This window comes from Bubalus bubalis, chromosome 3 (assembly GCF_019923935.1).
Source record: "Bubalus bubalis isolate 160015118507 breed Murrah chromosome 3, NDDB_SH_1, whole genome shotgun sequence".
NCBI classification, from domain to species: domain Eukaryota; kingdom Metazoa; phylum Chordata; class Mammalia; order Artiodactyla; family Bovidae; genus Bubalus; species Bubalus bubalis.
The window spans coordinates 82802833-83091190 of NC_059159.1; the positions used below are offsets into that span (position 1 = coordinate 82802833).

General features: G+C 39.6%; 1 protein-coding gene and 1 long non-coding RNA gene across 24 annotated transcripts; both read left to right on the plus strand.

The window, feature by feature from the left end:
• Nucleotides 1-69913: 69913 nt before the first annotated feature.
• Nucleotides 69914-71297, plus strand: LOC123332768. The gene is made up of 2 exons (XR_006549800.2): nt 69914-70016; nt 70946-71297. It is a non-coding gene; the product is annotated as an uncharacterized LOC123332768 (long non-coding RNA).
• Nucleotides 71298-94950: 23653 nt separating this feature from the next.
• ELAVL2 (ELAV like RNA binding protein 2) lies at nt 94951-237209 on the plus strand. 23 transcript variants are annotated; one of them, XM_044939767.1, is made up of 8 exons: nt 94951-95054; nt 157079-157169; nt 159972-160212; nt 193811-193914; nt 223697-223850; nt 227058-227283; nt 233858-233896; nt 234439-237209. In XM_044939767.1, exons 2-8 carry the CDS (start codon nt 157098-157100, stop codon nt 234767-234769), a joined length of 1167 nt encoding a protein of 388 aa, XP_044795702.1. In that variant the 5' UTR covers nt 94951-95054; nt 157079-157097; the 3' UTR covers nt 234770-237209. The 23 variants fall into 23 exon arrangements, with proteins under 23 accessions (XP_044795702.1, XP_044795699.1, XP_044795704.1 ...); XM_044939764.1 differs by having other exon boundaries at nt 94955-95054; nt 159969-160212; XM_006077347.3 differs by lacking the exon at nt 94951-95054 and adding an exon at nt 95061-95540 and having other exon boundaries at nt 159969-160212.
• Nucleotides 237210-288358: the final 51149 nt, after the last annotated feature.

The window sequence follows — 288358 nt, forward strand, 5'->3', positions numbered from 1 at the left end:
ATTGCACTCATCTCACATGCTAGTAAAGTAATGCTCAAAATTCTCCAAGCCAGGCTTCAGCAATATGTGAACTGTGAACTTCCTGATGTTCAAGCTGGTTTTAGAAAAGGCAGAGGAACCAGAGATCAAATTGCCAACATCCGTTGGATCATGGAAAAAGCAAGAGAGTTCCAGAAAGACATCTATTTCTGCTTTATTGACTGTGCCAAAGCCTTTGACTGTGTGGATCACAATCAACTGTGGAAAATTCTGAAAGAGATGGGAATACCAGACCACCTGACCTGCCTCTTGAGAAATCTGTATGCAGGTCAGGAAGCAACAGTTAGAACTGGACATGGAACAACAGACTGGTTCCCAATAGGAAAAGGAGTACATCAAGGCCATATATTATCACCCTGCTTATTTAACTTATATAGAGTACATCATGAGAAACGCTGGACTGGAAGAAATATAGCTTAGATTAATAATTTTAATTTTCTAATATTCAGTCCCTGAGTATGTACACCATCCCAAGTCACCCTGAGTGCTATAGGTACATTTAGTTTTGTTTTTAAATGATGGCTATAAAATAAACAGATCCCAGTAGCTTCACAATGAAAGAAACTTAGCAAATGTATTCATCTTAGTCCCACTTATAGTTATACTAGGAAGAATAGTAATTTATTGACTTTAGGACTTCTCTGCTGGTACAGTGGATAGGAATCTGCTTACCAATGCAGAGAAAACGCATTTGATCCCTGGTCCAAAAGATTCCAAGTGCTGTGGAGTGACTAAGCTCAAGCACCACAACTACTGAGCCCTCGGTCTGGAGCCCACGAGCTGCAACTACTGAGCCCATGTGCCACAACTACTGAAGCCCGAATGCAGCTGCTGAGCCTGTGCACCTAGAGCTTGTGCTTCACAACGAGAGAAGCCTGTGCACCACAACAAAGCGTAACCCCTGCTCACCACAACCAGAGAAAGCCCACGTGCAATGATCAAGACCCAGCTCAACCTAAAATAAATAAATAAATAGTTGATTGATTGACTTTATCAAAGTCTTGTGCCTATTACACAAGATGGGATGCTAACGGCAAACAATGGATACTTGACCAAAATTCAAGTTCTATTATTTTAAGCATTCTGTCATTTGCTGTTAGACTGAAACACACACTCAAAAAAGACAAATTTCAACAGCTTGCTGCAGGACATTGGCAGATTAACATTTGTTTCCTGTACTTTTTGATGCTTCCTGGGCAAAGTGAAAATTTTCCCTTCATTATATTTGCCTCTAGGTTGATCTCATTCACTGATCAATATCACTGTTTAAAAAATTGACAAGTGAACAGAAAAATTAGAGATTTTTGATTGTTTCAGCAATAGTTTATCTGTATTGGTACTTATTTTTTTTGTCTTCTGAGCTCAGGTTTTTAATTTTCAATTCAAGTAATTTTACAGCCACTTTTTCTGATCCAATTAGATTCATTTGTCCATATAGTCATTCAGAAAACATTTGTTGGGGAGGGTCCTGATAGTAGGTTCTAAACATATAGAGATGAATTTTCCTGTTTCTGGCCACAAAAAGTATACGGTGAGAGGTGTGTGTATGTATATGTGTGTGTGTGTGTGTGTGTGTGTGTGTGTGTGCACACGCGCACACATGCATATGATTATAGTAATATAATATCGTGTGGTAATTATCAACCATAGTAACTGTAGAGAGCAAAAGATGTTTTTACTTGCACTGGAAGAATTGGGAAGATAACATTTCATATTGCCAGGCAAAAAATATTTTGGAAGTTGTGGAGGAGGAAAGAAGTTCAGATAGGAGAAGCAGTATGGTCAGAGGCATAGAAATGTATAGGCAAGAAAAAGAAGTCAATAGGTTTCATAGATGAAGTTGACAGAAAATGTGACTGCAAAGAGATGGAAGTGACCATTCATCAAAGATGTTCCATAAAGGACTCAAAATTAGGGAGGAGGCTTGAACTCCAAGATCCTGTTCCGCTCTATAATAATATTACCTTAATTATATAATGGGCTTCCCTTGTGGCTCAGCTGGTAAAGAATCTGCCTATAATTCAGGAGACCTGGGTTCAATCCATTATCTGTGTAACAATAATATATATTGTTCTTACCTCAATGAGCTATTTGTAAAGTGAATTATCAGTTTCTAATTTACTTGTTAGCAATTCACAAGTTCATATAGAATCTGATAACATTTTAAGTGCAAGTGGCTCAGACAGTAAAGCATCTGTCTACAATGCGGGAGACCTGGGTTCGATCCCTGGATCAGGAATATCCCCTGGAGAAGGAAATGGCAATCTACCCCATTACTATTGCCTGGAAAATCCCATGGACAGAGGAGCCTGGTAGGCTACAGTCCATGGGGTCGCAAAGAGTCAGACACGACTGAGCGACTTCACTTGACTTCATTTCATACTCATAATAATTGAAAATTTGCTACTATCTGTTGATGAATCTTGTAAACTGTTAAGAGCTGTTTCCTTTAAGATGTTTTTGGAAAGGACACACAGTTTGGTTACCATTTGCCTTAACAAAATGTCTCATGGATAAATGGGTTTAAAGTCCTGTAATGGCTATACTAAATAAAGAGATAAAAATGATTGTTTTTTGTTGTTGTTATAGTCAAAAAAGTGACTCAGTATAATAATAATAGCAGATTTCTCTAGAAAACTGATGTGATCATGATTATAAGAAGCCCAGATATTTTATTTGGACCCTCAAGTTCAAATTGTTTTATTCACAAAATTAAATGTTCCTGAGAAACCCAAATATTTATAAACATGTTGCTTAACAGTATCACAGAACTCAACATCTCTATTCTTAAGAACTATGTTTGTAATACTCACCAACCATTTTGTGAAAATAATTTCAGTGTATTCTACTCAGTTCATACAAAAATGAAATTTATAATATTATGTATTTCATCGACAAATTGAACTGTCTAGACTTGATCCCAATATCTTGGGAAATGAAACTCTCTAAGTAACAGTGGTCCTGCCAGCATTTTCACAATCTAGCCAGATCTCCAAGACCTGCCAATTTCTAAGTGTAGGAGAATAAACACAGGCACACCTTCATGGAGAGAGTGTGCCAGTTTTAATCATCCCTTTAATCACCTCCAACATCTGCCAGCTTTTCTCTTTCTGAAACTGCTGCCACTTTTAGCATAACCCCCAAGAGGCAGGTGCAATATAGAAAAAGCATGGTGTGGTGCTTTCCAATTGAGTCCCTCTTGGTTTTCAGTTGAATGATGTCCCAGTCTAGTTTGGCTGAGGTCAGATGGGTAATTCCTCTCCCCTACCATTCAAATTGACAACACCACAGGAGAAATGGAGTCCTGAAGGCTTTCTAGCAGTTCCTGAAATAAAATAACACAAAGGAAGAACATCTGAACAGGTGGTTCAGAATTCAAAATGACAAAAATAGTGTGACATAGGTGGACACTAATATCAGATCAGATCAGATCAGTCACTCAGTCATGTCCGACTCTTTGCAACCCCATGAATCGCAGCACACCAGGCCTCCCTGTCCATCACCAACTCCCGGAGTTCACTCAGACTCACGTCCATCAAGTCAGTGATGCCATCCAGCCATCTCATCCTCTGTCGGCCCCTTCTCCTCTTGCCCCCAATCCTTCCCAGCATCAGAGTCTTTTCCAATTAGTCAACTCTTTGCATGAGGTGGCCAAAGTACTGGAGTTTCAGCTTTAGCATCATTCCTTCCAAAGAAATCCCAGGGCTGATCTCCTTCAGAATGGACTGGTTGGATCTCCTTGCAGTCCAAGGGACTCTCCAGAGTCTTCTCCAACACCACAGTTCAAAAGCATCAATTCTTCGGGGCTCAGCCTTCTTCACAGTCCAACTCTCACATCCATACATGACCACAAGAAAAACCATAGCCTTGACTAGACGGACCTTTGTTGGCAAAGTAATGTCTCTGCTTTTGAATATGCTATCTAGGTTGGTCATAACTTTCCTTCCAAGGAGTAAGCGTCTTTTAATTTCATGGCTGCAGTCACTATCTGCAGTGAATTGGACACTAATATATACATGAACAAAATAAACAAATAGCAAGAACTATGTAAGACCCATCAACAAATCAGATGCCTTCATTTAAAATGGCAATTCTGAAACAAATAACCCAATCAAAAAGTGGGGAAAAAAAACCTGAACAGAAGACATACAGATGGCTAACAAACACATGAAAAGATGCTCAACATCGCTCATTATTAGAGAAATTCAAATCAAAACAACAATGAGATACACCTCACACCAGTCAGAATGGCCATCATCAAAAAGTCCACAAACAATAAATGCTGGAGAGGGTGTGGAGAAAAGGGAATGCTCTTGCACTGTTGGTAGGAATATAAATTGATACAGCCACTATGGAAGACTGTATGGTATGGAGATTCCTTAAAAAACTAGGAATAAAATCACCATATAACCCAGCAAACCCAATCCTAGGCATATACCCTGAAGAAACCAAAATTGAAAAAGACACATGTATCCCATTTTTCATTGCAGCACTATTTACAATAGTTAGAACATGGAAGCAACCTAGATGTCCATCGACAGATGAATGGATAAAGAAGTTGTGGTACATATACACATGGAATATTACTCAGCCATAAAAAGGAACACATTTGAGTCAGTTGTAATGAGGTGGATGAACCTAAAACCTACTATACAGAGTGAGGGAAGTCAGAAAGAGAAAGATAAATATCATATTCTAATGCATATTTATGGAATCTAGAAAAATGGTACTGAAGAATTTGCTTACAGAGCAGCAATGGAGAAACAGACATAGAGGATAAACTTTTAGACATGGGGAGAGGGGAGGAGAGGGTGAGATGTATGGAAAGAGTAACATGGAAACTATATTACCATATGTAAAACAGATAGCCAATGGGAACTTGCTGTAAGGCTCAGAAAACTCAAACAGGGGCTCTGTATCAACCTAGAGGGGTGGGATGGGATGGGAGATGGGAGGGAGGTTCAAAAGGGAGGGGATATATGTATACCCTGATATACATATGGCATATATGGCTAATTCATGTTGAGGTTTGACAGAAAACAACAAAATTCTGTAAAGCAATTATCCTTCAATAAAAAATAAATAAATAATTTTTAAAAGCGAAAAATAAAATAAAACAGCAATTCTAACTGGAAAGTCACTGGGTAGGATGAAGTATTGGAGACAGTTTGCAAATTAGATAGATTCAAGGAAGGCTCCTACTGGGGCTTGGCTTAGAATAAATCCTGCCTGAGTACCCTGAAATTCTGAGTTTAAATAATCAATTGCTATTGATTTTTCACTTGTGTTCTGCCAAATTTAGTTATTCCCTAGTCACATTGCCTTGTCATTTGAGCCAAATTCAGTAAAGAATTTATTCATTCATTAGAATCAGTAGAGGTAGAATGTAATGCTGAAAAATTGCATTTAAGATTTTCTACAGTAAATATCAGTCATCTTGTGTGAATATTAATTTGTTCACATATAAACAATCATGAAGTAATGTCATTATCTTCTTTATAATTCTTGAAAGCATCAGATACAAATAGAGCATTATGGTCTGGCTTCTATTGGCCAAGTCCACTTCAGTGATAAGCTATGGCTAAGGGCATAGAAGAGACACAAAAGGCAAGGGAGAAATGGAAAGATATACCAACTAATGCATAGTTCAAGAAAATAAGAAGGAGAGATAAGAAGCCCTTCTTAAATGAACAATGCAAAGAAATAGAGGAAAACAGGAACATTTCAAGCAAGGATGGACATAATATAGGACAGAAATGATAAGGACCTATCAGAAGAGGTGGCAAGAATACACAGAACTATACAAAAAAGATCTTAATGACTCGGAAAACCACAATGGTCACTCACCCAGAGCCAGACATCCTGAAATGCGAAGTCAAGTGGGCCTTAGGAAACATTACTACAAACCAAGCTAGTGGAATTGATGGAATTCCAGTTGAGCTATTTAAAGTCCTAAAATATGATGCTGTTAAAATGCTGCACTCAGTATGTCAGCAAATTTGGAAAAGTCAGCAGTGGCCACAGGACTGGAAAAACATTGATTTTCATTCCATTCCAATCTCAAAGAAGGGCAGTGCCAAAGAATGTTCCAACTACCATGCAGTTGTGCTCCTTTCACACGCTAGCAAGGTTATTCTCAAAATCCTTCAAGCAGGCTTCAGCAGTATGTGAACCGAGAACTTCCAGATGTACAAACTGGGTTTGGAAAAGGCAGAGAAATCAGAGATCAAATTGCCAACATTTGTTGGATTGCTGAGAAAGCAAGGGAATTCCAGAAAAACATCTACTTCTGCTTCGTTGACTACACTAAGCCATTGACTGTGTGGATCACAATAAACTGTGGAAAATTCTTAAGAGATGGGAATACCAGATCACTTTTCCTGTTTCCTGAGAACCCTGGATGCAAGTCAAGAAGCAACAGTGAGAACCATACATCAAACAACAACTGGTTGAAAATTGGAAACGGAGTATGACAAGGCTGTATGTTGTCACCCTGCTTATTTAACTTCTATGCAGAGTACGTTATGCAAAATGCCAGGCTGGATAAATCACAAGCTGTAATCAAGATTGCCGGGAGAAATATCAACAACCTCCTATATGCAGTTGATACCACCCTAATGTCAGAAAGTGAAGAGGAACTAAAGAGCCTCTCGATGAAGGTGAAAAAGCAGAGTGAAAAAGCCGGCTTAAAACTCACCATTCAAAAAACAAAGATCATGGCATCTGGTCCCATCACTTCATGGCAAATAGATGGGGAAAAACATGAAACAATGACAGACTTTATTTTCTTGGGCTCCAAAATCACTGTGGACAGTGACCAAAGCCATGCAATTAAAAGATTGTTGCTCCTTGGAAAGAAAGCTATAGCAAACCTAGACAGCACATTGAAAAGCAGAGACATCACTTTGCCAACAAAGGTCCATATAGTCGAAGCTATGGTTTTTCCAGTAGTCGTGTTTGTATGTGAGACTTGGACCATAATGAAGGCTGAGCATGGAAGAATTGATGCTTTGAATTGTGGTGCCAGAGAAGACTCTTGAAAATTCCTTGGACTGCAAGGAGATCAGTCAATCCTAAAGGAAATCAACCCTGAATAATCATTGGTGGGACTGATGCTGAAGCCGAAGCCCCAAGACTTTTGCCACCTGATAAGAAGAAATAGGAAAAGACTCTGATGCTGAGAAAGATTGAAGGCAAAAAGAGAAGGGGGCAACAGAGGATGAAATGGTTAGATAGCATCACTAACTCAATAGAAATGAATTTGAGCAAATTCCAGGAGGTAGTGGAGGACAACGGAGCCTGGTGTTCTGCAGTACTTGGAGTCATAAAGCGTTGGACTGAACAACAATAAGGGTATAGAAGTAAAGATTTCTATAGCAATATCAAAGTATCATAGTTCCCACTTTGTCTACTGGTTACAGCTAGTGCCTGTGAAAAAGTCTTGAATAACTAGGAAAAGTTTATCCATTTCTTATTTATTACATTTGCTCTAAGTATTCTCTTTAATTTTTATGCAAAATACCAAAAACACCAAAGTGCTTTTCAATAAGCAGAAAGCTATAGCTCTATCAATCACTTCCAATAATAATATCAAATTTGTTCTTTTTAAGTATATGAAGATGGCAAATATTACTAAGAATATTTTGGTAAGTTATTGAGGTTCTGTTTCATCATATTATCTAACAATTGTTTTTTAAGACATTTAAGAGTCATTTGTTGATTTCTACCTAGAAACCTCTTTGAATGTAACCAATGGTATACACACATTCTTACTCGTTTCCATGATTTATTATGTAAAAGTGAAATTTGCTTAGTCGTGTCTGACTCTTTATGGCCCCATGGACTAGATAGTCCATGGAATTCTCCAGGCCAGAATACTGGAGTGGGTAGCCTTTCCCTTCTCCAGGGGATCTTCCCAACCCAGGGATTGAACCCAGTAGTCTTAAATTTATGATTTTGGATCCTTCTTGGATCTTCTATATCCTTCTTGCTATTAGATAACCTTTCTGTAGTGTTTTTATATTTACAGAATTTTTCTCATCCATTTTCCCTTCTGTCCTCACATCAGGTATTTCCTCACATTTGTATAAGTATACAAATACAAAAAACAAATACAAAAAAATTAAATGAAACCAAGATGTAAAAATGTTACTTGTAGAATTCAGTTAGAATCCATCACTTTTTCCACTAGATCACAGCCTCCACTTGTCCAGCATGAGTTAAACTTTAAGGATAATTGGTCCTATATACTCATTTGTTCCAAACAATGTCCATAAATTCAGTGAAGTTTGGGTACAGAATCTCATTCTAGAACAATAAAGATGTGCCATTATGCTCAACTTTTAAAAATTAACTTATGAGTATTAATTTATAAAATTAACGAAATGCTCAGTCACATGAACAAGATAGTCTTAGTTCAAATAAACTTTAATGTAAAATTGGATTTTCCAAAAATGACCATATATCTTACATTTCCATTATAATTTTTTAAAGGATTTTAAGTTATGGAGAAAAGGTTAAGCCCTAAAGAAAATACATAAAACAAATATTTCTGTTAAATTTCTTTCTATTAGCAACCACTAGAAACCCACGTGTATGGACTTTTTTAAATCCATATCCCCTCACCCAAAGTGCATATTTTAAGCAATTCTTTAGATTCTTATGGATTTTTGTTCTTTTTCACACCAAGTAATTCATTCCTATATTAAGACTGACATTTTGAATCATAAGATATTTTTATCAAATAAAAAATTAAATGATTATCTCAACATTTTCATTTTACAAATACAGAATGTAGATTTCAAAGGTAGATTCAACAGTGTTTCTTGTGACTCTAAATGATATTTTCTTTTCCGCTTTTTCAAAACAGGAAAAAAAATTAAGTGAGGGTTTGTGTGGCATACAAGCGAACACAATTAAGGAAACCCTCATTGTTGTCTTCTGAATAGACTTGTCACATTACTATTCACAGCTTTGTCTAGTGACAGTGGAATATCAAAAAGACACTGAATAATATAGCAAAAATCTATTGTGCCACTGAGATCTAATCTTTGTCTGAATGTAATTGCCTTATTAAAAGATTTGCAAGCTTACTCTTTCTATGATTCTAAAATAAGCGAAGAAAAACTATGCTGTAAAACTGCAACTGTAGCCTCTATGATATGACAACAGCATGTACGTCAAACTGAAAAGTAAAACCCCATTCCACGGCTCCCCAGCAATGTCATGGGTGCTTCTAGCCCTGCAATTATCCATGGTGACGTGAATGGCATTTGGAAGACTTTCTTCCCATGAACTTAGCTTACAGTGCCTGAGGAACTCCTTATGTCAATATGAGTATCTCATTTACATTGTAATTTATGTTATGTGGCAGTGTCTGCTTCTTCATACCTGTTCATTATAGCCAATAGATTCGGGATAAGCTCTTTTGTCTTTTTCCCCACCCCTTACCCCTGAAACACCTTGCTGTAAGCCTTCCTAGGGGGAGAACAGCTTTACCATGCAGTAGAAGTAAAAATGTAATTGCACATGCTGATGCCAATCCCCATTACAAATTGTCAGCCTTAGTCAACAGTGTAAGTGGATAATCCTCTTCTACTTTTTTATTTTTCTCCTTCAGATTATTTCTTTTTATATACTGCAGTTTTACTTTTATGATATTGTGAAAGGCATTGCTTCCCATTCCCCTTACTCCCTTCGTTGTTGTTGTTCAGTCGCTAAGTCGTGTCTGACTGACTCTTTGTGACCTCATGGACTGGGTAGCCTGCCAGACTCCTTTGTCTGTGGGATTTCCTAGGCAGGAATATTGGAGTGGATTGCCATTTCCTTCTCCAGGGGATCTTCCCCACCCAGGGATAGCATCGTGCGTGTCTCCTGAGTCTCCTGCATTGGCAGGCAGATTCTTTATCGATGAGCCACCAGAGAAGCCTTTACTCCCCTCACTCAGGTATAAGACATAATACATGCTCCAAAAAACTAACCATATTAATTCACTTCAGTTGTGGCCTCAAATCCTTATTCATAATAGAGAAATGAACAGCAACTCATTTCAATTTCCTATAACGCAGCTACCTCATTTAGGAAACAGAAGACATTTAACACAACCCCTTCATTAGAGTGGATTTGGATAGGAAAGAGGGTGAGGATTCCTGTGTATTTTAGCACTGGGCAAGACAGAAGAATCATTTGTTATGCATCTAACCTTTGTGGGTTTTGGTATATATTCATTTCTGTTCAGTCGCTCAGTCATGTCCGACTCTTTGCAACCCCATGAATCACAGCATGCCAGGCCTCCCTGTCCATCACCAACTCCCGGAGTTCACTCAGAATCACGTCCATCGAGTCAGTGATGCCATCCAGCCGTCTCATCCTCTGTCGTCCCCTTCTCCTCCTGCCCCCAATCCCTCCCAGCATCAGAGTCTTTTCCAATGAGTCAACTCTTTGCATGAGGTGGCCAAAGTACTGGAGTTTCAGCTTTAGCGTAAGTCCTTCCAAAGAAATCCCAGGGCTGATCTCCTTCAGAATGGACTGGTTGGATCTCCTTGCAGTCCAAAGGACTCTCAAGAGTGTTCTCCAACACCACAGTTCAAAAGCATCAATTCTTCGGGGCTCAGCTTTCTTCACAGTCCAACTCTCACATCCATACATGACCAATGGAAAATATATTAGATATGTATAAAATCATATCATATGTAAATTAGACAAAGTTTTTCTTTAGTGTTCTCTTTGCACTTCAGTGGCATGGCAACAATCTTGTCACATAACTGTGAATTTATAACTGTGGTTTTTTGCTGAAATGAAAATATAACGTTAACTCTACTCAGAAACTATGACTCATCATGATGATCACCAGAAACATCAATTTAACACTGAAAATTCCAGTCAAACTGTGTTCAAAACATAAAAATTTGACATATCAACATGGGATTTATTCAGTGAAAATATTAGCAAAATTCCAAAAATGGAAACTTGTTTATAATAGTAAGCTTCTCCTTACAAAATCCAGATTTTTGGTTAGCTGTTATGGAAAAGAACAAATGTCCTTTAAAGAACACTTGTATTCCTATTATATTATATGAAATAAGACCAAATATATTTGCATATAATTTGCATGTGCCAATGTATCTGTGACTTTACTTCTAAATAGTAACAATTTAAACATAATTATTGCTTCCTAATAAAAGGCCACCTCTCATTTTTTTTCACTGTTTTTTCCCTCAAATCCTCACTAGATCTTCTACGTTTATAGCTTATGTGGGAAGTTGGAGGATAGAAGATGACTAAAATATATTAACAGTCTCACAAGTGCATGTCTGTTAATGTCCCTGAGCAAAAATGAGGCTAGTACTGCCTTCTAGTAAGATTAACCCAAGTCTGTCAAGTAGATAGTACACAACTGTCCAGTTGAAGGGAAATGAAGGTGATAAAATGCTTGACCTCTAACTCGATGCAATCCTGGCAAAGTTATTCATTCAGTCTCTCTCCAAAAATCTTTTGGATTAGCTGGAAGAATGTAAGCAAACAGGAACTATTCCCTCCACCTTGTCCCATCAGCCTGGTTTAACCAAAATAAACACTCAGTATCTTCAGGGACCCAGACTTAGATGGACATTCTGCATGTAAAAGAGGGAGCTGTTTATAATTAGATGAAGACAACAAGTGTAAACAGATGATTTTATGTCTTGTGAAAACTAGAAAGTATGTGTACTGTATTCATCGCCCCTAATCTCCCCTTTTCCAAGGTGGGATATACTCACACTCTTCTCTTAGGACAGAGGTGGTGGGTAATAAGGGATTCCCTGATGGCTCAGATGGTAAAGAGTCTGCCTGCAATGCGGGAGACCTGAGTTCAATCCCTGGGTCGGAAAGATCCCCTGGAGGTGAAAATGGCAACCCGTTCCAGTATTCTTGCCTGGAAAATCCCATGGACAGAGGAGCCTGGTGGGCTACAGTCCATAGGGTCACAAAAAGTCGGACAGGACTGAGTGACTTCACTTTCAATTTCAGTGTGTAATACATGTGATGTTATAATATTAACATATCTCAGATGATGAAGACTCAACTGCTTCTGGAGACATCCTTTTAAAGGCAAAGGGGAATAAACTGAAAAGTTTTAATCTTTTAGGATCTCAATTTTTCATCTGTAAAATGAAGATATTGGAATGGATCATTTCAAGATCTCTTCTCTGTTGTGATATTCTTAGATTTCTTATGCAAACTTGAAGTTCTAAATTGTTAGGAAGAGGAAAACAGTGAATGTTTTGCTCCTTGTTTTAAAAATTTTAGTTATACATTAAACATAAGATAATACCACTTTTTTTTTTCTCTTAAATGTGAAATCCTTGAGGGCCTTTTTTAAGAGATGGTTCATGAGCTTGGTTCTAAAATCTTCAAGGGATGAACACCATTTTTTTTTCACTAATTTCTAAGTCTAAAGCAAGATCAAAAAATGTAAATGCTGCAAATATTATCATAAACTTATAATGTTTTAAATATTTTATAAGACAAATACTGGTAAATAAATAAGACTCTTCAAATTATGCAAAAATCCCCCCTCTTCTGAGTTTATCTCTTTTATATATAGCCTTCAACACCTTCAGTAGAAATTATTTTTTCTCTCTCATTTCTGAATGAATTACTTAATCTTTGAGATTTTGAGTACTCATTTGTTTCTCAGCAGACAAGAATCTTCCTTAAGTTTCATAGGGTCCTTACAAGCAAGTTTATATTATATTAAAGCTTTATTTAAAGACCCTTACTTTAGTCAGATGAGAATGATTTAAAGTTAAATCCTTAAAATGCATCCAATACAATCTCGTGAACACTCATAGTAAATTTTTCATTTATTGGCAGCAGTTGATTATGTATTTTGTCCATCTTTCATTTCTAATTTTACCTTCCATAATAAAAGTTAGCCTAAATATTTGTAGAATTTGTGCAGAAAAAAATGAAATGCCTAATACCTCTATACTATATTTACATTATTTTAGAAATCATTTTCTGTATCTAGCCATAATTCCTGGCTATAAAAAATTAGAAAATGTATTATATTGGGGGGTATAATTTTAATGTAAATATTTTTAGGAAACAATATTTTCACCTCTATGATATGATATTATAAGGCTCTGAGTCTTGATTTTAAATTGGAAGATATTCTACTGAACATTTTCATTATTGTCACAGCTAATATGACAATAGGTATCTCACTAATGAATTTCAGTTCCCATCTCATGTATGTAAAGTAGTCATACCAAATGTATATCTTTTATTAGTATTTCTTTAAAATATTTAAATACTGCATTTTAGACTCTTGTTAACTATAATGGCTACTCCATTTCTTCTAAGGGATTCTTGCCCACAGTAGTAGATATAATGGTCATCTGAGTTAAATTCACCCATTCCAGTCCATTTTAGTTTGCTGATTCCTAAAATGTTGATGTTCACTCTTGCCATCTCATGTTTGGCCACTTCCAATTTGCCTTGATTTATGGACAACCAGGGCAATATTCCAGGTTCCTATGCAATATTGCTCTTCATAGGATCAGACTTTACTTCCATCACCAGTCACATCCACAACTGGGTGTTTTTGCTTTGACTCCATCTCTTCATTCTTTCTGGAGTTATATCTCCACTGATGTCCAGTAGCATATTGGGTACCTACTGACCTGGGGAGTTCATCTTTCAGTGTCCTATCTTTTTGCCTTTTCATACTGTTCATGGGGTTCTCAAGGCAAGAATACTGAAGTGGTTTGCCATTCCCTTCTCCAGTGGACCACATTTTGTCAGAACTCTCCACCATGACCCGTCCGTCTTGGGTGGCCCTACATGGCATGGCTCATAGTTTCACTGAGTTAGCCAAGGCTGTGGTCCATGTGATCAGATTGGTTAGTGTTCTGTGATTGTTGTTTTCAGTCTATCTGCCCTCTGATGGAGAAGGATAAGAGGCTTATAAAAGCTTCCTGATGGTAGAGACTGACTAAGAGGGAAACTGGGTCTTGTTCTGATGGGCAGGGTCATGCTCAGTAAATCTTTAATCCAGTTTTCTGTTGAAGGGCAGTGCTGTGTTCCTTCCCTATTATGTGACCTGAGGCCAAACTATGGTGGAGGCAATGAAGATAATGACAACCTCCTTCAAAAGGTCCCATGCACTGCTACACTCAGTGCCCCAGGCATCAGGCAATTGCAAACCCAGGCCTCTGCCAGAGACTCCTAGACACTCATGGGCAAGTCTAGGTCAGTCTTTTGTGGGGCCACTACTCCCTTCTCCTGGTCCACACAACTTTCTATTTGTGCCCTCCCAGAATCTGTTTCCCAGTCCTGTGTAAGTTCTGGCATCTCTATGATGGGTTAATGGCAACCTCCTCCAAGAGGATTTATGCCATACCCAGGTCTACTGCACCCAGAGCCCCTGTCCCTGCAGCAGTCCACATGCTGACCCATACCTCCTCAGTTCAGTTCAGTCGCTCAGTCCTATCTGACTCTGCAACCCCATGGATTGCAGAACACCAGGCCTCCCTGTCCATCATCAACTCCCAGAGTTTACTCAAACTCATGTCCATTGAGTCGGTGATGCCATCCAACCATTTCATCCTCTGTTGTCTCCTTCTCCTCCTGTCTTCAATCTTTCCCAGCATCAGGGTCTTTTCCAATGAGTCAGCTCTTTGCATCAGGTAGACAAAGTATTGGAGCTTCAGCTTCAGTATGAGTCCTTCCAATGAATATTCAGGACTGGTTTCCTTTAGGGAAGGACTGGTTGGCTCTCCTTGCAGTCCAAGGGACTCTCAAGAGTCTTCCCCAACACCAAAGTTCAAAAGAATAAATTCTTTGGTGCTCAGCTTTCATTATAGTCCAACTCTCACATCCATACATGACTACTGCAAAAACCATAGTTTGACTAGACGGACCTTTGTTGGAAAAGAGGAGACACCCAAACACAGCTCTGTCTCAGTCTCTGTGGGGTCTCAATCTCAAAAATGACAGAATGATCTCTGCTCATTTCCAAGGCAAACCATTCAATATCACAGTAATCCAAGTCTATGCCCTGAACAATAATGTGGAAGAAGCTGGAGCTGAATGGTTCTAAGAAGATCTACAAGACCTTCTAGAACTAACACCCCAAAAAGATGTCCTTTTCAATATAGGGGACTGGAATGCAAAAGTAGGAACTCAACAAATCCTGGAGTAATGGACAAATTTGGGATTAGAGAACAGAATGAAGCAGGGCAAAAGCTAACAGAGTTTTTCCAAGAGAATGCATTGGTCATAGCAAACACCCTCTTCCAATAACACAAGAAAAGACTATACACATGGACATCATCAGATGGTTAATACCAAAATCAGATTGATTATTCTTTGCAGCCAAATATGGAGAAATTCTATACAGTCAGCAAAAAAAAAAAGACCAGGAGCTAACTGTGGCTCAGATCATGAACTCCTTATTGCCAAATTCAGACTTAAATTAAAGAAAGTAGGGAAAACCACTAGACCGTTCAGGTAAGACCTAAATCAAATCCCTTACTATTATACAGTGTAAGTGACAGAAAGATTCAAGGGATTAGATCTGATAGACAGAGTGCCTCAAGAACTATGGATGGAGGTTATTGACTTTGTACAGGAGGCAGGAATCAAGACCATCCCCAAGAAAAGGAACTGCAAAAAGGCAAAATGATTATATGAGGAGGGCTTACAAATAGCTGTGAAAAGAAGAGAAGCCAAAGGCAAAGGAGAAAAAGAAAGATATACCCATTTGATTACAGAGTTCCAAAGAATAGCAAGGAGAGAAAAAAAAGCCTTCCTCAGTGATCCAAGCAAAGAAATAGAGGAAAACAATAGAATAGGAAAGTCCAGAGATCTCTTTAAGAAAATTAGAGATACCAAAGGAATTTTTTATGGAAAGATGGGCATAATAAAGGACAGAAATGGTATGGACCTAACAGAAGCATGAGATATTAAGAAGAGGTGGCAAGAATACACAGAAGAACTATACAGAAAAGATCTTCACAACCCAGATAATCACAATGGTGTGATCATTCCACTAGAGTCAGACATTCTGGAATGCAGTCAAGTGGGCCTTAGGAAGCATCACTACGAACAAAGCTAGTGGAGGTGATGGAATTCCAGTTGAGCTATTTCAAATCCTGGAAGATGATGCTGTGCAAGTGCTGCACTCAATATGCCAGCAAATTTGGAAAACTCAGTAGTGGCCATGGGACTGAAAAAGGTCAGTTTTCATTCCAATTCCAAAGAAAGGTAATGCCAAAGAATTACCGCACAATTGCACTCATCTCACATGCTAGTAAAGTAATGCTCAAAATTCTCCAAGCCAAGCTTCAGCAATATGTGAACCGTGAACTTCCAGATGTTCAAGCTGGTTTTAGAAAAGGCAGAGGAACCAGAGATCAAATTGCCAACATCCATTGGATCATCGAAAAATCAAGAGAGCTCCAGAATAATATCTAATTCTGCTTTATTGACTATGCCAAAGCCTTTGACTGTGTGGACAAGAACAAACTGTGAAAATTCTTCAAGAGATGAGAATACCAGACCACCTGACCTGCCTCTTGAGAAATGTGTATGCATGTCACGAAGCAACAGTTAGAACTGGACATGGAACAATAGACTGGTTCCAAATAGGAAAAGGAGTATGTCAAGGCTGTATATTGTCACCCTGCTTATTTAACTCATATGCAGAGTGCATCGTATGAAATGCCAGGCTGGATGAAGCACAAGCTGGAATCAAGATTGCTGGGAGAAATATCAATAACCTCAGATATGCAGACCACACCACCCTTATGGCAGAAAGCAAAGAAGAACTAAAGAGCCTCTTGATGAAAGTGAAAGGAGAGTGAAAAGTTGGGTTAAAAGCTCAACATTCAGAAAACTAAGATCATGGCATCTGGTCCCATCACTTCATGGCAAACAGATGGGGAAACAATGGAAACAGTGACAGACTTTATTTACTTTGGGGGGCTCCAAAATCACTGCAGATGGTGACTGCAGCCATTAAGTTGAAAGACGCTTGCTCCTTGGAAGAAAAGTTATCACCAACCTAGACTGTTTATTAAAAAGCAGAGACATTTCTTTACCAACAAAGGTCCATCTAGTCAAAGCTATGATTTTTCCAGTAGTCATGTATGGATGTGAGAGTTAAATGTGCATTAATTTTTTTTAAACACCATCCTTGTAGAGAAGGGGAACAAAAAGAAGCAAATGTAGAAAAATATAGGAAACATATTGAAAGCTGAGTAGCAAAGAATTGATGCTTTTGAACTGTGGTGTTGGAAAAGACTCTTATGAGCCCCTTGGACTGCAAGGAGTTCCAACCAGTCCATCCTAAAGGAAACAAATCCTGAATATTCATTGGAAGGACTGATGTTGAAGCTGAAACTCCAATACTTTGGCCACCTGATGTGAAGAACTGACTCATTGGAAAAGACCCTGATGCTGGGAGGGATTGGGGGCAGGAGGAGAAGGGGCCGACAGAGGATAAGATGGTTGGATGGCATCACTGACTCAGTGGACATGAGTCTGAGTAAACTCTGGAGTTGGTGATGGACAGGGAGGCCTGGTGTGCTACAGTCTATGGGGCTGCAAAGGTCGGACACAACTGAGCAACTGAACTGACTGACTAAAATGTTTAAAATTAGTAAGTTACATTATTACTAACTTATAAATCAAAAAATAGCCTATTCTTTGAAATTCTTGGAATATTATTTTTATACTACATTTATGTGTGTACATGCTAAATCACTTCAGTTGTGTCTGATTCTTTGCGACCCTATGGACTTTAGCACTCCAGGATCCTGTCCATGGAGTTCTCCAAGCAGGAGTGCTGGAGTGGATTGCCATGCCCTCCTCCAGGGGATCTTCCCAACCCAGGGAATGAACCCTCATCTCTACATCTCCTCCATTGGCAGGCAGGTTCCTTACCACTAGAGCCACCTGGGAAGCCCATACTACACTTACACTATACCGTAACAAAAACTGTAAGGACCTAACAGAAGCAGAAGAGATTAAGAAGATATGGCAAGAGTACACAGAGGGACTATACACAAAAGGTCTTAATGACCCAGATAACCACTATAGTGTGTTTACTCACCTAGAGCCAGACATCCTGGAGTATGAAATCAAGGGGGCCTTAGGAAGCATTACTATGAACAAAGCTAGTGGAACTGATGGAATTCCAACTGAGCTTTTTAAAATCCTAAAATACAATGCTGTTAAAGTGCTGCACTCAGTACATCAACAAATTTGGAAAACTCAGCAGTGGACACGGGACTGAGAAATGTCAGTTTTCATTCCAGTCCCAAGGAAGGGCAATGCCAAATAGTGTCCCAACTATTGAACAAAGTGTGCAGTTGTGCTCATTTAAAATGCTAGCAAGATTATGCTCAAAATGCTTCAAGCTAGATTTCAGTAGTATGTAAACTGAGAATTTTCAGAGGTACAAGCTGGGTTTAGAAAAGACAGAGAAACCAGAGATCAAATTGCTGATATTTGTTGGATCATTGAGAAAGCAACGCAGTTCCAGAAAAACATCTACATCTGCTTCAGTGACTATGCTAAAGCTTTTGACTATGTGGACCACAACAAACTGTGGAAATTCTTAAAGTGATGGGAGTAACAGACCACCTTACCTGCATCCTGAGAAACCCGTATGCAGGTCAAGAAGCAACAGTTAGAACCAGACAGGAAACAACTGACTGGTTCAAAATTGGGAAAGGAATACGACGAGGCTGTATACTTTCACCCTGCTTATTTAGCGTCTATACAGGGAACATTGTGTGAAATGCCAGGCTGGATGAATCACAAGCTGGAATTAAAATTTCTAGACGAAATGTAAAACACCTCAGATATGCAGATGATACCACCCTAATGACAGAAAGTGAAGAGGTACTAAAGAGCCTCTTGATGAGGGTGAAGGAAAAGAGTGAAAAAGCTGGCTTAAAGCTCAACTTTCAAAAACTAAGATCATGACCTCTGATACTTCATGGCAAATAAATGAGGAAAAAATGGAAACAGTGATAGACTTTATTTTCTTGGCTCCAAAATCACTGCAGATGGTGACTGCAACCATGAAATTAAAAAATGGTTGCTCCTTGGAAGGAAAGCTATGACCAACCTAGACAGCATATTGAAAAGCAGAGACATCACTTTGCTGACAAAGGTCTATATAGTCAGAGCTATGGTTTTTCCATAGTCATGTGTGGATGTGAGAATTGGACCATAAAGAAGGCTGAACACCGAAGAATTAATACTTTGGCCACCTGATGTGAAGAGCTGACGTGTTGGAAAAGATCCTGATGCTGGGAAAGATTAAGGGCAGGAGGAGAATGGGGTGACAGTGGGTGAGATGGTTGGATGGCATCATTGACTCAATAGACATGAGTTTGAGCAAACTCTGGGAGATAGTGAAGGACAGGGAAACCTGGCATGCTGCAGTGCATGGGGTTGCAAAGAGTCAGACATGAAGAAAAGTGAAAGTAAAGCCACTTAGTTGTGTCCGACTCTTTGCGACCCCATGAACTGTAGCCTACCAGGCTCCTTGGTCCTTGGGATTTTCCAGGCAAGAATACTGGAGTGGGTTGCCATTTCCTTCTCCAGGGGGTCTTTCTGACCCAGAGATCAAACCCGGGTCTCCCACATTGTAGGCAGACGCTTTACTGTCTGAGCCACCAGGAAAGCCCATACATGACTTAAAGACTAAGCAACAACAAAACAACAACTATTAAATATTAACATGTGTCAATGTATAATGATCATTTCCTCTCAGAAAACTTAAGGGACATAGATGATTGGATTACAGGCAATCTTTTTCCTTAAGATTTCTGGATATGCAGTCAGCCCTCCATATCTGTGGGTTCCACAAATTCAGATTTGGTCAAATGCAGGTAGAAAATACTCAGCGAAAAAATTTTCAGAAAATTACAAAAAGCAAAACTTGGAATTGGCTGCAAGCTAGCAACTATTTACATAGCATTTACATTGTATTTACAGATATTTACATAACATTTACATTATATTAGATGTTATAAGTAATGTAGAGATGATTTAAAGTATATAGGAGAATGTGCATAGGTTATATGACAATACTAAACTTTGCATAAGGGACTTGAGCATCCTCAGGGTTTATTATCCCCGGGTCCATGGAGTGGTCCTGGAACCAATCCCCATACCAAGGGACAATTGTAATATGGAAAGAAAAAACAAAAAGATTTCTAATGTGTGTTCTGTTTTCTTCTCTTTCTCCCTATCACTGCTAAAAATAATTCTGTCATTGCCCATTTAGATTCTTTCCCTTCATGCTTAGAACTCCATCTTTGCCAGACCTGTTTTTTTGTGATGCAAAGTACAAGAGTGAGAGAGTGGGAGAGGGAAGGAGAGAATCCTTGGCAACAAAGGACACCTCTATTTATATAACAAAGAACTAGGAGAGAGGGGATGGGAAGGGAGGATTGGAAGACTCGGGTATCTGGGAGAGTTTAGGGAGGTTCCTAAGTGTGATCCTTCAGAGAATTACAAGATGAGTAAGGAGGAGTATCTGGGGCTTCCCTGGTGGCTCAGGTAGTAAAGAATCTGCCTGAAATGCAGGAGACCTGGGTTGGATCCCTGGGAAGATCTACTAGAGAAGGAAATGACAATCCACTCCAGTATTCTTGCCTAGAGAATTCCACGGACAGAGGAGCCTGGCTGCAGTCTATGGGGTCGCGAAGAGTCAAACACGACTGAAGTACTGACACTTTCAAGGAGTATTTTAGAGAGTACAGTTTGGTAATATACATTTGATCTCCTTTTTGTTCTATAGGCACAAGTAAAAATTGAAATCACTTCTTAGTGACCACTGAAGTAGTAACTAATGTTACAGGATTGGTCTTTGTTTATTTGTGACACACTTAAAAGAGTAAGCAACATAGAGCACTACAGCGAACGTGAACGTGAAGTCGCTCAGTCGTGTCCAACTCTTTGAGCATGTTCCATTTTTTTCCCAATATTAAAAGGAAAAATTACTTATTTAACCCAGATATCAGCTAGGGGATCCCTGTGTTTGTGACCTGAGCAAATTTGACTTGATCTGACTTACAAAATGCAAAACTCTACCCAAGATTACAGTAAATTACCGAAGGGTTCATGTTCTCAGAGTTTCTGTAGCCATCTTGGTTCTTGCTGCCTTATGTATTGTCTTTTGATGCAGAGCTTGAACTTGGACATGAAACTTAACCCTCACTCCAGTGTATACATACACACACACACACACACACACACACACGGCATGAGGTATTTATGAGTTTAGTAACTAATTACTGACTTGGAAGGGGAAGATGAGAAATGGGCTTTGTTCTTGTTTTTTAGTCACTCAGTTGTGTCCAACTCTTTGCAACTCCATGGACACCAGGCTTCCCTGTCCTTTACCATCTTCTGGAGCTTGCCCAAATCGTGTCCATTGAGTGAATGATGCCATCCAACCATCTCGTTCTCTGTCACCCTCTTCTCCTCCTGCTTTCAATCTTTCCCAGCATCAGGGCCTTTTCTAACGAGTTGGCTTTTCCCATCAGGTGGCCAAAGTATTGGAGCTTCAGCTTCAGCATCAGTCCTTACAATGAATATTCAGTGTTGATTTCCTTTAGAGTTGACTGGTTTGATCTCCTTTCAGTCCAAGGGACTCTCAAGAGTCTTCTCCAGCACCACAGTTCAAAAGCATCAATTCTTCGGCGCTCAGCCTTCTTTATGGTCCCACTCTCACATCCATACATGACTACTGGAAAACCATAGCTTTTTCTAAATGGACCTTTGTTGGCAAAGTAATGTCTCAGCTTTTTAATATGCTGCCTAGGTTTGTCATAGTTTTTCATGGCTGCAGTTACCATAAGCAATGCTTTTGGAGCCCAAGATAATAAAGTCTGTCACTCTTTCCACTGTTTCCCCATCTATTTGCCATGAAGTGATGGGACCAGATGCCATGATCTTTGTTTTTTGAATGTTGAGTTTTAAGCCAGTTTTCTCACTCTACTCTTTCACCTTTCTCAAGAGGCTCTTTAGTTCCTCTTCACTTTCTGCCATAAGGTGGTATTCTCTGCATATCTGAGCTTATTGATATTTCTCCTGGTAATTTTATAAGCCAGAAATGGGCTTACATCTCAGCAATTCAAACAGTTTCTCATGGGATATTAAGTCAGAACTATCTAAAAGCCCTTCTGCCATTCTATTATAATATAACCCCAGATTTTCCCCAACTTCTAAAACCCCTGCCTTCTTTTCTCTTTCTCTTTCTCCATTCTTCATGCAGAGCAACTTTTTCTCTTCTGATGATAAAAATAATGATAGCTAACTTTTATTATCTCATATATTTCAGACACTGTGCTAAGTGTTTTGTGTGTATTACCACACATTCTTCACAGCACTCCTAGGAAGTAACTATTACTATTATACTTTTTATATGTGAGGAAACCAAAAGGCCTAGTAAATTTTCCAAGTTTACGCAGCTAATCCATAGTAGAGATGGAATTTGAAAAAGTGCAGTTTGAGTCTAGAGCCTGTCCTTTGAACCACAATACTATGCTGCCTCCAACTATAATATGTGACCTTGCCAACTGCCACAACTTGCAACAAAATGCAATTTATTCCATGTGAGCTTTCTACTCAAAAATCTTCTCACCATTAGAGGAATTCTGAAGCCAATTGCTCAGATGATAGATTAGTTTCTCATCTCATTAAACTTTTTTTTTTTTAACTTGAAACAAAAATTTGGCATGAAATGAATTAACAAAAATTATTATTTGATCACATTATCAATATTTATATTGACAAATCTATAGTCAGACTCAAGGCATAATGATCTGCTTAGGAAATCAGAAGATAAGAGGGAAGATGGGGAAAGGATTAGGAGCAAAGAGGATCTGAAATGAAACTTGTATTCTAAGTGCAGATAGGTCCTAGGGAAACTTACCTAGTTGTAAAAGTAGAGCCATATCAATAATGCTGTATCCTACAGGTATCGCTTTGGTATTCTTGGTACATTAGCTGGAGATCAGAAATAGGAAATATAGGAATCAAACAATAATTAGGCATTAGATGAGCTGGATGGTAGAAGGCAGAAGTTCATTGTTCAGTGTAAAGCTTTATCTTAGAGGTAGCTGAGGGGAGGAAACCTGGCAGTGTAAGATCTAAGGCAGAGGGTAACTGTATTGACACTACAAACACAGAGTGAGGGGGCCACAGAGGATTTCCTAAGAGCATTAGCCCCTAAACATGAGAGTGACATGAGCATCTGGAGGTATTTGTACCTGTCAGCTTTCTTCAAAGAATCAGAACTAATAAGAAACAGACAGAAGTTGACACTGATAGAGAGAGATTATTTATGCATCTTCAGTTCAGTTCAGTTGCTCAGTCGTGTCCGACTCCTTGAGACCCCATGAATTGCACCATGCCAGGCCTCCCTGTCCATCACCAACTCCCGGAGTTCACTCAGACTCACGTCCATCGAGTCAGGGATGCCATCCAGCCATCTCATCCTCTGTCGTCCCCTTCTCCTCCTGACCCAATCCCTCCCAGCATCAGAGTCTTTTCCAATGAGTCAACTCTTCTCATGAGGTGGCCAAAGTACTGGAGTTTCAGCTTTAGCATCATTCCTTCCAAAGAAATCCCAGGGCTGATCTCCTTCAGAATGGACTGGTTGGATCTCCTTGCAGTCTAAGGGACTCTCAAGAGTCTTCTCCAACACCACAGTTTCAAAGCATCAATTCTTCAGCACTCAGCCTTCTTCACAGTCCAACTCTCACATCCATACATGACCACAGGAAAAACCATAGCCTTGACTAGACAGACCTGTATTGGCAAAGTAATGTCTCTGCTTTTGAATATGCTATCTAGGTTAGTCATAACTTTCCTTCCAAGGAGTAAGCGTCTTTTAATTTCATGCCTGCAGTCATCATCTGCTGTGATTTGGGAGCCCCCCAAAATAAAGTCTGACACTGTTTCCACACCTATTTCCCTATGCATCTTATATATCCATATATATATTGAAAGGTAGTAATTTTATATATATGCATATATATATATGCACATATATGAAATTGCGTTATGCAATTGGGAGTGCTGGCAAGTCTGAATTTTGAAACCCATAGGGTTGGAAACTCAGGAAGAATTTCTATAATACAATCTTCAAACAGAGTACCTTCTTCCTGGAAAACATCAGTTTTTGGTCTTAAAGCAACTGACTCACATTATCTAGGGCAATCTCTTTAACTTAAAGTCAACTGATTGTAGATGTTAATTATATCTACAAAATACCATCACAGGAACAGCTAGGCTGTTGTTTAACCAAACAACTGGGCATTGTAGCTTAGCCAAAGTGACATAAAATAAACCATATCAGTATTTTAAGACTTTGGATTCTACATCTAGTTACTAGGGGGGAAAATAAATGGAACTATATATTTAAGCAGTTGGGGATCAACATGTACACACTGTTTAAATTTATATTTAAAATGAATAACCAACAAGAGCCTACTATACAGCACAAGGACCTCTGCTCAATGTTGTGTGGCAGCCTGATGGTTGGTAAAGTTGAAGGAGAATGGATACATGTATATGTATGGCTTGGACTGCAAGGAGATCCAACCAGTCCATTCTGAAGGAGATCAGCCCTGGGATTTCTTTGGAAGGAATGATGCTAAAGCTGAAACTGCAGTACTTTGGCCACCTCATGCGAAGAGTTGACTCATTGGAAAAGACTCTGATGCTGGGAGGGATTGGGGGCAGGAGGAGAAGGGGCCGACAGAGGATGAGATGGCTGGATGGCATCACTGACTGGATGGACGTGAGTCTGGGTGAACTCCTGGAGTTGGTGATGGACAGGGAGGCCTGGCATGCTGCGATTCATGGGGTCGCAAAGAGTCGGACACGACTGAGCGACTGATCTGATCTGATCTGATCTGATATGTATGCCTGAGTCACTCTACTGTGCACCTGAAACTATCACCATATTGTTAATCAGCTATACTCTCATATAAAATAAAAAGCTTTTTAAAATGTATGGAGCAAGAAGGGGGATTTGCTTCAGTCAAGATTCAGGACTGAGAGGAGGGAACCAGCCTGGTGCTGGTTCTTTAAGGAGACGTTTCTTTGAGACACTAGTGAAATGGAAGGCAGTCCAAAATAACTTAGAGAATCATGGTTCTAAATGTTAGGTGAAATGGAAATCACCTAGGAAATGTACTAATCCCAGCATGTTTATCCTATAAATGTGTGCTGGTATCTATATCGTAACAGTCATCTCAGGTAATGCTGATGCAGTTCACACAAAGATGACACTTGGGGAAAAACTGAAGTTAACAATGACATTCGTCCCATGACTAAAGAGAAAGTGAATTCCTAAACATAGTCTCAGTGAGGACAAGCTTCCCCCATCAAAATAATAGAATGACCAGCTAGACCTGAGTCTTCTCATCCCACTGAAGAAAGATAAGCTCTATAAAACAAAAGGAAATGATAGCCTAGATATGCCAAGAGAATTTAATTTCAGAATAGCCATTTTTGAATGTACAAATGGAATCAGAACAAGTCACAGTTGAAAGCCAATTCAGGATATGGCCTGTACCCTACTCCCTATCCCTACGCCTTTCATTTGTTTGTGGTAATAAAATTAGAGCATATCACAGAGAAATAGAACAAAGTAACTGCAGCGCTAAGTGAACAGTTTGTTCTCTGTACCCAGTTTTCAAAACTGCTGTTTTTGGAAAAAACAACTTCATTCTTCTTGCCAAATGAGACACTCACCAGTCTGAATGACTTACATAGGGTATATTAGTCTGCAAGCACACCAAAGACAAAGCTTCTAATAGAAGATGAGCTTGAAATAAAATCGTAATTGAATTACTGTTGGTAATAGAGAATGGAAAGTAGAATCAAACTTTCATCTTATGACAAAGCACTACTATTATCTTATGTTTGAAACCATTCTTGTAGCCACGCAAGTAGAAAAATAAAAACCTCTCCCACTTTGAACTCAATTTAATTCATAATTGCCATCCACAGACCTCTAACCAGTTTCCTATCATTTAGAATCACAGATTTCTAGAATCTTTCATTTGTAAGTGGGCTTGATACTGGCATACCGTGTATATATTGCAGGTTTGGTTCCAGACCACTACAACAAAGCAAATATCAAAATAAAGCATGTCACATGATTTTTTTTTATGCCAGGGCATGAAAGTTATGTTTGCATTTTACTGTAGTCTACTACATATGGTATAGCAGTATGTCTGAAAAATAATGTGCATGACTTAATTAAAACATAATTCACTGCCAAAAATACTAACCATCATCTGAGCCTTTCAATAAGTCCCAATCTTTTTGCTGGTGGAGGGTCTTGCTTTGATGTTGATGTCTGCTGATGATTAGAATGGTGGTTGCTGAAGGTTGGAGTGTCTGTGCCAATTTCTTAGAAGAAGTGTGCTCTGCTTTGTTGCTCAGTCATGTCCAACTCTTTGCAACCCCATGGACTGTAGACCACCAGGTTCCTCGGTCCATGGGGATTCCCCAGGCAAGAATGCTAGAGTAGGTTACCATGCCTTTCATCAGGGGATCTTCCCAACCAGATCTCCCACATTACAGGTGGATTCCTTACCATCTGAGCCACCAGGGACCCCCAAGAATACTGGAAGGGGTAGTCTATTCCTTCTCCAAGGAATCTTTCTGACCCAGGAATTGAACCAGGGTCTCCTGTGTTGCAGGTGGATCCTTCACCAGCTGAGCTAAGAGGAAAGCCCTCTTAAAAGAAGAGAACACTGAAATTTGCTGTACCGGTTGAGTCTTCCTTTCACAAACAATTTCTCTGTAGCATGCAATGACATTTGAAGCATTTTACCCACAATAGATGAACGCCAAAGAATTGATGCTTTTGAACTGTGGTGATGGAGAAGACTCTTGAGAGTCCCTTGGACTGCAAGGAGATCCAACCAGTCTATTCTGAAGGAGATCAGCCCTGGGATTTCTTTGGAAGGAATGATGCTAAAGCTGAAACTCCAGTACTTTGGCCACCTCATGCGAAGAGTTGACTCATTGGAAAAGACTCTGATGCTGGGAGGGATTGGGGGCAGGAGGAGAAGGGGACGACAGAGGATGAGATGGCTGGATGGCATCACTGACTCGATGGACCTAAGTCTGAGTGAACTCTGGGAGTTGGTGATGGACAGAGAGGCCTGGCATGCTGCGATTCACGGGGTCTCAAAGAGTCAAACACGACTGAGCGACTGATCTGATCTGATCTGACCCACAATAGAATTTCTTTTAAAACTAGAGTCAGTTCTCTCAAATCCTGCTTTTGCTTTATCAACTAATTTTATGTAATATTCTAAATCCTTTGTTGTCATTTCAATAGTCTTCATAGCAACTTCAGTGTCTTCACCATGAAGAGATTCTATCTCAAGAAACCACTTTCTTTGCTCATCAATAGGAAGGAATTCCTCATGCATTCAAGTTTTTATCATGAGATTTCAGGTAGTCAGTCACATCTGCAGGCTTCACGTGTAACTTGGGTTCTCTTGTTATTTTCACAGCTCTAGTTACTTCCTCCACTGAAGTGATGAACCTTCAAAGTCATCTATAGAAGTGAAAACCAACTTCTTCCCAACTCCTGTTCATGTTATTGTGACCTCTTCTCAAAAATCACGAATGTTCTTAATGGCATCTGGAATGGTGAATCCTATACAGAAACTTTTAGTCATTTTGCCCAGACATATCAGAAGAATCATGATCCGTGGCAACTTTCAGTTCAGTTTAGTTCAGTTCAGTCACTCAGTCATGACTGACTCTTTGCGACTCCATGGGCTGCAGCAGGCCAGGCCTCTCTGTCCATCACCAACTCCCGGTGTTTACTCAAACTCATGTCCATTAACTCGGTGATGCCATCCAACCATCTTATCCTCTGTCGTCCCCTTCTCCTCCCACCCTCAATCTTTCCCAGGATCAGGGTTTTTTCCAAAGAGTCACTTCTTCACATCAGGTGGCCAAAGTATTGGAGTTTCAGCTTCAGCATCAGTCCTTCCAATGAATATACAGGACTCATTTCCTTTAGGATGGACTGGTTGGATCTTCTTGCAGTCTAAGGGACTCCCAAGAGTCTTCGCCAACACCACAGTTCAAAAGCATCAATTCTTTAGCGCTCAGCTTTCTTTATAGTCCAACTCTCATATCCATACATGAGTACTGGAAAAAGCATAGCTTTGACCAGACAGACATTTGTTGGCAAAGTAATGTCTCTGCTTTTTAATAAGCTGTCTGCTGCTGCTACTTAGTCACTTCAGTCATGTAAATCTCTGTGTGACCCCATAGACGGCAGGCCACCAGGCTCCCCCGTCCCTGGGATTCTCCAGGCAAGAACACTGGAGTGGGTTGCCATTTCCTTCTCCAATGCATGGAAGTGAAAAGTGAAAGTGGAGTCACTCAGTTGTGTCCAGCTCTTAGAGAACCCATGGACTGCAGCCTACCAGGCTCCTCCATCCATGGGATTTTCCAGGCAAGAGTACTGGAGTGGAGTGCCATTGTCCAGGTTGGTCATAACTTTTCTTCCAAGGAGTAAGCGTCTTTCAATTTCACGGCTGCAATGACCATCTGCAATGATATTGGAGCCCAAAATAAAGTCTGTCACTGTTGCCACCGTTTCCCCATCTATTTGCCATGAAGTGATGGGACCAGATGCCATGATCTTAGTTTTCTGAATGTTGTGTTTTAAGCCAACTTTTTCATTCTCCTCTTTCACTTTCATCAAGAGGCTCTTTAGTTCTTCTTCGCTTTCTGCCATAAGGATAGTGTCATCTGCATATCTGAGGTTATTGATATTTCTGCTGGCAATCTTGATTCCAGCTTGTGCTTCATCCAGCCCAGCGTTTCTCATGATGTACTCTGCATATAAGTTAAACAAGTAGGGTGACAATATACAGCCTTGACACACTCCTTTCCAGATTTGGAACCAGTCAGTTGTTCCATGTCCAGTTCTAACTGCTGCTTCTTGACCTGTATACAGATTTCTCAAGAGGCAGGTCAGGTGATCTGGTATTCCCATCTCTTTCAGAATTTTCCACAGTTTGTTCTGGTCCACACAGTCAAAGGCTTCAGCATAGTCAATAAAGCAGAAGTAGATATTTTTCTTGAACTCTCTTGCTTTTTGATGATCCAGCTGATGTTGGCAATTTGATCTCTGGTTCCTCTGCCTTTTCTAAATCCAGCTTGAACATCTGGCAGTTCACGGTTCATGTACTGATGAAGCCTGGCTTGGAGAATTTTGAGCATTACTTTGCTACTGTGTGAGATGAGTGCAATTGTGTGGTAGTTTGAGCATTCTTTGGTATTGCTTTTCTTTGGGATTGGAATGAACACTGACCTTTTCCAGTCCTGTGGCCACTGCTGAGTTTTCCAAATTTGCTGGCATATTGAGTGCAACACTTTCACAGCATCATCTTTCAGGATTTGAAATAGCTCAACTGGAATTCTATCACCTCCACTAGCTTTGTTTGTAGTGATGCTTCCTAAGGCCCACTTGACTTCACATTCCAGGATGTCTGGCTCTTGGTGAGTGGTCACATCATGATGATTATCTGGGTTGTGAAGATCTTTTTTGTATAGTTCTGTGTATTCTTGCCACCTCTTAATATCTTCTGCTTCTGTTAGGTCCATACCATTTCTGTCCTTTATCGAGCCCATCTTTGCATGAAAAGTTCCCTTGGTATCTCTAATTTTCTTGAAGAGATCTCTAATCTTTCCCATTCTATTGTTTTCCTCTATTTCTTTGCATGGATCACTGAGGAAGGCTTTCTTATCTCTCCTTGCTATTCTTTGGAACTCTGCATTCAAATGGGTATATCTTTCCTCTTCTGCTTGCCTTTCACTTCTCTTCTATTCACAACTATTTGTAAGGCCTCCTCAGACAACCATTTTGCCTTTTTGCAGTTCTTTTTCTTGGGGATGGTCTTGATCCTTGACTCCTGTACAATGTCATGAACCTCCATCCCTAGTTCTTCAGGCACTCTATCAGATCTAATCCCTTGAATCTATTTGTGACTTCCACTGTATAATCATAAGGGATTTGATTTAGGTCTTACCTGAATGGTCTAGTGGTTTTCCCTACTTTCTTCAATTTGAATAGTTCATGATCCATGCCACAGTTCGCTCCTGGTCTTATTTTTGCTGACTGTATAGAACTTCTCCATCTTTGGCAGAGAATATAATTAATCTGATTTCGGTACTGATCATCTGGTGATGTCCATGTTTAGAGTTTTCTCTTGTGTTGTTGCAGGAGAGCATCTATAACCTTATGAAATATATTTATTTATGAAATAATGACTAGAAAATCTTATTTACTCTTTATATCATGGGCTACAGAATGGAGGTTGTGTGAGCAGGCAAAAAAACAACATTAATCTCTTCATACACCTCTATCAGAGCTCTTGGGTGACCAGATGCATTGTCAGTGAGCAGTAATATTTTGAAAGGAATCTTTTTTTCTGAGCATTAGATTGCAACAGTAGACTGAAAATATGTTTTCATAACAGGATGTGCTGTCAGCCTGGCTTTATTCCATTTAGAGGGTAAGACAGAGTAGATTTATTATAATTCCTAAACACTGTAGGATTTTCAGGATGGTAAATGTGCACTGGCTTCAACTTAAATCACCAGCTGCCTTAGCCCCTAACAAGGGAGTCAGCTTTGAAGCTTTGGACCTAGGCATTGACTTTTCCTCTCTAGCTATGTAAGTCCTGGGTAGCATCTTCCTCAAATAGAAGGCTGATTTGTCTCCACTGAAAATCTATTGGTCAGTACAGCCACCTTTGTTAATTACGTTAGCCAGATTATCTGGATGATGTACCGTAGCTTCTACATCAGCACTTGCTGATTCATCTTGCACTTTCATGTTCTGGAGATGGTTTCTTTCCTTAAGCCTCATGAAACAACCTCTGCTCACTTCGAACTTTTTTCTCTGTAACTTCCTCACCTCTCTCAGCCTTCAGAGAACTGAAGAGAGTTAGGGCCTTGCTCTGGATTAGGTTTTGATATAAAGGAATGTTGTGGCTAGTTTGATCTTCTATCCAGAATCTTTTCCATGTCAGTTGTAAGACTGTTTTGCTTTCTTATCATTCATGTGTTCACTGGAGTAGCACATTTAACTTCCTTCAAGAACTTTTCCTTTACATTCACAACTTGGCTGACTGGGGCAAGAGGCCTAGCTTTCAGCCTATCTTGGCTTTTGACATGCCTTCCTCACTAAGCTTAATCATTTCTAGCTTTTCTTAAAGTGAGAGACTTATGCCTTTTCCCTTTACCTAAACACTTAGAGGCCATTTTAGGGTTATTGATTGGCCTAATTTTGACCTTGTTGTGTCTCAGGGAATAGGAAGACCTGAGGAGAGGAGAGAGACAAAGGAACAGCTGGTTGGGGTAATAGTCAGATCACATACAACATTTATCTTTAGTTTGTTATCTTATATATGTGCACTTCATGGCACCTCGAAACAATTACAACTGTGGCGGATTCATTTTGATATTTGGCAAAACTAATACAATTACGTAAAGTTTAAAAATAAAATAAAATTTTAAAAAAATTAAAATAAAATAAAATAAAATGATGAAAGAAAATAACCTACAGCCCAGATTATTGTACCCAGCAAGGATCTCATTCAAGTATGAAGGAGAAATCAAAAGCTTTTCAGACAAGCAAAAGCTGAGAGAATTCTGCACCACCAAACCAGCTCTCCAACAAATACTAAAGGATAGTCTCTAGACAGGAAACACAAAAATGGTGTATAAATTCGAACCCAAAACAATAAAGTAAATGGCAACGGGGTCATACTTATCAGTAATTACCTTAAACGTAAATGGGTTGAATGCCCCAACCAAAAGACAAAGACTGGCTGAATGGATACAAAAACAAGACCCCTACATATGTTGTCTACAAGAGACCCACCTCAAAACAGGGGACACATACAGACTGAAAGTGAAGGGCTGGAAAAAGATTTTCCATGCAAATAGGGACCAAAAGAAAGCAGGAGTAGCAATACTCATATCAGATAAAATAGACTTTAAAACAAAGACTGTGAAAACAGACAAAGATGGGCACTATATAATGATCAAAGGATCAATCCAAGAAGAAGATATAACAATTATAAATATATATGCACCCAACACGGGAACACCGCAGTATGTAAGACAAATGCTAACAAGTATGAAAGAAGAAATTAACAATAACACAATAATAGTGGGAGACTTTAATACCCCACTCACACCTATGGATAGATCAACTAAACAGAAAATTAACAAGGAAACACAAACTTTAAACGATACAATAGACCAGTTAGACCTAATTGATATCTATAGGACATTTCATCCCAAAACAATGAATTTCACCTTCTTCTCAAGCGCACATGGAACCTTCTCCAGGAGAGATCACATCCTGGGCCATAAAGCTAGCCTTGGTAGATTCAAAAAAATAGAAATCATTCCAAGCATCTTTTCTGACCACAATGCAGTAATATTAGATCTCAATTACAGGAGAAAAACTATTAAAAAATCCAACATATGGTGGCTGAACAACACGCTGCTGAATAACCAACAAATCACAGAAGAAATCAAAAAAGAAATCAAAATTTGCATAGAAACGAATGAAAATGAAAACACAACAACCCAAAACCTGTGGGACACAGTAAAAGCAGTCCTAAGGGGAAAGTTCATAGCAATACAGGCACACCTCAAGAAACAAGAAAAAAGTCAAATAAATAACCTAACTCTACACCTAAAGCAACTAGAAAAGGAAGAAATGAAGAACCCCAGGGTTAGTAGAAGGAAAGAAATCTTAAAAATTAGAGCAGAAATAAATGCAAAAGAAACAAAAGAGACCATAGCAAAAATCAACAAAACCAAAAGCTGGTTCTTTGAAAGGATAAATAAAATTGACAAACCATTAGCCAGACTCATCAAGAAACAAAGGGAGAAAAAATCAAATCAATAAAATCAGAAATGAAAATGGAGAGATCACAACAGACAACAAAGAAATACAAAGGATCATAAGAGACTACTATCAACAATTATATGCCAATAAAATGGACAACGTCAAAGAAATGGACAAATTCTTAGAAAAGTACAACTTTCCAAAACTCAACCAGGAAGAAATAGAAAATCTTAACAGACCCATCACAAGCACGGAAATTGAAACTGTAATCAAAAATCTTCCAGCAAACAAAAGCCCAGGTCCAGACGGCTTCACAGCTGAATTCTACCAAAAATTTAGAGAAGAGCTAACACCTATCCTGTTCAAGCTCTTCCAGAAAATTGCAGAGGTTGGTAAACTTCCAAACTCATTCTATGAGGCTACCATCACCCTAATACCAAAACCTGACAAAGATCCCACAAAAAAAGAAAACTACAGGCCAATATTACTGATGAACATAGATGCAAAAATCCTTAACAAAATTCTAGCAATCAGAATCCAACAACACATTAAAAAGATCATACACCATGACCAAGTGGGCTTTATCCCAGGGATGCAAGGATTCTTCAATATCCACAAATCAATCACCACATTAACAAATTGAAAAATAAAAACCTTATGATTATCTCAATAGATGCAGAGAAAGCCTTTGACAAAATTCAACATCCATTTATGATCAAAACTCTCCAGAAAGCAGGAATAGAAGGAACATACCTCAACATAATAAAAGCTATATATGACAAACCCACAGCAAACATTATCCTCAATGGTGAAAAATTGAAAGCATTTCCTCTAAAGTCAGGAACAAGACAAGGCTGCCCACTTTCACCATTACTATTCAACATAGTTTTGGAAGTTTTGGCCACAGCAATCAGAACAGAAAAAGAAATAAAAGGAATCCAAATTGGAAAAGAAGAAGTAAAGCTCTCACTGTTTGCAGATGACATGATCCTCTACATAGAAAACCCTAAAGACTCCACCAGAAAATTACTAGAACTAATCAATGACTATAGTAAAGTTGCAGGATATAAAATCAACACACAGAAATCCCTTGCATTCCTATACACTAATAATGAGAAAACAGAAAGAGAAATTAAGGAAACAATTCCATTCACCATTGCAACGGAAAGAATAAAATACTTAGGAATATATCTACCTAAAGAAACTAAAGACCTATATATAGAAAACTATAAAACACTGGTGAAAGAAATCAAAGAGGACACTAATAGATGGAGAAATATACCATGTTCATGGATTGGAAGAATCAATATAGTGAAAATGAGTATACTACCCAAAGCAATCTATAGATTCAATGCAATCCCTATCAAGCTATCAACAGCATTCTTCACAGAGCTAGAACAAATAATTTCACAATTTGTATGGAAATACAAAAAACCTCGAATAGCCAAAGCGATCTTGAGAAAGAAGAATGGAACTGGAGGAATCAACCTACCTGACTTCAGGCTCTACTACAAAGCCACAGTTATCAAGACAGTATGGTACTGGCACAAAGACAGAAATATAGATCAATGGAACAAAATAGAAAGCCCAGAGATAAATCCATGCACATATGGACACCTTATCTTCGACAAAGGAGGCAAGAATATACAATGGATTAAAGACAATCTCTTTAACAAGTCGTGCTGGGAAATCTGGTCAACCACTTGTAAAAGAATGAAACTAGAACACTTTCTAACACCATACACAAAAATAAACTCAAAATGGATTAAAGATCTAAACGTAAGACCAGAAACTATAAAACTCCTAGAGGAGAACATAGGCAAAACACTCTCTGACATACATCACAGCAGGATCCTCTATGACCCATCTCCCAGAATATTGGAAATAAAAGCAAAAATAAACAAATGGGACCTAATTAACCTTAAAAGCTTCTGCACATCAAAGGAAACTATTAGCAAGGTGAAAAGACAGCCTTCAGAATGGGAGAAGATAATAGCAAATGAAGCAACGGACAAACAACTAATCTCGAGTATATACAAGCAACTCCTACAGCTCAACTCCAGAAAAATAAATGACCCAATCAAAAAATGGGCCAAAGAACTAAATAGACATTTCTCCAAAGAAGACATACAGATGGCTAACAAACACATGAAAAGATGCTCAACATCACTCATTATCAGAGAAATGCAAATCAAAACCACTATGAGGTACCATTTCACGCCAGTCAGGATGGCTGCGATCCAAAAGTCTACAAGTAATAAATGCTGGAGAGGGTGTAGAGAAAAGGGAACCCTCTTACACTGTTGGTGGGAATGCAAACTAGTACAGCCACTATGGAGAACAGTGTGGAGATTCCTTAAAAAACTGGAAATAGACCTGCCTTATGATCCAGCAATCCCACTGCTGGGCATACACACTGAGGAAAACAGAAGGGAAAGAGACACGTGTACCCCAATGTTCATCGCAGCACTGTTTATAATAGCCAGGACATGGAAGCAACCTAGATGTCCATCAGCAGATGAATGGATAAGAAAGTGGTGGTACATATACACAATGGAGTATTATTCAGCCATTAAAAAGAATACATTTGAATCAGTTCTAATGAGGTGGATGAAACTGCAGCCTATTATACAGAGTGAAGTAAGCCAGAAAGAAAAACACCAATACAGTATACTAATGCATATATATGGAATTTAGAAAGATGGTAACAATAACCCTGTGTACGAGACAGCAAAAGAGACACTGATGTATAGAACAGTCTTATGGACTCTGTGGGAGAGGGAGAGGGTGGGAAGATTTGGGAGAATGGCATTGAAACATGTAAAATATCATGTATGAAACGAGTTGCCAGTCCAGGTTCGATGCACGATACTGGATGCTTGGGGCTGGTGCACTGGGACGACCCAGAGGGATGGAATGGGGAGGGAGGAGGGAGGAGGATTCAGGATGGGGAACACATGTATACCTGTGGCGGATTCATTTTGATATTTGGCAAAACTAATACAGTTATGTAAAGTTTAAAAATAAAATAAAATTTTAAAAAAAAGAAAAGAAAAAGTCATTTAAATCAATATTCATTAAAGTATGTTTCACAGTCCATTTTATTTATGAGTGAATTATTACTTTATGATACCTAATGTAAACAATTTCACATTACTAATGATTTATCAAAAGGAGTTATTTTCTCCCCTTAAATTTCAGTCAGCCAGTTTAGTCAGTGTGTGAGTTAGACTACTACCAAACAAGTGAGTTAAGACATCCACCAAAAACAAGCTCAATAAATGCTTGTTGATTAATTGATCTGTCTACCAAATTTAAAGAAAACTTACCAACTTAGGTATATTGCAACTTCATTATTTTCAGCACATGTTCAAAAGCTATCCTGAAGAAAGTGAATTCTTCCATTTAAAAATGTAATATAAATAGATTTTAATTAATAAGGGATGAAGCTTTAGATGATAACAAGCAATCATGATTACATGAGAAAATGTCCCTGCTTTTAAGTGCTATATCCTAGAGTATGCTGAAGTAGCTAAAGCCATTATGACAATGTCTGGACTTTGCTTATATTTGGCAAAACTAATACAATTATGTAAAGTTTAAAAATAAAATAAAATTGAAAAAAAATAATAAAAAAATAATAAAATAGTTCAGCAAATGTATACAACAGAAATGCACACATGTATTCACCAAAAGACATGTACAAGAATGTCCATGGTAGCACTGTTTCTAATACCAAAAACTGGAGTAACCCAAATGTTCAACAGTAAAATGGGGAAATAATGGCCTATTCATACTATTGAATACCATACAAAAACAAAAATGAACAAACTCCAGCAAAGTATGAAAATTCAGGTGATTCTTACAAACACAATGTCAAATAAATGAAAACAGGGTCCATGATATATGATACCATTTATATAAAACTCCAAAAAGAGGCAAAACTAGTATGTGGTGATATAGATCATAATTACCCTTTAAATTGGGAGTAGTGACAAGAAAGGGGCATGAGGCAATTGTTGGGGTTTTTCTTCTTGATATTGATAACTGTAGGATTATATTCTTATAGTTTGTGTACTTTTCTATAGTTTGTTACTAATTTTTTAAAAAATTTATATTTTATATACTCCTGTAAAGTAAAAACTATGAAGCAATCATAATGTCTTGATAACTTGAATTTAAATGACAGGTATACAAGGATTCATTTTACTTTTCTTTCTATGTTTGTGTCTGTCTGAAATTTTTTCATATTAAAAAATTTAAATGTAATCTAAAAAATACTGTATCATCACCACAGAATTTAAAATGTATAAACCCTTCAGAGGTACAGATTGAAGATTTAACATGTTGATTTATAAATATATAGTATATATTAGCAGCAGCTTTGCTTTCCTGGAGCAGCCGTGAAGAGATACCCAACGTCCAAGGTAAGAGAAACCCAAGTAAGATGGTAGGTGCTGAGAGAGGGCATAGAGGGCAGACAGACTGAAAGCACAACACAGAAAACTAGCCAATCTGATCACATGGACCACAGCCTTGTCTAACTCAATGAAACTAGGCTATGCTGTGTGGGGCCACCCAGAATGGACGGGTCGTGGTGGAGAGGTCTGACAGAATGCAATCCACTGGAGAAGGGAATGGCAAACCACTTCAGTATTCTTGCCTTGAGAAACCCATGAACAGTATGAAAAGGCAAAATGATAGGATACTGAAAGAGAAACTCCCCAGTCAGTAGGTGCCCAATATGCTACTGGAGAGCAGTGGAGAAATAACTCCAGAAAGAATGAAGGGATGGAGCCAAAGTAAGAACAATACCCAGTTGTGGATGTGACTGGTGATAGAAGAAAGGTCCAATGCTGTAAAGAGCAATATTGCATAGGAACCTGGAATGTTAGGTCCATGAATCAAAGTAAATTGGAATTGGTCAAACAGGAGATGGCAAGAGTGTACATTGACATTTTAGGAATCAGGGAACTAAAATGGACTGGAATGGGTGAATTTAACTCAGATGACCAGTATATCTACTACTGTGGGCAGGAATCCCTTAGAAGAAATGGAGTAGCCATCATAGTCAACAAAAAGTCTGAAATGCAGTACTTGGATGCAATCTCAAAAACGACAGAATGATCTCATTTCCAAGGCAAACCATTCAATATCACGGTAATCCAAGTCTATGCCCCGACCAGTAACGCTGAAGAAGCTGAAAAGTTCTATGAAGACCTACAAGACCTTTTAGAACTAACACTCAAAAAAGATATCCTTTTCATTATGGGGGACTGCAATGCAAAAGTAGGAATCAGGAAGCACCTGGACTAACAGGCAAATTAGGCCTTGGAGTACAGAATGAAGCAGGGCAAAGGCTAATAGACTTCTGCCAAGAGAATGCACTGGTCATAGCAAACACCCTCTTCCAACAACACAAGAGAAGACATGAACATCACCAGATGGCCAACACCAAAATCAGATTGATTATATTCTTTGCAGCTAAAGATGGAGAAGCTCTTTCTATACAGTCAGCAAAAACAAGACTGGGAGCTGACTGTGGCTCAGATCATGAACTCCTTATTGCCAAATTGAGACTTAAATTGAAGAAAGTAGGGAAAACCACTAAACCATTCAGGTATGACCTAAATCAAATCCCTTATGATTATACAGTGGAAGTGACAAATAGATTTAAGGGACTAGATCTGATAGAGTGCCTGATGAACTATGGACAGAGGTTCGTGACATTGTACAGGAGACAGGGATTAAGATCATCCCCAAGAAAAAGAAATGCAAAAAAGCAAAATGGATGTCTGAGGAGGCCTTACAAATAGCTGTGAAAAGAAGAGAAGTGAAAAGCAAAGGAGAAAAGGAAAGATATACCTATTTGAATGCAGAGTTCCAAAGAATAGCAAGGAGAGATAAGAAAGACTTTCTCATCAATCAATGCAAAGAAATAGAGGAAAACAATAGAATGGGAAGACTAGAGATTTCTTCGAGAAAATTAGAGATACTAAGGGAACATATCATGCAAAGATAGGCTCAATAAAGGACAGAAATGGTATGGACTTAACAGAAGCAGAAGATATTAAGAAGAGGTGGCAAGAATACACAGGAGAACTGTACAAAAAAGATCTTCACGACCCAGTTAATCACGATGGTGTGATCACTCACCTAGAGCCAGACATCCTGGAATGTGAAGTCAAGTGGGCCTTAGAAATGCATCACTACAAACAAAGCTAGTGGAGGTGATGGAATTCCAGTTGAGCTATGCCAAATCCTAAAAGATGATGCTGTGAAAGTGCTGCACTCAATATGTCACCAAATTTGGAAAACTCAGCAGTGGCCACAGGACTGGAAAAGTTCAGTTTTCATTCCAATCCCAAAGAAAGGTCATGCCAAAGAATGCTCAAACTACCACACAATTGCACTCATCTCACACACTAGTAAAGTAATGCTCAAAATTCTCCAAGCTAGGCTTCAGCAATATGTGAACCGTGAACTTCCTGATGTTCAAGCTGGATTTAGAAAAGGCAGAGGAACCAGAGATCAAATTGCCAACATCTGCTGGATCATGGAAAAAGCAAGAGAGTTCCAGAAAAACATCTATTTCTGCTTTATTGACTATGCCAAAGCCTTTGACTGTGTGGATCACAATAAACTGTGGAAAATTCTGAAAGAGATGGGAATACCAGACCACCTGATCTGCCTCCTGAGAAACCTATATGCAGGTCAGGAAGCAACAGTTAGAACTGGACATGGAACAACAGACTGGTTCCAAATAGGAAAAGAAGTATATCAAGGCTGTATATCATCACCCTGCTTATTTAACTTATATGCAGAGTACATCATGAGAAATGCTGGGCTGGAGGAAGCACAAGCTGGAATCAAGATTGCCAGGAGAAATATCAATAAACTCAGATATGCAGATGACACCACCCTTATGGAAGAAAGCGAAGAAGAACTAAAGAGCCTCTTGATGAAAGTGAAAGAGCTTTAAGTTTTAAGTTTTAAGTTGGCTTAGAGCTCAACATTCAGAAAAGTAAGATCATGGCATCCCGTCCCATCACTTCATGGCAGATAGATGGGGAAACAGTGGAAACAGTGGCTGACTTTGTTTTTCTGGGCTCCAAAATCACTGCAGATGGTGATTGCAGTGAAATTAAAAGAAGCTTACTCCTTGGAAGGAAAGTTATGACCAACCTAGACAGCATATTAAAAAGCAGAGACATTACTTTGCCAACAAAGGTCCATCTAGTCAAGGCTATGGTTTTTCCAGTAGTCATGTATGGATGTGAGAGTTGGACTATAAAGAAAGCTCAGCACCAAAGAATTGATGCTTTTGAACTGTGGTGTTGGAGAAGACTCTTGAGAGCCCCTTGGACTGCAAGGAGATCCAACCAGTCCATCCTAAAGGAGATCAGTCCTTGGTGTTCATTGGAAGGTCTGATGTTGAAGCTGAAACTCCAGTACTTTGGCCACCTGATGCGAAGAGCTAACTCATTTGAAAAGATCCTGATGCTCACAAAGATTGAGGGCAGGAGGAAAAGGGGATGACAGAGGATGAGATGGTTGGATGGCATCACTGACTCAACTGACACGAGTTTGAGTGGGCTCCGAGAGTTGGTGTCGGACAGGGAGGCCTGGTGTGCTGCAGTTCATAGGGTCGCAAAAAGTTGGACAGGACTAAGCGACTGAACTGCACTGAAGTACATTGAATCTTGTGAAAAACAGTCAAGATTCTTCCCCAAATGGCATTCCCCTATACACCTAACAGACTATTGTTAAATTAAATTGAGTCACCCCCACTCCCTAGAGAAATTATCTAGCTAAGCCAAGAATAATCACATTGAACTCCAATGTTTCTTTTTTAAAAAGCCCTGAAGAATTTTAAATCAGTTGCCAACACTGTGAGAAAGTGGACATCTTCTCTGACATCTGAAGAAAATACCTATTCCTACATGATTTCTATTAATGTTTATTATGTGTATTCTAGAGTCTAGTTCTGAGCGATTTGGATGGGGTGGGAAGGGAAATAAGAAGGGGAGGTGAGTAACTTGACAGCAGTCTGCCTATAATTTTCAGCAAAGCAGCTTCAAATTTACATGCAGAGTTGGACAAAGTATCATTAAGCTATTGATTTAAGGAGGTAAAGAAAATTTAGCCTACAAGGAATAAATAGTACAATAATTCATTATGCTAACATGAAACCTCAGAAGTTTGCTAAATAGAACCTACTGAGTATGCATGGCCAACACTTTGTCTTTCAAATTAGGCCATTTTTATACCCCACCATGAAGAGTGCTCTTTCTGAGTTTGCTATTACTTAAGCTTTGCAAGCCTAAAAGGGTATTCTCATGGTATATGAAGAAATAATTGATTTCTTCCTCTTCTTTGTTTTACGTCTATGAATATGGTTTTTTTCATTATATGTAATCAGAAAACTCGATGTCTGAGGTGAGGCTGGAAATTAACAACAGCCAAGTATTGATTGATTTGTTTTTCATTTTGTAACCATTTGCTAGATTATTCCTACTTTTTTTTAATGTAACTTGAAGAAATGCTTTTACAGCAGCCAGCTACAACAGAAGTCAGTTTCTTTTTAAGCAGACTAGCTCTGCTTGATGCTTTTTTTTATGTTAAAGCTGAAAAGAAATTCACACCTAGTCACAGGATATATAAATTGTAGTTAATAAACCATTACTCTCTGTGAACATTATATTCTGGATTCCTACTATTATATATTCCTTAAATTAAAAAAAAATTTTAAATCTCTTTCCATTCAATGCAAGTAAAATAGGCTTAACAGTAATTGCTGATTATTTTTGCCAGATTTTTTTTTTATTAGAATTGCATGGTAACTATCAAAATGGGTTTGCATTTTCTTCAAGAACATTAATTTTCAGATTAAATAAAATACATGGTCTTATTTTAAAGCAGACTCACTTTATACAACAGACCAATTTTTTAAATGAGCTACCCTACACTTAATGTCATTAGTAAACAATACATTTATTCACACAGGAATACCAGGCTCATACATTTAAAACACTTTAGCATCTTGTTATGCCAGCTGAACCCCTACACAGTGATATAACCTAACAATAGATACTTATATAATCAAATGAGCATAGGAGACCAGATTTTCCAGCACAGATGCTGCCTCTTATCTAACCTGTCTAGGCTAATGTCAAAATAGTGATCATTATCTCTATATGTTGAATCTCTATTTGGTATTTTTCTGGAAAAAGTAAAAAAATTAATTATCATCCACATATTTTCACAGAATTCCATGGAAAGTCTACCAAGTGAAATTTCCCAGAAGAAAATAGCTCTAGGGCTTATATCATAAGAGCTATAGTATGTTACACTGCTTTTGCATGGTGGTAACAGTCTACAATGTTAACATCATTCTTTATTACAGCTAACAATTATTAAGCACTTATAGGGAAATGTGCTAAATCCTTCATATGCTTAATCTCATTAAATACAAAAGCCCTATGGTAGATACTATTTCCCCACTTTATAGTTAAAGAAGCTGAGATTCCAAACAGATACACAGTGCTAGAAGATGGCAAACTCAGGATTCGACTAAGTCTATTTAACTCTAAGCAGAAAATCACCTCAGACAACTTTCTGACTTTCTAAAATAGTGACTTTTTTTTGGTCTTACTTTATGCTTTCTGTTTTTCTTTAAAATAAAAGCACTAGCATTTGCTGGTAAACAGAAAGCTTTGACATTAACTTCAACACAGTTCAAATACCCATATAAGTTATTTGCAGGTAAATAACTTTCTTTATTTTAAACAACTGTCATATTGTGATGCTTCTAAGAGGTAAAATAATAAAAATTAGTAGATGCTCAAAAGTTGCATTAAATTCAATTTCTTACTTGCTATTATTATAAAGATGATAGTTTAGATTTTAAAATAATGATAAAAATATAATCAGTTTATAAATAAGGATGGAATTTTATAAAATATAATCAAATACAATCAGGGATAAAAATCTACAATAATCATCTGAGCCCTTATTGCCACACCACGGCCAGCTTCAATCCACTCTCTATCACATACACACACAGCCATCAGATACTTCAGTACACCCCAATAGCATTACCACAATGGAGATTTCATCTCTTATTAATTGCCCTCCAATGATGAGCAATTCTCTATCTCATGAGAAAGTTTATTCCATTTTTAAGTTTCCTCCAATTGCTTCAGTTCTTCCAAAAGTAATGGTTGCTCCCTAGTCTCACCAAATTAGGTAACTACAATTCAAAATAATTGGCCAGAATAACAATTACAAAATTTAAAATGTTGTCTCCCTTCTCATTTTATTTGTCCTTGTGAATTTATATCTTTAACTTCTTGACTGTGGTTTTAATGTTGTTTCAGGAGGGAACACAGACAAATACGTGTCTTCAATGGTATATTTAAGTGGAAGCTCTTGAAATTTTTTCACTTGTACAACTAGCTCAAGAAAAGTCTCTTGTGATTTATTTATTCTGAGAGTTTTTAACTAGAATGCATATAGTGGGTAAGTTTTGCACATTAAATATTTTACAGTCAGTTTCCTTATAAAAATGCATTTGCATGCAAGCATAGAGTTTTTACAGCTTCTCTGGTGGCGCTGAGGTAAAGAATCCACCTGCCGACACAGGAGATGGAAGAGACTTGAGTTTGATCCCTGGGTCAGGAAGATCCCCTGGAGAAGGAAATGGCAACCCACTCCAGTATTCTTGCCTGAAAAATTCCGTGGACAGAGGAGCCTGGAGGGCTACAGTCCATGGGGTGGCAAAGAGTTGGGTATGAATGAGTGACTAAGCACAGCACACATAGAGTTAAACACACAATTACAACACTTCAGTTTAGTGCAGAGTGGAGAATTTTGTTCTATGAGAATAAGTACTTAGAGGGAAAAATAACTTCATTCATAGTTTTTAAGTTAATTTAAATTGCATATAAATGTTTATATTATACATATGTGTACATATATTGTATATACATGTATATATATTTAGCATGGATTAATTTAGTTTATCGATTCATATTATGGCTCAGTAAGAAAGAAACTAGAAAAAGTCACTTACCTGTGTTGTAATCTCAAAATAAATCAACGAGGGCTTCCCTGGTGGCTCAGTGGTAATGACTCCACCTGCCAGTGCTGGAGATGCACGTTGGCTCCCTGTTCTGGGAAGATCCCACATGCTGCAGAGCATCTAAGCCCCTGTGCCACAGCTACTGAGCGTGTGCTCTCGAGCCCAGGAGCCACAACTACTGAACCTATATGCCTGCACGCCCTAGAACCCGTGCTCTGCAACAGGAGGAGCCACCACAGTAAAGCGTAGCTCTTGCTTGCCACAACTAGAAAAAAGCCCACACGGCAACAAAGACCCTGCACAGCCAAAAATAAACAAATAAATTAACCAATAATAGTGACATCTGAAAGACTAACCTTCCATCCTAGAAAGTAGTCTGTAGTTCTTTTTGTTTCAAAATTTAGTATTATAATAATAAATGATTGCTTCCAATTACTTCTAAATATTCTGCAAGTGTTAGGATGATGAATAACTTTGTTTTTGTTTGTATTTGAAACATACTTCACAACTAGTAAGTTGTGGGTTAATGTTAACACTATTGCTAAAGTCTACCTGATATTTAAGAGACATCTATTTTTGTATCTTTGTGCATTTGAAATATTAGAACATCTTCATTCCAGATTGTTAAACTTGAAAACAAGTCCACTTACATTTTTTTTTTTTTCCAAAACCTGGATCCAAACAAACAAGACTAGCAATCTCCCATCCATTTACCACAGAAAACGGTTTCAACAAATTTTTATCAGACAGAACTCTGGCTGTGTGCATGTGGATCTTAGTTCCCTGACCAGGGATCTAACCCACACCCCCTGCGTTGGAAGCACAGAGTATTAACCACAGAACACCAGGGAAGTCCCAGGACTCTCAGTATTAAAGCAACAGCAAGCAGTGCTATTAGTAGAATCAAAAGGTTAACAAAGATGTCTGTTTTGGATAAATCTTAATAGCTAAATTTAGGTTAACACTTCAAAGCATTCCTGCTGTTAAAATATACCAATACCAAAATTTATCACAAAATTTGAGAGAATACTTAATGTCACTCAAATGGTAACACAAATTTTTTGAATTATTTATTTTCAATTTAAGTTTCAATGAAAAGATAATGTAAAACATCCCCCTAAAGGAATAGTTTATTTTTTGTGAATCATGTCTTTAAGCATCTAATTATATTTAAATAAGTAAAACACATTTGTTTTCTATATTGCTTTAATTCCTCTACACCATCAAAAATAATTTGTATTAAATAGCTTGATGGACAAACTTCACACTTAAAAAAATTATACTAAAAATAACTAACCCATGTCTCTTAAGTATAAAGTCATAGAAATCATTCCAAATTTGAGATATCTCTGTGATCAGTGTATTTTCAACAAGTTTAAACCTTCACAGTTCATTTGTAAAGTTCTTTAACTCATGAATGCTGTATTTTATATTTTCTTTTTTGTCATGATATTTTGCTTTCGATGGTGGAGGAGAAAGCACGTTCATGAAGAAAAGAAAACAGAGTGGAGCAAGGAAAAGGTGATTAAGAATAGAAGGGCTAAGGAAACAAGGAAAAGGTGATTAAGAACAGAAGGGCTAAGGAAAAATAGAGGCCTTGAAAAATGAAGAATGAAAGAAAAGTAAGAGGCAGTTGTTATGTTTGGCAGTGGAAAAGGAGCCAGGAAACTGTCTGTGGGGAAAGGAAAATGGAGCAAATAGCACACTACAGTTATCTGTTTCGGGTGCAGGGAGAGGGGATTGAGAATTCTGCAAGTAGTATAATCCCACAATAAGCTATCATATTACAACAATAGAAATGGACAAACCACATCTATAAGAAACAACTTGGGTGGATTTTATAATGAACAAAATAATACATATTGTATGACATCACTTCTAAAAGCACAAAGCAGGTACAACTAAATGATAATGTCAAAGTCAGGACGGTGGGTAGGAGCGATAGTGACTGGGAGGGGGCACAGTTGATACTTCCAATACTTTGGTGCTGTTCTGTTTTTTAGCCTGGAAATGCTTTCATGGATTTCACTTTGTGTTAGGTCATTGAGCTATACGTTTGCATTTTGTACACTTCTCTGTTTAGGTGTTTAATTCAAAGTGGAACTAAACAAAGAAGTACTGAGGGAAAAGAAGTACTTCATTTTTCAAGGCCTCTATTTTTCCTTAGCCCTTCTGTTCTTAATCACCTTTTCCTTGTTCCACTCTGTTTTCTTTTCTTCATGAACGTGCTTTCTCCTCCACCATCGAAAGCAAAAGTACTGAGGGAAAAAAGCAACAAGATAATGACAAAGATGCAAAGCTAAATACTCCACTTCAGTCACATAATTATTAAGGCTCAAATACTAATACTATTTCATCTATGTGGACATAACTACCCAGGAAAATATGTGTTTAATTAAAAAAAAATTAAACCAGTGAACTACAAAAAAATTCAGATGTCAATCTTTTTAAATCCTTTCATTGAATTAAACAAAACAAGTTTTAAGTAAACAAATGTTAACTACTGTACACAGCATAGGACTTAATGGGGGAACGATGAAAGCATTCTTATTAAATTAGGAACAAGTAAAATGCATTCTTTACCATCATTATTGTTGAACACTGATTTATTCATTCAACAAACATTTATTTAGAGTCAGCTGGTGCTAGGCACTATTCTAGGCAGCTGGGATAAATCTTTGTACAGGGCAGCTAAATACCCTGCCTTCATAAAGCTTACAGTATTAGGGGAAAACCAATAAATAGGCAAATAAATGTTAGATAGGGATAACTGCCATGGACAAAAAATAAAGCAGAGAAAGAGTGAGAAATACAAACATTTGAAGAGAAAGAATTATCATTATTAGTAGATAGTAAAGTCATTTACTTAGAAAACCCAAGAGAATCAGCTAAAAAGCTATTCTAAATATCAGTAAAATGACCAGGAATAATATTAATATTTAATCAATAGCCTGCATATATGCAAGCAGCAACTTAGAAGATAAAATTTAAAGATCCAATTATAAACTCTAAGAAAAAGGTAAAACATCAAGAATAAAATTGACAAGTAATATATTAGTTCTATATGATGATAACATTAAAATATTATAAATGAACACAAAAGAGGAGATAGAAAGGCATACCATGTTCTTAGACTATAAAATTTAAGTTCATAAATAGTTTAATACTCTAATATTTAGTGTTCTCTTTTATCCCAGTAAAAATAGTTAGACAATATTTTTGGAATTTGACAAGAAGCTTATAAAGATCATGTTGAAAAACAATCAAGCAAGAATGGCCAGAGAATTCTGAAAAATAAGAGTCCTACTCATTTAAAGCACTAAAATATTCCAGGTGGAATGGGAATAGCCATTCCAGGTGTTAAGACATTGAAAAACTACATTAGTTGAAAGAGTATAGATTGGTCCATGAATGTGTGTGTCTGTATCAACGAAAAATTAATAAACCCAACTATATATGGGAATATTATAAACAATAAAGGAGGCATTACAAATAAGTGAGGAAAAAAGACTGGATTATTCAATAAATAGTGTAGAAAAAATACCAAGAAAACACAACTTTGTAACCATACTGCATACCTCATACTGAAGTAAATTCTAGGTGGATCAAAAATGTACTGTAGGAAAAAAGAGTCATAAAACTTCTCAGGCTGGGAAAAGTCTTTTAAAATATTATATTTAAAAGAAATGTATAAAAATATGTAAACCATATAAACTCAAAATTTTATGCATAATAAAAAAAGCATAAATCAAGTCAGATATGCAAATTCAGGAAAGATATTTGCTACTTGTATTACAATCATTTGATTTCTTTAATGTATTTAATGATAGGAATCTTCAACTTTTTAGAAGTCATTTAACTTTTTAAAAATCTCCCCAAATGGGCAAAAGACATAGACATGCACAGAAAAGAAAAATAAACAGTCCTTAGATTATGAAAGGATTTTACCTTCGTTTATAGTAAAAGAAATGCAGGTTAAAATAGCAGTATGTGTGTGCTCAGTCCTGTCTGACTCTTCGCAACCCCTTGGGCTAAGGCCCACCAGGTTCCTCTATCCATGGGATTCTCCAGGCAAGAATACTGGAGCAAGGTTGCCACTTCCTACACCAGGGAATCTTCCCAACCCAGGGATCAAACCTGAAACTCTTGAGTCTCCTGCATTGGCCAGGCAGATTCTTTACCACTGTTCCATCTGGGAAGCACCTCCCCCCTCCCCATTCTACACTTGATCTTAGCCAAAAGTCCTCAATAAGATACAGTTTTTAAAATTTATCAGAGTGAAAAACAAGAAAGTTAAGTACATACTGTATTGTATTGTCCTGTATGTCAAAAAATAGATACCTTCATAAATTACTAGCAGGGGTGTATGTTGATATATATTATCAAATTTTTTAAAGTGTAAATCATTTTATTCAGCATTCCACTTCTAGGCATGTTTGCTTGCACAGATGAAAAATGATGCCTGTAAAAATAAATACAAAATTGTTGGTAATAGCAAGATATTGGAAAAATCTTAAATGTTCATCAGTAAGAAACCAGCAAATAAATATTACAGGGTGTTAAAACTGAAGTTTCCTCCAGGACATATATGAAGTTCCAAAGACAGATTGTTATGTATTGAATTTACAAAGCACATTAATAAAAAATTTCATCAAATCTAAAAACTTGTTCATCAAAGAACACAATCAATGTGGTGAGAAGGAGAAAGTATATGCAAACTACATACCAAAAAAGCAGTTAATATCCAGAATATATGAAGAACTCCTATAACTCAACCGTTGAAAATCAAATAACACAACTTAAAAATGGGCAAAGGACTTGAATGGACATTTCTCCAAAGACTGCATACAAATTGCCAGCAACCATATGAAAAGATGCTCAGCATAATAATCAACAAAAAATGCAAATCAGAACCACAAGGAGATATCTCTTCACACCCATTAGGAAAAGCAAACCAGCAAGTGTTCGTCCAAATTTGTACAAGTTGAAACTCTTGTACTCTCTTGATAGGACTTTAAAATGATTGCATCCACTGTGGCAAACAACATGATGGTTCCTCAAAAAGTAAAACTAGAACTATATGATCCGAGCAATCCCACTCCTGGATTTATAGCCAAAAGAACTGAAAGCAGGGTATCAGAGAGGTATTTGTCCACCCATCTTCACAGCAGTGCTATTCACAACAGCCAAGTAATAGAAGCAAATAGCAAGGATAAACAAAGTGTAGCTTATACATACAGTGAAATACTCTGCAGCCTTAAAAAGGAAAGAATTTCTGTCACATGCTACATGGATGAAACTTAAGGATATTATGCTGAGTGGAATAAGTGCAAATATGCAAATGCTGTATGATTTCACTTATCTGAGTCATCTAAAGTAGTTGAATTGATACATATAGAAAGTAGAATGGTAGTTACCAGGTTTTGGGTCAGGAGGAAAAGGGGAGTTGTTTAATAGGTATAGACTTTCAGTTCTGCAAGATAAACAAGTTCAGGAGATCTGTTCCGTAACAATGTAAATAAACACTACTGAACTCTACACTTGAAAATGACTAAGATGCTAAATTTTATGTGTTTTCTACCACAATAAAAATAAGTAATGACTAACACTTAATCCATCATTACTAACAAGCACTTTATTTGAGTTTATTCTTTTAAACCTTGCAGGAACTCCATGAGGAACATAATGCTGTTATCTCAGTTTTACAAATGAGGAAATTGAAGTTCAGAGAGTTTAAGTAATTTCACTTGTAACTGAAAAAGAAGGATGTGAATCCATCCAATCCAACCAAGGATGTGATTTCTAGAGTCTATTTCTCAAAGAGTTAACTATGCTACTTCCTTACCAACTACTCAGAGCCAATTTCAAGACTGGTGGATGCCTCATCCAGATCAAGCTATAAAAATAATTCAGAGAGCCCAGAAGTAAACCCACACACCTGTGATTAACTAATCTGTAACAAAGAGAGCAAGAATATACAATGGAGAAAAGACAGTCTCTTTAACAAGTGGTGCTTGTAAAGCTGGACAGCTATGTGTAAAACAATGAAATGAGATCATTCCCTTACACCATATACGAAATAAACTCAAAAATGGTTTCAAGACTTAAATATAAGGCAAGATACCATAAAATTCCCATAAGAGAACATAGACTTTTTGACGTAAATTGTAACAGTACTTCCTTAGATCAGTCTCCCAGGGCAAAAGAAATAAGAGCAACAGTAAACAAATGGGGCCTATTCAAATTTTGCACAGGAAAGGAAACCGTCAGTAAAACAAACAAACAAACAAAAAACAACCTATGGAACAAGGTGGGCAGTGGGGAGGCCCACAGGAAATATTGTAAATGATGCAGCAAACAAGAAGTTGATATTCAAAATATACAAATAGCTCATAAAATTCAATACCAAAAAAACAAGCAATCCAATCAAAAATTAGGCAGAATACCTTAATAGACATTTGCAAAGAAGATATACAGAGGGCTAACAGGCACATGAAATCATGTCCAATATCACTAATTATAAGAGGAATGCAAATCAAAACCATGATGAAGTATTGCCTCACACCCTCAGAGTAGATGTCATCAAAAAGTCTACAAATAATAAATGCTGGGGAGGATGTGGAGAAAAGGAAACACTCCTATCCTGTTGGTGGGAATGAAAGTTGCTGCAGCCACTGTGAAGAACAGTATGGAGGTTCCATAAAAAACTAAAAATAGGATTACCATATGATCCTGCTATTCCATTCCTGAGCATATAACTGGAAAAAAATAAGCAAAAAGCCTAATTTGAAAAGATATATGCACCTCTATTTGCAACACTACTTATAATAGCCAAGATGTGGAAGCAACCCAAGGACTCATCAACAGATGATTAACTTAAGAAGACGTGGTATGTATTTTACATATATATATGTATGTATATATACATACATATATGCATATAATGGAATATTACTCAGCCATGAAAGAGAATGAAATAATGCCATTTGCAATGATGTGGATGAAGCTTGTGGAGAATAATGTAATTAGTGACTTAGAAAATACTATATGATCTCACTTATATGTGGAACCTAAAAAAATAATACAAATGAATGTTTATACAAAACAGAAACAGACTTATAGGAAACAATCTTGTGGTTACCAAAGGAGAGAGAAGTTGGGGAGGAACAAGCTAGTGGTATAGGATTAACAGGTATAAACTACTACACATAAAATAGATAAGCAATGAGGATTTACTACCCAGCACAGGGAATTACACCCATTATCTTATAATAACCTATAATGGAATATAATCTGCAAAGAAACGGAATCACTATGCTATACACCTGAAACTAATTATATTATAAACCAACTATACTTGAAAAAAGCACTTCAAAGTATGAAACTACAGAAGAGTTTGTGAAGAGTTTTTAGGTTTTTTTTTTTTTTTGGAGAGAAGTGTTGGACTGATGTGGAGGCGAAAGAATGAGGGATTTCTTCTCTTTCAGCTCAAGGAAGGAGCAGGTCCAAATGCAAAACTTAAGGGACCTATCTATTTTTTTTTAAGGGAGCTATCTTTTGTCTATTATGAATAATGCTGCAATGAATATTTTTTATGTGGGTATATGTTTTCATTTCTCTTGGGCATATCAATAGAGACAGAAAGTAGATTAGTAGTTGCCTAGGGCTGTGGAGAAAAGGGACTGACTGCTAATGTGTTTTGTGGGGTGATTAATGTGTTCTAAAATTGTGATTTAAAAACTCTGAGAATACACTAAAATTCATTCAATTGTATACTTTAAATAAATACTATGATGTGAATTGTACCTTAATAAAGCTATTATTTTTAAAATTTAAAGAGGATGCCAAACAGTAATCAAGATAAATAATAGTTAATGTAAGATTTTAGAAGTCAAAATTAATGCAGAACCAATCCACATTGAACAGAATATCAAAATTTTAAATAAAGATGAATTGTTTGTTTCTGTTTAGGACGTTACATTATTGTGCAAGGGAAGAGTCATTTCTAAACACCCCTCCTTTCAGACCAGCACAGCCATTGTGTTCTTCCCTCTAGGCATGTTTATGTGGGTTGGCAAAAGTATGCAAACACATTGGACAAAAGTGAGGCTTTGTAGGACTTTCCTGGAGACACAGTGGTTAAGAATCCACCTGTCAATGAAGGGGACATGGGTTGCAATCCCTGGCCTGGGAAGATTCAACATCCTATGGAGCAAATAAGCCCGTGAATCACAACTACTGAAGCCCATAGGCTCCAGAGTCCATGCTCTGCAAAAGGAGAAGCCACTGAAATGAGAAGCCTGCACACTGTGACTAGAGAGTCATCCTGCTCACCACAACTAGAGAAAGCCCATGTACAGCAATGAAGACCCAGCAGAGCTATAAGTAAATAAAAATTTTTTAAAAGAAAGTAGAATTAAAATTTTTAAAAAGTGAGGCTTTATGTATACTCATAAGGGGACGCTTTTCACTTTCTTTCACTTGGTTCAAAACATAGGCGGATAATTTGTTAACTGTATAGAGTGGTGCACATCTTTTGCCTCAGACTCTACTGTAATTCAGTGAAGTACTAGAAAAGAGCTTTGATTGAGGACAGTGGGACAACTTGAGATGTGTAGCCTGTAGAGGACCTCATGGGAGCTGAGAAGTCCACAGGATAAGAAATGGGGGTTAACCAACCACTTAATGATAAAGCCAAGAGAGGTCTGTTGTGTTGAGTAGACCACAGTCCCAAAATTGTCAGGGTAAAAGATATGATTTTCTAATGGACAAGTTATAGACATTAAAGAAGAACCAGGTTGAGACAATCTTTAGTTTGGCCTAAGAGGGCATCTAGAAACTGGCAGAGGGTGAGGGGACTCATCACTGAATAACTATGGAGGGTGAATTACCTGGCAGGGAAATGTAAGTTGAGGCAGGATAGGAAAGACCCTGCTGAAAGAAAAAGTACAGGGCCCATGTCAAGAGTGTAATATTTCGTGGGACCCTGCAGGGAACCTCTGAAAAGCCCACCAGAAAGTCACTTTAGACATATGTTTGGTCTAGCGGGCTTGAATAATCCTGATGACCCAGATAACCATGATGTTGTGATCACTCACCTAGAGCCAGACATCCTGGAATGTGAAGTCAAGTGGGCCTTAGGAAGCATCACTATGAACAAAGCTAGTGGAGGTGATGGGATTCCAGTTGAGCTATTTCAAATCCTGAAAGATGATGCTGTGAAAGTGCTGCACTCAATATGCCAGCAAATTTGGAAAACTCAGCAGTGGCCACAGGACTGGTAAAGGTCAGTGTTTATTCCAATCCCAAAGAAAGGCAATGCCAAAGAATGCTCTAACTACTGCACAATTACACTCATCTCACACAGTAGCAAAGTAATGCTCAAAATTCTCCAAGCCAGGCTTCATCAGTACATGAACCGTGAACTGCCAGATGTTCAAGCTGGATTTAGAAAAGGCAGAGGAACCAGAGATCAAATTGCCAACATCCGTTGGATTATCAAAAAAGCAGGAGAGTTCCAGAAAAACATCTGCTTCTGTTTTATTGACTACACCAAAACCTTTGACTGTGGATCACAACAAACTCTGGAAAATTATTAAAAAGATGGGAATACCAGACCACCTGACCTGCCTCCTGAGAAATCTTTATGCAGGTCATGAAGCAACAGTTAGAACTGGACATGGAACAACAGACTGGTTCCAAATTGGGAAAAGAGTACGTCAAGGCTGTATTTTGTCACCTTGCTTATTTAACTTATATGCAGAGTGCATCATGAGAAATGCTGGGCTGGATGAAGCACAAGCTGGAATCAAGGTTGCCGGGAGAAATATCAATAACCTCAGATATGCAGATGACACCACCCTTATGGCAGAAAGTGAGAAAGAACTAAAGAGCCTCTTGAAAGTGAAAGAGGAGAGTGAAAAAACTGGCTTAAAACTCAATATTCAGAAAACTAAGATCATGGCATCTGGTCCCATCACTTCATGGGAAATAGATGGGGAAACAGTGGAAACAGTGACAGACTTTATTTTGGGGGCGCCAAAATCACGGCAGATGGTGATTGCAGCCATGAAATTAAAAGATGCTGGCTCCTTGGAAGAAAAGCTATGACCAGCCTAGATAGCATATTAAAAAGCAGAGACATTACTTTGCCAACAAAGATCTGTATAGTCAAAGCCATGGTTTTTCCAGTAGTCATGTATGGATGTGAGATTTAGACTATAAAGAAAGCTGAGCACCAAAGAATTGATGTTTTTGAACTGTGGTGTTGGAGAAGACTCTTAAGAGTCCCTTGGAAATCCCTTGATCAAACCAGTTCATCCCAAAGGAAATCAGTCCTGAATATTCACTGGAAGGACTGATGCTAAAGATGAAACTCCAATACTCTGGCCACCTGATGTGAAGAACTGACTCATTGGAAAAGACCCTGATGCTGGGAAAGATTGAAGGCAGGAGGAGAAGGGGATGATGGAGAATGAGATGGTTGGATGGCATCACTGACTCGATGGACATGAGGTTGAGCAGACTTCGGGAGTTGGTGATAGACAGGGAATCCTGGTATGTTGCAATCCATGGGGTCACAAAGAGTCAGATACGACTGAGTGACTGAACTGAACTGAACTGAGAGGGCATGAGGAAATATCGCTTAAAAGGGATCAATCCAAATATCTTGCCCTTCCACGTTCTCCCAGTTCTAACCCTGGAGGGCTCAAAGACTAGCAAATTTCAAGGGTTGGGGTAGGGGTTTGGAGGAGCTCCATAAGGAAGAAGAATTTCACATTAAAACAACCCTGTCCCTAAGCTTGGTATGTTATATCAATTTTGAATTGATTATCTCTGAATTTTGACTAATCTCTAAGACGGTGCATTCTGATTTCTGAATTCAGTCTGTGTTTTGACAAAACGACTATAGGATTATATAATCTCTTAAAAGGGAGCAAAAAAGTCATGGAGAATCTGCCCAAGCTTCCACCATAGGGGCAGGGGAAGATTATGCCTACCAATTATATCTTGTGAGTTTCAGTGACATAATTATTCATGGATATAAAATAAAATATTATGCACAATTAAAAAGGATGCAGCAGTTGTATATGTTTGTATATGGAACTACATTCAAGATATAATAAGTTTTAAAAAAGTATAAAACTGTGTATGGTGTATGCTATCATTTTTATTTAAAAACTAAAAATATTTATGCATGCATGTATTTATATATATATATATATATATTTATACTTACATGCATGCTAGGTCGCTTCAGTTGTGTCCAACTATTGGTAACACTGTGGGCTGTGGCCCGTGAGGCTCCTGTGTCCATGGATTCTCCAGGCAAGTATACTGGAGTGGGTCGCCATGCCCTCCTCCAGCGGATCTTCCCGACTCGGCCCAAATCCACATCTCTTACATCTCCTGCACTGACAATCAAGTTCTTTACCCCTAGCACCACCTGGGAAGCCCATATAAACATGAACATATATATTTATTTTTTATGCACAGAAACCATTCATTTTTGGAGATTTACACTAGAACTGGTAACAGTAATTGTCTCTAGGGAAAGAATCCATATTGATGGAAGGCAAGAGTAGGAAGAATACTTACTTCTCACTGTACACACCTTTGTATATTTTGCATTTTGTACTGTGTATTGCCTATTCAAAAAATTAAAGTTAATTAAAAAGAAAATAAATGATTTCAGGCTTACACATAAGGATGGCCAAATGAAATCATATTACAGAATTGACTACAAAAATATAGTAAACACTAGACAAAAAATGTCATATATTTAAGGAAAGAGGCATAGCCTAAGGCCATTTTTTAAAAAAAGGAGGCATGAGAGGAAGTGGTTAAGACTCCATGCTTCCAATGCAAGGGGCACTGATTCTATCCTTGGTGAGGGAAACTAAGATCTCACATGCCATTTAGCACAGCCAAAAAGTAAAAATTATTGAAAAAAAAAGTAGCCAACAAAATAAGAAAAGGATTTTGGAAGACAGCATGATATATCTCTCAACATCAGCCTCCAACCTGCCCTAACCCCACCTAAATTGCACTATTGAGGCCACTAAGGGGTTCTCTCTGGCCTTCCTGTTTTCTGAAAGGGAAAAATGAGAATTAGCACAAGGTATAGACAATCCATGGGGTCGCTAAGAGTCAGATACGACTGAGCATCTTCACTTTCACTTTTCACTTTCATGCATTGGAGAAGGAAACGGCAACCCACTCCAATGTTCTTGCCTGGAGAATCCCAGGGACGGGGGAGCCTCGTCGGCTGCCGTCTATGGGGTTGCACAGAATCGGACACGTCTGAAGCGACTTAGCAGGAGCAGCAGCAGCAGCATAGGCAGATGAGAGACGTAAATGTTTCATTTGTAGCTGAAAGAAGTTAAGTGGATGACACAGTTCAGAGTTAGAGCAAAATGAGCCACCAGCTAAAACCCAGAATTGATTATGTTTATGTACCAAATCACAGGCATCATTATCCATCAGAGAAGTAACTATCATCTTTGGCACAAAGAGTTAAGAAAGGTCAGAAAACAGTGCTAAGGGATCTCATTCAATAGGAAACATTCCATCAGAAGTAAGCAACTTTCCCTTTTCTTTATCCTGACTGGAGAGTAGTGGAAATGTTCCTAATGGAGAAGGAGATGATAAAAAGCAAGTGAACAAAGATGTGAAAGAAGTGAGGTCTACACTCAGAATTAAGAGACCACCTTAATTCCAAGTAAATTCTTCTTTAGGAGTGAGATATACCAGCACTGCCCATGAACCTTGGTAGAAAATGAGCAATGGAGCAATGAACCTTGGTAGGAAATCTTTAATATAATTTAAGAAGTGATAGCAGAACCCAGATGTTCACATAATCTTGAGTTCTCCTTCTTCCTCACTTTGCCATCTTGGTTTGAGAAAAAAAAAAAAAAAAACCCTAGAACACCAAATTCCTAGCTATCAACTGTTTATGAAGAGAAAGCAAACTGGTTTTAGTTAAAGTAGCAAGTTATCAAAACATTCCTTTAATTACAAGAAAACAAATACATGTCCACACAGATCTCCATGCACATGCATAATGAAAATGAATAGAGGCAATAACACAAACATATTAGGAAGGGAGGAAAAGCATATAAAAGACCAACATTGAACCAAGCCTAGAAAAAAGTATCATGCAAAAAAAGTGAATTAATTTCTCTGCAAAGCTTTACCATGTAGAATAAACTTAAGGAAAATAAGAACTCAAAAATGAGTTTTAAAACAGCAGAATGAAGTAAAGAGGGATTGCAAACCTAAGGAAGTAGAGAGCTAAAACAATGTCATAACGAATTAATAATAAGTTTTAAAAGCAAGAAAGAACTGACCTGAGGTAATCATAGGAATGCAAATGAATAATAAAGAAGTTAATAAATTGGAAGGTCATGGCACAGTGGTAAAGAATCTACCTACCAATGCACAAGACGCGAGAGACATGGATTTCATCCCTGGGTTGGGAAGATACCCTAGACTAGGAAATGGCAACCTGCTCCAGTATTCTTGCCTGGAGAATTCCATGGACAGAGGAGCCTGGTCAGGCCCCCTACAATCCATGGGATCGCAAAGAGTCTGACCCAATTGAACACGCACACATGCATAGAAGTGGAAAACTGACAAATTCCATGTAACAGAATTTCTAACCTACGTGTCTTTTAGGTTAGAAAATTCAGAGAAACATAGCAATGTACTCAAAGACATAATTTCTTTCTTTTTTTTTTCATTAAGGAGAATATTCCTTTGAATTGAAGCAAAAGTTTAATTTGCAGATTGAAAAGTAACATATTTTGATTAGGAAGACTCATCTCTGAGATAAATCCACAGTTAAATTACCAATCTTCAAGGATAAAGAATTCTTCAGGCACCTGAAAAAAGAGCAAATCTCCAGCAAAGGGAAATATCCATGCTGGTCTCATATTATTCCACAGTAATAATCAGTGACAGATGTCACTGGAAAATATCTAAGAAATTTTGGAGTAAAGGAATATAACAGTAATGTAAATGTCCAACATACACAAAGTATACATGTACACAAGATAAACAACAGCAGGATGTAGAACAGGCAGATGTTTTCAAACATGAAAGAAGTCTGAAAATACAACACCCTTGCACACTTTTTCACCAAAACCACACAAAACATAAACCAAAAAAACAGAGGAACACATGCTATTTGTTAACCAAATCCAACTACTTGAGAGATGATGGAAAAATAAAGAGAAAACACATAAAAAGTCTTGGGCAAACGCTGAATCAATTTAAAATATGTCTACATTATAGAACAGGATATAAATGTAAAAACCCCATCAATATATAAATAATACTATAAATAAGACAGAGAGGTAGAAAGGGGGCAAAGAGAGAAGTTAATATCTTCATCTTTCAGAGCAGGGAAACATTCAATGCCATCTACAAATTGAAATGGGTAGGTTTTAAAGCTATGACTCAACATTTGCTTGTTTTTAGTCATCTCTTCTTAACTTTAGAGGGATCTCTTAAGAAATAATAGAATTCGTATTGGATACAACGTTTATATGAAATTTAGCAGTCCATTCCAATTCATTTCTACTTCGTTTGTAAAAAGAGCAAGTATTATAAAATAAAAAATAGCAAGTATTGTGTGCTAATAATGGTTAAAAAGGGATTTGGGGTGATTTTTATAAAAAAGCTCTTTTTACTTTTCTGCATGACTTGAACTCATTAAAATGAGCAAGTGTTACATTTACAAAATCAATGAAGAATTTTTCTTTAAAAATGAACAGGAAAGATAAAAACAAGGAAACATTTCAGTTATTTTAATAAACTTATATTGAGCTCAATAGACACAGTGTTGTAATTTAATTATTTCTCAGACTTAAGGTTTTCTGTGCACTCAGATATATCTCATTTTCAAATTCCAGATAAGCACTTCCATTTGAAAATCATTTGATTCTGTAAACAGAATTTAGCATGCAGGATAAGTCCAAACACTCAAATTACTGACTTGGCTGCTAAATCAACAGTATAGATGTGATTCAGGGTTGGGGCCAGAGGAAATGATGAAGGTTTGAGAGTGGAGTTATTACATTATAATAAGAATGTAAAAAACTGCTTCTGCTTTTATGAAGTCATCTTTTGTTCTGTTCCATTCTGCTTATTCCTCCACCCATTTGAATTGGTCCTCATTTCTTTGGGGGAAGCTCGTTTTTACAAATGCTGTCCTCACATACATAAGTATGATATGTTCAGGTTAAAAACAATACTCACAGAACATGAACTACAGAACTACATAGGCTTTTAAAATATATATATATATATATTCACATAGGCTATTTATGGGGGGTGTGTGTGTGTGTGCTCAGTCACTCAGTCGTGTCCAATTCTTTGCAACCCTGTGGACTGTAGCCCACCAGACTCCTCTGTTCATGGGGTTTTTTCAGGCAAGAACACTGGAGTGGGTTGTCATCTCCTTCTCCAGGTGATCTTCCTGACCCAGGAATTGAACCCATGTTTCTTGCATCTCCTGCATTGGCAGGCAGATTCTTTATCACTGCATCATCTGGGAAGCCCATGGGCTACTTACTACATAAAAATTTCCTTCTCAGACTCCTTAGGATTTTTAGTTCATTACATGAGTTCCCTAAAGTCAAAGTGCCTGGCACAACTTTATTTGTCTTTGTAAATCCTAGAGAGTAGATGTTACAGATACCTGTTTACGATGAGGAATATTTTTTGTCACTACATGGATGTGGTAGGTAGAATAATGACCCTCCCCTAGAATGTCTATGTCCTAATCCCTCAATTTTTTAAATATACAGCAAAGGGAAATTAAGGTTGCAAATGGAATTAAGGTTGCTAATCTGATGACCCTGGGATGGGGAGAGTATCCTGGATTATCCAAGTGGGCCCAATGTAGTCGTAACAGTCCTTAGAAAAGAAAGAAACAAGAGAGTCAGTATCAGAGGGATACGATGTGAGGAAGACGCCTCCACCATCATTGCCTTTGAAGATGTCAAGGGGCCACCAGTCAAGGAATGTAGGCAGTCTCAAGGAACTAGACAAAACAATGAAACATATTCTTCCCCTCAGCTTCCAGAAAGCAGGCAGCCCTCCTAACAGCTTGATCATAGCCCCAAAAGACCTGGGCTTATGACATACAAAGGTTTTGTTTTAACCCATTGCTTGTGGTAAGTTGTTGCAGCAACAGTAGACATCTAATCCAGTAAATAAAAGGTGAAGACACAGCAGAACCTTTCTCCATGGACCATGCTTCTGAATTTCCATGGATACAGGGCAGGCTTTAGGCAAAACAAAAAGTAGCTGTCTAAAGTAACTTGTTCCCTCTCAGTATCTTACTGCTCCTTTTGGGTAACCTTGCCTAATAAAACCATAGGATTTAAAAAAATAATAAGGGCACTGTCCGCTATATACCTATACTACACTGTCCTTCCAGGACCAGGCCATAAATCCTGTTTCACTTTCTGCCCCCTACCATTCATTTCTAAGACCTAGGTAGTGGGTGAAACAGCTGCAATGAGAGAGAATGGCATGCACAAAAAGACTGGGTGTCTGAACATAGAAACAAGGCAAGAGAGTCATTATCCAGAAGACAGGCATTCCAAGGAAAGAGTTCCATCTTTTGTCTTCCTGGGGAGAATGTAAGAGGGACAAGGAAGCAGAGCAGAGAGGACACAAGCACAGTTGGCAAGTAAATCCTGTAGCAAAAAAAAAAAAAAAAAGAGCAAATACCTAGGTAGGTAAATATTCCCTGATATTAAACAGGGAAGTTGAAAGGCAGGTATTGAACACCAGGACAGGTGATGAATAAGATCTGTGCATGGTCATAACAGGCAGTTAATTATATGAGAATCTAGTAATCCCTACTAGCAAAGAAAAGGGAAAACAAAGTAGGAGCTCTCTAACTAAAAAATTATGGTCAAAGTAACAGCAATAAAGTCTATAAATTGCTGGGCAATTCTTGAAACAATCTTTATAAACCGAATGTTAACACCTCAAATAATGTGATGTCTTAACCTTACTAAAGTGTTATCAATATAAAGCTTCTTAAGGATGGACTGGAATAGAATGTATTCTGTACTTTGGGTAGGTTGTGTCAGTTAACATACTGCTGCATAATGAACCACATCAAAACTCAGTGGCTTAAAGCAGTAAGCATTTATTATTCCTCATGTGTCTGTGGTCGGCTGGGCAGTTCCTCTCTTGGCTGGCATTATTCATATAGCACCTGTGGAACCTGCAGGCAACTCTCCTGATTTTGTCTGGGAGTTGACTGGCTGTTGGCTGGTCAGGATGTCCTAGTCTGGCATACCTGGGTTCTCCTCCATCATGTCTGAATACGCTACTCTGAGATTACTAAAATGGTAGTGTCAGGGTACCAAGGGAGAGGAAAAGGGCAAGGATTCTTGAGGCCAGGGTACACTGTCCCTACTGCCACATTCTGTTGATCAAAGCACTTCACAAAACCAGCCCCGATTCCAAGGGTATTGATAGAGACAACTTCTCTTGATGGGAGAAACTGCAGTCTCACATTATAAAGCACATATTCTTTTGCTCAAGCCTGCAGCAGAGGCTCTCAAATTTTCACAGTCATCAGAATCTTCTGGAAGGCTTCTTAAAACTTAGATTTCTAGGTCTACTTGGGTTTCTGATTCAGTAAGTCTGGAATGAGGCCCAATTATTTTGCATTTCTAATAGTTTCTCAGACGATGATGGTGATGATGTTTGTAGATCATACTTTGAGAACCACTGGTCTGTAGTTGACTCCTCTCTATCAAAAAAAATTTAAAGTTTAACAGACATGTACTTTTCTTTCTGAGTAAACTATTCCCTGCATAGCATAACATTTATTATTCATGATATATTTATCTTCTAGTAAAATAAGTAAGTGTTGGTTACTCGGTCATGTCCAATTCTTTGTGACCCCATGGATTGCCAGGCTTCTCTTGTCCATGGGATTCTCCAGGCAAGAATACTGGAGTGGGTTGCCATGTCCTCCTCCAGGGGATCTTCCCGATCCAGGGATTGAACCTGTGTCGCCTGCATTGCAAGCAGATTCATTACAGTCTGAACCACCAGGGAAGCCCAGTAAAGTAAGGAAAGTTTAAAATCTAAGTCCTTTTAGAGGATTTTGATTTTCCCTTTTTTCTGAAAAATATAATTTCCTTTTTGAGGTGGCACCCTAAACACACAATAAACTCTAGTCAATCAAAAACTATTGAAAGATGTTCTTTTATCTCTCTCCTTTCCTCTCTCTATCCGTTTTACTTTCCATTCCGCTTCACACAACTACAATTAGGTCAGTAAGGGGAAGGTCTTGATTCAAATGAGAAAATTGTGTTTTATATTTAAAATTAACTAGAAGCAAGTAACTGAATACCTTAAAAATGTATTCATGTTTCATTTTCTTATTTAACAGATGAAGGAATAGCCTCAGAGGAGTTGAGTAACTTCCATCCAAACCCTATTTTTGTTTAGTTACCTCTGTCTGACTGTCATAAACATGATCTAAATTAACTGCCATCTACCTTCTCTTTTTATCTTAAATCTCCAAGTAATGGGCAGGGGGTGCGGGGTGGGGCTTCCCAGGTGGCTCATTGGTAAAGAATCTGCCTGACAATGTAGGAGACAAAGTTTCAATCCCTGGTCAGGAAGATCCCCTGGAGAAAATCACCCCAGTATTCTTCCCTAGAGAATCCCATGGACAACGAGTCTGGCAGGCTGAAGTCCGTGGAGTCACAAAGAGTTGGATAGGACTGAGCAACTGACCAATCAACTGCAAGTAATTCTGGAGATCTTTGGTAAACTACAAGTTAATTGTGACTTCCTGGCTATTAGCAAATGCTCCCTGTTTTCTATTCTTTATTTACAAGAGGTAAAGAAGTAATTACTGCATTCTTAACTATTTTTTGAGAAGACAGAGATTAGTTACATTACACTGAAGAAATGGGACTTAGATTGTTTTATCTAGAATTATACACTGAAATAGGACTGCATCAAACAAAACAATAAAATACACAGATTAGTCCATGTTAACTATCCATGATAAACAATTAACTGACAATAAATTTATTGTGCACGTCTTTAGTCTTTTTTTCAAAGTGCCAAAGAAAACACCTTTATTCCATTAGTTAGCATATCCACTCCTTCCAGTTTTCTTTTCCTAAGAGATGTGGTTCTAGGTAGAGAACTGAAAGGGAGATCAGGGAAAAGTGAACTTAGTAAAAAGTATATTTTTCAGAAAGTCTTCAAAACTGTTGAAAATTAGAAGTATACAACTGCATGCAGTTCTTGGTAGAAACTCCTATAAATAACCTAATATTGTTTACCTTTTAAATAGGCTCAGAGGAGTTGAGTAACTTATATCCAATTCAAAGACTTCTCTCTTTGCCTAACATAGTCTAATCCTAAGTGATGCTTGTTGATCACCAAGTATATCCCAATCATAACACACAAAGTTCATAAGTATTATTTTATTTAATATGCAGAATTCTCTAAGATATTAATAGATACTATTTTTATCTTCATTTTACAAATAAAAAGTAGGCTTAAATGATTAAATAAATATTCATTCAAATTACACAGCTAGTGAGTAGTAAGGTTGGAGCTCAAATAAAATTCTGTTTGATTCAAAATCTTACCAGTATTATTATTTTGTTTTGCTATTTGTACTTTTTAAAAAAGCAACTCTAGTAAAATTACAGTACAAAAATGGCTTTCAATCAAATGAACACTGAACTTGTTTCAGAAAAAAGAAACTTATGACAGAATGGAAGGGGAAAGATGAAAAGGAAACATCTGCTTTATCCAAAGAAATTCCACCTGAGCATAGCTATTATGTATTCTTGCCAGGGAAATCCCATGGACAGAGGAATCTGGGAAGGCTACAGTCCATGGGGTCACAAGAGTCAGACACAACTTAGAGACTATACAACAATAACAACACAGTTATGAAACTGACGAGTTTAGCTAACATATATGACCAAGTGTGTAGAACTCCAAAGCAGTCATCTTCAGAAGACATGTTCATTTAAATCATGTCATCGTTGTTGCAACACATTTTAAACCTGATTATTTTGTGTACATACCAAATTGTTTTTTACAGTAACAAAAAATTTTTATTTTCCAGTTTGTGATTGCTTACTTAATTGACTAGATTTGACTCTGAACAATTTTTTGGATATTTTCCAAAATCAAAATCAATCTTAAGAGTACATATTTGTTGATCTTTCCAGCATGCCCTAAAATTATGATTCAGATTCTGAATATAATTCCTAAAAGAGGACATTTAAAATTGTTTTGGCTTTGCCGGTAAACTGGAGTCATCAATTAAATAAGTGTAATCTTCCAAGGTGAATATTCTGAATGTTGCAATATGAATACACTCCAAGGTGACTATGCCTATATGTTTATTTGAAAACAAAAGCAAAAAGGTATTTTATTATGAAAAGAAGGTGGAAAGACATCTGGATTAAATAAACTTTAAGTTCAATCTATTATAGACAGTTATGGGAATTCCTTAAAAAGAACTGTCAGTTGCAGGACTTCCTCAGAAAAATGGTCCTTACAAACCCACTCTTGGTTCAATCATTTGAGCAGATCATCCCACCAGTATTAGTGACCTGGTTTGGGTGAAGTCTCAGAGTAACCTTTACCTAGAATTCTTCAAAATGGCAGACATGCAGAGTCATTTGAATAATCAAGCAGATTTTATCTATAAGCAGGAAACTACAACAACAGTAGTAGATATGTCAGCTAGGAAAGCTTCAAGCTCCAGAATACTCAGCTAAATACAGATTAAATAAAGAACAGTATGTTTTTTCATATAAAACAAAAGTTCCAAAGTTAGGAACCCCAATTCTTCCCATCTTTATTTTCTACCATCTTTCAGAGATTGGCCTTCAACTTATTGCCTGATAACTGCAAGATGGTTGTTCCACCTCCAGACATCACATAATATTCTGGTAGGAAGAAGCAAGTAGGGCAAAGGGGCAAAAATGTGTTGGTAGATGTGTCTATTCCTCTTGCATCAAGAAAGTAAGTTTTCCCAGAAGCCCCCTCAGCAAATATGTATTAACTTTTAATTTTCCAGAAATACATCAAACGGCCACAACTAACTGCACGTAAAATTGGAAAAATCAAATATTCAACTTAGCCTCTAAATTAGAACAAGACAGGAGGAAGGAAGTTGAGATTTTGTGTTCAGTTCAGTTCAGTCGCTCACTTGTGTCCGACTCGTTGTGACCCCATGGACTGTAGCACACAGGCCTCACATCACCAACTCCCAGAGTTTATTCAAACTCATGTCTGTTGAGTCGGTGATGCCATCCAACCATCTCATCCTCTGTCATCCCCTTCTCCTCCTGCCTTCAATCTTTCCCAGCATCAGGGTCTTTCCCAGTGAGTCACTTCTTCATATCAGATGGCCAAAGTATTGGAGTTTCAGCTTCAGCATCAGTCCGGAAGAACTGAATGAATATTCAGGACTAATTTCCTTTAGGATGAACTGGTTGGATCTCCTTGCTGTTCAAGGGCCTCTCAAGAGTCTTCTCCAATACCACGGTTCAAAAGCATCAATTCTTCAGAACTCAGCTTTCTTTATGGTCCAAATCTCACATCCATACATGACTACTGGAAAAACAATAGCTTTGACTAGATGGGACCTTTGTTGGCAAAGTAATGTCTCTGTTAATATGCTGTCTAGGTTGGTCATAGCTTTTCTTCCAAGGAGCAAGCGTCTTTTAATTTCATGGCTGCAGTCACCATCTGTAGTGATTTTGGAGCCCAAGAAAATAAAGTCTGTCACTGTTTCCATTGTTTCCCTGTCTATTTGCCATGAAGTGATGGGACCAGATGCCATGATTTTGTGCTGAATGAGCCCAATTGCAATGGGGTTTACACTTTACTAGGTGGTGTGTTTTCATTCTTTGTACCATTAAATCATCACAATGGTAGTTTGTCCTTGCTCTTAATTTTACTAAAAGGAAAAGTGTAGTCTAGAGTGCTTAAGAGAATTGCCCAAGTCATCCAGTTTATAAGAATTGGAACCAATTTCTACATGACTCCAGAAACCCTACTACCTAACATGGGCAAAGAAATCTCAACAACACAAAAATAATGCTTTCCTAGAGACCGAGTATTGAAATTGCTCTTAAAAAGGCAGCACACAGGAGAATCTTTAGATTCCTTATTGGAGTCTTACAAGAATCGTCTTGTTCTTTCTTGTAACAAAACTCACTGAGAGGTTCCTAAAAGGGGAGAGTCAAAGTCACTTGGGATGAACCACTGTATTCCACGAGTCACTGAAACCTTGGCATGACTCTCAATATTTACCCACTGGTGGGAGATTTACAGATGGTAAATTACTTATTTAATACCTAGCTTATATATTTTCCAGACCTGGTTTGTGTTTATTGATGATAATCTCATTCTTGATGTATGTCAAAGAAACTATTTTGTCCTCTATTTTTCCCTGCTATATACAGCAAAGAAAATAAATCAGGCTTCTCATCGTAATAAAATAGATTTAATAAAAATAGAAAATAGAATATATTACCTTTTTCAGGTGTTAAACATCCTTTTTAAAGTGTACTAATGCTATAACATAGGTTATCATGGAATGGGCTAGAGAATTTTGGTAGGAGAAACACTTTTGCAGAATGGTAAGTTTTTTGTTTTAACATATCTACAGTTTTTCTTTGGGCTTGATATATCCTTCTCTCCTAGGAAAAAATCAATTTACATTTAGGCATATGATTCTTGCTAATTTAGTACAACTGTGTTCCACACTAGGCTCAAGTTCTCCTCATTAATGCTGAGTGAGTTGATGCGTCTTAATAATCTCCAACTGTGTTAACGTCTCCCAGGTGCAATTTCATGTTTTGCAAAGTTAATACATTTAATGCATACATTTACTGGAGCTATTTTTATCACATCTTAAAATTTTAACTTGTTAAAAGACCCAGTTTCCAAATTTATTGTTCATTTCTTTAGTCTGTTTTTCAAACTGTTAAGGAAAACACCTTTATTCCATTAGTTAGCATTCCCATTTCTTCCATTTTTTCCTCTCCTAAGAGTTGTAGTTCTAGGCTGGAGGAGCAGTGCAGGAGACCAGAGAAAAGTGAACTTATTCAAGTACATATATTCTAGAAGGTCTTCAAAACTGTTGAAAAGGAGTGTAGGGGGAACTTACCCAGTCACTTAATGAGCTATTCTTTGAAAAATGTCCTGGGTACCTTCAACCAGAAAAATATGCTAAAAAAGAAAAGTCCTTAGTGTCTTGCCCAACTAGATCTTTAAGTAATGGTGAGTTTTAAGAACAGAATAAACTTTTATTCTTTATTATTACACTTATAATAATATAATACAAAAACCATTCAAGCTCTGTCTCCACTCACAACTGTTTTTATGAAGCCTTATATATTATGCAAATTATTAGTAAAACAATGTAAGAGGAAATATCTTTTTAAAAAGTTTTCTATGCTCTTTAAAGAGCTATTTACATAGAAACACTTATTTTGTTAATTATATATAATTCATATTCTTATTCATTAAGGTATATCGCTAAAAACTTCCAAGGGTTGTGAAAAGTAGTTGGTTAAAAAAGGGGAAAGTTTTTGTGCCCTTAAAGGTTAGGAACAGTAAAGTCAACACCATATCCCTTTTTTCCCCCGTATGCTGAAGGTCTCTGACAAGATCTCTGCTTGCTGTCACTAAATGTGGTTTCTTATTAGAAGCAATTAAAAGCTACCACCGGTTCCTTTACCTTCCCTTTGAATCAGAAGCTCTTTGAAGAGTGGCATAAAAATCGTCTTTAGTGCTCTCCCATGGCCTAGAACAGTCTGCAGAATCTATTCATATATGCACAAATTTTAAGTGATTAATAAATAAATAGCTGACATAAAAACGGAGAGATGCTTCATTAGACATAAACTTTCTGTTTTCTCTCTGCTTTCTCTTAACTGCTGTAAGGCATGAAGAAAATATATTAGTCGATTACAGTGTCAGAGAAATGGAGCTTCATTAACTCTAATAAAAATAGATAAATATGATCCACGCGCTTCTGGAGAAGTCGCTCAGGTTGTTCGAGACAGATGCTCTGTAGCCACATCAACTGGATAGCATCACAGTAAGTTGGGAAATGGAAAGTTGAGTGTAAAATAACAATCTATTTGTCCACACAGAGAAATAAAGTAGACCGTAAGGCTTTCCCATACTTGAAAAATCAGTGCTTGTGAACAGGAAAAAGTATCCGCGGATGTTTTCAACCGGGCAATAGGAAGGCAGCGAAGCAACGATTCAAGACTCTTCACAAAAAAGGCGAAAAGAGAGACGTTTTCAGGTGCTTTCTGCCTTCTGGGGGGTGCAGAGCGAGCAAGACGAAGGAGTGAGACTGGGAGGGGTGGCAAGGTTGATGGGAGGGGAGAGCAAGAGGCGAGGTAGAGTCGTGGAAGCCGAGACTTTGATGCGCACCTGTGAGGGCGGCGCTTCCGGACCAGGGAGCAGCGCAGAACTAGCAAACCGGACGGGGCGTCGGGCCGAGGTGCACCCCGCGGTCGGGGACCAAATCCCTGGCCCGCTCAGCGGGTCTCGGACCCGGAACTCACTCCATTACCCTGGCAGCCCCTTGCCCGGCCGATCTGGCTTTCAGTCCAGCTGTAGGGTTCCTCGGCTGCCGGCCGCGCGCGGTCAGGGCGCCGGGACCCCTTCTTGTAGTCTGCTCATGGGCGGGGACCCTTCGTGTGGGTTTTATCCCCACTTCTCCCTCTGCGCCCGGACCCCAGGTTGGTTCCGGGAGGAAAGCGGTGCGCTGGGAACTCAGTCTCGCGCCTCCCGAAGCCGAGCAGAGGTGCGGGTGCGACTGACTGACAGTTTTAAAGTATCCGCTCGTTAAAGTTCCGGGCGCACGACTGCTCCCCTCCTACCCCACCTAGCTGTTCTCCCCACTTCCACCTATGCCTGTATGTTTCGATTTTAGGATCTTCTCTTTCCTTAAGGACAAATTCGCTATCCATTATCTGTTCACATGGAAAGGATCCGATGGTTTTCATACTTTTTTGAACGCTGACAGTAGAAAATCCCAGAGGGAGGTGGAGAAAGACGGAAGTGTTCGTGTGTGTGTATGTGTGTGTGTGAGAGAGAGTGAGAGAGAGAGAGAGAGACCATCCTTTCTAGGGGGCAGGGCAGGGGGCTTCCCTCTCCTGGAGGACAGACAGAATGATACATATTGTCATTAACAGTTTTGACCCACCCAGACCCCACCCTTCGGTTGCATCCATCACACAGTCATTACAAAGGGGCAGCGCTGTCACACTGCCTGCCCTGCTCCCGGGGCTCTCGGGCTGGCTTAATGAAGTGCATCCAGCCGGGGCTATTGTGCAGCGCGAATGAGGCCAGGACGAGACGGCAACGATCCTAGCAGCTGCTCCCTGCAGCCCCGCAGCAGTGGCCAAGCCCAGACCTCAAGTGGATGGATGCCTCTGGAAGTGTCTTCCTGAACGAACCCATCAGGCAGTAGAAGACTGTGGCGGGGCTAGTGAACTTAGATGAGGCGTTCGTCTCCTGCAGTTGAGCCGGCCGGAGGCAAGTGCAGTCACTTGGGTAATCGCGGGGGTGCTGGGGGCGGGGAAGAGAGAGATAGTGGTGGTGATTTTAAGCCCGTCTTCTGTCTAAAGGCGGCTTGGACCAATTTCCCTTCCAACCACTCTTTACCTTTTGTTATGTTAGCCTGGCATTTCCCACCCCACCCCCTCCCTGGTGTGGTCTGAACCTTGCATCTTGCTCTGGGGGTTGTGCATTTTAATGTAATTCTGATTGGTGAATGTTCTCTCCTTTTTGTTGTGATTACTAGAGACACTTTAGTCCTGCCTTCCCAGTTCTGCGCCCTGCACAAGCAGTTTTGAAAAATTAAGTGCAAAAAGCATGACAAAGCAATATGAGGTTGCCGTGGTAAGTGAACTTTTAAACAAAAAATTACCATTTCTTCTCGTGTGCTCGGTCTGTGGGTGGTTTGAAGGGGACTCTTCACACACAAAGGGCTGGGGGCTGGGTGCTGGGAGCAGGGGGCGGTGAAACAAAAAACAGTAGTTTTAATTGTTTTCTCTTTACTATGGTCAGTCAGTTAACATGTTCCGTGTTGATCTGTTTGATAATCTTGGGATGGCAATGTACTTGATGCATTTAAAGTGGGTGAGAGTTGGCAGTCTGCAGGGTCGAGGTACAGGGGAGGGAGAAGGGAACTAGGTTATTGTCTGGTTTCAAAAGAGCCGTGCAGTTCTGACTTCCTGAACTCTGCACAGTAGCCGGGTCATTCCTGATCAAAATCCTAAAGAGAAAAGGAACAATGGGGTCACTGCAAGTTACTACAACTATCTCTGTGCTGTCACCTGCAGTGTTAGACCTCCCTCTTTCTTCCTTGCACTAACTCAGGTAGCAACCTTAGAAGCCATCCTTCTTAGACAAATTTTAAATGCTAAATGATGATCAAATGATGCATTTGTAAAGTTGTGATCTTAAAAGATTGGGTGCTGGAGAAGAGGATTGCTTGCTACCCTCCTTTCCACTTCTCCCTGCCCTCCTCCCGACTCCATCCTCTTTTTCAGCTAAAATGACCAGGTTCATTTAAGGGTCTTTCCTCCATCTCCTCTTCTAATCCCTTTTATTAGTTTTTTTTTAATGAGAGGTATATTCCAGGGAAGGGTTTCTGAGTTTTGCCTCTGTATCTCATTTACTTTCCTGAGGATAAACTATCCAACTTAGTATTTGTGGCAAACTCTGAACAATTTTCAAGTTTGGTAAAGGGCTCAACCTTTCATCTAAAATTCTAAATTGTTTGGCCAGCTCTCAGTAGTCCTAATTTTTTCCATTTGTGAATCTAGTTGCCTTTTAACTTGTCAAGGGCAGGCCATGGAGATGACTGGGCCCCCCAATATTGGAATGGACTTGCACATTCTCTGATGAGGCAAGGGCATCCAAGTTTTCTCATTTGAAGGATGGGATGGAAGCAAAAGTACTCCCTTGAAAGGAATTGTTCTCATGTTTTGTTGAAGCCACTTCTAACTTTGATTTATATGTGTGTAAATATATAATTGTATGTGCTTACATTTCTCTCAAGATGTATTCTGAAATAAAGTTTTTTAAAGTTGTTATAAATGTCCTCTGATGAGAAACACATATAGTAACTTTTTTAACTGATTATTTTGCAATAAAGATTAAGTATTTTATTAGACTTATACTTTAATAACTTATTTTAACAACTGACTTACTTTTTGTCTATTCTACATGAAACTAACTGTCATTTACCAGTGACTATCACAGGAAAGTGACACCTTATGATTAACTTTCAAAGTAATCACTATTTGCAATTACTATCCTTAAAACAGTTTTCAGTTTGAGAGTTTAAATACAAAATAACTAAAACACTTATCTGTTGGTACAAGCAGAATCAATTCAGTAAAGTTTTGACTCTCAGAAAAGTTTAGGTTAGAATATAGTATTTTATATATTTTTAAAATATATAATTAAATCCTATTACAATTGGGAAGTTTGCTTTTCTTATGTATTGATATTCTTAGAGCATAGGTAGTCAACTAACAATCTTTTTCAATTGTATAATTTATTTTGGACCATACTACTCAACTTTCATACCTATTTAAATATATGGCCTGAACATATAGAAAATTAGATTGCTTTGACACTTGAACTGAGAAAAACATCTTTAATCAGATTTACTTTATCATACTCATAATCTCAAACAAATCCTCAACTTTACTGTAGTTTTTCATTTATACATTAAAACTACTATTTCAGCTAAGGATAATCATAAAAATTATTATTGAAATAAGTTGGATAGTTGAAAGTTGTCTTCTAATATTCTCTATATGCAAATTTCTTTATATCAGAATATAATATTATAATCATTTTTTTCTCAGTGTTCTAATTATATGTTATTGGCACATTGGAAATACAGTGGCCATGTTTTGATATTTTCCCCTAAATCTTGTTCCGTTAGAACAAATTTTACAAACAACAGAAAGCTTATAGTATTCATAAGAACAAAATTTTAAGTGCTTTCAACTAAGCAATATTTCTGTTTTCTCATAGAAATATTCATTTCCCATGACATTGACTCACTTTAAGTGAATAGGTATCATAAATAAAGGAGAAAAAAATGGATGAGATATAGGGAGTGGGGATGAGTGATAGCCAGGGTCATCTAATATTATATTGTAGATTTTACCTTTTATATCATATCTTGGACATAAAATGTTCCTGTAAGCAAAAAGTAAAGGTAAAAAAGAAATGGCTGAAGTGAAACTATGATTTTAAAAATGAAAAAATAACTTTCATTTATTATGTCTAATTAGCATTAAGCTTAGTGTGTATCTTATATCAAATACACAATGTAAAACAGCTAAGAAGTTAACTTTAATAGTTAATATTTGTTGTCTTTCTACCATGATCCAGTCAGGCATCCCATCATATATGTAAGTGATTTACCTGTATTATCTCAGTTCATCTTCAGAATGCTCTAGGTGGTAGGTCTAAGAACTGAGTAGTTAAGTCAGACAGCTCATAAACCATGAAGTGAGGATTTGAATCCATCTGACTCTAAACTTGGGTTCAATATCAAGCAAAATGAAAAGGAAATAATAGAAAATGTGAGCTCATTTACTAAATTTAAAGAGACCTTCCACATAAAACCCATGGTATCTCCCCAGATTCCAAACATAGGAATGACTACCTGTTACTCTTGGCACTTTCCTCAATAAAACATTTTGGAGAAAAAAAAAATCTTACTGAAATATTCCTATGTCCCCAAATTGGGTTTGGATACATTTTGCTGGTTTGGCTGGTTGTTTCTTTTTGAGGATGCTAATGGAAAATTTATTGCATCTTCTATCCCACCCCAAAAGTTAACAAAAGAAGAGGACGATTAAATTTAATGACAAAAGTATTTTCAAATATGTGCCAATATATTAGAAATGTACACAACATACACAAATATGTAGCAACAACTTCATAAAAGGAAAGACTAACTGAAAACCAGTTTCCCTTAAAAATAAGCGACTTAAAAAGAAGTCCCTTATTTAAATTTAACTTAAATAAGCAGTGATTGTTTTTCATTTTACCAACGTAAATAAGATTAATTTTTCATTTTAAAGACTTTTTTAAAAGAAAAAATTTCAGTTACAAAAGAAATTCAGTTACAGTAACATTTGCTAAAGTAATGAAATGTTATATGACTCTATAGGTAGCAAATCATTTCATGATTTTTTTTGCCGTATGTTTATTTTCTAAGAGTTTAATCAATTAAGTTTTAGCCTAATTATTCAGTGAATAGGGACCTCCATTTTAAAAACTACTTTCATTTAATGAACTAAGAGACTTAAAGATAGAAAATGATATAGAAAAATAAAGTCTTAAATGGTGCTTCATTTTGTGATTGTTTTTTAAATATTATAAAATGATAGACTCTAAAATACTAGGAAAAAAATCTTTTCTCTTTAAAAAGCTCCAATTGTTCATTTTTATTTATAAAATATTTGAACCTAAGAGATTGGGACATAGATACTGTATCTGCTCAGGCTTATTTATTTACTACCTTGGGACTGCAAAACTGAAGATGTTAAGATTTTTGTCAGGAGCATCCACTCAAGCCCCCCTAAGTACTAGTAAAAAATCTTTAAGCACATCATGTCATTCAACAGAAAACTGCTCAGTTTTTTCACTTTCACCTGAGAAGAAATGAAAGCACTGTAACTGCATTTTTTGCAGTGGATAGAGTTCTAAGTTGTTTTGTGTAGACCCTTTTCTTTAAAAAAAAAAAAAAAAAAAGAGTTGCTTTTATTAAATGCAGAGAGCAGTCATATTTAAAAGGGTATTTGAATTAGTGCTCCTACCCTGATAGCTCAGCTGGTAAAGAATCCATCTGCAATGAGGGAGACCTGGGTTTGATCCCTGGGTTGGGAAGATACCCTGGAGAAGGGAAAGGCTACCCACTCCAGTACTCTGGCCTAAAGAATTCCATGGACTACTCGACGGTGTTGCAAAGAGTTGGACATGACTGAGCGACTTTCACTAAGTAAAGGACTTTTAAAATGGCTTATCCACTTTGTAAGTTTGACTTTTAGAAAGCGAAATCATCCAGCCCTATCCTGTTTAAGCCTATGAAAATTCCAGTTACTTTTTAAAAAGTCTGATAATTTTGGACTTTTAAGAACAATGTTAACAGTCTAGGAGTCAGTCACATATAATTCAGTTCTGCCTCACTTTGACCTAGGAAACCATTCCTTAAAGACACTCTTGGACTTTTACCCCTGTTCCCCAAAATATTGCCTTATTTTAATTAAAATTAAGGCTAGGTTGTTTAACAGCATTAATAAAATATTTGTGTAATCTTTTATCTTATTATATATTTTGTATGCATAATGTATTTATCATAAACAATATATTTGTTATTATACATATATTTTAAAATACATGTATTATTATAAATATGTATCTGTACATAATAATATATATTTATTATTGTAATCTATCCTTGATTTGGAAATTCACATTGCATTATTACTGACTAAAATCATAGAGTTTTATATATAATTTTCTTTCCCTTAAAATTCATCAAAGTACTTAAGTCTGTATGTATAAATAATAACTATACAAAAGTTATATTAGTATAAAGCAAAAAAGTTATTAAAGCAGTTTTTCAGTTTCAGTTTGTGGGATAATGCCACAAAACTGAATTTTGTCTAATAATAATATTAACATGTATTATTCACTAAAAATCTAAGAGTATTTTAGGATAGGTTTGTGGCATCTCTTGCACCTTTCCTCCATCGCTGTCCCGTAACTTCAACAAAATAATAATTTCACTTGAAAAATTAGGAAAATGTGGACTCTGTTTAAATTAGAAAAAGAAATGAAAAGACCTTAGGATAGTTCCTGCATAGGTCCTGGAATCTTTAATGCTATGCATTTCAATTATTTAAATTCTTTCAAACATGAAATCTTTACATTTTGTGTTCAAAGTAAAATTACATGTTATGGATTTTCAAAGCCCTTCAGAACACGAAAAGTTTATAGCAAAGGGCTGAATAATACTAGCTGCTGCTGCAGCTGCTGCTAAGTTGCTTCAGTCGTGTCCGACCCTGTGCGACCCCATAGACAGCAGCCCACCAGGCTCCCCCATCCCTGGGATTCTCCAGGGAAGAACACTGGAGTGGGTTGCCATTTCCTTCTCCAATGCATGAAAGTGAAAAGTGAAAGTGAAGTCGCTCAGTCATGTCTGACTCTTAGCGACCCCATGAACTGCAGCCTACCAGGCTCCTCCATCCATGGGATTTTCCAGGCAAGAGTACTGGAGTGGGGTGCCATTGCCTTCTCTAATAATACTAGTTACGTACCGCCAAACCAGACAAAGTTTGACAATGGCTGAGAAGGCAGTATTAATGATTCCAACTTATAGAAAGAAAGACATGGAAAGCTAATGAAACCTGAAGTCATTCCCATTAAGAAGTGAGAACTCAGTTTTGTGAATGTTTCCATTAAAAAAAAAATTATCACTGGACATATTATATTTAATAAAATCTAAAGAATTACCCTTATCCTTTGTTAAACATAAGGAGAATAAGGAGTGCCACAGAAATCTAGACTGGAATTTCTAATTTCTCAGGGCTTTAGATCACCATTAGATTTGATGTTATGGTAGAGATAGAATTTAATATATGATTGATCCTTATTAATCACCCTAACAGTTTGATATGTCTTGGAGTACGGAAATGATAAACTTCACTCAACAAACATTATTGTATGTTTACTAGGTTTAAGGTACAGTGCTAGAGCCCAGGAATACCCTGCTGGAAAAAGATGGCTTTGCTGTCAGGCTATATAGAGTCTGTGTAGGAGAAGGGCATGTCAGTCTCCTTAAAATGCAGTGAGATAATTGTTATCAGAGGTGTGTATGAAGTGCTTTTAGACAGCAGAGGAAGCCATCGCCAATATGTCCACCGTTGGCTTTCCTGTGGGTATTCAGGAAGTGCTTCCCAGTGGAGGTGAAATTTTGCACACTTTTTTTTCCATTAATAGTGGAACTTCAAATAATATAAAGAAAGATGAAAGTATATATATTTCCTACTCTCTACATTATGATATGTACTTCTGATGAGGAAGAGCAAGTTTTCTATGTAGGATGCTGAATTTTTCAAGATTCATTAGTGTAATTTCTCAGATACACTGTTTTTGACAAATGCGCACAGCCAGGAAAGCCTTTACTCTATTGATTATGTTAGTGTTTTCTTGGTAGTAGCATAATGGGTAATGCAAAGGCCTCATTTTTATTCTTCAATGCTCTACCAAAAAAAGGGTATCTTGTAAAACCTTGAAAGGCACACAAAAGCAAAAGTAATTAAATAACACAAATGGTGAGAGAGATTGCCTGTGATCTGGGCTACCATTAGAAAGGGAGGTGTAAGAAAGAGGTTATTTGAGAGGAAATAATAGGGAAATGTTTTAAAATAGGAAAAAGGGTTCTGCTTCATAGCAATTGGGGATCAACTTAAGCGATTTCACTTTGCTTTGTATTGCTTTCCCATTTACAGTGGAGGAGGAAAGTACTATTAATCTCCAATTTTCCTTATTTATGATTGTTTCATTATTGATCAGACTAAAACCACCCCATTTTCTTTCTTTAAATGCATGGGAAATCTTCTCTTCAGAGTGATTGGTACTTCCTGTGAATATCATGCTCACCGATGTCGTGACAATACTGTTTAGTCCCTTCCTTCTGGGATTCTCTCTTGGCAACAATTTTTTTTTTTTAATTTCCTTGGGTTCATTTTTAGGAAAATCCTCTCAACATTGTTATATGTATTATTTTATAGGAAGGAAGCATGTAAAATACTCTTGAACTCATATTACTTGTGAGTTTGAATAGCATTCAGATTAGAATGATTTCCCCAGAATTTTATAGGCTTGCCCAATCCAGCTGTATATTTTATATGCTAATGTAAATTCTATTTTTGTTCCCCTTGGGGGTTTAAGTGATTATAATTGTTGCTCTTCAAAAGCCAAACAGATGATGATTGCTGCTTCAGGAGTATACCAAAAGAAACTGGCTTTCATTAAACCTGCTCATCCACTTCATAATTATCTCCATTTTATCTAGCTAAGAAGCAGGAAAAAATGGCAAGTACAGTTCACTGAAGCCAGTTCAGTTATTTAAACATCGCTTTATTGAACTAGCAGGAGGTGTTAAAGTAGGGGAATGTTTTCATTCTAACGCCCATATGTAGCCAGTGGCCCAAGTCAAGAGTTAGTTGAACATCAAATGCCAGAGGCCACAGGGAATGAGAGGAGAGATATGTTGAGCCATTCTGAGAGGTATCCTCTGGTGGGTACAGTAAATAGTACTGCAGGGGCAGCTATTCTGAAATAGTCTTTTTGCTTGTTCTTCTTCCTATATGTTCAAAAGGGAGTTATTATTTAGTATCCATTGGAGAAGGAAATGGCAACCCACTCCAGTGTTCTTGCCTGGAGAATCCCAGGGACGTTGGAGCCTGGTGGGCTGCCGACTATGGGGTTGCACAGAGTCGGACACAACTGAAGCGACTTAGCAGCAGCAGCAACAGGAATACTGGGGCTCCCAGGTGGCTCAGTGGTAAAGAATCCACCTGCCAATGCAAGAGACGCAGGTTCAAGCCCTGGGTTGGGAAGATACCCTGGAGAAGGAAATGGCAATCCACTCCAGTATTCTTGCCTGAATAATCCCATCATTAGAGCAGCCTGGTGGGCTACAGTCCGTGGGGTCACAAATATTTGGACATGACTGAGTACCTAAACAACAACAAACAATTCATTAAGAAGCACTCAGAAATACACCCTAAATAAAAGGGAAATTTCCTATAAAGTGTAAAAAAAAAAAAGCCAAATTCTGAGACTGGTCAATATCAAAAGTCCTTCAAGGAGTCTTTATGGTCACATAAGCCTGAGACCTAACCATGGGTCAGAAAGCAGATTTTTGTGGAGGTTGGTTTTCCTCAACTGAGAGAGTATTTCCCCTAGGTGACCCAGGGCTCTGAGTTATCTGTGCCTTTGTCCTAGGGAGAGGATTGGAAGGGTAGCCTTGGAAATGGGTTGGCGTGGGACGTATTTCTGACCACATACATTGCTGACTGTCCTCCTAATGGCATAAGGAGGGTCCATGAACTCTCACCCAGAGGAATAGAAAAGTGCCAAGTCAACAGCTGTTCAAGTTTCCAGCTGTGAGAAAGCAATTCTCTCTGGTTAAATGAAATATTCTGAAACAGATCTCTCCTCTAAAATTTTAGAGAGCCATGTTTTAGAAGCCAATTGTCTAAGTCTAGACTTATATAAAACATTACATTCACAAACAACCAAAAAGGAAGGTTTCATTTTTTCCTACAGATTTACATTTCCATGTTAATTGTTCAGCAAGTCTGAGGCAGTTTCACTTTTTAAGGCGTAGGGTTATCTTCCAAGTTGATTTTGAAACTTTTGGGGGAATTAAATTGAAAAGAAAAGAAAAAAAAGCTTACATAATAAATAAAAGTAAATATATTCCTGAAACGCTTTGGATAATTTGCTAGAAAGTTATGTACATTAAAAAATAATTATTTTTCTCTCAATTCTTATGCCACAGCAATAAGTATTTTTTCCAGTTTTCATATATGTAATCTTATTTTGACTTCATGGCATCCTTATAAAGTAAGAAAAGAAAATATTATAATTTCATTTTACCCTTATAGAAACATAGAGATTTAAAAATAGTTTTGCAATTAGAATTTAGGGAAACCCACTTCTTGGTCAGTATCTTAATCAACATTTCTTTGATCTACCAACAGCTTGGCAAAACATGATGTTGAATTGTATCTAGACTATAGAGTCATTAGTGAACCCTGAGATGGGGTTGCAGGTAGAATGTTTCCAGATGTTTTCCCAGAGAGATCTTAGGTGGATTTTTGCATATTTAGATCCAAGGAAAGGGTATTGGCCTGCTCTCTAGAAACTCTCTAAATTCAAAATTCTTTTTGGGGGTATGGCTGTATTAGATTTTCTTGGATTCCTGTGTAGAGATGTACATGCATTCTAAGTTACTTCAATTATGTCCGACTCTTTGTGACCCCATGGACTGTAGCCCATCAGGCTCTTCTGTCTATGGGATTGCCCAGGCAAGAATACTAGAGTGGGAAGCCCTCCTCCAGGGGATCTTCCCAACCCAGGGATCGAACTCACATCTCTTACATCTCCCGCATTAGCAGGCAAGTTCTTTACTACTGGTGCCACCTGGGAATCCTGAATAAAGATATGCTAGAGTATAAAGAACTCTGATTGCCTACCAACAAAGAAGGCCTTAAGTCTGAGACCATACCAGCTGGACCTAGAGCAGCCCTAGGCAAAAATGGTGAAAAAATGGTGAATGACTTATCTCACCTCCCTATCACCTACCCTTGATACCCCTAGCACCTGGCTATCCCTTATTTCCCTAGGTTCTCACTGCCTCTTTACAGACCTTGCTAAAATCCAAGATCTACTAGGACAATCTCTCTTTCAACAGGGAGACAGTTTATAATCTAATAAACTAATCTCCACTAATGGGACGATATTAAGGAGAGTCTTGAAAAGTGAAAGTAAAAGTCGCTCAGTCATGTCCGACTCTGCGACCCCATGGACTGTATACAGTCCATGGAATTCTCTAGGCCAGAACACTGGAGTGGGTAGCCTTTCCCTTCTTCAGGGTATCTTCCCAACCCAGGGATTGAACCCAGGTCTCCCACATTGCAGGTGGATTCTTTACCAGCTAAGCCACAAGGGAAGCCCAAGGAGAGTCTTGGTTTCAGTTAATATTTAAAAGTTGCTCCCAAGGAAAATGCCCTCATTTTTGTTAAACAATCATGGTGAGTTAACTCGTTGGGTGGTCATTTCAGGCTAAAATATATCTTTCTCTGGTAGTTGCTTTTCTTAATTGTGTGGCAGTCCTAATCTGTATCACTAAGGAGATTGCTCACTTGTCATGGAATAGGAGAGTTAGAAATGAACTCAACAGGAAAATATATCACTGGGAAAAATTGATTTGGTAGTATTGGCTTATCTGCTTCAGTGTGTTAAACAGAAGCAAAAGCTACAACAGGTAGTAAACACTAAAATATATCCATGCCAGTGGAATGACTGTAATTTCCCAGGTTTATCTCACAAGTCTGTTCTTTTATTATAATAACAGGAAAGTGTAGAAAATCATGCTTGCTCTGTGACCTCACAGACATCTGAATACAAATAGAACATTTAAAATGTCTCCCAGTTAAATCTCTTTCAGCATAATCCAGAATACAGATTTGTCAATTAGTTCATCTACTCAACGGAGAAAGCCAATCCAAAACAGTTCAAGCGAGAGTTTACAAGTCCATATTTAACTGAGCAACTGAAAAATCTGTATCATTTTTTGCTTTAAACCAGTAGCTCATGAGAATCATCCATAGAGGTTTTTATAAACATGTATTCTTAGCCCTCACCTTGGAATTACCGAGTAGAATTACTCCTGGGATCAAGACCAGGTATCTGTACTTTCAAAGGAAAAAGCCTCTGCAAGTGTGTTGAGGTATGAATGCACTTTCGTCTGATTAACTTTCATTCTCACAAGTTCTGTTGTTCATTGAAGACCCACTCTGTGCCAGGCACTCTCTTAAACACTTAACAAACATTTTTTCACTTAATGCTCACAACATCCCCCCTAAAAGGTAGCTATTATTTTAATTTTTTTATATTTATTTATTTTTCTGTGCCAGGTCTTAGTTGGGGCATGTAAACTCTTAGTTGCAGCTTGTAGAATCTAGTTCCCTGGCCACGGATCAAACCCAGGCCCCCTGCCACTGGATCACCAGGGAAGTCACCTATTATTTTTATACTCATTTTACCAATGAGAAACCTGAGGCTTGGAGAGATCAGGCAACACGGCTAGAGTCATATACCAAGGAGTGAGGAGAGGCAGGACCAAAATGAACGTCTGCTTGAGTAGTTTGAACTGCTACAACCCTGAAAAGGCCTTTTTAATATACAGATTGCAAATGTATGGCTGCATTTTATAGCTGTAATTTCCAACCTAGAAGCTTCCATTTTGCTGCTTTGATTACCCTAAGATTATCTGGAGCGTACAGGGATTGTTTCATTTTATGGCCTTAAAAGAGAGCCGCTATATTCATGTGAAAGGAGACATGGTCTAATAGGTAAGAGATACTTTAAAATTACAGGTAAAATGTTTTGCTTTCTTTGTGTAAAAGTCACAGATGGCTTTTTCCCTTAGTTCTTAATTCAGAAACTCAGGAGCTGCTTAAAACTACCTTTTAATTTTGTGGCTGAAAAATATTCAGAAGTAAGACAGTGTTTGAAGAGCGTGATTTTCGTTCCAGATCAATTTCTTATTTTAAAAATATTTTTAAATTGTATAAAATCATTGCTGAGAAATGCAGTTTCCAGTGTGGAATATGCAATTTTAGGATATGTTCTTTCTGATTTGGGACTGACGCCATTATTTAGAATAGTGATGACTCATGTCTAGGACTGAAATCTGTTTTTCATGGGTTTATACATTTTTCCCCTTGAATTGCACCAAAAATGGTTTTTTAATTGGCTTTAACTCATGCCCAATAAATTGGACGAAAATTGATTGCCGCAGTCATGTTTGGTTTAAAATTATTCAAGACTGCACCATGAGTCAAATGAGTGCTTGAGTGAGGGCAGAGGCATTTTATGTCCTCTATTTATGACGAATAACTTTTTTTCCAAAATGGTCATAATTTATGTATAAAAGTTAATATATATTCACATTTTATAAAGCTTAAAAGATAATAACAGGTCGACATTAAAACACACACATCATGTTAAAAAATAAAATTCTCTTGTTTTGATATTGTTTCTTAGTACCTTCTTTTTCACTTCTGTCAATACAAGTTTATTCATAGTATTCCTTTAAAAATAAATAATGCCTGCATGCAGTTCTTGTTAGATTCATGGTCACAATGTTAGATAAATGAGGCTGTTTGGACTGTCCCATCCTATAGAGCTGAGATAGTGAAGAGTGATTTTAGAGACAAAAATTAAACAATATGAAAATTGAATTAACTCAGGTAACTGTCTAGGGCACTGAAATAGCAATTCACTAAATGGTACCTGTCAGGAGGCCAGTTATTGTTCAATCTCATTATAATTCTTTACTGTATTAGAGTTTTCATTTATTTATTTGCCATAGAAATATAAGGGCTTTCCTAGTTGGGAATAAAGGTTCATTTTATGAGATTCTTCAGCAACTTGCACGAAAGGATAGAATAGGGAAAAAGAAATGTTTAATTAAATGAAAGAACATCCCTTGGTCATAGGCAGTGAATGAAGAAAATAGTTGTTCCTGTGTGCAATTCATACTGGGCAATTCTAATTGGACAAGATAGTTATATCTGATACTGTATTATCCTTAGAAACTGGTAGAGCAATTTCTGAGATTTTTTTCATTTTTTTCTATTATATTTATTTTTTATATACATTAAATCTCAGGATTTGTCTTTTATGAATTATTTTGTTTAAACTATAAAGCTCCAGAGCTATTAATATGTCCTTCTCTAAATCTACATCGTCTTTGAAGAGGTCACCAGTCCTCATGACCCCGTATCATACAAGGCTAAAACTTGACTGGAGCTGTAGAGATTTTTTTCCTTCTCAAAACTCAAAACTACCTGTTTTTCTGATTTGTTAAAAAAAAAAAGCTCAGAATTTTTACAAGCTCAATATTACAGAAAGTGTTAAGAAAAACTAGAAGTCCAAAAAAACAAACTTTAAGTCCAACCCCTATTACCTCTAAATAGGCACCATTTAATATTTTAGTGACCATCCTTTACATGATATTTAATACTTTCAACAATATTTCATGAAAATCTTTGTATATCATCAGTCACCAATGTATACTGTCCTTGTAAATTATTAACTGTTTCCTCTATGGTTATGGAGTCAACATATGAACATTAAAATTTACAAAAGCTAAATAATTTTTTCTTTTTTTTTTTTTTGGCCTTGTCTTGTGGCTTGTGGGATATTAGTTCCCCAACCAGGGATCAAATTTGCAACCTTGACAGTGAAAACATGTAGCCCTAACCACTGGACTGCCAAGGAATTCCCTGAAAAAGCTAAATAATTAAGATTTCTTCAACCCCCCTGAAATTGCCAGTGGTTAGGACCTCCTAGTACATATTATGTAATATTTCTCAAAATTTTATTGCATTTGATCTGAATTGTAGAAGCAAATCATCCAATTATCACTTTTATCTCTTTTTCATTTGTCAGCAATAGGTAGCATGGCAAGACAGGAGTATAATTTTTTCATAATAAAAAGTAGAGTTTTGTTTGTCTGGTAACTGTAATATCTATTTTCCTTATGCCTTTGTTTTCTTGCACGTATTAAGTTCTGATTTGTTTCTTTAGAATTACTGAATTTTATATCTGAAAAGTACCTTACAAGTCATCTACTAAATAGTGGTTTCGGACTTGGACCATTCAAATGGTCTACTGAAGGTCAAATCCCAGCTCTGTCAACTTCTAGTTGTATGATCTTGGGCAAATTACCTAACTTCCTTAGTTACTTCATCTTTAAAATGATAGGATTGTTGTGAGGCTTAAATGATTTAATGCACATAAAGCATCAGAAACTTCCCAGGTGTGTAGTGGTTGTAGACAACACAAAAGATTCAGGTTTGACCCTGGGTCAGGAAGATCCCCTGAAGTAGGAAGTGGCAACCTCCTTCCTTCAGAAGAGTGAAGAAGCTCTTTGTCTAAAACTCCAAGGACTCCCTGGATGAGGTGGCAAGGTCAAGGGACAGAAATGTGGAGAAGACTGATATATATAAAAGAAGGATTTACACTGATAATAATGAAAATGTTTTAATGGTCAAAATATTTATAGCAGATGTTAGGGAAGTGATAGTGTTCTAAACAAATAATACTTTTGAGCCAAAAAAAGCCCAAGAAAGCTATGAGGAAGAGAAATCAGTAATCAGAGCCAATCATGTGGTAGCCTAATTAGCAGTGAAAGTGAAGTCGCTTAGTCGTGTCCGACTCTATATAGGGCTTCCCTGGTGGCTCAGAGGTTAAAGCGTCTGCCGGCAATGCAGGAGACCTGGGTTCCATCCCTGGGTCAGAAAGATCCCCTGGAGAAGGAAATGGCAACCCACTCCAGTATTCTTGCCTGGAGAATCCCATGGACGGAGAAGCCTGGTGGTCTATAGTCCACAGGGTCGCAAATAGTGGGACAGGACTGAGCAACTTAACTTTCAATATATATATACCTTGTATCCAGTAGTTTTATGTCAGTTTTCCACTCTGCTGGCTATCTATGATGTGAGGCCACAAAACCTAACCAACCTGGTAATTCTGTTGCTCTGCAGCCTTCATGACAGTCAGCCTAGTCTTCTCACCTCTCAATCTCGTTTGCTCTGAACATACACAAACACACTCACACACACACAAACATGCCCCTGAAATAAAGTAGATTTATATAAAGTTCTTTTAAAACTAAAGAGTAAAACACCATAATATATTTCATATTTTCCTGTTTTATAAAATCCTTGTAAAGAGGCTCAAATTTTTCTGCATCCTTTTGATATGACTAATATGGAGCTGCACCTCTATTTTAGTAATAATTACATCTAGGAAATACTAGTATTCTGCAAGACAGTGCTCTTTGAGTTAAATAATAAGCCCTGACAAAAGAGAGACTTTTTTTTTTTTTATTGTTTGCACAAGAAATCAAGAAATTTCAGCAAGAAAAAAAAAGAAATTTCACAGTAAATTATGTCAAAATAATTCAAGGAAACGTCTGTTACTCAGACAACTGAAGCAGTCTGAAACACCATTCATTTATGTTATATCTTCCAACTCGTGTTTACAAAAACTGACATTTCAAACAACCTATTCTCTAATTTGTCATCCTGGAATGACAGTGACCAAAGACACCAAACATTATTTCTATTACAACAGTACTTTCAGTCTTTAAGATGCATATACCTGTGCTCAGAGACATAGATTTTCCATTTAGTCACATCAACATGAAGGGTTAAAAGGGGTTGGTGTGAAATGACAGTGAAGAGTAGCTCTGGCTGTTCTGTGTGTGTGTGTGTGCTTTTGTTTACTCTTGGCAGTAATTAGACTTTCTGGTAGAAGTCTGGCAGTCACATGGTTGGACTTGATTTTGAGTGGGTCAGTCCTATCAAATTATAAGATATATTTAGGCTATAGAGAGATGTCTACTGAAGTTTAAAGAACAGTAAGTTTGTTTTTCCATTGTAACCTATGAACTTACACATCCAAAAGTCTAAGTTTCATTCTTTTATCAGGCTGCAAAGTTTGGTTTCCTTTTGTTCTGCTTACTCACTGAAAGTCCGCATCTGTAGCTACATCTGTATCAATCCATGGCAAAGTAAGCCCAGGAGGGAACTGCACAACCATAAACCATACGCAAGGTTGAGTATTCTTTTGACATCTTATATTTTACAATGTCAAGTGGACATTATGGCTCCATTTTGTTTCATTCAAAACAAACTATTGTAAAAAGCATAGTCTCCTGTGCCCTTTATAGAGTTTACCTCTGTGTTCCTTTGGATATTTATTTTAATAGATTTTTCAAGCACAGACAACGTAAGAAATACAAAACTAGAGCAGAAAGTACTGTTCACCTATGTAAATGGAATAAATATAATAGCCTATAAAAATATATGTGGAGAGAGGGAATGAGCCTGGGGAGAGGCAAGAGATAAAGAGGTGGAAACTGATTTCTTTCAAGGTCATAAATGACAGGTAACTTCTAAAAATCTTGCTGTAAAGGTAACAAGAATGGTAAATAAAAATGGATAATGTATGTATATATGTATTGTGTTAGTCACTCAGTCTTGTCTGACTCTTTGCAACCCCATGGAGTATAGCCCGTCAGGCTCCTCTGTTCATGGGATTCTCCAGGCAAGAATACCAGAGTGAGTTGCCATTCCCTTCTCCAGGGGATCTTCCTGACCCAGGGATCCAACCCAGGTCTCCCACAGTGCAGGCAGATTCTTTACCATCTGAGCTACCAGGGAAAGCATATATATAATATATATATATGTATATATATATATGTGTGTGTGTATATTATACATATGTACACGTACATATACACTTACATATGTACATATACATATGTATATTATACATATATAATATACTTGAATAATAAAAGTTTCTCAGCACAAAATGAAAATATTTTGATTTGATTAGACTGTGATAATATATATTTGACTCATCTTGATTTCTGTGAGTATTTAACTGAATTATAACCTATACTTAATGCTAAACACTAACATTGGTAGCCTAACTAAAGGAACAATGGTTGCAATTAATGCCAAAGAGAGTAACATTGCAGAAAGAGTGGTATTCAGGAAACCTATTCTGTATTCCTATTAATCTTAGAAATGTTACCTAAATTCCTCGTGCCTCAGTTATGCCCTTGAAAATGAGAAATAATTTATATCCTTCCTTACCTCCTGAGTTACAATGATAAATATGTAAAAGTACATTGAGCTTTTTGTGATAAAAGTTACTATAAAAATCTAAGGTGTTTTTATTATTATATCAATCAAATGGGATCTCAGACTAAGTTCCTTTTTGAAGACCCACAACTTTTTTACAGATGAATCATGAAATTGTATTGGGAAATATATTGAAGCTACCTCATAGGGGAGACAGAAGATTTTATGCCTTTTGAAGCCTTTTAAACTTGGTTACAATTAGAAATGTAAGAAGCTATTTATCATAAGATATATCAGGAAATTAATGAGGGCAAATGAAAATGTTTAAGAGACAGTATATAAACACAGGAATTCTAATTCTGGCTTCATCAAATAAATGTGCTAAGTCACCATTTTGTTCCATAGTTGTAGTTACTTTGTATGGACTACTTCCTCCATGCCAGGAAGTCTGAGTACTTCACACTTACGGCTTCATTTAACCTTACAGTGATCCTAAATTAAACAATATCATTACCATTTTATGGATCAGAAAAATCAAGGCTTAAATGAGAGAAAATAACTTATCCAAGACCCCATACTGGTGGAGTCAGGTTCAGATTCAGATGTAGCTGAAGTGAAAACCCAAGCTCTTAAAATTTTCAAAAATGTAGCTCCTAATAAAGCAACATATCAATTTCTATTTAAAGGACTAATTTTTGGATGAACCAAACTATTAAAAAACTTATAAGAGATATTATACCAATATAGGCACTCAAAAGATGCTTAAAGCAAACTGAAATGGGTCTTTTGTCAAAGATTCAGGAATAGTTAGAAATAGGAAATGATTATGTACCACTAATCTGACCCTCACCTGAAGATAAATGTTATATCTGGGAAGATACAATTAGTTGTCTGGTTTTTTTAATAATAAAATTATAATCAGTTTTAAATAAAAATATTTTAACTTTTATATATTTCCAAAGCATCCAATATTTTGCCTTTATACATCATAGAGAGACTGTTTACCTTAAAAATCTGTGATCCTATTTCCCACAGAGAAGAATTAACATGGGGAATCATTTTAAAAATAAATTTTGCACTTAAAGATTTAAAATTATTTTTTATCATTCATAATGTATTGCTATGCTTTTAGAAACTATATATATCATTTGTGACAAAAATTAGACAGGAGTGGTCTTTATAATAATTTCATGCTAAAACACTTTTCTGTTCAATAGTGAAAATTTTCTTTTTAAAATTATCTTTTCATTTTGAAATGTTACAATAATTTATATTTATAAAATATATGTCTCACATTTCAAACTTATAATGCATCTTTTAAACCTTATGTAAATTTATCATCTTTAAAAAGTCCTACTTGTAGTGACAAAGAATAGGTTAAACAGTTCTTTGTATGCATATTTTCTATTTACTTAAGGAAAATAAAAATAAAACCCATAGCTTAAGAGACTCATTAAAGCTGGCAATTCAAATTTGTTTGACTATTTGTAACAAGCAGGGAAATGTCTCATTATCAGAAGATAATATAAGATTGCCTAAAACTCTGGAATTCATTAAAAATATTTCTTAAAATGTGTATATAGCCGTCATTATTTAAACTAATACCATCACATTATGGAAAGTGGTGTTATGGAAGGGAGAAATTGCTTAACATAAACTTAGATTTCTCTCTCATGGAAGAACCCTTGCAGCACTCATTCATTTGTGTGCTTGAGTGTTTTTAATACCTCTTGGTGTTACAAGGCATGAAGGATTTTTGCAAAAAATGTTCAACAGAAACATGTTTGAGATTCCATGGCTTATATTTATTTGCCTACTTCCCTATGAGTAATCAAATGGCAATTTCAAAGTTTAAAAGAAGTGTTTTTTAATATATCTAAGTAGTTCAGTAACTGGAAACATACACTAGCATCTTAAATTTTTTCTCATCATTTTTCTTGACAAATTTATTTTCAATTCTTTCTCACTCCAATGTGATTTATGCAGCCTTTATATTGTCAATTAAGTGCACTCTGACATTGATCAAAGTTTTGGGGTTAAACAAAGTAAAAACTGATCGATTTTCTAAAACTGTGTTAACCATGTCTTATCAGCTGAAGGTATCTTTTTAGAAAGGTTGCTAAACCTTAAAATATAAATGCTGCCTGGAAAATGTACTTCGTCCTCTCATACTTGCACACTCTCAAAAATGCACACCAGTGAATTTGCAAACTATTCAACAAAATAGAGAACAAGATACAGTGCAGAGTCATCAGTGAGTCAAGACAACAAGGTCACTGGCTATATTCTGGTTCTTTTACATTTGAAACTTTTTTTGCCAAACATTTATTTAAATAATGCATAGAATTTCATGTCCCATATCCATAAAAGCAGAAGTGTGTAAATGTAAAGTGTGCTGAGAGAATCAGGTGATGTCCAAATACCTATGTGGAATTTCTTGAGTTTCCTGAAATAACCCATAGTGAATATCTGGGTAAAGAGGGTGGGGTGGATGAAATAGAACTCTTATTCTTGTAAGTAGCTAAAGCAGATTCGTTTCTGTGGTTGACGACTTCTTTGGCTATTCTAAAAGCCACCCTGGAATCTCTCCTGTGGCCCCATCACTTCAACAAAAAGGTCAGGTTTACCTCCGTTTATGGTACGTACACTCCTCTGTATCTGGTTAATCTACTTTTCTTACAACAAAAGGAAAATTTTAGAGCCCATTTGGAATCAGACAGCTTCTGATTCTAATACTGGAGTCAGAGAGCTTCCTCTATCCTATGCTCTGAAAAAGACGGAATCCTGTTTTTTTAATCTGATTGCTTTAAATTGGCTCTTAATCTCTATTTACATCAAACTTCACACAACTTTATTTTGTTCTAATTGTTTCTACATCGTAACTATGACTAGGAATCATGACTAAGATGTTGTGTCCCTTTGCAACTTTTCCTTACAGCTTCCTCTCCCCAAATAATTTTTAAAACCGGTGGACTTCGCTCACCGCTCCCCTCCCCCCATTAAAAAAATAGATCCCGTTCCGGGCGCCCCCTCTCTGCCTGCCGAAAGCATTTTAATGACAGTTTACTTTAGCGGTCTATCAGCCGACTGCTGCCTCTGCCACCTGAATTTCAATTTCTTAATTTACAGCCCAGATAAAACAGAATGGAGCAGGATCTGGACTGCTCTCTACATTGGGTTGGCCTTATCAAGCGTGAAGTTTGGCGCATTGCAAACGTATTCAAGTGATTATCTGTTGAGGACCTCTCGAGCCATCTCCATCTCTGCAGCGGGCTGATAAGACAGCTGTTTCTCTAGCCGCTGTCTCCCCGGGCCTCAGTCTTCTTCTGATACAAACTCTGCCTTTGTCACCGGGCTCCGGTGCGGTCACTTGCTCTATGGGGCAAGGGTTTGATCTGAACACACGTGGGGGAAAAGTGGGAGTGTGTGAGACAGCAGAGGAGAGAGGCAATAGGAGGGGGAGAACAAGGAGAGCAAGATAGGGGGAGGAGGAAAGAAGGTAAGGGATCGAGGGAGGTGGGGGCAGGGCTGCGTGCAGAGCAGCGGTGATAGCTCTGATTGACTGGTTGCTCAGCCCGGCTTTATTATTTCAAATTAGACGTGCATCGCACACAAGTGGAAACATAAATCTTGAATATAAGAAAGAGTCTCCGAGCCTCGGAAGCAGAAAAACCGCTTCTTCCCAGGTCCCGGCAAAGGGACCGCCGAAAAGACTGATTGCCACCAGCTGAGACAGATGGTTTCCTTTAACTTTGCAAACTGCTATTTTTAATTACTTGTATTAATTTTGCATGAGATGTATCGGCTCTAGGAGGAAGCTTAGAGAAGGCTGTTAGCACCTCTGGAAGAAATGGACACGAAGCTCTGATTTGCCCTTTCTCACCTCCCGTTTTTCTTACTTCACCCTCCCTGGTCGCCTAGATCACCCTTTGCATGCTCAGGAAAGACGTGAGTTTATCTTGCTAAAAGTTGGTCCCGAGTAAAATAGAGGAGGGAAAGAAATCTGAGGGTATTTGTAGGAGCGTTTACATAAATGATCGTTGACCCGAAGCTGCAAATAAATTTTCTGAGACACTCTGGGGCACATGCAACAGATTTTAGCCTGAATATCCGCTGGCAAATGATCTAAAGGAGAATGAACCTCATACAAATTTTGCCGAGGGAAAAAAAAAAAAAAAGCGATGGTGGTGGGGAGGAAGGAAAATATAGGCTGATCTTAAAATTTTACCGAGACACTACATTACGTTTATTTAAAAAATTATACAATTCATGTGTCTTTAAGTGTAAACAGTAACCTCAGAATTTAGGGTCAATTCTTGCTGAGGTGTTCCGTTTACAGCCTTTTCCATTAAATAGGAGTTTAAAGACAAAATTAAAGAGAAAGTAAAGGATGTCTGTGATCCTGGTCACTGCCATCTCTGGCACAGTCCCTAATGGAAAGTGTTTGCAATGTAAAGGGTTCCTTGCAAAATAGTCTCCGAGGTCACTCACCTTCTGATGGAAGGCTTTGCCCCTTTGCCAGGCGATGGAAGGAGCTGGGGGAAGAATGGGGGAGGGGAGAGTAGACGTTTTTGTTGCGATTCCTCTGGGAATTTCGAGGATTACAAACTCTAGAATAGGTTTAGTAGACTTTTTGATGACTACCTGGATTTGCATTATTTTGTATGAACACATTGATGACTGGCAGACTCACTAAGGGAAGAAGTGTCTGAAAGGAGTAGAGTGGCGTGTGCACAGCCAGTTCGGGGCACATAACCTCCCTGGCGGTGTGTCACTATGGCCGAGTCTTAGCAAAAGCAAGCCTAATCAAAATAAACATGTTTCTATGGATAGGAGAGACTCTTCCTTAAAGTCTGTAGACATGAAATTTCCCCCAAAATTGCAGTTTCGGTGTCTCACTGGGAGGGACAGAAAACTCTATTAAGCTTTGCAAACGTGTAGTCAGGCTGGCTCGGCTTGTCTCTGTCCATGGTGCTAATTCCCGCCTCATTCTTTTGCCCCGCTGCCATGTTCTAAATTCAAGTAGCATCAATTTTCTCTACAACTTTCACCACCCATCCCCCCCCCCCCTCCTCGGCCCCAACCCCCCGCCCTGTTTTCTAAACAGTGGAAGTAAAGTTGACATACTTCCTTAGGAAGGATAAATAAAATAGTAATCATCAAGCTATATATTTCTCACGCAGGCAGTAAACTGTCACAGTTTCAACATTATGAACCACAGACATTCCCCTCCCTCATCCCAAACAGCCCAACAAATTAACACAGACAAATATTTTTACTTATCTGACAGGATATGATGTTTGAAATCACCTTAAGCCAAACATTGTAAACTCACTTAAATAGCTTAACTGCTTTATTTACTTAAAAAATGTTGTAATGTACAGTCACCTTTATCATAAAATCCTGAAAGTTTTAGAGGATACTAAAAGAGGATAGTATTTCTCCCCAGATCTAGTATAAGGGGGTTATTTATCATAAAAAAATTGCCACAATAGTTTATGAATATTCCTGTGAATGACTGTTCCTCTATAAAGATATTTTTGTAAAAGAATTAATTGAATTCATTATTTTTTCCTGCTTTGAGAACCATTCATTTTGCAGCTTTCTCTGTGTCAAACTTTTTCTCCAAGCTCTCAATGACTCCCCATACCTTTCCTCCTCTGCTGTAGTTTAAAATAATATCAAGTACTTTGAAGACATCAGAGCTAACAAGACAATCATAATTCAAATGCTTTTCTAATGCAAGACCAGATGCTCTGGATAATTCTTTACCCAACTATGAATGAAGAGGGATTGATTATAGGTGCTTAATGTACAATGTGATGTTTACATATGGTCTTTATTAATTGCAAGATAGAGTATATTAATATTTCAGTCTATAACAGTATAAATTCCAAAGTGAAATCTACATCCAGATATCATTTGTTTTAAAATGATTGTATTTCATTTTTTATTTTTAAAAGTTGGAAAAGTACAAGTTACTTATACTATATCCATTTAAAAGTTTTTAAATTTAAAAACATTTGTTTTATTGAGGAAATAAACTAGTATTTTAAGATATTTTCAATTTCTTACATAATTTAACTCCACGTTATAGAGAAAGAAACATGTTGAAAATGACATTTTGAAAAATATTTGCTCCTCTGAAAAAAACTGAAAAAAGCATATATACTGAATGAGTAGAGTTTAGCATTTTGTATTTGAATGGACAAGTTTACCATTTTTCAGGTAATTTCTTTAATGACGTAACACACATGCTGGATTTTCATCACTCCACACCACACCCAGCTTTCCATATCCACCCTCCCCCAAATCTTGGAAAAATATACTACTGTTATCTACAAAATCTTTCTTGTGGATACAAACATCACAAAATAAAACAAAGTATTAGTTTCCACAGTTAGACAAAACTTATGTAATTATAAGTTAATGGTAAAGATTTTCTTCAAATTGCTGAAAATATTACATGATCAAATGCAACTCATTCAATATTAAGAGCATATTAACAAGGAGAAAAGACAATTTACTTCATTGGTAATTCTGACTAAACAGTATTACACTTTTACCCAATTGGCATTTATTATTTTATTTTTTGTACAGATCTAGTGGGGAAGGGAACGTTCGAAGGAAGATGACAAATGGAATCTTCCAGCTGTTTATTCATACATTGATTATTGTGGATGAGGTGGAGACTTTCTGTTTTTTTCCCTTGATTTGTTGTTCCCTCCACCCCTTGACTCTCTTTCTTCAAACAGCTTTGCTTTCTTCTTCCCCTGAGTTCCACGCAGGTCTAGAGAAGAGTCTTAAGTGAAATTATGACCCCAGGCCTGTTATGTAAAATGTAGGAGTGGGGATTACAGCATGATAATTATAAATGGTAGTTATATAGATACAGGCCTTGTTTCTCAACTCCCAGTTATTTTTATCCAAGGATCTCAGACATATTATATGGGCTATATGGGAAATAAACAGTTCTTCTGTTTTTTGTCAGTAAGCATTTATCATCACTCAAGGACACTTTCAAGGAACTATGATTTACTTCAACCTGACTTTATAGTCATTTTGCATTGTGACTATCTGTCTGTTTTCCTTTCATCCCACTCCACCCTCCTGCCCTCTCTAACTCTTACCTGTGACTCCTCTTTCCAGCATTCTCAAAGATAGTGGCTAGTAATAAACAAGTAAAGGAATTTCTTTTGGATAGGAATGAGCTGCTAGAGAAGATATTACATTGTGTAAGAATTGTAAGTACTGTGTAGGAAGCTGGTGCTATTTTTCAAGATTAAAAGAAGAAATTCAAGCTGGAAAAGAACCTAGGTCAAGTGGATATTGTTTCTACTTATACATCAAGTCGATCCTGATGACTACAGTTTCACTTGGAGGATGAAATAAATACCATGAATAAAACTCAATTTCAGCTTCCTGAATGTTATTAATATATGGAATTTAATAAAGTAGTCTTCATCTATAAAGCAGAAGGGTTGACAGCAAGCACCTGGTCTTCTGGTTAAACTTTCTAAATCCAGATAAAGGCTCGACTATCTTTACTGTCAGCAATACATGTGTGGTCCAAGAACTGTACCGCCAGCAAATGCAGAGGAGTGGCTTGTTCTAATTTTATATACAGCTGCTCTTTTTGAGAGTCATCATACACCTCAAAGTGAAGGACCTTAGTTCAACTCAGTGCCTCTTTCCCTGGACAGGATGTTTATCCTGCACTTTTCTATTGTAACATGAAGTGATAGGTAATTCAAACCCTGCAGCTTTATTTGAAAGCATTTCTGACTTCATTCTTTTCCTAAAAATCCAAACAGCAGCAATATGCATATATTCAAATAGAGAAACACATAAAATTGCCTACTATCTAATATAGCATACTGGAACACAAATCGAAAAAGACATGCGTGCAAGTAATGGATGTACATTCATCCCTTTCACTCAGATCAAAGACAGGGAGCTCTCAATGACTCATACATACCGGACAGAGTTTTAATGTTATAAAGAAACGTGCCACAGATGCGGCAGTGATGGCAAAGGAAATGAGTCTTTCCGAAGCAGAAAGATTTAAGAAGAAAGGAGGTCGTGCCATATCGCAAACTCTGATAGTACAGTTCCAACCCTCCCACGTTGCTCTCTCCCCATCTCTTTTTGCTTCTTGCATTTCCCTTCGCCGCCAGCGTTAAGTGTGTACCTCTCCGCACAACTTACCTTGAAACGGGACTCCATTGAGCTCTCGAGAGTGACACAAGCACCTAGCCAATCATATCGCGCGGCCTCGCTTGGGCGGACTCAATAGAACCGTCTAGGCCAATCAGGATCCTGGGGAGATGAGCAAGTTGCGTTGTGCAGCGACCTAGCGTATACTTCCGCGCGTGCTGCTTGGGATAGGAGCCTGGCAGAGCAGCTGCACACACGGCAGTGCGGAGGCAGAGAAGGGGTTGGTGATACCGTGCTATAAATCTGTGGTCCAGTCCACCTCCCTTTTAAGACGTCCTCCCCCCTTATTTCTGTTCTCAGTTAGAGATGCAGCAGCTTACTCCTGTAGCGACCTACTAAAAAGCAACAAGGAGAAAGACATCGTCTTTTTGAAAAAACGTTCTTTCGTCTCTTTCTTTGTTCCTTCGTTTGTTTTTCTTGCCCCTTTTTGTTTAGTTGAAAGGCAATAGGAGGGTAGTCTCTCCGTCTTTTTAAACTCTCTTTTTTAAGTTTCCCCTCCCCTTTCATATTTTTTTTTCGCCATTTCTTTTAGCGTTGGACTTTGGGGTCGAAAGCATTTCTTTTTATTTGCTTCTTTTAAGCCGAGCACAGTTTAGGTTTCGTGCTGTCTTAAGAGAACTATCCAGCAGCTTCTTGCTCATCCTTATTGGGAGAACTGCACCGTTACTTTAAAAACACACATACACAAAAACCTTAAGGGAGAAAGGTAAGTTTCGGTTTGGTTTCTTTAATCATTAGTTGCAGCGATGCGCTGGCAAACCCAGAAAACCTGTAAGTGAGCGGAATACAGAATAAGAAGTTAATTGCACATGTTTGTCTCATTTCAAAGCTACTGCTCTGCTTTTTAATTCTAGAGAGCTAGACTAAAAGACAGTGGACGCATGCTTGACGTATTGAATATTCGCAAATGTCAGGGGCAAAAACTTAAGTGGTAAATGTGGCCAGTGTATAACAGGGGTACAGTGGGAGTCTAGATGATCAGTGAGCTGGGATTGAGGTTGGAAGTTCATTTCGTGGGAAGAGAGGGATAACTTGGGTTTAAGGGAGGATGCATGCCTCTACTTTCGCGAAGCAACCGAAGGACCGTAGAGGCTTTAGAACCATTAAGGGGAATCAGAAGCCTGGACTTGCAGATTAGACCAGCGAAAACCCCATACTTAATTGCATTAACCAGATAACATGTGCTGGGGAGATAGGATTGCCAGATGGAATTTAGATGCTGCACCAGGCAGCGAGTTGTAGTTGACTGTAAAAAAGTACATGCCGCCCGAGGGCTGGGGCTGGGGCTGGGCTGGGGTGGGTAGAAGCTGTCAAAACTCATCATTGCGAGGTATGCGGACTCTAAATCACGGTCGCCAATTATCGTGCTTCTGTTTTAAAAGAAGATAGCCAATTTAGGGCCGAATTCTTAAGCCTGTACCGGATGTGAGATTCCCTTTGTTCAGAAAAGCGTAAATAAGATCCTTAGAGCTGTGTCTGTGGAGGGGCGGCTGCATGGAAGCTGAACTGTGCTGGGCGCTGGGAAGTGGATTCCAAGCCCTGTCCTTGGTCCTACGCGGCTGACTTCGCCTTCTGGGCGAGGGGGAACCCCTTAGCAGCCGACAAGGCTCCACAGCCACCTCAGTAGCCAACTCGGCTACACAGCCCTCACTCACCCCCTTCCTTGCTGCCCCCCCGCCCCCGTTTTCTCGAATAGCTATTGTTAAACTGACGCCTGAAGAAAGATGTTTGGGGATGAGACGCTGGGCAGACTCTTGCTTCATTTTAACTTTTGTGATTTGTCAGGGTTTAGGAGAAACCAGCTGGCTTTCTGCTGCGAAAAAGAGAACCCAGGGTAGAGGTGGGAAAGGGGGAGGATGTTCGCGCTGGAAGGGTGATCTTGGGGCGAGGAGGGTGGAGGGAGTGGTGGTGGCGCTGGCTTTGCCTAAGAGAAGTTTAAATTATTGGCACGAGGGGGTGTGGGTGAGTATGTGTGCGTGAGAGCGCCCGTGTGGTGCTTGAGAGGGAGAGGATGGGGAAAACATACAAAGCCGGCTGGGGTTAATTTTTCTTTGCTCTCCTCCCCACCCACCCACCTGGTTCGAAAAGCCAACGCTCGGCCGGCCTCCTCTGGACTCGACTCTGCCATCTCTGGGGCAGTGGGGGTTGGGGATTGCAAGGTGGCAGTGCCTACCACGGTATCTCAGCGGCGAACAGGACTTCGTGTGGCCATTGTTGCTTAAATTTATGCCCAGCACGTTGCCACATACCCACCTATTTCACGTTTGTAAAGAATTAATATGAGAGCTATACAACTGTGGGAAATTGGAGGTTGGATACATTTCCCGTTTTCCATTTTCAAGCATAGGTTAGCGAAACTGATGTCGAGGCTGGGTGTTTTCTCTCATAATTACCAACTGCAGATCTGGCTTTATTGTGGCCCGAGTGAGAGAAATAGTCAACCATTTAGAATTTACTCTTAATACCGCTGGGCCAGGATGGATGTTCCTGTACTTTCTCCGCGAACAGGTTCTTTTCCCTCTCTTACTCATGTACAAACACTCCTGTTGGTTAAGATTCTAAACCTTCAGCCTTTTCCTACATTTATTATACCCATCCTCTGGATGTTGAGAGTGCGAGGGAAGTCGAGGTGATTTATTTCTTAGGCCTACAGTGCAATCTATAAAATGTAGTCTTAACATGGCGGGGGGTGGGGGGTAAAGAGTGGACATTAATAACCTAAGAAATTATTTCCCGAACAGGAAATCAGTTCCTAAAAGTCAGGGGAAAAGGTGTGAGTGTTTGGGGGATGGAAGGATAGGAAGTCTGGGGCCCATAAAATTTCCTTGGTAAAATGGTTTCTTAAATGGGACATCTGAAAGATGTATTAGAATATGAACAAATAAGTCTGAAAAAAGAGAGACAAAATGCCGAGTGTTTAAATATCACCTTTTGGGGGATTAAAAAGTAACTATTTCTCTTAGTTATTGCTTAGTCTGTCCTACACCAGGTACTCCTGGGTTCCCCTTCCCTCTTTTAACCAAGTGATTGGCAAGCCTACTTTATAAAGCTTAACCTATTCTGGAGTTCTCCACGAAAATGCAGTGTTAGCCAAGTAGAAGCGCTTTGGAAGACTTGGGGAACTCTGTTGAGAAAGAGGACTCCCATAACTTCAAGAAGTCAGTTTCAGGAAGTAGGGCGTCGTAAGGCATTCTAAGAGTTTTAGGCTTGGATTGGCAAATTTGGTAGGCCCATTTTTGCCTGACGTTTCGAAACAGGCATTCTTAGCAATCCTGCCTGCCTGGGATGGAATATTATAATTGACTGTTTAGAGGGAGGTCAGAGAGACGCAGGCGCTTTGAGCCATTTTCCCAGGAACCCGTACAAAGTCAATTAAGGTCATTTAATTGCAAATCGTAACTGGAGTGACAACAGAAATGCTGATACAGAATCAATTAGCTCTTTCTGGTGTCCCTCGTCCGGGTCCCCCAAGTTGAGGGATGGACTGTCTCCATTTCGATCATGGCTGAGCCCCCTGCTTTACTGTGTCTGATTTAACTTCGCGCAAGAGGGCAATTTTGTCTCCCCTACCCTGGTCCTGGGTTAGATGAGTCTTTCCCCTCTTTTCCCCCAGCCCCGCCCGTCGCATGGGGGCGGGGAGCGCTGGCCGCCCTTAGCGGACCTTGCTGCATCAAACCCGCATCATGCCCTTGAAGCTGTAACCTCGGTCACGTTCTTGCGGCGACTCAGCCGCCCACTGCTCAGTTCCTTTCTCTTACTTCTTGCGATTACAGGTAGGTTTGACAGGTGATATTTTTAAATGTAGTTTTTTAGGGGGAAGGGTTAAAACGGAAGCTTTTGCAAAGAAAAAAACACGACAGGTGCTCTCGTAATTAAACGGCTGAGCAGGTGTAAAAACGTGCTTCCGCCGCGTGGCTTGGAGTCGGTTTTGACTCCCAGCCTTGGGTTTGAGGACGGGCACAGGTTTTTCCTGAGGAAAGAGATTGAGCTGGGCGTGGGGGGCGGGCCAAGGAAATACAGCGATGGGACGCCCCCTCGGTGAAGAGTTGGCCATTTCAGGGCTTCGGTGGGTGGCGTTGGAAGGATGCGGCGAGAGGCAGGCGCTTATACAGTCGAGTGCAGGATTTCCTACTTTTGCGTTTGAAGCAGAGAATGGCACCCCGCACAGGTACTCGGGGCTTATTTGAACATCAGATTCCATCTAGAAAGGCAGAGAAGGGCAGCGCCGGCAAGCCTTTAGTTTTTCGCGAAGGGACCGGACCCTTCCGCTGTGAAGTAGGAAAAAAGCCCTTTAGCTTTGCTTGCAAGATGTGAGTATATGTATGTATATATACTTGATACACATAATATATCAAAGTACCCCCGCGCAAAATCTCTGGTTGCCGGTTAGCGTCCGGAGCCTCGGGGTTTGGAAACTTGCACCTGGTATTTGAGGCTTCTGGGTGCGCGACGCTATCCGCGCTGCCCGGGGAACCTGGTCAGGGGGCCTGCTCGGAATCGGAAGCCGGGAGAGAAGGACGGGAGCGGCTGCAGTCAGACGTCTGCTCCCAGGCACCGACCCTCGGGGCGGCCGGGCAGGGCACGCGCCGGCGGCAGAAGCCGCGGCGCCGCGAACTCGCCGCCGGCCCCGCCTCCTGGCGCTCTTCCAAGCAAGCCCCTCCTCCCCGCCCCGCTACAAACGGCGGGACCGCGGCGCCCGGGCGTCACTGAGGCAGCTGCCGGCCGGCTGAGGAGGCCGGTCACCGGCGCGCGCGGGTGGGGCGTGGGTTCCGCCGGGTTCCAGTCCGCCTTCCCGCCACCGTCAGAACTGGGGACGCCGCCGCCACCACCGCCTCTCCGCGGAGCCCGCCCGGAGCGAATCCTCCGCGGCTGTGTGACGGCCGGCGGCGCGAGCAGTAGTAGCTGCAGCTCCGAGTCGCAGCAGGCAAGTGCAGGGGGCGTGGGGTGGGGGCGGGCACGCCTCGCCGGGCCATGAGTCGCTTTCGGACGCCGAGGCTGAGGGCGGTGCGCGCCGCCGCGGCGCTGGGCTGCGGAGTCCGGCCTCGCCTCGGCGGGAGCCCTCGTCCGGGCTCAGGGCGGGAACGCTGGTGGGGGCGGCGGAGGTGGTGCACGGGAAGTTCCTAGAGCTCGGCCCCTGGCGGCGGGAGTCGAGGGAATTGGGCGCCTCGGGAGGTGGCACCGCCCCTCGTGTGGGCACGGGCTGGTTGGGGGCGGCGGGAGCCTAGCGGGACCAGTCGCGCCCGGCAGCGTGCACGGGCGTGGACGTGCCCGGGTACGGCCGCGTGTAGCGCGAGAAGCACTGCGCCGAGACGCAGGTGAGTGTATTGGAGGGAAAGTGGGGGAGGGGGCTTTTCTAGAAAAAGGGCAGGTTTCCTGTGGTGCACTGGCACCTCCGCCTTATGGGAGGTGGCGTGCACTGGCTACCCCAGCCGGGTGGTATCAGGTCGTGTGCCCTGTGGTCCGGCGCCCCAGCGCGCGTGGCCCCCGGCGCTCTCGGGGCGTCTCGAGACTTGCCGCGGTCGCGCAGTGTGCGGAGGTTTGGGACCGTGGGCGCCCGGGGCAGAGCGGAGAGGCTCCTTGGGCCGCTCTCCTCCCTGGCGCCGCGTCAGGTGAGGTCGGGTGCAGTCGCGGGAGGTCGCAGTTCGAGGTCGCACCCGGGTTTGCGCGCGAGCGGTGCGCTGGGCGGGAACCGCGGGTCGGGTTTGGCGGCCGGGTGAGGCAAGCTCCCGGCTTTGGCTCGCGGAGGTGGCAGCTGCCTCTTGCTCTGCGAGCTGCGCCCCGGGGCACGGACGTGTGAGCGTGCCCTGGTGAGACCAGTAGAGTCTCGGGCGGACCTGCCTCGGTTCACCAGCAGGTGCTCCTCCAGTGGTCATGACAATGACCAGCAAACAGCCTTCCACGGCGTTTCCTTAAAAGCCGACTTGTTATCCTAGAGGGCTGGAGCGCAGAATCCTGCCTCTAGATGTGAGCCACAAGCACGGAGTCGTAGTTGTCCAGTTGATCATTTAAATAGTGTGCATTTTAAAAGATCGTCTTTACGATAAAAATTTTTATCTCTTCTCGACGTTTTCTAAAAATGTGCAGAGACGAGGTTTTCTTACCGGCTCTCTACTCTCCTTTTTTCCTTTCCAAAGGATGGCGTTTAACAATGCCAAACGAAATATGTCCGGCAAGGACAAAGAGCTTTTAAAAACTTAATATTTCGGTGGACCTACCCATAATAATTTTATCTTCATAAAAATGTACCCTAGTCCCGAACTTACGGCAAATAAGTCCATTTAGGAACACTGCTAATACCAGTTGGGGTGTAATTTCCCCATCCCCTTAAGTTAAATCGGTTTGTTTGAAATACTGTTCAGTTGCCCTTGAAGACAACATTGTCCAGAATCCTTTCCCCCAGAGTCTGAATTTTTCATTTGTGCTAAGGTCGCTCTTTTTTGCGGAAGCTGATCTCGAGTCTCCATTTTGGTGAGCGGGCGGAAAAGGTTTCCTGGATCTACTTTCTCATCTGGACCTTTGGCTCTAGAAATGCGAGACGGACTTGCTGGAGGAACTGCAAGGTTACTGCGTTTGTTTTTGAGCTGTTCCTTCTAATAGGTTTGTAGGAATGTTGATGTAACACTTTTTAGGGGGCGGGGGGCGGGGGACGTACATACTTAGAGAATGTTCTCTTGGAAATGGAGGTAGAGCGATGAGGGGGCAAGAGGGTTCTGGAAAGTCAGATTTTGAAGGAACACATTACATTTAATTTTCTATGCTTCCTCTACTTTTCTTTTCCTTCTTGAGAGAACATTTTTGTGTCTATGTGCTCAAAACTGGCCCCTTAATGCCCTTTTGGGTAACTTTGTGCTGCCACCTTTAGGGGAATAAGGTTTTTTGTTTTCTCTTCAAAGACGAGTCGTAGGCGTTTAAGGCGTCCTTTCTCCCCGTTTTTTTAGGTATTTCCTTCTCTGTATCTTGTTTACTCTTAGAAATTATATCGGGTCATCTGTTTAAGCTTCACACACTCTTTCTCCATGGTTCAAGAGAATTTTAGTTTTAGGATATTCTCCTAGAATCGACCAGGTACCCCAAACTGGTCAATGTCCATCAGGCCTATTATTTCCTACCGAACCTAGTTTTCCTGTTCTAGGCTCAGGTTGTGTTAGTAGTTAGAGTTCCTTTTTTGGTTTTGGGTTTTTGGTTGGTTGGTTCTGGTTAATGCTTCTTCACCAGAGAAGCAAGATACTTCTGTCTGGTTGGGCGCTTTTAGGAAAGACCCAGCTCCCAGCCAGTTAACTGGAGAACAATGCTCTTAAGTGGCATTTCTGCTTTCTCATTTCTTAATCCAGCTTTTGGTTCTTTGTGTATAGACAGATGTTCCTGGCTGGATGCTTGTTGCCCCTTTCAGCCTTTCTAGCTTTCTGTGCTTTTCATGTTAATGTGATTGTTAAAAAATACTGCTTTACCTCAAACGTCTTTTTCTCTTCTAGAAGGAAGGTGCACAGTTCTCTTTAAGGACACAACAGAGCCATCCAGAATACCCCAGCTTCTAGGCTAGGGTCAACCTTTTCCTCTTTATTTGATTGGAGAGAAATCTTTTTTTCTAAAAAGTGTGATGCCTTTTAGGCCTCAGCATGGTGCAAGAGCACTACAGTGGCAAAATGCTCTTGAATGTTCTTTGTCCCGGAAGGCCTAAATACTCTGAGGCAGCATCTTACCAAGAGTGACTTTTCCCTCACCTCTTTGATGGTTTGGGCTGTCTGGTAGGGTCAGTTCTTTTTCTCTTACTTGAAATCTTATTAAATCTACCACATTATCACATTCTTATTGCCACCTTTCTCGGTGATCATGTTTACTTGGAAGTAAGGAAGGTTGGAGATACACAGTATTTAGCCTGGCCAGGTTAATTTTTTTTGATGGTGTGGAGCCGGGATGGTGTGCCACCCTATGGAAAACCTACCCTAGCGGTTTCTGATTCTTTGGAAAATCAGCTGAACAGGCCAATAATCATAATAAGCTACCGCGTCAAAATGGTGATGACGATGATGTTGTTTTCTTTAGCGTTAGTAGTTGGTTGGAGGCAGGGCCGCTGAATGGGCCCGTGAAATGGACTGAAAGGGGCCAGGCCTGCCCCTTGAAATTCTTGATTTTGAACAAGGGGACCAGTACTTTCATTTTGTTCTGGGTCCCACAGAGAATGCTGCTTGTCCTGCTTAGAGGTTGTCTCAATTGTTATATTTAGCTGCTAGCTTTGCTGCTTTGGGTTATAGAAGTGTTGGAAATCCAAGGCTTTATGCAGTGGTGATGCCACACCCAACTCTTGAATTAACTCTGTGGAGGACATGAGATGCGTAGAATGTTTATTTGCTCTGGCCAGTTTCCTTTTACAGATGTGGAAGTCTTCACTGGTTCTCGTTACTTCCAGAACCCACATGTTGTGTACTTGGATGCCAAATCCATTGTTTTGTTACTAATTTGGAAAGAACATTTATCATCTGTTTATTTGATTCTAGATACTGGTTGGTTTGCAACGCTTGTTGATTTTTCTTTGATTTCAAGTGCTAAGTATCAACAGAAGGCACTTAAGCTTAAAGGCAGTAATTTGTTTTAAGGCTTTTTTGTATTAAAAGATATGCTTTTTTTATGGTTTAAGTAGAACCGGTAACTTGAAGTCTGAACTAAAAATAGGAATTAGTGTAGAGTAAAATCTTACAGGGGTTTTATGGTATATTTGAGAAAATTTTCACTAACAAGAAATAAACAGATTTGGCTTTTAGCATTCGTCATGTATATCATGACTTTAATTTTAGTAAGGTCACAGGAATTTTTTTTTTCCCCTAAGATGACTTTCTATATCAGCAGCCTTGTTTGTAACCCACTGTATAAAACAAAACAAAAGGCGGCGACTCTGTAACACTGCGCTAGGTGCATCTCATATATACCAGCTAATACAAATGCTAAGTTTCCAGAGATTAGTCTATGTAAAAACACCTGTTTTTGGGTAAAGATGTTATTTATTTTCTCAGCGCTTTGGGTTAGATTTTGAATACATCAATTTTATTAATATTCTTAGCTGTGTATTTCCCTTTACAGGGTTGCTCAGTAGTTCTGTGTGATGACAGATAAGGGTTTTCCTTGTAAGCACCCTTTATGCAGAAGAAGATAGGTGCTTTGGCAAGGAGTGGGATAAGTAAAATAACTGAGAAGGTCATAGGAATAGGTGGTGTGGGATTGAAATCGAACCAATTTGGAGGTTGCCTTATTAATTGCAAGTAATTGTGTGTTTTTTTAATAAACTTGCACTTTCCTAGTATTTGTCTTTATTATTGATTTCATTATATCAGTTTGTGACTGAAAATGAGTAGCAAATAAGGTTTGGCAGTCAAGACCCTCTTTCCTGCTTTTAGAAATTATTTAAAAAAAAAAACGAATGCTTTTTCTCAATAGATTTATTTATCCTGAGACAGTTATAGTAAAATGTTAGGTTTTTTTTTTTTTTTTTAAATCATGAAGGTTTTGTTTTAGCATCAGTTAAGTTTCAGACTATTAGGTTGAGGTATCTGTATGTTTTTTCTTTCTCTAATAGTGGTAGATTTATACCAGCCTTTTTCCTTGAGTTAAATAAGGAATCTGTCTCATAAAAAGGAAATTTATATTTTACATGACTAGTGTTTCTTTTTCCCCAGAATTTTTGTTGTTGTGGGCTGTTGATTACTGGAGATTATTTCAACAGCTTTAAAGACTGTTAATGGAATATCACAAAAATCCTTATTTTCATATATATCAGACTGATTAACTGTTCTTTCAGGATGGATTTTCATTTTATTTTGTTTTGCTTTTAGTTGTCAGATTCACTTCAATTCAAGCTCAGTACTCCATTTGACTTATCTCTTTAGGAGAATATGGGCAATGGTTGCTTCAGAATTCTCAGCTTTCCTGTGTTTCCTTATTATGGAGTCACTGTAAAATTGAAACTTCTTGTCAAGATTGAGGAGTTTTGAAACTCTGAGCATCTGAAGAAAGCCCTGGGCCTTCTTTCACTGGAGAAATTCACATCTACAGAAATTTCCATACAGTTTTTTGCCATCTTGCCCTCTGGAATAAAGACTATTAAAGTTCTCTTTGGGAAACGGGACTTTGAGAATTGGAGCTGTCTTGTGTTGGTGAGAGCAGGAGGAAGTCACTCAGCTCTGTTCTGTGTGCCGTCGTGTTAGCGGTGTGGGCCTTCAGCTTTCATCCAAGACAAACGCTAAGCTCCCTTGTCTCCTCAGTTTGTTTTAAAATCCGTTCTGATTTTGTAAACAAATATATTATACTTGTAAGGTGGTCTTGTGAGCACAGTGCTGCCAGTTTAGCTACTAAGTTGTCTTGCTTGAGTAGGTTTTGTCACTTCAGTTGAAATTCTTCATTTAGCAGAGCCGGGTGGAAAATACTAGGCTGGAATTTTGAAGTTTCCATTGTCTGATTTGGACTCAGTTACCTGTGTCCTTGGTTTCTTAACCTTTGAGTATAAAACGTCAACCCTCCACATCTCTGTGATGGCATGAAGTTGAGCATATTAAAGTATAAGGTTTCCGGCAGTGGAATGACAATGTTTACTGAATTGGAAAGGTGGTAATAGGTGGACCTTATAGATGACTTTTATATATTTGACTTTCAGTGTGTTTTATGAACCATTGTTTTTAGAACATACCATCCTTATAGCATACTGTCATATAATATATATTTCTGCCATGGAGAAAGAAAATTCCCAGACTGTAGGGAGGTTTTGGGAGAATTATGTCTTTGAACATTTCAATATGGAAATAGATATAAATACATCAGTGGAATTTGGAAGGGAAGTTTAAAATGTATTTTTTTCTTGAAAATATAAATAAAGTTAAGAGATTACATGTAAAATTATGAGAATTTAGCCAGCTGACATTCCAGGAATATAAATGTCTCAATTTAAATTTTCCATCTTTTTTTCAATGAGAAATCAAAGTCTAAAATTTAAGCATTTACATTAAAATAATCAGTCCATATTTTCTTGATTTGAATTTTAATCTCTTATCAAGGATCTATTCTTATACATCAAAAAAAATGAAATTTACACAGAAATAACATTTTTTTCCGTGTTTGTTTTAATACCCTCTCACACCCCAAGTGAAAAGTCATTGATGAATGCCCTGTCAGGTAAGTTATTGGAAATTGCTCACCTGTTCAGTTTTTAAAGGATGTTTATCACTTTTTTATCCTTTAGGCATCATTTGTGTATATCAGAAATAAAAGAAGTATGTCTCAAAGCAAATAAATCACAGCGTATTTGAAAATAGATTCACCAGATTAAGGTGGGGAAAATATTCCTGGAACTGATGGTACTTGGTCCTGAATTTCCTCTGAGCTGCTTTTCAGAAGTGAGCTTTTTCTATTTCTCCGTTGCTGCTGCTCTGCTGGAGGTACCTCTGGTGACGTGAGGATCACCCACCTTTATTGCAGAGCTATCTAGAATGTTTTAAATATACAAAGCTTATTATAGAGTGAGCAAGTTTCTATAATCTCTTCCAAGGTAAGGCCTATTTCTGTATGAGTTTACTCAACACCACTTTGTCTCCCCTAGGTGCTACTTACCGGTGCCTGGCTTATTTTGTTTAAACCCTTTGGGTCCTTTCTGGCCTGTGACTGTGAATGACTCATGGACTTTCCCCAAATACCAGAACACCAGTGCTTTAGGCCTTTATCCTTTCCTTGCCTTTGTTTCTGCAGAGAACTTGAACCACCCACAGCCTTCCTCTCCTCTGTGACACCTCTGTGCTGGCCCTTACTCACCTGTCTGTGCTGCTGAGCCCCGTGCCAGCTCTACTAGCCTGGCAGTTCTGGGTCAGGTGTAACCTACTCACTTGCCCTTTTCTTATTTGGCTTGCACTTTTGCATTGGCCCTTAAACATTTTGTTGCATTTTACTCACTGAAGACTCCCTTCTGTGACCAAGACAATTGCTATTACAAAACAAAAAGGAGAAATAGGTATCAACAGACAAGTGAATTCAGCCCCTGATTCCAAATGGTGGCCCATGGGTTACGTATTCTGAAGTTTTTATTTGGCCTGAATTATGTTATTAGAAAAGTAGTGAGTTGTTGGTTTAGGCTTTGGGAAATATCAAATAGAGATCTGGAGCCCTATTTGTGTTGTCTCGGAAATGTGTGAAGATGGAGCAACACTGAGCCCATATTCGTTATCTGCACCCTTTATGTGGAACCTGGTTTATTTCACTTCAAAATAAATTGCTGTCTGGCCTTTATGGGTATTTGAGCCTGTGAGTCTAAAGCTACAATTCCTAAAGTCATGGGAATTAAAAAGTTTATTCAAATATCTAGGCAAAGGCAGTAGTTCTAAAGGCTTTAGTTCTTTTGATTTTCTTTGTGTTTGCAAGTAATATTTGAATTATGTTAGGTTGTTCCTTACAAATATACATCTTGAAGTCTTTATTTTAGGTAGAGAAGTCTTGTCTTTGACCTCCTTTTCCTTAATGCCTCCTCCTTCCTTTATATATGCCTCCATCAGTTTATCTTACCTTTTCTCCCCTCCCATTCTGGGATTTTAGACCTGCCCCCTTGGGAGCAAAGATTTCTTTCTGCCTATTGCCTGCTTATATTCGTTCAGATGCTTCCAGGTCAGCAGAAGTTACTTGGTGCTGTGAAAACTAATAGGATGTTCCAAACTGTTTAAAAGAGGCCCGTGGCCCACCTGCTAATCTCAGTGCTGATGGTGTCAGCTTAGAAAAGACATTCTCCCCTCAGAATCCTGTGAAGAAGAGCTGGTACGAGAGGTTACCAGGTGTGAGGTTTATATGTGTTGTTTTTCTCTCCTCCCCGCCCCCCCACCTTTTTTTTTTTTTTTTTTCCCCAGTCTTCAGCCTTTTTTCCTCTAGAAACAGCAGGGCAGCTCTGCAAAGCTTTCCCCCACGTGTGCAGTAGAGCAGGTGGATGCGCCAGCAGAAGTGGAAAGAGGCTCCACATGTCATGTTTGGACCAATGCTGTAATTTTATTTTACAATAAGGAAGGTGGATATTATTAATCTGCTCCAGAGCATAATAGCACAATTTAAATAGCAGAGAGCAACTTTGGTGTGTGTTAATGTCTAGTGAGATGAATACAGATGAATGCTAAGTAGGTAGAAAATGTCAGTGTAGAGCTTTCCTTTTGGTGACTTTAAGCACTTACATTTCTAGTTAACTTTTTGTTCAGCCCGGCACACAGATAACGAAGATCTATTTTATCAAGCCAGCATTAATGTGGCTTCTGAGGACGGAACAATGCCTATAAAGCCCTGCTCTCCTGGCAGCCTCTTGAGCTGGGCCAGTCATAACGAGGAATTCTGTATTGAACTTCGCAAAACCCTTCAGAATAATAGGAGCTTAATGCTGGCAGTTTTAAAAATTGGTGCAGTCTTTAGCCCAGCCAGATTTTTTTTTTTTTTTTGATAACTTGGAGTGCGAATAAAAGTGTGTGCCTCATTTGAGAAAGCAACTACTTTTGAATTAACTCTGTGTATAGTTTAAAAAATACTGTAGGTCTATTCTGAACTTATTTTTCAGAGGCACGTAAAAACAACTCTTGATACCAAGAGTATCTTCTTGGTGTCATCTTCCATGATGATGATATTCTTTTAGATGGATATGTTGCTTATTTTGACATGCCTTGGAGTGTTTGGTGAGGGGCTTCCAGGGTGTCTTTCTTAGTGGGGGAATTGAGAAATTTTTTCCTTTTTTAATTGTGTTTTACCTTCCTAAAGGATGAGAATCATTGTCACAGAGCTTCTGCTATGCTATTAGAAAAGCTTTGGTTTTGGTGGGCTGGTGGGCTAGTCTACTTTGGAGACAATTCTTATTCCAATTCATCTGAAGTTTTTTCTTCCAGTTTTATTAAAGGATCTTAAGAAATGTCTTCAAGTCTTCTCTTACTGGAACTATGTTCAGAAGCCATGAAATTTGTGTAATACTTAACATTTCATCACACATCAGTCCCGAGTGCCTAGGTACTGAGAGAGCTTTAGAGGAATTTGTAAAGTAACCCTGTTTTCATTCCTTGGTCTGCTTAAGGAGATGAGGCAGAAAAGAATAACTTAAAAGATGTCACAGGCCTCTCCCTCCAACTTGAATAGTCTTTTGAGGACTTGAGAAAAGGGACATAGCTCTGTAGTCTGGGTATTAAGGACATGGCCAGGATACTGCATATTGTTTTGGGGAGAGGGTGTGTGGTTTTCTTGCTCTCCGTTGTTCTGCGTGTATATTATATTTGCTTAGTTTTTGTCTTTCCTCCTCCTCAGTCTGTCCCTCCTCCCCTCCCATGTCATTTGTTCCTTTTGGGTATATCTTTTGTGGCATGAATAATTCCTTCCTGGTTTGCCAGGAGTCCAGCCACAGGTAAAGAATGTCTGTGCAGTGCAGAACCTGCCAAGTGTAAGTTGTGGCTGAAGAGAGACACCACTGCGGCTGCCTTAATTCTGCCATTGTCCAACAAAGCTTGGAAACATATGTGTGTGTGGAAACACTTGAAGCCCCCCTAGTTTTTCCCCCATACTTTTATTCTCTTGCTAACGTGTTGTGTCAGGAGCTTCCTCCATGCATAACATTTACTTTTCAAAACACTTAGGAAAAAGTCGTGAGGATGATACGGCTTCTTTGACTCCTTCCCTGCTAGTGTAGTTGCAGTAGCTGTGAGTGAGTGACAGGCCAGAACCCGGGATGCTTTTCAGAGCACTAATCTCTGCCTTCTCTTTGAGTCTTCCTCATGCTGGGATCACGTCTCCCAAGACCAAGTGTCCTTAAGGCTGCTGAGTTACCTTTCTGATGCCCGTTCTTGGTATTCTCAGCTCTGCCTGTTGCCTTTCTCCATTAATGGCATTTGCATTATTTTTCTTACTTCTGAAAGGTGATGGGACAGCCTGTATGCTGCTTCATCTCCTTGTTTTCCTGGAGAGGCTCATTCCTTCGGGTGGAACTGGCTCTTCGGAAATATGTATTCTTGTTTCTTGGACTTCTTAAAAAAAATTTGGCTAAGCTACCTGTATTGTTCGTGGACAGTAGGGGGCAAAGTTTGATTTCATGGTGAGCAACATAGTTTGTCATCCAGAGAGGAAAAGTGAAGACGTTGATACAACTTTCATACAACTTGTAACGGTAAGTTCAGAATTACTGCCTTGTAAGAGTGCAGTGAGAGTAAGAAATTTTGTAGTGGGCAGTCAAGTTGGCATTGTATTGGGTGGTGGGGCAGCAAGAAGCTGCCTGTTTTTAGTTGCTCTAAGTCCTGGTTATTAGGGTAGAAAGACAGATGGAATCAGTACTGGAAGGTGGTGTACTGCGCACAGCAATGGAGCCGGGAGACAAGCATTTCCTCTAGGAACAGTGATGACACCTGGAGTTTCTCTTCTTCGAGGACCTTACTAGAGTTGCCTGGGACAGTGAGTTTATAGGTGAGGGAAATGAAGCTCAGAGCTCGGTGGTTTGTCAGATTCATCCTGCTGAGTGGGGATGAAAGTCTGTGACCCCTACCTAGTTCATGACCTATTACCCTGGAGTCCAGAATGATGTTCTTTCTACCTCTGGTAGTTCTGTTGGTTATAGTCTAAGGTGGCTGAGGACAGAGACAGATCCAGGAGGCACCTCAACAACTGTATATCATCTCTAGGTCTTCTTGTTTGGCTCCTCAGTGGTGGGGCTGTTGTAACAGGTTTTTGTTCAAAAAGCTTCACTCGGGTCTCTGTAGCAGTCCCAGCGGAATGCCCACACCTGCTTCCCCAGGGCCAGGATTCTGACCTTGTATTATTTTAGGTCTATGATCAGGGATCTTCCGGGAGAATTTCATCACAGGCTGGTGTCTTGATGCCGGCTAGCAGTCTTAACCTGCAGGAGTACTTTTTGGAACCATATGAAGTATGGATCTGTAAGCAAGGAAATGAAGACACTGTCTTTTTCAGACTTTCAGGATTCTGTTAAAATGAAGGGGGAAAAAAAAAAGTTGGTGATACTGTGTGCTGTATTCCTGGTGCAGTTGTCATTCCCCATTACCCTAACTCGTTGAAGAGAGTCTGTAAGGGATGCTCCTTAAAGTTGTTAGGTTTCTGAGACTAATATGTTCCAAATCTGGTGGGGTTTTAGAAATAGAGCTGTCTTTGTTCTGAGAGAAAGTTGCAGGTCAGGTACACCGTAGGATGTATGATGTATAAACCTGAATAAACAGAATAACTACCCAGTAAAGATTGTCACTGATTTATCTTGGTTCTCCAAATTAACTGTTAGAAAATCCAATTGGAGGGAGGGTGGATGGAGAAGAATACAGATTGAAGATAATCTTTTCGTTTTTCCGTAGAGAGGGGGCACCTGTCTTGTTTATTATCTCTTGCACCTAGTGTGCTACTCATTTGTAGTAGAAATTCGGAAAGTTTTTGTTTCAGTTCAGTTCAGTCGCTCAGTCGTGTCTGACTCTTCGCGACCCCGTGAATCGCAGCACGCCAGGCAGTACCTAAAAAAAGCTATCGATTGAGAAAGTTTTATTTGCATCTGTAGGTAAACCATGAATTATTAAAATTTTAATCACATTGAGGAAATTTTAGCAAAAAATATTGTTTTAACTAATACCATATTTCCTCAAATCCTTGATGTACAATTTTTACATGTTTTTGAATTTCATAAATATGTTCACTTAATGTAGTGATTTTTAATTCTCTTACAGCTGGGAAGCTTAGTGATGTATCTTTCGATCACAGTATTGGAGAATAAAATAGCTTCTTGGTTTCTTATCCTTATGTATATTTTACTTTTTCAGACTTGTAAATATTATCCTTGTGCTCTGTGAAGCTGTTGGAAATCTGAAAAAAAAAAATTAAAACTGTCTCTACATATTTCAAGCAAGTGTCTCTGGTGTAAAATTGGCCCAACGGGCTATGTACACAGCGAAAGTATAGCATAGCAGTCAGGTGGAATCCTGCCAAGGGTACTCCGTACTGTTTAGCCATATTTAGGACATCACAAGATGAAGCAGAAGTTAAGATAGGTATTGAGAATTCACAGCTGAATAGCTTTTTGTAAAATCATTTAATTGTAGAGGACACCACAGTCCTCAGCTTTGACTTGAATACTGCCTATTTAGATACCCCCTACTTCTTAATTTCTCTAGGTTTATTTTAAAGTTGGCCTTCACTACCAAAGATGTTGAGTGAAAGTGGTCTACAGTTCCCCAGTTCTCTGAGAACCTAAAAAAACATAAAGAGGCCAGGGGACTTGTGATCAGGTTTTGGGCATTTTATATTGAATTTCCCTAAGAATCTTTATGGAAGTTTATCTTATGGAATTTTTTTATTGTGACTGGCACTTCTTTCTCTTCCCCATTCCCTGTGATTATTTCCTGTTTCTTATTGCGTAAAGAAATGAAGCAAATTTGCCGACAATTTATTAAATAGCTCATGGGTATTTGAATAAATCCACTATACCTTTTTGCTAAAAACTGGCTTCTTAAAACTTTAGAAGTTTTTTTTTTTTGCTCTGGACCTGTAGCTTTATAGGATTTAAATTTTTATGGTTATGTTGTGCCTGTCCTCCTGACCTTAAGGATATTTTGCAGTCTTCTTGATTTCTTATTCATTCCCATTTTTCTTGGATTGTTGATCAACCTCTTTTGCTCTGCAGTAGTTTAAAAACAATTATTTTTCCAGCTTATATGTGAAAATATCTTAGTTTCCTCAGTTTCATTTACTTGGTAAACATTTGATTCATACTGTATGCCACACACTACCTTAGATATTGAGACATAGTGGTGAATGTGATCTAGTCTTTGCTGACATGAAACTCAGAGTTTAGGAGGAGACACATAATAATAATTCTGGAAATTATTATTTAGAACTGTGACTTGTGCTATACAGGGAAAGAGTCTTTGGGGTGCCTAACTCTGTGGATGGTCAGGAAGTTCATTTGCTAACCTTATCTTCCATCCCTCATCTTCCTGCCTTACTCTCACAAAAGCAGACTTTTTTTTTTTTTTTTAAATTTCATAGGCATTAGAATATTAGAATGGAAAGGGGTCGTGAAGTTGAACTCTCTTCTCCCTGTTAAATTCATGGTGAACTTTGAATCCTGGATCTGATGTATTAGTAGTTTATATCTCACCAAAAATCTGTTCTTAAAAGAGTATACAGTAATTGGACAGCTTTCACACTATAACCTGTACAACCACTGCCAAGTCCAGCAGTGTTATCTGCATAGTCTGCATCCTTTATCTCTTTACTCATGGTTTTTAAAATATGCTGTCTTACCCAGTTTTGAAGTATAATTTATCAACATTATTTGATAATACTTTTCTGGTATAAAGATTGCATTTATAAAAACTGTAAAGAGGAATGTTTGTTAAGCTTTCTGCTTGGTCTAAAGGACTGGACCAACTTGCCCAAGATTATCATTTGTCATGGTTTGAATTATTTGGTTAATTTATAAATAAACTTTGTAGAATCTCTTATATAAATTCCTTTTATAGAATCTTTTATAGAATCCCTGCGCTAGATCAAGGAAACCCACCCCATTACTTCACAGTACTATGTTCCTCCCAGTATGCATTTAAATTTGAGCTAAAATCAAGTACCATATTATTTTGAAATTGTCTTTGAAACGTTTGTTGGGATGGAAGAACTTAGGTAGTTTTTTTTGTAGAAACCTTGGAAGACATTTATTGGGAAATACTTTTTTTCTTAAAATGACCTGAATGTCTTTTGGCCAGTCCCTTAATCATAAAGGGCTGTGTATGTTTGTAAGATATTGATAGTAGAGTCTGGGAAATTGCTCTAGGTAATTAGAAAAAGACAAGAAAAAGAGGTTAAAAGAAATGAGGAAGTGAATTCTCCATGTGGCTTATTTCCTCTCCTGCAAACATCATCAGAACAGTACCATAAACTTATGGCATGGTATTTTAAAATAATGTCTTACTTACCTATTGGAGCATTGTGTTTACTAGAGTATATATTTTTTTTAATTGGGGGGTAATTGCTTTACCATGTTGTATTGGTTTCTGCCATACAAGAATGCGAATCAGACATAATTACATATATATATTTATCTCCCTATATTATACATATGTATATGTATATATATCCCCCTCTTAAGCCTCCCTCCCCCCATCCCACCCCTCTAGGTCATCACAGAGCGCCAGCCTGGGCTCCCTGTGTTACACACAGCTTCCCAGTAGCTGTCTATTTCACACACAATACTGTACACGCGTCAGTGCTGCTTCCTCCACTGCTCTTACTCTCTCCTCCCCCACTGCCTCCACAAGTCTGTTCTCTACATCTCCATTCCGTCCCTGCAATAAGTTCATCAGTATTATTTTTCTAGATTCCATACATATGTGTTAATACACAGTATTTGTTTTCCTCTTTCTGACTTCACTCTGTATAACGAACTCTGGGTTCACGCGCCTCGCTAGAACTGACCTGTTTGTCCCTCTTCATGGCTGAATCATACTCCATTGTATGTATGAACCTCATCGTCTTTGCCCATTCATCTGTCCATGGACATCTAGGTTTGTTCCACATAGAGTGTGTTCTCTACTCATTGGTTTCCTCAGAGACGTGAACTCTGCTGGCTAAAACAGCTGTTTTTCTCTTGTTTTTAGTACTGTGTGGTCCTTTGGAAGGTGATCAAAACGTTTATACCCCTGTAGTTTACATCATCTAGAATTGTTTTTTTCTAGTTGGATCTTATTTCATCAAAGCTTTCAGATCTTAGTCCTTTTTTCTTTAGGTGGAGATTGATGTCACTGAAATGACACACGAATAATCCCCACTGTTGATTGAAGGAACATAGAAGTAAAACAAGTTTTAGCTCAGAAGAGAATCCTTGTTTTTTTCCTTCATTTTTTTTTTTCAATTTTTTAATTGTGATAAAATCTACATAATGAAATTTGCTATCTTAATCATTTTTAAGTGTAAAGTTGAATGGCATTAAATACACTCACATTTTTGGCCAACCAGCAGCACCATACACCTCTGGAACTCTTTTCATCTTGAAAAACAGAAACTCTGTACCCATTAAACATTAATTCTTCATTCCCTCCTCTCTCCAGGCCCTGGTAACCACCATTCTGTTTTCTGTCTCATAATTTTAATTACTCTTCAGTACTTCATGTAAGTAAAATCATTAAGTATTTGTGCCTGTCTTGTTTTACTTGGCATAATGTTCTCAAGTTTCATCTGTGTTGTAGCATGTGTAAAAATTTCCATACTATTTAAAGCAGAAGAATACTCCATTGTCCATATATACAACATTTTGTTATCCACCTATGGGTGAAGACTTGTGTTGCTTCCACATTTTAGCTATTGTGAGTAATATTACTACAAACATGAGTGTATGAATGTCTCTGAGGCTTGAATTGTAATCCTTTTGAGTGTATACCAAACGTGGAATTGCTGGATCATATGGTAATTCTATTTTTAATTTTTTGAGAAACTACCATTCTGTTTTCCACAATAACTGTACCATGTCATTCCCACCAGCAGTGTACAAGGTTTGCAATTTCTCTGCATTCTCATCAACTATTATTTTTTTTTGTTTGTTTCGTTTGATAGTGGGCATCCTAGCAGGTGTAAGTGAAATGTGAAAGTCGCTCAGTGATGTCAGACTCCTTGCAACCCTATGGACTATAGAGTTCGTGAAATTCTTCAGGCCAGAATACTGGAGTGGGTAGCCTTTTCCTTCTCCAGGGAATCTTCCCAACCCAGGGATGCATCTCGCTAATGACCAGTGATGTTGTGCACGCGTGCTCAGTTGCTTCAGTTGTGTCTGACTCTGCAACCCCGTGACTGTAGCCCATCAGCTCCTCTGTTCATGGGATTCTCCAGGCAAGAATACTGGAGTGGGTTGTCATGCCCTCCTCCAGGGGATCTTCTTCACCTAAGGATCGAGCCCTTATTTCCTGCATTGTTGGTGGATTCTTTTCCGCTGAGCCACCAGGGAAGCCCAAGCGATGTTGAGTATCTCTTAATGTGCTTAACCAGTTGCAGATCTTCTTTGGAGAAATGTGTGTTCAAATCTCTTGCCCATTTTTGAATTTGATTCTTTGTTTTCTTGTTGAGTTTTAAGTGTGTCTGTGTATTCTGGATATTTATTTTTTATAGATGATTTACAAATCTTGCATTCTGTAAGTTGCCTTTTTACTCTATTGATAATGTCTTGATTCACAATAGTTTTTAATTTTCATGAAGTTAAATTTGTCTGAATTCTAATGTTACTTCCTGCATTACATGAACAGCAAGCATGAGAGTTAAGGGGCTGGTGACGGAAGTGGATTTGGGGGTAACAGTTTCCCATTGCCTTGAGTATAGATTTGTTCTTAATGGCTCTTTGAATGAGTTTGCATTTTTAGGACACTTATATAATGTTTTCAGATCCATTGGAAGCTCCCTGATGTCAGTGGTTGTGTTTTACAGCTTTGTTCCTTGAACATAGTAGATCCTGTATTTTAAAAATAAATTTTAAAATTATACAGGCCAAAAGTACTGAGTATAAGTTTAATTTTTTTAAAGGCATACTCAGCCTTGGTACTCAGACTACTGAGAAGTTGCTGTATATAACATACATATTTGACCAGTTGGGATTAATCAAAATTCTTAATGTTTAAACTGAGCATTTTGAGGTTTTTTATAGACATTAATCATTACTACACAAAATTATTTTAAGTGCTGGATAGTACATAATACGAAAAGTCATCTTAAAATATTAAAGTAACAGTGCTGTTTCTCTTCATCCTTTCCTGTGAATAATTACGACTTTCCCAGTTCTCTTTGCACTCTCCTAGCTGGTAAGTTTAACAGTTTACTTGGACCACACAGGAAAAGACCTGGTGTGGTGCTTCTGCAGCCACTTTGACATGACTGAGATTATGCCTTTTACATGTGTTTATGACCTTTTTTATATAGCTTCAAAGCATGCTGTATTAAAAAAAGTATCACTGCTTCAGGACTGAACTGAGGTGGCTGTGTTTGCCAGAAGTAAGGAGGCAGGCTCCAGGGATGACTGCCAGGCTGGTCTTGCAGTTTGAAACCTCCTCTGGCTGTTGGGAGAATGACTGCTTTCTGCTCAACACTGAGTCTTTGGAAGCAGAGATGCTGAGGTCCAAGGTGGAAGCTTTGATCAAGGAAGGCTAATCTTAAGAAGGGTTATTGGACTGGGTACTCCTGAGGTACGTGCTTGGTGAACAGACACACACACACAATCCAGGGTGCAGCAGCAGCTCCATCTGGTATGTTGCAGGCCTGCCGTGACATAGGACTGTTTGTTCTAAAGCAGCTCATTTTAAAACTGCAATATGTTAAATGGGCAGCCCTTCATTGGAGGCCCTGGTATGTTGGCAGTTTATCAGCAGCAGGGTTGTGATCCTGTCACTCCTTGTTAATGAAGGCTTTTATTTAGCATAGCAAATCATATCTCCTGTTTACATCCACTCTTTCAAATGGTAAACTTGAAAGGGATGTGTGTGACTTTTTATTAATTAGTAGCCATCAGGGTGCTGTGGTTGTCCCTTGTGATTGCCAGTTAGCTGCATTTCTTCTCCTGAGATGCTGCTTGTCTTGACTAGGAAAGCCTCCAGATGATTAAAATGATCCTTTTTTTGTTTGTTTGTTATTTTTGAAATGGTTTTTTGTCTTTCCTCTTAGGTGGCCATTTCCTCCAGTCTCAATTTCACTTCCATTCTAAAATTCCTAGCAGGGGTTTTATCAGAACATTTACTTTCCCAGTGCAACAATTTGACTTTCCCAGCACTTGTTTGCTTATTTCTGGGCAGCCCAGGAGAGTAAGTGTTTTGTCTTCAGATATAATGTGCATTTGTTATATACAGCAAATTCAAGAACATGGAGAAAATCAGAGCTGGAGGGGCTCTTATCCACAGTGTTGACCAGCACCTTCATTTTATACATGTGGAACTTACAGTAAGGATGTTGTCAGATGTCTTAGGAATAGTGTCAGCAGTTGGTAACTCTCCACCCACTGCTGGTTCCTGACATACTTTTCCTTCTCCCAGTTCCCTCTCCACATTGCTGCATTATTTCCACTTCATTTTTAAAAATGCAGGCAATGTCTTGGTGGGATTGTAAATTGATAGAACTTTAGAGGGCTTTTTGGCAGCAACTAGCATAATTAAAGATATAAATTGACTATGAACCAACAATTTCTGTCTTTGTATTTTTGCTGTCTTGTGTAGGGTATTTATTGCAAGTGTTTGAAATAGGTAAAGCCTTGGGTATTTGTCAGGGGATCTGTTATATAAATTTGGGCGCATCTCCTATAGTCAGCCCCTTTGTGGATTCAATGAACTGTGGACTGTATAATGTGTTTACAATCTGTAGATATGGAACTGAGACTGTGGATACGAAGGGCTGACCTTGGGGCTTGGGAATCCTCAGGATTTTGGTATCTTTGGGGATCCTAGAACCAATACCTTGCAGCTACGAAGAGACCACTTTATAGCTGTCCTAAAGAAAGCATTCTCGTATGTCTGATACTTAGATCTAAAAATCAAGTTGCAAAGACAGTTACAGGATGATCTACCTCTGTGAATGTACAGAAGTATTTGCTTTCTTCACCTGTGCTTGTTTATGTTTATATTGGCTTTGAAAATGTTCAGATTTTTAATGAAACTGTTAACCTCTGTTGTGTGTGTTGGAAGGATTATATTTCTTTTTCATTTTACAGTTTACGACAGTTAACAATCTTTGTGTCGTATATATATCTAATTTGCAAAAATATTAAGTGTAGTTACTAATTACTGCAGAAAATAATCCCTCATGTATTTTTGAAAGCATTTTAGCAGATTTTCAGTATTCTCTGCATCTCAACTGTTCAGTAGTGGTTCGTGCCTCTGAGAGCCCAGCTTTGTGCCAGGTCTTTGGGAGTTTAGAAACAGTTGGATGTGGATACTCTCCTTAGGTTAAGTCTAGTGGACAGCCTGTCATCAGGAAATGTGATGAGCTGATTGTGGGAGAGGTGATTTGGTGAGGGCTGCCACTTTGGTGGGAAAAGGTTTGTGAAACTACGGAGATGTGAGTAGCACTTTGGGGAGGTTTTATATAGATAAGACTCTTCCTCAGACAAAAAAAGGGGGATTAAGCATAACATGCTCCCATATTGAGGAAACGGTTTTGACTATTAGAGGGTGGTTAAGTTTCCAGAGAGCCTTGAAACTCAGGAAGGAACGTTTTTCCCTCTCTGTGTGGTGTAGGGTGTCTTAAGGCCTTTGGACTGTGGGCATAGTGGGATGAAAGCTAGAGAGAAACTAGATTGCGGACAGTTGCAGGATGGCCCAGGATGAGGAAAATGGAAGTAAAAGATGTCGGTTGCCACAGCAAAAGCAGCCTTAGAGAGGAGGGAGCAGGGCTTCTGGAGGGAAGTAGAATGTCATTTGGTGCCTGACTCTGGTTGAATTTAGCAAATGGAAAATGACCATCTGGTGTATTGTATACACTTAGTATTGTCTAAGCCAAAGTAAGTATGCAACATGAAGTATACCTTATTATGGTGCTTTATAAAGTGTCTTCTCTGAGATTACATTCATGGTTCCCCTATCATGGTTTTGTAGCGATTCTGTCAGAGAAGGCAATGGCACCCCACTCCGTTACTCTTGCCTGGAAAATCCCATGGATGGAGGAGCCTGGTAGGCTGCAGTCCATGGGGTCGCTAGGAGTCGGACACGACCGAGCGACTTCACTTTTACTTTTCACTTTCGTGCATTGGGGAGGGAAATGGCAACCCACTCCAGTGTTCTTGCCTAGAGAATCCCAGGGACGAGGGAGCCTGGTGGGCTGCCGTCTATGGGGTCGCACAGAGTCGGACACGACTGACGTGACTTAGCAGCAGCAGCAGCAATTCTGTATCAAAGAAAGTTGAACTGATTAAAGTAAGTACTGAGATAAGAAGTAGTTTACATAGTCCCAGGGCTAGAGAAACATCTCTTGGAAGATGAGGAGAGCTATAGGATATCATTGTAAGGTTTATCTGTATTTGCTATAAAAATTCACCATGGAAGAAAACTTACTTAGCATGGGATTCTCAAACTTACCAGAGATTCTCAAACTTTTTTTCTTTGGACCTCTTTTTACACTTAAACTGCTGAGGACTGAAAAGACATTTTGTTCATGTAAGTTACGTTATATTAATATTTTTATTGTGTTAAAAATTAAGATGAGAAAGTTAAACATAGATATTTAGCTTAAAAAATCCAGTAGTATTAACAAAAATAACATTTTTAAAATGACAGATATGTATATTTTTCTGAAACAAAAATAGTAGTGGTAAGAATGGCATGATTTTACTTTTTTTTTCATTTCTTTAATTAAGCTTAATAGAAGTCAGCTGTTTTCTTATATTGCACCGGCCTGAATGTAGAAGCAGCTATCACATATCATATAAAGCTTTGCTGTATGCTTATGAGAGGATGGGAGAAGAAAAGGTATTGTTTTGACCTCCTGAATCTATGAAAAGGTCCCTGAGACCTTCGGAGGTTCCCGGAGCACACTTTGAGAACTGCTGGGTTGGGCTAATGTCTTCCTGGGACAAATAGGGCAAGGCTTATTTGAGCCTTAAAGGAAAATTTAGAATCTGTATCATGGGGATTCATGGACAGTCATGTTTCCTGCGAAAGTGCAAATTTAAGAATAAAGGCATGAAATTAGAATAATGGAAGGTTGAGATTGTGCTGGGAATCGAAGCCTTGAATGGTGTAACCAGGTCTGTCACTCGCAAGTTTTACCTTGGTCCAAAGACTGGTTCTTATTTTCCTTACCTAAAACTTGAAGCTGTGACTAGCTCGCAGAAGTCCCTTATAGCACTAATGTTCCATGATTTATTCATTTTTTTTTTATAGTGCTCGCAACACTTCCTCTAAATACACACATGGCCACACATCTACGTGCACACGTTTGGAGCACCGTGGGAGGTCACGTGAGCTAAAACGCACGTGGCGCACCTCACCTAAGCGTATTCTTTTTCCTGCGTTGGCTTCATTGTCCTCGTTTGTTTCTTAAATAGAAATTGACTAAATGGTACTGTGGGTGTATATAGAATCTTAACCTCTTTTGTCAGCTGTTGAACACACCTGCAGTTTTTTTAAACCTCCCACTGCATTTATTTACCCCCCAGTTTAGTCATAGGACTGGAGGAAGGTGAGATGTCCTCCAAACCACTGTGTCAGGCAGGGCTCTGCTTGCCCATTCCAGGTTGCTGAGGTCCTCACGAGAAGAGAATGGCACCAGAGTCCCTTCCTTTGAAAAGCAAAATGGGGCTGGTGGTGGTGAAGTGGTGCCCATTTACTTTTTTGTAATACCACATTCATTTAATATCCTGATAGAATTAATTTCTTAAAGTTTCAAATTTGTTCACTTAGACATTTCCTGGATTTTAATTTGCATAACAAATTCCTGGATGTTATGTTGTCATTTATTGAGGCCGTCATATACCCGGATGTGATCAGGAAATAGCCACTTATATGTGGAGTCTAAAAATTACAACAAACTAGTGACTATAATAAAAAATAAAACAGACTCAAAGATAGAACAGACTAATGGTTACCAGTGTGGGGAGGGGCGGTGGGAGGAGCAGTGCAGGGGTAGTGGGTTAAAGAGGTACAAGCTGCTGTGTATAAAATAAACCACAAGGATATATTGTACAACACGGGGATTATAGCTAATATTTTGTAATAACTATAAATAGAGCATAACTTAAATTTGTGAGTCACTGTGTTGAACACCTGTGACTTATATTGTGTATCAACTACATGTTAATTTTTTAAAAAAGCCTATTTTTAGCTAATAAGAAAAATCCATACCAGCATTGTCTAGCATTCTTAATGGTGTTGATTTCTGTTTAAAACCAGAGTCCCCTTGCTAGGATACCTCTGGTGGGTGGTGGTGAGGTTGATGGATATTTTGGAGTTTCAGGTTGCAAGAAACTTACTTCTCTGAAAACTCTGAAGTTCCTGAGGGCAAAATGACACTTGTATGTTCTTGTGGTTCCGTGAACACAGAGCTTAGTTAGTATTTATTGAATGAATGACAGTGAAACTTTTATTTCCTTTCAAACACAAAATTCCAAACAAGAAGTATTAGTTCCTTTTTTATTTTGGAAATCTCTGTAGCTATAAAAATGAAATCAGTCTGAGAAAATTTCTGCCTAGGTTAAAAAGAAATAAGGTTGCAGTTAATATTATTTTATATGCAGGCACACACTCATATATATTTAAATTTGGAACTTTCCAGTAGTGCTGCTTTTGTATGTCGTTTGGGCTTTTATATTTCATCCTTCCTGGAGTCTCAGGGTAATGGTATCTCTACAGGTAAATTTTTGAAAAAAAAGTCTGGAGGACACCTGTATCTGTGTTATACAGCTCCAAAAGGAAAGGAAATGTGAAATTGGAAGGAAGAAAAGGGTGCTATACAGTTCATGATATTTTGGCTTGAAACTGGGGCCAACTCTTTTCCTGGTATGTAGTGTGTAAAAGCCCAAATGAGGTGCTCTTGCTTCGGAAGAGCATGTTAATGCTAGCTTTCCCGTGGCCTCTGCTTAGTAAATGAGAATGAGATCCTTTGAAGAGATTTAAGAAACATTGCCCTTGAAGGCACCCACATCCAAAGAATACAGATCTAAGTTAGTATTGGAGTAAGAATTTCAAATGTGATATGTTTCTCCAAACTAAATTTAAAAATTAGTTTTAAGTTGTTACTGTAACTAAGTAAGTTGAGTTTTTTTAATTTTGTAGATTCATTTGCTGAGAAGGATTCGCTTGCAGACAAGTCATCTGAAGTAGCTTTTCATTCTCACACCACTTAGGTCACAAGAAGTTAACCATTAGTCAGGATGGGGACCTAGCCCTTTGAAAGGTGCTTTAAAATTTCATTATTAGTTTTTTAAGAAACTGAATGGGGCTTCAGTCCATTTCAAGTTACCCTTGAATGAGAGAGGCTAGGGAGAAGCTGAATTGCAGGTTTCAGAGTCACTTGGTATTTATTGAGGCCTGCTCCTATATAAGGGCTTCCCTGGTGGCTCAGTGGTAAAGAAACACAGGAGACACAGGCTCGATCCCTGGGTTGTGAAGATCCCCTGAAGGAGAAAATGGCAGCCCACCTCAGTATTCTTGGCTGAGAAATCCCATGGGCAGAGGAGCCTGGTGGGCTGGAGTCCACGGCTCACAGAGTTGGACACGACTTGAGAGACTGAGGAAGCAAACATGCTCATACCACCCTGGCAGAGCTGCTCTTTGGCTGCACCTTCTGGGGTTGGAGTTGACCTGTGTAGGAACTGACAACCTGGCTATTTCTGCCAGTGTTAGAAAAGCTAAGAGTGAGAAATATGAACTCGCCTATTTCAGAGCTTGATTGTTACACCTAAGGTTAGGAATTCAGGGTCCTTATTTCAGTAACCAACCTCTCTAAGCCTGTAAGTTTGACTTACAAAATGGAAATAGTGGTGCTACCTATGGCAGAAGGTTAACTGGGATGCTATAGTGATGCTCCCCTCCCCAAAACTGTAGCTGTTTTCTTTTTTCATTCCTGAATTGGAATTCTTTGGAAAACTGAAGATACTGAGATTTAAGGCTTCGAATCCTGCATAAAGATCACTTGTGTCCTCTGCACTAGAGTCCTTGGACAAGTAAGTTTAAAGGTACAGGCTTGGTATAGATTTGCTAGGAGACCTCTTGTAGCTTTTTGAGAAAGGAAAAAAGAAAGGAAAACTGAAGAGATGAAATTTCTTTTTGGTGATAAAGAGAGTCCTCTCAGGGTTTTCTAATTCTTTTTAGATTTTTGGCCAACCGTGTGTCTCTTGCTTGGTGTTTTAGGGCTGTGAAGAAGCTTAGTCTAGCCAGAAGGGACTTGGGTGTGGTAAGGCAATTACAGGCTCTCAATAGATGATGCACTAATTAGTGATCTGCATCCCTTTCAAACTAGGATGTTGGCTGCTGGGAGTAGCAGGAGTTGCTATTAAGCATCAGTGACTAAGAATTAATCTTATTTAGCTGGAAATGGGGATAGATATTGTAATTAGATGTAAGAGACACAGCTATCGGGCTTGAAAATGTAGGCCCTCAGAATTTCAGCTATCCACACAGTGGGGTAGAATACAAAACGCGTTTTTTTTTTTTTTTTTAACCTGGAAGAGACCTGGGTTCTAGCCTGAGTTTGATCCTGAATGTCATAGGAGGGTACCAGTTCTTAGCATCCCTGTTTCTTATGTCTAAAATGTGGGGTGGGAAACAAGCATAGGGTTGTGCTTCTCCTTTGAGGGCCTGATTTGCTGATATCAGAACCAGGGTAGGGTTGAATGCTGTTAGCAGTGACTTTGTTTTGTTGTTCGGAAAGCACTAGATGAGAGTGAGATACTACCCTCTATTTTGGGCTTTTTGTGGGCTGTTGTTTAGAGATGGAGGTGAAAAATTTAAAAAGCTGTTATGAGATTGCATTGGGTTGTGTTATGCTCTCTATTCTCAGATTATGTCTGTCATAATTGGGTAATAATTAGCATTTTAGAAGGCCATTATGATAAGGGTTTTAATAGTTCTTCCGCCCTTCACTTTACGTGACCACCACCTGGGAGAATATTTTGTGCACCTATCAAGGAAGAAAATGATCAAGTTTTGGATTTAAGAACCCAATTGTTAAGTCTTGATTAAATGATGCCTATTAGGTTGTAATTATATCTACCCATAAAAAAAGATGATAGCAGATTTGATTGCTGGGTTTCCTAAAGCAGTCTTTTAAGATAATGAATTTTAATTACATATGTGTGCCTGGGAACCATTTTAAGCCATTGAGAGGGGAAAATGTGTGAGACATATTGAAAGAGGAAATGTTCACCTGGTTATATAGCCTTTGGCTTGTGGTTTTAGGGGAATAGGAACAGAAAAGTCTGTCTCCTCATGCTGTCCTCTGACACAAACTCCTCTACAAAGGCTCCTGGATCAACAGGCTTCCATTTTATAGGAACTGTTTTTATAGGTAACTTTGGTCAGATGTGAGAAGGGTGTGGCGCAGTAGAAGTGGTTGTCTCAACTTCACTGGGAGGCTTCTTCTCGATGCTCGGCATTATTGTGAGCAATCCTCATTCTTTCACTCCAGTGCTCAGCACTCTGAGGTGTACACACGCAAGATTCACCAGTTTTGCAGATGACAAATGGCAGCCCAGAGAGGTTTGTAAGTTACTGACCCGGAGACACAGAGTGGGAGGGCTAGAATTGGAACCCGTGCATACTGGCTTCCGAGTGCATGATTCTAACCATGCTAGAGTTCTCTGGGCCCAGGTTTCAGACCTAAATTGTGGATCAATTGGGAGTACTGTTCTACTTTTGTAACCTTTTCAGCATTGATTTTTATGAACCATCTCCTGGGATAAAAATAGCTCTGTAGGATTTAGGCACATTTGAGTTAGAACTTTGGCAAAAGACAGGTAAAGGGCAGCTCGGGCTGTCACGCCTGCTGGAAACCTTCCTTGGCTGTTGGTGGCCTTAAGAACAGATTTCAAGCACTTTCAGACATTTCAGGTTATCGATTCTTTTTCAGATGTAGTATTCGCTTTGTGAACTAGCCAAATATTCTTTTATTCCTTGAACGTGATCAATGACTTCTTAGCCCATAGTTTTTATTCACTCACATGTTTTTGGTAACCCTAAATCCTAGGCATGTTGCCTTTTTCATCTCCTCTCAGCCCATCTTTTATTTGTTCTGTCAACATCTCCTCCGCTTCTCTGTCCATCCCCCTGCCCCTGCCCCATAACACTGTCCTAAATCCTAGTGCTGGCATTCAGGTCTCCTTTATGTGTGATTTATATGATTTTTATGAAATTAAATGAATATATAAGTTTATATGAAATTTATGTTATTCATTTATATGAATAACATAAAGATGACTTACAAATTCTATTTACACTGCTCCTATCAGGGTCTTAAACTCAGGGTTCACACATATACTTTGGGTTGCTTTGGGTTTTTCATATAAATTCATATTCATTTATATGAATAACATAAAGATGACTTACAAATTCTATTTACACTGCTCCTATCTTATCAGGGTCTTAAACTCAGGGTTCACACGTATACTTTGGGTTGCTTATATTTTACAATTCAATTAATCATTTTCAGAAAATCTCTTTGCAAAGCGCTTTTGTTGGTTTGTATTGTGGGAAAATGCTTTTTTTAAAAAAAGATGAAGGCTCATTTTTGGGTTTAAGCAGAAAGTAGGATTTAGTCTGGATTTTGGTTCATTTTTGTCTCAAATCTTAAGCCATTTAATCTTACTGTTAGCAGTTAGGACTCAGCTGGGCAGATAGTATCCATTGTATAACAGTCAGAACATTGAAGCATAAAGGTCAGGTTAATTCAACCTGTGTCCACTTAGGCTAAATTGGCTACTATGTCATGCTTGTGGGTTGGTCTCTACATCGGCCAGCTTTACTTTCCATTATCGTATTCCTCGTCCTTTGTGGGTTGCTGTCAAATGCATTCTTACTTGATTCACTCAGCTAGGGAGAATGGGGTTAAAGTGAGTGGATAAGCAAGCCTAAATTCAGTCCCTCTGTTGTATTCTATGATTATGAAATTGAATCAGTAGGGAAATCTATGCAAGTGTAGTTATTCACAGAATACCTTTTGCGTATTTGCGACAGTACTCTGTTTTGAAGAGACTTAATTATAGAATTGTGAGTAAATGCCTTTCTGTTCAGGGAGCCAAATATGTAAGTAGAATTGACTGTGGTAGTGTCAAGGCTCCCTGTAACACCTTGCTTACGGAAATCATTGGCCCAGCAAGGGAAATCAGAGGTCTTTGGACCATAATGACTATGTAGCAGAATTATAATCTGGCAACTTTGTAGATTTACTGTTAGAGTGTGAAGCTGTTTTTGCCTTTTGGCAGTATTTTGCTTGTATCAAGATGATCTCAGCTTTCATTAAGTTTTCATCTAATTGAAAAGATTGATTTTTGAGTAGGTGAGAGTCCTTTTATGTAAAGTCTCAGAGGACAGAGTATGGGTCAAATCACTCTTCAAATGGATGGTAATTGTGAATGAAGAGTCTTTTAAAATGCAGCTAGCAAGTTATCCAGAGCTTATTGGAACTGAGAGCTTTTATATGTAATGAGCTTCCACATTTGTAACCTGAACCAAAATAACCCAGTGGAAGCCCCGAGACCAGGGCTTGAACCAGACTTCTGCTTTTCCGTTCCTCACCCTTAGAACACTCAGGTTTTGTATTAGGCACTCCTGTAGTAGGACCTGAAATGCTTGACATTCTTCCCTTGGATTGCTGAAGTATTTTACTCTTTGTAGTTTCGGTTCTTGTAAAATTAAGACTCAGTAGAAAAATCCAAGGACCAAAAAGAGTACACTTCCTTTGTATGATATTCCACAATGTGATCGGGAAAAATATTGAGATCAAGTAAGTCAGTTAAGCATCCATTTAAAGCATTTCCCCCAGTCTATAAGGAGGTGGTGGTGCCACAGAGCAGGTTGTGAAGAGGAGTCAGTATTGAAAACTATTGCTTAAGTCTTGGAACTCCTTCCTTGGAGTAAATCAGCTTTCAGGAAGGAGACACGTTGGCATTAAATGTCTTATTTTTGTGTAAGCTTTGTAATGAACAAAGGAATGTTTTTTTCTTAAATACATGGAATCTTGATATTTTAAATGTCTTCCTAATACTGGCAATTGGAAATTTCTGCTCTGTGTAAGATGTTCCTTATTTTATACGTGTCCCGTTCTCTTTGGGGTAATTTTATATGCTGTTAAAGACTATGAACTTTTTATTGTTCCATATTTAAAATTCTGTCTTCTCAGTGTTTTAAGTAGTCACTGGTAGGGTAGGATCTTGGACTCTTTGGGAATCTTTATATAAAATGTAAACAAATAAATTACACACTTAATCATGAGCCTATTACTCTTCTGGTGTATGAAGGTAGGGGCTTAATTTGATTTTCAAGGTTGTTGGGTTTGAAAATACTGCTTAGAAATGTGTTTAATGTCTAAAGACTGATAATGTTATTTTATTCCTGCAGTTTATTTTGATAGCTGTTGATAGGTAAGGGGTGTGTGTGTGCATGCATGCTCATGCATGTGCTTTCCCTGTGTCTAAAAAGAAGAGAAAATTTGATTCAAGAGAACTGTTGGTCATTTTAACTTACATTAAGTATTATTTTTCTAGGAGCTATGTGTACCTACCAGTACACTCCTGACTCTGCTTATCATTGTAACAGTAGAAGGTGGAGATATTAATACTTACTTTGTCATGTTTTATCTGTATTTCATTGGTCAGGGATTGTCCCTGGATTTTAGAGAGCAGTGCCAAGTAGTTGATGTGCTGGCACTGAAAAGATTAGGTAGCTTTAACCACATGAATTTTGAAATGATTTCCTTAAACATTAGGGATTGATTGTACAAGCTTTGTGTAATTTTAATAGTCTGGTTTGACAAATGTATTTCTTTGATCTGAAGAGGATTGGTATTTTGGAAGTCTCAAATTATAGGAGTTTTTAAAACAGAAAGATATCTTATTAAGTCCTGAATTTGAGAAAGGGTGCTGTCAATCCAGTATGGGTTGATATATATCTTGTCACCTCTTTAAAAAAAAAAAAAATGTTGTCCTCAGGAGCTTTTAACCTCTCTGGCAGGACAGCTTGCCTTTTCTCCTTTGAGAGGCCTGCTGTACATGTGTTGAACAGTCAATCTGTCTTAGAAAGTGGGTGGTTCTTTCCCCCTTTCCATGGGAAGCTGATGGCCCAGCCCTCCTGGGCACGTAGTGTTCCAGGAAAGGAGGAAACCTCAAACAGTCGCTGAAGTCCCTGAATGTTACACTCTCAGTTTGCTTCCGACTCTGGAGCCGGATTGTAGCTCTGCTTGGTGTCGCCTCTGTCCTTTTCACGCCACAGTTAACGTGGGAAAGATAGGGTCCTCGGGCAGTCTGAGTGCTCCTGGCGTGCTAATGAGGGGCCCTGGGGTATCTCTGGGTACTGCTGACTGCAGGGTACTTTGATCTGGGATGGAGCAATAGCGCGTAGTTTCTTCTGATTTAAGTTTCTTCTTTGGTTAGGTTTCTACATGAAAACTACCACTTACAAGTGGAGTTATTGGTGGGGTCTTAAAAGGGTCTGTATTGATAGTGCATGCTAAGTTAACAGGGTAATTTTTAAAGAGAAGGAGGGATTTGAAGGTGCATGAAGTTTTTATAGTGAGGAGCTTGCGTGTGTGAAAAAGTGGAGAAAATAACAGTTACGAGAGTATGGAAGAGAGGGTCCAGTGAGTGGGACAGAGGCTGTTTTGGTGCATATAAAATTACGAGCCAGGCATTCACTTTGTGTAAATCTTGGTATATTACTGTTTTTGTCACTCACATGATAAAAATCAATAAGATATAATAATGTAGGTTATGGAGCTCAGTTATATCCTCAGGAAAAGAAGGTTGATGAGGCCTGGGAAGTTCTTTGAAGAGTCTATAGGGGAAGGGATCATTGAAAATCAGGAAGATCTGACAGAGACTATTGATTAGAAGTTTCGTAGCTGGCATATAGGTGGAAGTGAAACTGGGAGAGAAAACAGTGGGTTTGAGAGAGGAGCTAGTTCAACCTGGAGATCAAGTTCGTGGGTGCCTCATGGTCTCCACAGACCTTATGTGATGCTTACTGGGATGGTAAGATTTAGGGGGAGTCTTTGGAAACTTTCTGAATTTAATTATGTATGATCTCCCCCATTTCCTGTTTATACGGAGCTGAAATTTTTATGTCTTGTGAAAGTTAAGCATCATTGACTTTAAGTAGAGCATGTAGTCTGTTTTCAAGGGCCAGTTAAAACCTCATGGGTTTTCTCCTCCCTACTCCCAAACCAGAAATAGTTGCAATATATTATGAAATGCATGGACATGATGTGGAATTTGTGATATCACATTTGATTATTTCTCTTCTATTGGATGTTACTGTCTTTCAGATCTTGTGAAAGACCTTGGCATGATGCCTTGCTGGGGCTAAAAGCCTATTTGAGTAAAAATAAACACAGCACCCCTGTATGCGAGACAGCAAAAGAGACACAGATGTATAGAACAGTCTTTTGGACTCTGTGGGAGAGGGAGGGGGGGATGATTTGGGAGAATGGCATTAAAACATGTATAATACCATATAAGAAACGAATCTCCAGTCCAGGTTCGATGCAGGATACAGGAAGCTTGGGACTTGTGCACTGGGATGATCCAGAGGGATGGTATGGGGAGGGAAGTGGGAGGTGGGTTCAGGATGGGGAGCACGTGTTCACCCGTAGCGGATGCATGTTGATGGATGGCAAAACCAATACAATATTGTAAAGTAAAAAAAATAATAAAAAAATAATTAAAAAAAAAAAATAAACGGAGCAGCATTTTGGAGCAGAAAGTTTTGCCATAGTCCCTTCTATAATTTTCTTCGGTAACTTCTCTTCCAGCCACCACTAAGAAAGAGGAAGTAGAGCAGAGAGGTCAGTGTAATTTGTAACAATTAAAAAAAAGGAAGGAAAATTGAAGAGAGATTCACAGGATGGCGCTGGCTCATTTTGACCATGTGCAGGGTTTCTGCGTGAGAAGTTGGAAGGAAACATTAGGGCAGGTAAGTTGTTACAGAGTTGGAGAGGTCCTTGAATGCAGGCCTGTGTGTATGCAATTGATGGTATTTCAGCAGGTGATAGAGGGAGATGTTCGTGGGGAGTTGAGTTAAGCTGCGTTGGGATGAAAAAATGTAGGTGATGAGGGGAGACAAAACAGTAAGCAGTGTATATGGTGATAAGATTTGCCCTTGCGTTTTGGGAATTGGAAGATGGAAGGGTGGATGTCGTAGTGAGGGGAAAATTAATGGTTGTAAATTCAAAAGTAAAGAGGTATTGTTTAGTGGAGACATATAGATGTACACACATATACACACCCACGGTTCAGATGCCAAGAGTCCATAAAGGTTGGGCAGCAGCATTAGGAAGAAAAAGATAATGGAGAGAATGAATTAGCCGAGGGGTTGCATCAGTCTACTTGGGCTGCCATAACAGAATAAATACCGCAAACGGGGTTGCTTAAACTAAAGAAATGTATTTTCTCATCGTTTGGGAGGCTAGAAATCCAAGATGAAGGTGATGGCAGGGCTGGTTTCTGGTAAGGCTTTGCTTCTTAGCTTGTAGAGGGCTGTCTTCTGACTGTCCCCTCACACGATGTTAACTTGTGTACGCTCCTGGTGAATCTTCCTCCTTTTCGAGGGGCCACGGTGCTGTTGGATTGCAACCCACCTTTATGACTGCATTAACCTTTATTACCTGCATAAGGGCTCTGTCTCTCCATATGCAGTCACACTGGGGGTTAGGACTTTGACTTACTAATTTTGAGGAGAGGGGGGTAAAGGTATTTAATTCCTCTGGGGATGAAGAGAAATTAGTCTCTTTTCCTTGCATTTCTGATCTATACTTTGCCTTTTTTTTATTGTAGAAGAGAAATACTTTCTGATCTTTACAACTAGTCAAAGACTTTTTTCTTGCTCCTACGCAAGGGATTGGGCATTTCCATTGTGAAGTTTCCCTCCCCTTGCACCCTCTACAGCAGTTTCTGACCAGCTTTACCCTTTAAATTTGGTTTTTGACAGTTGATACGTAATTGATTTCTTATCTCTTCAACTTTAGAGTCTGACTTCTTACAAACTGTTTTAAAAGGCATGGTGCTTATGCTTTAAAGCCGCTTAAATAGCACATGTATTTAAAAGAGACATGATGCTTTTGCCGCAGGTGTCAAGAGAGTCTTGGCAGTGTTTTCCCTGAACGTCTGCTGAAGTGCGGGTGCAGCTCCGAGACCCTCTGGGCCCCCTTTACTTGTAAAACATTAAGAGGTCAAGTGATATATTTGTTGGAAATGTTAAGAGACGTGAGGTTTGTGGTGCCTTCTCTTTCTTTTCTGTACTGAAACAGAGCACACATCTGCAAGTCACAACTTCTTAGTGAGACACAGGTTTTCAAACTTAGAGACAGAACGAATGGAACCCTGTTACAGGACAATAAAATCAAAGTTCCGGGATAGACAACTAGCACCTTTTTACATGGATAGCTAGCCAGTTGGTGGTTATTGGCTCCAACCTAACTTAACTTGTTGCTTTCCTGTCTCTTCAGGGTAACTAGGAGAGGGCCAAAGCTTTAACTTTCTTCTCTTCGGGGAGCGCAACAAGATTTTTAGCTTTCTTTGGGCTGAGGTTTATAGGTGTTAGCGAGATTGAGTTGTGAGAACAAGATGGTGCCTTAGATGGGTATTACCCCGTTTCCGTCAGTCAAGTTTTTAGTGTGGCCTCATTTTATTTGAAAGTAAACTCTCAGGGCAGCTGATATGCCTGAAATTAATCCTAAGTAGAAAATGCATTCCAAAACCAAAACTATTTTTGGTCATTTCATCCAGGCAGGCCTTTCAGTGTATGTGTGTGTTTTCCTCTACTCTTCTCACCACGAAACGTGAATTTCAGGGTTCCCTCTCTGATCCTTCCTGGTGTTCATTATAACTGTTAGCTCTGTTCTGTGTCCAGCACAGAGCAGGAGAACAGCAGTAGGGCGCTTCGCCTCTCAGAGTGCTTCTCTAGCCAAAGCATGATTTAGGAGAAAACGTCTCATTTGCTGCAAGACCATTTTTCCTTCTTCCAGAAACTACCATTTTATTTGTGTCTTAGAGTTACCCAAGGTGTTACAGTGTTTCTCTGGGAGAACTGGTTTCAGAAATGGAAAATTAATGTAGTAATTACTTCACTCTAGAGACGTGCGTTCCTCTGAGTTGCCCTGTGTCTCTACACTCGAGAGGGTTAAAAGAACACAGCTCTTTAAAAACACCTTCAAATATCTTTTTAAAAATAATTTTTAAGCTATACTTAGTAGGCTTGACCGGAGAAGGCAATGGCACCCCACTCCAGTACTCTTGCCTGGAAAATCCCATGGACGGAGGAGCCTGGTAGGCTGCAGTCCATGGGGTTGCTAAGAGTCAGATACGACTGAGAGACTTCACTTTCACTTTCCACTTTCATGCATTGGAGAAGGAAATGGCAACCCACTCCAGTGTTCTTGCCTGGAGAATCCCAGGGACGGGGGAGCCTTGGTGGGCTGCTGTCTATGGGGTCGCAGAGAGTTGGACACGACTGAAGTGACTTAGCAGCAGCAGCAGTAGGCTTGAACAGTGAAGTTAGCCCTTTTTATATCTATACTCTGTTTTTTTCCTCATGTTGGGTCCTCTCATTTTTAAAAAAAATTATTTTTAATTGAAGGATAATTATAGTATTGTGTTGGTTTCTGCCATTCAACAGCATAAATCAGCCATAGGTATACATATGTTCTCTCCCTCTTGAACCTTCCTCCTACCTTCCCCTCCCCTCTTACTAAGAATATTTATTTTCTTGGAGAAGGAACCCAAGTTCCTTTCTAGTTACCAACTTAGGTTTTTATCGTAATGACCGCATATGATAGCTTTTATAATATAACATTATTAAGGAAGCAATTTCTTGCCATTCAGAGTGTGGGTTTAAAGGTCACTTAGGTAAAGGATCACCCACTAAGTGTGTAGAAAATCATCTTAAGACATAATAAGGTATATGAAAACAAAAGTTAAATGGGAAATCTTACAGACTCACAAGCTTTATCTTGTGTGGCCTATTTTGACGAATAATTGAAAGTTTTAACCAACTTTTATTACTGGATTTGTTTCCTGAATATTTGTCTCAAAGAATCCAGTTGAGGACATACAGAGTATATTTTAATACATAATTTATGCAAAGTTAGTACCATCACTTAATATGTAAATTCAGTAACCATCTGTAAAATGACAGTCATTTTGCAGGTGGTGGGGTACATTCCACCTTACAATTAAGGAAAAATTTCCATCTTGAAATGGCTGCATCTTAGCTTCCTGGGTACTTGCTTGGACTGATATAGAGAGTAACTGAAAATAGAAACTAAGCAGGCAGGCCAAGCTTCTATTCTACATTTATAAGTCTTTAAAGTTATCAAGGCCATCTAAAGATGTACTGGTAAGAAGGAAAAAAATTGGGGTACTATTTTCTTATACTCCTGGAATATGGCTGCTCCAAGTCTGTTTTATTTGGATTATCCTCTCATTTATTCCTTCCAGTAAGTGGACAAGATGACATGATTATTTTCTCCATGTTCTAAATGAGGAAATCCAGGCTTAGAATGGTGAATGCTAGAAAGGATCACTGCAGAGCTTGTGGTTACAACCACCGTGCTGCATCTGATGGCTCAGCAAGCCCTGCTCATTATCCATCCCTTCCTGTACTTTGTATCTCTGCCCATTTACTTTAGATTAGTCAACTCTTATTTCTTATCTACCTAACATTCATAGGCCTTTTGTCACATTAGCTGTAAAAATTACGTTGTGCCCCTTTCCTATTGTAGTCTTGTGAGCACAGCCTGCCTGGCCTGTACCTTGCTTGTGCTGTCAGCAGACAGGTTCCAGTTGACTGTCCCTGGCCTTTTAGTTACTGCCCTGCTGAGACTCCCTGAATGACCTCTGGCCTGGCTCTGCCTCCACAGCTTCATTGATGCTCACAGTCCTGTGTTCCCCTAAAAGTTGGACGCCTTTCCCTTCTTTGCTTGTTTGACTCTTATCTGTTATGCATGTTCCAGCTGCTATTCCACTTGTTTTATGAAGGTCTTTGCAGTGGCTCTTAACTTTGGCTTCATGTTACAATCAAATGAGGTGCTTTTAAAAATCCCAGTGTCGTGGGTCCTTACGGGAGAGATTCTTATTTAATTGGTCTGGACTGAGGCTAGGCATTGGATGTTTTAACTGCTTTACTGAAGTGGTGCAAAGAGCATGTGCTTTACAGTCTGATAGACCTGGATTTGCAAGTTTTGTAGTTCAGGGCAAGTCGATCTTTTCTAAACCCATTTCCTCATCTGAAAAATAGGGATAAAATGACCTATTTCCTCAGGTTGTTAGGATTGTATGAGGATAGTGCCCCTGAAAAGGATTTTTAGTGCACTGCCTGATACATCCCGAGTTAAGCAAATAATCGCTGGTGTCTGTCTCACCCCATCCAGCAGTGTTGTCTTCCTTTTCTAAACGCCTGTACTCTTCGTCACATTTGCCATTTATATATTTGCCTCTCCACCATGCTTATATTTTTTTACCCATTAAAATTTGTTTACAAGTCCAAGGTCGTGCTCAGTGATGTTTTATTCCATTGTGTGCTTAAGTAAAAGCATACCTTTAAACTTTTAAAATATATTAGACATGGACATCTTCCAAAGAAAAATAGATACATAGCATCAAAATTCTTTGAATAGAAAAGTAAACTGGGTCATGTGGGTGTCATTTAAAATTTCACTGGCTTAGATTTTTAAAAGGCTTTCTTTTCCTTTTCTCTTGTCACTGAAGGCTGTTCCTGAATCCACTGCAAGTTTCCTGCTAATACACTTTTTGAACACTTACCTCTTACTTTTTTGTCTTAATAGGCTCCCAGTCCTATCCTCACCTGAAGTTTAAATTTTTTCCCCCCTAAGCTTCTTATAGCTTCAGGGTGACTTTCTGAGTGATATATTCTATCTCCAGTGATAAAGGGGAGATCAACATGAGTTGAAAAGGATAAATGTCTTTTCTGGGGAGCTCATGTATACCTGTGGCGGATTCATTTTGATATTTGGCAAAACTAATACAGTTATGTAAAGTTTAAAAATAAAATAAAATTAAAAAAATGGGTTTTTATTGAACTGTACTTTTTTTTTTTTTTGAGAGTAAAAGATTTCTTCAAAACTCCCATTGTTATTTTTCTGATGTCAGTACTTAGCCTTTGGGTTGTCACCATTTTAGTTGCTCAGAGTCCATGTATGTTCCTAAATCATTCATGTTTTATAAATCTCAGTATGAAATAAGCATCTGAGTTCCTTGCCTAAAATAGTCTGAGCTATGTAGTTATGTAGTATATAATAAATTATATCTTTATTGCTTGCATTATTTTTATAAAAGTAGGTATCAAGGTTTTAATTTTCATAAAGTTCACCTTGACTTTCCTTATATATAATGGAAGAGTGTTTTTAAACTACTGTTCTATGTTCCTTTTTTTTTTTTTTAAGTGCACATGATGTGGGCTTTCAAGGCAATTTTTTTGGAAGGTGACTTTTCTTCAGTAACGGAGATAAATGCTCTGTTACAGACAAAAATGTTTCTGATGTCCTTGAAAGATTTAGAAATCTCTCAAGTTCAGCTAGCTCAGACACTGTTCAAGCTAGAGTATAGCATCAGTGAAGACCAGCCAGGCTGTTCCTTACAGTAGACCAGTCCACATTCTCTTCAGGGTGACCTTAACTGGTGACCTTCAGGGCACCGAGGTCTAGAATTCTTACTTAGGTCACTGCTTTTCCTTTGGGGCTGTGAATTAATGTGAAAAGGATGAGAGAAACCTGCCTTAAAAGGGACCCTGTATCTCGCCAGGGCAGAATGCTGTAAACTGATTGCTTTTTTTCCCATTACCTCTTCACTTTTAACCTCTTTCTTCTCAGGCTAAACCTGGTTGCACACTTTAGAAATGTCTATTTGCAAGTTAACCTGGACCTTGAGCAGCAGCTAATCGGCAAAATAGGTACAAACTTCTGTTTTAGGTCTGGTTGTGCTTGTGGTGGGAGTTTTTGGTTAACCAGGCATGAGACAGTGAGGGGTGAGTTGTAGCAGCTCCAATCCGAAGGGCATTTCTCCCCATGTTATTTTTGTTCCTATGTGATCTTTAAAGTATAATGTAAGAATGGAAAAACAGGTGATTGAAATGTAATGTTTCCTTTTTGACTATATGTGACTTCTAAGGACAGTTGTAATAACTTAAAAGGTTATAAATCCCTTTGTCAAACAGGACACAGAATTAAATTGATCGAAATTCTCAGTTTGTAATACACTTTCATCTGTGCGTGGGCCTTCTTATTTCACTGTTGAATAATACTCAGTTGTGTGAATGTAAATGACCATTTATTTATCTTCATGTCCTCCTGTTTATTTCCTTGAGAAGTACTGGAATTACTTTCATTTTTTTGCTTTAATGAACTTTCCTCTTAGGGACTCCTCACATTTTCCCAATTCTCTATAACAGTTGTTCCTCATAAAAAAGAAGTGTGTGAAGGGGAGGGGACTGATGGATTTGCCAACTCTTTTTGCCTGGAAAAGGCTTTGAAAAAAATCTGGCAGAATCACTATTATCATTTCCTGGATGCTTAGATACCCAAAAGTAGGATGCATATAACTTCAAAAGAGAAAATGAATACATTTCACTTTACGGAAAGCTGGCTACGTTTTTGATTTTGTTCTGATGAGGAAAGATGATTCCACAATGCATTCCTTGTACAGTATCAATTCACTTGAGTTCTGATCGTCCGTATGAGTTTTCTGATAAAAAATCTAATGGGCAGTTAAGAGATTAGTGTCCCCACCTCTGCCGCTGCCTAGTTCAGGGACAGTCCCTGAGCCAATCTCTGGGCTGCATTTCCTTCATTAAAAAGAAAAAAGAAATGGTTACGCTGAGTGGGTTTCAGGATCTCCCGAGGTCCTTAAGCTTCCATCCTGGTAAAATTCAGTTTACTGGGCTTCTCCATCCAACATGTGCATGCTTCCCTAGGAAGAGATTGCTCAGGGTGTAGGTTGTATCTTATTCAGCATTCTCTCCATATCCCCAGCACCTAGCATGTGGCCTGGCTCCATCCCCTCCCTCCAAAGAGACAAGTATTAATACATCTAAACATGTCCCTTATCTTTCAGGTCTCAGTTTAAATGTCACTTCTCTAGAGACATTTCCTGATCACCCTTCCTATTTTATTCACATGGATGCTTCCCCCCCCCCCCACCCATGGCATAGGTTGCAGTTTTAAGCAATAGTTTATCCCTTTTCTTGTTTGATCTCTTTCCCACCAAGTTCCCCAGGTGCCGGTCGTGTGGACTCTCATAGTAGGCATTTATTAAATGGCTGAATCCACGCGTGTCTCATCCCCTGTGTGAGCACATGGCAATGGATAGCTTAGTGCAAGTGTCCTTTTTGTTTTCTCAGCCTTTCTGATTTTTTTTCCTGTCATCAAGAAATAATCCCTGCTCCCCACACATGCCAGATTGTGTCCTCTGTTGTGGTTCTGCATGTGTTCCCTTCTTCGCTAGACAGAGTGGGAACTGATCTGAGCCATCTGAGTCATCTTGAGTATCCAGTACAGGACACTGCATGTTACAGGATTTGCATATTAGAATGAATGTGAATGTCTTTGTCCTTCACATATGTTTATTTGAGGCATATCTATTTTTTCTGTGTCCTTTTGGTTGTGACTCAAGCCTCATTCGAAAACTCCATCTCAAAGGATCCCTGATGCTATTTCTTATGTAATAAAACCTCCTGCTTTGCAGGCTGGTAATGCACGGCCACTTTGTAGTCCACGTCGTGTGAGTTTGCCATGCTGTCGGTGGTGATGTGTGTTTCTTCAGTTTCACTTTGGTTTTGCTTGCTGTCGTTCCATTTAAGGGCTCCTGGATCGTAAGCTGAGATCTTGCTGTTTTCCATCCTTGGCCCTTTAAGCATTTCCTTTTATGTTCACTTTAGCCATTTTCTTTTGAGCAGTAAAGGTTAACAGATGAGGTAAAGAGAGTTCTGCCCAATAGGTCCTCTGGGAATGGGATGACGCCATTCTCCAGGGAGTTTGGCTGTCTTTCACAAGTATTGGAATACATTTAGAGGTATTTCTTGCTTTTTGAGGTATGGGTTAGTTGAATGAGGAGAAAATGCATTTACTTCTCTCAAGCCAGATATTTACCAGTTAGTATCTTGTGGGTATTTGGGGACCCAGCTGAGCTCTAAAATGGGAGAAGGGATAAGGGCTCATTGAGCAGCAGAGATGAAAAGCTGGGAGGGAAGAGAAGAGGGTTGGTAAGGTAAGTGCAAGACTATCAGAGAGATTTGGCCCCCTTCCTGCCTTTCTTCCTATTCCACCCCTCCCCCGCTTCACCCCCCGTTTTCAGTGCTCTGGGGTTTCCATCTTCAGTTATGCTTATCCTTGTGCCTAAATCTGATTGTTAGGCTTGTAAGTAGTTTCTTTATCAGTTATTCAGGTAGGATTGCCTCATCAGCAGATTGTGCCAGAAAGTATTTGGCTGTGTAAAGTGGTTTTCTTAACATGGTACATGCTAAGCATATTTAGGCTTAATTTTAGTTCATAATTATAGCTCTCTTTAAATGGCCTAATCTTTTACATTTTAAAGAATAGTAAGCATTAAACAGTAACTGTCAATTTGTTAACCATGCTAAGACCCTGTGTCTCTTCTAGGCTCTGAGCAGATGCCTACCATGTACTTCAGTTATTAATTATCAAAGGATATCTGCAGTACATGGTCCCTAATTTGGCATCTGAACATCACCATCAGCTGTTTAGCAGGAAAGTGTTTTAACTCAGTGTGTTTAAACATTCTTAGGTTAAGCTTTATTCAGATAGTCTGTTCTGTCTTCTGTTGGTAGTTTAAATATTTGGTACTTGAAACTTAGTGTATGAGAGTTCTTGGTCTGCTTGCAGGTAAAGGTAAATTTAAGGTAGAAACTGGCCCCCCCCTTTTTTTTTTTTAAAGCAAACCCAGCCTGGTCCATATGCAGACCTTTGTTAATTTGAATTTCCCGAGTTACAGTGATTGTGACAGCTTGACCTTAGCACAGATTAGAAGCAGCAGAAAATAGTTCTCTAGAAGGTTAGCGTCTAAAGAGCAATACTCTACATGGCATTTTACAATTTTTATAAGCTTTTCTTTTCAAAAATTTTTATCAAAGAATTTAAAGAACAACCTGTATATAAGTATGTATTAAAAGTATGGTGAAAACAATAGAATCATACATGTTCTGTGCTAAGTCGCTTCAGTTGTGTTTGACTCTTTGTAGCCTGCCGGGCTCCTCTGACCATGGGCTTCTCCAGGCAAGAATACTGGAGTGGGTTGCCATTCCCTTCTCAAGCTGTAAACTGATTACATCAGGTGAAGTCTGAAGGGTGGTTTTAGAGGACGACGTGGGGGAGAGATTTAAATTTGAATGTATAAGCTATTCTTTTATCCATTAACTTATAAAAGCCCTGTTTGCTGGACATAGTGGGAAAAATCTATACTTTAAAGATGAGGAAAGTTACTAAGGTTAAAAAATTTTTCAAAGATCACAAACTACGAAGAAATACAGTTAGGACTTGGCAGCAGCCAGTTGCTTTACTTCAAATGGGCTTTTACTTTTATTCTTCACTGTTTCCATATCCCAATTAGTTGTCTGTTAGACTTGGACCTAGAAATCAGATATATATATGTGCCCCTAATCAGTCCCTAGCCCTCACTTTGTTTGATGGCGAAAGCTTAAATTCCAAAGTTCTAATGCTGCATAGAACTGAGACTTGTCTTTTCTTGACCTTAGTTTACCTGGCTACCTCTTCTGAAGAATTAAACTGAAACTTTTATTTTAATACAAATGAGTGCAATTTTTTCTGATATTTTAGGTCTGGGAAATAGTAACTATACTTGGAGTTACCATGTGTTATAATGATAATTTGATTTGAGTACAGACTGATCAATCACTGCACTCATTTCTGTAACGCTGGCCCTTAATGAAGACTATAGTAAGAATCATGGTGGGGGCCAGCATAGCTAATGTGAGCTGAAGGAGTGTAACTCTTATGTGCAATTCACATATTCCAGAGTTTAGCTTTTATAAGGTTATATTAAATTGAACAAAAATATAGTGAGAAAGTGATTAGACAAAGACCCATAAGGAATCAGTATTTAAAAAACTTTGTCAAATTGGAGGTTATTTAGTACATAGAAAATAATTTTCCCAATTTTCTTAGGCTGAAAGCATACTTTAAGAGTTAATGAAAAACAAACAAACAAAAAAAAAGAGTTAATGACAACCAGGTGTCAAGGGGAGAAGATAAATACTTGTTTAAATGTGAGGATTTCAGATTCTGTTCAGTAAGTTCTCTATTGTTGGACTGCTTTCTTGTTTTGAAATCTCATACTGGACTAGTAAACAAATAAATATTTAATGCCAAATGTTGATCTGTTCCCATTTTATGTTTTATAATACAGTCCTGGGAGAAGAGAGAGTCAACCTAAGTTACACATCTGAGGTTTTGGGGCTTCCCAGGTGGTAAAGAATCCGTCTGCCAGTGCAGGAGATTCAAGAGACACGGGTTTAGTCCTTGGGTTGAGAAGATCCCCTGAAAAAGGAAATGTTAACCTGCTCCAGGATTCCTGCCTGGGAAATCTGTTCTGTTAGACAGAGGAGCCTGGCAGACTACAGCCCATGGGGTTGTAAAGAATGGGCACACGACTGAGCGACTGAACACACACATACACATCTGAGGTTTATCACAGTGGGCAGTGTACTTTGCACATTTAGGAATTCATGCCTCTGACCTTATTATAAAGATTGGACTGGAAGTTCATGAGGGTTTTTTTTTTTTTTTTTTTTAAAGGAACGTTACCATGGATTTTGGGGGGAAACAATAGCATTAAAGTAATACTCTGCAACCCTAAATATAAATATTGGCAGTTGATAAAGCATAATTTAATATGTCTTATAAAACCCTCAATTTTTTTTTTTTTTTTTAGTTCCTTTGGCTTTTTTAACTGTGGCTTTTAGTTAAGGAGAAGAGGTGAAAACTAGTTTTCTCTTAATCTCCCTCTGAAATTACCAAAACTTTGCATCCTTAGTTCAGGAGATCCTAGAGGAGACCATTATTAGGCATTGGGTGGTGGTATCTTTTGCTTTGTTCAGCCTTCTACTTCTAGAGTACTCTTTATTTCCGGAGAATTGGAAAGAATGGTGAGTCAATTACTTAGGATTTTAACGAAATTGTAATTGTTATGATATTGCCAAATGGGCCTAGGGACAGCTTTGCAGTTCCTTGAAAACTCACAGTGGAAACAAAATAGCAGTTCGGGCCCTAGAAGAATGCATGCAGCCTAGCCCCTGGCGGTTCATTCCTTCAGCCGCCGCCCAGGTTGGGCATTCACCCCCTGGGAAAGTGGCCAGTCCTAGGCAGGCTTTCTGTAGGCCCTGGATTGCTTTTGTCCCACTGCCTGCCCACTCTGCAGGGTTGAAACAGGTTTTCATGGGAATCTATTTGGGTAAACTGAAGGCAGCAGGGAAAGTGTGAAGTAAGACCTTTTTACACTTATGTTCTGTCCCTCCTTACCCTCTATTCTGCTTCCAAAATATAAATCGTGGTATGTCATGAGACAGTGTTTAGAGAAGATGACCTTGAAATTTGCTTGTATTCTGTCAAGGGCTTCTGGTAAAATGCAAGGTAATTTTTATCTTTTTCTGGGTGGATCACCCCCCTGCCTGCCCCACATCCTGGGGATAAAGCACCTAATATGTCCCTTCCATTCTTTATGGTCTCAAAATATTTAATTAGATCTGACTTTTTCCTTAGTCTCTGGAAAGGACAGGATATACTTAGTTCTATATGGACAGGATGGTTTTCAGTTAGTCTTAATCGGGGAGTATAACATGCCAAAATAAATGTCCTTTTAAGAGTGTTCTGAATGTAAGTGGCAGTCCTAATTAGGATGTATTAATACACAGAATTGGAGCCTTTTCTTGGGCCATGGCAATGTAGAATCTTAGTTCCCCAACAGGGATCAAACACGCGCCCCATGCACTGGAATGCCAGTAAAGCTTCAGTCCTTTTTATGCTTAGTCCTTGGAATACTTCATAGATAATTAGGTCCAAGATTAAAAATGCTGAGTTTTGAGCAACACGATATATCAAAAGTAGTTAAGATGAATTCATTCCACTCTAGCCCATCCTTGGTGCATCTCTGTGCAGTACCTACGGTGACATTTTCGCATGTTTTATACTAGGGATATTCTTGTCATTTCTATTCTCCCATGCACTTGCCAATATTCTGGTCTTCCGAACCTCTCTGTCACCATAGTAGAAAAGCTGTGCACCCTTCGGTAAGTTTGACCTTTAGGCTGTGATGATCCAGCCCTTGCAGCTCTTGCAGGGACCAGGACATGCAGGCCAAAGAGAAAAGCTGGTGCTGGAGAGAACAGTGGAGAACATGATCCATTTGAAGGGCAACCTGCTGACTCAGAGCTCTGTGGGAATATGGCCTCTGTTGCCAATCTGTTTATTTTTTATTTTTTTAAAGAGAAGCCGGGAATCTATTAAATAAATGTGAAATTGCTAAAATGGTAAAGTTTTATACGTTGAACACTACTAATTAAAAAAAAAGACATAAACCAAATAACATATATTTGCAGGTTAAGTCCACCCGCTGGTGTTCAGTTGTGACTCTGACCTCAAGATCTTGAGCCTGACTGCTTGTTTCCGTCTACCTCTTGGCTTTCCTCCGAGAAGCATATGCATGATTGTATGTGGTCATTATGAATATTTTTTTGGATCCCTTTCCTTACAACGTTTAGATGTGATCCTATAACCTGTTAATAACTTTGTGTATGAATTAAACGAAGTCCACTGTTGTCTTATATTTTTCATTTTATTTAAGCATCTGACTCAGCCAGGTGAGAATTTGGGTAATACCTTAATTAGGAAAATTTTTGTCTACATACCGCAAATTTTCTTTCTGCTGGTCACAAGCACTGTTAGTTCCTGTTCGCCAGGCCACTGGTGTATGATGAACTGCAGACCACACAGAGCGTTAAAAGAGCCCTACCCCGGCTGTTGTCATTCTGTTAGCCCTGTTGATTAGATCTTAGTTCATGTGTAGCCAGTTTTGACAGATAAACAAGAGGATTCATTTGTTTGCCTTTTGGTCAGTTCCTAATGCAGGAGACCAGTCATTTTTAGTCTCAGCAAGTCAAGATATGGGTCATTTTCAGTCCGAACAAAGAGTACTACTGGTGAAATTGTATTGGTGAAATACTGCTGTGTCTTGGCCAGTGATGCATAGTAATTGTTCTTTCTTGATCTGATGGCAGTGAAACTCACTCTAATGAGTGTTCCAGCTCAGGGAAAGTTTTGTCCAGTCTTAATTTACTACTGCTGCTTCTACTTCAATGATTCCCTTCCTCTGTCATTGCTATTCTTGAAGTACGGAATGAAGAGTATCCTTTTTCCTTAACACACTTCTAAGGCCTGCAGCCTTTGTCGTGAATCTTGGGCTTTAGCCTGAGACAAGATAGCTGTAAAAAGCATGCTTGAGTATAGAAAATCACATTTGAAGCCATTCTACTTCCCTTATATTGATGATTCTCAACCAGAGATTGGCAATCAGAATCAAGTCAAGAAACTCTTTAAAATTTGTGTGAGAGTGTACTTGAGTAGATCTCCACTCTCTTTATAGAACAAGTGAAAATTTGGGTTTGGGGTTATAGTCTCAAGGATGGCTTGAGAATTTTGTTTGTTTGGCTTGAGGATTTTGTTGTTTGTTTTTAATCTATCTGTGAATAAAATAGTAGCTGATGGTAAAAATGTTTCCTTTTAGGCTGATCTGAAATAGATTGCAGTCATAATTGCTCTGGACTGGTATGTTACTTGTTACATAGTAGGTACTTTTCTAAAAGTCTTGTCTGAGGTAAAATACTGTGTGTATGCTGCCAAGCAATTTAAGTGTTCAATCTGCTTTAGTGAGAAAATTCTTGTAAAGAAACTTGCTCTTTATATGGGATAAAAGTATGGCAGAAAGTGGGTACCAGGAAACTCTTAGTGGTCCTAAATCAGGCAAATTTTTCAGCTTATGCTTCTTTGTAACTTCATATTTTCCTAATGAGGCAGAAATCCAGTTTAATGTTTAATTGGGAAAGCTGTATATAATCTCTTGTTATCCTTTAGCATTTTAAACACCGGGAAGCAAGATGCTTCATTTCTGCTCAAATATATGTCAGGCTCAGATGTTTAAGTTAGCAGTGGTAGTTTCCATGGCAGCAGTGACTCTGCCCTTTTATCTTTTTCTTAGCACAATATTTAGCATAGGTTGTCCAGAGAGATTATTATTCCTGGCTGTGGGTTCTTAAAGACTTTTCCAGAGCCTTTGACATCTCTGGGTGAAGCTGTGGTCCAGTCCAGAGAAGGTCCCCGAGGGGTGGGACGTGAGTCTGTTTTGTGTATCCTTGCTTTCATAGCATCTTGTAGAGTATACCTGTCACATCTGGTGAATAAGGGGCGTTGCTTTTCTGCCCTGGTGGTTTCTTCTGTACTCCCAGCTTCCTGAGACCTTGGCTGGGCTGGAAGAGAGATATTAACTCTCGATGTGGTTTTGGTTTTTTACTTTCATGGTGAAGCCTCCTTTGTTTTTAACTGTGATGTGATGACAACGGACCACTCCTATAGTCCCCTCTCTTCCTTCTGAGGCTTGTGGTGTTTTAACAAAGGCTTGTAGCTAGAAATTTTTTTTTTTTTTTAAGCTGATTCAACTTGATGCTTGAGCTCATTATAGAAGAATTAGTAGGTGTATCTGGAAAGGGACGTGTGTGTTTGTTAGGGGTGGGGGACTACCTAGAATATGTCTACCTTCCTTCCCCTTCATTGACAACCTGAGGTGACTTTTGCTACTCCGGATGTATAGAGTTGCAATAGAAGGTTTCCTGCTTGGCAGGTAAGGTAAAACCGCATGAAAAAAAATCCCATAAATAAGTGGGAATTTTTTTTTTTTTTTTAACTCATCACCTTGAATTGCACTTCCCGGCACTGATGTGCTTTCTTTTATGGGTCCTGTACACTTTGATCGCAGAAGAGACTGAAGGTGAGTGTGGGCTAATAGCTCAGAGGAGGAGTATCCGTCTTGGGTCTCAGCTTAGCTGCTCACAGAAGGCTTCCTTCCTGGAGGCCTTGTGCCTCCTTTCATGTGCTGAGGATGTTTCCATTCCCAGGAGAAGAAAGGTAGTGAGACTCTTGAGGGTGGAGAGAGGAGCGTGAGTATCAGTGGGAAGCAGCCTGGATGTGGGAGGAACCGCTGGGAGATTGTTAGAGCCTCGTGTGTGATGGGGCGTGGTGGGTGGGCATTCCCCTGGAGAGGGAGGTGGGGACCAGCTCAAGTGCCGACGATGCCCCCTCTGCAGGTTGAGATGGTACTTTGTAGGCAATGTGGGGTCAGTGTGAAGGCCTGAGAAACAGAAATGGTCCTGGGATGCTGTTTTTAGGTAGATCATAGTAGCAGTGGAATGGAGGATGGATTGGAGAAGGGACAAGCCCGGAAGCAGAGATCAGGTAGGAGGCTTCAGACACAGTCTCAGCACTGGTTACAAATCCTAGTTCTTCTTCTATTTAATACCTGGTTAGACTTTTGAAATTCTGAAATCCATTTGTAAATGGAAGCTAATGTATACAGCTCATAGTGCACGAGATGACTAAGTGGGATTTTTGTCTGTAAAATATGTAGCTTCAAGCCTTTCCTAGACTAAGGAATAAATGCCACTTTTCCTTCCTTGCTTTTCCTTATTTCAGTCATAGGTTCACTAAATTCTGCTTCAGGAGGTGGTCAGATCATCTTTCCTGTAGCAAAAGATTCCTAAATCCTTTGGAGGGTTTAAGAGGATGCCTTATTTATTTTTTATTTTAATTAAACATAAAGCCTAGTGTAGGCTTGTGCGTATGCTCAGTTGTTCATTCATGTCCGATTCTTTGTGACCCCATGGACTGTAGCTCACTAGGCTCCTCTGTCCCTGGGATTCTCCAGGCAAGTATACTGCTTTGCCATTTCCTTCTCCAGGGGAATCTTCCTGACCCAGGGATCAAACCCACGCCTTCTGTCTTCTTGTATTAGCTGGCTTAGGAAATGTTTAAATTCAGGTCATTTTGAAAATCATAATAGGAGAAAGATGGTGGGAGGCCATGGAGTTGTGTGTGGAAGTGTATGGAACACTGATGTGTGAATTGTAGAACCCGTGACAGCATGCAGCGCACCTCAGTGTGCAGCTTGTCGAGCAGATTCTAGAGAACCGCTGTGAATGAGGCTCCGTTCCCTTTCTGCCCTGTATTGTAAATAACTCTGAGTATGAGGAGAGGATGCTTGTGTCATCCTTGGAATTCTTCGCTAAAGTGAGGTAGCAGTTTCTAATCTTAAATAGTAAAGTTCCAAGAGACTGAGCAGCTGATGGGAAGACTAAGTTCAGGAGAGTGGAACCTGTGTACTGCTTTGCGGGTGTGTATGGGCTGTACTCTTTAAGATAAAATAGACAAGGCTGTAATTCCGATGTGGAACGTTTAGGCTGTTGGCACCGTATGTACTAATATATAGTATTTGGAGGTCGGGGGTTGAAAATTGCAGCATTTTAAGTAAAAATTCTAATCCTCCTCAGTCACCATTTGTGACCACGTGCTAAATATAGTTTAACGTAGCATGTGCGTCAGGGGTCACAGGAATTGACAGTCGTGACCGGGCAGTCTTCACACTGAGCTTTCTGTCCACCCGTATTCCCTTTTCATGTTAAGAAGCTCCCAGTGCAGCTCTGCACTCTGTTGCCCATTTAAACATGAAAAAAAAAACAACTGCGCCATAACCTAAAAGACAGGTAAGCAAGTCCTCTATGCCGGCGCTTTAAGATGCATCTTCCTTTGCCCAGCAATCATGATAATAGCACTTGAAAATTTGTAAAGTGCATGCACATACTATCTGTCTAAATTATATGCATATAATTGAAGCTTTTATAGAAAACAAGCCCCTTTACTTCCTCTGCCTCTTACCAGAGTAGAAATAATTCAAAAGCTAGATTAAAACAATTTTTTATCTTGTTAAAATATAGCATTTTGATCACACACATGCCCCCCTTCCCCACCTCAAACCTATAGGAGATGTTTGTCTTCAATTTTGGAACTACGTATGTACATACGTAAACGGTTCTGTACTTTATGCTCACACATTTGCTTCATTGTCCATTTATACAACAGGGGGACTGGGCCCAGTGCACTTGGAGATACCTTCAAGCGTTTATTTCAAATGTGCTTTAGCTTAGTGATAAGATACCTTGTGAAGTGGGAAGTCTGACAGCAGTTGAAGTGACAGTCATTGGCGGGAAACCCAAGCACCTTAACTCCTTTTCGTGCTGGAGAGAGCTTTGAGTCCTTTGTTTTCTGTGTCTGAAAGTGCACACTTTCCAACATCTTAAATGTTGATCCCTGGAAAGGGCTGAATCCATCTGCTGAGAATTTTTTTTTTAATTAATTTTTATTGGAATATAGCTGCTTTACAATGTTGTGTTAGTTTCTCCCGTACAGCAAAGTGAATCAGTTATACGTATACGTATATTCCCTCTTTTAGATTTCCTTGCCATTAACGTCACCACGGATCACTGAGTAGAATTCCCTGTGCTATAGAGTAGGTTCCCATTAGTTATCTACATAGTAGTGTTATATATAAACATTAACTCTTTTGTAGGCAGCAGAGTAACCAGAAATTTACTTGTGACCCTCTCCTTTCGGCCCCCTCCCCCAATTGGAATGTCTAGAAGTGAAAATAACACTTTATCTGAATGCAGATTCTTGCCCCTTCCCGAAATGTAGTAAATAACCAGAAGCTTATGTACTTGTTTTTCCTAGCTGGGATGTAGCTTTTTAAGAAGGCCATCTTTTGAGGAGGAGGGGAAGAGAAGATGGACCAAAGGAAATAAAGTATCTTTCTTAGTGTGAATCATGTTTTTTAAGATGCTCCAACTTTCTGTGCTAAATAATTCATAGTGGTGTTGCTAAATCAAATGTAGCTATCTCGTGGGAGTCTCCAGACTTTAACATCAACTGAAAAGAAAAATACATTGCATAGGTGAATACCAGTGAAGCGTCCACTTGCCAGGAGAGGAAAGAAGCTGGCCCTCTGTGCTGGCCAACGTTTACGCTCCCACAAATCCTACAGTGGACGGGGGAGAGCCCCTTGGTAGGTGTTCCGCAGTGCATTAGTGAATTACAAGATTTTATGTCTAAAGGTAGTATCTCGTATTTTCAGTTTCTTTAAAGTTCAACAGAGATATTTGTAGCCTCCCAGCATTATGAAGAAAACATTCCTTGTTCTGTTGACATTTTATTTTGTTCACTTTAGTTTGGTATAAGCTACTTGGGGTTAAACACTTAACTATAGTTTTTGGTTTTCTGTGTGTATGTTCTGCCAGATGACACTTAAGAGTAAAATAACCTTAGTGGCCAGATGGAGTATTGTGGCCCTTTATAACACTTCTGAGTTAAAAAACAATATTTGTGACTATAAACCTTCCTTGTCTTATATTCCCTTTAAGACTAGGCATACTTGTTCCTTTGGAGCTCGAATATGACAGTATTTTAGTGGCTGTATCCTACAGAGGAGCTATGTTTTTAACCTACCTAATGAAAACAGTCAACTACTGGGATTAATTTGAGGATTTCCAATCAGCCTTTCACAATTTGTACAACCCTGAGGGGGTTCTCCTTAGCTATGACTTTTGCAGAAGAATGTGAAGTTAATCCAATTTCTATGTTGATTACTACGTTAACTGTCTTAATTTAGCAATTCAAAATTATCTGCCTATTCCAAACAAGAACCCTGCTACAAAACTGTGGGAGTAGTTGATTTTCTTCTTACTATGTTCGTGTCCTATTTTAGGTTCTACAGCCAAATAATGGCGTAGAAATTAATAATGCCCACTGAGGTTGGAATGATTCATCACTAGATGGTAGTGTATTCTAGCCTGTAACCAAGATTAAACTAACCCCTGGCCTAACCTTGACCACTGTGGAGGTGTGTATATAGAGAATATAGATTTAAAGTTTAATTACATATCACAGAAATGTAAGTTATTCTCATTATTTTCATGTATCATCTACTTTTTTTTACCTTTTGGGGTGAACTTTTGAGGCTTTTCTTTTTGAACTCTGAGCCTTAGGGGCTGTTGTAGGTTACAAATCAATGGCTGACATATTACTGAGAGTTGCATCTTTTGAATTATTCTGGTTTTTATAAATTTTGCATTTGCTATTAAATGTTTCACTTGCAGAATTCTTTTAAAGACTCCATAGATAAAGGGAATAACTCTTGATTTAGTATTTTTAAACTCAGATTTTCAAATATTGGGTTTCTTTAAGGAGATCTTAAGTTAGCGTCTCCTAAAGTAAGGCGCTAACTTTCTATAGAAGTTAATCCTTTTCTTAATCATCATGTATTCTTAGTGGCCAGAAAGATGAATTGATTTGAACGTGAGTAGTTAGAATCTAAAGCAGTTTCTTGATAATGGATTCAAATAGTTTATTGTTGTTGTTCAGTCGCCTAGTCGTGTCCGACTGTTCGCGGCTCCATGGACTGCAGCGTGCCAGGCTTCCCTGTCCCTCACCATCTCCTGGAGTTTGCTCAGACTCCTGTCCATTGAATCGGTGATGCCATCTCATCATCTTTTTACTGATGTAATTAAAACTAACGCATCGATGACATGTTTCCTGCTGGGTTTGTCCACTTCTCCCCTGGTATCACCCTGATTGGAATCACTGTCATCCTGCATCTTGGTTACTACAGTTGTTTCTTGGTTGGCCTTCTTGTTTCCAAAGTTGCTGAGCTCTCCCACATAAACATGCCCAGTTTATTTTCACAGTAGCCACCTTTTCTGCTCAAAACCTTTTCTATGGTTCACTTTCTTGCGGCAGCCTTTGATGAGAGGATATACTGCCCCAAAGTATGTTACTTTGGCATATTAAATATCTTAAGCTGAAGGAGTTTGAGAAAATAGCAGAAGTAGAAAGGTCATTCTAACCTCCTCCCTCTCCTTTCTTCTCTGAAATAGGTAGTAAAATTCCCATGTTGAAAGAACCCTCCCTGTACTAAGAGGAAGGAAGGTGTTCTTAACATCAGTACAGTGACTTGGGGCCTGGAAATCTGAACAAGCATACTTTGTTAAACTAACCCTTATCTTCCTACTTTGGGCTTTCCTGGTAGCTTAGCTGGTAAAGAATCTGCCGGCGATGTAGGAGACCCCAGTTCAATTACTGGGTCAGGAAGTCCCCTTGGAGAAGGGATAAGCTACCCACTCCAGTATTCTTGGTCTTCCCTGGTGGCTCAGCCAGTAAAGAATATGCCTGCGGTGTGGAGACCTGGGTTCAATACCTGGATGGGGAAGATGCCCTGGAGGAGGGCATGGTAACCCACTCCAGTGTTCTTGCCTGGAGAATCTCCATGGACAGAGAGGAGCCTGGCTGGTCCCAGTCCATGGGGTCGCAAAGAGTCAGACGTGACTGAGCGACTAAGCACAGCACATCTTCCTAGTTTCATCCTTATCACTCACTACCCCCAACCCAAACCGCCTTGCCTAGTCAATTCTTTACACATCTGTTGTTTCTTTATCTAAGAGAGGTATATAAACTTCGTGCTCAGATTACTTCTCTTGTGAAGGCTCCCATGTACATGTATAAATAAATTAAATAAAATTTGTATGCTCTTCTCCTATTAATTTGTCAGTCTAATTTGCAGACCCAGCCAGAACCCTAGGAGTGTTGAAGGAAACTTCTTCCTCCTCTACACCTCAAAGGTCCTGTATGTCTGGCTTTCCACCTCTTAGACTCATCTCTCTCTAGCCTCCTCCTAGCTTCACCCTGGCTGGTCTCTGTCTGGTGTGTCTTCTAGATATCCCCATGGGGATGTATTTATTTGCTTATAAATCTTTAACAAACTAACCATGAACTTGGTGCTTAAAACAACACGGATTTATTAGCTTGCAGTTCTGAAGGGCAGAATCCCGTGACGTGGGTCTCTTGGGCTATCATCAGGGTATTGGCAGGGCTGCATTCCATCTGGAGATGCTGGGGGAATCTTTCCCCTTGCCTTTTTCAGCTTCTGGAGGCTGCCCACATTCCTTTGTTGATGGCTCCCTTCCATCTTCAAAGCCAGTGACTGTGGCTTGAGTCTTTTTCAGGTTGTATTACTCTGACACCAGCTCTCTAGCCTCCGTTTTCCATTCATGTGGACTCTTCTGATTACCCTGGGCCCAACTGATAATCCAGGATAATCTTTCCATCTCAGGGCCATCTGATGAGCAACGTTAATTCCATATGTATGTTAATTCCCTGTCATGTAACATAGTCACATATTTCAGAGTTGAGGGTGTGGGCATCTAAGGTGAGCTGATATTCTGCCCACCACAGGGGTGCTTCAGATCAGATCAGATCAGTCGCTTAGTCATGTCCAACTCTTTGCGACCCCACGAATCCCAGCACGCCAGGCCTCCCTGTCCATCATCAACTCCCGGACTTCACTCAGACTCACGTCCATCGAGTCAGTGATGCCATCCAGCCATCTCATCCTCTGTCGTCCCCTTTACCTCTCTTTTAAATCTTGCCTGAAGGCTCATCTTCTCACTGAGACCTCCTGTTTAATACTGGAAACTGTCCATTCTTCATCTCCACATTCTCGGCCCTCTTACTCGGCTCTACACTTTCTTTTATTCCAAAGCACACTTATTTCCAGCTAATACACAGTTTTATACATGTGTACACCTCCTGTTGCAGATGTACACTCCAGGATATTTCTTGATTGCTGCCTCTGAAGCATGTTGATAGTCCCTAGTTTGTGGGCATTGTGAACTAATGTTTGTTGAACGAATGGGTGAATGAACAGAGGGTGAACCTTAAGCAAATCGTTTTCACAGGATCTTTGCTTTCGTGTTGCCCGGCATGGAAGCCTGATACAGACCTAGAATGAAGGAAAGGACTTGGAACTGACCCCTAAACTCACACTTTACTCTCTCACCTCAAAGCTTTTAATTCTGCCAGCTCTAGAACTACAAAACCTCAGAAATCAGAAAGACTGGCGTCAGAAGGACTCTGTAGGAGCCATAAAGGGCCAAGAGACAGAGAAATGTTCGCATTCGCTGCCAAAAAACATTCTCCCTGTGAGTCCTGCAGCTGTCTGGGGCAGTGTCTCTGGCAGCTCTTGGACCCTTGTTGGCCCCAAGGCGAAAAATCTGAGCTCGACAAGGCTGAAGAATCCATGGAGCTGGAGGCAGCTAAAATGGTATGGGAGTGGGGCGGAGAGTTGACAGGGATTCCAGGATTGAGGATATCCCATGAAGTTTAAAGCTGCAAACCTTTATTCCTTTAGGAACCACATAGCAAAGTGAAGGGGTTTAAAGAAAACAAAGAAATGGCTTATTCTTGTAGCCAACATGTCAGCGCCATGATTTGAGTGCTTGGTTGACCCTTCTATTGTTTTAATTCAGCAAAGCCGAAATGTATCCTGAAAATGCCATTTTAGTGATTTGAATGGGAAAGATAAAACATTCTGTAGGCATGGTGTTTGCTAGACAGATGACCCACCTTGCTGCTTACCCAGCTCTCATTTGTGAACTCTCATTATTCACTTTGCTGATTATTTCGAGAGCTTTAGCTCCTTGCCTCGAGTTCCTCAGAGGAACATGCCTTTTGGCCATGGCTGCTGCCTTTTTTGGTAGTGGGTTCTGCTCTTAAACTAGAGATACTGTTTCCTTTCTCCTTGTGACTTGGCCTTTAGAGAGGTTTGATGTCTGAGGAAAAGCTTTGTACTATACTGATGCTGCCCTGGTTCTGTGTTAGTCGAGAACCCTCTTCCAGTAAACGAGAATCCAAGGTCACTCCATCCAAACCAGACCTTTGGAGTATGAGATACTTGTCCTTGTCCCTAGCTATGATTCTTTTTATAGGTCTTACCTTTTATGTTTGCTTGTTATGTTTTCTAGTCTCTCTCAGTTAAAAAACACTCTGCGATCTGTAACTTAATCCCGATGTATTTTTTAGGTACTTTTGAGTTATGATTTTTTTTTTTTTTTCACTTCTACCTGTACTTCTGCCGGTTTGTTTGAAGTTAGACCCAGGTTCCAGATGCCACAGCTCAATGACGCTGTTGGCCAGAGGCTTGGAGCACATTTGTACCATGTTTTTGGATTTGTCTTGGTTTCTGGCTTTTTTGTAGTGGTCAGGTAGCCATAGCAGGCTCTTGAAAGGACAGTATACAACTGATCGCTCAAAAGATAGTTTCCTTTGTTGTGCCATTTAACAAGAATTTAGATTTTAATGGGTGAGGATGGCTAATGCAATACGCCAAAAAAATGAAAATATGCTTTCATAATTATCTGTGGTTCGAAAAACCTGAAGTGAGATAGAAAAACAAGCTACCAAGTTTGCATATTATTTACAGAGGTGATTGCTCTTTCATGCTCGAGTTTTTGTTTTTGTTTCCTAAAGGAACTGCTCTTGACCTTAAGTATATATTTGATTGCTTAGTATGTACAAATCCCGGAGCTGGATATGGAATAGGTGTGACTTGGGGGCCTTCCTGGCAGATAGAACTGTACAGGCAAAGCCAGAAGAAGGTATGGTCTTCAGTGTACCGTGACTGCATGGAGGACAAGGAGCAGTTCATATTTTTAGATGCTTGACTGAGGAGCCTGGTGAAAGCAGTTGTCAAGGATCTCAGATGTCTGTAGACTCTTCATATTAGCTGTTTGCACTTTATTTGCTAGGCAGTGGAGAACTATTGAGAGTTTAGAAAAGTCTGTTGGAAATAGTGTGACGTGTGAATGAGGATGATGAGGGAAGTTTTGGGAGGCTGTAATTTGGTGGTCCAGATAAGAGATGAGGGCCCAGATCAGGATGGTCTACGTCTCAGTGGACTGGCTGGTGCAGATAGATAGTCCTCATGAGAATTGTGCAGTAGCCTTTTCTGTGACTTTAAACCACACAGATCTGATCCCTGAATCAAGTGGGTTCTAGGTCTTGGAAACTTTTTCCCCCTTAGCAGACGGTGTACTTAATGAGAATTCTCAGACTGTCTTGATTAGCTGTCTGTCTTGTATGGTGGCTGTCTGAAGGAGGTTTGAAAATAGGAAAGAAGCTAATTAGTTTTCAGAATTTTTTTATTAGGAAGTTTGGAAAATAGGGACTTTGCTTTTTTTCTTCATATGACCAGGAAGCTGTTAGTCCTAGCTGTGAGCAAACAGTAGCATTGGTTTCCCCAAATCCATTATTGTAAGAAACTTAAGATATTAAAGTATACAGAGGGCCATTTAAGTAAAAACCAGGGTGGGGGGCAGGAATTCCATTTAAAAAGTCTTTTTGGAAATTTGAAAGTAAACTATGAATGAAAACATAAAGGCCACTTCTTCCCCTGCCCTCCACCCCACCCTTTAAAATCCATGTTCCCACCAAGCTGACACCTCGAGGATCTTTATCTCTCAGAACCAGGGAAAGTTTAGAATAGTCTAGGTCGATCTGTGCTCAGTGTCTTTTCATAAATGATTTCATGAAGAATGACAGGAGAAAAAGTAGTCTTAGTTGGCACAATTGATGTCTAAATTAAGAGGGGAACATACATTGAAACACTTTCTTTAAGCTTTAAAATTAATGGTTCTATGTTGCTGGAATATGGCCTTTTATTTTGCTTCCAAAGAGTTTCAGAGCCAGTAGAATCTATAAATAGTGCACAGCCTGGTTGTCTGTGGTAGACTGAGTAGAGCAGAATTGCCTGTCCTTAAGTGAAGGGGAAGTAGCTTTACATTTTTAGTAACTGAATTGTTGGCCAGCATAAAGGTAAGGGCCATGTGAGCGACTTATTTATAACTTCCCATAAAGGTATGTGTCTGCCTCAAGCAGAGAAACTGTCTGGGGTGCTTGAAATGAAAAAGTGCAGTAGAATCATTTTCCATACACAGCCTTCCTAGCTAGTTGGTGCAATAAAGTGATTGTTCGCCTCCCTGGGGCTTTCAGAAAGAGGGGTGTCAATAGATTAGCTCATTAGTGTCCACTTCCTGTGGAATGGAAGGGATGAGGCCATTAAATTTGAATCTGTGGTTTTCTGTAGTGATGAATGTTTAGATATTAACTCCTCAGGGTGTGGAGGACATGCATTTAAGCTTGATTTAACCTGTTGGGCGTGGTCCTCCTAAATGGTCTACCTGTGTAGTCTAACCACAATTAGACTCTTATCAAAATATCGATACTTCATGGCTATGAAAGCATCTTATTTTTTCACAGGTTCAGTTCAACTATAACTAGTGCTTTTTCTTTTTGTAAGATAAAGAACATACAATAAGACCGAATTCCCTGGTAACAGTGGGAGAAGGGAAGAAGAGTAAAACATTTTTATGGCATCCCGTAAAGAGTATGGTAAACCCTTTACGTAGATGCCAGAAAATGGAATCCATTGTCACATGTTATAAATTTCATCACATATGCATCAGGGGTAAATCATGTGCAGGCCAGGTTTAACTCTACGGATGAAATTTTTATAATCATAAATATGCAAGTAAAAGACTTTTTCAGCCCTCCTTTGTTGCTTATTTATTTTCATAGACCGAGTTTTTCTGAATATTACGTTGACCATTAAAGTAGCTGCATATGTGGCTAAAATGTAAATTTTGGTTTCTTTGCCAATTTTGTGACTCTGTTTAGTATTGGAGCAAGTTGTATTAAGTGGTAAATGGCCCATTAACCATATTGGGGGTCCTCATAGCAGCACTCATTTCAAATTGTGCTGCTTTACAATTTACATATTAAAAAATGTGCACTTGATTTCGTTCAGAGACAAAGGTGACATCCTATATAAACATTACTCCAAACAGTCCTGTTTATTGGTCCAATTATTTCAATTGAAAGATGCTGGTTTACTGCATCTTAGTGTATGTGAAGGGAACTTCCCTGGTGGCTCAGATGGTAAAGCGTGAACAATTCTCAGCAAAACTGTTAGAGATCCCTTGATTGTAGTGGCAGAATAACCTCACAGGGAGGGTTTCAATTCACTTTTAATTTTAAGCTCCAGGATTAAGGATCATTTATAGTATAAGGTAACAGTGTGGGCAAATAGAGCTTTTCTCAATGCCCTTCTGATATTTGGGGGAAAGAATGTTTTTATGCAAGGCATTCACTAATGAATTACATGACTGCCTTTTCTCACTGTAAATATAATTTCATTCAGATTTCCTCCCTTCTCCCATATCCTTAAGAGATAGGATAGCATGCAGTGTTTTGCTTCATTTTATTATGAAAAAAAAAAAAAAAAAAAAAAAATTTTTTTTTTTTTTTTTTTTAAGATGTGGTTTAAGGTAGTTCTTTAGGATAGATGCCAAGGTAACTAGTTAATACTGTTTTAAAATCAGGCTCTTAATTAAAAATGCTTAATTTGTGCAAGAAAACTACATGTTAAAATGAATTTGGAAAGATTAGATTGGAATTGCCTCAAATTCAATTAAGCCACACTGCATGGACGTGCTGGGAATATCAATACAATCACTGTAAATTTTGTACAAACTGATTTGTTGCATTATCTTGCTCATCTAACATACGGTACTTTTTGTGTCCATATTGCAGACGGCAACTCCAAACTAACATGGCAGTCAGACTGTGTGATGTGGCTTCTCTGCTTAGAAGTGGTTCGTGGGCAGCAGAGCCTTGGACCGGGGTCTGTGGGATTTTTCTTAAATTCTGTAGGCTACTTTTTTTTAGCATGTTGCAGGAGTGCTGAGGCCATACCAAACACTTGAACTTTTCATTTGGCATACGAATTATTCTTACATTTAACCTATTGTGGTATGGCCATCATTAGGATGTAAAGCACATTGCAATTTTAGTGGTATATGTAGTATCAGAACCTGCTTTTGTATGTAACTTGTATTATCTTAATTAGGATTTAGTGCAGCCTCAAAAGAGTGACAAGCTTTTTTAAAAACAAAAAACAAAAGTTTTGGTATGGTCTGAATACTAAGTTACCATAATTTTTTCATTCTGTTTACTATGTATTTTTTTGGTTACTAAATTTTGAAGTTATTTACAATTCCTGATGCTTAAAAAAATGTCAAAATTGTAAATCTGGCTGAAAATTATTTGCCCAGTAACTGTTGAAAGAGTTTGCATTCTGTGAACAGTTGTGTTGAGCCTATCAATGGAATATGCATTATTTGTAAAATATAGCACATTAGTATCATTTTATTCTGAGCAGATGGTCCTATAGCTGAGAGATGCTGTAATTTTCAGCACACACAGCCTACTGCAGCTGTTCACTTGAATGTTGGCTTAGGAGCTCATTCTTGCCACCTGAACATGGAAATAAATGTGCAATTAAGTGAGGAGTGTTTGTTGTCCTTGCTAAATCCTGCTAATTTCAGTCAATGAACATTTTATATTTCAAATGCCATCCCGGTGAGCTTTAGTCCGAATCTTGTATTTGGGTCTCATGTAGTCTCCACATATACCCTAAGTTTTTGATTAGTGATTTGTTTTAATTGGCCTTGGCCACTCTCATCTTGCAGATCATTGTTTTCCTGACTGCTGGACAAAGGTTAATCTCACATACATTTTCCTGTGGAAAGAGTGACCCTGGGCTAATATTCTATAAACTGGAACGGTTATGCTTTATTAGCAAATCTGAAACCTCCTTTCACAGTTTCAGATAAATTGGTTAATTATAATAAAATGCATATCTTGAATTGCTTCCGGTTTTTTTTTTCCCCAATACAGATTTCCAAAGGTTTCTTTATTTCTCTTCACCTCCCTAAAGTATTCTCTGAAAATACATACTTGAGATAGGTAGTTTGTAGCTTGCAGAGTAAAGAACCCATTTCTTTTGAAAAGGAAATGAAGTTTTGGAAGGGGTTATAGTTGGTTTGACATTTCATAGATAGGCTGGATTTTTGTCTCCTGTTTTTTACCCTGACAGCACGGCTCTTGTCCAGTCTGACCAGTCTCAATCTGTTCAGTTGACCAGTCGCAATCTACCCTGTGCTGCCTTCTTTTATAAACATCTCTTGGCAGTAGAGTTCTTCCTGTTTGCTTATCCATGGTTATGCCCTTTTATTTTTCTTAGGCAATATGCTTTTTAAAAGACATTTTTCCCCCTCTTTTCTTGTAACAGCCTTTGCCTCTACTTTGCTTTTTAAAAAATTTTTTTAAATTTTACCTCAAATTCTTTGCCTTTTATGTGTTAATCCTTCCCTAAAACTAGCACCCTATCAATTCAGGATGGTCGGTTTTGTAGTTCTTTGTGGAACTGAAAGATGGATGGAATATGAAGGGCAATCCTTTCAGTGATGCTTGGATTTTTGGATTCCCCCACAATATTGGGTTCTAAAGTAGATTGTTTTTGGAAAATGGTTTTAGAGAATTTGGGGCTGTGGTTTGTAACTCTTGCTCAAAGAGCACAGAATTGCTTTTTAGGAAACTAGATCTAAATTTGCTTAGTAAGAGATTTTTAAAGTAGCCTGAACAATTTGAGGCCATTTTCCCCAACTGCTGTTTATTCTGTATTTGGAGTTTATAGAAGATACCTTATCACTTGTGTTTTCAACAGGCTTAGGTGCTCAAATGAAAATTCCTTGGGCTGGTCTGTTTGCAAAAGTTGACACATTTGCATTGTTGTTCTGGTGAACTAGATAGGTTTTTTTGTTTTTGTTTTTCCTTTAAAGTCCGAGTCAAGGCAAAATATCACTTGGCATTGTTTGGGGGATTTTATTTTGATGCTGTGGATCAGCTGCCTTGTTGGTGATCTTTAGCTGCCAAGGTTGACAAGAATGGCCTGTTAGATTGACAAGGTACACTAAGTACTCAGCTTATTCCCCAGGTTATCCTGCAAACCCTAACATAAGACATTTGCTATTTTCTTATTTCTTACCAATGATAGAGGTATGAGATACTGTCAATTAAAAACATTTTCAATATGTAACCAAAACAGTACATGTTGACAAATTTATAATTTTTCAAAGTACTCTTGCTCCTTGATTTTAATTAATGGATGTCTGTCAGTTTCGGAATAAACTCCTAGGCTAACTAAATATCTCTGCAAAGTTAGGGTTCTTTTTTTTTTTTTAACTTTGTTTCTGGTAGCATGTTAAACACTTTTATTTTCTGGTATTTTTAGTCAGGATTTAATTCTATGCCCTTTGCTACTAAATTTCCTCAACTCTGTGGACACAGCAGGTGAGTAAGGATTGTGAATAGACCTAGAATGGGGTTCTAGAGAATGTTAAAGATGTAAATTGTGCTTTCGTGCATGTGTGGAATATGTATGTCAAAAATACAGCTGTGATCTTAAATCGAATAGCTTAATGTGAAGTAAAAGTTAGCATAGGTGTTGTACTTTTTGAAGCTTTGTTGTCATTTCAGCAGGACGACTTGTGTTTAGTGACAAGTGTTTAAATTTTTGGATGGAATCTCAAATAGTTTGTGAAATATGAATTCTGACATTTCTTGTTTTCTCTGTTTTTAGCAGGTAATTGCTGCCATGGAAACACAACTGTCTAATGGGCCAACTTGCAATAACACAGCCAACGGTCCAACCACCATAAACAACAACTGCTCATCACCAGTTGACTCCGGGAACACAGAGGACAGCAAGACCAACTTAATAGTCAACTACCTTCCTCAGAACATGACACAGGAGGAACTAAAGAGTCTTTTTGGGAGCATCGGTGAGATAGAGTCCTGTAAGCTTGTAAGAGACAAAATAACAGGTATGCAGTTTTAGATAAGGTTCCTCACATGTAAATGATTATGTTTCAAGGTGTGAGAAAATTAAGTTTACTGCCTGTAAATCATTCAGTGCTAGAATTTTACACATCTAGATTTTCTCTCTCTGTTCTCTGGCTACATCAGCACTATGAAACTTTAACTTTTAGATAGTTTTAAATTTTTATTTCAAAGCATAAAATATTTTTTTATGAGCAGTATATATTTAACTAGACTTTTATATAATCTGAACTATACAATAACATTTTTGAAAATGTTTCAAAGTTGTACGTGTATCTGGAGCAGCAAGCATCATGTTAACCTTTAGTTTTGAGCTTGCATGGTTTAACATTTCAACAATGAAATAAGGGGAGAATTGTGTTTAGCAGAGGAAAATGACCTTAAAATGTCCTTTTTCCTTAAGTCTCTGTAGTTCTGCTTATATATGACCAAGTAAATGGTAATACTGACATTGTCAGTGTATAAATATTTGTACAGATACAATTTGAGTATGGCAAGATCTTAGCTTCTGTCTGTTAACAAGGAAAGGGAAAAGTGGTATCTGAGTGCTCCTCTTAAAAGATAAGAATGAAAAGATGAGTAATTTGGATTTTAATAACAGCACATTTTGAATATTAGGTAGTAGAAAGTCTCTTTAGTATTTTGGAGGATTTGACTAAACTTTTAGAATAAAGCAAAATCTAAGTAAGTGTTTTTGGCCATAGATGGGTTGATAGAGGAGTTGTTTGCAGACACTGAAAATGGATGAAGTGTAGACAGACTCTGTAGCTTTTTCATGTTAAACATGAATGATGGTGCATATCAGATGGTTTATCACCAGAATATTAAACTAAATATTTGAAATAAGTAAGCAGTTTGAGAAGTTGGACCAAGAATTTGAACTTTGACTGATCATGTGACCTTGGACATGTCAGCTGTTGGCTTCAGCTTCAGGTTTCCTTGGTAAAATGAACTAGAAGGCAGAGGAGGGGGTCCCTAGCTAATTTTTGGAGTCAACTGTGACTTTTTATAGGATGATACCTTTAGCTGTTCTTTTATCAAGAGAGAAGGGCTTATTGTCTCCAAAGTGACTTAGAGCTGTTAACCTGGGCTTGGCCTCGTGGTCGTATTTACTTGAGATGCAGATTGAGGTTCACAAAAAGAATTTATTTATTAAAATCAAGTAAAAACCAAGTAAGACTTGTTTATCATAAATCCATAATTATATTTTAACTAATTATGTTACTTAGATGTTCACCATGATAAGGTTTGTTTTTTGTTTTTGAATATTGATAATCAAATGAATAATATTTTTCCATTCCCCCCCAAATCAGTGTAGCAGTATACATAAAATTTGTTAAAAAAAAAAAAAAAAGTTATTGAAAAGTTGGGAAAGATAGAGAACAAAGACTTTTTATTAACATGTGTCTGTCCTGATACTGAATTTTATGTTTTTAGCAAAACCGCATTTTTTTATGTGTGCATTTTATAGCCTCTTTGACATAAATGTGATAAATGGTATTAAGGTTTTGATATAAATGATGAGATTTCTGGTTTGATTGCTTAGTTATCTTATTTAAAAAATGATGCTTGAATTAGTTGTAAAGGTCACGTGTTTTGTTATGATAGATGAAAGCAGTAAACAAATCATACATCCAGTTGTTGAGTCATGCATTGAATTAGGCATTTTCCCACAGGAAACACCTCACAGATTTTCATCTCTTAACCTCTGGTCAGTCTTGAATTATCTTACTCTCTGTTAACCTTTTGCTAGAGCTGTTACGTGGCAAAGTTGGATAAATGTGATTTCTTTGTCTTCATGCCCTTAGCTTCTCTGGCTCTGTTTGGAGGGTGGTGGTAATAGAACCACAGTGTCGGGTAATATGAAGTAGTACATGGTTAGGTACTTAGGTGCTGCCAAAGCATGTTAATACTCGGTGTTCATTTCTTTCACTCCCGCACCCCTTGACCTTTTCATGGAGAGCTGGATAATGAAGGTTTCCATCCTAGTAAAATTCTGTTTAAAATCTCTCATAAGCAAACCGAGTACAAGAAAATGAATAGTAAGCACCAAACATCGAAAGCTGTTTTTGCTAAGCTTAGTTCCATGATATTTAGTCATAAATACTCCTCAAAACAAGTGTTCCACTAACAGACAAGTTTGAGAAAAACTGCACTCCATAGTTGACTACTTAAGAACCATAGTGCAGATCATTAACATATTAAAAATTATGTTAAAATCCTGCAGTAAATAAACCAGTTTGATTTACCGTTCCACCCATCTTATTTAATCATAGAACTCTGGGGAGGGGGTGCTATCTCCACGACCCTAGAATTCCATTGAATGTGTTACTTTGGAAGTCATTTGCTAACTAGTTATCAGACAATCTGTATTTCTGCCATAAAACCTGTTCACAGCAATAAAATATGAACATGTTTCATGAAGTGAACATCCATGATAATGAAAAAGTTGAGTAGACACATTAGAATACTGAGGACCTCTTCTGTTAACCCTGTTTTGACTTGGACCACTAATATCTTATTCTTGGTATGGCTTAAATCAGCGTTCAGAAGGTTCTGACTCCTTTAGCTTCAAACATAGTTACTTTAGATTTTTTTGTAGTTGTGTTACTCTGAGTTTCTTAGTAAATACTTGTATTGAACAAAATAGTACATAGATTTCTGAAACTGGGTTTAGAATTGTTACACTTGGCAAAGTGGGCATATCTTCTGAAGAAGCTACTATTAACATATTTCTGAAAAGGTTTTGAAAGAATCTGTGGGGATTTGAACCCCACTCTGGTATTTAGCATTAGTCATCCTGAGCAGTTTTTCAGTATATGCTTTTACAGTCGGGGCAGAGTTTTTTCAGTCACTCTAATTATCCAACTTACTCTATTTCCTGGGGTAGCTAGTGGGCCAGCTCCTGCTATCTGATTTTGTAGGAGCATTTAATTGATCGGGTTGTAAGAAAACTGGGATCACTCTGTGCGAAGAAAATTTAAATCCCCCTCCCCCCACTTTTCACTTGTGTTAAGTCTTTATTTAAATAATGCTAAAATTAGGAAACTCTATCTTAAGTACAAAATACCTAGTTAGGAAAGTGTGTGCCTCTTTCCTAAGTCCTAAAAGTATATAATTTTTAGGTTGTGTCAGTGTTAGCAGATTAATCCACTATTTTGAAAATATGAGGATTAGGGAACTACATTAAAAAACATCTTCGGTTTCAAATACAGTCATCTTCTCACTGGTCGAGATGCTGTTTATCATGTCGTTTGTCAGGCCCTTGCTTTGGGCTCATGCCAGCTCTGTGCTCTACCCTGTTTCCCATCTATAGGCATTAAATATGAGACACTTCTGTTGTTTGTACAGCATGGCTGACGTCGCTTGGTCCCTCTGAGTTCTCAAATGCACTTCAGAGTCCTTGACACCTGCTGATGCTGCATTCTAGAGGAGTGAAATGGATTTTATGATGCAAGGAATGAATAATAGAGCGTTGGAATTGGAAAAACCCTCGAGGTGACCTTAGCCAACTCCTGCACTGACCAGAGATGAGAGGCCTAGGTTTGCTGACATGTTGAGTTCAAGATTACACGTCCATTAAGTGGCAGAGCAGTGACCCTAATTCTGGTTTTCTCATTCTTTCTGAGCATGTCTCCTCTTGCCTTGTTGTTGGAGGGCCAGAACTCTTCAAAACCTAAGCATAGGGCCAGCAGTTGAATTTCTAGTGAAACACATAACTTTTCTAGGATCACACAGGGGAATCATCTGGTGAGTGGTGAGTCTTCCACAAGAGGATAATGGAAGACTTTTGAGGGTCAAGGACTGAGGGATATGTAAAACTAACAACATGATCATCCATGCTTCTCTAGAAACTATAATCCCTGATTGTCAGTTTAGGTAGTCTAGCCCAGTGACTGCATGACCCAAGTCTGGCTGCACATCTTTACCTGAGGGAATTTTTAAAAATAAAGACTTTGGAGGCCTTGAAAATCTGTTGTCAAGAAGGCTCTCTCAGTGATTTGATGGGGCAGTCAATTCAGTATTTAAAGTCTGGTCAGTAGAATACCTGCTTTGGAGTCACTTGGGATGACTGTCAGAAATGCAAGTTCCAGGGCCCTGCCCAGACCTACCTAGGGAATTTGTCTATTCAGGGAGGGCCTGAAATGTGGGAATTACCTGGGAGTTACGGACGTCTTTTTCCTGAACATTTTGCAGGAGATGATAGAGCCAGGGATAGCCAGGTTTATCTTATTTCTGGCTGGAAGTGGGTGGGACAGGTGGGTATAATTGCAATGCCCAACTGTATGGCAGACAAGTTTCAGATGCTGTTCTCTCTCCAACTTTTGATCTCTTGGGTTTCAGGACTAGAAACATTGAGTGTAGAAGTCACTGGGGCTGTGTCTTTACTGAATACCCGACCTGTCCCTAGAAGAGTGTATGTGTGTGTGTGTGGGCAGGTATGTATGTGTGCACGTGTGTGTCTGTAAGTGTGTAATCAGTTTTTAAAACTCTAGGGTAGTTTGTTCTGTGGCTGTTAACTTTGCCTTCCAAAAGAGGAGGTAAGAGAATTACAGTTGAAGACCTCAGGAAATGAGTGCTGCCCTTTCACATCTTAATGTGATAGCTTCACTCTTAACCTAGGAATTGTTGAGGTAGGTCCTGTGCTGACCCCATAAGCTGCCAATTAGAAGCTTTCAGACAAAAGCAAAAAACAAAAGGCCAAAACAGACATAAAGAAATATAAATTACACGGGCTTTGCAGATGTAGATTATCTCTGGACAGGCAGTGCCTTGGATAGGAACACAGACCTCTTTTTTTTTCCTCCCTTCCTGAGATCCCATGTGGTGAAGTCGCATACAAAACATGAGGGATCTTAGCTAGGTTTAACTTATGTCTTTGTTGCTTCCTGAGAACTTGAAAGTTAGTTTTTAATGCTGGTTTATTTTATGAGGATTATATGATTTTCAAACTTTATTTTGACAGCATGGTATTTTCCCCTCTTTTTAAAAGCAATCTTAGCTCCTCAGGATTGAAAGAGATAAGTGGTATTTTATTAGTCTAATGCATACCTTCAAATTTAATAGCTTTTTTTTTTAACTGTGATGAAGTCAGTCACAGTGAGCCCAAGGCAGTGATGAACATTAATTTGAGAAATGTGGTTTTGTGCATCAGTTGCAGTCTTTAAGTCAGCTGATAGTTGTTAGGTATTCATAGTATCTAGAGGTTAAGAATCCTGATTCTTGCAGACAAGTGGTTGAAAAGAGCAGGATGGTTGAGTGAGTTGGTGGGTGATGATAGTTTAATAAATACCTCATTTTTGCTGACTCTGGGTGTATTTAGTTAGAAATTTGGCACAAAGGCTGGGCTTATGCCCAGGTGTTCACAAAACAAGAAAGCTTGGCAGCACAGGGTAAACGCATTGCTGCTGAGTATATTAACTGTGGAATATAATACATTTGAATATGTCCATCTTTAGATTTTAGTGGCTAAATTTGTATAAACTGAAATTCATATAAAATAAGATGAAATTTATTTTTTCATGGTATCGAAGAAACTATCAATGTGCTATTGAAGAAACTATTTATTAGTATATCTTAAAATTACTTTTCTGTGTACCCTTGTTTCTTCCAAAGGTCATGACTAATCAAGTCATTTCAAAAATCTGATATTGCTAATTGAGCTTTTTATAAAGTTTCAGGGGAAAACTATAAAATTTATTCTTTTAGCTTTGTTTTTTCCACTCAGACTTTTAACTTGGTGTTTTGTAGAATAATTTTCAAAGTGTCAGTATTGATTATAGGATTTAAGAAACTAAATACATTGGTTTTTAAATTTTAATTTTTTATTCATTGTCAGGGAGAAAAAACTTTTCCTGTACCCTCTTAATTTGCAAGCCCCCAATTACTGAACCTAACAAAAGACAGGTTACACAGTGTTATATGTCCACTGTATCTCAATAAAATCAGGGAGAAAAGGGCTTACCAGAAGTGGCAATACGGTTTTTACTAATATTTCACATGCATTGGAAGTTCACAGAAAAGAAATGAAACAAAGAAGTGACTAGTCTCTGGGGCTTGTATGCCATTTTAATTAAACAGAGGGGATTTGGGTTCTGAGAGTGGATAAACTGCAGGTAATGACCAAGAAAATATATAGGGGGAAACTAATGGAAGATGAGAACGATTTTAGCAGGGTTTATTTATGCAGCTTCATCTTGGTGCTGGTTCTCCATCTCCATTGGTAAGAGTGGCTCTCCTTTTCCTGGTAGAGGAGAGGGGAACACTTTCACAAGGGAAGTTTATAACCTGTTTTTAAGGCAGAAAAAGCTAGGGGAGAGAAGAGTATCTGTTGATTCTTAATTGCCTTTAACTCAAAATAATCCTTGTGCCTATGAGTTTGGGGTGAAGGGACAGGGCATATTCTGACTCTCTTCACTATGAAATAAGTTTAATTCTCAGTTAGCAAACTGAAACAGAAGTTTCTTCTGATGTTGTTGTTCAGTCGCTACATTGTGTTGACTCTTTGCCATCCTATGGACTGCAGGAGGCTAGGCTTCCCTGGCCTTCACTATCTCCTGGAGTTTGTTCAAACTCATGTGCACTGAGTCAGTGATGCCGTCCAGCCATCTCATCCTCTGTCACCCCCTTCTCCTTCTGCCTTCAGTCTTTCCCAGCAGCAGGGTCTTTTCCAATTTTGGAATGTGGGGACAGGACATATTCTAACTCTCTTCATTATGAAATAAGACTAACTCTCAGCAAAATGAAACAGAAAAGTTTCTTCTTCTGACAGTCTGTGGTAATGAAACCTTTAAATGACTAGTTTCTGAAAGGAAAAACATCTATTGTGAGGATATGGACAAGTTTGGAAGAGAACCATTCTCAATTAATTTGTAAATTATCTGTATTTTTGTTTCTCTCTTCTTGATGGTGATCTTTGTATTGCTTTGTTTTATTCCATGAGGGGAAAAAAAAAAAAGTGTATTGTAACTCCCAAGAACAGGTTACCTAGTTTCTCAGCAGCTTTTGAGGAGCTTCCCTGGTGGCTCAGATGGTAAAGTCTGCCTGCAGGGTCAGAGACCTGGGTTCGATCTTTAGGTCAGGAAGATTATCTGGAGGAGGAAATGGCATCCCACTCCAGTATTCTTTCCTGGAGAATCCCACGGAAGAGGAGCCTGGTGGGCTAACAGCCCATGGGCTCTCGTCGAGTCAGACGCAGTCGGGTGACGGACACTTTCGCTTCCTTTCACTTCACTGTGAACATGAGATGGAACCTGTTGGTTAAATAAAGTTGAGTTTTGACTTTATACTTTTTTAGTCCTTGTTGCCCCTGAGACTTACCTGTTTTGCCAGTAGATTAGGAACACAGTGTTTTAGTGCCCTTGACTTTTTCCCTTAATTAGTTTGATACAAAACACAACCTTTGTTAATGTATTCAGATTTAAGTATACAGTTGAAATTCTTCTGTGAGCATTTCTCCTGTTAAATTATAGCAAGATGTGAACGCCCTTGTTGTTCTTCAGACTTTTCCATGATGTTTCTTCTAGTTTTTGGCTACTTGTACTTTGGAAAAAGTACACATACATACATCTGTACCTGAAGTGATGTAAAATAGACCATTTTCAGTTGCATTACTTAGTAGCTGTCATCATAACGATGGAAAATGTAGAGGAGTAAAAAGATGTGAACTAAATGGGAGAATATACAGAACACATTCTGACCCAGGAATCCCTCCTCTGTTTTAATCCATAGAATGTTAAAATCCTGGTTTTCTGGTATGCAGTTGATTTATCAATCTGTTTTTCTTTCGATGGTTTTTTTTCTGTTATACTACCTTATCTATTGCACTACCTTATCTATTGCACCTGCCCTTGCTTTTTTAACTTTCTAAATTACGAGTACAGCAAAGTGTTTTTATTTTGCACCTGTTCAAGCATTTTAAGTATTTCTTGAACAGAATAGTTGATCATTGAAACTAAAGCTGTGCTTCAGAATACACCTCCTCCTTCTGCGCTTGTTTTAAGTTACTTGACTTTCACTTGAGTCCACCGCTGCTACTAGATTTTGAGAGCCGAGGAAACCATGAATGTCTTTTTACAACTAAAAGCGCTAACTTTAAAAAATATTTTCTGACATTTTACTTGTGAGTGTCTTTTGATCTGTCGGGCCTGTGCAGTGGTTTGGTTAGCATGTTTTACTTTAAAAAAAAAAAAAAAACAAGTAATTTTTTGGCTGTGCTGCCTGGCTTGCAGGATCTTAGTTCCCTGACCAGGGGTTGAACCTGGGCTGTGGCAGTGAAAGCCTCCTAACCACTGGACTGCCAGGGAATTCCTTAGTGTGTTTTACTTATTAATGTATCTGGTTTTGCTTCTTAAAGTATCAGAATGTCAATATTTTGACATCATTGGCTATCCCTTGATTGCTGATGGTATCTTCATACATTTTTTGAGGGACTTTAAGCTGCATTGGCAGCTCCTCCCAAGTATTATGAAGAGATGGAGTCTCATTTAAAACTACCTTTTTTGTGTTTAACTACCCAGTAATCTCTTATATCACCTTAGGTAATTGAAGGGTCATAGCAGAGGCCACGGTCTAGGACCTGCTGTCCTCCCTGTTGGAGGACCTCTACCCATCCCAGAGGGTCTTAGGCATAGCCTCCCTTGCACAGTGCAGTCCTGTGACTCAGCCTGGACCAGCCCTGAGCCAGAGCACAGAGTAAGTCTGTTCAACCAGAAGAACCATTAGGGCTTTCCTATTTTTCAGATCAGCTGTGATCCACTCCTAGCATGCTCTGCCCATACTGACGAAGATCATTTGTTTGGAATCCAAACAGTTGAATATGGTGCCCTGAAGCCCAGAGCCCCTGGGGTAGGCTGAGTGTGAAGAGGGGACACAGCCATCTCAACCTCTTAGGGCTCAGGAGACTGCTTGGTCACTTCAAAAGAAGAGGGGAGAAGTTGGGGTTTTAGTTTAAACTGTGTTGTTAAGCGTTCCTTCCCATCTTTCCATGAAATGAGCTTTGAATGCAGTGGTAATAGGATTTACCAAATTCCTGTGTATACCAGGGTTGTTATTAGCTCAACTTGGGATCAGGTTGTTGGGATTAACAAAGAAATGAGACAAAATGCTTGCTATCTTCAACTCCCTTGCTAGGGAGATAGGCTAAGGAGCACAGGTTTTCGATATTTTAGCCTAGAAAGAACATGTTGCATTTACATTCAAATACAGGCCTAGCCATTTCCTTGTGTTGTAGTGTTGAATTATTTGACTCGGAACTTGTTTCTTCCAATAAAGTGCCTAGCACATAAGGGTGCCTAGCACTGTTTCTCTCTCTCCCCGGTCCCTTATTCATTCAGTTAGAAGACAATTGCAGATGTTTTTTTCCTCCAGGCAAACTGGGGGGGAAAAAAAAAATCAAATCTTAGATTTTTCTCATGATGTGGAAAAGTTTGCAAAACATTTTCTCTTCTTTGCTTTCTAGATGACTTTACCAACAGAATTGATTTTCTAGGGATGGGACAGAGTGGGACTAGGAAGTACAAGTCGGGACTTGGGAGCCCAGAAAGATGATTAATGACATTACACCAGCCTCTGTGAACTGGAGCACTGGAGTGTAGAGTTATTGCTCTGTGTGGTATTGTGTAACTGTTATTCAGAATGAATTAGCTTGACTTAAAATATGAAGGTACTCTCAGCCAAGCTTCCCCAGTGGACTGTTAACTGGCCTGGAAGGTCAGCAGGTTGTTAAATTGAGCCATGAGGTATCAGATGAAAACTAACTGAGGCTTGTTTTCACTGTTACTGATAGCTTCTTCCTTAAGATTAATACGCCTTTAATGTAAATCATAAATACCAGTACTATATATTCTGATTTCATCAAGTAAGATTTTGAAGAAGAGAAATGAAGGGGTCTGTGTGTTTGGATGTTAAGAAGCCCAGTGTTCCTGTAGTGTTAGGAGATCAGAGGACTTAGGAAAAAAAAAAAAATTGCTGTCTCTTGATTTTCTTTTGTTGAAATATTCACTGAAAATATTTAAAGCATTGCCTTATTCAGTCATCACAGACTTTACAGATTCCAGTTTGTGTAAACGGGGGGTGGCGATTTCCATGAGGGCATGGTTAACTTAGCAGATGCAATTTTACATCTTGTTTTCCTTTTTTTGTTAAATCCTTATGCATATTGTGAATTAGAGTTTATTTTTAGCTCTTAATGAGTTCTTTCCTCATCATTGTACTTTTTGTTGAAACTCTGTTTTCTACATAATGCTTTGATTTTGAAGGGGGAGTTTATATAGCTCACAAGTCCTGTATCTATCCCCAGTCTCCACTCCAGTTCAACTAGAATTTGTATTTTTTCATTTGCAGTAATAGATCTGGTTATCTGTTACTTTGTAGAGTAAGTGTGGTGATGCCATTGACTCTTCACCACCGGTTTGACCTTTGCGATTTATCCTGAGAAAGTTAGATTTAAAGGAGGCATAGCTGCTTGTAAACAGGTAAACCAGAATTATTTCATTGTATTCAAGGTCACTGGAGCCTGAGGGAGCAATTTTATTTCTTTATATTTTGATGTTTTACATTCAATCTTAAGGAGTCACTGGGTCATTAACACAGTAGCTTCCAAGATACTGTGTTCTGAATCCTTCTTCCTGACCCTGGTACTTGTCTCTGAGAGCTTTTTTCATACCACTAAAATGAATTACACTTTGCTTTCAGTCCACTTGAATAAAATGTACCTAAATAGGCTGGTTATGGTGTGTCAAATCAGTTGACTTCTCTCCTCCTGTAAAATAAAGATGCTTTCCTAAATGATCTGAAGTCTTACCTAGCCCTGGATTTCTGTGACCTTTCTCCTTTGTGAACAGAACTGCGAAGTTAACTCTTCAGCATAGTGCCGAGGGATTCTGACATGTATGGTGCAGAATCGTTCTGCTTCTCAGGCAGAATGATTTGGGATCTAACATTTAAGCTCAAGATATTTAACTAGGTTTTTTTTTTTTTTTTTTTTTTAAACTCTTAGTATTCCTGGGCATTTATTTCAGGGGTGAATTCCCTTCTTTCATGTTATAATCAGGTTAAAATACAGAATTGTCAATATTGATTTGTTACTGTATTTTTTGTTAATGCATTTCGTTTTGTAAGTGCTGGAAATTGGAAGCCTTTGCAGAAAGGCATGATGGCGTATCATTGTTCAATGCATTAATGTCCCCCAGTTCCATATTTGAGGACATTAAAAACAGACCTAATGAGCTCTTAAAAATCGGAATGTGATATCTTCTGAGGTTAGGTTCCCTGATCTTACTTGAGATTTTAGTTTTCTGAGTGTTTACTGAAAACAACATATGTGGACATAGCCATCGGGGGAAGGAGGGCATCTAATATTCTTTCCTGGTTTGTAGGGCTGGACAGAGACTTTTTAAGAGTCCCTCTCCCTTTTTGGTGGGGCAGTGGTAAGATACTGCCAATGAACTTAATTTAGTGTATACAGTGCTTAGGTAGTTTTGGTTAGGTGAAAACAAACATCTGAGAGGGAAAGTGAAAGGAAAGTGAAGTCGCTCAGTCGTGTCCGACTCTTGGCGACCCCGTGGACTGTAGCCCACCACTCTCCTCTGTCCATGGGACTTTCCAGGCAAGAGTACTGGAGTGGGCTGCCATTTCCTTCTCCAGAGGATCTTCCTGGCCCAGGTATCGAACCCAGGTCTCCTGCATTGTAAGCAAGACGCTTTACCGTCTGAGCCGGCTTATCTGCTTCTTAAGACCAAATTCTGCCATAGGTACAGGCATCAAGCTAGCTGGCTCTAATTGACTGATAAATTACTTTGCAAGCTTGATGGAAGTGCTAGTACTCTGTTCTTTTTTGAGGTGCTTCCAACACACCTTTCATGAAGTGCTCACTTGTGGCTGACAGCATTCCAGGGGTGGGCATCTGTGCCCTCTGTTTGCGTCATGCAAAAAGAAATCCTTCTGAACAAAGGCTGAAGCCAGGACTGTGTCATATTCAGCTTCTGTCCAGAAGCGCACGAGTGAAAGACCCCTTGGATTCTCGTGTCCTGTTGACACAAGACCGGATAGTGTCTCTAAACTAGTTTAACACATCTGGAATACCTTTAATTTTACTAATGAGACCGCCATTTCTAATGCTCAGTACACTAATTAACAAATAAGTAGCTTAAGGAACAAAGAATGAATACTACTATTCATTATAGTAATTAGCAGAGAATTGGTTGTTGACTTAGATACAGATGGTAGATAGTCTTGTAACTAGGCACTTTTGGAGGTTTCTCCTTACTTGTGTTGGACGAACATAAATAACGTCACATTGATTCATGACAAATTAAAGAAAAATTAAACTGCAGTAAAATCCACATACCATCAAGTTGACCATGTTGACCATTTTAAGTATATGCCTCTGTGGCATTAACTATATTCACAGTGTCGTGCAGCCATCACCACTGTTTCTAGAACTGGTTAATCATTCCGACCTCAAACTCTGTACCCATTAAACATAACTCCCCACGCTATCTCCCTTAGCCCTTGGCAACCACCGTTGTACTTTTTATCTCTCTGAGTTTGTCTGTTCTGGGTAAAACAGTGAAATTGTTTGGTATTTGTTATTCCAGGGCTTCCCAGGTGGCAAAGTGGTAAAGGATCTGTCTACCAGTGCAGGAGACACCAGAGAGACAGGTTCGATCTCTGGGTCCGGAAGATCCCCTGGAGTAGGAAATGGCAACCCACTCCAGTATTCTTCCTGGAGAGTCCCATGGACAGAGGAGCCTGGCGGACTACAGTGCGTGGGGTCACAAAGAGTCAGACACAGCTGAGCACACGAGCAGAACATTATACCAAAGTGTTTCTTGTTTTTTTTTTGGTCGTGTCATGCAGCATGTGGGATCTTACTTCCCTGACAGGGATCAAACCCTTGTCCCTTGCATTGGAGGTGCAGCGTGTTAACCACTGAGCCTCCAAGGAAGTCCCCCAAAGTGTTTTAAAAGTAAATTATAGCAGTTGTTTTAAGAGATACTAAATTTTTGTCTTGGGCCATGGGTTTTTTTTTTGCATATTTTATTTCCTTTTATTTCAGTGTGCCTTAAGGCACCAACCCCTCCTTTTGAAATATTTTTTTGTTTTCAAACTTGGTTCTTGCCACTTTCCCCGTAAAAGGAGTATCCAGGAAGAAAAGAGTGAATTTGTACACTATTTCAGCAGATTGCCTGCTACTTGCAGAGACTTCATCTTGACCCTTTGCAGTGGTCCAGCCTGGTTCGGGCTTGTTTTCTTCTTTGGACGTTGCCTCCAAGCTCCATGGCGTATCGGCAGGCCACCTGGAGGAAGGGGTGATGGCACACACAGAAGATTCAGGAAAGAGAAGCAAAGCAGCTGTGCGCCCCAGCAGCCCTCTCTGCCTCCATACTCGTCTACTTCCCCTTCTCCTGGAGAGGCATGCCCTCCAGGGACGATCGCCTGTGCGAGGTCCTGGGACGACACAGGGCAGTGGTCTCAGGCTTCTTTCTCTTTATCTTGCTTCATCCCCTCTTCTGCTGAGAACCTGAAGGCAGTCTTGGCAGAAAGTTGTTGCTCAATAGAAGGAGCCAAAGAGGAAAAAGTAGACTTTCTCTTCTATAGTTGTAGCTTGACCTTCCGTTTTTCCTCCTTCTCTAGCACTCCTTTTGCCCATCCCATCCCACCTCCCCTAAAACAAACAAACAAAAAAAACACACACACACCAAAAAAAAAAAAAAAAAAAATCCAGCGAGGGAGATCCCTTTTTAGACCACTGGAACAATTGCTATAGTAAAGGAAGCCTTAAGCATCTTCCTGCTGCACCTTTGGGAGACAGATGCTGATGTAGGTTGAATGTAGAGGCAGGTGGTCGGTGGCCTATTTCCGCCTTTACATTATTTCAGATTCTGTGTTACTGAGTAGAGCAGTCTTCCTTTAAAATTTTAGGTCCCATTTCTTGGCCTCTTGCCTTCTCTATTGGCATCTGCCAAATGCCTGCTTGGCTACAGGAACATCATTCCACACTTGGTGACTGTATTTATTTTCAAATGCTGGCTATTGACAACTCAAGAGCAATTCCACCAGTTGAGACTTAGCAGAAAGCTTCCCCTGTGGTGGAGGTGTTAATAATTTTTTAAAGGTCGTCCTTCTTATGGTTTAAGGTCTGAACTGCTACAGGCTTCTCCACACTGTGTCCTTTGTGGGGAGCTTCCGAAGGTCTCTTTTTGTCATAGGGAAGAGCGACTTCTGGAGCTGGAAGGTCTTGTCAGGTGTTGGTGGTGAAGGTGCCTCACGTCAGCAGCTCTTGTTAACTGAGAACGTTGGCGCGCTGGAGAACGCCAGCCAGGGTTGAGTACCTGGTTTCAAGGTGGTGGCTGTGTCTCTTAAGAGATCCTGAGTCACAACATACTCTGCTAATCTAACTTCTTACTTTATTGGCACCTTATTTTTCAGGCGAGTCAGAGTTGGAGGGAACTGGACATAGTTTGCAGAGGGGAATGAAGAATGCTCTGAACCGTGACTTGTTTTTGAGCTAGGATTTAGAAGCAGTACTTCTTGGGTACTCCACATCAGGAGTGTGATTTGGAGAAGGTCTGGCTCACTAATGAGTTGTTGATTATTCCATTTGATGGTTGAATCTTTGAAGCAGTCTTTTATTTGAACAGAAATGAGAGAGATTTCTTTTCAGTTTGTATGGAGAAATCTATAAGACACTTCATGTATCCTAGAACATTGTCTAACTTCATTATGACCATTCCATATTGAGATATTCTCTATCCTTCCTCTGTCCCTATTGTAAGTATAGGCAAGGGGCCAGTATGGGACCATAGTAAGATCAGTTAGGTGTTTTCTCCCAGAACCTCAAGGAAGTGATGGAAGGATGAGATGGTGATGGTGGCCCTTCTCATTAGACACCCTGTCTGTCTGACCTCTGAGATGATGGCTCTTTTCACTGCTTAGCCCACTGGAGCCTGGTTCCTAGCTCCTCTTGATTCTAAAAATTTCTGTGCCTCTTCCAATAAATTCCCTTTTGCTAGTTAGCTGAAGTCAGTTTATGTTACTTATAGAACTCTAGTGAAACAATTTTTGCTTAATTCACATTCTGTCTCTGTGTGTCAAAATTTACTTTTCAATACACCCAAAAGTAAGCTTACCGATTTTTTGGAGGGGCAGAGCTGGTATCACTTAGACTCAGAAGAGTAACTTTTGTAATTGCTTAGAAGTCCTTGTTTTGAACTTGTCATCTTTCCACAGAGGGCTCTCAGAAAAGGTGCAGATTCTAGGCCTCACTTTCTAGGTAAAACCTCGTTTAGGCCAGAATGTTTTCCATTAAGAAGTTATTTGAATCACAATGGGAGATTGAGCCCTTTTCTGGCTCAGGTCATAAGACATTTCCAGTTAGTTGGATACCTTTCACACCTGTATCATTCTAACCTGAACTTTCAGTTCTTTAACATAGCTAGCATATGTGTTGAGCTAGATTCTCTAAAGCATTTGTGATGTGAGGGAAATTAAGCTGCTGTCTAGAGTCCTCAGACTGCTTCGTGGTGACAAAGGTGTTGTGATTTTTTATTTTGGTTTGTTTGGAACAGCTTTTACCTTTGAGTCTGAGGTTTGTTTAAGGACTATTTTTCACTTCCAAGAAAACCTCTTACCCCTTTTTGAATAGTATTCTGCATTGCCAGTAATCCTCTAGGCTTTGCATCCTGACCGTTTTGCAGGGTCACAGTTTTCCCTCCTTTGAACCTGTTAAATTTGTCATGTCTGTAATAGATGAACTGCCCAAGAGAACTGCTTCCCCTCCCTGAGACTTAGCTTTGAGGAAAACAAAGGCTATCGGTAAAGATGTTTGTCACTGTTTTACGAGGTGTGTATGAATGTATATTTTATAAAGTCATTTGTCCCTGTCTTTCAAATAGTTGACTCGTATTTGATCCACGTTGTCGTTGTTGGAGGGAAACCAAAGTTCAAGTATAATTATGCAAAAATCATAGGTGCAGTGAAGCTAATTAATAATATTCCCTCCTAAGTAACATCTTGTGACTTCTCTCCCATTTCATTATGTTTTATGGTCAGCCCTTTCCTCCTTGAGTGTAGTCAAGAACTACCTGAAGAATGGCTAAGATGACCAGTAAGTAATGGCATTCTTAGTGATGACTCAGTTGATCTTTCTGGGTGTTTCTTCTCTAGCTTTTATAATCTTCAGAGGTCAGTGATGTTTGGTGGCTGCTGCTGTTTATAGCAGCTGATGAGAATCATAGACCTTATAGAAAAACAAGCTTACTTGTGAATGACCTCCATTTATTCCCTCTGCTTACTTAGTCATCATTTAATTAAAACCCATTGGTGTCTAGTCTTGTGGGAATGTAGGTATGCTTAGAGGTATTACATTTCTGTGTTCCATGGTGTCAGTGGTATACATCGTTAGTATCAATTTTTTTGAACAGCTTTCAGTTCTCTTTGAAAAGATCAAACTCTAGTTTTTAATCTTTATTTTAGTATATTTATTTCCAACTAATCATTGATGCAGAATCATAACTCTTGTTTGAAATAATATCCAATCAATTTTATGTCCTTACCTTGCAGCCTCTTAGGATATTTATGTAAGCTTAAAGGATTAGAATGGGATATCTGTTCAAGTAGCTTTAAGTGAAAACACAGCATGAAGGTGAGAAGAAGGATGGTTTGGCCAGGATATTACCAGGTTTTAGGAAATGATACAGAAAATCTTTGAATAACACCTTAATTAGGCGGTAGATTCTGCACTCTGAAAACAAAAATCCTGTGGGAATTGTTAAAGTTTAACTTAGATCCTGGTCCCTTGATTCGAATTTCCTTAGAAATTTTGCTTCACTTTTATTTTTTTTTAATCCTAGATGAAAATGATAGAAAATTAAAATGAAAGAACACCTTAGCTTTGTAAAGAATGATGAAATCTAGGGCTGAGGCAGCAGTCAAGATTGGGGAGTTGACCAAGGACAATTATTTGATGAATTTGATAACTAATATAATTATCACTAGGATTAACCTTTAGTTTTTTTATTTCTGAATATTTCTTAACCAGGAGTCTTGAATTGCTAGGGAAGAGAAGAAATTATGGGTTAATTTCCATGTTTTAACAGTGGAAGGGCTATAATTAAGATAGCCAAGTAGCATAGAATAGTTAATTGAATTTTTAAATTATATGTTTAATGTAATCTTTCATATGCTGGAGGCTTATGAAAAATAATTTGCCTTGATTTCTTGTTTCAAAAGAATGCTGTTTAGAACCAATCAATCTTTATCTGAATCTTAAGTAAATCTCAGAGGGATCTGAGGTTTTTACACATATGCAAGTCACAACTGTAAGATGATAAAGCTTTTTAAACCATAAAACAAGTTCCACTTCCTTTAGTCTTGGATGTAGCATTTTAGGGAGGAGCAGAGGATCAAGACCCCAGATAAAGTATAGAAGGCTTTTGGGTTAAGGAGATGCATTGCAATTCAGAGTATATATGTGTGGTTTCTTGCTTGAAGATTGGTAATTTAGGTATATATGGACTACGTTAATAATGTTAGTATTTATTAAGAGAACTAGAATGAGCATTATATTATTTTTGGAAATAGGGCTTAAATAGTAAGTGATCTAGCAGCATACATAAAGTCTTCCAATTTTTCCCCCAAATAAAGGAGATTGGTTTGCAATATGTAATTATTTAGTACCCTGCCTCCTTTATAAATAGCAAGTAAGAAATTGTCAGCAACAAAACAGGAAAACACCTGGATACTGAGGGCTATTGAATACTGGAGTAAGGTAAGGACTAGTGTTTGGTGAAATGTTCATTTAAGTGTTGTACTTGTCGAACACCTAGTGTTTTGTATAACATTCTCCAGCATAAGATGCTCCTTTAATGAAAGTGGCTTACTCTATTGCACAGGCCTGAAATTATTTGTGAAACTTAACTTGACAAGAGCAAGGTAGATGGTAGAGTCATGGGGGTGAGCATTAGGGTGCACTTGTAGTCTGGCTTTTGTCACTGATGAGGTATCTTTAATGAATCTAGGTCTTAGACATAGCAGGAGGACATAAACTCCTTGGCCCCTTTTCTTTCGGGGACAGTTCAGTTCAGTCGCTGAGTCGTTTCCGACTCTGTGACCCCGTGGACTGCAGCCTGCCAGGCCTCCCTGTCCATCACCAACTCCCAGAGTTCACTCAGACTCATGTCCATCGAGTCGGTGATGCTGTCCAACCATCTCATCCTCTTTCGCCCCCCTTCTCCTCCTGCCTTCAGTCTTCCAGCGTCAAGGTCTTTTCAGGTGGCCAAAGTATTGGAGTTTCAACTTCAGCATCAGTCCTTCCAATGAATATTCAGGACTCATTTCCTTTAGGATGGACTGGTTGGATCTCCTTGCTGTCCAAGGGACTCTCAAGAGTCTTCTCCAACACCACAGTTCAAAAGCATCAATTCTTTGGTGCTCAGCTTTCTTTATAGTCCAACTTTCACATCCATACGTGACTACTGGAAAAACCATAGCTTTGACTAGACGTACCTTTGTTGGCAAATTAATGTATCTGCTTTTAATATGCTGTCTAGGTTGGTCATAACTTTTCTTCCAAGGAGCAAGCATCTTTTAATTTCATGGCTGCAGTCACCATCGGCAGTGATTTTGGAGCCCCCAAAAATAAAGTCTGTCACTGTTTCCATTGTTTCCCCATCTATTTCCCATGAAGTGATGGGACCAGATGCCATGATCTTCGTTTTCTGAATGTTGAGCTTTAAGCCAACTTTTTCACTCTCCTCTTTCACTTTCAAGAGTTTTAGTTCTTGTTCACTTTCTGCCATAAGGATGGTGTCATCCATATATCTGAGGTTATTGATATTTCTCCTGGCAATCTTGATTCCAGTTTGTGCTTCATCCAGTGCAGCATTTCTCATGATGTACTCTGCATAGAAGTTAAATAAGCAGGGTGACAATATACAGCCTTGTTGTACTCCTTTTCCTATTTGGAACCAGTCTGTTGTTCCATGTCTGGTTCTAACTGCTGCTTCTTGACCTGCATACAGATTTCTCAAGAGGCAGGTCAGGTGGTCTGGTATTCCCATCTCTTTCAGAATTTTCCTCAGTTTGTTGTGATCCACACAGTCAAAGGCTTTGGCTTAGTCAATAAAGACCTACAAAGACCTTTAGGGGACACTTGGTGGCAAAAAGATGGATTCGTATGAATGAGAGCTCTTTTGTTAACTGTCTTTGCCCAATTCTTTAAATGTGTTTGTAGAGTTGCTGTGAATTTTGTAATATGGTCCCCAATAACCGAGAAACTCTGTTTATAGATGTTACTTCTGCATCAGATGGTCCTTTGTACTAATCTGTTGCCGTGAAAATACAGCACCTTCCCCAGGAGTGAGCCTCATATGTGAGAATAAGCAAGTAGTCAAGCTTCCATGTGATATGAAGGTGGCGGCTGCAGGAGCTAACCCATTTTGTATCTCTCTTTAGAAACCATCTGTTAATTGGGAGAGAGATTGCGCTGGGGTCTCTGAGTGGTTTGCTGTAGCGTACCTGTCCCTTAGCACAAAACACAGTGGAAATTTATTTCTGTCAGGGTGCCTCTTTGACTTAATTATAGCCATGGCTCCCATCGGACCTGCAGCCTTTACCACTTTTACCATGTCCTGCTCAAGTTCCTCTATAGATTTTGTTCCATTGGGATTCTCTCCTCTTTACTGCTTCAGAGAGGGCCCTTTTAAAGTCCTTGAAGCTGTATCTGCAGTATTTAAATAGGTTTCCTTTATAGTCAGCATTTATACCCTAACCTGCCTAAACAATTGGTCTGTTTGGGGATTTCTCCCAAGTATAAAAATTAGTTCTTTCGTGTGACTATTTTAAATTGAGGGGGAAGAAAAAAAAACCACACTCCTCATACTGTCTTGGAAATGTAACTGCCTTTCTTTATTAAATATAGACTAAACAAAATGTCCTGAACAAAAAGAAGGAAAATCATATGTTATTTATACCTAAATCTTTGTGCAGATTGGGGACAATGGATGTCCTTTGGAATTTTACTTCCTTTGTTGTTGCTAAAAATATCACTGATTTCATTCTGGTCTGTCTTTTTAAAATAAAATGAACTAAACTGGAGAACTGTCCCCAGAAGGAAGCCTTGTTACTTGTATGAAAGTGGAAGTGTTAGTTGCTCAGTCGTGTCCAACTCTCTACGACCCCATGGACTGTACCCCGCCAGACTCCTCTGTCTGTGAGATTGTCCAGAGAAGAATACTGGAGTGGGTTGCCATTCCCTTCTCCAAGGGAGCTTCCTGACCCAAGGATCGAACTTTTTCAGGTCTCCCGCATTGCAGACAGATTCTTTACCACCTGAGCCACCAGGGAGTCCTGGTGTTATTGTTACTTGTATAGAGGATGCTTTATCAGTGATGCAGATAAGAAGGTGAAATGTTACCTGCTTTTACTTCATTTGAAACTTTTTGTTGTTGTTGTTTGTTGGCCACGCCATATGGCACATGAAATCTTAGTTCTCTGACCAGGGGTTGAACCCATGCTCCCTGAATTGGGAACGCAGCATCTTAACCACTGGACCACCAGGAAAGTCCCGAACCTTTTTTTAACTTGATGATATGATGCTATGCAGTGTCTCCTCTAAATGACACAGCCTTCCTCCTCCCTCTCTTTATTTTTTGACTTGTTATCACCATATTGTATGAAAAAGGACTTAGGTACATGTTTGAATTCAGAAGTCCTGTATCACTTTGTGATCGCTACATAGAGTGTTAGAATAAGGTTTGTTAACACTTTGTGCCCACTTAGGGTAGTTATTAACACTTTCACTCTTCGGATGTATGTGTTTTTTATAGCTTTGTAAGAGAGATCTAGGAAAATCATAAGCCTTCCTTAGGGCGGTCATCTTGGGTTTTGCTCTTTTTTGACTGGGGTTATCCTGTTAGATACCTGTGTGTGTGTGTGTTCATTCACTTCAGTTGTGTCTGAGTCTTTGTGACCCCATGGACTATAGCCCGCCAGGCTCCTCTGTCCATGAGATTATCCTGACAAGAATACTGGAGCGGATTGTCGTTTCCTTCTCCAGGGGATCTTCCTGACCCAGGGGTCAAACCCACATCTCTTGCATTGGAAGGCAGATTCTTTACCACTGAGCCAGCTGGGACACATAGTGAATGGGTATTTGAGAAGTTGTTGTATGGGTGTTCTGCATTAATGTCAGAGTATTAACCTAAGATTCTAAAGGTTCCTTGTGTCTTATTATTATGATGAAGGTGAGAAGTTATCACCAAGCGGCTTGAGGGGCTTGCCTTTGATACCCATCCTGGCCCTTGGTCTGAAAGGCCCTCTGGAGGGAAAACAGTACTTGTTCCTAAAGTTCAATTTTGGGTAAAAGGCCACTTGGATTGAATTAATTGTGCTCCTTTTCAGGTAAGAGTGTACTTGACAGAGGTTCAGTCAGTGGTAGCATAAGCAAAAGTTTTTGTGGAATAGACAAATTAGGAATAGAAGACTCGGGCTGGAATTTGTCCAGATGAGAAGTGAGCCATTTAGGATTGAGGCGATTTGTAGGGACTTGTGAAAGATATTATGGGTTTTTAGCCTCTCATTTTTGCCTCTTCAGAGATCTCTGGAACCTTTTTGAAAGGAATTTGGGGTCAGATCCCCATTCTGGGTTGTCGCAGCTTCTTGCCCAGTGTTCTCCTTGCTCTTAGGTCTGCGTTTCCTCTTGATTGTCAAGCCACCAGGGGTGGCTCCCTTGGTCTGTCTCGTGAGTTTCGTGGTCACTCCTGCTGGGTGTGTCCTGCAGTGTGGCCTCTGCAGAGCTTCTCGCGGGGAAGCCCCTGCTCCAGTGCCTGCTTCTCACCTCCACGGACCGCTTTGTGTTCAGTGTGTCTTTCGTCTAACCAGCTCCTCTGTGCTTCTCTACCAGTTAGCTCTTCTCCATATGCCTGTTTCCACAGTTGCTCTGTCAAGAAACTTCTAAATTTCATCTCTTCTATTTCAAATGACTAAATAAAGCCTTCTCTTCAGGTTCTTCCTGTTGAAGCATGAAATGCCAGTGATTAAATATAGGTGTTCTGTGTTTATTAAGTGCCATCTCTCTTGTTTCTTCTTTGCATCTCTCTTGTTTATCATTTTGCTTTAAATTTTTGAGCTAAGATCTTAGAGGGCAGACCATGTGGTATTGATCCCACCTGCTTTTCTACAGCTAGAAAACCATGCTAGGCGTGTGAACGCATTTTAATGCAATCTGCTGACGAGGGAAGCGTCATGTGTGGGAGACGATTTTGGCAGTAGCAAACATGTTTGGCTTTAGCCATAAGAATTGCTTTCTGAGTTTCTGGAAAAGAAGTATGTAAATTAAGTCCTGTTTTAAATGAATATTTTTACAATGTGGAGATCTCTAATCTGTTTTGTAGTGATGGATTTGTTTTAAAGGTTGAAGTGGTTTGTGCACCTGTGGGGTGATGAACCTTTTCTTTCTTTTTTTTTTTCTTGTATATCTAGTGTCTTGATGGATTGAGAAAGAATGGTAACATCCCAGTGAGTCAAAACATGACAGAGAACAAGCAAAACAATGCAGGTGTATTTGGAGACTATAAATATCCTGTTTGAAAAGTTGTGTACTTTGGATGCACAGGAGTCTGCCTCAAAATAATTCCTAAGCTTGGCCAAAGGCAGTGAAGTGTTTGCTGAAAAGACTGGGTTTGGATAAGTCAATACTAGTTTCAAGAAGTAGCTTCCATGTACCAGCTACCTCTGTGCCTTTGAGCAAATTAGTTAATATACCAGGACCTGCATGTTTTTATCTTTAAAATGGGTACACGTGTATCTATACAGAGCTTTGCTTTGAGAATTAAGTACGATGACTCTATGTTAGTACAAGTCTCATAAGTTGCTTGTTTAGTTCAGTTCAGTCGCTCAGTTGTGTCCGACTCTTTGCGACCCCATGAACCGCAGCACACCGGGCCTCCCTGTCTATCACCAACTCCCGGAGCTCACCCAAATTCATGTCCATTGAGTCGGTGATGCCATCCAGTCATCTCATCCTCTGTGGTCCCTTTCTCCCGCCTTCAGTCTCTCCCAACATCAAGCTCTTTTCCAGTGAGTCAGGTCTTTGCATGAGGTGGCTAAAATATTGGAGTCTCAGCTTCAACATCAGTCCTTCCAATGAACACCCAGGACTGATTTCCTTTAAGACGGACTGGTTTTATCTCCATGCGAGGAGACTTTCAAGCGTCTTCTCCAACACCACAGTTCAAAAGCATCAGTTCTTCTGTGCTCAGCTTTCCTTATAGTCCAACTCTCACATCCATACCTGACTACTGGAAAAACCACAGCCTTGGCTTAGACGGACCTTTGTTGACAAAGTAATGTCTCTGCTTTTTAATATGCTGTCTAGCTTGGCCATAACTTTCCTTCCAAGGAGTAGCGTCTTTTAATTTCATGGCTGCAGTCACCATCTGCAGTGATTTTGGAGCCCAAAAAGTTTTCTTGATCGCAGTCGATAATTAGGTAGTGGTACTGTTTGCTTCCAGACACCTAGATAAAAGCACTTATGGGACAGTGAGAACAGACTTTGACCCCAGGCTTACCAGGCTTTCCCAATTGGAAGGCTGATGAACCTTGAACTTTTGGGTGAGTGAGAGAAAATCATGTGGGCCTGGTAGGATTTGCATGTTTCCCATTCTTCTGGATGAAACCCCACAGAGCTCTCTATAGTGGTCTGCGAGACTCTCATACAGTCTCAGACAGGGTACTGGGCTAGTTATAGTGTTTAGGGCCTTAAAGTAGTTTTATTGTAATACCCGAATAAAACAAATGTCTTACAAAGAGAGAAACACATAAGAAACTGTACTGGTTTTCAGTGACCTCCGTGTGTGTACATAGATGGACACCAGCTGGTAGTGGAAGCAGCAGCGGACACCCTCTTCACTGCTGCAGTTGGTAACTGGTTTCTCGTTTCCCTCTTTACTGCAATAATATTTTGAGGAATATAATTCCCTGGCCCTCACCTCAAATCATATTTATTTGAAGAACTCCATTGCTTTTCAAGTAAGCACAAGATAAAGCGGATTATGCAGCCCCTTTGTGTGTGTGTGTGGCAGGGCAGAGTTAATTATAATTAATAAAGAAACGAGACTATTGCAGCAGACTCAGCTCTTAACTTACGAGTTGATTTTGTCTTAGCTCAGGGTATGTTAATATCCTAACTTTTTTTGAACTGTAGGGTCTGACTTTCTGGCCAACTAACAGTTTTTTGGCTTTTGTTCTCACCATGGGGATAGCTCCAGCATTTGAAGGTAGGCTTGCTGATTTTTCTTTAGGAGCTACTATGTAAATAAATCAGTGAGTAATGAGACCTGGGCTTTTTTTTTTTTGATAATAGTCTTGAGATGCTGTAATATCTTAACTTTTTCTCAAGCTGGAGAACCTGGTCCAAGTTAAAATATTCCCCTAAAATGTGTGGACTAGAGGAACTAGTTTATTTTCCCACTTTAAATAAAGATCATATTTCCTAATCTTCCTGGTCTTGGAAGCAAGACATCTTAGTATCCATGTGCACTACTTGAGAATTTAGAGGATTTAATATGCTCTACTCAGAAGCCTAAGACTGGATTATGTGGGAGTTCTTACTGTTGCCTAAAATGGTGATATATTAAGAAACCCACAGTTTTGCCGACTTAAGCAAGGTCACACTGCATTGCCAGCAGATTCATAATTATTGGGACTGGAACTATAGGAAAGTGGAGCTTTACCAGTTGTATAATCAGAGCACAGATATGGCCATTAAAATTAACTCAGTAGGAAAACACTGCTGCCGAGGCCATTAACTGCTCCCTCTCGAATTAGGAGGAGTATTTACCAAATGATTACTATTTACAACTTTGATTTCAGCAGAAAAGGTATGATTTAAACTCTTCTGTATTATCTCAGTATATCTGTGAAGTCCTGAAAACCATTTTAAATTTGGGCACTTAAGTCTCAGGCCAGCTTTATTAGCATTTGAGTGGAAGATGAGTCTTCGAGTGAGCCATCTGTTTTCTGTATTATGTGAGTATCTAGGTTGAATTCTCCATCCTGGTGATAATCCCTGTTAATGTCCTTTGGGAAACTGGTAAAAATGCTCCGAGCTTTCAAGGGAGTCTGGCTTGGTCTGTAGTAATAGGATCACAGCAGTTCTCTGCCTCATAGTTTGATCTTTCCTGTTAGAGGGTGGTGAGAAGGACCTGTTCAATTTGACCTGAGTTAGTTGAATGTTTAAATGGAAGGACTTCCTGCGTCTGGCATGCTGTATCTGAGGAGGCTTGGGCTAAGTCAGGAATTAAAATTTGGAGAGAAATGTGACTAGAGAAGATTGCATTCCTCTGTTCTCTAGGCTTCTCTCAAAGCTTTCCCCGGATGTGTGGTCCCCACATGGCTTCGTTCACAGGAGATCTGAGCTATTAAGAAGGCACCTTTGTAAAGTCTGGTGCACCTTGCTTTGGTGCCAGAGTTGCGGTGCACAGCCTGCCTGAACAGACACCAAGGCCAGCGCCCGAGAACAGAAAGCCCATCTGAGGCAACACAACACATTTGCAACTTTATTGTTGGGGGGGTGGCAGGGAAGGATGATGTTATGCTGTTAGAATGAGGGAAAGGGGTTTGGTCTGTCTTTAAAAATGAAAATTGTCCCCCTTGAAGTGAAAACTTGTTTTCCTAAATATCATTTTTTTTGTTGTTGTTTGTTCGTTAAGGGATTAAAGGATGCAGCTTTATATAGGGACCATGTTTAGAGACAGTGAATCTTCTCAATCTGCCTTTTTTTTTTTAAGTATTACATTATTGGACCTCAGCTTGCAAATAGTCTTGCTTGTCAGAGAGGACCATAGTGACCTGTTTCTGCTTCCTGGGGCATTTAGAAAAGAGTCATGCTGCTTTTGTCTTTTTTTATTTCATAAAACATTACTGCTGCTCTAAATAAAATAATAGATACACATCAATCAGCATAGTCACCTTTTATTGTTGATTCAACTACTAGGTTTTTACAGAATTCACTCTGCATTTTATTTGACTTGTACTTGAATAGTCTCAGCAGACTTAATTATATTAGTGAAAAAGCACTTTCAACAAAATTATATGCTGACATCCCATAATTCATACTTACAGATTTGTGAAACAGATTTATGTAAATCTATCAAATTACTCTAGGTGACATTATTTTTTTTTAAATTGAGATTTCATTTAAATAGTATTTGTAGAAAATTTTCATATGAAAAGTTTTATATGAACTGTTTGAAAAGGAATGTATCTCACATCACTCCCTTAGAAAGACAGAATTCTGTCACTTTTGAGCATCTTGTTTCCTTTTGTTCTGTAACCATCTGGTGCGATGTAGGGACATGGATGGGGAGCATGTGTATAAGGGCATCTCTCTTCACAACCATAAGTTCCTGGAAGGCAGATGGCTGTTTCTTCATTTGTTCATCCTCCCCCCACCCCCAATTAGCTTGTTCGTTCATTCATTGTTTCCATGAGCATGTTAATAATCTCTGCTGCTGCTGCTGCTAAGTTGCTTCAGTCGTGTCTGACTCTGTGCGATCCCATAGACAGCAGCCCACCAGGCTCCGCTGTCCCTGGGATTCTCCAGGCAAGAACACTGGAGTGGGTTGCCATTTCCTTCTCCAAATAATCTATGTTAGGGTCTTCTATATCAGGATCTATGCTCAACTTGCCCTTGCTCAACAGTCTGAGCAATGGGATGTCCAAATTGACTCAGTACCCATATGTAGTAAGATAAAGGTGGATAATACAAGGGCTGTGGAAGGACTAGGAAAGGGCACTGAACAGTGAGCACTGGGAGTGAAACAACTTACAACAGGAAAAGGTCTTAGAGAAAGCCTTCGGGCAGCGCTCCCCAACCTTTTTGGCACCAGGGACTGGTTTTGTGGAAGACAGTTCTTCCATGGACCTGGGTGAGGGGGCTAGTTTTGGGATAATTCAAGTACATTACATTTATTGTGCATTTTGGAGAGTTGGACCATAAAGAAAACTGGGAGCCGAAGAATTGATGCTTCTAAACTATGGTGTTGGGGAAGACTCTTAAGAGTACCTTGGACTGCAAGGAGATCCAACCAGTCAATCCTAAAGGAAATCAGTCCTGAATATTCATTGGAAGGACTGCCGCTGAAGCTGAAGCTCCAATACTTTAGCCACCTGATGCGAAAAGCTGACTCATTAGAAAAGATCCTGATGCTGGGAAAGATTGAAGGCTGGAGGAGAGGGGACAACAGAGGATGAGATGGTTGGATGGCATTACTGACTCAATGGACATGAGTTTGAGCAAGCTCCAGGAGTTGGTGATGGACAGGGAAGCCTGGCGTGCTGCAATCCGTGGGGTCGCAAAGAGTTTTGAACATGACTTAGTGACCAAACTGAACTTAATTTCTATTATCATTACATGAACTCTACCTCAGATCGTCAGGCATTAGATCCCAGAGATTGGGGACCTCTGTCCTAGAGGAGAAGATGTGTATTCCAGGCACAGGGAACTGAATATGAGTTTCAGCGTATCCATAGTTGTAGGAGTCCTAGAAGTAAGCAAGAAGCTGATGATGACCTTGGAAACCAGATTATGATTGGGATTTTCTTCTAGAAAGACTGGTTTTGGAGTTAACAGGAGTCTAGGGAAGGGATGATGGTTAGGATACTGTAGCAGTAATCCATGTTAGAATAATATGTGAGGACCTGTAATAATGCCTGGGGGTGGGGGATTGGAGGGGTGGGGCAGATTTAGCTGGTAGAACAAGTAGGATGTGATACCCCAATGGTAGAATGTGCACTGAAATGAATCTGCTTACACAGCCTCCCTAAAAAGACTATGAGCTACTTCCTTCAGGTCTTGGATCAAATGTTACATTCAGGCCAGGCCCACTCTCATCATTATATTTAGGTCAGAGGCCCTCACCCGGCACCCCCAGCTCTCTAGTCTGCTGCTTTTTTCCTTTTTAGCCTTTATTTTCTTGTAGTATATACTGTAGAGCATGTTCTTTTCTTGTCTCCTAACCAGAATATAAATTGTATAAAGAGGAACTTTGTGTCTCTGCTGTGTTCTCCAGGATTAGCAAAAAGTAGCTTTTCTAAAATCATTGAACAAATGAATGCTGAATGTTGGTGAAAAATATGTAAGATGACTTTTAAATACAGAACTTTATTTTTCACAATCCCATGTTGAGTAGGATCTCACTTAATACTGGTTGGATAAAATTAAATTAATGTACCAGGTTTGTAATCAAGAATTATGGTGATCTATTGCCTTTACCTTTAAACCTGAGGGGGTAATTTGATATTCGGAACATTGGTAGTAATTTGAAATAGAAAAGACTAAATAAAGTGACCTTTGAATTAAATGGGTTCAGAAGATTGTGTATTTTTAATTAAAATATGCAATTAAATTTTTAATTAAAGTGTGCTATTAAAAGCAATGTAGGTGGCAAGGGAACGGCTGCTGCTTTGAGTTATGCACAGTTTGGGATAAATTGGAGTTTACTGTGTTTCCCACTAGCACTCTGTCACTAAACAGATTCTCTTCCTGTTTTTCTCTTCCTGCTCTGACCCGCCTGCAGCTCAGTGCGCCTCAGCCCCATTCAGAGACGCTTGGAGTGTTTCAGCTCTGTGCTTTAGATCACTTGACCATGGTTCTAAGCAGCCTGTTTATAACTGTTCTCCTTATGCCAAGGAGCAGTTGATAAGGGATTTTTCTGTCTTTTGTGAAGAAGTCATCCTTCTCTGTGGCATGTATTTAGATTAAAAAGAAAGGTACGAAACAAAAGCCATTCACATTCACACGCTATACAGAATGCCATGTGCTGAAGTGCAGTATTGACCTGGAGTTTAAGGACCTGCTTGAAGTCATAGGCCTATGACTGTTCAGAAAGCTTCCTCTGTAGTGACGTTCTAGAATCCCTGCCACGGCTGTTAGGACCAAGGCTAGGATGAATGATTTCAAAATCTCTGAGGACCATGGGGCCACAGGTAGCTTGTGAGGACTAGTGAAGTTGACCTTATTCTTGATGTTCAGCTACCAGAGGAACTTCTTGACTTCTAAAGACAGGATTTATTGGTCTTGAAGGCTTTTTTTTGGGGTGAGCCTTGGCTTTGTTATTTTGTTCAGAATTTCTTTTGATCATGGTGGTTTCCAGAATTGTTATACTTGGAATTTAAATGTAGAGCTTTATAAGTTTTTTAAAGAAGTGATTTTGGGTTTTGAGATTGTCAATGTGCACATTCTAAATTCAGAATGACTTGAAAAATGGAATTGGAGGATATGGATAAGTGATGCTTGGTTTCCAAGCCTTCCTTGGTAGTTTATGACTATTACTAGCTGATGCATACAAAAGTGGGAGAAAGTGGTTCCAGGCTAAATATTTTTTTATTGATGTTTGACTTCCTTCTGCTTTTATTTTTTAAAAATCTGCACTCATAATAAATAACCTGAAACAGGCACTATATAAATCAGATGACTTTACACTGTCATAGGAATAACAGTGTAAAAACTCATATATACTGAAATTGATACTTGCACAAGAAGTACTGGAATTTAAGACAGTAGGCAGCTGTCTCAAAACAACTTTTTTTTGGTAGAGCTCTGTTAGAAAATGCGTGGTTACATTATATTTCAAGCATACTGAAGATGGTCCAGGTTCATATATAAACTAGTCGTGAATTGAGAGAAGAACATAGTGTTTGAGATTCTTGGATTCGAGTTCTGATGACTCCTTTCTGCTTGTTTGTTTGTGTTTTTTTTTTTCCTCTTTGGTTTGAGGATACTGATTGACCTTACCCAGCTTCAAATACCATTACTTCCTTACAGAAGAAGAATGAGTATCTCACAAGATCAATGTGAGGCTAAAATTAAACACTAAAACACCACACAGCTTAAAAAGAATGGGGAGAGGCTTGCCCATCTTCGTATCATTTGTGATGCCTTTATATGTTTTAAGCATTCAGTACATGTTTGCTGACTTGATTAGCTTGCTTGAAAATGAAAATCTGTGAAGTTACTAACTCCCTTATAGTTGCAGTGCCAACATGTTGGTGCATCTACTGCAGTGGATTTAGGAATGAAGCCGTTTAGCAGCAGTTATCTCCCTTTATATCATTTTGCTTAGGGTTGTGATAACATTTTGCTTACCTTAAATACTAATTGATGAGCGTTGCTCTTCCTAATACCAACACTAAAAAAGTTAGAAACTTTGTGTCAGAGAGCTCGTTTAGGGATAAATATTGTTTGAGTGTACTCAGTTTCCAATAGTTGAAATTTGGTTCAGTTCAGTTCAGTCACTCAGTCGTGTCTGACTCTTTGCGACCCCATGAATCGCAGCACGCCAGGCCTCCCTGTCCATCACCAACTCCTGGAGTTCACTCAAACCCACGTCCATCGTGTCGGTGATGCCATCCAGCCATCTCATCCTCTGTTGTCCCCTTTTCCTCCTGCCCCCAATCCCTCCCAGCATTATCTTCACATGAGGTGGCCAAAGTACTGGAGTTTCAGCTTTAGCATCATTCCTTCCAAAGAAATCCCAGGGCTGATCACCTTCAGAATGGACTGGTTGGATCTCCTTGCAGTCCAAGGGACTTTCAAGAGTCTTCTCCAACACCACAGTTCCAAAGCATCAATTCTTCAGTGCTCAGTGCTAGCTATGGCTGCTTGAGGGGGTCAGATCAAAGACTGACCTAGGTCATCTGATGGTGACATGGATGACATCAAAAAGTGTTAGTCACTCAGTGGTGCCCAACTCTTTGGGATCCCATGGACTGTATGTTGCCTGCCAGGTTCCTCTGTCAATGGAATATCCCTGGCAAGAATACTGGAGTTGGTTGCCATTTCCTTCTCCAAGGGATCTTCCCAACCCGGGGATTGAACCCTGGTCTCCTGCACTGCAGGCATATTCTTTACTGTCTGAGCCACCAGGGAAGCCCATTGATGACGTTGCCTTTGGTTAAATGAATAACAGCCACTGTGCTTCTTATTCGTGCATTTAGCAAACTTTTTGAGTGCCCCCAGCGTGCTAGGAGTAAGAGCTTAGAGGAAGGGCAAGAGATGGCTAAGCAGACAGGATTTTGACTTTACCCAGCAACACAACTCCAGCAGGCCCCTGCTGTGCCAGAGAGTGACTTCAGTAGGCAATGAACTGTTCCTCTGCATTGATGGATAACTTGAAGAATTTAGAAGAAAGACATCTACTAATATTTTAAAAATGCATCTGTTAAAAGGCAGGCAGTCTTCATTGCAGAGTCACTTCGTACCCAGACCATCAGCACCTTGCCCTTCTTAGGGCTCCCAGAATCCTTATTTGCAGTCTCAGATTCTCTCTCATTATTAAAACTGTGATTTTCAGCCTTGATTACATGTGTTAGAATCACTAGGATTTAAGAAACCTGGTTTGAAAATTGAAAAAAATTTTTCAATTGAAAAAAAAAAAATTGGGGGAAAGGGACTGAGACACCACTTTTCTGTTTTTGTTTTTTAAGTGGTGTGGATGATTCCAGTGTACCAAGATTGAGAAAGGACTTTGATTAGAAACTGGTAAAATGTAAGCGAGGTGCCAGTAGATAGGAGAGATGGACTCAGTGCTTGTACAGTTGATAATTTGGTTTATTTTGTTATAGAATAGCAATGTGGAAAACCACACAGTGTTCACTTTGCCTTTCCTTCCCCTGTTATTTTGGTAGCATCTTGTCTGGTTTAATTTTAAATGAATGTGTATAAACTCCTTAATATGTAGTAGATATGTTATTTTTCCTTTATTTTTTCACTGGAGTGGTCTATCACCATCGATAGTGAAAGTTCTCATCACTGACTCAGCAGTCTCATTGGGTAGGAATTATCCACATTCTAGAAATAAGGAGGTTAATGACTCAGAGAGGTTAAGCTGTTTCTTCAAAGTCACACAGCTGGTAAACAGTGGAGCCAGGATTAGAACTTACGTGTGTTTATCTCCGAGCCCAGATTCTTTCCATCATAAAGTGCATCCTTGAGCAGCCTTTTTAATGTTCAGCCAGTTTGAATCCTGGTCAGTGATAACAGGACTGCAACACATTTCATGAGAGGCCACTGTGCATGCAGTAGGCACATGATAAATGTCAAGTTAGAAAAAAGCTGAGTGCTTAAAACTTCAGTGATTCACATACAACTTTAAAAAATCAGATCTTTGAGTAAAACACAATTTCTGTGAGTAGTGTGAGGAAAAAAATTAATGAACTGAGTTTTAGGTCTCCCCTCACCCCCTTTTATAAAAAGAGGAAAACATGTTTGATTAAAGAGTATAAGTTAGCAGTGATTATCCCCTCAAAATGATAGTGGTCCTGAAAATATAATCACAAGTTTTCATGGTTATTAGGTATTATATTTACTCTTCTCTCTCCCTCTCTCTCTTTGTATATGTGTGAGGAACCACATTAGGAAAACCAGAGTGGCCTTTCTAAATATCTGTATTCATAAATACTTAGACTTAAGGGTGCCACTTAAAAAGAAATATTCTCTCACTTTGCTATGAAATTGATCCAAAAATGATAGTTTATAGAAAGCATTTGGACCTTTACTGGGAATCTTGCAGGAAACCCTCAATTGGTTTGGTTTGACTTTTAGTAGACTAAACCTTTTAATGTCCTTTTTTGTCACCACCTTTTTAGTATTTTTCGTCTTGTCAAACTGAGAAACTTTCCTTTAGTTGAAAAATGGAGACCTTTAGGGTTGACTTTACTTGTCTGTGCATTCCATTGATTCCAGTCTCTTGTTATTTCCCGTTCCCTGAGAGTCGGGACACATCAGTGAGCCAAGGATGAGAGGTCTCAGATGATGGATAAAAGCAACAACAGACTCATGTAGAAGCAACTCTTATTCCGAAATTTTTCTGTTATTTTTATGTTTTTTCTTTGTTTTCCACATATTCTTACGGGCTTGTATGTCTTCAACCATAAATCTTTGTATTCATATTTCCCTTTATTCCTTAGCTAGGTTTTCAGACCCCTTTAGTAAATTGGATTTAGTTTATTTGAATAAGCTCTCCTCTAAAATTAATCTACTTATACACGCACACACATAGATTACACGTATACACACACATACTCATGATTCTCCACTATTTTAGACTCTGAAATAATTGTACTTGGTAAAGGCTGTAAATTTATCAGGGTAATGTGTACAGAACACTGACAGATTCTTGGTTGATGCGTTTCACTTTCCAGTTTTATGTGTAAGGAAACTGAAGCTGAGCAAGTCGTGCCCGTGAAGCCCACACAGCAGCTCCGTGGAGACTTGCACCCACAGTCGCCTTGCTGCTGGGCGCTGGGGCTTAGGCAGGGCATGTGCGATGGAACACTGGGGATGTGTGTTTTTTAAACAGCACAGCTTGCCGTGTGCTAACTGATGTTTAAACTTGAAGCTGTAATAGACAGGAGACAAAAAAGGCCACATGTGTATTTCTAGAATTAATGTAGACTTTTTACTCCTGAGAACATATGCTGGCGTTAATGACAAGACTTTATGCCAGAACGAATGTGGATGTCTGTCATCAGCGGTGGAGAACTAATGTATGCCTTTCTCCCCTTCCCTTTCATTAGGGCAGAGCTTGGGATATGGCTTTGTGAACTACATTGACCCTAAGGATGCAGAGAAAGCTATCAACACCCTGAATGGATTGAGACTTCAAACCAAAACAATAAAAGTATGTTTACATTTTTTTTATATCTACTCACAGAACAGAGGTTGAAAACAATTAAGGTCTCTTTGTAGTTCTTTCCTTTATTCATTTTGTGCCCATATAGACACTTCTCTGGGAGGTATAGCAGAATTTTTTGGTTTGTTGCCTGATGGGGGAAACTTTATTCATGAGGACTACATGTATGTGCCTGTGCTTAGTCCCACAGTCGTGTCTGACTCTTTGTGACCCCGTGAACCGTAACCCACCAGACTCCTGTCCATGGGATTCTCCAGGCAGGAATACTGGAGTGGGTTGTCATTTCCTTCTCCAACTACATATATTGCATTGGGCAAAAAGTTCATTCACATTTTTCCATTACGATTCACAGAAAACCCCCAATGAACTTTTTGGCCAACCCAATAATTACTTGTGTATTAATTAACAAAGGGACAGAACAGGAACTTTCTTAGATAAGTATCTTACTGAATTAAACTTCCATCCTTTATAGGGAATTACTTGCCTGCTGCTGCTGCTAAGTCGCTTCAGTCATGTCCAACTCTGTGTGACCCCATAGACGGCAGCCTACCAGGCTCCCCGTCCCTGGGATTCTCCAGGCAGGAACACTGGAGTGGGTTGCCATTTCCTTCTCCAATGCATGAAAAACTGTATCTGTTTCTCCTAGCACAGGGGTCGGAGAAGGCAAGGGCACCCCATTCCAGTACTCTTGCCTGGAAAATCCCATGGGCGGAGGAGCCTGGTAGGCTGCAGTCCACAGGGTCGCTAAGAGTTGGACACGACTGAGTGACTTCACTTTCACTTTTCACTTTCCTGCATTGGAGAAGGAAATGGCAGCCCACTCCAGTGTTCTTGCCTGGAGAATCCCAGGGACTGGGGAGCCTGGTGGGCTGCCGTCTATGGGGTCGTACAGAGTCGGACACGACTGAAGCGACTTAGCAGCAGCAGCAGCAGCACAGGGATTGACAGTTTTGTTCTGTAAAGGGCCAGACAATAAATATGTTAGCTTTGCAGGCCATTATCAAATGTAAAAATCATTTTTAGTTCTCAGGTCATAGAAAAGCAGGTCCTTGAGCTATTGTTGGACTCTAGTCTAGCAGATTCAGCTTACTTGGAGGAGACTGACTAGGAGAGTGTATATGCCACACGGGTTATTTTTTTTCTGTTATAGTTTTCTTTTCATGACAAATGGTAAATAACTTTATGGATGTTTTCCCTGCCTTTTTGAGTTTTTGAAATTCTGATGTAAGTTCTCTCTGGATAAGAAGTTAATTCAGTTTGCTGTGTAGATTTCTTTCCCTTTAGAAGATAAAAGGGACGTTGCCTCTAGCAAACGCTTAGTACACGTGCCATCAATTTTCCCTCTTCTGCCCAGTGCAGACATTCCCGATCAATCATGGCAGCCTTTCTCACTGAGTCTGGATGTAGCTTCCAAATATTTGTCAAAATAGTGTTCCAGACAACCTCTATCAATTGACTGAAGTTGGAACCTATTTTCCACCCTTGATTTAAGAAGTCAGCTCAGACCATAGCCTGGAGTGGTGAGGGGAAGTTAGTCAAGGCTGACTGCGGTATCCATCTTGCTTAGAGGCTTGTCTAGGAGATTTCTGCTCATTTTTTCAGATATCTGGAAATGCAGTGTCATCTTTGTGTTTATAAGTTGCTTCTCTCAGAGTTGTCAGTTAAGGTAATTCATTAGCCTGGGGTAGTTTTGACATCTCATTCTTTATATTTGTTGGCTCGGAGGGAAGATGTCTCCCACCTCTGTCTCATCTAAAGGAAGCTGTATGCAGTGACCCCCAAATATACGTGAGTGTAAGATGTCTGAGATTCTACATGCTTCTTGGTCAAGAAAACGTCCTAAGTACGAAATGTCTAATTACTAGATTTCTAGTATATTCTAAGATCACAAAGGACTTGTTTGTTTTGACCTTAGTTTTTCAATCTGGAGTTTCTTTTCTAATTGTCTACTCTTCTTTGCCTACTCTCTGTGTTACAGAGTTGAACCTTTGAATAGTATTTCTAAGTGTAATGATCAAGTACCTTTAAAAAGAAGACATCCAGTGTCCAGTTACCTTTTCCTATTCTTTTGCGAACAGTCTGTCCTACTGCAGATTTTTATGAGGCTTCCCATTGTCAGTTGACTTCAGGATTGTTGCTCATGAATCGTGGTTAAGACTATGGAATATTGATGGTTGGATTGACACACCCTTTTCTCCATTCCAGATATAAGCACCCTTGTTTCTAGTGGGTCGGTTCTTTTGCTCTGCATCAGTTCTTTTTGCAGTAAGGTCCACACGAAGGTAGAAATGCAGGAGAAATGGGTCTCCATAGGAGAAATGTCCATGGCCTGCGGAGAGAGCACTGGTGACAGCTGCTTCCTCATTGTCTGTCGCCAGGCCTTCTCTTCCGGGCCCAGCTGCTCAGGCAGAATACGTGCAAGAAAGGACAGTCATGCCTTGTGGCTTTTATACCGTGACATCTGCCCCTTCTGTTCAGATTTTCTGGGGTGGGGGTGGGCTTGGTAGGTAAGCAGCAGGCTACTTCTTTCCCACCCCTCTCGTTCGGTTCTGACAGAAATATCAAATAACAGCTGGTAGCCTCAGTTTGGCCCCGATTTGTCTGAGGCAAAGCAGACCATTTCCCAAAACTGTATAGCACCATTTTTGTCTCTCTGTTCTTTCTGATTTTTTTCAATTAGATGTGTCGTGTGTTCTCATGCAACATCTGAACCAGGTTTTTCCTAGTGTTCACTGCTTTCATAGTTTTTTGAAGCTGTATTTAAGCCTTTCTGTTTTCTATTCTGTGAATCAGTTTCTTTTCGCTTTCTGCAGTCCATCCTGGTGGAGGCTCTGAAGCTAATCTTACAAAAACACCACTTTCCTCATATTGCTTCTCACTCAAAATTCTCTTCTATCCCCCTACTGTTTTACCATATCATTTGGCTTAACTTTGGAGTGACCCAGCATTATCACTGATGACTGTTCTCCACGGTAGTCAGACTGGCTCTTCCATGGCAAGCTCGTCTTATTCACAGCCTCTGCATATATGCTTTTATGGCTCCCCTGGCATATTCTTTCTCAGTGTAATAGCAGCCATCCTGTCTTTTGGAGTCCATCTGAAGTTATTCTTGCTGCTGCCTCTCGGTTTTTCTACCTCAGGTTGGGTCTCTCCCTTCTTTTGAAGTAGTGCATGAGGGATCACAGAAGTTTGGGGATTGAAGGGAACCTGTAATATAGTTCAGACTTAAGCATTAACCTTTACCCGCAGTAAAAAAGTTGAGACCTATGTGGTAGTCACAGAATTTAGCTTAGCCCAGGCAGTTGAAGTCAGAGCTGTGACTCAGATCTTTGTCTTTTGATATCTACACTAAGACTGTTACCATGACACCATATTTTCCTTTAGAAAGCTGCAGCAGAGTAATTAATATATGTGTCATTTATAGGTATACAAGTATTGGTGCACTCCTTGAGCTCAGGTTTCTCTCATGTCTTCCGAGCCACCTATGCATTTGGTAGAATTCCTATTTATTGGAATATTGAAACAGTGAATCAAGTGCTGGGAAAGGTTTATTTAGCAGTTTTTCCTGGGGCTTCCTAATAGCATTAGCCCAGTGGGGTTTTGTGTAATAGATGGATGGTGTTGAATAGATGACAAATATTCACTATTTCTGCAATGAGTGAAGCAAGAGTCCCTCAGTCACTAGGAAATCTAAAGCAGTTATTCCCAAACTTGGTTGCAAAATCACAAGGAGGATGAGTTAGAAATACAGATTCTGGGACCCACTTCAGATCTACTCAGTCAGTGTCCAGAGGTAAGATGCAGGAATCTATTTTTTTGTTTTGCAGGTAGTTTTTGACAATGAGTCTAAGACCTAACACTTAGGAACCGCCAACATGTATGTGGGTTCTCTAAATACTTGGTACTTTTGCATGCAGAGATCCATTTTTCATCTTTTACCTTGATAATCTTGTGGATAATGCTCTTAACTGGAATATAAATCGTGGTTTTACTTTAATGCCAATTCAGCATTTGGACTAAAAAGAAGTTCATACTGTCTTCACTTTTTAAAAGGTGTGGCTTAGAAATTAGAAAAACTTAATAAGTTCACCTTATGTTGGAGATTTGTTATGTACAGTGGCATTTATAGGTTAAACGTTCAAGGTGGCAGTTTTCTTAAGGTTCAAGGTTTTTTCCTGGTTGAGTTATATGTCCCAGCAGCTTACATGGCTGGTGATAAGAGGCAATCATGATGAGTAAAGCCTGCCTGTGTTATCCCTAATAATGAGCTGGTAAGTAAAGGGTGGATATTACAATGTTTTTAGCTTTTGCTGCTAGGGAGGGTAGTAAAAAGGGAGTAAATGCACAATTTTTTCCACTCCTAAGGGAAAATGAATTTTTTTGCCTAGGTTAATGGTATCAGACCTAGATTCATGCTGAGTAAAACACTCATTTCTGAAAATACTTAGACTTCCCCCCCAACATCAAGTGCTGTGAATAAGAGAATATCACATATACAGTAAAATTTATATTTTGACTCGCAGCTTCTCCCATTTCTACAGTGGGCCTAGGAAGTTTTATTCCACAAAGTGGCTTTGCTTTATTTGAAAGTGGTAGTTGCTGTTGGGCTTCCCTGGTGACTCAGTGGTAAAGAATCTGCCTGCCAATGCAGGAGTCGCAGGTTCTGGCCTTGGGTTGGGGACATCCCTTGCAGGAGGACATGGCAGCCCACTCTAGTGTTCTTGCCTGGGAAGTCCCATAGACAGAGGAGCCTGGTCGGCTACAGTCCGTAGGGTCACAAAAGAGTCGGACACAACTTAGTGACTAAACAACAATGGCAAGGAGCTGTTATCTCAAGGAATAGAGAACTTTTCATCTTTATTGATAGGTTCCCTTGTGACTCAGCTGTTAAAGAATCTGCCTGCAATGTGGGAGACCTGGGTTTGATCCCTGGGGTGGGAAGATCCCCTGGAGAAAGGGAATGGCTACCCACTCCTGTATTCTGGCCTGGAGAATTCCATGGACTGCATAATCCGTGGGGTTGCAAAGAGTTGGACATGACTGAATGCCTTTCACTCTCACCCCTAGAAATCCTTGTCTCCTCTCTCAGAGCAGAAAAAAACCTGTCTGGAAATGCTACTAGCATAGAAAAACTGCCTAAATTTGATTTTGATTGAATTGATTTTTCTTAATCATCAGACATAAGTCAGATTAAACCTTACCTTTGCTTAAAAATTATTAATTGACATACATTAATGTGTAATTTCTCATTAAAATAATTAAACTGCCATTTCTGTCTATATGAAAAAGCTTAACAATAGGAATATTAATTGGAAATAGTAATGTCTATTCTGTGAAGTGTTCAGTTTAATATAGAGCAATTAAGTAAAGCTTAATACCCCTTTTTTCTGAGCTACTCTATTGCTTTTAATTTTTGTTAAATTTATACCTTTTCTACCTTTTCTTATCCTTTTCTCAATTAGTAAATGTCATGTTTGTCGACTGTTTTTCTGTTTTGTGTGAACTGTATCCTTAATATAGGAGGAATCTATACATTTCTAAAGTTTTACTCTCCCTGATACTGTTTAAGTGATTTAACTGGCTGTATAAGCTTGGATGCACTCGATTTTTTAACCATTTTAATTCTATTTATATCTGTAAAATCTTTAAAAATAATGAATCAACTTATCACTGTATCACCGAGTCTATTTATCACCTGAGTCTCTTAACTTTCCATAGTGTTCCAAATTCTTTTCTAAGAAAAGGTGTAACTGTTTTTAATGAACTCATGGCTGTCACATAGGATGGTTTGGCTGAGAATGCATTTAGAGGGAAGTGCAGCACCCTGTCCTGAGGCGCTAACAGTTAACTCTTTACACTGTTGAATGTTTAGCAGCCACAGTAAAATTTGTACTGGAAAACTTGTCTGTCTCAACCCTCGGTTCATGATTATCTGGGATGGGGGTTGGTTTTTGTCTGTCATTTTAAGTTGTCATTTTATAAAATTTAATTCTGAACCTGAGGAAATACCTTGTGGCTGCTGCATAAATCATGTCTCCACTCATTAGTGGAGGAGAGGACATGGAAACAGGAATGGAAGTGAAGTTGGACTCTAGGCTTGCCTCTTGTTGGGTGCTCTGTTTAAAGTTTCTGCAGCACTCACTATTCTAGGGTATGGCTTTTATAACAGCAGGAAAGCTGAGAGTTGATACTTCTGCTGGGAAGTTTGAAAGCGGGTATTAGGGAAATCACATATAATTAGCTAGAGGAGAAAGCAGGGTGAGGAGTGGTGTGGAAATGAGCCTGAGAGCAGACAGGGATCTGAAAATGTATGTGTGCCAGGCTGAGTGAGGAGCCTTGGTTTTATACTGTAGGTATAGGAGGACCAGAGTTTTCAGCAAAACAGTGACAGGATTGGATTTTGGTGTTTCTTAGGAGGGGAAAATCTGCCTTGGATTTAAACTCCGCATCCCTCTGAGCATCTCAAGCCACCTCCAGCTCTTGTGGCTTATTTACATAGTTGATATTTCTCATGAAGGTACAAAGTGTAAATGCTTATAGAAGAAGTGTGGGTTTCACAAATTTATAAGGCCTCTTCTGTAAAGTACCCATCAGTTCAACAAGAGTATAGATCATAATTGACTTTTTATCTTGACCAGACTGGGGAATTTTGAAAGTAATAGTCTGAAGGACAGACCTCACAGTAACTGACAACTTTTGAGATGTTATCCTAAATTTATTATTTATCTGATCAGGTCTCTGTGGAGAGACAAATGGAAACTTTAAGTAAATGATTTCTATACCTTTTTTAAGAAAATGAGATTGGGTGTATGTTTTTCTAATTTCATTTTTAACCCATGATCTGGAACTTTCTAGAGCCAAATTCTAAGTGTATTATTACTACATGTGATTATCAGAAACTCTTCAATGCATTTGAATAAACCTCATATCTATATTGAATCCAGTTTACATAGTCCTTATATGAAATGAGGAATAATAGTTTTTTTTTTGAGTAATGTGTTTTTTGTGGAATGCTTTACTTTCAACTTTAATTTTTTCTTTTTTTTTAACATACAAATCTCCAGAGGTTGTTATTATCTAGGGGGTCTGGCAGGGTCCAGAACCTGGTCCTGACTTCAGGCCTGTTGTGTTATTTCTGCTCCTTATAAGCTTTGCCCATAGTGGGAATTAGACATTGGAAAATTCCCAGGGGGCAATACCTTGGCATTCTCTAAACAACTTTTCTGTAGAAGGTACTTCCCCACGGTTGCTGGAGCAAAGGCTAAGACTGCACAGAGGGAAGGTTGAAGAGGAGTGTTCCTGGGGTCAGTGTCCTAGCTCACTTCCTGTCCATCCCTGCTTGTGAATCACGGAGGGTGGCACTGGGGGTCTTAGCAGCTGGCCTAACCCATCTCCCTTGGGAGGGATTTTGTAAATCATTTTATTACGCAAGCCTGGCCCTTCATTTCCTGCCTATTTCATACATGTACACCAGCAAAGGTATTTCTAATGCAAGGCACTGTTAGCACTTCTCTGCTTAACTTTTCTAGTGCTCTTTAAGGGTAGGGTAGGGCTTGTTGTTGTTCATGTATAACCCAGGAGAAGTGGTACTTGCTCAGTTTGGTGGCTTCAGCCTGTAGTTTCCAGACCGACTAGAGAAGTTACGTAGGTGTGCCGCCTTCTAACAGAGCCACAGTTCCTTGCTGTATCTGCTTTTGTGTAGGTTTTCATAGGACTTTTATTCTTCTATTTGTCTGGATTCATGCCAAAACAGCAATAGTTTCTTGTAGCCCTTTGGCCAATGAAGTGAAGTGCAGGTTAAGGGGCTTGTTCAGAAGTAATATAGCTAATAATAATACTACTAGGACCAGGAATGGGCCATGGTGGCTGATGCTGGCACCTTTTATGGTTTTCTTTCCATTTCATGTTACTGATGTTCAGATATCTATACCACTATAAACAAATCGAATAGTCTCTTGAAGACCTTGATTTGGGGCTCTTAGTATCCTGAGATTTTCTGAACTAGTTTTGTTAGGTGCAGGGGAGTGGAACAGTGCCTGGTGATGGAAAAACTCAATTGTCTTTCAGGCTGAGCACTGGAGATAGCCAGACCTCCAGTTTGAGAAGAAAACTGCTCTCTGGAGATCCTGTTTAGCAGATAGGTGAATTAACATTTCAATGGTAATTGGACAGTAAAAGAATTATTTTAGTAACTTTCTCAACCTCTGTTTTGTAGGAGACCATTCATACTTCCAGAATGTTTTTCTGGCAGGATCCTTTGAGTCCTAGATGCTAGTTTAAAAATCATAGCAAAGCGCATTTCTCTGTCTCTAAATTTGTGTGGACTCTAGAAAAGCTTGTGTGGTCCATTTTCTTCTACTCCCACCTCTGCCAGGTTTTCCTTTAGCATCAGTTCTCAGCCACAAGTACTGCGTCAGAATTCCTGGTGGAATTTTTGCTTCAGAAAGTTTCTTGGCATGCTATTTATGAACAAGCAAGAGAGGCGGCTGTGTTTTGAAAACAATACAGGAAATCTGTTCCTTACTGTGCCCCGCCCCCCTTCTTTGAGAAGAGCTCGTTTGAATGCTGCATTAGGACATAGGGCCCCGAGTCCCAGATTCGTGTTCTGCTCTTGTCTGTGGGTCTAGTTTCCTCAGCTATAAAATGGTAGAAATGGTACCAGGTTACTCAGCTCCTGTGAAACATTTGGCCTGAGATCTAGAGGTAGAAAATACTTGTGTTGGCTGTTATTTTCAGAAACAGAAGATCAAGAATATTTCATTATTTTTTAGTTTGCATTTTCTATATTAAAGTGATATTTTTGGAAGTCTAGTTGGGAGGAATTAAGCTAGTTTTATTCTGAAGAAAGTAGTCACAGTGTTTTAATTCTTTAGTTTAATTTTGTTGGATATTTTAAAAATGGCTCTAGTTACTTGAGTTATAGAGAAGTGGATTGTGAACAAAAATAAATCATGCTAATAGGCTTTCTTTTGGGTCATTAGTACCAGGTTACCTCCTCCCAGGGGAGAGGGAACTTTAATCCTTCCTGCACAGGTTCTGGGCTTGCTAATGAGTCTTGAAATGACCCTCAGGTGAGCTGCAGGAAGGAAAAGCAGAGCATCTGCCTGGCCCCAGAAACTGATCATTCAGAAAATGCTTTCGTTTCCCCAGAGTGATTCTTCAGAAGTCTGGCCATTTCTGCTTGCTTCCCCCAAACAACCCTGTTCACATTCCTAGAAAGATTCTGGAGTCATATGGAATCAAGCATGGCAGCCTTTTCCAGAGACTGGCCATACTGGTGGGCTCCCCAACTCAATTGACCCATACATAGTGGGTCTACTTCTTGGAAGTAACCTTTGGGTGGGTTTTATGGACTTTGTTTTACTTTTGCATTTTTGTATTGGCTGGTGATTTCTAGTCACATATGCTTTCAAGATACCTGGGACTTTGTCTTATTCAGAAATTAATGCTGGTAGATGGCAAAGAGGAGGGCTTGACATCTATAATTTTTATGAGCTCCTCAGGGAATCCAAAAATACACCCCAGACTTTGAGGATTACCTGTTTAAAATCCCTTGACATAAGAGAATGCTAAAACTTTAAGGTTCATCAGAATCACTGTGGTGCAGTGGTTAATAAAATGCAGATTTCTGGACCCTAGTCAAGACTTACTGAATATGATTATCTACAGAGTGAGGCCAGGAAAGTTGTAAACAGCCACCACAGGTGATTCTTAACAGGTGGTGGTCTAACCCGAGGGCCATTGTTTAGTGGTTTACACTTGGACAACTTTCTGCTGCTTGTTTTAAAACATGTAAGTGAGATTTTCATTTTGGGGTCTTGTGATTAATGGGTGTAATTTTAATGAATATAATGCCCTATCTACCCTTCCCCTTTCTCTCTCTCACACACCTTGTGCTCATGCACTCATTTTCAGAGCATTTGAATGTCATTAAATACTTCTAGCATGACAAGTACTTAAACATCATGTAGTACTTGATTCTGAGAGTAGGGAATTTGCAGCGTGGCTCTTCTGGGGCCCATTCGTTTAAAATGGCTATTTCATAGTGTAGAGATTGGGAGTTGAATTTTGTGATCCCAGATGGTTGTGAATCCTTAGATTAAGGAAGTTGCTTTTGTAGTACAATAAAAGTTGGTCTTGTTTTTATAAGTGCCTAGCCACACTCCTGACCCACCCTCCCTGATATCTGGATATTTGAACTTTCCAGGCAGGGTCCAAATAAATGGAAATTTGTGCTCTTATAAAGGACTCTTCCACATAGTGTGTTAAAAATATTTAAAGGAAAAAATTTATAGTATGCTGTTTTAATTTATAAACGTTTTGATCTATAAACTTTATTTTGTCTCAAAGCTGTGGGAAAGCAGTGTGTACATACTGGGATTAGTATGTGTCTGTTCTGCTCAAATTTGCAAAAAGGGTTAATACGTACTTGTCACAAACTTGCAGGATTTTCCTTCGTGTTCTTCTTCATTAACCAGTGTTCTTGGGGGAATTGTGAAATATGCATTGTCTGCAAACTACTCTGAAGTACAAAGTCAAATGAACTGTGAAGGTGAGGGCTAAAAACACCCCTCTCACCTTTGTACTTTGTTCTTTGAGTATTAAAGACCATTGATCTGCCAAGTGGCAAAGGGGATACTATTTGGTGGTTTAATTACAGCCAGTGAATGTTATTGATGCTATCAATCAGTGAGACCCAGGGAAAGGGCATGGTGCCAGACCATTCTGTGCTCCCAACAGTGTAATTAAATACCGAAGGACTAGATTCTCAAGGTAAAGGGAGGTGCTTCTGCACATCTGAAGGAGGAGTACACTTTGTCTTGCAACTGAGGTAAAGGTGGCTAGCCCTTCCTTACGGCCACCTTTACATTTCTGGAGGAGTTCTGTGAATGGCAGTGGTATGGTCTCTTCTTTGTGTACGGTTAAGGTTGTTGGTGTTTTCCTTAAAAATCCTCTCTCTTTTCAGATCTTCACAACTGTCATTTTAAAGGCTCTAGGAATACAATAATTACTTTCTGTTAAAAGCTGTTTTGGGGGGAATATATAGCCCAGGTGTCTAATAGATATTTGGCGAATGAGAGATGGCCTTTGAATGAGACTATTGGTCCTGCAAATCAGTTCATTTAAAAAAGCTTTCCCCATGATTATTCTCTAATGTCTAATCATGTTGAGTGAAAAATATCTTGGTTGGTTTGAACTTATAAAGCATTCAGTAATATTTCAGGGGTTATTCCTTTTAAATCATCTATTGAGCACAGTTTTCATAGATGTATAACTTAGGTCAGGTCTACAACATCTATGTAGGTGAAACTTTATTTGGCTGTAGGGAAGGCTTATAATAACGTTTCTCTTATCCTTTTATCATATATTTCATACACACACACACACACACACATATGTGTGTCTGACACACAAATCTCTGTCTAGGCCTATTTGAGAGAGAAGAAATGCCATAGCTAATCCAAAATGTTTTCTGTTACTGCCTCTTTTTTTTTTTTTTTCAACTGATGTATAGCTTGTAATGACAGAGGGTTACCAAAGACAATCTGCCCTTGAAAGAGATTGGATTTCTGATTTTTTTTCCAAAGGATATATGCATACACGTACACGCTAGATCCATGACAAATGAGTCAAATCAGGTCCCAGAACAACAAGTCTCAGCTATTGTAATGTACTTGTAATACAGGTTTGGGTTGTAGGTTGTTTATATTTCTCACAGGTGTTTGAAGGGGGATTGTTGAACTATCTTCTCCTTTGTTTAGAACAGGAAGATTGTTAGAATTTTTTTTTCAGAAGGTTGAGGAATAATTTTTTTAATATACATTAAAGGTTTACTAAAACTGCCTCATTGCATTATATAGAGCCGTAACAAGACCAGTGGTCAGCCTCCCAAGTTTGTAGGGAAGGTCATATGCTTTAAAAGTCTGTGTTCATCATGCATGTGCTTTTTCCCCTCTTCTCCCTCACCACCGAGGGCAAAGGTATTATCATAATGTTAAAATAATTGCAAATTATTTTAAGACTGTATAATCATGGTTTTACAGTCTTGGATAGGGGATATCTGTGAGTAATTAAATAATTCTGGGGGCATTTTGAGTGGCTAGTATGTCCAAGTCAGCTTTGCTAAATGTTGAAGCAGTGCTAAAATATAACATAATACAGTCTTGTCCTTGACATCTGTGTGTAGAAGGGCAGACAGCACTTACTTTATGGGACCGTCATGTGGGTGTGCGGTAAGTGAATGCAGAATGCAGTGGCAAAGGATGTGTCGCTGGCTGCTAAGAGGCCTCTGAAATGGTTTCAGAGGTGATAGGGTTTTACAAAATAGGATTATCAGGCAGAGAAAGAAGAATGGTATTACACATGAAGGGATGTCTGATCCAGAGGCACAGAGGCCATTGTGTGACGTGGACCTTTCTGGAGGAAACTACATCTGAGGATGATAAAGTGTGCTTATTCGATCAGAATGATTCTACAAAAATGATTGGTAAAAAAAATTTAATCCAACCTAGCCCTGTATTTTACATTTATCCTTTTTTTTTTTTTTTTTTTTAAGGGAAGACTTAATTTATAAGAGGAACTATAGGAATGAACTTGGGCAGATTAATTCATTCATTTATAGACACGTTATCTTCCTTGTTTTGAAAAGATCCCCTGTGACCTATGAGACAAATGGTACTGAGAAGAAATTTCTTTTTGGTGTATTTAGTATCCACACAAAGATAGGATCATTATATTTCCATTACAGTATGTGTACATAGGCCAAAGAAGACTTAGATATCTGAGCTATAATTGTAGTGAAGTAGTTTTTTCTTCTATAGAACAAAAGAAAACTTATTGTAGATAGTTTTCCTTTTTTTATTGCCACACTAATTTTTGACTGTTCTCCTCACCCAGCTTATTATCTCAATATTACATATGTGTGTGACATCATGTGTATTTCTGTAGCCCATTACTCCCTTTTTATAAAAGCTTGACTGTGACATTTAAGGCTGTAGAATTACTGTTCCAGTGTTGTCATTGTCCTAGAGAAATTTTTATCCTTTCACGTCTGGCTTCTTCATCCTCCAGGATTCTAGTCTGATTCTTGTTTCCTACCCTGGGTCATCCCTGCTATACTACTATATACCATTGTCATTACTTCCTAAGTTTTATTTGGCTAATAAAGCATTTATTTTTCACTGCATTTTATCTTTCTCTCCTATTTGGTGGTCTGCTCTCTGAGAGCAGGCAATCTTTGTCTTCAGGGCACCTCATGGAATACTTATGCTTTTGTTTATAATTTCTGAATGAGGAAGTTTCTATCCATTGACTCACAAGAAAGAGTGGAGACCTGCCCAGTATACTCAAAGATGGTAAAATTCGTAACATAAGTGAAATTAAAAGTGAACCTATCTCTTCCTGTTAGGTGTTCTGATTCAGTGAGGATGTGGTAAAATGATTAAGGGACTTACCAACTCTTTTTCCTTTTCTACAATAAATGAAGATTTAACTGCTTTTTTTCATATGAGATTTTCTACATAATGTCCGTGACTCGGTGTCTTTGTCTATTATCTGTGTCTCTTTCGTAGATTCTGTTTTCCTCTCTCAAATCTTAGATGGAGTATGTGGAAGCCCTAGAATATTTAACCTACTGAAATTGATGTGTTGAGAATCTTTTTCTTTTCCCACACTTTACCAACCAGTAAAAAACAGCTTAGTTTTTATTCTTAAACAGCTCCACTTTACTTACATCAGCTGTAGTGTGTAGTCCCTTCTTTAGGTTTAACTTCTAACTGAGCTTTTTAATCCATCAACAATGCCTTAGACATACTAGATGCTCAGATACTACATAAATCATATTTAAAGTTTATTTTTGAAGGTAAAGTTGTGACAGGTATCCTGATAGTATGGTTTTTGTTGGAGATTGCATCTGATCATGTATCAGAATCTTGAAGAACCCTTTAAGAAGCTTTTACTTCAGAATAACTTTCTACGAATTGGAAGAGTACAGCTATTTTTCTATAAGCCAGTTTAACGTTTCCAACGAAGTACAAAATGCCAGGTGTTTGGACAAGCATCGTACCTTCTAGTCATCTTGCCTGAGAGGTACTTCAGAAATAACCCCTGCAGGAGGCCGTGGAATGGATTCAATCAGCAGATACTGGCATGCTTACTTGGTGGGTGGGGTATCCTTATATACACACATACAGTCAGCCCTGGGGTTCACATCTGCAGATATGGAGGGCTGACTGTGTTTGTTGTACTACACTGTTTTATATGAGGACTGTGTGCATCTGTGGATCTTGGTATCCATAGGGGCTCCACGGATACTGAGATGACAGTAAATGTAAGTTTCAACCCTCTAGGAGCTTAATGCCTAATACTAGAGAAGTTTTGTAAGTGCATTACAGTACTCCCAGTCACTTGGGGGCAGCAAGTGGGGAGGCTATGAGACAGTCTTCTGCTCTGGCCCTGATGAAGAAGAAGCCCATGCACTTCTGAGTATTGAGTCTTAAGTAGTGAGATTTCCCTTCTCTAAATCTCCCCAGTGTCCTTGTAGTACATTTAGTGAAAGTGTCTAAAGTGAAAACTTGACATTATTACCTGCTAGTGTAGCGTTCTTAGTGTTTTTTCATGCTGTGGATTCACATGGTGTCATTGGGCACTGGCTGCATGGTGATTTGTAACCATCTCATATTCAGGAACAAATGTGGAACCTATTCTAACCTGATGTTCGGCTGATTTCATGAAGTTCATTTATTGTGTCTGCTGTTGACTCCCCCAGAAGAACCCCTTTTCTCATTTGGCATTTCACATTAAGCTCTCAGAGACCTCTGAGAAGGGAGTGATAAAGTGGGAGGATTTGATATGTGGCACTTTCTTTGGAGAATTAAATTGGCCTTTCTTATCAGCCCATTTAAAGGTGCTGGATGGGAATTCCCTGGTGGTGCAGAGGTTAAGACTCACTCTTTCACTGCCGAGACCCCAGGTTTTATCTCCTCCCCACTGGTCTGGGAACTAAGATCCCACAAGCCTAGAGGTGTGTTCAGGCTAAAAAAAAGGATGCTCTATGTTGAGCCTCGAGGTACAATAGTCGGATGGCCTTTCCATCAGGGTTGGTTTCAGCCAGGCTTCAGGGTTTCCAAACGTACTCATCTGTTGCTCTTCTTATAAAATACTTGTACCATTTTGTGATGCTGTAACTACAAATTTTATTGTAATGATATGAATTTTGATAATAACTGCAATAGATTTGGAATAAGGCTTACTTGATCATTGAACAGTTTTTCTGTTAACTTAATCTTTGAACTGTTTTTCTGTTAAAGTACATCTGCTCTGTGCCAAAACTCTCTGTGTCATCTTCTCTGATCTCAGAGATAATGGTATTATTTGAGTCTTTTTCTTTCATAAATTGGGGCCTCTGATAATAATAGCCAATTAATACTCTGCTTAGGAGAATCAACCAAATTAATAAGTGTAACATACCCAGAACAATGCTTGGCACACGGTAAGCACTTAATAAACACTAAGAACTATCATCATCTATGTTGTTACATGATTTTACACATATGAAATCATTATATTATGATTAAAGCATTATTACTGTTCTCTAGCTCTGTACTCTTAGTTTTATTACTTCATGTAATCCATGTAAGGTCACTGTAAGGTAAGAACTCTCATTAACCTCAAATTACAAATAAAGACATAGAGGCTTCAAAGAACCTAAAGAAATATTCCCAAGTTATATAAATGGTGAGTGACAGAGCCAGGACCTGAACTTAGCTTGTGAGACCCCTGTGCCCTATGGTGTTACTCCTTCGTGGGTCTGGACAGTTAGTCTAGCACAAGCACCAGTTTCAGGGCACTGGTAGTTCAGAGTATGCTCTCTTGTGGCCTGAATTTCACCAGTAAATAGTATATTCTCTTTTGCCTTTAAGTTTTTTGACCAGGTACTAAATTAACTCATGTTTGTCTCAGTTACACCTTGTTCGTGTTACTTGACATTTCTAAAGATTTTGTGGCCAAATGAACACAGGCTCATTTTTCATTTTTAATATTAAAAGGAATCTGCTTTCTTAACCACTATTGAAGGTAGGAGTGGATTCTTTGGTGGTTACAGCTGAAACTCTCATCTGTTTTTTTTCCTGGTGGGCTTCCTGGTGGCTCAGAGGTTAAAGCGTCTGCCTGTGTCTGCCTGCAATGCGGAAAACCTGGGTTCGATTCCTGGGTCGGGAAGATCCCCTGGAGAAGGAAATGGCAACCCACTCCAGTATTCTTGCATGGAGAATCCCATGGACAGTATTCTTGCGTGGAGAATCCCATGGACAGAGGAGCCTGGTGGGCTGCAGTCCACGGGGTCACAAAGAGTTGGACATGACTGAGCAAATTCACTTCACTTCACTTAGTATAATCACTTCCAAAAATTTTAATGGACTCAGTGAAGGTATGGGGTTAGAAATGGAATATGGAACATTTTGATTGACAGATTCCTGCTTAGACCTTGGGATGACTAAGTCACGGCCACTGCAGTGGCGGATATGATTTAACCACACACTCCCATTCACATGCTATATCTACTACTGTTGCTCTGCTTGTGCTTTATTTTTTGTTAAATTCTTTGCATGCAAAGATCTTGAGGAATTTGAAAGGCATTCGTGGCCTCTCCAAGTTGCATTTCAAGAACATCTTTACCACAGACTTCCTGTTGGTCTTGACTGGGCTGAGAGTCCTTGCTGAACCGACTGTGTACTGCAGCCCAAACAGAAGAAATGAAAGCACAGATACCTGCCAACGGTGATAGTTTAATAAAAAACATAAAGGTGTCTATGGTGACCTCATTATGGACCTTCATTTAATCAGTACACATGGATGAAACTGTTTTGGGTAACATTTAATAAACTCTGCTCAAAGTAATTTTTCAGAAGGTGTTTTAAGATGTGTGAAAAGGGAACTCTAATCTGTCAAGTCCTCGCTTTGTGATTAGTTACTTAATAACAAATTTTACAACTAGTATACTTTTGTTTTTCTGAGGCTCTTTAGTAGTTTTAGTGTTTTTTTTTTAAATAATACCATACGTAATCACTTATTCTTACGGCATCACTGATTCTTTGTTGTTCAGTTGTGTCTGGCTCTTTGTGACCCCATAGACTGGAGCACACCAGGCTTCCCTGTCTTTCACCATCTCCCGGAGTTTGCCCAAACTCCTGTTCATTGAGTCAGTTTTACCATCCAACCACCTCATCCTCTGTTGTCCCATTCTCCTCCTGCCCTCAATGATTCTTAGCTGATTTAAGTCTTAAGTGATTCTTAGCTACACCTTTAAGTTAGATACAGGAATTAGCTGGCTTGAATTTTATTTAGTGATGCTGCACTAAAACTTGGAAATAATGTGAAGCCGAGACAGTCTCTCTAGTGTAAAATAGCCAGTTACTATGTTTACTTTATGTTAAATACTGTGTGTGTGTGTGTGTGTGTGTATATATAAATTTTTTTAAAAGGAGACAAAGCATTAGTCTCAGGTATTGTAATTTAATTTTTTTCTCTCCTCAACTCCCCTCAGCCATGTTAGATTTTTCTCAAATATCTCCTAAATAATTCTCAGGCATTGCTAATAGAAGAAATACAGTAACTGTCCTAAGAGAAAGACTCATTTGATATGTTTCAGGTTTTCCTTATACATGTATAAGAAAAAATTTAGCAACGTTAAAGTTCTTCTTGCATGTTTTGTCTAGTATCTCCATATTAAATGTCTGATCATTTCTGTAGAAATTTGCATGATTTCAGACTGTGTTACAGCCAGTGGCTTAATAGAAAACCCCTAGAAGAAGAGTCAAAACTCCAGAATTCTACATTCAACTCTTTTGTTCTGTCTTTGGACATGTCACTTCACTTTTATGAAATCTTTTTTTGCTAAATATACTGGACCAAATAATGTCTATATTTTTGCTCTAAAGTTAAGATATCCTCATCTCTGCTACATAGTACTGTGTTTAAGAATTTAATGTTTCTAGAGATTTTAATCCTCAATATAAAAAATAAAACCATCTTTTTTTTAATGTTTAATGGAGTCTGTAGTCTAGTATGATGCTGTGAAAGTGCTGCACTCAATATGCCAGCAAATTTGGAAAACTCAGCAGTGGCCACAGGACTGGAAAAGGTCAGTTTTCATTCCACTCCCAAAGAAAGGCAATGCCAAAGGATGCTCAAACTACCAAACAGTTGCACTCATCTCACACTCTAGTAAAGTAATGCTCAAAATTCTCCAAACCAGGATGCAACAGTATGTGAACCATGAACTTCCAGATGTTCAAGCTGGTTTTAGAAAAGGCAGAGGAACCAGAAATCAATTTGCCAACATCTGTTGGCTAATCGAAAAAGCAAGAGAGTTCCAAAAAGTACCTACTTTTGCTTTATTGACTATGCCAAAGCCTTTGACTGTGTGGGCCAGAACAAACTGGAAAATTCTGAAAGAGATGGGAATACCAGACCACCTTACCTGCCTCCTGAGAAATCTGTAAACAGGTCAGGAAGCAACAGTTAGAACTGGATATGAAACAACAGACTGATTCCAAACAGGAAAAGGAGTACCTCACGGCTGTATATTGTCACCCTACTTATTTAATTTATATGCGGAGTACATCATGAAAAACGCTGGACTGGAAGAAACACAAGCTGGAATCAAGATTGCCAGGAGAAATATCAGTAACCTCAGATATGCAGATGACACCACCCTTATGGCAGAAAGGGAAGAACTAAAGAGCCTCTTGATGAAAGAGGAGAGTGAAAAAGTTGGCTTAAAGCTCAACATTCAGAAAACGAAGATCATGGCATCTGGTCCTATTGCTTCAATGCAAATAGATGGGGAAACAGTGAGAGACTTTATTTTGGGGGGCTCTAAAACGACTACAGATGGTGACTGCAGCCATGAAATTAAAAGATGCTTGCTCCTTGGATGAAAAGTTATGACCAACCTAGACAGCATATTAAAAAGCAGAGACATTTCTTTGCCGACAAGGGTCCGTCTAGTCAAAGCTATGGTTTTTCCAGTGGTCATGTATGAATGTGAGAGGTGGACTATAAAGAAAGCTGAGCACCGAAGAATTGATGCTTTTGAACTGTGGTGTTGGAGAAGACTCTTGAGAGTCCCTTGCACTGCAATGAGATTGAGCCAGAGCATCATAAAGGAAATTGGTTCTTAATATTCATTGGAAGTGTTTGGTAGTTAGAATAGGAAACAGGAGTCCAGAATGGCTGTGGCTAAAAGACAAGGAAGGGAAAAGCCCACAAAAATAGAACAAAGAAAGGTGGAGGACTGGAGTGAGGACCTCAGGTAGAACATACAGACAGCACTCCTGGCTAGTGTAATTTACATAGGGCAGGCCCAGGGGGAGGAAAAAACATATAAAAAGAGGAGCCAAGGGGGCTGGGGGTCTCGCTCTCTCCTGGGCACACGCAGGCTCTGTGTCTTTCTCTCTCTCTCTCTCTCTCTCCCCCCTCTTCATGCCTTTTGGGTCGGCATGCCCTCACGCCTTGAGGATGTATTTTCCTTTATTTTCTAAATAAAACTGATCTGTCCGAGAACTATAACGTGGCCTGTCCGAGAGCTGTGACACACTGAGGGCTTTAATGTCCGTTGCTTCAAATCTTTGTTATGACGAGACAGAACCGAGGAGACTACACTCCCCTAACAGAGGGACTGATGATGAAGCTGAAACTCCCAATATTTTGGCCACCTCATGCAAAGAACTGACTCATTGGAAAAGACCCTGATGCTGGGAAAGATTGAAGGCAGGAGGAGAAGGGGATGACAGAGGATGAGATGGTTGGACGGTATCACCGACTCAATGGACATGAGTTTGAGTAATCTCTGGGAGTTGGCGATGGACAGGGAGGCCTGGCGTGCTGCAGTCCATGGGGTCACAGAGTCGGACACGACTAAGCAACTGAACTAGAATAGTCTAGTATATGCACAAAGTACCATAACATAGAATTTTTGTTATATTAGCAGATTATGGCCTTTTGTAACTTTCTAGACAAGATTTCAAAAATTAAGCATCCGCAGTAAGTTTGTGAAGATCATTCGTCATCATTACACTGAATGTGTGGTAAGTACTGGAGTGTACAGTGAAGGTAAAGACAAGGTGTCATATTTCAAGGAATTAAGCCAGTCACAAGACATGGTAACAGATGAGTATGTCTTGGTTTCCTCAGTATTGAGGAGAATGAGGCATATAATACAGTGTGGGCACAGGTGAGGGGTAACCAGCTCATACTAGAGTGGAGGGGATGGCTGGAGGTGATTTTCAGGCCTAGGTGATGCCCATGCAGTGTCTGAAGTGATGAAAAGTTAGATGAGTGGAAAGAGTGGTTTACCTTAACACAGGGATGGGAGAGCAGGACACTTTGGGAAATTGTTGAAGGTTGTGTGTGTTCATATAGAATAGGTGGTCAGTACCCTGAGCAGGAAAGGTGGTTATTGAGCCACAAAAGGCGCCAGGATTCTTGTCCTCAGGAGAAGAATTCAATCCAGGGCCAGTGATCAGAGCTTTTGTGTAATAAAGAAAGTGAAAGTGAAGTCGCTCAGTCGTGTCCAACTCTCTGCAACCCCATGGACTGTAGTCTACCAGGCTCCTCCGTCCATGGGATTTTCCAGGCAAGAATACTGGAGTGGGGTGCCATTGCCTTCTCCGATATAGCTACTAGCAGTCTGCTAATGAGAGAAAGGAAATGTCTCAAAACTCAGAGACTGGCACCAGGCCCCTCACCCACAACATGCGTTTTGAGATAACATTGGCACAAGGTGAGTTGTCCTGGGCCATAAAATGATTGACATGAATCTTGAAGAAAGGCAGGTTTCTAAGTAAATACAGAGTTTCATTAACATAGGAGACCAGTGTTACCAGTAAAACATACTGGTTTGTCAAGTGGGTTCTGAGTCTTAGGTGGAACAAACTTGAAGACAGAGTCTAGGGTAAATATATAGTTCATTAACATAGCTTAAGACAAAGATTTTCATTAGAAAAACACATTGGTTAGCTCAAGGTTTGAGAAAAGTTAAGTTCAGGTAGAACCAGGTGTAGTCATGGCAACATAGAATTTTAAAAGAAACCCCCTTTTAAATTTGTATAGAGAAGGGGAAAAAAAAATAACACTGGTAGTTTGTTTCCTCCTGCCACTTAAGAGAGAGATTAAAAATGTCTGACACTTGCAGCCTGTTTCCTCCATTTGGAGACCCCTGGCCTTCCTGCCTGTTAGCCTCTCAAGCATAAACAACCAAGAAACTTGAAATTAGTCTTAAAGCATTAGGGAATCCCTGAGAGGAATAACCTGATCAGATATATTTTGCGGTATTTCTGAATGTCTCTTTTGAATCACAACAATCTTATATAGACTAAAGCATTCAACCAGCCCAGTGTTCAATAAAATCTGAGGTTCTGTGTGTTGTCCACTGTTGTAATATTCTACATTCTGTGTCTTGGTAGCTCAGACGGTAAAGCGTCTGCCTACAATTGGGAGACCCAGGTTTGATCCCTCGGTTGGAAGATCCCCTGGAGAAGGAAATGGCAACCCACTCCAGTATTCTTGCCTGGAAAATCCCATGGACTGAGGATCCTGGTAGGCTACAGTCCACGAGGTGGCAAAGAGCTGGACCGACTGTGCAACTTCACTTTCACTTTTCTCTAATCCATAATACCTTTGCTAAGCCTTCCTGTTAGGTGTGATTATTCCTTTTAGCTCCAACTCCTTCACTAGAGCTAATCTTGAATTTCTTATGAACTTATTTCTGTATGCTTTGTTCTCTCTCAAGTTTACTCATTTGCAACCCTCTGTGAAACATGCTTGCTCTTATGCCAAACCTAATCTTGGATTGATATGTGTATATCCTGGTGTGTGTTTGAGACCTGTTCCTGATAGGGTTTTGCATTTAGAAGTGGATCAAAGGACACTGCTTCCTTTTTGGTGGATTTTGAGGTCTATGGCCTGAATTGTGGTTAGAAGTTAATGTCTTTCTGTGTGCTTCTGAGTTCTCTTGGTGGGTCCAGTGTAGCCCCCTGTCTATAAAGCCTTGGTGCTTTCACAAGAACTTTGCTACTGTCTGCCAGAGCTGGAGCTAATTTTTATTTAGCAATAGTGTCATTTTTCTTAGTCCATCAAGGCTCCATTTTTTGATATGAACAGCAATTAACTCTCAGTTTAAATAGGCATAAATGTGACCTTGTCCACTCCTTTCAGCTGCAGAATGGAGCTTTCCAAAAAAACAGTCTGAAGTGGCACGTATCTCATTTTTTCAGGTTTAGTGTTTGTAGTCCTGGGTCAGTAATTGACAAGTGATAGAAGTTGTTTACTGGTGATCTTGCCAGTGGGAGATTTTTCAGATGTCCTGAGTTTAATAAAGAAGAGATTGCTTTGTTCATTTATAGTCCTTATCACTTTAATCTGTTGGTATTAATGTCCACTGTCACTGATCTTTCTGTTGGTGAAGTGGAGAGAATTGAGAGCAGTTGTACTTTTGGACGGAAGCATTTAGACATACTTCTGTTAAAGTGATGTACAGGGATTTTAAACTTTATTATGTACCTGTAATAAAGTACCAGTTCTTGTCCATACTTTCATTCCTTTTAGTTCTGTGTATTTTTATTAACTTGTATTTTGACAGCCCATTCATAGTGTATGTGTTACTTTTCCTTGAATGTTTAATGTATAATTAGTTTTATTTGCTGACGAAGATGGCTCAGATGATAAAGAATCTGCTTGCAGTGTAGGAGACCTGGGTTCAATCCCTGGATTGGCAAGATCCCCTGGAGAAGGGAATGGCTACCCACTCCACTATTCTGGCCTGGAAAATCCCATTGACAGAGGAGCCTGGCAGGCTGCAGTCCATGGGGTCACAAAGAGTCTGACATGATTGAGTGACTGTGCATGCTGATGAAGAAGTGAGTTTTTAATTACAAGGAATATGCTGTGTCTCAAACTATTTCATTTTCAGGACATGATTACTTTGATAAATCTATTTTTATCTCTATTTTGTCCAGTCAGGTCTCTTTTGTGAAGAACAGCTTGAGAAGCCATTGACTAGAGCATTTATTGCCTGGTACTTCTGTCTCCCTTCCTTTCCCTTCAAGTAATTTCAGCATTGCTTGTCTTTGTTTATAATATCACTTGTACACTTGTGAGGAATTCCAGAATAAACCTGAGATATAAAATGCTATCTTTGGAGTAGATTGGTGTTCAGTGTTGTACTTTCTGTATCATCTTTAAATATTTAAATTGCAGACTCTCTGGCTGCCTCTTAAATTAGATCCTTCACTTAGTAGTTTTGACATTTCATAACCTTGCTCCTCAGGCATTAAATATTCACCTGTTTAAATGGCAGTGAAATGTAAAACCCCAAACCTATCTCTTAATGCAGTGATTGCAGATTGGAGAACACCTTGCATTTGGTAAAGGAAGAAGCTGTTTTGACCCTCCTGGAACATATGCTGGAGGTTCATCCTATTGAACTATTTCTAATACAGAAATAGCCATAAAACAAAACCATCTCGTGGGTCTTCTCCTTGGAGTGTTATTTTAGTCTTTGAAGAACCACAAAGACAGACTTAACAATTTGAAGTTTCGGATAGCCCTAGAGTCGTTCTGTAGGTAAAAATTAAAGCAGGGCACCAGTGAGCTCTAAATCTATAGAAAAATCAGAATCAAGAATTGCTGATTAAAAAAGAATTGCTGATAATTTTTGGATAGACATTTGGTCTAGAAACTGATTTGAATCTGCAAAGTACAAGTCCTTATCTCATTCATTGCAAGTCTTCTTCAGTTCAGTCGCTCAGTCATATCTGACTCTTTGCTACCCCCTGGACTGCAGCATGCCAGGCCTCCCTGTCCGTCACCAACTTCCAGACTACTCAGACTCATGTCCATTGAGTCAGTGATGCCATCTAACCATCTCATCCTGTGTTGTCCCCTTCTACTTCCACCTTCAGTCTTTCCCAGAATCGGCATCTTTTCATATGAGTCAGTTCTTAGCATGAGGTGGCCAAAATATTGGAGTTTCAGCTTCATCATCAGTCTTCCAATGAATGTTCAGAACCAGTATCCTTTAGGATGGACTGGTTGGATCTCCTTGCTGTCCAAGGAACTCTCAAGAGTCTCCTCCAACACCACAGTTCAGAAGCATCAATTCTTCGGTGCTCAGCTTTCTTTATAGTCCAACTCTCACATCCATACATGACTACTGGAAAAACCATAGCTATGACTAGATAGACCTTTGTCGGCAAAGTAATGTCTCTGCTTTTGAATATGCTGTCTAGGTTGGTCATAACTTTTCTTCCGAGGAGTAAGCATCTTTTAATTTCATGGCTGCAGTTCTCATCTGCAGTCATTTTGGAGCCCCCAAAAATAAAGTCTGACACTGTTTCCACTGTTTCCCCATCTATTTCCCATGAAGTGATGGGACCCGATGCCATGATCTTAGTTTTCTGAATGTTGAGCTTTAAGCCAAGTTTTTCACTCTTCCTCTTTCACTTTCATGAAGAGGCTCTTTAGTCCTTCTTCGCTTTCTGCCATAAGGGTGATGTCGTCTGCATATCTGAGGTTATTGATATTTCTCCCGGCAATCTTGATTCCAGCTTGTGCTTCTTCCAGTCCAGTGTTTCTCATGATGTACTCTGCATATAAGTTAAATAAGCAGGTGACAATATACAGCCTTGACATACTCCTTTCCCAATTTAGAACCAGTCTGTTTTTCCATATCCAGTTGTAACCGTTGCTTCCTGACCTGCATACAGATTTCTCAAGAGGCAGGTCAGGTGGTCTGGTATTCCCATCTCTTTAAGTATTTTCCATAGTTTGTTGTGATCTACACAGTCAAAGGCTTTGGCACAGTCAATGAAGCTGAAGTAGATGCTTTTCTGGAACTCTCTTGCTTTTTCGATGATCCAGCAGATGTTGGCCATTTGATCTCTGGTTCCTCTGCCTTTTCTAAAACCAGCTTGAACATCTGGAAGTTCATGGTTCACATACTGTTGAAACCTGGCTTGGAGAATTTTGAGCATTACTTTACTAGCGTGTGAGATGAGTGCAATTGTTTGGTAGTTTGAGCATTCTTTGGCATTGCCTGTCTTTGGGACTGGAATGAAAACTGAACTTTTCTAGTCCTGTGGCCACTGCTGAGTTTTCCAAATTGGCTGGCATATTGAGTGCAGCACTTTTCATAGCATCATACCTTGGTCTAAATACATTTTCTGTTTCTAGTCCTTTGAGGTGGAAGAAGAGGAAGAAATATTTTCCCTTTCCTGGAATGGAGGATGTTGCTGATAGTAGAATCCTCAATAGAGCAGGGGAAGGGGTTTATTTTAAATCAAAGAAAATAGTAAACATGTTTGTTTATCAAATAAAGGGGGAGAGATGGCACATTGGTTTGGGAGGAGAGCTGTTTTCTTTCCTTCATCTCTTGGATCTTCATCTTTTCATGTGTTTCCTTTATCTCTTGGAAGTGGGTGAGGGTGGGGTGGTGGTACATGGCTCATTTGATGGTATTCAAAAAATTAGAAAGTAATAAAACCAATTTCAGAATCCTAATTATGTATGCATAGTTCTCCAGTTAATTGTAATTACTGGCCACTCATCCTTTCTTGGGAAAAATTGCTTTAGAAAAATGTTAATGAAAAAATGAAATAAAATAACTTTTGACATAACTGTAATTTCTGTGCCATCCTGTTCTGCTCTCTGTCCTCATTTTCACTGGGTGTATATTTAAGAAACAATTAAGATTCATTTAATTTTTCTAATTCTCAGGACAAGTGCACTGAACTGGTTACTATTATGTGGTATCATGGCAAGAAAACTGGACAAGGAGACAAGGACAAGGGTTTCAGTTCAGTCCAGTCGCTCAGTCGTGTCCGACTGTTTGCAACCCCATGGACTGCAGCACACCAGACCTCCCTGTCCATCACCAACTTCCAGAGTTCACTCAAACTCAAGTCCATCGAGTTGGTGATGCCATCTAGCCGTCTCATCCTCTGTCATCCCCTTCTCCTCCTGCCCTCAATCTTTCCCAGCATCAGGGTCTTTTCCAGTGAGTCAGTTCTTTACATCAGGTGGCCAAGGTATTGAAGTTTCAGCTTCAGCGTCAGTCCTTCCAGTGAATATTCAGGACTCATTTCCTTTAGGATTGACTCCTTGCAGTCCAGGGGATTCTCAAGAGTCTCCTCCAACACCACAGTTCAGAAGCATCAATTCTTCGGTGCTCAGCTTTCTTTATAGTCCAACTCTCACATCCATACATGACTACTGGAAAAACCATAGCTTTGACTAGACGTACCTTTGTTGAGAAAGTAATGTCTCTGCTTTTTAATATGCTGTCTAGGTTGGTCATAACTTTTCTTCCAAGGAGCAAGCGTCTTTTAATTTCATGGCTGCAGTCACCATGCAGTATTAAAAGGTAAAAAGATAAGACAGTGAAAGATGGACTCCCAAGACAAGGGTTTAGAAGATCAGAATTTTAATCCAGAGTTCAACAGTGTGTATAACATTAGCAGTGTTTACCTACCTTTTCTGTATCTGTTTCCCCAGCTATAAGATACTGATATGTGCCCTCCCTACCTCCCAGGGTTGTTGTGAGGCACAAAATACTGTATCTGAAAATGCTTTCCAAATGGTGAAGTCCCATCAGCCCCTGAAGTGTAAGTTAAGTGGAAATACTGTTGCCACCATCAGTTTCTGTACGACTGAGTCACCCGTGTCCTGCCTGTGGTGATAGGAACCAATTCTTTGGCAAAGTCAGTGCAAAACAGGGTTGAGATGGTTTTTTATTTTTTTTTTATTTTTATTTTATTTTTAAACTTTACATAATTGTATTAGTTTTGCCAAATATCAAAATGAATCCGCCACAGGTATACATGTGTTCCCCATCCTGAACCCTCCTCCCTCCCCATACCATCCCTCTGGGTCGTCCCAGTGCACCAGCCCCAAGCATCCAGTATCGTGCATCGAACATGGACTGGCAACTCATTTCATACGTGAGATGGTTTTTTATTGAGAGTTGGAGCCTTATTAGTATAGCTGTGTTCTGAAAATGCACCTGGGTAATCAGATAAGACGTACATAAATGATTGCTATGAAGGAGGAAACTTATACTTTAAGAATTTCAGAAAGAGGAGGTACAGCATGCCATGCAGGGTCACATGGGCAGGCCCCAGAGATGGCCAGGAGGCAGAGGGGAGAGGGCAGAGCGTGACCTGGGGCCTTTCTTGGGGTCCTGGTGGAAAGCTAAGGACAAGGCAGGACAGGTAGACTGGGTGAGTTTAGCATTGGAGAATTTGAATAGTTCTTGACAGCTCTGGGCTCTAGGGGTGGTAGGGCTTCCCTAGTGGCTCAAACAGTAAAGAATCCGGCTGCAGTGCAGGAAACCAGGGTTCAGTTCCTGCGTCAGGAAGATCCCCTGGAGAAGGGTTTGGCCACCCACTCCAGTATTCTGGGAAATCCCATGGACAGGGTGGCCTGGCAGGCTGCTGTCCACAGGGTTGCAAAGAGTGGGACAGGATAGAGTGACTAACACTTTCACTTTCTACTTGATTGTCTGGTACCTGGCCCTAGGCTGATTCAGAGTGGGAGGAATATTGGCTTGGTCTGAGGATTTGATAAAGGAGATGAGGTGTGGCCTCTGGTTTGTATAGCAAAGGTACCTCCCAGGGGAGTTGTTTGCTCTCTAGAATTAACTATTCCTGGGAAGGGAGGTCTCTCCTGGATCTAGGCCATAAATGCTAGAGCATTGAGAATTCAGAGGATAAGAAGATATAGTCAGTACAGGTTGGAATTTAAGAAGCAGTGTGAACTGAAGACCAGACACTGAAAGAAAAAAAAAAATGTGGATAACATGACTGACCCAAGTATGTTTTCAAAGTTTTTATATAAGCACTAAATATAAACCCCTTTTCCTAAATATATTTTAGGATAACTTTTAAAACACTCCACCCACACTCCTCTGAAATGCTCAAAGCAGTGAATGTCACTGCATGAGTAAATTATAATGGAGCACAGTAAGGGACTCAGGTTACCCTCAACTTTAATGGCCTAGGTCTTTACCTGCATTCTTAGATGTATTTAGAGGTGAATATTTATAGTATAGTCACCTGGGTTTTTAGGCTCTGTGCTAACAGAATTTTATGTGGATTAGAGATTATTTCATTATTCACAGGATACCCCATTTGCCAGACCATTGACAGAAATGGTTGAATCCTAGAGTGACTAACACTGATTCTCCCAAGGAATAATATAGATGTCCTGTGGTGATCATTTATATATTGGGGCTTCCCTGGTGGCCAAGATGATAAAGAAGTATAATGTACGTGCTCAGTAATGTCTGACTCTATGCGACCCCATGGACTGTAGCCTTCCAGACTCTTCTGTCCATGGAATTCTCCAGGCAAGAATACTGAAGTAGGTAGCCATTCCCTCGTTCCCTTCTCCAGGGAATCTTCTCGACCCAGGGATTGAACCCAAGTTTCCAGCATTGCAGGCAAATTTTTTTTTACCATCCAAGTCACCATGAAAGCCCAAAGATTGATACTAATGGTTATAATCAATAGGCAGAAGTTGACCTGTCATGGTAGTCCACCAAATGAAACCCAGAGCTAGACTCATTTGGCCATTTTTGTCAGTGGTCTGGCAAACGGGCTATGCTGTGAAGTTTCTGTCCTTGTAGTCAGTCTAGAAGAGCTTACTATTAAACTAAAGGAAATGGGGTCAAAATAGCACATGAGACTCAGAGCTGACTTAAAATTGGCAAAGAGATGTTATAGGCAAAGAGGTATCGATCACAATTTGGGCAAGATCTGAGTGACTTGATGAACTCTCCCTTGACTGCTGTGTGCTTTGTGAACTGTTGTGAATCCACAACAGATTGTGGGACCACTGGGGTACTAGATTGGCTTTACTCAGCAGATACTCGAGCACATGCGATGTGCCAAGATGATGAGGATGCAGTGATGAGAGGGGCAGCTCTAACTCCTTCCCTCCTGGAGTGTATGTAAGGTGTGCTGATGATAAATACACACGGGCTTATTCTGTCTTGGTAGAAGTTTAGACACTCTATCTCAAAGGTGGGAAGCCTTTTGAAAGGGCATGTAAAGTCAATAAATCAATAGATGGACTTAAGACCTTTTTAATCAAGATTGAAGAGATTTGTGGATAAGACAACAGACAAAGGATGCAGGAGATACAGTCCATGCATACATCTGAGAAGTTAAGGATGACGCTATTTTTTTTTTTATCATGATAATCTGCTTCAAGATGTTTATTTACAGTGTGTTTATTAAATAATACAGGGTTTAACTGAAATTGCTAAATAATTTCAGAAAAGGGCATATTTAAGTTCTTTAGAAAGTTTGTATGGTCCCCCACCCCCGGTGAAATGGGAGGTCCAAAAACAGGTCACACCAATGTGTCATGAATTTAGAATCCTTAAGCCTGAGCATTCAATTGAGCCTAAATCGCTATTTTAGGAGGTTGGCCCCCTGGAGGACAGCTTATTACCAGGAGTCCTCTCTGCTGTGTGCACCACTGCTCAGTTTTGAACACTTACACACCTGGGGTAGATATGCCCTTCTCTTCACCCAGGGGAATGGTGTGTCTCTTGTCAAGAGTTTCTCCAGAAAGGAGTGAAACAGTTCATACTGGACACGCTTGAATGTCTTGTTGTATGCTCCTTATGGAAAAGCTAACTTGAGGCAGTTTTCGAATTTTGGAAAGAAGGTCACTGAGTGTGCATGTACATTTCGCTACTCTTTTTCAGGTTTCCTATGCTCGCCCAAGTTCAGCTTCCATCAGAGATGCTAATTTATACGTCAGTGGACTTCCAAAAACAATGACCCAGAAGGAGTTGGAGCAACTTTTTTCACAATATGGACGCATTATTACTTCTCGTATTCTTGTTGACCAGGTCACTGGTAAGTAGGCAGCCTCTGCTCTGACTGGCAGATGGTGAAATAGTCTGCCTTCTCATACAGAAGTCTTGCCTCTAGAATACATCAAAGGTATATCTATGGGCCAGAAAATGCAATTTTCTGCTAGGATTGTTCATAGATATGCATGGGTAAGCATAGATACTGTAGTGAGCAAGCTTGAGTCATTTCCTCCCCAGAGGTGCAGGTTTGGAGCCTGTTTTGTGGCTTATAATAAATTTATAATTATTGCATATAAGTTATTCAAAATAATTATTAAAATTAAATAATTAAATAATTTAATAATTTAAATAATTAAAATTAATAACCTTCATTTCTAAGCTGCTGCATGAAAAAAACTCCCAACCTCCTTATGAAGCATTAAGTAACAGTCTTACTCTTTGTGAAAAACATAGTTTAATGCTGCTAATTCTCCAAGGGAGAACTCCACTACACCTACACTAGTGATTGCTGTTCAGACTTTCCAGGTCCATGCTGTGTTGTATAGGCATGCATAAGAGTTTGAAATTTTAAGTGTTAAAAATTAATTTTAATCTCATGTTACTTTTAACCAAACCAAAATAAGAAGACCAATATGTTTATTAAAAACTTTGTGTGGAAGGGAGCTCTTCTGCTAAAGCTTTCAGTTAAAGAAAAACTAGCAATACAAATTTGATTATGGATCTTAAAAATAAAGTAAAGGTATATTTTTCTATTATAAAAGCAATATTCTTTTTAAAACATATTAAAATTAAAGAAGCATGCTAAGGAGGGAGAAAAAAATCACCTGTAGTGCCATATACTAAAGCAGTCACCTTAAGATTTTGTGAGTAGTCTTTTCTTTTTTTTTTTTTTTTTAAAGAAAATAGGTTTTTCTCTTTTCTGTGTGATTCTTCTTTCTGTCTTCCCTCCTTCACTATCCCTGTTGTCTTTCTCTCTCCTTCTCTGTCTCTCATAATTAGAGTCCCAGTGGAAATAGTTGTGCATTATAATTTGTGATTATATTTTTTAAGAAACGATGGACCACTTTTAATTCTTCAACTGATGATCAATTTAGTTGATCTGAACTTAATCAGAAGCATCCTTTGTTATGTTCCTCTGTGCTGGTCATGAGCTTCTTAGAGAGTCTGAACACCATACTTCTGAGCTCTGAGTATAGTGGTATCTGCCATCATCCATATGCTTGGGAGAGGGGCCTGTAGATTTTACTGTATGGAGAGAATTAGTCCAGTGAGGGTATATAAAAATGTGATCCTCTTAGCTACGTTTCATGGTTTTCATACATTCTATCACAGTGTATTGTACACACAGATGGCAAATGAGGTTGAATAGAAGTCCAGGCCTAACAGTCCAAATATATTTGTTTAGAGCAAAATAAAAAGGCCTTTAGCTTTGTTTGTATTCATGCTTTTTAATTCATCCGTTCTCAGTGAGGACCTGAATCAAAAGTCAGTTTCACCTGTGATGCAGAAAGCCATTTCTCAGCTGCAGGTCCATCCTGAGGGTGTAGGCTCACAGGTAGACTACCTAGCTACCTCCTGATTGAGTCAGTGTTTCTCAAGTGTGGTTCTGCACCTGCAGCAAAGGCACCCTCCTGAAACTTTGTTAGAAATGTGGGCTAGGGCCCCAAAACCTAGTGAATAAAACTCTTAGAGTGGGCATTTTACCAAGCCCTTTAGGCTGTTCTGATGCATGCTCAGGTTTGAGGACCATAGGTTTAGGTGACTCATCCTAAACTGAGGCTGTTTCACTGCCCATCTAAGGCTTTCCTTATGGAATAATAGTTTTAGGGGTTATTCATGCTTGATAGATAATGGAAAGGATAGATTTGGTGTCATTTCACCATTTCATCTTTACACTTAAGACTTTCAGTATGAATTGTCCACTTGACCTAAAATGAAAAATCCTGCAATTTTGTTATTCAGCCATCAGGTGCATGCAGCATGTATGTGCACGTGCAGTAATGTGCACGCAGCAGGTATAGTGTAAAAATGGGGAAGGTGAAGTGATAGGGGCTGAGATAGTGCATATGGGGAAAAAAATGCCTTACCTACCTTAGAATAAAATTCTGAGCCATTCACTTACACAGTATTGATTATACAGTTCCTATAAATCATAATGGTCTAATGCTTTTTCTTAGCTTATCTTTCTTAATTGCTTCTCACTCTTCCTCATTGACATACTCTGAATCATCTAGGCTTTTCCTGCTGCTAGTCCCAAGTTAGTACTGCTACTACTGATTTGTTTTGCCAAGAAAGTCTTTCCGTATAGCTGCTGATCCCATGATGGCCAGCTCTGGCCACCCCAAAAAGTCTGTTAAGCTAATTAAATGGAATGGGTTTCTTGTTGCCATTTCTCAAAAGCTGGGCAGGTACTTGGCCATCCTTCTGCTTCCCCCCTTCTGGTCTCTCAAGGCGGGGCGAGCGTGAGCTGGGGAATAGCATTCTGTAGCCAGAAGTAATGCTGCCAAAGAAAGTAAGCTTTGAGGCTTACTTCTGTCTTGTTTAATTTTACTCTTACCTCCTCCTTTCCCTCTTTTTCTCCATATAATATTATTTCTCTAATAAAGAAGAGTCAGTTAAAAGCAGTGGGGGAGCTTCAGGGAACCAGAAAAACCTCTTGAGGCATTTCTCTCAAAGGGTCGGTAGCCTGTATAATTAAGTAGAATTTTACTATTTAAAAGTGTAGCTGAAATATGTTTTTCTACCCCTGTGCATATATTTTTAGCATAGCTTTTTAGCATTTTTAGCGAATGCTTGGTTCTCTTCTCCTCCTTCCAAGAGAAAGAGCTCCTGTGCCCTTTTTTCTGAACTGTTTGTCGAGTAGCATAGTTTGAAAAGTACAAGTCAGTCATACAGTTGACATCATTAAATAATGCATGAGAGGGAGAGAAGAAGGTGGGGAAAAGAAACGTGGACATACTTGTGTGCTTTCTTCTTCTTCATGGCTTATTGGTAGCATGTGGTAATGGACTTTAAAGTGCATTAATTTAATTAATGCATTTCATGTATTTAAAAAATACAAAATTGTAATGCTAGACTGAATTGCTACTAAGCAAAGGTGAAGCTTTTCTCCTGGTGTGATTTTTGTGGCAGATGTTACATGTGGGTGAAAACATGTTCTTGAGAAGGGAAAATTAATGTATCCTTTCTTCTCTCCCTCCTGTCTCCTTCCACTCCCTCTTTCCCAAATCCTTACCCACATCTACCTTAGGCATATCAAGGGGTGTAGGGTTTATTCGATTTGACAAGCGGATTGAGGCAGAAGAAGCTATCAAAGGCCTAAATGGCCAGAAACCTCCTGGTGCCACAGAGCCAATCACTGTAAAGTTTGCTAATAACCCAAGCCAAAAGACCAATCAGGCCATCCTTTCCCAGCTGTACCAGTCTCCAAACAGAAGGTATCCAGGACCACTAGCTCAGCAGGCACAGCGCTTTAGGTAAGTCCAGTCTACTTCTTATGCCCAGCTGCTCAAACCAGAACTCTCAGGTTCGCTGTCCAGCACTTTTATTATAAGACAGGATCTCTGGTTTGCTATTATTGTTGTTTTCTTTCTTTTTCTTATGGGCATAGGGAAAGCCTACTTGGGGTATAGTGTCTTTTGCGGAGTATCCAAGGTGGGGGCGAAAGGTCAGTAACCTGCGGCAGGCAGTGGTTCTCAATCGGGAATAGTTTTGCTCCTCTGGGAGTGTTGGCAGTGTTTGGAGACATTGATGTCGGCATCAGCTGGGTGGGGATGACTGGCATCTCAGGGGTAGAGGCCACGGGTGCTGCCCATCATCCTGCAGTGTACAGTAGTAAAGCCCCCCAACACCAGGGGACTATCTGGTCCCAAACGTCAGTGGTGCTGAGGCTGAGAAACCCTGACCTGCAGAATACTGGGGGTCTTCCTAATTGTTTCCATTGCTTCTGATTTCCCTCTTTTCATTTTTTACTTGAGAAGGGCTTTTCCTCGTGTTTTAATTTTTAGGTCAAGCTCTTTCAGTTACTTGGTTTTATAATATGTGCACAACTAAGGATATATAACTTATATGGTTACATTATGTTTTTATAACTAGATTCATCTTCCCGTTTTAAGTTTTTAATCTTTGCAGTTTAGAGGTTGGCAAACCCCTGTAAAGGCCCAGATAGTAAATATTTTAGGCTTTGTGGTCACAGTATCTGATGCATGTCTTAAAAAAAAAAACAACAAAAAAAAACCAACTCTTTAAAAATGTAAAAACCATTCTTAGCTCTTGGGCTATAGAGAAACAGATGGCAGTCTGGATTTGGCCTGTGGGTGGTAGTTTTCTAACCTCTATAGTCCATGGAATGACCATGCATTTTTAGTCCAAAGAAGACATTCTATCTCATAGATAGGTTAAATATTCTAATTTTTCAAATTTTATTCTAATACTGGGGCACCAACCAAATCTAGTCATTTTTTTAAAAAAAAATCCTTAATCTGCATGTGAGGAGAATGGTGACTTTTAGATGTTAAACAGAGCACAGATACATAAGTAGTTTTTATTTTCTGGAACATTTTTAAGATCCTTTTTTGGCCATATGGTATACTGCAGCCATAATGCCATCTAACATCCATGCTAGTATTTTTTGTTCTGTTCTTTATTGCAAGTGCATTATTTGCTTGCTGGGGCATAGTAGTTAATTATCAAAAATATTATCACAAATTTAACTTAATAAACAAAGATTTATATGTTTTCTAGCTTATATCACGTGCATTTTTTTTTTCCACTCGGGTATTTAGAATGCTGAAGAGAGTAAAGATAAAAATCACTCAAATGTTTTATTTAAACCTCAGTTACCTCACCTGAGGTGTGAAAGAGAAGTTTTCTGTAAATATCATGTTCAGTTCCTACTTGAGGTGGCTTTTGCCTTGGGAGAAAAAGTTGTACTGTCAGGAGGCTTCATCTGGAACTGGATGACTTGGTACCCGGTTGACTGAGCCTGGCGATCACTTTGCTCTGCTTCAGCTTTGCACGGTTAAAAGGCATTGGCAGAAAGGAAACACTGCCACTTTTGTCTGTGGTGGTTGGTGGTAGTGATTGGGCTGGAGGAAGAGATGGATGGAGCTGCCTTTGTGGAAACAGAAATTTCACAAAGTCGTTTCTTAGCTCTGCTTGTAGGTTTCTTCTGTGGCATCTTAAGTGGGTAAACTTTTTTTTTTAATTTAGCACAGACATGAATGAAGGAATTTTAGAGATTTTTCTTGGGCAGTCTATCCAGTTAACCCCAGAGCTCTTTGAGGCCCAGTAAAGAATTCTGATCTTAGGTACAGGAGAGTTCATTCTTACTGGTTGATTTTAACACTGAAAATACCACGTTAGATGTTAGAAGCAAGCTATGTGAGTTTAAATCGTTATTTTTGATGTTTCCTAATTTAAGCTCTGGTTTTTGTCTTATGGTAGTTATTGAGTAAAACTATGCTTTTAAAATCAAGATTGAATTCTGAGAAAGGCTGGGCAAGAGGACTGAAATGATAGTATCTTCAGGAGAATGCCCAATTACTGAAATGGCAAGACTTGTAGGGGACTCAGATATTAGGTTGTCTAACTATTTTATCTGTTCTCAATTTGATCTACCCCCCCCCCATACATGGTATGTGTTTTTTTTTGTTGTTTTTTTTTTTTAATTAAAAAAATTTTATTGGGTAAAACTTTACAGGTTGTTCTGATAGTCAGACTTAATATTTTTTTTAAATATTGCCCATTCTGTGCTTTTATCATTTAGTTCCATCTGTAATTAATTTAGAGATTCTTCCTTTCCTTCTCTCCTATTAAAAACTAATTTTGGGAAAAGGGAAAAAGAGTTGTCTATAAATTTTAAGGGAAACTTGGTTTCAGAAAATGAGAAAGATGTTTATTGTCCTTTCAGATTCTTAACTCTTGTGTCTGTCCCCTCACTTCCCATTAATCCATCTTCAGATAATAAATTATGAACTAGTCTTTGAGCTCAGTGAAGGCGTTTGGTCTAGATTCAGTGTTACAGGAAATTGAGAGCTTCTGTTCCTAGAGTTCAAGTTTAGCCTGATGTGTGTTTGGCTGTTTTTCTTTAATATCTCTGAACCTGGTCTGTTATTACCTTGATTTTTTTTTCCCCTTCCTCTATTGAATTAAGGTTGAATCTTCTTCTTTCATCTCATGAATGAAGGACTGGCTTGCTTTGTTGGTATTTTGCTCTTCTGTACTTCAGGCCTGGTTCATTACTTAGAGCTTTTGTTCCTCATATCTGTGTTCTAATGCTCTTAGCTTTGAGTTTGTCAGCTTCTTGCCGAAATTTAGAAAATTTGCACTATGTTTTTATATTATTATAGTATCTCGGTAGTTGAGAGAGATTGGAGAATACAAGTTATAAATATTAATAGGGATATTTTTTAATATTTATAAAATGTACCATATCTTTTAAGGTTAAAAAATTCTATGTAGTAAGGGTTAAGTTTAGAAGTGGACTTATGGTGTTTATGGCTCAGTCAACCTGTATGAATAATTAGAAAATTATTTTAACATGAGCACTGCTGATCTAATATGCTTACCTAATTGACTGCAGTTTTCAGAATAAGACCAGCCTTATTTATTTGGATGGCTACTGTGAGTCCCTTAAGTATATTCCTGGGATATGGTATCTGAATTAAACTTCCAGCCAAAGTTTTTTCCATCTCTCTTCTTGTGGAGCAGCCTTAGTTTTATTAAATGTGATCTAGTCTAACGGCCTGTGTGCCTGCTTCCAGAAGCCTTTATGCATTTTTAAAGGAGCGTCTAAGTCAGCCCTTGAGGTTCATTTAAGGCATGTGCCGCTTGCACGGTCACAGCTCCTTTGGGGAAACACTGGTATCAGTCCTCCTGAATAATTGTTTTCTCTTTTGAAGGAATTAGATAAGGTGGATTGATGATCTTGTTGTGGATTAACTTCAAAGCAGTCTTGGTTGGTGATCTTTAGAGAGGTTTTGAGAACCACTGTTTGTAGAGTTCCGAGTTTTATTTTCTTAACCCATTAACAATCTGTTTATATTTTTTTGTTTCTGACTTGGACTGACATTTCCCTTTACCTGCATGTAGACCCTAGCATAGTCTGTCAGCTGAATTTCTTAGAAACGAGGCACATATCTTCTTTTTATTCTCTACTTATAAATATCTAGCTTCGAAATGGGAATATGTTTCTATTCAAAATATTGCCCACATAGAGTCTGAAACGAGGCATATAGTCATAAACTATATGCACATGGGGGCTTGTGCTGGTACATTCATTAATTCATAAGCCTGAATCAAACATAGTAAAGATAAGGATGAAATAAACAATATATCAGTGTTTTGCTAATTATCATGCTGACTCATTTTTCACATATGTAATTAGTAAATATTGAGTAATACACCTTTGAAGCAAGAGTCATAGAATTACGATCTTGATCATTTGACATTTCTTGACTGACTTCATGTGAGACATGTTATCTTATTTTGTCTAACCTCAGTGTAGCCTATCCTAGGAGCAGCAGGAATAACCAGCCCTCCTTTTTCTTATTTACTCCAGCTGTCCTTACAGGTGTCGCCCTCGCTCACATTATGACGGTGATGATGATATTGATGTTTATTTGCAGGAATCTCTTTTAATCTACCTCTGCTTTGAGGGTTGTTGTAGTTGCAGCAGGGTTTCCCAGTCTCATCCTTCAGATCCACTTGGCCTGTTATTTGTGAGTGGATTGTGTCCACGCTGAAGGACGGTGGCTGTGTCCCTGTCCCTTTGAGGACCGCCAAGTTGTCCCTCAGGAAAGTATGTGATACGTGGGACTGATGAGGCTGTTGGGTGCAGTGTGTTGATTCGGTAGGAATAAAGATTATTTTAAGATGAAGAGTGTATTTTTAACAGACACTTGAATGTGTATTGGCCACACTGCTGTACATCATCAGGCACGTCCCCCTGGGTCATTCTGGAGGCCACTAACTTAGTCTCCCTTAAAAATTGGTTTCTGTCATTAAAAGAGCATATATACAAAAGGTGGCTGTCTCTGAACTCTGGACAGACCGAGGAGAAATATATGATTCTGGAGAGTGATAGTGGTCCTTGTGTCTCAGGTAACCACCTGGTTGACGGTTTTCCAACTGCTGCGGGACTTGGGGTACATGCGGGCCCATTGGAGCTCACACGGCCTTCTCCCAGCCCCCATTGGGGTGCTGAGAGCAGGGAAAGCCACCAGGTTCAGCTGCGTGCAGGCAGGGCTTTTCAGCATTGCTGGGGTTCTGATTCTTAGGTGTTGTATTCCTCCCAGCTCTCCTTGTTGATGGGAGAGGAGGGAGGGTCAAGAAGAGCAAGGAGGGGAGAGAGAGAGTTAAGTAACTTCTCTTGAATTCCATAGGACTGATTTTTTCTTAAAATGGATATTGAGCAAAGATATCGGTGGTCAGGATCATGGTGTCATATAGGGTTTCACAGGTAGGGTAAATATGAGGCCCGTTGAGAGAGTCCTCAGAGATCCTAGTATAGATGTCTCCTGCCTGGAGAATCCTGGGGTGGGGAGTGACAAATGAGATCTCTTCCTTTAACACATGTAATTCACTTCTAGGGCAGTTCTGGTTTCTGCCCTGTCTTGAAAGTACTGGAAACTCACTCGGGAGTTTCCTGTCTCTGGACTTTGGGCTGGTATCCTAGCTGATGGTGGCAGAGCGTGCATGTTAATGTGCAGAGATGATGTGACTCTGCTTTGGTGCCTCTGCTTCGGGGTCATTGAGTGCTTTGGAAGGAGACTGCAGTAAGCTGCTCCATTCCACATTCGCATGCCAAATGCACTCTGTATTGGTCATTCCAGCATTTTTATTAAATTATCTGTACCATTACTTTATGGTTGGTGGTTTTGTTGCATCCCTATTTCTGGTATTTGTGGCCTTTATTTTGGAGTGCAAAGGTGTGGCATCTTTGACCAAACAAAACCCTCCCACCCTCCAACCTCTTTTCCCACACAGGTGCCCACTCCCTTGCATGTGCAGACAGGCCCCCCAGCCTGCCTTCCTAATAGTTCTTACTCTGGATTAAATAAATAAGGATGCTGGTAGCAGCCTCATTGCTTTTATTCAGTCAACAGATACTGATGGTAAACCTGCTGTGACCCAGGCTATGGTCCATGCTTAGTAATGTCCCTGCTCCTGAGAGGGTAGGAGGGACAAGATACACACACCACAAGGTACTCGTCTTGGGGTTTGTTCCTCTCTTTTATTGAAAAGATAGTTTGCATTACATCAGCTTGATTCTTTTCAGTTTTACAAAACACTCAAATGTGCAGAAATAATTGGGGATAGGAACATATATCTACCTGATAGACCTTGAGTAGTAGCACTGGACTTCTTGTAGAACAATCAAAATAAACATCAGACTGGGATCTGATTCTTGCTTTATTGCTCAGTGAGTCTGTAGTCTTAGGTTCTGTGGACTTAGTTGAGCATATTGAGAAAGGGGAGGTTTGGCTGAGGGTTGTGTATAAGGTTCTTTTTATCCGTACTAGTCACACTTTGATTTTTAGAAATGAAAGTCCTTTGTATTTGGGAGGTTTAAGGGGAATTATGAAATTCTGTGTAAACTGCAGAATTTGAGTGTCAGTGCCACTGCTTTCTAAACCCTTTGGCCTTGGGCGAGTCCCTTCATCTGACAGTACTCAGGAGCCAACAGCTGTGAAAGCTAAGAGTAACAAAGACTATGTAGATGTATGTGGCCTGCTTAGACCTTGCCTGCAAAGGTGAGAACCCAGATGCTAACTATTTCACAGCCCCCGCATTTCCTCTCAAAAGGGTTTTCTGAGGTGACCAGCAGTGATTTCCCTGCATTGCACTGACCTAGAGATTGGAAGAGCTACTGTCGTATGGCAGTGGTACCCATTTGCTCAGAAATGTAAGAAGACCCTCTATTTTGAGACTTCACATACAGTTAACATATAAACAGCCCCCTTGGAAGATGGCAGTAACGAGCCCAGCTTTCTTGGACCTCAAGGGGAAAAGTTAAAAACTGAAGTTTGCTGAATGTGTGTTTTGCAGGTTGGACAATCTGCTCAATATGGCTTATGGAGTAAAGAGGTAATGATAGAGGTTCATGACGCTCATAATCCCTTCCCATAATTGACTAGTTTCTTTGATTTGGGGAGTGACAGCCATCATAAGTTTGTGTCGGGTTTTCTTTTGCATGTACAACCTAATGAAAAGCTGTTTCTTGAAGCATGGTTGACTCAAAGAGTATTTTTATACCACTTGATGCCACCTGGTGTTTAAAAACCTCATTATTTATTTTCTGTTGTGTTGCAGCGTTACAGCATGTTTATGTCTGTGTTGGTCCTTCCTGCTCCCAATCCGCTTAAGTTGGTGAAACCAGTTCCAAATATATTTCGTTTTCTCTAGTGGATAGTATTACTCACTACAGCATATAATGGCCATTTCATGACTTGTGAATATCATGATAGTATAGCATGCTGCTGCAAGCCACACATGGACTTTGGTTGAAACATCAAATAGTTGTGTGTATCTGTTGAGGGGAGGGGAGTTAGGGAAAGAAATAAATCCATCGCTGTAACCAACCTCTGTTTCTGTTTTGTGTGTGTGTGTGTGTTTCCTATTTTGTTCAGTAGGTTTTCTCCAATGACCATTGATGGAATGACCAGTTTGGCTGGAATTAATATCCCTGGGCACCCAGGAACAGGGTGGTGTATTTTTGTGTACAACCTGGCTCCTGATGCAGATGAGAGTATCCTGTGGCAAATGTTTGGGCCTTTTGGAGCTGTCACCAACGTGAAGGTCATCCGTGACTTTAACACCAATAAATGCAAAGGTTTTGGATTTGTGACTATGACAAACTATGATGAGGCTGCCATGGCGATAGCTAGCCTCAACGGATACCGTCTGGGGGACAGAGTACTGCAGGTCTCCTTTAAGACAAACAAAACGCACAAAGCCTAATGAGCTCTTGTCCTCAGTCCATTTATATATGAAAACTATACAACAAAGGCAAGTTAAGAGAAACTTTATACATTAGTAAATGTCTTTGTAAGTCAGTGTTGAGATGGGGATAAAACGACTACTTAGCATCCTAAGAAATATGTGAGATTTTTTATTGCTAGTATTTGAATTAAAACTTCTTAAAATATCTTTTATGTTTGAATATGGACAAGAGGTACAGGGTTTTTACCTGTCACATTGCATTTTATTGCCTTCTTTGAAGAAGGTGGACCTTTTAAAGTGTTTCAGCTAAGGGAAGACATTTCTTTTCTTTTTACATAACTGCCTTGAACCTGTGAGTAAATATTGAGGCTTTGTGTTGTAATTCTTCCGTTGGTTGTGTCCTTCCCCCCCTCCTTTTTTTCTTTTTCTGATTAGCTTTGTGTTTGGTTTACATTTAAAGCATTGCTGTTATGTCTAAGAAAAGTATTTTGAAGTTTACATTTTTATTTATGAAGTTAAAAACAGTATTTATTTTGTAATTATGATTTGGGTTGGGGAAGGGGGGGCTACATTATAAACGCTTATTGTAAGAATACTGGAGAACTTTTCGTAAAGCAGTACCTTGCCAAAGAGATAAGAGCCTCTTTGATGTGGGTTTAAAAAAAGCATCTATTTTTATAAAAAAGAAAATTTGGAGAAACTTTTTACTGGTCCTGGAACAAATATTTTGACTTGAATACTTTGAGAAATCTCTTCATATGACACCTAGTGAGCTTTTAAAATTTACCAGGAAATTTGCAGTGGTTGGAAAATTTAGAAAGATTTATGATGTAGAAAATACTTTTGAGATCTTTGTATGAAAGGAGTAGAATCAATGGGGGAAACACTGCTGGTTTCGTTTTTGTAATCACCAGTGTAGCGTCTGATCATCCTGGTTATTACCTGATAGGTGGCTCACATTGATTTGTGATTTTGAAACAAATAAAAAAAATTTACAAAAGAATATATAAGAGCAGGCAAGAAATTTAAATTACCAAGAGATGGGGGAAAAAAAATCTGTTCTTCCTAAAGAAATCCCTTCAGATAGAGCTCATGGTGTTTAGTGATGTACTTGCAGTATTGTTTGAAGAATTGTTTTGTCTTAAGGAAAAAAAGATGTTGCACATGATTTGTACTGCAGCAAATCGGCAAAAGTGATCTGAGTTGGATATATTTGAAGGTATTTTGAAAGTTACGTTCAAGGCTAACACCTGAGCTTTGTGTAATGTAAATAAGACCTTGTGTTTATGAACCTTTCAGCTAATTTGATTTTTTTTTTCCCTTACATGCCAAGTGATGTTCAGGTTTTAAATGTTTTTGTATCAGTTTTTTCCTTTGTAAATGGCATTAACATTGTTACTTGAGGTCTTGCTTAATCACTTTTGTTGTCCTGAGGACTTGGATTTACAGTGCATCAGATTTGTTGCTAATTTTGTCTGTAGATAGTCTAGCTTCTGCTGTTTATGGTGATGCTACATTTTCGTTTATAAATATGTTTGTGGTAAAAAAAAATGAGTATAACCATAGGTTTTGAACAAATTTCCTTACATTTTTCATACAAAAATCATAAATATCTGTATGCTATTGAAATTTAACTTTGTATGATGCTTAAACCACTATTTGGGGAAATAATAAAATAAGTCTTTACCATGTATGAAAGAAATTTTAAAAAATACAAAATATTTTCTGATTAGCATCTAGCTTATAATAAATTTTCAAAAAAGCTGAAGGTAAAAATGCCTTCATCAGGATGCACTGAGAACTATATAGTTACGTCCTGCTTTTTGTATAAACTGAGATGCTCACATGCTTCCCCTTAGAACAGGCAATGTGCTATGCATAACATAGTTGTACATTATCTTTGCAGTTGCGTTGTTTTATTTTTTATTATTTAAAATTGTAGTTATAAAATTTTTCAGTATAGTACAGTACATATACTGTGAGGCGCGTGCTAAAGTGAATAAGCGAGTTTTCATGCTGACCCACTCAATGCTATTCAGAAATCAATTGGCTTAGCACTTTCTCATATCCTTAGGTGCATTTAGATTGTCAGAGTTAACCTGCGTTTAAAAAAAAAAAAACTAAAAAACAAAATACGTGTATATACTTAAAAAAAAATAAGGTTTCCCCTCACGGGAAAACAGCAGCTACATGCTTCTTTCCTATACTACTGTAGCAAACCAAGGCATTGATGAGAGGGCATGCAAATTGTGCTTCACTTCACTGTGTTTATCAGAGCACTTAATAAAATGTAAGGCTGGTATTTATTTGAAGTTGTACAGTATGACTTAATTCACATCTGTTGGAATAGAAAATATATTCTGTTGAGTATTTAAGAGGCTGTACATGTTTTCTTTTGTGTTTGGATTCTTTGTACTTTTTCATGTTCAGTACATCAATAAACAAAGTTGAAGGGAAAGAACAGTGTGGTGAGTAGGTCTTTATACATTTTTGGGGGCTCCTGTGCTCAGTCTAATAAACTTGCTCTCTTGAGCTAAAAGAGGTTACCTCAGAGCTCTCATTGAAAGCAGTGTTATGGAACAGATGCCAAAAAGCATGTTATTTGAAGTAGAACGTGCAAAAATTGTTCTTTCAATGACAGCTTCTTCTTATTTTTCAAATATTACTTCATGAGTAATTCGTATAAGGATATGTGCTTTCATTGGCTAGTTGTAAAGTAATTGGATGCTGACATCGTTCTATACCTCCAACTTAATAACCATCAACTTTTTTTTTTATAAAAACAAATGTTAATTGTCCTCACACATTTACTTGAGCTAAAGAAAACCAAATAGAAGGAAGATAACTTACTCTGCTGCCACTGACAAGATGTAATTCACCCATAGCATCAGCTGTTGTTGAGTGAAACTTACTTTTGTTGCTAGTGCCAGATTGTCAGACTCATCTGTAAAATCAGAGAAACTCCATTTCCATTAGGTTAGGTTGATGTATATAGTACATGTGTCCATATCATGAACTCTGCCGGTGGTTTCACGTATAAACGGTAACACATCCTTAAGAGATCGCTGGAGGAAGAAAAAAGGTGTCTTGCTCATCTTTTATATAAAGATTCTACTTCTGTAGAACTTAAGAAATACGATAATGAAGTACTTTCGTTTTCTTTTTTTTTTTTAACCAAAGTGTACTAAATGGCTTCTTCTAATTTGATTGTATCTGTCAGCTTTTTTGGTAAAAAGCCAGTCTACAATTGTCCTGAATTCACAACTTGGTAGTCAAGAGCTTAGCTGAGTGACAAGACAATTCCTTTTCTTCCAACATGCAATTAATCTCAAATCTCCATACTCCCTTTTTTATTATATGAATTTAATACTCTAATTTTGTGATGTTGGAACAGCCTCCCCTCACCTCTCTCCTCTTGCATGGTTATCAGTATTTTGACTGGTTTGCATGTCAGCAGTTCTTTTGTATTTGAACAGATGGGGGAATATTCTCAGTATAAGTTTTGTGACTCTACTTGGTGTGCTTGAGGAAAAATATTTTTTTCTTAGAATCCCCTCTCACCTTCTGCTTTCAAATCATCCAGAGTGTCATAATGCAGTGTTAGAGCAGCTGATATAAATTTTTAATCTTAACATCATTTTACATTATTATATTCTGATTTGAGGAAATGTATTAGCAGTTTAACCTGTTTTAAAAAAATAGATTGCAAGTGTCCTAGCCTTACTTTTTAAGCTGTTCAAAATGTAGTACACACTTGTAACTTCTATTGAAAGGATTACCTAGAAATAAAATGCATCCACATTAATAATATGTTGAAATTTTAATATAGTTCCAGAACAATATGTGTTTGCCTTGTAGGTAGAAGATACAAAAAAAGAGAGAAACAGTGATTTTGATCCTATTTGCCTCTGTTACCATATAGGATCCTCAAACGGTAGAAGAGAAAAATATTGCTAAAACCATAACAATTGTTGTGAAGAGCATTTTTAGCCTCAGTTATTTCAGAAAGTGGTTCATTTTTTTTTTTCTTTACTGTTTTTGATATTCTTTCTCTGAAGACTTCCAAAACTGGTCTCCACTCCTTTCAAGTTGAAAGAATTAAAACATCTACACTATTAATATAGACAGACTGTTGATGTGGGGTTGCTGAAATGAACCCTTCCAGTGTTCTGGTTCATAGAAGTAAAAAGAAGTTTTTTTTGGTTGCTCAGCACAGGTTTATTGATTATGTGCATACTTATGCTGTTTCCTGGGTCTGTAAAAAGGAGGAATACATGGCTGTTAACCTTCTTCGAAACTGTCACTTAGAAATGAGAACAGGCAGGCCACCCTACAAGGCTGCAGTGTCGTAAGAGCCATGGCAGCCAAGAGGCAGGCATCCAGCTAACTTGCTGGAGTTGTTGCAAACCCCTTTACAGTTCAGAAGAGTGGATCTGTTGTGTCCTTCTCAGAGGTCCTGCTTTTCCTTCTTTGGATTGATTAACTCACTTGTGTAATTTTCAGCCCAACATCAGTATCATTTAGGTTAATAAATGAGATGTTCTCCTATCCATGAAATCATCCATTTCCTTTCTGAAGCAACATGAAAGTTATAATATACAATAAAGACACTGCCTATATGAATAGTTGGGTTGATAGAGGAATTGACTGGACCGTCTTATTCTCTCTAAACATATATATGGAGTGACAATTTGCACAGCATTCATATAGTAAAATACCTTGAATATTAAAAGTGTGCTGACTAGCATTATTCTACTTTGAATGAAGACATGTCACAATCTTAGGGTCTCAAGCTCATTATTATTACTACTACTTTTAGTTTAAAAAACTAAAGGTTTAGATTAAGATGAAGTAGTTGATACTAACCCCCAGAAATACTCAGGAATGTTACATTTTCAAATACCATATAGGCACCAAGTGTGAACCCATTTGGAAGACTGGCCTCTCCTTATACAGCCTGTCTTGTTCTCCTGAAGATTTGTCCACATCCACAAGTAACTACGCAGTACAAAGAAAGTCAAGAATGCTGTGCACAGAGTACATTAAAAAGAAAAGGAGGACGGGTGTGACGTGTGTGTGTGTGTGTGTGTGTGTGTGTGTGTGTGTGTTGGGGGAGGATAGTTAAAAGGGTGGGAGTGGGCTTTCACACAGAAATGTGCTGTATCATTAAGTGGGATTTGGAAGAGAATGGGGAAGGGAATTCACCAAGAGAACACTGACCAAAGACTTGTAGGTGAGCTTCTGTCTATGTGTGACATTTTCCCAGCTTCCCTGGTAGCTCAGTTGGTAAAGAATCCGCCTGCAATGCAGGAGACCCTGGTTCGACTCCTGCTTGGGGAGATCCACTGGAGAAGGGATAGGCTACCCACTCCAGTGTTCTTGGGCTTCCCTTGTGGCTCAGCTGGTAAAGAATCTGCCTGCAACGCGGGAGACCTGGGTTTGATCCCTGGGTTGGGAAGATCTGCTGGAGAGGAGAACGGCTACCCACACCAGTATTCTGGCCTAGAGAATTCCATGGACTGTATAGTCCATGGGGTCCCAAAGAAAGGACACTACTGAGTGACTTTAACTTCACAAGTTATATTTAATACAGACCTATGAGCTTATTAAACATTTTTGTGTCCACAACTAGTTAAATCTCAGATTAATCAGAAATTAGAGTTCATAGATGAAATACAAACTATGTAAACATCGAAATTTTGTTCTCATTACTTTGCCCATTTCTATTGTAACATTGAAAGTATTTTCTGTGATTATATGTGATTTTTGGAGTTGAGTAGAACTACCTAGTAAGGATACTGACTTTGTTTAAAAGAAGGCATTTATATTTGGAGCATGTTGTTTAGTGTATGCAAAAAAGACCAGAAGAGGCTAAACATCCCCAGTATTAGAGCTGGACCAATCTCTTTCTCTTAGTGTATTCTTTTGAAACTCACTAATTTAAGATGATAAAGTGATCTTTCTTTAGTATTTACACTGTTTCTAATGCCATAGTACCTGGTTCACTCTAAAACTTTGGATTTGTAGTTATTACTTTTCTTATCTATCGTATCACCTTTGAGGAAGGTGCTGCTGCTGCTAAGTCGCTTCAGTCGCGAGGGGAAAATTATAAAATCCAAATGTTTCTCACATGTTTCCAAGATGAGGTTTTAGTTTGACAACCTTTTACCTCTTTGTTGTTGTTTTGATAGCTCAGTTAATACTCACACCTTGCATTTCAATGAAGGAAAGGAAGGCAGCCCATTTAAATAGCCCTTCCGGAGAAGGGCTTTGTTTGTCCTGAAGGGCCCTTGGATCCACCGATCGTCTATAGCTCGGTGCTGTCTCTAACTCTGATTTTTATTGTGCACCCCTTCTGAGAATCCTTCTTGTCCAGATTTGAAAGCAACCAGCTCTACTGTGGACCTTCTTGAAGAAGTGAAGAAACTGGCTGCGGTCTTCAGGGTGACCCACTTGTGGAATGAGGCACAGCAGGTGAGGTAGCTCGGTTCTCTGGATTGGGCTGGACTGTGACGAAGGTGCAGCAGCTGCGCTGAGAAGGGAGGCGGGCGGCTTCCAGCCATGAACGCAAGCGGTCAGACATCCAGGAGGCGCACAGCTTTCCTTTCAGACCCAGAGGTAGCATGTTGAGCACCATGTTGAAAGTGCCTGAGCTCCTTACACTTACAGGCATGTACTAAGTCTTTTCCTTTCTCAGAATGTAACTTTTGTCAAGTTGAAAGGAGTAGTAATTATAAGAAATAATGCAGATTTCTACACTAAAAAAACCCCAAAACCTACTTATCAAAAAGGATAAGTAGCTATTGCTATAAATGTTGAAGCAGCAGTTGCAGTTGTTATTGTATTACTTAAATATCTTCAGCAGAATTTCATCTCTTGAGAATGGCTGCTGCTGTATTCTGCATATGAACCCAAGAATATGGTGAGAGAACCTTCTGCTTTTCAGGAGTTACTCTTTGAGAAGTACCTGTTTTACACCCATACATCACGTAAGGAGAGCCTCTTTGCTTCTTCAAGTCCATTGCTCTGTCCAAAGAGTAAATGGCCTGAGTACCAGATGAATAGGCAGACTTTCTGTCTGCTAAATGCAGGGTGGTGAGAACGTCTTAGAAGTTTATCTGAAGCTTACCCTAATACCGGTGAGTTGGTTTTTTATGTGATGGTGGTGTTAAGTTGTGCTTCTCAAACTTTTTTCCATGTTCATGTCCTGAGAAGATCAATCTCTCTACATGCCTTGATCCTTCTATTTTGCACACCGTGGCACACAGGTTGGGGAATTGTCTTTTAAATACACTGTTTTTTTTTTTTTTTTTAAACTTCCTTTCTTTCATTAAATGTACATTGGGCTTGTGCTCTATACCAGTTGCCTTGCTGTTTCAGGACTGAAGATTTAATTTATGTCTAGCTTCAGTCTGGTTTTGAGCTGGAGGACACCTCAGGCATCCTTAATTCTCACCTCACCTTGATTCTTCAGATGTCAGTCAGACACAGAGAAGGTAAGGTTCTCTCAAGTTCTTCTGCTGCCATGAGATGTGGCACTTGAACTCAGTCTTCCTCACTCTTGAAATCTGCCCTTTGCTTTCATTCAGGTACTAAAACTCACACTGCATTAACTTTCATAACCTGTGTCCTTTTGTGTGATCAGATTTCATGATTCTTGCAGGATTTGGGTATTTAGAAGTCGAATATGGGTAAGAGCATTTTTTATTTTATTATGGTGCACTCAGTATAATTTACATTCTTGTGGATAATTTTAACCACTAAAATATAATCACTATAGAAAATTTGTAAAGTACAAAAAGTAACAAGTTAAAAATTACTCAGCTCTTTCCTGAAGAAGATCACCTTTTTTCCCCTCTGATACTTTTCTTCTTGAAGTTATGATTATATATCTCATCTTCATAAAGACTTTAAACATTCAGATTTTAAAAGTTTGGTTTTTTCTTGATAAAGCTGTTTTACTTTCTGGTTTTGTTCATGAGCATTGGAAAACATTTTTCAACAGGCGTAAAATAATCCATTTTTATTTTAGTTTAAGGCACGTGAAAGCTGTTATTTGGTTTTGATTGTATTGATTGTTACTGACATGTCAGGGAGGTTTATAAAAATCAGGGATTCTGTATGGTTTCCCATTACAACTCCCATTACAACCTCATTCTTCCAGGTTTTCATAGAGACTGAAGACCAACTGAAGGATAGAAACTGGGGCAATATCTCCAAGTCTCAGTGTGGGGAGGTGCCTAAATGCCTGATTGCCACTATTTAAGGTGTGCAATTTGGTTGCAAACTTCAGCTAAGCAACAGGGGCCTGGATGGGAAGTAGGGAGACGTGTGAAGCTACTTTTTCTCCCTCTATATGGGGACACACAGATTCCCTAGCATACTGATAAGTCAGCTGCTTCTGTCCTCTCTTTCTTTAGACGAAGGCAGTGCTCCCTTCGTGAATAGGGGCTCGGAAGAGAGGAGGATGATGAACTCGGTTGTGGGTGAGTAATTTTTCCTCCTTCCATGGGTCTCTGATTGCAGGGATCTTCTTTTCTGCAAGGGTCTGGGTATATACCGACTCCTTATTGCATGTGCTGGGAGAAATAGCTGATAGAAGAAGAGCACTTGTCGAAGGATGGAGGAGGCTGAAAAATGCTTGTTAGAGTGCACCTGGATGCTGCTGTGACGTCAGAGGCGGACCCTAAATGGCTCTCCAGCAAGTACGACAGCCTTTTTTCACCCCTTTCTTAACAATGAGATGTAGATTGGGCTTGTTCTCTATTCAAGCATCCTTATGAGTAAATGTCTATTTTTACGGTAGAGCTGCACTTTAAAAATAGCTCCAATCAGTGCGACTCTTTTCCCCCATATGTTAAAAAGTTATATATGAGTTAAAATATCTCAGATTGCTTAAATTCTTCCAGACACAAGGCACTTTTCCTTTTTTCTTTTCTTGGGGGGAAAAGTGGAGGGTGACAGGGGAGAATGAAATACAAAGTAAGGACTTTCTTTCTGGGCCTCCTCAACCCTGTGTTTGTTCTTTGAGACTTTTTCAACCAGTCACAAGGCTTTTAAACCAAGATTTGAGATTTCTGACTGTTAAAAAATTCATTAATATTTGGCGGGTTACAGTCTTCTTCCTGGAGCGATTGTTTATTTTTGTTGCTGAGCAATTAGCTAGAACAGTCACAGTTGCAGCTGTTAGATACTCCAGGCTCCAGCAGAGATCACAAAAAGCTTTCCGCACATTTAGAGTCTGCATTTGAATTGTTTTTAATGGATGATTCTTCTGGAGTATACTCTGCTAGCAAATTCGATTGGGTGATCCTAAGCCAAGTCAAATTACAATGGGATCCTGAGCCTGCTGTGTTGATTAGAGTCACCTAGGCCCCTTGCTTTGTAGAAGCCTGAGTAACTGTGGCTGCTGCGTGTGGCAGGAACCTGTCCCATTCCTGTCTCTCTGTATCTTTATCGTGCAAACCTTGGTATGGCTTGTCCCCAAATGCTGTGCCCAAAACACAGTGTTTTCTCAGGAATTTGTCATGGGGTGTTTATTCCTTGTTTGTTGCTCTTAACTTGTTGAGGCTTTTGTGAGATACTCTGCCTGTGCGAATGTGAGCAGAAGAGTCATGAGTATAATCTGGTGCCCATTGACATAACATCTTTAGGAAAGACTAGCTTCTTAGAAAATCTTGGCTCCAGTTAAATGCCTTACACTTCAGAAACAGCAACCCAAATGAAGTGATTGTTTCTCTGTTTTTATGTCTGTACTTTTGCCTTTGCATATACTTTTGATGGAAAAGTCTTTATGTGTGTCCATATTTAATAGCCATACAGCTTTAAGGTTCACACTATGTTTTTTTAATATGAATATCAGTCATGTGTGAGGCAGGGAATGCTGTGTTTCGTCAGTTTATGAAAGAGTAGATAGTCTCACAGGTGGGTGGGTAGCCAGCAACCTGCCTGGTTTTCTGTACTGTGGCCATTTACTTTGAGTAAATAAAAAATACGTGTTTTGCATATTTCACTGCTCAGGTACTGAGCTAAAGCAGGTTGATGCACTTAGCTTTATTTGAAAGGCTGCTGGAGAATTGCTCTAATAAGTTCAGGGCTGGAGTGAGAACTCAGTAAAGCAGGGTAGAATCAGGATGATGTTATTTCATCTTTATTTTGGGGAAATTATTTGGGAATCTTGGGAGAGGCTTGACAATCGCATTACAAGTGGGGATCCAAAATGTATAGTGAAAGTTTGTTTCCTGCTAGCTAGCATAAATTAAATTAGCAGTCATTACATTTTGATGAGATTTAGTTACTTATATGAAGATATTTTTAAAACAGCCTTTCAAATGGCAGTTGATTGACCAGATGGCAGTTTGCTTGATTAGCCAGCTTGGATCTATTACTAAGTCAGGTAGGTTGTTTTTCTTTAATCATGCCCCCTTCCAATAAAAATTTTTATATACTTAGAGAGATATGAACACTCCTGAGATCTCTGTATGCAGGTCAAGAAGCAACAGTTAGAACTGGACATGGAACAACAGACTGATTCCAAATCGGGAAAGAAGTACATCAAGGCTGTATATTGTCACCCTGCTTATTTAACTTATATGCAGAGTACATCATGAGAAATGCTGGGCTGGATGAATCACAGGCTGGAATCAACATTGCTGGGAAAAATACCAATAACCTCAGATATGCAGATAACACCACCGTTATGGCAGAAAGCAAAGAAGAACTAAGAGCCTCTTGATGAAAGTGAAAGAGGAGAGTGAAAAAGTTGGCTTAAAACTCAACATTCAGAAAATTAAGATCTTCACATCTGGTCGCATCACTTCATGGCAAATAGATGGGGAAACAATGGAAACAGTGACAGACTTTATTTTGGGGGGCTCCAAAATCACTGCAGGTGGTGACTGCAGCCATGAAATTAAAAGACGCTTGATCTTTGGAATAAAAGTTATGACCAATCTACACAGCATATTTAAAAGCAGAGACATTACTTTGCTAACAAAGGTCTGTCTAGTCATAGCGATGGTTTTTCCAGTAGTCATGTACGGATGTGAGAGTTGTACTGTAAAGAAAGCTGAGCACCGAAGAATTGATGCTTTTGAACTGTGGTGTTGGAGAAGACTCTTGAGAGTCCCTTGGACTGCAAGGAGATCCAACTAGTCCATCCTAAAGGAAATCAGTCCTAAATAGTCATTGGAAGGACTGATGCTGAAGCTGAAACTCCAATACTTTGGCCACCTGATGCGAAGAACTGACTCATTGGAAAAGACCCTGATGCTGGCAAAGATTGAAGGCGGGAGGAGAAGGATATGACAGAGGATGAGATGGTGGGATGGCATCACTGACTTGGACATGAGTTTGAGTAAGCTCCGGGAGTTGGTATTGAAAGAGAAGCCTGGTGTGCTGCAGTCCATGGGGTCGCAGAGTCGGACATGACTGAGCGACTGAACTGAACACTGGTGAATAAAAGTTCAGTAATTCTAATGAAATTTTTATGTAAATATTTTATCTCTCTCACAGCTTAAATGATACTATGGTCTCCTGAAATACCATGATTTGAATTGAACACAAAAAAATTTCAAGCAGAATGCAAGACTCTCTTCTCTCTTCCCTTCCAAAGATTACATAATTACAGTGATATGAATTACTGATGGTTTTCTTGTTTCTTCAAACTTTTAAGAATAACTCATGTTTTTAATGGGCTTTCCAGTGACTGAGTGGTTAAGAATCTTACCTGCCAGTGCAAGAGATGCAGGTTCGATGAGGAAATGGCAGCCCACTCCAGTATTCTTGCCTAGGAAATCCTATAGACAAAGGAACCTGGAAGGCTACAGTCCCTGTGGTCGCAGAATCAGACAAGACTTGCATGCACGTGCACAGTGTTTTTAAATGTTGGAAACCTTGGTAGTATCTGCTAGGACACCACAAACATTAGCATTAACTCTTAAGTATGTTTGAAAGCAGTGTGGCAACATCATCTTGGATAAATTAATTAAGGACTCAAGAGTGATGCAGATCAATGAGAAGGATGTGGAAAGGCAAGGATAAATGATTTGGCCAGAACATGTGAATGGAGCAGTAAGGGCATCTCTGTGATGCTTTCATTTCCGTCACAGTGATTGGAAGCCTGGGGTGAGGTCGCTGATAAATCAGTGAGAACCCCATTAGGAAGATATCTGCACAGAACTTTGGATAGTGATCCTGAGATTTTGAAGACTGGCGGCTCTATTAGCCTCAAAGTATAAAGCATCAGAAACACAAAAATAGTTTGGGTTTCACAGTTCTTCTCAAACTTAGGTATGCATGATACTCCCCTTTGAAGCTTATTAATACAGATGCTCGAGGCTCACCTCAGATGCTGATTTAGGGGGTCTAGAGCGAGTCCCAGATAAGCTTCAAAATAGAGGAGGGTCTTCAGCCAAGGTAAAGACGTTCTGGCCTATTGTGTACCGGAAGGAGCTGTCGAGAGTATAGGAATTCCAAGTGTTCCTACTCTGCCTATTCTTTCTTCTGTGGTGCATTCTCTTTGCTTTTCAGGAAGCCCTTGGTTGGCTATTCCTAGCCCAGTTTTCACCTAGAAAACTGAATGAGATTTTGGGCCAAGCAATATGCTATGTGTAGTATATCAGTAACATCAGAGGAGAGGTGCGCTAATGATCCCTACTTTACAGAAGGATAAAGTGGAACTTAAAGATGTTGAGCACCTTGTCCAAGAACCTCAGCTGGACAGTTGTTGAGCTGGAGCTGCAGCTCGCTGTCCACCTTAAGAGCTGTGGTCTTAACGACACAGTCTCCCGCAGTGGTTATCTGTGGGCAGCCGTGGTGGAAATACTTGATTTTACTCTAATATGAGCTAGTTTAGTTTTACTGCTACAAGTACATCCCCTCTTGGAAAAGAGTCTAGCTGTTTGTTGTTGTTGTGTGTGGAGTTTAAGATACATTTGTTTTGTGTTTTAGCTCACTTTTTTAGACTGGGGAATTCCTTGTTGTTGTGTGTGGAGTTTAAGATACATTTGTTTTGTGTTTTAGCTCACTTTTTTAGACTGGGGAATTCCTTAGGGTAGGATCTTTCTGTGATTTAGCTTGGTGTTTCATTTCCCACATGTCCACCATGGTGCCTTGTACTTGCATCGTGAGTACTCAAATGGTTGTGGAATACATAAAATGGAAAAATGAAGTTTGAGGAGCTGTTACCTACTCAGAATTCAGGCTGGTGTGAGACCTGGTGTATTCTTACATTTATTGTCTCCTTTGGAAAATTAGTGCTGATACTATTCCATGTTTCTTGAACATTTCAGGTGTGTTTTCTTGTTTTGCAGATGAGTCAAGGTTGAAAATATACCAAATTGTAAAATAATGACCCCAGGAAAAGTATGGAAAAGGAATTACTGTGCTCTGGGAGAAAGTGCAAGTCTGTACACCAGGGACTTTTGCTATACATTCTGGTTTCTATTCTCCTTGGGTAAAAAAGTCTTCTAGGTGAATGTGAGGAATATGATCAATTAATTTCTTTTGTCTTGGCCAGTGCTTAAGCTCGTCCCATGTCTGAATAGTGTATACTAAGACAGAAATATAAAAGAAAGTTGAAATGTCTTTGTTTCTGTTGCTCAGAAGTCCAAGGTGACCCAGTATTTTGTGTACATTTTAAGATAAAAGATATCACAGCTCTTCATTTATTTATATATTTATTTTTGGCCATGCTACATGGCATATAGGATCTTACTTCCCTCACCAGGAATCGAATCTGCACCCCCTGCATTGGAAGCTCGGAGTCTTAACCACTGGACCGCCAGGAAAGCTCCTCTTTCATTTTTTTAAGAGAGATATTATGGTGTTAATAGGAAGAAAGTAACTATACTTTGTGGATTTACTCTGAGAGGTACAATGTTCTCTGCTTAAAGTTTATAGCTTGACTAATGCCATGTCTTGAGCAAATCCAAAACTTCCTTAGTGAAAGTCATATAAGAGTATCAGGATGTTAAGTCTAGTGTATTAGTTCAGGCTGCTGTATCTGAATGCCATAGACTGGAGGCTTATAAACAACAGAAATTTCCCATTGTTTTAGAGGCTGGATGTCTTAGCAGGGGGGTCAGTATGGCAAGGCTCTGGTGAGGGTCCTCCTCCAGGTTACAAACTGCCAGCTTGTCACTCTGACCTCACAGAGTGGAACTAGCACATCAGCTCTCTGGCCACTCCATTATTCTTGGCTGGAGAATCCCATGGGCAGAGGAGGGTAAGCTACAGTCCATAGGTTCACACAAAGTCAGACACGACTGAAGTGACTTAGCACGCATAAAGTAGTTTCCTTCTGGATGTGAGAGTTGGACTGTGAAGAAGGCCGAGCACTGAAGAATTGATGCTCTTGAACTGTGGTGTTGGAGAAGACTCTTGAGATCCCTTGGACTGCAAGGAGATCCAGCCAGTCCATTCTGAGGGAGATCAGCCCTGGGATTTCTTTGGAAGGACTGATGCTAAAGCTGAAACTCCAGTACTTTGGCCACCTCGTGCGAAGAGTTGACTCATTGGAAAAGACTCTGATGCTGGGAGGGATTGGGGGCAGGAGGAGAAGGGGACGACAGAGGATGAGATGGCTGGATGGCATCACTGACTGGATGGACGTGAGTCTGGATGAACTCCAGGAGTTGGTGATGGACAGGGAGGCCTGGCGTGCTGCGATTCATGGGGTCGCAAAGAGTCAAGACACGACTGAGCGACTGAACTGAACTGAATCTCAAGCTATTAGATTTTAATATATGGATTTTGGTGGGGAGACATTCAGTACACAACATTCAGTGTGGAGTTCTAAGGCATATTTGGGCAGACATTTCTCTGATTCACCCTAAGACTCTCATCATATAAAACTGTTTTTGTGATGATTGTCTTCTACTGATCCATTCATAAGGCTGGGCATATCACATGAGTTAATTGTTAATTTTCACTATGCTGCTGAGAAGGTACATAATATTATTCCCATTTTACAGAGAGGAAATCTGAGACGTGGAGAGACCTCTGATGGAATAAAAATGTTTCAGCTTCTTTCATCATTGCTAAGTAAAATGAAAAAGAGAGTTCTCCATTTCCAGGTAGGTTGATGATAAATGATATATTTGGTAACTAAAGCATGGTCAGGGGAAACATTTGGGGACTGGAACTCGGGTTACTCTCTTTGTGTCTTGTACATGGACCACTGAGAGATCAGAATTTTGCAGGCTTTAGCAGAACCTAGTTCACATTAAATCTTTATTTTTCTGACTTAAGAGACAAGAGAGCATTTGTTCTTTTGGAAGTAAGATACTCATTTATCTTATTGCTTTCTTATCTCGGTAACAGTTGGGACCATTTCTGTTTTTACTGTTTCCTATTGGTCATGCATGTTACTCCCCCTGTAAGAAATATGTAAGTTTGTGGATTAGTTGTCATAAGTGCCTTCATTTGGCAGGTGAGAAAGTTGGGTAAAGGAGAAGCAATTGACTTGATTAATGTACATTCTCTGTGTAATTAGAACTGCAAACCCTCAGGTACCAGGCTGTGGTTTAGAAATGGAGCAGTGTCATGTGAAGTGGTGCCTGGAAACACATTCGGCGGTAGCACTCACTGTCTAGACTGATGTGCATACAAATGGAAGGTATGGGCTGTTCTAAAATACAGTGCACAATATTTCAGGGAGTGTCCTCTTACCTCCCATTATTACCTCCTCTTGTTCAACATCATGCCGTCCTGGTTCCCTGACTAGGTGGCCAATATATTACCGCAATACACAGAATAAGAATACTGGACTCTGTTCTCTAAGATCTTGCTCTTCTAGTGTTAATATATATGGTCATTGACAGCTCCTGGGAATGGTTAGAATGGAGACTCGGTGTATTTTCAACCCCCAACCTGCTCAACTGTCATCTGTATCTTAGCAAAATTCCTGGGTTGATCCAAGTGCATTTTAAAGTTTAAGATGCAGTGCTCTAAGTCAGTTTCTCAAACCTGAACATGCTGAAGATTGACCTGAGAACTTGTTAAAACACAGATTCCTGAGTGTGTTTGGGGTGCGCACACTGAAAATCATTCTGTCCTTGGACACTTGCAGCATTGCTTGGATGATTCCTGGTGCTATCATGTTCCAGGTATTATTATCATTTGGGTGGTTGAACTCAGTGACTGTAAGATACGGCACAACCAATTGTAGGAACTTTTACCAAGGGCGGAAGATGGAGTTCACACCAGTGCCACATTTATTTATTGAAAAGTTACCCTGCAGAGGACTAAGGTTGATGGAAAACTGTTCTGTGGCCACTAGGAGAAGGGAAAATCTATTTCTCTATATAAAGATAAATAGAACAAGAGAATAACGTCCAGACAGTTTCCAGTAAACCATTTATTGGGTTGACCAGAAGCACTGCCCTCTTTGTCCATCAAAGAGGAAATCTTGCATTTCTCAGCTTTTCTAAGAGTCCACTTCCTTCTAAAAATTCTGATTGATTCCCTTGCCAAGTATAGCAAACACAGATCAGATAGGAGTAGCTGACATGGCCATCCTGCCTCCCCTTTTATATTGATCTAGGGAAGTTCTAGTGAAGCTAAGGGCTGGCCCTACTTTGCTTTAAGGCATTTTTTGTGTGTTTTTCCCTTGAGAGAAAGGTACCTTTGAGGACTAAACAATTCTTGATCCAAGGAGTTGGAAAATTCTGAACCCTACCCACCCTTGTGTGTCGCCTAATCTTCAGGGAAGCAGATACTGGATCCATTTTTCTCTTTTTTACTGAAGTATGATTGATTTACAATGTTGTGTTTCTGGTGTACAGCAAGATGATTCAGTTACACACATGTATTTAGATATTTTTTTCAGATTCTTTTCCATTATTGCAAGATAATGAAGTATTCTTAGAGCTTTAGTATACTCTTGTTTGTGTCATGAAATTTTAAAACAGCAGATGCACTGGAAAATTCACACACATCCCAAAAGTATATTTTTCTTGAGAACTTTTTACTCTGCAGCATTTAAACAGTCTTTTGTCTTCTGTAGTTGACATTAAGTATTTGATGTGTCTTCAAGAAAAAAAAGTTGCTTTACTGTCTGTGGCAGGTGTGATATTCAGCAAAGTGCATACATTTGAAAGTAAAGCTTTGGGTATGTGAGGTTTTATTCATTTGCCCTTAGTTTTTAACGGATTCCTTTAATTATGCTAAGTTACTTATTCATAGATACATAAAGAAACTATTAAAGGGGGAAATTCCTATATGACAGATGTCAGGATTTTAAAACCCTGTAAGTTTCTTTTGGTTCAACTTTCTTTGCTTTTGAAACAGTAAGAGTTGAAAACATTGGATGGATATTTTCTAGGAAATGCATAAATGAGGAATAAATGAGTTTAGCATTCATTTTGGACATGGCATGTATATTTACTTACTATATTACATCATATATATCATATATATGAAGATATATTTGTCATATACATATATATATATGTATGTGTATATATATGTGTATGTGTATATATATATATATATATGAAGTCTGCTAAGTCGCTTCAGTCATGTCCAACTCTGCGACCCTATGGACTGTAGCCCACCAGGCTCCTCTGTCCATGGGATTCTCCAAGCAACAGAACTGAAGTGGGTTGCCATTTCCTTCTCCAGGGGATATATATAATATATATACTATATATATGAGATACATCTCATATATACTATCATGTTACACAAAGCTGATAAATAAGCATAGAAGTTTTATTTGAGACCTCAGGATTAGAAGGAGAAACCAGTGTTTAACGGAGTAGCCACTGTCCGCCTAGCACTGTGTAATGCACCTCGCAGTTTTGCCAAGTGAGTTGTGTGTTCTTACAGCTGAGGAACCAGAGGCTTAAATCAGTTACCAGATTTATTTGCAGAGCTGAGATTTACATTTGATTTTGAATGTGAACTCTGGAGCCCATTCTCAACATGTGCCTTACTTTATTGAAAGCTGGGTAAAAAAGATTTGATTCCATGCAGGCATTATAAACAAATCTAATGTCTAAACCTAAGGATTTCAAAGTTTTAAGTGTGTGTTTTAATTTGATTCTCAGCGTGTTGTGATGTAGATGGGGCAGGTGCTAATCGCTCATTTACAGGTAGTGGGGGTGGGGGCGGTGGATGGATAAGGATTTGAAACTCAGAGGTTGAAGGACTTGCTGAATAGAGCAAGGCTAGTGAGTGGCAGAGCCTTTAATCAGACCCTCTGGTTGACTCAAGACCTTTCTTGAGTCACCTCATGTGCTTTCTCACTCCTGTCCTCCCTGTTTGCTAAAAGTGTATTTCAAAGAGGCTGGAGGAGTTGTTAAAGCAGAGTGTCTCAGGATTATAACATCTCATAAAAAGGCTTGTGAAACACTGCTTTCCTTCCATGCCCTCCCCATCCCAGCATCCTTTGTAAATGGATTCTAGCAGGAAGCTGTGTGCTGCCCAGAACAGCTGAATGAAATGCATTAGTAGTTGGGATCTGTTCTAATTGTACTTAATACTCGTGTCGTAAGAGCCTAATTTTCTTAGGAGAAAGTTTTTCAATGTCCTAAACAATCCAGTGATTGATGACACATACCATAAAAGTTAGTTAATCTTTTGGCTTCTGTTCACATCACTAGTTTTTATTTGTAAGACAAGGAGGTTTTACTCACTGTAGGAACATTTTTAGCCTCTTTGCTTCTTGGGAGACATTTGGGGTTTGAAGGTAGTGCCCAATGTGAACATTTGGGACTTTGGTTGGGAATGTGGCAGGGGTGGGTTTTAATTCCTGTGGGGTGACTTCCCTTTCACTCTGACCTGTCAGGTCCGTGTGTCTGGCTCTATCTAGTCATGTGTGGGGGTCTGGTCTTTCTATCTGGTGAGCCCCAGCTTAGGAAGTGACTTGTCGCCCCTGCCCCAGAAGCCTGCTTGAGAGGTTTGGTAGACCCTCCTGTTCTACTGTGAATCCCTCAGGCTTGTGTGGGATGACAGATGGTCGAAGGAAACTCAGAGCCGCCCCTCTACGTAATGATGAGAAGGGACCAGCCTCCTGATAAGTGGAAATCAGAACCCACGCACCTTTTAATTCTGGTAAGTGGGACATTGAAACAGACACAAAGGGAAGAGGGGAGGAAGACCTTTCCTGAGTTACCAGTTTGTCTTTGTCTGTACTTCTTGCACTTACTGGTCGAAAATTCTTCATTATATACTGTTTTACGTGTATAATCAGTACACTGTACTGACCATGTAATGTACACTGTATAGTACGTACATAGTGCACTCTATATGGTACTGCACTATAGACTACTGAGACTGAGGAGTTATCTTTTTGTTCCCTTTTTGGATATAGATAATTGCTGTAAATTCCAAAAATACGAGGCAGGATCCAAATGAGGGTCCTGTTGGAGCAGCCACGGGGCTCGCTGAGCTCTTAGTCCCTCTCTCGTAACTCGTGCTGAGGCCTCTGTAGCCCTCCATGGCCGCTTCTGTGCCTGGCCTCCCGAATCAGACCTCTGGCATGTGACTACAGGACATGGGCTGCAGGCTAGCCAGGGAGTGACTTGGGTTTCCTTACAGAGTGGACACGCGCTAGTTGAAGGCAGAGAAGCAGCTGGTAGGGTGGCTGAGTCCCCAGGCATCATGGACTCAAGAGGGAAGACTCCTGAGCTTTTGCTGCCTGGTTGCTTTGGCTACAAAGCATGTCGTTGGACTCTTGTAGCATTTCTGTCTTCCTCGTTACCAGCATATCCTGATGATGAGACTTCTTGATTTAAGCCAGCCTCTACAGGAGGCCTGTCCACAGCTTGGCTTCAGTGCCATCTCTGCCCATTCCTAGCTGATGACTTCTTGGCTGCCTACCCTCTGTAAGCGTCGGTTTTCTTCCCTGTACAGTGAGATAACAATACCTGCCTCAGAATATTGGAAGGATGAATATGTAACAGATGTGCCCTGTAAGCTTCTGCCATCATGGTTATTGCTGTTTGTTGTCATAGTTATTGCTCAGAGGAGACCATATGCACATACTTCCGTTTCCTAAGAGGATACAAAATCCCAAGGTTATCGTTGTCCAATTCTGACCACTGGCGTGATTGATTGTGTTGGGGTCTCTTGCAACAGTAAAGGTACATTTTACAAGGCTTTCCTTTCCTTTCCGTAAGTCCCTTAGAACTCTGTCAGCCTGATCTTTGTCCACAAACCTGAGGCTTTTTTTCTGTTGTTCCTATTTGAGAGAGAAATATCTAGCATACAAAAGGGGCCCCAAATGCCATGAGTCTCAGGCTACTGAAGGGTTATCATGCCAGGATAAAATCATATGGTGTCTGTCTAAAGTATATATGCACTTTAAATGTGTCTTTCCTGACCAGTTATAAAAAAAGGAATTTTAATAACATCCCTATATATGTCCCCAGACAACTGTTGTTCACTGAAATACACAAACATACCACAATCTTTTGACTAGGTCTCTCCTCCTTCGATGACCAAGGCTCTCTATGTTCTGATATGCTGGTGACTGGACCAGGAGAAGAAGGTAAGTAGAGATAGTCTTTTATCTCTGAACTGTTCACCTCTGGCTCAGTGCACTACTGCTTGTGTATAGGAAAGAGAAATAAAAAGTAATTATTAAAGAGAACTCCCCCACTGTCAGTGCTGTGACCTCCTTCTCTGGCAGTCAGCTTTTAAAACAAGCATCTTAATATTTCAGCAGATGGTGCTAAGGTTTGTTAAAGCTGCCGACAGTATTCCTAGTTCATTGCCACATTTCTGGATTCTTTGTAATTAGCTCGCGACATGGGTGAAAGTGAGCTCAGATGTAACCCAAACCCGTGGAGCTTGGAGAAAGAGAAGCATTTGGTGAGAGGAGCTGGATTCTTCCTTTGCTTTCAGGGAGTTGCCCAGAGGTGAGCTCTGTGAGATTAACGGCAGCTGGAAGTCTTTGCAGCTGCTGAGTCTGTCCTGGCTACCTTCTTCCTTCCAGATACAATTCAGGTATTGATTTTCATGTATGGGAGCCCTTTGTCATTTTCATCCCCAGCCTGGTTTCTTGAAATGGACCCTTGCTCCTCTGTTTATTATTTATTCCTTGTCTCTGTTCCTGCGTTTTGTCCATGTGTCTAGAGATCTCATGTAGAAGGTGTTAACAGTTTTAGAAAAACACTGAGTTAGATTTCGTAAACAAAGAGTGTGTTGTTAAGAAAATCTTGTTAGACTGAATTTAAGTGCTTTACTGCATGAGGATGGGTGATCGTATTTCACTAATGTTACAGCAGTCCTGAATATTCATTGGAAGGACTGATGCTGAAGCTGAAACTCCAATACTTTGGCCACCCGATGTGAAGAGCTGACTCATTTGAAAAGACCCTGATCCTGGGCAAGATTGAGGGCAGGAGGAGAAGGGGATGACAGAGGATGAGATGGTTGGATGGTGTCACCGGCTCAATGGACATGGGTTTGGGTGGACTCTGGGAGTTGGTGATGGACAGGGAGGCCTGGCATACTGCGGTTCATGGGGTCGCAAAGAGTCAGAAACAACTTAGTGACTGAACTGAAACTGAACAGCTACTTACACTCTCTTTGTCAAAGGAGCTCTTTATTTCACAACCCACTCTGCCTAGATAATGCTGGGCAGGTAACTATTTCTTCATGAGTGTATGTGACATAGCATCATCTGCAGGAGCCGCCAGTTACTGGAGGCGGCATCTTTTTTCCCCCTTGATGTCACACCCTCGTGAGGTAATGTTGGAGCGCTGTGTCAGACTCACACGTAGCCTCACTTTTTGAACCAAAGCACATGAAAGGTGGGAGTGCTTCAGTATTGCTCATGATAAGAATAGCGAAAGTAGAATACCATCTTTTCTACTGAGAATTTGCCTTTGTCTCCCAAGTGTTTGGCTTAGAAGAATGTCGAGAAAGAAATCTTCCCCTTGTGACTTCTTCCCTAGCCCACTTGTGTTTCTGTTTGTAACAATCACTGCGCTCCTAGCAGGAACTTTGCCCAGTAATGATTCTTAATTAGATATTAAGGACTTAAGTACATATGCAGAACTTACTATGAAGCAGACACTGTTAACTATTTATATGCATTTTAATTCAGTTCTTCTAGAGATAACTCCACAGGTAAATTGGTTACTATTTTGTTTCATAGACAAAGACCCTAAGATTATTCAAATAGTAAATGGTAGAGTTGGGACTTGAACTTCAGTCCATCAGACTTCAAAAGCCTGTCAACTGAGACTGGCTGGAAAGAATTCATTTTGACTTGCTGTCCCTAATGCTCTTGTTTCTTCTTTGTCAGCTCTTAATTTTATCTCTTCCTCACTTGGAGACAAAACAGACACAACGTATACACTACACTATGGAGTAGAATTAGGAACAGAATGGGGGAAAACTTCAGTTTTCCTGGGATAATTAAGGTAGCAAACGTATGGTTTGTTACTCTTTAGAACAACAGGGTCAGTAGCAAAAGTGAGCTAGAGCGCTGAATGAAAGGAACGGCATTGCTGTGTCCAGGGGAGAGCAGCTCCGAGCAGATCTGACAGTAAATGCTGCTGCTCCTGCTTTCTGCACATGGTGCAAATATCTGGGTGTTATTTTCTTCCCCGGGGGATTATTTATTGTAAGAGGAGTGAACAAATTCTTTGAAATGGGACCTCTAGATGAGTATTAGCTGTTCTTGTTGTCGTCATCCTTATCATCATCTTCTACCCTTAAAATTTTTCGAGATATCTTATCTCAAGGGCAGCGTTGGAATGCATTACTGACATTTTGACAGAGAGCAAATAACCTGAGATTCTAGCCTTGGTACCTAGGGTTTCCCTCCTGAATGCTAAACTGATTCAAATAGCAAAGGTACTCCTGAGGAATCCTCTTTGGCCAGATGGATCAGGGATATATTTCCAAAATTAGTGCTGCATGGAGAATTCTCTCTCATGGACTAATTCTTCTCCCCTCTCTAAGGACCATCTGTCTCATGGGCAGAAGAAAAACAGGCATGTGTTCAGCTCTGCAGGGTTGCCACCTGGACCTGTTCCTATAGTGCTTCCAAGTGGAGGGTTGGGCTGTCTTTGGGCCAATCCAAAGCCTCAAGTTCTGGTTCTTCAGTGAGGAATTATAGAATGAGGACAAAATAATTTTGATCCAGAACCTGTTTTTGTAGAGCAAGGATCAGTGGGTGACCCATCACTCTAGACCATGGGTGAGCAGATTTTTTCCATAAAGAGCCAGGTAAATGTGGTGTTGCAGACCAACTCAATGGATATGAGTTTGAACAAACTCTGGGAGACACTGAAGGACAGGGCAGCCTGGCATGCTGCAGTTCATGGGATTGCAAAGAGTCAGACACGACTTAGCACCTAAACAACAACAACAATCTCTTGTCACGGCTATTTAACTTTTCCTTTGTAGTGCAAAAGCAGCCACGGATAATTCATAAGAGAGTAATCCTGGCTGCGTCCCAGTAAAACTTTATTTACAAAAAGAAACGGCCAGCCAGATTTGGCATGCAGGCTGTAATGTGTTGACCCTGTTCTAGACTACAAGCATTCAGTACATAAGGGGAAATTTTCCCGTTAAAGGATTTGGATTCACGCAGTGTAGTTGTGAAGGCTGATGTTGAGAAATGTAGACTTCTGGATTTGTAGTTTTTTTTTAAAGGCAGCTTTGCCTTCCACTTCCGTGGTGTTCAGTGTTTAGTCACAGTTCTGATTATTTGAAAGTAATTTCATCAGCAGCACAAGATGACACCGGGAGGATTCAGTGCTGATGTTGGACTCCCAGAAGAACACCAGATGCTTTGGAATGTCAGTCTGAACACATCCACTTAGACATGCTGCTTTTAAACTGAGTGTGACCAGCTTGGTCCTGGATGTCATGAGCTATACTGAATAAAGCCAATCATGTTGAATAGACTGTTCCTTTCCTTCTAGATTTTGCTTCCATATGGGTTGGAGTTCTTTATCACGAAGCTGTAACTTCCTTCTAAAGATGCTGTGGGTGTGCAGCTCATCACAATTACGGTGATGGATTTGGGCCCAGTAACTATGTTCCCTTCCTCATTTTGGCTCTGAAAGGATACATTGAAGACAGAAAGCTGCAGATGTGAGCCACCAAAATAAACGCGCCTGTGACAAAGCCGATGCTTCCTGTTTCTTGGTTGGGCTTAAATTCTTTACATCCAGACTGATGGTTAACTATCTAGGCAAGTGAATTGGAAATTGTTTACAAGCTAGAATGTGAATACCAGTCAAATATTCCCACGTTATTTTGTATCATTTCCTTTCTCTTCATTCTCCAAGGGGAGGGATGGTAATTGTGCCCATCTGAACGTTCTACTTTTACTGCCCAATTTAAAGAGATAAAGCCTTGTTCGACATGTACAGTGTTTGCTTTTTTTTTTAATTTGTGATCAGGATTATGTAGTAGGGAGAGATACTAACCTCTTTACTAGATGATTGAAAGGCAGTATTTAAGCATTTGTATTAAGACTTAATTTTCTTTGATTGGGTGAGTCAAACAACTGGGTAATGACATATCTCACATACATTAAATATCTCGTTTTTGGAAACACATGGAAACCTCAAGTGCACATAGTAGGCCTTATGTACCTGAGCTTGTTTTTACAAGGAAAATTCACTGTCAAAACAACAGAGAAGAATGAATGAGAAATGAAGAAAATAAGGAATTGTAGTGAAACAGAGGGATGAAGACTGGTGTATATGTTCTCCCATCTGAGTCCAGTGGACTATAAACTTCTAGGCACCATTAACGCATGTTAATGGAGTTTATATAGTAGGGTCATGTGAATATATAGTTGTGTTTTTTTTCCCTTTAGTATTTTCCTCAGACTTGGAGGAAGAGTTGTGAAAAATGAGTGAAGTAAATAATACACACATATCAGCAAATACAGTAGTATTAGCTTTACGTAGAAAATGGTTCACTTTTTCATGCGTGAGATTGCAGGGATTTAATGAAATCTCCCACAGCTGCTTAAGATAATGAGTGAGAAAGACCGAAGGAAACATGCAGGGCAGAATGTGAGGGTGCTGGAGAGGAGAGGAGAAGCTCCCTGCCGAGGCTTGCAGAGACAGATCGGTCTTCCTGGTAGAAGTACTGTACAAGCTGAGCCACTGAAAGGTGAGGGGAGGTAGCGGGGTGCCAGGAGAAAGCAGGGAGATGCCTTCCCTGTGCAGAGCCTGGCCTGTTCAAAGGTAAGAAAGTATATATGTGAGTTTAGGGACTTCCCAGTAGTTCATTTTAACTAGAGTATAGGGACAGGGAGAGGAGAGTAGGTGAGAGGCAAGCCTTACAGATAAAAACAGGGGCCTGCTCTTTTTTAGGGGGATGTTTATTTATTTTGGCCCGCATCAGGTCTTAGTTGTGGTCCATGGGTTCTTCGCTGTTTCACTCCGGCTTCTCTCTCATGGACAGGATCAGTAGTTGCAGAAGGCCACATGTAGGCTCTTCGTTCCCTGACCAGATATTGAACCCACCCTCTGTGTTGGAAGGCAGATTCTTAATCACTGGGCCATCAAGAAAGTTCCAGGGCCCAGATCTTTTTTTTTTTTTTTTTTAATTTACTTTGGCCTGCATCGGGTCTTAGTTGTGGTCTGTGGGCTCTTCACTCTTCCACTCCGGCTTCTGTAATTGGACAGGCTCAGTAGTTGTAATAACCTCAGATATGCAGATGGCACCACCCTTATGGCAGAAAGTGAAGAGGAACTAAAAAGCCTCTTGATGAACGTGAAAGAGGAGAGTGAAAAAGTTGGCTTAAAGCTCAACATTCAGAAAACGAAGATCATGTCATCTGGTCCCATCACTTTATGGGAAATAGATGGGGAAACAGTGTCAGACTTTATTTTTTTGGGCTCCAAAATCACTGTCAATGGTGATTGTAGCCATGAAATTAAAAGACGCTTACTCCTTGGAAGGAAAGTTATGACCAACCTAGATAGCATATTCAAAAGCAGAGACATTACTTTGCCAACAAAGGTCCATTTAATCAAGGCTATGGTTTTTCCACTGGTCATGTATGGATGTGAGAGTTGGACTGTAAAGAAAGCTGAGAGCCTAAGAATTGATGCTTTGGGGCTGTGGTGTTGGAGAAGACTCTTGAGAGTCCCTTGGACTGCAAGGAGATCCAACCGACTCCTGGCATCACTGACTCGATGGACATGAATTTGAGTGAACTCCGGGAGTTGGTGATGGACAGGGAGGCCTGGCGTGCTGCAGTTCATTGGGTCGCAAAGAGTTGGACACGACTGAGCGACTGAACTGAACAGTAGTTGCAGAATGCCACATGTGGTATCTTTGTTCCCTGACCAGAGGTTGAACCCACATTCTCTATGTTGGAAGGCAGATTCTTAATCACTGGGCCATCAAGGAAGTTCCAGGGGCCAGATATTGATAAATTTTATAAGTGATGTTAAAAAGATGAGGGTTTTTTGTTTGTTTGTTTTTATCCCCTGTCTGGCAAGTGGGATACCTTGAAGAGTTTTAAGCAGGGAAGTGATTCAGTTATATTTGATCACTATGGAAAATATGGATGAAGAATTGGGAGGAAGATAAGATTGGAAACAAGGTGATTGATTAAACCGTTGCTATGAGCAAATGAGAGATCATGGTATACATTTCTGAAATCTCCAGGAATTAGTGATTGTAGAATCCTTTGAAAAATAATATTCAAAATCAGAGTAAGGGAAAGGTAAGAGTTGTGACTGATGGTAAGATAGCTAACGATTTTGCTGTATATTCAGTTGCTCATTTATTGAGATGGAAAGCAGGGGGATTCAAACAGGTTTGGAAAGGGAGCAGATGAGTTAATGATGTCTTATTGAAGCCATTAACAGGTGCTTGGAAAGAGCCCTAAACTGAACATCAAGAAATGGGGCAAGAAATGAGGCTTGGGACTAGGTTGGGGGCTGCAGTGGTCTGTGAATCCTCTGTGTGAAACCAGATTTCCAGGTAAGGAAATGTTGTTTAATAACTAAGTTGTGTCCAACTCTTTGCAGCCCCATGTACTGCAGCACACCAGGCTTCCCTGTCCAGCCCTCACTGTCTCCTGTAGTTTGCTTAAACTCATGTCCATGGAGTCAGTGATGCCATCCAACCATCTCATCCTCTGTCATCCCCTTCTCATCCTGCCTTCAGTCTTTCCCAGCATCAATCTTTTCCAATGAGTCGGCTCTTCACATCAGGTGACCAAAGTATTGTAGTTTCAGCTTCAACAACAGTCCATCCAATGAATATTCAGGGTTGATTTCCTTTGGGATTAACTGGTTTGATTCTGCTGTCCAGGGGACTCTCAAGAGTCTTCTCCAGCACCACAGTTCAAAAGTATCAGTTCTTCAGCACTCAGCCAACTCTCAGATCCATACATGAATACTGGAAAAATTATAGCTTTGACTAGACAGACCTTTGTCTGCAAAGTAATGTCTCTGCTTTTTAATATGCTGTTTAGGTTTGTCATAGCTTTTCTTCCAAGGAGCAAACATATTTTAATTTCATGGCTGCAGATAAGGAATTGTGACAGAATTTGAGCTGTAATTGAACGAAAACTCGAGGGAGGTGGAAAAGCACTATGAGACTAAGTGGCCTTTGCTTTAGGCCAGGTAAGAGGAAGAGACAGTGTCTGTGGAAATGGAAGAAGAGGCGTGCGGTAAAGCACCAGGGTGGATGATGGAACATGGCCACGATACGGGGGGTTTCAACACAACTCTGAAGCAGATCTCCTTTGTACAACGGCCCAGTACTTTCCCAGTCTCACCTTATACCTCCTTTCTTATCCTTATGTTCTTTTGCCAACCTGGACAGTTTGCAATTTCATGAATATATGAGCTTCATTTTTTGTATTTTCTCCCTATATTTTTCCTTTGCCTTTACCTTAAATGCCCTTGTCCCAGTTAATCAAATACCAATGAGCCTGGAAGAAAGTAAGAAAAGAGAACTTTTTCCTCTTGGTAAGCTTCTCAAAAGCCACCTTCCCACATCTTCTGCCCTTAGCCTGAAATCTGTTGTAGGGTATCTTCGTAGCTGGTTCTCACTTCTGGCTCCACTAAGCTTTAACCTCACTGACAGCATATGTCTTGATTTTCTCAGGTCTGTTTTCCTTCTTCCGTACCTAGTACTTTCTCAGTTAAAGGTTTACTCATGCTTACTAGAGTCCAACAGACTGGAATCAGATCTGGACTGTAGCACTTACTGGTTCCGTTACCTGGAGTAATTTATTTCATCCTTTGAGCCTCAGTGACTTGCTGTGTAAAGCATGTGATATGAAGGGTAAGTTAGGTCACACGTGTCCGTACTTACTGTGGCGTTTGGTACATGACAGCTGCCATTACTGAGTGCTACTGCTAATGGCCGTGTGGGTACTGGATTGTAGGGGGCATGTCACGGAATGCTTTCTTGTAACTAAAAGAGGACACCTGTACTAATGGATGTCCCAAGGTGTACGAATGAGGGTATGTAGGTCCAAATGATGGATTCTGATCATTTTCCTGTAATTTTAGAAGAACTAGCAGGTACCTGACATGTAACCAATGGAAGTCTTATGGAAAATAAATCTGCAACATAAATAAATCCACATAAACCCATTCTGTTTTATTTTGGATTAAAGCATATCCAAAATAGGCCCCCCAGACCGCCCCCCCCCTTTAATCTACTAAATTGTATCAATTTGGTTCCCTATGACAAAGGGCCTGATGCCTCCCTCACAATTTGGAATGTCAGGAATACTCAGGGAACTTTATGGCAGTGCTCTAGATAAGTAATATGCCTAAAAATTTGGTCAGTCAGATAATGAAACGGCTCATCTGAATTTAAGTAGCGTTTAACAGCTTTTTTTCACATTTATATGTGGCAATGCCAATTCTTAAAGGTTTTTTTTTTTTTGAGATTTTATTTTACTTTATGTTTTCTTCATTGCATGAATTCTCTTTTGCTGTACTTGAGTAACTAATAAATTGGCTGTTTTTGGCTCTGAGTTACAAAATCCTGTTTTCCTCAGTTCAGGCAATAGACAGCACAGATTCCTATGGGCTGTCTCTTGCCCATCCTCCCCATGGACTTTTCTGTTTGGCTCAGTGTCTGTAGATACTCTCCATATCCTGAAAGTTTGGTTTCCAACATAATTGAAGTGAAATCTGTTTGTGTTTTCCATCCATCCAGGCAGTTTCCCATTATAATACAGCTTCCACAGTTGAGTACTACTGATCTCGTGTGTTGTTGAAAATGGTTGGTGATTAAAATCACCCTTTTTGCAAGCAGCTACCCACGGCTGCTCTCCACAGAGAATAATAAACTACTACACAGAAATATTAAGATACCACTTAAGAGTACTAGAATTTTAACCACTTCATGTGTCTGAGGCACCAGAGCCTTTTCAGCCTCAAAATTGGTAATGGGCCTAGCTTAACTAGGTGCTCCCCTGGGGCCCAGGCCACCTCCTGCAGTGCAGCGTGAAACTTAACTGTAATTTGTTGTGACTGATCCCTAATGCAAGTGTTAACAGTGGCTACTTGCCATGAGTAGGGAAGTGAGAGTACATGTTGTTTATCCCGACAAGAAGTGATAGCAAAATGAGACTGGAGGTGTGATTCTAATTTGCACCTCCATTTTGTTTGCCTGGAGAAACTACATTTCTTTGTCATTATTTCTGAATATATATAGTGACAGGAGAAGGCTTCCCAAATGTGCTGCTGACAGATGTGGCAGTCACACCATGCAGCCCCTCGTTTTGTTCATTCATACTTTCTTCAAACCATTGTGTGTTTTGGAGAAGGGGCCTGTATCAGCATTGCCCCAAATCTCATCCAAGTGGGAAATACGAGTAATAATGCCAGGGAGCATTTTGGAGCACTTTCATAATCCTGTACTTTTCTGTAATGTGACACTATGTTTTAGATTGTTTGTGCAAATTATCCTCCTGCTGCTGCTGCTAAGTTGCTTCAGTCGTGTCCGACTCTGTGTGACTCCATAGACGGCAGCCCACCAGGCTCCCCCGTCCCTGGGATTCTCCAGGCAAGAACACTGGAGCGGGTTGTCATGTCCTCCTCCAATGCATGAAGGTGAAAAGTGAAAGTGAAGTCGCTCAGTCGTGTCCGACTCTTCGCAGCCCCGTGGACTGCAGCCTAACAGGCTCCTCCATCCATGGGATTTTCCAGGCAAGAGTACTGGAGTGGGGTGCCATTGCCTTCTCTGAATATGCTCCTAGAAAATGGGAAATAGTGAAGAGGGTATACGTGTGATAGAAAAGATAGTAGGAAATTTCTGACACTTTTAAATGACCAGTTTTAGAGATTGCAAAAGTTTGTGCCATGGAATGCTAGCTAGCCCTGTAGAACATGACGCTGTATGAAGAAGGTTCAATGGTAAAACATTAAAGATGTAGAACACCCATCTAAATATTAAAGACTCTGGGAAATTCGGCAGAGGAGCATCCCAGTTAACTTCTGTTTCACTTTGAATGTCTTGTACTTATTCTTGTACTTATTTGCTCAGAGAAAACTTGTTATGCCCCACTTAATAAATTATACTTTTGAAAACGCCGGCCTGTTCTGATTGTCAGGATAGATAGACATTTTTGTCACATGAACCAGCTTTTGTGACCTTGTGTTCTTTGACAGACCAGTAGTGAGTTCAGGAGTTGATGCGAAGTACAGCAATTTTTCAATAAGAATATTCATGCCCAAAAAAAGAATATTCATGACATTGCCATTATTATTATTTTTACTGCTGCAGTTGACTTTAAACAGCTCTATCATAAAGAAAACCAAAGTGTAAGTTCAGGGAATAAAGTATAGTTGGAATCACGCTGTGAGACCGTTGTATTTCTCCCTCATGCAGTTGAGGAGAGAGGGACAAGTCCTTCGAGAAAGCTAATCTTAGCAGCTGTGGGAGGCTTCCTGAGTCGAATGCCGAGGAATGCTTTTACCCTGTAGCCGTACTTATTAGAACGCCATGTTGGAGGTTTTCAGGCAAATGGAGACATTCCTTCATTTCTAGCTCTTACCTGTGTTCTGTGGAAATAAAGCTTTAGGAGATGTAAGATCGATTAATGCCCTCCTTCCCTTTGTGACTTTCAGCAATAGCTCACAAATATGTACTTTGAGTCAAATAAAGAAGTATTGTATAAGAATAACTTCAATACAAACTGAACCATATTGCCTTGTAAAAATGCAGGGCTGGAAAATATCATTCAGTTGAATGAAAAGCAGCTCCAGCGTCACTGGCCAGCCCTTAATCATGTTAGAGTGTGACCCACATAATTGGTTTCCTATTGTCATATGACAGACATCGCACCCCAACATTCTATCAGAGAGCTGAAAAGTAAACAGCCTGCATGACAGCGTCTGGAGCTAGGGAAATAATGCTTGCAATTTCGCCCTCGTTGCTGTTTCGAAGTTTGCACCTCAAGGTGCTACTTTGGGAAGAAAACTAAAGTCAAAGGGAAAGTGCCCAGGTCTAAGTTAGCCATTAGATCCAGGATCTTTTTCAAGAGATCTCAGGGAAGCATTGCCAGTGATACTCCCATGTGCCTATGTGAGTAGAAAGTTCGGCAAGTCTAAAAATAAATGCCTGGTTTTTCCCAAACTTAGACTCTTGGCAGCATGAAATTCACACTGGAAAAGTGAAAGGATTAAGCCTCTTTCAGTAGAGCAGGTAGAGGGATCTTCCTACGTAGAAGGAAAATTGTTGTACAGGAAATAGACACATTTCACAGTCCAATCCCATCCATGTTCTCCATTAAAGAACAAGGTGAGCAGGATTCTATCCCAGGCACACACAGGCCTGAAGATCTTTCCATAGAAGATAGTTCTAGCAAAGGAAGATTTCCCAGGACCCAGATCCCAGAGTTACTGGCAGGTTTCAGATAACTGTGTCTGGCCTTATGGGGGAACTCTCGGGTGGAGGGAGACAAACTCACATAACTAGGGCCGACAGGTTATTTTATCTTCAATTAAGTTGTAGCATGCCCTGAGATCAGATTGTTCTACTTAAATTAAAGATGTTCTTTCTCTTGCAGTTTGTGAAGCAGGAGAGAGGCTCAGGGGATGGGTGGGACCACAGCAGTTAGAAGCTTGTCAGCTTCATCACTAACCAGCCACAAACAAATCAGAACGTACACAACCTGCTTTCACTCTGCTCACTGTTTCAGTTTGAGCTCTCCTCACAGGCCGAGGTGAGGACTAGGAAGCAAGCGCTGACTGGGTGGAACCTGCCAAAAGTAGCTGTAAGTCATTGGGTGAAATGATTTTTGCTAGTAGAAGATGATGTAAAGCCAGTGGGTGCTCAAATTCTTTTCGAGGCGGAGACTCTCTCCTCCTGGGCTGTGTGCACTGCTGAAGGTCTGGGTAGCTTGTTTCTTGTTCCCAGCTCCTGGCAGTGTACCTAAGAGATTTGCTGAATGAATCAACTCCCCTGCTTGATTTCCTCATTCTCTCGGTGGCTTCTCCTGATCAGATTGGCAGGGGAGAAAATGAAAGGGTATGAGTCTGGGACATGATTCTTGTCCTGCCCTTGGACTGGACTTTACATCTTCAAATCCCCCAGCCTTTATAATCCTGCCAGCCAATGTAGATTCTGTTTCTCTGGAGACCCCTGCCTAACACAGAGGGCACTCTGCTGTCCTCAGTCTGGTGATTTGAATGTTCATCTCATTCCCAAAACACCCTCACTGACATACCCAGGATGTTACTTGACCAGTTGTCTGGGTGGGATACCCTGTGGCCCAGTCAAATTGATACATAAAACTTGAACATCACACTGGGTCATAGACTAGGAGAAGAGTACACATAAGTTTGGAGAGAAAGAAAGGCATGGGCTCATGCAGGGTTTATTCTGAATATACTGGGAGGGAGGGTTGTTGAAGGTGCCTGTTACACAGGGAGTATATATAATACACGCATCTCCTTTCCAAGCCCATCACGTTTCAAGCTTGGGTGGAGGTCACTTTGAAGGTATGAGGCAGGATGATGGGAGGTGGAGACACGTGGACTCAGTGGAGGAAGCTTAGGAAGGGTTGAGTTTGGGGAAGGTGTGACCAAGCCTCCAGAGCAAGGCTCTGCTTTGCATTCTCCAAGGTACGATGCTGAACATGATAGTTGTCTCATTCCCAGACAGGCTTCAGCAAACTACAGCCCATACCTTTTTGTATGGCCTGCAAGTAAACAATGTCCTTTACATTTTTATATGGTTGAAAAAAAGACCAAAGAATACAGTTGACCCTTGAACAAAGCAGAGGTGAGGAGTGCTGACCCTCTATGTCATCCGAAATCCCCATATAGGCATGTATTTTGTGACCTGTTACAAATTACGTGAAATTCAAATTTCAGTGCCCACAGAGAGTCTTATGGGAACATTTGCATAGTGTCTGTAGATGCCTTTGCCCTAGAATGGCAGAGTTGAGTAGCTCCAGCCAAGGCCATGGCCTGCAAAACCTGAATTATATATGGTCGGGCCTCTTGCAGAGTTTGATGATCCCGTGCTAGCGATCTCTGGAAAAACATGTTAGCATTCATCCGTCCATCTTACCTAACCCTGAGACACCTCTTGGCAGGACCATTGTCAGAGGCGTGAATTCTTCTGTCTTTGCTGTCTGTGGACTGAAGAAGGCCAGCCTTAAAGGGAAGGGGCACTTTGTTCACCAGCATTAGTGCCTTGACCTACTCCAGCAGCCAATAAGGCAGCTTCTGAAATGGAAGAGATCATAGAGGTGGTGACCAAGGATCATACTAAGCACAGCTGCCTCTGTCCTGGAAGAGACGGGCTGGCCAGGGCTCCAGGAAAAACAAACCAGAGGGCGCTGGCTGCCCTGATGGTGGAGGGACTAGGTGTCAGATGTGAGGCAGAAAAGGTGCCTGATGGTAGCTCAAACCTAACACTTTTCATTTTTAAATTCTGCAGAGATTATCTTCCAGTTCATTCAGCTGTTGGCCGCCTGCGAGATGAAGTTGTGTGTTAGGCGTCCAGCTTTTGCCTCCATACAGGGATCTTGCAGAGCTCCTAGAGCAGAACCCACCCCACCTGATTTTCAGATACAAAGGGCACTATCCCTGAGTCCCTTGGGGGTAGGCAGTGCACCTGTGTGGTACATATCCTTTCACAGGAATGAGTTTGATACGAAGTTTTCTTCATTTGGGGGGAAATAACTGAACCTTTATGGTTGGGACACAGTTTCCTAAACCTAGCATGGCTCAAAATTGACCTCATCAGAATATGTTTCTATAAATCTGAGTGTGACTTCATGAAGTGCCACCACAGAAGCACAGAATGGCTCTTTGGTTTGCAGGGGAGGGGTCCTCGCCCTAATTTTTTCTAAGGCTCCAGAGGTTTGAGGGGATTTTGCAAGGCTGTTTCCTTGTCTATGAAGAGGCCCAGCTCAGGGCCACAGACCGCTAATTGAGGCCAGTGGCGGACCATCCACACTGCCTTTGTGCTCTCTGCAGAGTCATCTGAGAAGCACTTTTCTGGGCTCCACGTGTGCAAGCTCTGCTGGTGAACTTTTAGTGATACAAGAGGGAGAGCCCTGCCCTCAGAGAAATGGCATTATAGCTTTAAAAGGGTGAGACTGTCTAAATAGGACCCAGGCTTAACACTGAAGCCAGAAAAGGGAGGCTTCCCTATACAGGTCTTGAGGCTGGTCGGGGCTGCCGAAAATTCTCAGACTTGGCGAAATTGACAACACAGTGCCACGTAAATGCTCCTCAGTAAAAAGTATTTAGTCTTCCTTTTTCGTTTAACTTCCTGTTTCTATCTTCTTGACCTCATGTTCCATCTTGCCTTTGCTTATACTTCCTGGAGAAATCTGAAAAGAATACTGAACAGGAAGCATTCTTTAAAAAAAAAAAATTATTCTGCTGTTCCAGCATTATTTTTTCATACTATGCTAATCGTTTCTGAATACTTTGTACAGATGGTAGGTTGTATTTTTGCGGAGGGTTTTTTTTTTTTCAAGCCAAGTTCATAGACATGATCTTGAATTTGTAATGCTGTATTCCTAAGTGTCTTTTTTGGCTGTCAAAATAGTGCTGTCTTTAAAAAGTACAATGTAGATACTCTGGGTAGCACTGATTATATCTGCTTGCTTTATTAAAAAAAAAATCTTTTCCCCTTATTATAAAAGAAACATTTATTATAGAAAATTGGGAAAAGGGGAGAAGTAAACCAGAAGGATGATAAATTGGTTTAAGTATCACCCACCAGAAGAACCACCTCCTTTTTCTTATCCTCCCACCCCCTTTTCCTTTTTTTTGGTCATACGATGAGCGACATAATACAGATTCATTCAGTTCCATCTTAACTGTATGTGTCAGATATGCCTGGAACAAAATACCTGGCTTGGAGAACGGATTAATTGAACAAAACAGCTGGCTTGGAGAACAGATTAATCGTATGCAGTTTGGATGATAGAAATAATATGGGTTTTAGGGACATAGAGATCTGGATTTGAATTCAAGAATTGGAGTTAATGTGTTCTTGGGAAATCACTTGCCTGCATTTTAACTGTAAATTAGGCAAATGGTATTTTGGAGAGGTACTGCATGAAGAGCCTCAGCTATTGCCAGCCTCAGAACTAGGGGGTCCACCTAGTCTGTGTGATGGCCCTCACCTCCTGACTGCCTCCTGCATGCAGACCCGGCTCAGGGGTGATTTTGCATTCTAAAGGGTCACATGAAAAATATTTTAGGCTTTAAGGACTAAGGGCAAAATCAAGGATATAATGCAGATGCTTATGTAATCATTTAAAATATAGCCGTTAAAGAATATAAAAAGACAACATTCCTAGGTCACAGTCCCATCCAGACAGGCAGTGAGCCTGTAAAGCCATCTTCACATATTGTGAAGTAGTCACACTTCTGATAAATCCAGAGCCGGAGGTGGGGGTGGGGGTGGGGGGTGATCACCAGTCTGCACTCCTCTCGTGCCTGCAGGTCGGTCACTGTAATCTGTGTAACCAGCAGGACCACCTTTCCCTTGATCTGTCGGCTTCGCTCTGTGTCTTTCTTGGTTGCACACGCCCGCTTCCTCTTCCTCTACCCTGCCCTCATTCTTGAACCCACCAAGTGCTTGTTGTCCTCTGGACCTTTTCATTGGAGGTCTCTTTTTATGGAATGCTCTGCCCCCGAGTGCCTGGCAGACTCCTAATCCTTCAGGTTTCAGTTCAGACGTTAACCTTATCTGGAGGATCCTGCTTAAAATACTTACCCTGCTGCCCCAGACATTCTGTCACACCATTCTTTACCTTCACACTCTTTCCTTCCTCTTCACTTCTTAGCATTCATCACATTCTGTAATTGTGTTGTCTCTGCTTCCTGGATTGTCTGCTTCTGCCCAGTAGGACACAATCCCTTCCTCAAGGGTAAAATCAGGACCAGTTAATTTTCGTTGATAAATTATCAGGGTCAGAAGAGTGTTGAACAGAATAGGTGCTTAGTAAGGATTTGGCAGATGCCTTTACTTGTCTCGATGTCTGTCCTTATTTTTAGAAATCAGCTTACATTTTCAGTGTGGGCTTTCCTGATTCTAAGTGCAGGTAGTGGGTCTCTTACAGTACCCAGTTCTTTTTGTGGCTACAAAAATCACCTATCATTTGATAAGCCCAGCGTCAGAAAAGGATCCGTTTCCTCTCCTGTGGAAGGAGGTATGAGGTATGAGTCTCATGAATCCAGAACGGCCAGGATTCCTGCATGAGATAGAACCTCAGCCTCAGCAAGAAAAGGGAAATTGCATAGGAAGAAACTTCATTTTGCTGTTTTTTTTAAAAAAAAAAAAATAATTTTATTGACTTCTTTTGGCTGTGCTGGGTCTGTATTGCGTAGTGCAGGCTTAGCTGTTGTTGTGGTGAGCAGAGGCTACTCGAGTTGCAGTTCATGGCTTACTGCAGCGGCCTCTCTTCTTGTGGAGCATGGCCTCTAGGGCTTACCGGCTTCAGTAGTTGCAATTCCAGGACTCAGGAGTTGTGGTACATGGGCCTAGTTGTTCCACAGCATGTGGAATCCTCCCAGATCAGGGATCAAGCCCATGACTCCCGCGTTGGCAGGTGGATCCTTTACCACTGAGCCACCAGGGAAGCCCCAGGAGAGACTTGTTTGACAGAGGCATCACTGGATTGCGGTTGTAACTGGAGCAGTAGATGGTGCTTCTCAAACTTCAGTGTGCTTAAGACACTTGGGATCTTATGCAGGTTCTGATTTAGGTCGTTTGAGCTAGGACCATAGTTCTGAATTTTGACTTGCTATTAGCTGCTGCTCAGAGCTGCTGGTCAACTGACCACTTATAGTAATATATAGTAATAAATACTTAGGTCAGTAGAATAGCAAGGAGAAATAAGAAACCCTTCCTCAGCGATCAAAGAAATAGAGGAAAACAATAGAATGGGAAAGACTAGAGATCTCTTCAAGAAAATTAGAGATACCAAGGGAGCATTTCATGCACAGATGGGTTCAATAAAGGACAGAAATGGTATGGACCTAACAGAAGCAGAAGATATTAAGAAGAGATGGCAAAAACACAGAAGAACTGTACATAAAAGATCTTCACGACCTGCATAATCACGATGGTGTGATCACTCACCTAGAGCCAGACATCCTGGAATGTGAAGTCAAGTGGGCCGTAGGAAGCATCACTATGAACAAAGCTAGTAGAAGTGATAGAATTCCAGTTGAGCTATTTCAAATCCTGAAAGATGATGCTGTGAAAGTGCTGCACTCAATATGCCAGCAAATTTGGAAAACTCAGCAGTGGCCTCAGGACTGGAAAAGGTCAGTTTTCATTCCGATCCCAAAGGCAATGCCAAAGAATGCTCAAACCACCGCACAATTGCACTCATCTCACATAGCAGCAAAGTGATGCTTACAATTCTCCAAGCCAGGCTTCAGTAATATGTGAACCGTGAACTTCCAGATGTTCAAGCTGGTTTTAGAAAAAGCAGAGGAACCAGAGGTCAAATTGCCAACATCTGCTGGATCATGGAAAAAGCAAGAGAGTTCCAGAAAAACATCTATTTCTGCTTTATTGACTATGCCAAAGCCTTTGACTGTGTGGATCACAATAAACTGGAAAATTCTAAAAGAGATGGGAATACCAGACCACCTGACCTGCCTCTTGAGAAACCTGTATGCAGGTCAGGAAGCAACAGTTAGAACAGGACATGGAACAACAGACTGGTTCCAAATAGGAAAAGGAGTACGTCAAGGCTGTATATTGTCACCCTGCTTATTTAACTTATATGCGGATGAGAAGCACTGGGCTGGAAGAAGCACAAGCTGGAATCAAGATTGCCGGGAGAAATACCAATAACCTCAGATATGCAGATGACACCACCCTTATGGCAGAAAGTGAAGAAGAACTAAAGAGCCTCTTGATGAAAGTGAAAGAGGAGAGTGAAAAAGTTGGCTTCAAACCTTCAACATTCAGAAAACTTAAGATCATGGCATATGGTCCCATCACTTCATGGCAAATAGATGGGGAAACAGTGGAAACAGTGGCAGAGTTTATTTTGGGGGGCTCCAAAATCACTGCAGATGGTGACTGCAGCCATGAAATTAAAAGACGCTTACTCTTTGGAAGATAAGTTATGACCAACCTAAACAGCATATTCAAAAGCAGAGACATTACTTTGTCAACAAGTCTGTCTAGTCAAGGCCATGGTTTTTCCAGTAGTCATGTATGGATGTGAGAGTTGGACTATAAAGAAAGCTGAGCACCAAAAAATTGATGCTTTTGAACTGTGGTGTTGGAGAAGACTCTTGACACCTAGGACTGCAAGGAAATCCAACCAGTCCATCCTAAAGGAGATCAGTCCTAGGTGTTCATTGGAAGGACTGATGCTGAAGCTGAAACTCCAATACTTTGGCCACCTGATGCAAAGAACTGACTCATTTGAAAAGACCCTGATGCTGAGAAAGATTGAGGGCAGGAGGAGAAGGGGACAACAGAAGATGAGATGGCTGAATGCCATCACCGACTCAATGGACATGGGTTTGGGTGGACTCCGGGAGTTAGGGATGGACTGAGAGGCCTGGCATGCTGCAGTTCATGGGGTCGCAAAGAGTCGGACGCGACTGAGTGACTGAACTGAACTGAATTAGGTCAGGGTTTCTCATCCTTAGTGGTATTGATGTTTTGGACCACATTTGTTGTAGGAGGCTTTCATGTGCATCATAGAATGTCCAGCACCTTCGCTGGCCTCTCCTGACTAGAGGCTGTGGAAGTTCTCCTGGAAATGTCTTCAGACATTGGTAAATGCCTCAGGGGTAAGGGGTGGTGCAAAGTCCTTTCTTGGAGAACTGCTGGCCTAGATGGTTCTCTACTCTTAGTTTGCTTTTCAGTGCTGCTTTAGATTGTCTGAGACAGTGAAGTTCCCTTTTGCTTAAGCTAGTTTAGTTATTTTTGAACCTGTAATTGAATCTTGCTACTTAGCTACACATACGTATGTAGTTCTCTGCATGATTTTATATATAGTGCACGTGTATTCCACCAGGCTCTGTAAATGTACATTTGGTGTCACTTTTAATACCCAGCGTGGAGTCCAGTCTTTGAGAGGTAAGTTGATAAATGCCAACTGAACAAATTAAGTTCTATAAGGGATGATGTATTTGTACTCTTTTTTTCCCTTTCAAGTGCAATAATAATTTTTAAAAGAGTTTATTGAAATATTTTATATATATATATACACACACACACACACCTAAAAGTATACATAAGTGTGTTGTTTTTTAGTTGCCAAATTGTGTGTGACTCCATGGACTGTAGCCCACCAGTCTCCTCTGTGCATTGGATTTCCCAGGCAGGAATACTGGAGTGGGTTGCCATTTCCTTCTCAAGGAAATCTTCCCAACCCAGGGATCGAACACAAGTCTTCTGCATTGCAGGCCCTGATTCTTTACTGCTGAGCCATCAGGGAAGCCTACATGTAAGTATACATAGCTTGATAAGTTTTCACATATTTCATTTGTGTGTTAACAGCCTCCCAGGTCCAGAGCAGAGCATGCCCAGTATCTCAGAAGCTTCACCTGCTACTTCCTTCTACTCGCTCTAGCATCTTTAAAATATTTCTTACTTTTCAATAATGAAAGGGAATCCATGTTCACTGCTCAAAATTTAAAAAGTGCAGATAATTAAAAGGAGAGAAACATGATACTATTTTAATACATAAATTTTAACTCTTTGATGTATATCCTTCCAATTTTATGAATGCCATGAATGCAAACCAAAATGGATTCACTGTATTTATCTTGTCCTCTGACTAGTTTTTCTCACTTAATACCACATTGTGTCCATATGAGGAAATGCACATCTAATCGCTATCACAATGACAGTGTGGAATTCCGCTATATTGATGCACCACAATTTATATAACTCATCTCTTCCTTTCTTGGAAAATTGGGTATTTAAGTGACTTCCACCTTTCACTCTTACAAACATTGTTTCAACCTCTGTGATTTTCTTTACTTCTTTGCCATTACAGTGGCAGCATTAAATAAAATGGACTCCCCTCATAAAACCTCTAACCATGTATGTTTGGTTGCTAGAACTGTTTTTTAATGAACTAATGAGAAAGTGTTTGTGCAGTGGAACTTGGTCAGTGTTGTGTGGCAGCCTGGATGGGAGAGGAGTTTTGGGGGAGAAAGGATACATGTATATCTGCAGCTGAGTCCCTTTGCTCTTCACCTGAAACTATCACCACATCGTTAATTGGCTATACCCCAGTACAAAATAAGAAGTTTTTTTTAAAAAAATATGTGTCCATGCATACAAGTATACATAGAAATTGAGTTTAGCACATGCTTTTGCTAAAATAGTCAAAATGAACAGGAAGAAAGCAGAAGAGAGTAGCTGTTCCTTCCCAACCCTCCAGTCTTTCTCCGAGCAAGTGCTGTTACTGGTTTCTTCAGGGTACAGGAATGCTGACATGAGTGGTCAGGTAAGGCCTTTGATGTTGGAACTTCGGAACTGTGGTGCTGGAGACTACTCTTGAGAGGCCCTTGGACTGCAAGAAAGTGAAACTAGTCAGCGCTAAAGGAAGTCAGTCCTGAATATTCACTGGAAGGACTGAGGCTGAAGCGCCAATAGTTTGGCCATCTGATGCAAAGAACGGATTCATTGCAAAAGACCCTGATGCTGGGAAAGATTGAAGGCAGGAGGAGCAGGGGACGACAGAGGATGAGATGGTTGGATGGCATCACCAACTCGATGGACATGGGTTTGGGTGGACTCCGGGAGTTGGTGATGGACAGGGAGGCCTGGCGTGCTGCAGTCCATGGGGTCGCAAAGAGTCAGATAGAACTGAGCAACTATACTGAACTGAGAGCCTTTTAAAATAAAGTCAGTGGAACTGTTCTCTCAAGCTTGAAATTTCCCAAAGACATCAAAAGGACTTACTGGATGACTAAGTCTATACTCTTCATCAGAGGTCTGCAGACTTTTTCTTTGTAAAGGGCCGGATGGAGAGTCAGTACTTTGCAGACTTTACAAGCCATATGATCTCTCTCATGGCTACTGCCTAGGCTTTCAGCCTCCTTGCAGTGTGGGAGGAGTCACATGCTGCTCTGTTGGGTGGTAAGGTTTCTGCCTAAATGAGATTGAACTAAAAACTATTTCTCACGGGGTTCAGATTCCCTGAAATCTCTGAATTGTTACTGTTAAGTTAGATGCATGCTCAGTCAGGTTTGACTGAAGCCTGCCAGGCTCCCCTGTCCATGGGATTTCCCAGGCAGGGATACTGGAGTGGGTTGCCATTTCCTACTCCAGGGGGTCGTTCCGACTCAGGGATGGAACGTGTGTCTTCTGCCCCTTGAGCCACCTGGGAAGCCCCCTCTCTTTATCTGCCAAAACCAAGGGGTTCCCTTCTTCCTTCTTGAAAGGTCCAGGTTTAATGTGTGACTATACCTACAGGAGCATTTTTGGTGCTCATCTGATGAAGGATTCAGAGATCAAAGGTGCTTTCCTTCTCTCTGTCTCTTTTTTTAGCTGTACTGTGTGGCATGAGGCATCTTAATTCCTCATCCAGGGATCAAGTCTGTGCCCTCTATGGTAGAAGCTTGGAGTCTTAACCCCTGGACCACCAGAGAATTCCCCAAGGGTGATTTCCTTCATTAAAGTTGTGTAGGATTCTCCCAGTTAGGGGTTCTGTGCCTCAGCTGAAAGCTGTGCCCAATAGTCCTCACTCTGGGGTCTCAGTGAACTTCCTGGGCTGCTTCTCTGTCTTCTGTTCTCTCTGGGTTGTAAGTGTGTAATGAGTTGCCCGTGCACCTTTGGATGAGTGTTGTTTCTCCTTTTTTTTCCTGAACAGTTGAAAAATCACTACCTGACTTTAAGACGTACTGTAAAGCTACAGTAATTAAGGCCATGCGGTAGTGGTGAAAGTACAGACACATAGATCACTGGCTGAGAATAGAGAGCTTGGAATACAGATCCAGGCGATTATAATCAACTGATCTTTGACTGTTGGAACAAAGGCCACCCAATGGAGAAAGGAGGTCTTGTCCACAAATGGAAACAGCTGGACATCCACATGTTAAAAAAAATGAACCTAGACACAGACCTTGCAGTTTTCACAAAAATTCACTCAAAATGGATCACAGACCTAGATGTAAACTGTAAAAATCCTAGAAGACAATCTAGTAGAAAATCTAGGTGATCTGGGACTTGGTGTTGAGTTTTTAGAAACAACCCCAAAAGCATGAGCCATGAAAGAAAATAATTGACAGGTTGGATTCCATTAAAATGTAAAACTTTTGCTCTATAAAAGACTGTTAGAGAATGAAAACAGAAGCCCCAGACTGGCAGAAAATCTTTGCAAAACCACGTATATTATAATGGTGGTGTGTCTAAAATATACCAAAAAAGCTCTCAACATTCAATAAGAGAAAACCCAATTTAAAAAATAGGTAAAATACCTGAAGAGACACTTCAGCAGAGAAGATACACAGAAGGAAAATAAGCTCGGAAAAGATGTCCCAGGTCATATGTCATTGCAAGCATGCGTGCTCAGTCGCTCAGTTGTGTCCGACTCCTTGTGGCCCCATAGACTGTAATTTGCAGGCTCCTCTGTCTATGGGACTGTCCAGGCAAGAATACTGCAGTGGGTTGCCATTTCCCCCTTCAAGGCATCTTCCCAAACCCGTGGCTCCTGCATTGGCAGAAGAATTCTTTACCACTGAGCCACCTGGGAAGCTCCCTTTGTCGGTAAGGATTGCAAAGTAAAACGAGGTATACTACTACATGTCAGTTAGAACGGCTAAAATCCTAAATCCAGCACCAGGTACAGAAGAGAATATGGAGCCACAGAAACTGTCATTAACTGCCATTAGGAATGCAAAAGTGTACAGCCACTTTGGAAGACACTATGGCAGTTTGTTATAAAGGTCAACATAGGCATACTGTATAGTCCAGCAATCATGCCCCTAGTTATTTAACCAAGTGAGATGAAAATTTATATTCACAGAAAAATGTGAATGTTTACAGCAGCTTTATTCATAATTGCCCAAATTTGGAAGCAACTAACATGTCCTTTAGCAGGTGAGAGGATAAGCAAACTCTGGTACAGCTATACAGTGGAAATCTGTACAGTGACCAGAAGAGAAAGAGTTAACAAGCCACAAAAAGACATGGAAGAACCTTCAATGCATATTAGTAAGTGAAAGAAACCAATCTGAGAAGACTACAGTGATTTCAACTATATGACATTCTGGGAACGGCAAAACTATGGAGACAGTGAAAAGATCAGTGGTTGCCAGGGTTTCAGGAAGAGAGAGGAAAGGAGGGAAGAGCTGGCAGAGCCTGGGGGATTTTTAGGGCAGTGAAACTGTTCTATTTGATACTCTGCTGGTGGATCTATGATACTGTGCATTTGTCAAAAACCACAGAACAGCACAACACAGAGAGGGAACCCTGATCTAAGCTATGGACCTTAGTTAATGATGATGGATCTATAATGGTTCATTAGTTTTAGTAAATGTATCACATTAATGCAGGGTGTTAATAGTGGGGGAGCTGATATGCATGGGTATGATACAGTGGGAGAAAAGGCATATGGAACTCTCTTCACTTTCTGTACAATTTTTTTGTAAACTTTAAAGTGCTTTTTAAAAAGCCTGTTAATTAAAAAAATCAGAATCTTGCCTTTTCCACACAATTATTTCCATGTGTGTGTGTGTGAAAGTCGCTCAGTCATGTCCAACTCATTGCGACCCCATGAGCTATACAGTTCATGGAATTCTCCAGGCCAGTAATACTGGAGTGGGTAACCTTGTATTTCCATAGTTGTAACAAAATAAAACTCTAAAAGACATTCATAAGCAACTGAACAACTAATACTAGTGTTTGATGGTATTGAAAAGAACACCAAGCCTGTGGTTATCACTCCCCTGCCTGTATGTGAAACCTCATCTTTTATTACTTTCTTCCTTTCCATTCTCCACAGGACCCACAATCTAGCCCCTTACCACTTCTTCACATGGTTTTTCTGTGATTGGAAAAGCTCCTGCCAGACTTGTGCTTCAGGAATCGGGTTAGGAGGGGTGGGGATACTTCCCTGGTGGTCCAGTGGTTAAAACCTTGCCTTCCAATGCCGGGGTGCCAGTTTGACCTGGTTGAGGAGCTGAGATCTCACATGGCTTGTGACCAAAAACCAAAACATAAAACAGAAGCAATATTATAATAAATTTCAATAAAGACTTTAAAAAAAAAATGGTTCACATTAAAAAAAAAAAAAAAAAAAAGAATTCTTTAAAAAGAAAAAAGTCAACTTGAGAATCATGGCCCATGTTTCCCCAGCACCACTCTCCAGTTGCCAGGAAAACTTTTAATTAAGAGCTCTGCACGTGTTTTATTCATCAAATTTAGGACCATGCATCCTTGGATCTTTGTCTTCTTGAAGTGTTTTCCCATGATTAGTGAGTTTTCTGGGTTGAGTGATTTGTTTCCTGATTTTATGGCATGTGTGGAATAGCCAGTATATTATTGTTTTAACTGAATCAACATAGACGTTAACACATGGAGCAAAACAATTGTATTAAGCTAATGTCAGGCACTTCAGGAAATAACAGCAGTAGTTTACTCCTCCAGGCTCCTTTCATTTTGTGCTCTGCCAGACTTCTTTCACAGATGTCCCCGAAGGCTGGTGCAGAAAGATAAGCAATGTGGACAGTTGTCTCTTTGGGGGTTTATGGGCCAGGCCTGGAAGCCATGCATATCACTGAACCTGAACTCAGCCCCATATTCAACCCTGTCTGCCACAGAGGCTCGGAAACCTGTCTAGCTAGACGTCCATGAGAAGGATGGATATGATTTGTGAATAGCTAGCAAGCTTTCTGCCATGTTCATTTAGAATTAATCTGTGTTGAGATCTGAAGTCCCATTACTTTCCATTTAAGATAGCCACTTTTTTTAGGTTTTTATTTCATATTGGAGTATAACTGATTAACAATGGGATGGTTTCAGATGGACAGCAAAGGGACTCAGTTGTCCGTGTGCCTGTATCCATTCTCCCCCAAACTCCTCTCCCATCTAGGCTGTCACAGAACATTCAGCAGAGTTCCATGTAGTATACAGTAGGTCCTTGTTGATTATCCATTTGAAATGTAGCAATGTGTACATGTCCATTTCAGTGGAATATGGAGTGAATAGCAGGAAGGGGAGTTAAGTCCCTCTTAAAAGTAAGTAAATAGTTCTCTCTGCATTCTAGTGGTTTTATATATATATATATATGTATATATATATATATATGTATATATTTCTACCTTATTTAGGATACATTAAGATATCAATATTTTATTGTTTTGCAAAGCCAGATTTACTAGAAGACCATACGGCACCATATACCTAATCACACTCCTTGTGCGCAGTTCCGCTGCTTTCATCACTATGTGGCAGTGATTCTGTCTCTTTCAATTAAATGTCATATAAATTACGTTATTTTTTGGAGGATCAAGGAGTTCCTGTAAGTGTGGTATGTGTTTGAAGGAAATGGCTTTCCGGAATTCAACCTAGTAAGTGAATTAGAATTCAATCAGTGTGATAAATCATTGAACTTGCTGTTGAAGGGCCTAAATTTAAATTAAACCTTTAAAAGCAATAACCTCTTTTCAATTTTGGTACTACTAGGAGATAATGGAGCTCTTAAGTGGAATGAATTTAATTTACAAGAACAGCAATTTTGTCTTCAATTGCTGATGTTTTCCACGGTATATGTTTTATTCTTTCAAAGTTTAATCAATAACTAAGGTAAGTGAAATGTCTCTTTCTTACCTGTTTCCTATTTAAAACATTGTCTGGTTTCTAGATGTGTGAAGCTTTTGTTTGACATCAGGATTATAGGTATAAATATCCTGGCCAGAGAGATGATTTTAAACAGATACTAAAAGTGTCAGGGAAAGATGTATTTAATGATAAATACACATTACCCCAGGTAGTTCTGACGTGGCTGGGGTCCTAGATTTAACTTACTTTAACAGTGTGCCACTCAAAGGTGCTGTTGTCATTCTTGAACCAAAACAAAGATGGGGATTGCCTTCAGGCACTGGTCAGCCAGAGTGAGCCTTCTGTAGCCTGACGTAAATGGAGACCACTTTCCTATTTCAGTTATGTATGTATATATTTGTTTTGTTTGTTAATTTTTGGCTACACTGCGTCTTTGTCGCGGGCTTTCTCTACTTGCAGTGAGCACGTCTGCTCTCTAGTTGCCATGTGTGGGCTTCTCACTGTGGTGGTTTCTCTTGTTGCCAGAGGTGGACTCTAGAGCTTCTGGACTTCAGCACTTCCTGCACACAGGCTCAGTAGTTGTGGTGTGCAGGCTTGAGACATGTGGAATCTTCCCAGATCAGGGATCGAACCCGTGTCCCCTGCATTGGCAGGTGAATTCTTAACTACTGGGCCACCAGGGAAGTCCCATTTGCCTTCTTTGGACTGTGGCATTGCAAAAATTTGATTCCTAGGGCTGCTGTAACAAATCACCACAAAGTTGGTGCCTTAAAGAAACTGAAATTTATTCTCATGATGCTGGAGGCCAGAAGTCGTAAACCAGTTCCTTTGGGCTGAAATCGAGGCACTGGCAGAGCTGTGCTCCTCCATGGAAGCTCTGAGGCATTCTGTATACCTCTTTCAGCTGCTGGTAGCTCCTGGCATTCCTTGGCTTGTGGCCACATCACTCTCATGTCTGTCTCTGTGGCCACAGACCATCTTCTCACCTGCCTTTGCCATATCTGTCTCCCTCTCATGACAACACATGAGACTGCATGTTATGAGAGAGCCCACGCAGGTAAACCAGGATAATCTTCCATCGCAAGATCCTTAAATTGGTGACATTTGAAAAATTCTTTTTTGCCATCTAAGGAAAATTCACAGACTATATAGAGATGAGGATGCAGATATCTTCTGGGGGAAAAAGTGCATTATTTAGCCTACTGTAGGCCTGTAAGCTGTTCTGGAATTGACTGTTTTGGAAGTGACTTCCCAACTATAATGCTGAACTTAAAAAAAATTTGTATTCTTGGTAGGCAAGAATGTCTGTCTCATCACAGTGTTACACTGTGTCTTTTGCAAAAACTAAGGCTTTCCTTTCTAATGAAAGGTGGCCCCTGTACCTTGACAGAAAAAAAACAAAGGCAATTTTAGCACTTTGGGCTCATTTTTCATGTTTTCGTTTTAATTTCTGAGCTAGGTTTTTTATATTCTACTGAGTATGAAGATGAAAATGATGACATTGTAAATAGTTCTGTTGTAAAAGCTCCCCTGGGAAGCAAATACATTAGACTACCTTTTAAAATGATATCTAACATTTATTTTCTGATTAGAAAAGGATAGCTCATTTTTGGAAATTTATAAAACCCAGGACAGCATGAAGAAGAGAAAAACCTGTGTAATTTAACAACTTAGAAATGATGACTATTGATATTCTGGCTTCTTTTATCATATTACATTAGTTCTCTCCCTAGACTGTTTAGCGGTTGTTATGCCATTTGTCCACACTGGGTTGAAACATCATCATTATTATTGTCAGGAAGTGGGATTTTCTGAAATGCTGGAAAACTGAAAAAGCAGTGCCATTAAGGTAGACTCTGCTTTCTTTCTACAGTTGAAGAGTTGGCATTACTGACACTGAGTTTGAGTCAGGTTCAGAGAGGTCTGGATATTTGCAAACTTATCCTTAAATGGAAGGCCATCAATTATTAGGGTAAGTTCTTCTTGAATGCCTCTTTAAACTATTTATTCTAGCATGTTTTAGTAGAACCCCATCCTGAGAGATGCTCTGAGGGAGAAACAAAAGGAACAAGTAAGTCTGGGAAACCATGCATGCACATGCATGCTTTATTAGTCACAGTGGGAGAATCCCAGGGATGGGGGAGCCTGGTGGCCTTCCGTCTATGGGGTCGCACAGAGTCGGACACGACTGAAGCGACTTAGCGGCAGAAGGCAATGGCACCCCACTCCAGTGTTCTTGCCTGGAGAATCCCAGGGACGGGGGAGCCTGGTGGGCTTCCGTGTCTGGGGTCGCACAGAGTCGGACACGACTGAACAGCAGCAGCAGCAGCTAGCAGTAGCAGTGCATATTAACATTTTAAAAATCCAGAGACCTTGTAGAATAAAAAAGACTGTTAAACCTAGAGATTCCCTCCAGCTGATTGATAGGTTTTTTTCTAATGCCTGTTATAAGAACTATGTGGAGCATACTTTGGGAAGCACAGTATTAATGAATTTAGATAAGGGGTATTCAAATGTTTTTGGTATGACAATTTTGGTTGGTCAAAAAATGTGTGTGTGTGTGTGTGTGTGTGTGTGTGTGTGTGTGTGTGTGTATAGCTCTATACAAATAGTATTGTTGTCATCCTTGTCAAAATCAAAGTTTTTAACAAGTGCCTTATTTGATTCTAGTATTAAAATCCTTTTTTAAAAAGAAAAAACTAAAGATATCTTAAATTGTATTAGATGGCTTTTCTCTACCCTTTGGGGAATTAGGAATTAAAATCTAGGAATAGTATCAAGCAGAGTGAAAGTTCAAGGGAAGAGTGAAAGAAATGTGTATGTTTAAAAAAAATGTAGTGTGAAAGCTTCCCAACCTCTCCCACCAAGTGTCATTTTGGCCTGAAGCTGAATTAGTTCTCATCTGATTAAATCAGAACCAAATTCTGCTACTTCCTAACTGCTGTGAAGTGCAGATTTTTAAAATGTGTCAAAAAAGCAAGAATTTAATCCTGGTAGGAAACAACTCTCTTAAAAGAGAATAATTAGCATTTCATTTATATCATCATTTTACAACTTTTCAACATACAAAATTATTCATTGTATTTGTATAACATGTAATTATTAAGTGCCTGGTCAGAACACCAGCATTAATTTTGATATTCAGCTTTCTAAATTTAGATCTTTGAAGGCTTGAGAAATCTTAGGAGGGGGAATGCAAAGCCAAACCAACTTTGTTTTAGTTTCCATGTCTGTCAAATGAAAATGGTGATCTCAGAACCATAATTAAACTTTTGATTTTTACGCTTATGGAATCAAGAAGGAAGTCAGGTAATGTAAACAAGTGGCTAATCTGAAAATTGCTTATTTGAAATTAGGAAGCAACTACAGATGTATACTTTTACACATATCCTTTCTACACAAACATATATCTAGACTGGCGTTTGGCCAAACAACTGGCATCGCAGTCTAGCCAGTCTAGATGTTGCTGTGAAGGTATTTAAATCAGTAGGTTTTGAATAAAGTGGATTACCCACCATAACCTGGGCGGGTCTCATCCAATCAATTGAAGACTTAAAGAGAAGATTGAGATCCCTAGAAGAGGGAGAGGTTCTGTTTCAGACTGCCTTGATACTCAAGACTACAATATGGACTCCCATTGGAATTTCTAGCTTGCTGACCTGCTCTGCAGACTTTATGCTTGCTGGGCCCACAATCATGTGATCCAATTCCTTAAAATAAATCTGTATCTGGTATGAGTGTGTATGTTTTTATGTGTGTGTGTGTGTGTGTGTGTGTGTGTATAGCTCTATACAAATAGTATTGTTGTCATCCTTGTCAAAATCAAAGTTTTTAACAAGTGCCTTATTTGATTCTAGTATTAAAATCCTTTTTTAAAAAGAAAAAACTAAAGATATCTTAAATTATAATTTAAGATATCTGTGCACACACTCAGTCTGGAGTGGGTTGCCATTTCTTCCTTCAGGGGATCTTCCCACCCCCAGGCTTGAACCTGCATCTCTTATGTCTCCTGACTAGCAGGTGGATTCTTCACCAACTGCACCACCTGGGAAGCCTCTATGTTTTTATATATATACACAGATCCAGCACACACCATATTGGTTCTATTTCTCTGGAGAATCCTAATATACTTGAGTGTTGGTTAGAAATGCAAATTCTCAGGTCCCACCCCAGACCTGCTGAATCAGAAACAGCAGGGTTAGGACTCAGCAGTCTTCGTCTGCAAACCAGCCGGCTGATGCTGATGACACCCTTCCCCCAAAACGTGAGCGCCACTACAGAAAAATGAAAGCAGCCTCCTTTAGCAGTTGAGAAAATTGAGATTCAGAAAGGTTAGGTAATGTACCCAAAGCTATCCAGTCCTGGGGGAGCCAAGATTTATTCTTGATCTTTTGAAAGTGTAAAATAATATTCATGGATAGCTTAGCAGTCTCTGAGTCTGCTTTTAAAGTGCCTTTTGGGGATGTTTCTTTTCTTAAAAAGCATGCAGGGAACCAAGTGTGTGTATATAGTATGTGCCAGCCGTGGTTCCAAGTCTTTGTACCCTCACATATCACCATATCACTTTTATTACTTCATGTGATGAAAGATTTTGTTGATTAAAGAAACTGTATCTTAAAGTAATAGTTATTTTGCCATAACAGCTGTGCAGAGCCCCTGATTTGGCATGAGATCACCGGTACTGCTGCCCAGAGGTTATGTATCCCAGGCAAAAGCAGGGATGTTTCATGTTTTAATCAGCTTGTAAACCCAAATGTAGATTTTCCATTTCCGTTAAGCATTTTCATATTGGAAGCAGCCAAGGGCTCTCATTACTATATTACAGTTTTCCAAAGCATCTGGAGACTCCTAGTTGGTTGTATTTGCAGTGAAGGACACTTTTAGATACAGTTCCCGAGTGTTGGCTTGCAGCAACGAGGATGTATTAGCAGGGTATAAAAGATAAACACCCAAATCTTAGAGTACATCACTTTTGCTTTCACCAAATTCGATGTACTTGTCTGGGTATAGCTTTCCTCTAATCAATAGTTCAGAGACCCAGAGTCTTATTATTTTTTTTTTTTTTTTTTGAGGCTAACCTCAAAGTGATTTCCAAGGTTGCTGTGTAAAGGAGAGAGCATGTAGGTTTCCAGTGCACAGGGTGGGAAATGAGGTCATTTCCAGCCCTTTCTGTTGTCTGGAACTCAGTCACATGACTGCACCTTAACTGCAAGGGAAGCTAAGGAATAGGGTCTGACTGTGTGCCCAGAAACAAGCAGAAATGAGTTTGATGATCTGCCGTCAGTCTGCTATCTGGGCTCTGCTTGCTCTGATTATTTGTAGGTTTGTGTTTCTGCTCATGTTGAACTTACATTCTTTCCTAATAACCAGAGCAAAGTGGGTGTGAGCAGTAGGAATAGACATAGTCATTACTGATACGTCTTGACTCTTCCCAGGTCCCTTACTGGCCTGTGGGAACAGAGTGTACCAAGAAAATGTAAGCCAGCTTGTGCTGGCTCTTGCCCTTAGCTTTGGCAGGGATCTTCCACCACCTCTAGGTTTTCATCTAGTTGTATCTTATGGATCAGTCTACTAGCAATGCGTGTAATATGCTGTCTTCCATCTATTTTGTCTTCCATTTCATGTGCACCCCTTACCCATGGTGTAAACTCACTGCTTTAGTCAACTGAGGGAACCCTCAGGCTGCTGCTGTGCCAAGAACACTGACTTGGCCTCCATAAACCATTGTCCCCCAAGAGGCTGGAATGGTATTGTGTTCAGGGCAGAAATAAGGAGAATTCCTGTTGCCTTGGTTATCTACTGCTGTGAAGCAAACAACTCCAGTTTATCTTTTTTCAGAAGTCTTTGGGTTGATTGGGCTCAACTGGACACTTACTCTGCTCCATGTCTATTGGCTGGGGCTGCTCAGGGGGTTGCTTTCATCCGGGAACTTGGCTGGAGCTGGTGAATCTGAGATGGGCACCCAATCTCCGGGACCTTGTCCACGTGGCTCTCATCCTTCAGCAGTTTCTCCTAGACTTCCTTACAGCTTAGCAGCCAGGCCTGGAGAAGGGGGAAACTGCCAGGCCTCTCATGGTCCTGGAAGTCAAAGAACTTTACTTTTGCTACATTTTGTTGATGAAAGCAAGTCACAAAACCAGCCCAGATTCTAAGAGAGAGGAAATAGGTCTTATGTGTCCAGGGATGGGAGAAATTGGCCGTGGTCATATTTGGAGATTTATCACCATGTTGTATCACACTGTCCATATCTGTTTTCTCAAGGTTGTGCTACTTGTATTTTGGTATATCAAAATCACCCAAGAAAATTATTCCTTCATCCCACCACCAGGATAACCTTTCTCCTGAGAGTTCAGGCTACTGACATCATTGCCAAAACCTTGGTCAGGGAGTCCCTGATTCTGGGAATATGTGAGGTGTGCACAGGGAATAATGAATGAGCTACTTTGGTTGGTGATGAGGGTTTGTGTTAGGAGGGTGGTGAGCTTGAAGAATTAAACAGTGGCCTGAATTCGAGACTAAAGGCTCAGGAAGCCTTGAACTAGTGATGGTAGGTCATAAGACAGTATTTAAGGAAGACATCTCACAACAGTGTATGAAGAGGATTGATGCACTGTGGCATTGACCATGGGGCTTACTAGGTATTTCAGTGGTAAAGAATCTGCCTGCCAATGCAGGAGACATGGGTTTGATCCCTGGGTTGGCAAGATCCCCTAGAGGGGCAACCCACTCCAGTATTCTTGCAAAGAGTTGGACATGACTTAGCCACTCAACTTACAGAGCACGATATTGACCATGACCTCCACGTGTAGGTGTGACATGAGCAAGCCTTAGACCAGAGGCAGAATAGTGGGACCTAAAAGAAACAGTCATGAAAGACAGAAATAATCAACTTGACTCAAGAGACTGTGAGGAGGTAGAAAGCAAAAATGGAAGTCGGGATGCAGTCAACTCTGCCACAGATAACAGTTTTAAAATGCTGTTAATTGGAAGGTTTGTACTAAACATAATATTTTAGAACTAATCAGAGATAGGTAGCTAAGGGGCTCTCTTATTTAAATCTTAGTTTGGCCTTGTTTGGAAGTGGTAGTAAAAATTCATATGTCAGTCTGCTTAGAATTTATTATGCTATTGAAGCAAACAGCTCCAAAATCTCAGTGGCTTATGATAACCCAAGACTTATTCTCACTCATATTATGACTGTTAACAAGTCAGCTTCAGATCTGCTTCATAGCTTCTGTATTTTATGGTCAGGCAGAAGGAGCAGCTCTGTCTAGAACGGTCTTGTCTCAGGGTGGAGTAAAGATAAGGCACATGATAGCTCTTGAAGTTTCTGCTTGGAGTTGCACATGTCCTTTGGCTGTTTTATCTTTATTGTGTTAGTCAAGCAGATCACACAGTTAAGCCTCATGTCTGTGGGGATGAGAATTATATTCCTCTCACAAG

Bases quoted from the DNA above. Each gene is read 5' to 3' on its own strand.
- ELAVL2 (XM_044939758.1), top strand. From the start codon at position 98,857: ATGGGACGCCCCCTCGGTGAAGAGTTGGCCATTTCAGGGCTTCGGTGG. The intron at 193,915-223,696 runs GTATGTTTACAT...ACTCTTTTTCAG, and splicing joins TTCAAACCAAAACAATAAAA to GTTTCCTATGCTCGCCCAAG. The intron at 227,284-233,857 runs GTAAGTCCAGTC...TGTGTTTTGCAG, and splicing joins CAGCAGGCACAGCGCTTTAG to GTTGGACAATCTGCTCAATA.